Here is a 262,093-nt window from a genome sequence, read left to right on the forward strand (position 1 = left end):
TCTTTCGTAAAGATAGATGACTTGTTTTCGTTGTATGAGTTAAAACACACAATACAATCAATCTTAAGCGGTAGCTCTCATTACGAAAGCCTCCAAATTGGACATTTGTCAAAGTAGTGTTCATGCTAGGAGCAGTGCGTTGCTAGACGACAAATTACAGAAAATGTTTTGAAAATCGTCTATAAGAAATGTTTGTCTCATACGAGTCATTCAGTGTGTACCTCCTTATTGCCACTGCCAAAAATAATAAAGATTAAGTTAACTATAGGACGTTCCAAATTCGATTTATTCGCTAGAGAAATTCCATGTGTGACATAGGAATCGAACCTGGAACATTTTGTAGTAAGACCTCTCCAAACTCCATTAAAAAACGGTTCATGGGACTGGGACATCTAAATTGGTTAGTTTCCGCTATCAAATTATATGTCTACTTTTGAAGATTTAATTCATTAGGAAAATCAACACTAAGGAGATATCGAAAGAATTTAATTGATTTTTTTAGTGAACATCAAGCACTTATATAATGCTGACGATCATAATCTATAGCTGGTTTATCTTTGTGTGCCTACGACTCGGATAAACATAAACAAATTTCATGAACTTCAAGTATCACATCCATAATTGGTAGATATTGTGTACCATGAAGCTAAAATTCGCGGTTATAAAATTCCTCTTAGCAGAGCTTATTTTTGAGAAAACATTTTCTTTAATTTTCTTGATTTTCTCGAAATTTCTTAAAGACTTTCTCGAATTTCTCGAAAAACATTTTCATTAAAATTCGAGAAAGTCGAGAAACTTGGAGAAAGTCTTTCCTCGAAAATAGGCACTGCTTCTTTTAGTCCAATTAAAATAAACTTTGGAAGAATGTAACAATAAACAGAAGTTTTAAACAAACAACAGGGTAATTTTGTTTTGCATTCATCACTGTAATAAATACTTAACTCTAAAATAATCATGTACGTCGCAACCTTCGCACTTTCATTTCAACGCTTTTCAAACTGTACATATCTACAGCGAAAGAATGTCGAAAATTTACTCCAAATACATTATCATTCGATGATGATCCTTTGGTTGCAAGCGAACGGACTTTACTCATCCAAACTCCATTCAGATTAGAATAATAACATTGACGGTACCTAGGGTATTCGTACGTTATTAGGGGAAACACTTCCTCTCATTTTAATGCTTAGTCACCACCAAGCACCCTTACATGCAATAGCACAATTAGCCGTGTGACCGTCATTTTGTTTGTCTTTTGTAGTGAACATTGCTCCATTATGATATGTAAGAGAGTCACTAATTTGCCCTTCACTAGTGAAATTTCCAACGTAGAGTTTGTAGTTTTCGTCCTCCGTACGAATTCGGAATGGAGAGTATTTGGCAAAAGCAAATTCGTTCTCTTGGAAACCAGTCACTTCAATTTTCAACTGATAATCGTTATTCTCTGTCAATTGGTGAATGAAATTATTTCCAAGCCAATGGTCACTATCAACGCTGCCAAATCCATTCCGATATTCTTCCCAGTTTCGGAAAAAGTCCGTCAATCCGTCGTATCTGACTTGAATGAGCGTTCATCTGTCTGAATGGATGAATGGGCTCTCAGTTAGTCGTAACAGACTTTGTTTGACATTCTCTTCAAACACTCCATCACTTTTAAATTCACAAAAAAATTCTCTAGCAGATTGACCAGCAATTAAGCTAGTAGCGATAAGCAGCACAACGATTAAATTTCTGTTCATTTTATCAAAGGAAGTCTGTCTTTCAATTCTACGTTCAGCCTTTATATCACGGCGCAAAGTATTGATAAAATGAATATCAATTGATAACGGTCCAATTTCGAAGAATTATAGGCAGGAGAGATTACATCGATTTCCTGTACTTTCATTATTTATCATCATACACAGATAAAAGCAACGCCGCGCTTTCATCGATATTTATTATTTATCATATTTGGATATATAAAACGATTTCGCTAGAAATTGTTCGAATGAACGAAAAGTTCAATCATTTAGCATTGACCTTGACTGTCATTTCCAGAGTCGCTTTGGGAAAGAGCTGATGAAATCTGTCTGAAAAATCCGATGGGACGACTATGCATTGTGAAACAAGACTAGGCTAGTCTGACTAGCGATGTCAGTTAGTGACATTCAGTTTAAAACGAGTTCAATAAATCAGGAAAGTTTGAAAAACGTTTTTACTACCAGCCCCATGCGAAAGTTGACCATTACATAGCGATTTGCTGCCTGCAAAAATGATCCATGTCCACGTCCATGTTTTGGTTCGTTTTTTAATTTTCGTATGTGTAAATCAACTTTCGCATGGAAGTAGTAGAAGTAGTAAAGTAATTCAGAATACATTGGATGCTGCTACTTACTTCCTTACTTCGGAAACAACTTTGTGATACTCGGCATTCACTCTATACAAACTCTACACTCTACAAACTCTAGACAGTTTTACAGAAGCTATAAAAACACAAAATTGTTACCTCATGTACTTTCCTTGGTCCCTTGACTGAAAGTCAGGGTCTTACGCCACAAAACAGCGAAAAATGTTTGTATGATAAAATTCCCTTGACTGAAAAATGTGTGAAAACTCGTTAAATGTTTGTAATATTTTTCGTGGGGGGCAAGATAACTTGAGTAATTCGCAACTGATTTTAATGAAATTAGTTTTATTCGACGCAGAATTAAATTCCCGAGGCTAAGTTCGAAGATGAGCTATGTGGGACTAAGGATCTGGGAGCTATTCCAGAAAAACAGGATTTGTCACTGATCATAGCCTTAATTGAAAAAGATTACTTTGGGCAAAAATGCAGTATAGGTGAACAGGGTGGATCGGCGATTTTTTGATTGGGAATAGTAGAGAAATATCACCTGACACCATTTCAGGCAAAATTGGGGCGCGGAAAGCAATTTTAATTTTGTCACTTTGTATAAGGAAAATTAATTTGAGTCAAAGAAAAATATTGTTTGTACAAGGAAAAGGAAAAAATTAAAATTTCTTTCCGCGCCCTAATTTCGCCTGAAATGGTGTCAGGGGACATTTCTCTACCATTCACAGTCAAAAAATCGCCGATCCCCCCTGTTCACCTATACTGCATTTTAGCCTACTTTTATACGCTACGCTTTGGCAGCGGACTAACCACGCATACACTAACCTCGACTACGGTAACGCAAACTTAATTCACTAACAAAAGAGCGGCGTTTCCACATTTGTATTCTGAATCGATTAAAAAAAGACATTTTCCGGTATTTTCTATGGCGTAAGACCCTTGACATTATTTTATCTTCTAAATATGGTTTAAACGTATCGTAAATGTATTCCTCACCGTAAAGAAGAAGTAGAAATGGACCGAAGATACTCTCGTTGATGGTCGGTGTGAACCTCTCCAGATCATTCAAGTGCTAGAAGTTTTGGTTGCTATTCGAAATGAAAATGAGGAAGAACTTGCGGAATCTATCTACGGCAACACTTTGAAATTGTTCTTTCCGTCGTGATTTTCGAATAAATCGGTGAATTGAAACAGCGCGATTTTCATCAAGTCCTTCGACTCTCTGCAAAATGAAATACAAATTCGGAAGGAAAGATTCTTCGTGACCCACACACAACACTGTCCATGTCAAATAAATGTGAATCCGATGTACTTGGGATTAATAAATTGCTAGGGTAGGGCAGGCATCGCATAACAATTATCTCTTTACTCCCCTTCAACATCGTTTTGCTACACAAGAGAGTTATCGTGTGAACAAAGAGTCGAAAAGACTTCTTCTGAGAACTACTTCCAGTGGTTGAACCGATACCACCGATTTTCGAACTTGACCTAAGGATAAGAATTTTAGGCATCGATGGAAAAAAGTTTTTGAAAATCGGTTGAGATTTACTCAAGTTATAATGTTAACAAAGAGCACAAAATTGTAACATTTAACGTTTTTTCATCACATTTCGTGAACGTGTTATGTACGGTCAAAGGCTCTATACTATACCAGGAAAAAGATTAACATTTTTTATCTGTCAAAAACTGTCTCTAACATCCGCCGTGTTTGAAATTCTCCATACAAAATGTAAACAAACGGCGGCTGTTAGGGACCGATATAGAGCCATTGGTACGGTGTATTTTCTTTTGTAAGACCCATGACTTACTTTCAAGGGAATTAGTTGGATGGGTCGTATTGTATTCGAGTTATCTTTCGTTTTATGTTTATGAAGAGGTTACGCCGATCACTGGGATCATTTTATCGCCAGAGAGATGCTAATAAAACAACTTATAGAAACTGTTTTTCAAATTCAAATTTATCGACACTTGCAGACTCTGTCATGTTAGACATAAATCGTTAGATGTCGCTGTAAGCATCCTTAATGTGCTGTCACTTCGCTTGACATGATTCAAACTGTCAGTTTTAGATGCTATATCCTAGAGGTTAGGGTTTTTCGTGTGTTTATAAACAAAAATCGTTTGCAATGGGACGAACAAGAAATAAACGCCGTTCAACCACCAAAGACAATGGTAACTCTAAGAAGTCTAAGGCAGTGAATGTGAGCAGTGATGATGAATCGACGGAAGAAAATAATACGATTAGCGAATCGGAGAGATCGGGGAGCGACACCGACACCAGTAACAAGAGAACTAATGTTGCGAAGAATGGTGGAGGTGATGATGATGATGATGAGGGATCGTGTGAAGCTGAACCCAGTGACGATCAAATAAAATCTGATACGGATTCAGATGATATGCCTCTGATCAACGTTGCTAAGAAGGCAGATGAGGTACGTATTTTGTTGTCACACAAAACATTTTCGGTTGTTGGACATACAAACGTGTTGTAGGTTGCAGCCATTCTAGCTTGCGAAAGACGTTTTGGCCAAAAGAAATATCGTGTGAAATGGAAAGACACCGCCAGAGGTCAATCATGGATATCTGGACAAAAAACGCTACGGCTCTGTCCGGAGGCTTTCCATAAATTCGTTGCAGAAGAGAAGAAAGCGAATGAGGTTTGACACTCTCCATCTGTAGCTCAGGCCCGTACGTAATGCCGGGGTCTTGTATACGTCTACAATCGCGTTCAAGTGGCCGTGATTTAGGGCAAAGCCTTTATTTGTGGTTGTGCACAGAGATGATTTAGTCAAATGGACGACTGAGTTCCAACACGAGTGGGTTTAGTGAGCCAACGTGGTCCGACCAGTTGTGTCGAGAGTCTGGAGTGGAGAACTCCTTAGACTTACGAGATCAAAACGTGGAAATTTTCCTGATAGAAGTTGTAAGGTCAGGAAGTAGTCTCCCGAATTTTTGATTCATCCGTAAACCTCATTAACGTATCCAGTCGCAGGCAGATCGATCTATCATGATCCAGAGCTTATTATAAGCTTTTCGACTTGGAGGGGATTTCGACATTATTTTATTCGAAAAGGGTGTGAAAGTGAACTAATGATTAACACCCAGATCAGAGAGCTGTCCGCTACAAAAATACCAATGAATTAGATTCTTCACTCAGAAAATATCGAATTCATCTCTTTAATAGGAGAAACATCCACTCCCGGTTGGTTTTCGTCATATTCTTGAGAAACATTTCACCCAATCGAGAGTAAGACACTTTGAAATCGGTAATAGAATCTATACCTGTACTACACGAGCGAAGCGAGCGAAAATGTTTTTAGGCTCAGTTTCACAGACACTGGTATTAAAAGTATCAAATCATCATAAAGATTGGAAATAGGATAAAAATACTGGTTACAACTTGAGTCTTCCAGCCATTTATTTTACTCCAACGCCCTGGACAATGGTCCAATAATGTCTATGGTAATTCACTAGATCTGCCATCATATAATGTTTATCATTGTGGGTAGTTAAACGGGCTGCCCAAGGGAGACGCACAATTTCTTTAAAAGATAATAATTTGTTGAAGTCGTAACTACTTAGAAATCGAGGCACCAATACAAAACGATTTTGAGGCACAGCTGGGGTTTCTACAAATTTTCTGTTTTAAATTCGGTGCTGTCTTCCCCTATCATCTTATAGAGGTTAACACCTCCGAATTGTGACATAAATTTTGAATCTAAAAAGCGCGCATAGTTTCCAGTGCTGCCACTACTCCTAGAGAAATTCTAAAATTTAAAAATTCTCCTAAATCCTCCTAAAATCACCTAAAACTTCTAACATCCTAAAATGGAGCTAAAGACACTTAAAAAAAATTCCATTGAACCAATTCATGGAAAATTCGCCGGCGGCACAGAAGTTGTCAATTCCATCGTTCCATTTTACATTTTTGAATATTATATTAGAGTTCTATCTCAATCACACACTTTATTGGTGTTCCATCCTTCAAACATTACTTAAAACAGTTCTAAAGCCAAACAAGAATCTCCTTAAAACAGTTGTCACCACTCCTAAAATTCTCCTAAAATTAAGCCTCCTAAAATTCTGAAATAGGAGCCATTTTAAACAGTGGCAGCCCTGATGTTTCCGATAGAATTACAGATATTAAGGTTCTGGGTTAGTAGATTAGTATTTTACATCACTAGTGACGAAAAGTAGAATTTTTCAGGACTAGTCTGAAGCTTTCCCTAACGAGACTAAGCCGAGTAGTACAACCTTAAGACGTGTCCTGAAAAAATTCTGCTTTCTTCACGAGTTACGAACGACGTTTTTTGTGTCCAAAAGATCATAGTGAGACGAAAAACAAAACCGAAACTGTACGACAATCTCACTTTTTCTTAGCAATCACTTGTCAATCGTGGGTGCCGAAAGATGTCGAATTTTGATCCGAAGGCACAAATCAAATCTTATTTTTATCAACATTTTCAATTTTTAATTTTGGGGGAATTATTCAGAGGGGCGTTGGGGGACGACTTGAAGCGGCTGGTGCACTTTTCCCCAACCGATATTCCTTATATGTCATGAACTATTAACAATTTTGTACAAGACAAGACACCCTTCGTACGGGTCCCTTTTATGTTCGAAACTAATACAAACGTTTTAGATCGAAGCAATTTTGTCGCACAAAAACTACGGCGGCGATATGAGATATCTGGTGAAATGGAAAGACCACACCAAAGGCGAAACTTGGCAGTCGGAAAGAACAATCCGAAAATTCGGTGGTCGAGAATTCCGTAAACTTTTCAGACAGCTAAAAAAAGAAGAACCGAAGGACGAGGTAAGAATGTCATAATTTTGCGATAGAAAATTGGTGGGACAGTACAACTCAAGAAAATATTGGTATGGTGTGGTGAGTTATAATATCCTCATAAGGGATCCTCATAAGAATTGTATCTGATTGATGTAGGAGGAGCACCACATGCAAATGCAATACCTTTAACGTTCAGGTCCATAGGAGATTCTCCAGACCACTTCAATTTTTCCAGGAATTACAATAAGAAATTATTAAAATATTATGTGTGATTTCTTGGTCGATTCGCGCAGCTCACAGATGAAATTTACATTCACCACACTCATTTCTTGAGTTATGTTATCCACACACCCACATATCATACAAAAAGTCCGAAACTACGAAAAACAAAAATGTTTTCAGGTGGAAGCCATTGTGTCGCATAAGAAACCTCATGGCAAGAAAAAATATCTTGTTAAATGGAAAGACCTTTCCAAAGGTGAAACCTGGGTGGGGGAAAATCGGCTCTTACGAATTTGCCCGCAATTAGTTAGTGACTACGAAGAAGAGGTGAAAAGAGCGTTTCTGGAGGAAACCGAGGTTCGAACATTTACATCGACTCCTTACCACAATTTGCATCGGTCAATCTTCTACTTCTGTTTAGGTGGAAGCAATTCTTGAGCATAAGAAAGCCCATGGTCACAGCAAATATCTCATCAAATGGAAGGACCATTCGAAAGGTAAAACGTGGGAAACAGCGACAAGAACCGCGGCAGTGGGCCAGGTTTTTTTGGATCAATTTGTTGAACAGGTAGGTACACTGATTGATCGAAACAGGTCGAAGTACTGAAACTCCCTGAATACTCACAAGTGTTGACGTTTCGTAAACATCTTTCCAGAACCCAGACTGCGCGCCAGAACCAAAACGAATTGAATACAAACCTAAAACCCAACGGAAAAAGAGACGAAAACGCAAATCCAGAGAAATGGAGGATGAATGGGAAGACTCCGATACAGACATGGAGTCGCGTTACCTCAAGGTGAAGGATATCGTTGAAATGTCAGATGATGACGATGAATCGTATGAATCGTATGCGGAAGATGGTTCATCGAATTCGGATGTGGAATGGGAAGTCGAACAGATCGTTGGCGTTAAGAAGGTTAAAGGTGAAAGTCGACAATATTTGATACGCTGGAAGGGCTACGGAGAGAAACATGATTCATGGGAGTCAGAAGAGCAATTGAACTGCCCGGATTTGATTAAGAAGTTCAACGGTGAGGTGAATACGAATGAGACACAAAGCGGTCGACAGACAGTCAAACAGAAAACGAGCACCAGTCGACACACTAAAAGATCTGATAAGAAACGAAATTAATTCAACTCCATGGCCGTTTAAATGCGGAATATCAATAATGCCAAGATGTCCAGGCTTTGTGTTTTTTCTTTGTGTTTGATTTTTTTGTGTGTTGACCCCGGAACGTGGAATAAATTTGTTTAAAGGATCCGAATTCCAGTGGTTTTTCTTTTGCTGCAGTGTACATGTACACACACTAAAAAATCGCATAAAATGTCTCATGCAGAAGGCACACGAGCAATTGTAATTGCCGATCCTAACAATCTAATTGCAATTCGAAAATGGTCGAAAACCTAAATAGTGCACTCCAGTCTTTCTCCCTCCTTTTCCCGAAAACTGACAGGATTTCGGCTTGGCACTCGAACTTTTCTTTTTCAGGGTACCAAGAGCTATCCAAATCACCCAAGACATCACGTGCACCTTTCATGGCTACTGGACTAATATGGAAAGAAACGAAAAGGTAATTGCAGCTTTACTAGTTTCATAAGCATTTTCACTGTGATTGTGTTCTGTGTTACGTTTCGTTTCCTCGTTTTCACCTTAAAAGAAGGCAAAGAGCTTCAATGTTTTCCTAATGTATGCCATTTCGATATTTCAAATCCCAATATTTCTGTCTTGAAGGAACTAACCATTTCATTCCAACTGTTCCGTTCGACTACTGTATTGTGGTCACCGTCAACAATAGAACGATGTAAATTACTTTCAGTGATTAGAGAAATCATCGATGATATTCAATGCTGATTTCACCGTTGATTGAGGTCAGCGCTGATCTCGTCATTAGTTAAATAAAATCAGCGTAAATCATTCATTGATTACAACTATCGCTGACATGTTATTGATGTGTGCCAAAGTGGAGTTTATGAACAGAAGTGAGTGTTTGATCAGGTACTCGAGCTGTAAACATATGATAGGACAAACAGTTCTTGGCCCGAAACATACTTTTTTCTCGCATGTCAGTTGTATTGCGTTGATGCATACGGAGGGGAATACTAACCAATTCTCTCTATCTTTACTGTTTGTGCCTTTCAAAGTACAGCTGCGTGTACAACCTTGTACTACAATTTTGTTATTTTCGACCAATTTATGAAATTGTCAGTTACTCGACACGAAACTTAGAAATTATGCTAAAATATTCGGTTTTGACCATCGGATCTATAAGGTAAACGATGTAGTAGCTGACCGGCTAAGCAATTTTTCAACTTTGGTCATCAGTATCTCAAGATGATTTGGATGAAGCTAAGTTTTTCCTTCGTCAGAATTTAATTTTGTCTGTTCCCATTCCGTAGAATATCAGAACTATTGACAATTAATTAATTTTTATTGTAAAAAACTAATTTTACTGAAACACTGTTTTTGGTGCAGCAGCTGACCACAAAAAAACGAGTGTTTTAATACCTGACCAGTCTTGTTGCAGTAGTTGACCGCTACAAAATTAAGACATTTTTCAAATTTTTCGCAATAATTTCGCATTATTCGACACATTTTCACTCTTAATTTACTGATATTAACCAATTTCAATGATAAAAACGCATAAAAACACAAAATATCAACGAATTTTAATCACATCATTTTGTACACAACAATGCACATGGAAGGTGAAGCGTTTTGAGCCATTGAGCTATAGGACCCATAACTCAGAAAATATGGCAGATAGAAAGTTCGTTTAAAAGACAAATTTATAGAGTTTCAGATTTCAGTCGACACGTGTTTCATGGTTTTAATAAAAAGGCGTCTATTTGGGAGCTACGAGCGTTTTAAGTGCGAGCTATGTCAGCCATAACTAGGAAAATACGGCAGATGGAAACCTCGTGTAAAAGACAAAGTTATAGAGTTTTAGATTCTAGTCGATACATGTTTCATGGTTTTCCTAAAAAGTCGTCTATTTGGGAGCTATGAGTATTTTAAGTGCGAGCTATGTCAGCCATAACTCGGAAAATACGACAGATGGAAACCTCGTGTAAAAGACAAAGTTAAAGAGTTTTAGATTCTAGTCGATACATGTTTCATGGTTTTCCTAAAAAGTCGTCTGTTTGGGAGCTATGAGCGTTTTAAGTGCCTCAAATTTTCAATTTTTCTCAAAATTTTCGATTTTCGTCAATGAAAGCTGGAAGAGATGAAAGAGAAAGTTATACAGTTTTGTAAGAAGAATATTTTCGTTCAAACTGCACAATATAATTGTCTATTATCTGCGACCAAATTCTAAAAAATCTAAACTTACAAAAGAGCTGATATCGCCCAAAACCCCTTACAGTGGAGGTGTGACGCAAGTCCTGTTATCCACTTACAAAAGAACTGATATCGGTGTAGGTGACGCTTACAGATTCGACACGCAAAAAGATATGCGTCACAAATGGCAGCTGATGAGGAAAGCATGCGAAAGTTTTATCAACAAAAATCTTACCAGAAAAATTTTAGGAAGAAAATTATAACAAAAAAAAATTGCGTCAAAAAGTGGCAGTAAGGTTACATTTCGATATCGTAGCGCAAAATAACGAATTGGTCACTTCATTGCGAATCAATACGATCAAAACATTTATCATTTCTCTGCTAATCTGATACCAAGTTTAAAGTAAAACAGTGGTGAGGCCGAAATGTCACCAAAAACGTTTTGTCGAGAGAAGTTTTCTAGATATCCAATTTTTGATCATAATTTTGCGAGCAAAATTTTAAAAAGTCGATCGTTCCTCGGAAACTAGTAGATATAAAAGCTGTATTAAGAAGTATATGAAGCATCACTTCCTTTGCAAAAGGTTTGCTTTTGTCAGTTTTTGAATAACTGCATTTTGGTAACTTCGAGTAATTTCGATTGTTTCATAGACTGCACAAGAGCGTCAGAAGCCACTTTCCTTGATATGAGTAGTGTGGACAGCAACTGTGTATCAGAGGCTCAGAACAGTTGTCCTTGCAACGTCCGCACAAGAACCATACATCCAATTGATGTAAAAAGGAAATGTTGCACAATATGTGAAGGTTATACTGAGTTCACTGATAAATCACTCGAAAGACATTTCAAGTCGAAGCATCCAAACGTTGCGGTGAAGTATGATTTCGTAAACTCCATGCTATTTGTCGAGTGCAGTTCCTGCAGGGTGAAAATTAGGAGAAAAAGGTTTGAGAAACATAAAAACAAAGCCCACGCTTGTCGTTGTACTGTTAACGATAACGGGAAAGCTGTTAATGGGCACAAGTCACTCGAAAATGATGTCCTTCAAAACCAAGAACAAAACACAGGTCAATCCTATGAAGATCCGTATGCTATTGATTTACCAAATTACTTCTGCAAACTTTGTAACGTTGGACCACTGCCGGAAAACTTAATAAGAAAGCATTTTACACGCAAACATAACAATATTCCTCCTGATTTTGAAGTAAAACCCGGCAAACGGGTTAAATGTAGCAGTTGTGGAGCAAAACTGTGTAAAAAAAAATTCGACAAGCACAAAACTAAAGTTCATCTGAAAGGCTATCAGCTCAATTCGAAAAATTCCGAGGATTTTGATAGACCTGATGCAAATGATATGATGGTGATAAAATGCAACATTTGTGGAAAGGAATGCTTAAACGAAAAAATTCTGAAGAAACATTTTGCAAAGAAGCATAAAGGAATTCCAATCGAATTTATTGTCGAAAAATCCGATAAATTTGTACGATGCAGCGCATGCAAAAATCATATCACAAAGGCACGTTTTACTGGACATAGTCACAGACGTGCGCAAGGCCCGGCTCTGGTCAATATTGGTAGTGTAAAAGTGTTGCAGCTTACGAATTTGCAGTTGTGTCAGAAAGGTCAAGAAGCTGAAATATCCAAATTCAATCATCCATTGGCTAATGAAAAGTTTGAAAAGGACAAATATGTATTGCAAGTGTACAGGGAGCATAAAAATGCACACACAGAAGCACCGATGCTATTTGGATGCAGAATCTGTGAGGAAAAAAACATTTTGGAACAAAATAAAATGAAACATCATCTGGAACACCACAGAACGAATTTGAACCAGCCATTTCAATTGAATGCTTTAACCGATGACTTCTATCTTTTGGATTCGGGAACGAAAAACAAATTGGTTAAATTAAGATGCACGATCTGTCATATGCAATTTAATAAAAATCATTTTCAAAGACACATGCGAAGAGCTCACTCCAAATCCATAGCCATTAGTGCGAAGAAGGAACCATTAACTGGGAACCAGTCAGAGAATTTACCAACTGAAACACTTCCAGTCGATATTAGCCAACAACTCATGGCTTTCAAGGTATATAAATGCTTTGCTTGTGATGCTCATGACATTTTGGAACCGAACCTTGTCAAACACCATGTGAAGAGGCACTTTGAGATTCCCATTGAAATCAACATTTTCGAAGCCACTGGTAGAGTATTGAGAGAAAGATGCGGCATTTGTCAAAAATTCTTTCCCGAAGGCCGTGTGGATGAGCATAAGAAGCGTTCCCACACAAAGCGACTCGTTGAGATTGGTCCAACCAATCCAATTGCCGACATTCGAGGATGTTCTGAAGCTAAAGATTTTAATAGAACACGCATTCAACATACGGAACCCGTTAGTACAGAGCTTCACAAGTGCGTAAAGTGTAAGGCAGTGGTTTCAAAAGACAACATACAGGTGCATCGCAAAAATCACAAAGTTTCGAAATCGGAAAAACTGTTTCAGTTGATTGGAACTAAGAACGTTATCAAATGTACGGCTTGCCTAAAATTTATCGAACCGGAAACGTTCACAGAGCATATTAAACAACACAGATCGTTAATATTCGTTTCGGTTGATGGAAAACCGCTACTGCATCCGGAGCCAGCGATTAGGCAAAAAGTCACACAAAAACCGTTCTTCACACATCCAAACTCTGAACATTTACCAAAATATCGAAAAATTTACAAGTGTCGCATCTGTAAAATCACCAAAAAGAAGGATATATTTATCGGCGATACCAGTCTGGACGGAATAGAAATCCAAAAACATCCAAGAAAGCATCGGAACGACTCCATCGACGGCAATATTTTTCGGCTAATCACGGTCAAAGTAAAGTGCAATATGTGCGACCTGTACATGAAAGAAAAATGGGTGGAAGGACACATGAAAAAAGTACACAGCTGGAACTACGATCTGAACTTCACCCAACTCTACAAATGCGGCTGTTGTGATGCTCATGGTATTTCGAAGCGAAATTTAGTGGAACATCATGCCAGAATGCATAATATTCCGATAGATCGTAACAAGTTTAAAGTACACGCACTCAAACAGAAGATAGTGTGCGATTGTTGCGGAAAACGGTACATGGAAGGTAGACCGAATAAGCACAAATTGAAGTCGTGTTTGCAACGAGCTAACGCTGTTAATATGGCTTTGGAGGGACGAATGGTCTACAGAGATGAAAAATTGGCGGGCGAGGATTGTTAGTTAACGCTAGAACGAAGCTAGAACAATACATTTTTGTACTTTTGTTTTTACTCATATTTTTTACGGACTGTTTTTTGTAGATAAAGAACAAATGAACCACTGTATCAAATGAGTTAAAATAAAGTTTTTAAAAATTAATCTAGATCTGCCAGAATTATTGGTGTCAGCCGACTCGGTATACACTAAATTTTTGTAGACATTTTTGAATTTTCAACGTAGGTGAAATCATTGATGGTAAGTATATCCATGGTGTACTGAGCAAACATCTTCTACTGCTCAAGAGATTTACATATTTTTGACAATTTAAAGTAGATTGCAGAGCCCTCACAATTATGTAAGTTAGTTTACTCCCTAAGCTACCAGAAAATAAGTTTAACGCTCACATAGTCAATGAAGTAATTACTCATTTTCCGGACCGCAATGAGTAAAATTTTTTAACTTCATTGGTTTACTCACACATAATGCTATCAGACCACATTTTAGCGCATCGTTTATTTTCGTCGTCGATGTCGATAACAGATGAAATTATATGAGAAAGTTCAAAGTATTTTGTATCGCGTTATTTGTATCTCTTCACCCTTGTCAGCAAAATCTCCTTCATATCGACCCTTCCTGAATTCAGCCCAAGGAAACGATCTAAACTTTGGAGGATTGTCGTCATTGTACGTGCCCTTCAACGGCCTGATGATAAAGCTATAGGATGGAGCCAAAAAGTATGGTAAGCTGAAGCGGTCACTGTCAGTACTAGTAAGAACTCTATGTACTGGTGCTTTGTATTTGCCATTCGAAAATACTTCCATCATATCTCCAATATTAACAACAAACGAATCTAGGAGGACAAAGTTAACCTTTTTTTTCACCTAATCTATTTTTAAGAGAATAGTCTTACCCTTTACGGGAGGAACGTCGTAGAAAGTGCCATCTTTCAACACTTGCAGCGACGACACCGAATTATCTTGCAGCAGAATTGTAATAATTCCTGGATCAGAGTGTGGTCCAACACCTAAATGAAGCTCAGGATTGGGACATCTCCGATAAAAGTTCAAACGAACTAGGCTGGTGTCTCCAGTTCCATCGAAGCAATTGTCAACAATGTCTACTTCATTGCTTATAGACTTTATGCAAGATCGCAATAATTGGCGGCTTAATTTTTGTAGGGACTGTAACGTGATGTGTTTATTGGTAAACTAAGGTGCGGACTTATTAGTATATATAGGTTTTACCATTAAGTAATTTTTCATTGTTCTCTCAAAACCAACTGGTTCAGTGGGCCATTGATTTTTTCCATGTACACCGATACTGATAATACCATCTGTATCGGGAACATCCGGAGTGAAATCAAACACCTCCTTCCAATCCACTTTTCTTTTAGTCAATTCACTATCCGAATAGCCTTGAAGGTTCTTCTGTTTACAGCATGAGGTTTTAGAATGGTTGTTAGTTTGAACAAATCTCTAACATGTTTACGTTACCTCACTTCTAGCGACCATATTTTTCAGCTCTTTTGGTAAATTGAAAAATTCCAAACCCAGATCGACAGCTTGTTGAATCAATTCCAAATCCACACCGTGATTTATTACATAAAAGAATCCCCATTCTTCACACGCTTTGTGAATTTGTCTATCGATTTCGTCGGTTGAATTATTGGAATTTAGTGAAGAAATATCAATTATTGGAACAGAAAGACTTCCCATTTTGTATGCGTCGACTTCTACAAGTAACTAGTGCTTAAGAAAACATTTACGACAAACTTTTTCTTTTCTTATCTCTGTTGTATGAATACGGTTTGTAATGATGATAATTATATTATCTGCTGAGAGTGATGTTCATAAAGCACTGCTTTTATTAAAGTATGTGTTTCCGTGAGGTAAATATTAAGTTCGTATCAGATCAATTCAATATAGTGTCCAGGAAACAAGATGAAACAATGCCTAATGCAAGCCAATTCGTCAACTACACATTCACGTCAACAGATGCAAAAGTTTACATTAAAGAACACGTTACCCACGACTTTGTTAGGTTTTTATGAACTCAGCCAAAACGTCTAGACATAAAATGTAATCTAAATGTTGCAAGCACTAGTTTCTCACGTGATCTTTCTCGTAATATTTTACTGACGGCGATATAATTTGCTATCGTCAGTGACGAAAAAACTGTTAGCTCTACATAGTCATGTATAGGAAACCGTAGGCTAACCTTTTAGAAACGACATCATGATCTAATCAATAAAACTTTTACTTCTTAAGCGTTAATGTTTACATTGTCATGTACATCGCCTTAATCTGAACTTAAGTTGAAAGTATTGCTTAATGGTTGATATAAAATCTACTACTTCATTTATAATCGCATACACCCTATATAAGAGCTAAATAACCAAACAACATCGCTCATTTTTGCGATTGATGTCGATAACAGATAAATAAAAACTGATTTTCCACAGCCACGCATGCCAATGACTACAACACACGGAACAAGATTATCAGTTATGATGTTTTGTTCGAAAACACATCCTAAAACGGCAAAGCTCATAGCAATTCTGTGGTCGTTGCGGCAACGAATGTATGTTTTTTTCAATTTTTCTTTTCGCTTTTCCGAACTCCAATCACCGATTCCTTCGACCCACATACCGTCTCCGCAGGGAATTCCAATTCTTTCGATACGATTGCTCTCTTTCACTAGCTGATTGGAAATTCCTCTTAGTCGAGTAGTTCCACACGCTACTGTACCTAAAACTGCTGCCGTCATAAAAGCATCAGCCATAGACTTCATGTTGATGATGATACATTGAAATTGAAGTGCACCTGTTACAATCGTAAACAATCATTTTGCACTACATCGCAGCCCATCCTCTGCAATAACGAACAAAATTTGGCATCTCCTTGGAGACTGTCTTTACCGAGACGGGGTACAGAGACCGTTCCTCCTGTCACAGCAGACATACCTTAAACACATGAAGTCACATCTGTTCGACAAGAATGTTGAATTTGGCCATGAGTTGACGGTCATTAGAATGAAGCGTAACGATGTTGGTATTTCTTGATCCAGTTCAATGATCATAGGTTCAGAAGCATATGGTGCACTCATCACCACTGAGGTTACAAATGTTGAACTCAGTTTCGAAGATATAATATGCAACAGACCGCCCTTCAAGCCAGAATGTTTGATAGCAAGAGGTGGTAAATAGGGTGTTTGCGAACATAAATGAAGTAGTAGATTTTATATCAACCATTAAGCAAAACATCTTTCGTTTTCTAAATACTTTATGCTGCATACATTCAATTGTAATGCAAAAATCAACGATCCTATTGGTCTTTCTTTCATTTGTGAACTGCCAGTAAGAATGATTACTAGATTAGATTAGATTAGATTAGATGGGAGGGTGTAAGCCCAGCACCTAAGCCTCAGATGGGCCTGTTGTGCTATTGTACAAGTCTCTTGATCATATGGACTGTGATTTTACATCATATCTCTCCCGACTTAGATTGTTCACAAATCGACCGTGTGTTAACGTCCCATACGTTGTGAATTCTCCAAGCCGTGGGTGGTATGCGAATACCACAACCATCACTAATTGACCTGTACATTTTCCCAAAGATGGCGCTATCAACATTGTCATGTTGTAGCTCTTTCTACTATTGACATTATGTCGATATGGTTTCTTTTATGGAGAAAGCGAATGTTGGGTTTTTTGATATTTCCGACTTTGTTACGGTTACGGCTATTAGTTTTAGGTAATAGCAAGTGTCTAATCACCATAGGCCATGAGTTGCCTCTTCGTATAAATCGCCATGCCACCATGTGACTGAACTCGTTCTGGCGTTGCAGGTTGTAGCGTTTGAATGATTCGTATTTCGTCATATCCCTTGACATCCATACAACGTATCAATCAATAGATCTGTTAAACCTCGCGGTCATTTTGGAGTACAAGATAGTTTCTGTATCTTGGGATTGTACCACAGCAAATTTGTAAAAATTTGCTATGTGGTTTTGGGGTGTCAAATGAGAACCCGAGGCGTTTGTACCTTACCTGCACTAAAATTGACTGCCAGATGCCATACGGCAATGTGTCATTTTCGTACATTAATCGAGCACGTAATTTAGCATTAGCTTCTGGTAGAGTCGATTGTTAATCCGTACACCGACGCCACGAAGCACATGTTAAATAACAAAGGAAATAACACAATTGTTGATATCGCACAATGAGGCGAGAACGACTTTATTGATCAAAGAGAAAATGACCTACGAGAACAACACTTTGACTTCGTTAATAAGACCTTTAAAATAATTTCACCATTTAACCATTACAGCAAAATAAAAACACCAAAGCCGTAAAAGTTGGCACAGAAATTAGACAAAATCGAAAATGAATTCACACACAGCCACACAAAAGAAACACTTTTAGAGAGCAACGCATAAACACGTCCGTTCTCTGTGACTGCCGTTGTCCAAGAATGATTACTAAAGTCGTTCTAAAGCATTGTCAGAAATCTAGCTGATGTTCCGGAATTGTTAATGTCGATTTATTGTTCCGAATTTGCTAGTCGAAATTTTCCACCAGTTCCTTCTGCTACAAACACTTGATCATTATCAATCCATCGAAATTTCTCACTAATCCGTTCCAACATGTTCATCATGACTTGAGTATCATCGGAGTGCAATATGAGTAAAACTCGATTCGATATGGATTTTGAGCCCGGCACTCTAACACTTCCGGAGACTTTCGTTCGAGGCACAATGTGTATTTGCTTCTCGAGCACGAATTGAATGGTGCCTAAGCTAACATTTTTGGGAAATGATTTCAGTTTTGCTACAATATCCATTATCCTCAAACAACTTGTCGGTAGCCCAAAACGTTTTGGACAACGGATCAGTCTACCTTTCGTAAATGATGAGCAAATGTTTTCACCATACATTTCGGCTTCTTTAACCATGCCGAATGCCATTCATTCAGGACATATTATGTCGCTGATGGCTTCATCGATACATTTTCCTAGCTCGAGAATGCTGTCAATTTCCGAATCTTGAAGTGCAAAATCTAGAATCTGTAATTTGATATCGAGAGTTCTCGTCACAGCCTGTACCATAACGTCCTCTGAAGCGGATATAGGCAGATCTGCATTCGATTCAACATAATCTAGAAGTAGTTCGTTTTCTTCAAACAAATAGATTTGACTGTAATTATCGGCAACATTTCCAATCCGTTTGAAGAAACAGCCGCAGTTTTGATAAATTCACTCATACCACTCAGAAAACGACGACGACGTAATGTGCGTAAAACTGATACATCGATTAATACACTTTTTGTTGGTCGGTTTTGGCTTTCAGTCCCGTCTAGCAATTCCGATGAATTTTTTATGTTTCACCGCTGTGTCTGACCATCTACGGACTGTTGAGCTTCCTAGTAACACACTGTATACGGAACCGAAATATGAATTTTTTTCAAAATCGGATTCCAGTTGAACGATCAGTGAATTCGGTATTTGTAATGATTGGAACGCTGATTTAATTTTTTTCGCTGTAACGATTGCTTACTGTTCCATCGAAAACGATGCAAACGGTTGTGAGTTCTTCCGTTTCATTGATTGGCTTTATGATGTCTATTAAAACCATTGCAACGTTGTTTAAAAATCCGCTGGGTGCTGCGGGAATTGGTCCACTTCGGAAATTTTGTACCTTTTGTATCTGACTATAATATGCTTGTCTGTCTGAGTCATTGAAAAATCTGCTCACAAAATGAAACGTAAATATTTCCAGACAACGTTCCTTTGTGTGGTCCCTTTACTTAAAATGGATGTTAGCTAAAAATTTCGAATTTACAACACAATACTGAAATGGAAATTTCAAATTTTCAATCAAAATTATTTCCATCGCAACATTTTTTGATTGCATCGCTGCTGGTTACGTCTCAATTCAACATTTCTAAATTTCCAAATCGTTTGCGACCATAACGTATCCAGTCGAGACTACCACTTTGTCACATAAACTCTATACAAACAAATTCATTCAAAATCAATCTAGTTACACATCAAATATCGCATTATACACGCGCACAAAGTATGCGCGTATGTTTTCATTGTAGTGTATTCGTGGACAGTTTTGTGGGCATTTTTATGATTTGCTGTTCATGCCCACAAATTTCAAAATTGAATACGAGCTAAAGTATTTACCGTAGTACAACCGAACTGGGGAAGATCGATAGAGCTCAAGAGTCTTCCCCGATCTTCCCCATAATAACATTCATAATTATTGGTTTTGATTGCGAACGAACTCAGTAAAAGGTATCGTTCCCGTGATATATATCACGGGAACGACTATGTTTAGATAGTGCAAATATGTATAAAACCAATAATTATGAATGTTATTATGGGGAAGATCGGGGAAGACTCTTGAGCTCTATCGATCTTCCCCAGTTCGGTTGAACTACGGTAAATACTTTAGCTCGTATTCAATTTTGAAATTTGTGGGCATGAACAGCAAATCATAAAAATGCCCACAAAACTGTCCACGAATACACTACAATGAAAACATACGCGCATACTTTGTGCGCGTGTATAATGCGATATTTGATGTGTAACTAGATTGATTTTGAATGAATTTGTTTGTATAGAGTTTATGTGACAAAGTGGTAGTCTCGACTGGATACGTTATGGTCGCAAACGATTTGGAAATTTAGAAATGTTGAATTGAGACGTAACCAGCAGCGATGCAATCAAAAAATGTTGCGATGGAAATAATTTTGATTGAAAATTTGAAATTTCCATTTCAGTATTGTGTTGTAAATTCGAAATTTTTAGCTAACATCCATTTTAAGTAAAGGGACCACACAAAGGAACGTTGTCTGGAAATATTTACGTTTCATTTTGTGAGCAGATTTTTCAATGACTCAGACAGACAAGCATATTATAGTCAGATACAAAAGGTACAAAATTTCCGAAGTGGACCAATTCCCGCAGCACCCTGCCGATATATATTTCATTGTTTTGAAACGAAATCTTACGCTGGACGCTTGCCATGATTCAGACTTGTAAAGATATTAAGATAACATCGAATTAATTAGAAACAAATGTTTGTAATGTTTGATGGTTACGACTCAGATATGAGACTGAAGAATATCGAGAAGTAATACGAGCTCGGAAAAAACTTTTTGTTCACAGATGTTTGTGTATGAAGTAATTGTCTTCATATTCAAACCATTTGTTCGCCATTTGTTCCAACCTAATAAATTACATCATACAAACAAGATAAAACAACTTTCTCCGCGTAATCACCAACGCCTACCGTTACGTGACAAACAAGGAAATTCACATTGATTTAAAAATTCAATGGATAGCCGATATAATTCGGTAAAATGCCACCAAAAAGGAGAAGTGACTTCTAATCACACAAAATAAAGAAGCCAAGCTGTCACATACGGATACTCATCTGTTATCGATAAAGACGACAAAAATAATAATAAACTCTGGGTAATATGGACCTTCATGTAGAGTATAAAATGCATGTTAAAAAAATTGAAGTACAAGATTTGAAATCAATCGATTAAAAATACTTTGATCGATGGAAGTAATAGACCCGATAATAATACTGGTCATATGCTTGCCGTCTGTAACAGGTTAATAATGAAGCAAGGGGGGTTCAATCAAACCAAACTACACGAACTGGCATAATGAAGGATGAAAGCACACCACTTTAGGCATCTGTCATTGGATCCCACACTCGTATTTCTAATTTTCTAATTACGCATGTAAAAAGGAAATTAGTTTTAGTCAACACTAGATGAACGAATTCAAATTCTGATCGAAGTATGTAGCAAAATTTAGTCTTGCAGATTTCGATTCAATCTATCGAAAGATATTTTCAAAAGGCAAATAATCTGACCAAAAGTTAGATTGAAATTAAAAAGTAGATTTGAAAAAGATTTGAATCTAATCCAAGATTTTCCTATGGAATTACAATATAACACGTTGACATCTTCAGAAGCTCTAATTGTTCATTTGGAGACTGCACTAACTACACTTGGAGTTTCAATAATATTACACATAATTTTTTGTTAAGACACATTTTAATTAGAATTTAGAAGTCTAACATGTCATGCATGTCCATTGGACTAACTACTTACAAAGGAATTCTTACCGCAAAGGGATATAAAAATAAATAATCGTACAAAATTCTGTCTTATATCGCTACAAATGTTAGGTGTAATGGAGTAAAATGAAAAACGAAAAAAAAAACGAACAGTCCGTCACGTCGCATAAAATTGAATTAACATATAGAAATCGTCACACGTACACAAGTACAGCGTCGTCACAATATTGAATGCAATTCTATAAATAGATGGTAAAAGGTTGCTCGAATAATTAACTCGTACAGATTAACATGGAAGAATTTTCCAAATATAATATCTATCCCAAGCAGCAAGATTACATCCAGTTACTTTTCTTCGACTTTTCCATGAAATCTTTCGTTCTCCAAGATTCCGTAAGCATTCCTTTTGTATCTACCGTTTGGATGAATTTTGTTACTTTATCCATTGATTCTGGAAGCAAAATCGGAACATAATTGAAATAAATTAAAAAAAAAACGATTTTTTTTTATTAACACTTACTGCACACTGTAATGATTGCGTATAGTAGTGCTGCAGCACCAACGATAATAATTAATATACCACAAAACCAAAACATAAATCGTCGTGACAATGGTCTAGATTTCGGTGTTTCATCCTCGTCAGAATCATTATCAATTCTGATAGTGGTAACATTAGGAGTACCGGACAACCTAAAATATTCAAATATTCAAATGACATCAAGACAGTTGTCGTCGAATTAGCAGATACCTTCTATCGCGGCGTTTCCTCGACTTTTTAACATTTGGTACATTAACCATAGGCAAACGATTTTGTCCAGTCGAACAGAGCTCAGACTTCCCAGATACACCTTGAGTTGTATCATGTAAATGGATTGTATCCACATAAGTATTTACAATGGGGCGATGAACACGTCGGCTATTAAATAGCTCCGAATTGCATCCGCCGACACAAGTGACCAGTCCATCGGAACCACTCATAGAAGATTTTCGAATATTGTTTTTTCTTGGTCAAAAATAGGTCATTCAAAATAAACATTTGGTTGGTTTAGCCAATTTTTATAAACACGATCGGATTTTATGCACACGTAGATCGGAAAACATTGCACAAGTAAAGAACAATCAGATCACAGTTCACACAATTATTTTAGCAAAATATTTTGTTTCTAATTAAAATTTTTAGTCTAGCCAAAAACGTAAATGCCAACTACAGAAAGCACATAACAACAATAACTCACAGGACCAGGTTTTTCTAACATTCTCATGAGAGAGGAATTTTCTCATTTTCTGATTTTCCCAAACATTCACATCTGCGTCGGCGTACAAAACATATGTGCAGTTCGCTCTGTATGTAGGTATATCGTTTAATTTTCGGCTTTATGAATTTTAGTTGCTTGGTATTCACATAGTTGAGAGTACGTTTTTAGTCATTTGTTATCGACAACGACGAGCAGGATTAGCGAAGAAATCTCTTTTGTGAAGTAAAACTAGAAATTAGTACTAACAGCAGAAGTAACACAAAATCTTTGAATCTTAGAGAACTCGATTGTTCATTAGCGAGAAACTTTAATTTTAAGTAATGAACTCTCGTTAGAAAACATTTTTTTGAAAACTTTTTATCATTACTTTGTAATAGACTTGAACAGCGTCGCATACAAGTTTATTGTATCAGGAGGATTCAGGGATCATTCATAAATTGTTTCACCCGTTTGAAGGAACTGCTAGATGCAGTTGAAAACGTGATGGGAACAGATGCAAATAGTAGTCACATCTGACAAAATCTGATACCACAGACGGTCTGAGACCCTCAAGTGATCATTTCACAGTTTTATCTATACAAAACTGCCTTCAGCTTAAATGACATGAGTGCATTTAAACTGAAGGCAGTTTTGTATAGATAAAACTGTGAAATGATCACTGTTTGTGACTGTGAGAAAATTCTTACCGGACGCTAGCATGTAATAGCGCATCACTTATCAATGGGGCAAATGATGGATATGGTACTTCTGAAATGGTGTGTCGGTAAACACACAAGAAGTACCATTTCCGTTATTGCCAAGTAAGGTATTATGTTGTGTTATAACGAACAGTCTGAGACACTTAGTATTTTTATCTACGAGTAATTATACCTAGCGAGCAATTTCGAACAAAATTATGTAAAATATGTGGTCCCAACATGAACCACGAAATGCTTGATAATGTGTTTGCCCGATTAATTAAGTGGGTAAATTGTACTATCAAAAACGTACGCCTAAAGTTGATTAAAACCCAAATTTAATTTCTTTTCATCTTCGGCAGCACTTGAACCACCCTGTATTTTCCACAAAGTTGGGACTAAGAAAGCTTTTTATCAGAACTACACTCTCCGAAAGTTTCCCGAGAAACTATTTTTATTTTGTATTTTGGCATTGGAAAGGCGACATAAGCGAAAAATTGGCAAATTTCTCGTTCTCTGACCTTTGGGAGTACCTACAGATCACCCTGTATTTTCCACCAAGGTCTGAAAGTTTCCCGAAGAAAGTACATTCTTATTTTTTGTATCTTGGCATTAATATGCCGAAATACGGCAAAACAACACGATTTTGGAAGGGGGAAGCCAATATCTCGAGTCTCGACCAAAAACGAAAAATTCACCCGACCAATATGTGGACTATCGTTCCAGAAGATGAAATTCTCTTTAGATGAAATAAAGACGGAATTTGTTTGATTTTTTAATAATATATTTTCTAAAAAAAACTATTTCAATCGAATTTTAATTACATTTTTTTGTTGTATTTTTTTTTAATAATAATTCCATAATTAATAATATATATATCATAATATTAATATTTATGCTTTTTTTAATTATTTATCATTATTATTTTTTAAATCTTTTTTTTGTTTATGTATTTATCAGTATAGGGTTTACACTTAAATTCACATTTATGTCATTTTGTATTTATATTCATTTTTTTAAATTTTCTTTGTTTTTTTAAATGTCGCTTCCGCGTAATACAATGTATATATATAATGATGCCTTCCATTGCATTTTTATTTATATATATAAATGTGTTTTTTGTGTGTGTGTGTTTCGTTTAAAGTATAAATTAAATTCATTGAAATTGATCGAATTTTCCATTTTTTTAAAAATAATAATCTCCAAAGAATTTTTTTTTTATTCTTTACATTCCTTTTGTTAATTACAATAATTAATGTTATGTTTGACGATTTAATTGTTGGGTGTTGGTGATGGTTGTGGTTTTTCTTTTAAATATTATTTTTTGTGTGTGATCATCTTTTTTGTTGCAAGCTACTACATAAACATATATTATAGTACTTTCATTTAGTTAAATTTTTTTTTTATAATTTTTTATTTATTTATTTTTTATGGCTTGATACAAAAATTTGAAATTTCTAGAACGTTTTCTCTCTCATTTTTTTCTTAGTTTTATTTATTTCTTTTACTTTTTAGATTTAGAGCGATTTTTCTTTTGTTTCTTTTGCCACTACTAACATTTATTACTTATACCCTTGTCTGTTCAATAACTGTATTTTGATAGCAATTTTTTATCATAGCGTTTTTATGGGCAACGCTACATGATGTACATATAGAGACGTTTAAAAATGGTGACCTAAGTTTGAGGCGTGAATGAGAATATTTTTTTTTTGTAATCTATGTTTATGTTCAATAAATGGTTGATTGGGGATTTGAGAAAAAAAATAAAAAATTATTCTGTTGACAGAGTTTCGTAACGCAGATGGAAATAATATAAATTTCTGTTCGGTTTTCCCGATCGATATACTAGATTGAAAGTATATAAAGTAATCTCATAATTAATAGGGGAATGAGTAAATGAAACAAGGGAATTCATAGAAATTCATGATTGGGAGAATTGTCCTTTACTTATCACTTAGTAGAATAAATTCCAATGCTTTTGCGACAGAAAAATTTGCATAAAACTTTACATCTCGATATCGACTATTTGGATATATTTTAACAACTTGGAGTTAGTTGCGAAACTACACCACGATTATGCACAATTTTACATTATTTCAATTGAATCATTTGCCTGAATTGAGTGTAAAGCATTACATGAATAGAGAATAGGAACCAGAACCAAAGGAAAACGTTGTACAGCATAAGAAAATTTTTGTTCAATGGGGGGGCAGAGATATCAAATTATATTTGGACTATTAAGGTAATCGAGAAAGCTGTCTGGATTTGGAATATTAACTAAATGTTTAAATTAACCTTTCACAGACAGGAAGAATTTCAGCTGTTTATTATCGGATTTATTACTGTAATTGATCTAAGTGTTTTCAAAGAATTGATTTCAAATCTTTTACTTCATCTTTTTAACACTGTAAAAGACCGTATTAGTCAGAGTTGGTCGTTTTCGATAGCAAGTGATAGCCGTACGTAACAGGTTATCACAAAAAAAAGATAACAAACTCGGTAGATTTGAACTGAACTGAAATGACAAAGAAAATGAATCATTGGGACAATAAAAATTGAAAAAAAAAATCCGAATATCGGATCGGTTTTATTATTTCATTTTCTTCTTCAGATTGACTGTCGATATTAATACACCGTTTTATACCCGTAAAACAAAAAATAAAAAGTTCTGAATGAATCAACACTCGAATAATGTTCATTCATTTTCGATTTAGTTTCGTTTATCGTCTTTAGAAGGAATGTATGACTTGTTTTGTCTAAAATGATGTAAACTAATAAAGTTTTGAATTCGTTTTTCTTGTTTTGTTTTGTATGTTTTAGTAAATATAGGATTCGTAAATTCATTTTGTTTTTTTTTTACTTTTTTGTTTTTGCATACAATACACAACTTCAACTATTAAATTCTCAATAATATATTAAGTCCACACCTAAAGCTGTTTTTTTTTTGTTAAATTTATCAATTTTATTAGTTATGTGAATATATGACATGTCATTATTTAAAATATTTATATTTTTTGTATTTTAAATTTATTTTTTGTTGTTGTTTTACTTAACATCTAAAAGAGAAAAAGAAATGTACACGTTCGGTTGAGTAAGTAGTTACACTTACAGATTTATCTTTCCTTAGTTTGTTTGTTTATGATATTTACTTTTTAGTTTCCATAGTTTTTTTTGCAATGAAATAATTTTCAAAACGTTGTTCCTTGGCAGAGAAACATTATTTCATTTCAATTAAATTTCAAGTTTTCTTTATATTTTCCTTTGTGATATTTTTAATATTTTTTTTTACTTTCCTCATTTCCATGATTCTTCTTTTTCATATTTACAAAAAAAAAACAAATTTTCTTTTCAAAAAAAATGTCCAGATAGATTTACGTTTTGTTCAAATAGTCAAATAAATAAAAACGAATCGTTTGTCCAAGCAATAGGCAATTGAATCGGATAATTAATTACACGCACGGAACTTTGAAAACCGACCCTTTTTCTGTTGCTGTCTTTTACATGAGTTTTTGGTTTCTCCATATACAGATAGAGGCAGTGAAATTTCAGCATGAATTTGCTTCAGCTGTTTTTCAGCTGATCCACACAAACAATCGAAACTGTTTGTACGTCTCTATACGGTTTTACCGCTATCACGCGTGCGTTTAGCAGCTTCAACCGTTTAAACAAGTATAAAAAGTTTTGATTGTGTGTGCAGATCAGCTAAAAAACAGCTGAAGCAAATTACTGCTGAAACTTGACTGCCTGACAGTCATGCAAAATTCATAAATAATGAGTGAACCACAAGGCAGAAAATGTGTAAATTTTCGAAATTCCGTGCGTGTACATAATTTTTTCACGTAACATTACGAAATACGGACTTTTTCCACTATCTTTGTTATTCAGTTTGTTTACACTAATAGTCCGATAGCGCGACATTTATACATTAATTCGAAACGTGTGTTTTCTTTCATTGAATTGAAGGAGATTCTTTGTGTGTAATAATATTAATAGAAAAAAAATTATCAAAATATTTAACACAAAATTGATCTTACCAAGAAGATTGTATAAAGTAAAAGTTTAGAATAGAAAGTAAAAATGTACAAATCTAGAACTAAGGTACTAATTATTTATCATCATATTGGTTGGAACTAGCAATTCTTTAAAAATAAAAAAATTGCAAGTTTCGGTTGAAAATTATTTACTTTTTGTTTTTAGTCAAAGTTCTAAATAGTTTTTTTTTTCACTTATAAAATAATTTACACTAATTAACAGCAACAATAAATACTCGAAGATTTCACGAATATAATTTGAATTTTCTTCCACTTTATCATTTTCTTTTTCATTTTAACTTTTTCTTGTTTGATCTCATCCTTGCTTCTTATTTATTTTTTTCTCTCTCTCCTCTCTCTTTGTTATATGAAAATAAATATTAATTTTTTAATTCAATTTATTAAGTTAATTAGTTCATCACATTTATTTTTTGAAATTGTGTTTACGATTTCCGTTTACATTCTTAAATCTCTCTCTCTCACACACATTTTCACGTTCACATTTTGTCCACAATTTTCTTTTCACTTTTTTTTTTTCAAATTTAATTTCTTTCTAATTTGGTCCAATTCACTGTCTTTCACTTCAAAGTTTAATTATCCTTCTGTCTCACCGTTCAATTTTCACATATTTATATCTTCACTATAGATCGTAACACAATTGATTCATTTCCCATCATACACATAATATTTATATGAAAACTGTCTGTTTGAACTGTTTCCGTTCATTCGTTTTTTAGCTCTTCTTCATCTTTTCTTCTTTCTTACGCTCATCAATTTTATTTATCGTAGCTGCCGGTTTTCATTTTGTCTCGACTCATGTTGTTGTTTTTGTCATCCTTGGCGGGAGGATATATTGTCGGTCGAGAATTCATTGAATTCTATTTGGTCGGTCCGGGTGGAAATGGATTAATTACTACAGCGGCAGCCTGTTGACTGGCTAGTACAGCAGCAGCTATAAAAAAGGAAATAAAAATTAATCAACTGTTAGAAACGGCTAATCAGCTGTTAGAGACAGTGACGACAAAAATACGCTATGTGCTTCGGCTTGTGTTCTCTTTTATAGCAAAATTTGTATGTTAAACTAACGAGGTAAATTTGACACTAGTTGATACTTTGAACGGAAAGCGATCTAATCACTTGCGGTGTATAGAATCGTCAAAAATTGCACCTTCGTGCGTTAACTCGATGAGTGAAACTTGGCGATCGGCGAAATTGAGATTTCAAATCTGTTGAACTAGCAGTGATCACAAAAAAAACGACAGAAAAAATGGTAAACAACATGTGAGATAGACGTACACGAAAGCTTCAAATCACTGAACTAAAACAAATTAAAAAAAAAACGAAAAGAAAATGTTGTTATATTAACCTTTGAATGTTGTCAGCCGCGCATCCTACAGTTATTTCTAACTAAACGGTTTACAATCTAGAACAGAACAAAAGAGAAATCGTCGTAAATCCTAATGTCCTACCTATCGTCGTCTCGCATGCACTGACTTGTTTATACGCAAACACACACAATACGGACAGACGAAATAATCTACATACCTCCGTATGGTGCAGGATACATGGGATAACCAAGGCCAACGTGTGTGTGATGATGTGTATGCACATGTCGTTGGGTTGGCGGGCTTCGTCCACCAGGACCATCTTTAATGGAAGGTTCACTGCCTGGTTTATCGGAACCTTTTTGTGAGCCTAAAGATATTCCCCCGCTACCAAGTGGCGGAATTGAAGTGGGCGGGGGTTGCAAATTTAAACTACTGCTTCCTGTATTTGTTGGTGGAATTCCACCTTGCGTACTGGCACTGTTCTGTTGCGGTACATTTGGACTAGACACACTGACTTTCGCGTTGCTATTCGGACTCTTTAACGCACGTTCGCTCAGCTCATGTATTTTGTGTGATTGATAGTACTGACTGGCATGGTGTTGCAGTAAATCTAATGCTTTTGTGTTTGGATTCCGTGACAGATCTTCGGGTGCATGAAATCGAGCCATTTGAAGATGATATGGTGACGGATTATATGGAGTACCAGGTACAATCATATTTCGATACATCGGATGGCCGCCATCAAAACCAAATGGCCCTGGTCCCATATACGATGGATGGATATAATATTGAGATGTTGGCGGTGGAGGTGGTCCTTGAGTTTCCATAGTAGGCTTTTGACCTTCTTGCTTTATTTTTATCATTTCCTTCTCTTCGCTTTTAATGTCCTTGAGGAGTGATGACGACTTTTGTGATGACGATTTTTGTGACGAGCTGCGATGTTGCTGCTGATTTTGTTGTTGCTGCGATTGCTGCTGTTGTTGTTGTTGTTGCTGCTGCTGCTGTTGTTGTTGTTGTGTCAATTGTTGCGGAGATGGTGGAACCTGACCAATTTGTGATGACTGCCGACTATCCGGTGTTGGTGGATTTTGTAAGGACTGCGCCGATGGAGATGGAGGTTCTTCAACTTTTATGTGGGTCGGTTGAAGATTTGTTGATGACGAATTACTGGATGTGCTAGATCTCCGTTGATCGGGATACGTCATATAATACCTGAAGATAAAAATAAATGTTTGAGCTTCGGGCATAATACTACAAACGCCAACTGTACCTTCGCAATTCTTCCTCTCTACTCATATGTTGAGGTTGCTGTGGCGGAGGGACATTCATTCCGTGTCTCGCATACATTGGATATGAACCCATCGAGTGACCGTGATCCTTCTGTTGGTGCATAGAATGACCAACCGGATCTTGCTTCGAGTCTTTTGTTACTGATGTTTCAGTCTTGATCAATTTCGTTGGCATTAACTGTGAAATGTCACACAATTGAAGACATTGATAAAATGATGATTGAGTAAAGACCGTTACCTGTGGTTGCATTTTCGGATGTTCGTTTGGACTAGGATTTTCTTTCAGTCGTTCTTCTTTCAACGAAGACGGTTGTTGCTGTTGATTAGACATTTTACTATCATCCGAAACCATTGACACAGCACCGTAATTCGGATCTAAATTATAGGATGGATAGCCAGGTGGTATGTAGCTGTAACGAGATTGAAATTATGTTTAAAAACAAAAGTCATCTAGACATTCAGTCAATTGCAACTTACTTGTACGGGTAATAACTTCCCATGAATTTGCTTGGTGGAGCCTGCGGACTCGCACTTGAATTTTCTTTGGACAAGGCTAACGGATCTTGCGAATTACTCGATGGTTTCGTCATCAAATCCAATGGTGGTTCTTTGACCTTATTGTAGTCTTGAACAGCACTTGGATTCAGCGAAGGAGGTTTGTTCATGCCCTGATGTTCTGGCGGTAAGTAAGGTTGTTGCGGGTAAAATGGAAACATATTGTAACCACTCAATGGTCCAATTTGAGCTGGTGGGCCGTCGGTAATCTTTTTAACACTTTCCGGATGTTTGGAACTTTGAGTTTTATCTGCAGAAAAGAGAGAAATTTCAATTTCGTCGATTCCCCTTCCTAAATAGAATCTCTTACCCATCAAATCTGAATCAACAACAGGTGTTGAATCATCGGAAATATCACTGTATGCGGGACTTTGAACATCATCTCTGTTCGAGGAAGAACTTTCGTAGTCAATGCCACTACCCTCTTTTCGTTTTTTCTGCGACTTCGATCCAACGATTGGAATAGATGAAACATTTGATTGATTGGCTGTGCTGTAATCTGATGGTTGAAGAGTCGATTCAGGTGTGGTAGATCCAGCCAATCGAGTCATGGAGGACAATGGTGTTGCACGTAATGGAGATTGACTCAATGCTGTTGGTGTTGTGACACCAGATGAATTTGACAAACGGTTCATTTCTTCGGGTGCAGGTCCGAAGCGTAGCACACCCGTTTTGACTGCAAAAATTTAAGAAAAAAATGTCGTTTAGAAGATACATAAAATGCAAATGCGTGAATGGAGCATACTTTTTCCTGGTACATCAGCACGCGTCGGTGTTTGTACAATTCCGCTACTGATTAATGGCTGTTGCTGTGGAGAAGCGGGTATAGGGGACATATTCGAATCTGATAGCGATGGATTAGTTGCTAAAATTGGTTGCTGTTGTTGTTGTTGTAACCCAGGACCAGCGACACCCGTTGTGATACTACCTCCAGCGACAGGATGAGATAATAGTTGTGGTTGTGTTGTTCCTGATACTGTTAAGGTAACTGGAGTCAACAGTCCAGCAGTTATTGGTGTATTCGATACCGTAGTTGTGATTGGAATGGAAGGCGTTGTTGATGCAGGAAGTGGAGATGATGGAGTTGGCGTTGATGGTTCTTGTGTGGGTAACGTTTGCCCTGATGTTGAGTTCGAATTCGAATTTGATAATGGCGTCGATGGAGGAGATGACGACAATGTTTGACCAGTCTGTAGAGTCGGTTGAGGAGTTGTAGGTGCAGGCGATGGCGTTGTGGGTGGAGCCACTCTTGGTGATTCTGGTTGCTGAGAATCCTCATCCATTGAGCCAGCTCCATGTGCATGACTTTGATGATATTTTAAACCATTAGCATGCTTGTATTTCTTACTGCAGTCTTGTTCTGGACATTCTAATAGAACAGGTGAAATAGCACACGGTGCTGTTGTTTTGACTTTCTTTGCTGGTATTTGTACATTTAACCCTGTCAATGGGTTGATTAAGCTCTTTGTTTCGCTTTCTCCGTTCACTGGTGATGGACTCTCGTCTTTTGATTTTCGCTTTTCTGGTCTCGGTGGAAGAAACGAAGTCGGTGAAGTCGACGGTGTATTGGAACTGGTATTGCTGCCTGAATTGCTCGAAGACGAATTGGTCGAAGTCGAGGTAGTGGTTGCTGTTGTCGTAGTAGTCGTATTTGTTGTCGATGTCGGTGTCCCTGTTGTCGTCGTAGTTCTTCCTCCACGACCCTTTGCCCCACCATTCCGAAGTTTACTGTGAACCTAAATAGAGAATTACATTTCGCGAATTAGTTTGACGAGTTCAGGTCAAAATGGACAATTAAATCCAAAAGTTACTCAAGACTCACAGAGCTTCGGGTTTCGGTAAAATTGCTCAGATCATTACTCGGTTGTTGTGCGGCACTTCTACCACGTTTACCTCGTCCTTTTGGTGTCCTAGAGTCTAACTCTTCCGTTGGAGAATCACAGAATCTGAAAACCAAATCGTTAGTTATTTCGAAGTCCATTTACAAACATATAGAAGAACATACCTTGGTGGAGCCCATTCGTGTCGCGTACAGTCCATTAACGTGCCTACATAAGTCTTTCCTCTCCATGTAACATTAACAACGAGCACTCCTCCCTCAGTCTCATGCCATACAATACCTTCCAATGTTACAGACGTGCCAGGTTCACATGGTCCCAGACAGTCTGGCTCGGTTATTGTACCAACAGATGTGCCTACACATACATCCACCATTTCTTTCGGTTCAAATTTAATCTTTTTTGCTGGAGGCGGACTCGTACTCTCTTCACAGTTCGACGCGCTGCTCGAAGATGAATTCGATGATGAGTTCACCGAGGACGGTGCTATCGATGATGAAGATGTTGACGAAGACTTCATCAATGTAGAACTCGTCGCTGTTGTGGTCGTGGATGTTGTTGACGCTGTTGTTTGCTGTTGAATGTTTGAAATGGTTGTAGATGGTATAGAAGTAGGCAATTGTACGGGTGTTGGATGAAGAAGATTAGTGGCAATCTAAGCAAGAAAACGGACTTCTTTATAACAGATTGTAAAAACAACAATGCCATTAAACTCAAAACCAAGATTAATCGAAGACATTTCGCATTGATTTAATTGCACCCATTCTCGTAGCAAAACCGAATAAAACTCTCGACAACATAATTTATGTAAGGCTTGCAATGCAAATGGTTGTTTTGTTACTAGCGTGACGTTTGGGAAATTATCGTGATTGTACAATTGATAACGATAAGCCTTTTATCAGTGGAATTATCGATCATTGTGATTTTTTTATCAGCAATGGAATAGCGACTGGTAAGGTAATCTCTGAGTTACTTCAGGAATATTCGTAATTAACTGATTTTCAAAATTCTCAATCAATTTTGATTCACAATCAACAAGAGATACTAATTTTGTATGAGGCAAGATTTTGAACTGGTTGGCTTAACAGATAAGTCTTGAATATTAAAGATCTTAATCGACGTCTTTGGCAAACCTACCTTTGCATCTTTAGGCGGTCCTGGAGCATTAGCATTTGTTGTGCCACTGGAAGGCAATTGAACACCGCCAGCTGTAATTGAACTAGCAGCGAATATTCCGGTTGGTATTACACCTGCCGCCAGAGGTGTAGAATTTGAATTTGTGCTACTAAAATAGAGAATTTTATATGAAAATTCGGATCATTCAAGACTGGTTCAACTTTGGCTTACTTTAAATTTGATTGACTGTTGGAAGATATCCGTTGTACGAGCGGCACATTTGTTGTATCCATTGTTCGATTTCGGATACACGACCCATTCGAACAAGGTGCTTGTGTTGATCCATTCACTTGGCCATCGTGTGAACAGGTACACGTTCGATCGTTATTTTGTGACGAACTGTTATTGTGCGATTGTTGTTGCGACGACAATTGATCGTTTTTGTCGCGCTGTGAGTGCGAGGTCTTTTCTTTTGTTTTATCCCTCCGATGGCCGCTGAGACCACGCTTCGTAGTTTGTGGTGTAGAATTGGCCGATGTTGCAGCTGTGGTTGCACCTGCTGTCAAAATGGCCGGACTAGATGTTAACGGAGTTCGTTGACTTTTTCCACTTGAACTTGTTGAACTACTGCTATCATCGGCTGATATTGCACCATTTTGCATGTCTGCCTTGACAATTTCATGTTTCGCTTCCGATGTTTTGGTGCCTGGTTTCGTTCTCTTTATTTTCATTTTTAATGATTGGTGGTCTATCGATATTTTGGTGCCAGCTTTGCCAGCTCCTTGTCCGCTCGGCGTTGACGACATATTTTCAGAAGTCGACTTTTGATTTGCGTCCACAAAACCAATTTGCCGATTACTATTCAGCTGAGCAATCAATGCTGACTGTGGTGTAGTCGGCGTAGTTGGAGATGGCGGATGTTGTTGCGAGGGCTGAGATTGTTTCGATGAAGTTAGTTGCGTTTTAGATGAGATCACAGATGTTGATGTATTTATAGGTAGTTGTTGCTTGGGCGCTACAGACGCGAATGCCGTTTTGTTTGGTCGTGATGCTACCAAAGAATTAAGGACATTAGTCGTCGATGATGAGACTTTCGGTTGAGTTTGCTTTTGTTGCGTATTAGACGATTTATTCGCGATTGACGAACTAGATGGACTGGATAAACTTGCAATAGAAGACGAAGAACTACTTATGTCAGATGAAATTTGTTGGACACTACTGCCAGACGATTGTTCAATATCATTGTCTAGATCAATAATTAAATCACCAATTCCACCTACATCCCATTCGTTGTCGTCGTATTCAAAATTACTTTCTTTTGATTCTGACGATACCGTTGTTTGTTGTTGTTGATTATTAAAGCTAATTTTGTTATTGTTTAAAGTACTGCCACTAACACTGCTAGTATTCGCTTGTTTATTGCTATCCGTTGCTAGATTGTTAATGGCCACCTGTATCACATTAGGACGAAGTATTAGAACATTCGTTCAATTTTCAAATTTTAATTGCTTGAAATTACCTTATTCGGGTGGTGGCTGTGATTCGCCTCACCTCGTCTCATTGACTCCATGCAGACTGAGAAATTGGGGCTTCCGCAGTAAGCGGGCCCACAAGTTCTGACACTTCTTTCTCGTAATCAGTCAGTGTACACAAAAACGAGATAGATAATGGATCTACTAACAACTGATGGGAAGAAGTGTAATCTTGGTTGACTGATGGAACAATTGGCGCACAGAAGATTGTTTCAACGGAACGGCGGGAGACACAGGGCCCCGGCCCTTGGGCCAAACCAATCATTTTAATACTGTAATAGAAGAGAAACAGAAATTTATCATTAGTCTAAGGTGTTTGTGGTAAAATTATAATTATAAGATTTTATGTGTGGGTAGAGTACGAGCAGTATTGGTAATATAGAAATGCAGTCAATAACACTCTTCGAATCATGAGAAAATCAAATAACAAATGATTTAGTTCTAGACAATTTAGCAGTTGATGAAAACGTGAAGTTCGTGCATGATAAAATAACAACAACAAAAAACGTTGCGCTAAAAAATATCGGCATTGAATAGAAGGCCATCGGCGTCTGTCAGTATTTCTTGGTGTTCGTTCGTATGGTATGAAGATTCATCTCTTTTATGAACTGTGATAATAAATTAAATTTGAATCTTGTTACCAACGATAGATTTATCGAAAGGCGGTTCACAACGAAAATTATGTATTGATTTAAAGATACACGAAATTTATAGGAGAATAAACCAAATAAAAAAAATTCCTCCCAATTTTAAGTTCCTGTTAAATAACAGGGAAAAAAAGGCAATAGCCGATGCATAATAAATTAACTATTAGGTCGGAGTGCAATTAATATTTATTATTTAATCAACATACAAAATCAAATTGTTTATAAATTGCATATTTTATTATATGCAATTTAATAATGTTAGCACAATATACACATACACATAGTGTATGTATATCCACACAAAATCATTTCGATCATGTTTACACATCATTGAACAATGTAAACATGAACGTTGCATTTACATACGCTCATAAGCACCATGCGCTGCAATGCAATTTATTCGAATATGTTATTTTTATTTTATATTTAATTTAATATTGTGGTTGTGCCGCAGTCAGACAATAAATTTATTGAAATGCATATTGTCGCCATGTATAGAATATACATTTTTACATTCATGCATTTATATTGGAATAACCTGTTTTGATGTCTGGCTTGATATAGGGGTTTCAACTGAACTTATCAGGTTTTAAATTTCATTATTTTATTTTTGAAACAAAAAGAATTAATTTCAAATTCATATTAGCATATCGGCGGTCCTTCAGCCCTGTATAAACGAACGAAATACATTCGGTAATCAGTGTGTATTGATTGATTCATTCTAGTAACATCCTATACATACGAATCATAACAGAATCGACTCCAACAACAAACTATAGTAATATATTCCCGAAACTGTCACAGCATAGGTTTTAGTCTTACAGTACTATGATTCACGCAAATGACGTTACATATTCCACCTGAATCTTAAACCATATAGTCACATGTTTGCGTTGCTAATCTCATTTCACTACATACTCCATGACTACATTATCAAAGCTATCACATTGTGTGAACCGTAAAATGTAATTTTCGCTATACCAAGAACCCCGAATATATAACTCTGACAGCAACAATTTATTGCTTATTCCATTCATATAACAGTCATCATATGCACTTACAGATGAATTAATTTCATATTCGAGTTTATCAAGAACGCAACCAGATAACTACTCTATTACTACCAGGAATTTCACACAAAAAGTTACAGCACTTACGTTATTTGTGCTCCCGTAGAGATATTTTGCAATGTGATTAAGATAATTGGCAGAGAATTGATCGTTTCAGATAAGTACACACACAATTATTGTCAAAGGATGTTTTTGAATCAGAGAGAACTTTGAATTAATTGGCAACTAATTCAATTGTATTCAAATATGGTTTTGTTCAGCAGTTTTCCTTTGAAGTCAATACAAACACAAGTCAGACGTGTTTATGGATAGTTTAGTTATTCAAGACCATATCTAATGAACTTGTACAAGAAGATAAATCAACTCAAGTATAAGCTGTGAAGCAATTGCATTGAGCTGAGGCATGTTGTTGGTCGTTTGCTGAAATCATGATACACTTTGTGATAAAGTCTGATAATGACTCTTCACTTTGGGATATAGGCTCAGTACCACTACCATGTTATCACGACAACTACTTTCTGTTAATCAGAGCTAATATTTTGTTAAAGTTTATTCTTTATATTAGGTCAAATGTATCTAAACATTTGAAGCGAATATTCCGATGAATAGAAACAGTGTAGTTTGTATCGGAATAAGCAAGCTAACACGAAATTCAAGTTACATCATAAAGATTGCGTTATAAGTTAATTTATACAAAAGGTACGAAAATAAAATGCATTTGAGTTTATAGCTAAAAAGTCCGCAACCTCATTTCACATTTATCATCTTTAACATCAAAGGAAATCATTGTTTATAAATTATATAATCCTCGTCATAACGAACGCAAAGACTATAAATGCCAGCGATAAAATATATTCAACGAATTTCGTGCGAAACGCCGTGCACTTTATAAATAAAAATGTAAACCCAATTTACTGTAAAGTGTCCGACAAATCATAACAAATACTAAATTAAACTATAATCACAATAAATTAACACTAACTTCCTTCGGTAGTTTAATAAACAATAAATCGAAAATTCGCAAGCTCTGTGTGAAGTTAAATTAACATTCACGCTATATACACAATATCTATGTATGTTTGTACAGATACGTTAATATACAACAATTGATTAATCTTTCACTTAAATGTTGACAAAACGCTACGTAATATTAATTAATTAACACCTTCACACTCTCTCACGTATAGTACACATAATTAAAATGTATTGTTTTTGAGCGTATAGCGAGAGGTTTCGAGGTGCGTACGTCTATTCCGTATCGATGTCTCAAATTTGCTATTATATGGGTGTCTATGTATTATATGGTGGTACGTACCTACATAACAATATTTCCATGAGTTTTTTTTTATTTCAAATTGTTATAGCTTAGTGTAGAGGCATGTAAAGTATATGTTTGTTGTATAGCGAACGAATATAAGATACATCAATTTTAGATATAATACGAGCGATATAGCTACTATACGGTATGTTGTTTATATTCGCAGGCGTAAATGCAAGCATACAATGGGTTTACAATACAAATATTATATGTGTAGGACGTATCCTCAACATGGAAAATAAACACGGATAGCGGATAGATATAATAACAACGATTTTAAGCACTACATCTGACTTCATCATCGTCATTAAAACTTTGATCTTATATGATGTCGTTATTACAGGTACGTGCTACTGACGACGATTGGCACACTCTAAAGTGGAGCTAGCTTATTTACGACTACGGTCGGTACATGTTATTTTATTAAAATGGAGGTAATTGAGTAGTTTCTTAGCTGCTTCGGTGTATGTACGTCGAAAGGTTTAATTTAAAAAGGATGTTCTGCCATTCTAATAAATTTCAATATAAATTTTCGTGTTATTTATATCTGTAGTAACGTTTAACTGCCGTGGAGAGAGTGGAAACGGAGCGCATAAAGCAGCACTTTAACGAAAGATAATGAAATAATTCTGCAATGAAAAATTCACGTCCAAAATACTGTACATATTACATATAATACGAATGGAAGTTTATTCCGTCACACACATTTGTTCCTCATAAAAAGCTTTTAAAACTCTACGAAAATAGGATGCATTTATCAGTACAAGGATTCAAACGATGTGCTACAATTCTGCATGACTTTTTAGATAAATGTTCTGTGTTGGAACCTAGGGTGGGAACTGGGTATGTACCAGTTTTCGAATACATATTGTTCTTTCATTCACAAAAAGGTTTATCAATGAAAGAACAATATGTGTTCCAATACCAGTATATGTCTGGATACTGGTGTTTCTACCCTATTCTTCATCCAGAAAACAGTTTTAGTTTAGAATGAATGGGTAGCACAAAGGCCCTGCACCTACGCCTACAGTGGTCATGTTGTACAGTTACATGCTGCATTGAAAAAGGGATATTCATCTGTTATCGACATCAATGACAAAAATAAACGTTGAACTCAGTTTAGTGTTCTTTAATGGCTTATCCTTGTATCACTTGCTTTCACCGAAAATGAAAAAACTACTCAGGATAAGCCATTATTCGTCACCAAAACCCAGCAATACAAAAACGTAGATAATAGTGTTCTTTTATGTAGCAAAAACTTATTATAAAACGAAAAAGATTACAAGATTCCGTGCTTAACACTAAGCTATAGTCTAAACAAAATAAGTAACAGATTTAATGGTTTCTTTAAAAACATTTCATTAATTAATTTGGTGAACATACGGGTTGGAATTTAATGGTTATATGGAGATTGAGTAAGAAGTAGTATTTATCGTTCATATATGCCCGCGCTCATTGTTTATTACAAGCCAAAAATTTGTATAATTAAAAAAAACTCCGCTGAGGAATTGAAAACGTAAATGTTTCCCTTTTACGGTGTGTCCCAAGTATACTATAGTATTCAGTGGTAAAAATACAGAATGTTATTTCGCTTAATTCAGTTTGAATTTCGTACGTAAACTACTGAACAACTGAACAGACACGCCCGATAATTAATGGCACATAAAGGATATAAAATATGTAAAAACGCAAATGAATCGTTATAAAAAGTGATATTTCGAAAGCGTAATTATTCAGTGATATGAAGTGAATGTATATATAATGGTTGTTTCAACTCAATAATCCATGTGTTCAACTACCGAAAAAAATGTGTCCATTCGCCCATTCATAGAGTTTACCGAATTCATCTCATCCAATAGATGACTTCGTGTATACAATGCTCACCACTTATTATTTAAATGAGAGGTTTTAAATTTCATAAACAAATTTTTGTTTATTTGTTACGTTTTCCACACCATTTAATCTATAATTGCCACTCATCAAATGATCTAATTTAAAATAATTAATTCGTTTAGATTCTAATGTGTTTGATAGCGGCGCCGGTTATTTCAGCTCAACCATATTATAATCAAGTCATATAAACACATCAGATCGGCAAAAAGCAAAAATGAAAAAAAAAAATTGTAAAATAATCGACCAACCATTCAACCGAGCGATTATAAATTTCATTTTCAACATTTCGAATTTCAAATGGTGTGCGGATCGGGCTTTTGCTATATACTCTTAGCAGTCACTTACTGAATTCAATACAATATTCTGTATATGTTGTGTATAATACAATATCAACGGCCATACAGAATGAAACAAAACAAAAAATCCGAAACAAGTTAACTCGTCAAATTTACATTAATGGTCATTTACTGGTTGATTTCAGAGACATTTGTAACAATAAATTGTTTGGTGTGTTTCGTTTATTGTATTCTTTATGTTTTTTACTTTTTATTTTCATCGTTTCAACGTCCATAAATTTTTAAGATGAAAAACTTAAAAAAAAAATATTTTTTAATGTTTTTACGACTTGCAACAGAATGCGGTTTCGGTATTCTTTGCTGAAGAAAATAAAATATAAAAAAGAACGTTAAGCAAGTATTATAAAATCTTCGAATTAAATTTAAGATTCATTTTCAAAGGAAATAGATAATTATGTCAATAAAATTGTATTCCACTCTCTTAATTAACTCAATTCCAGATACAGAAAAAAGAAACATTAAAATAGATAATGGAGAGTGGTGATTTTTTCGACGATTTAGTATTCAATTATCAATTCAAATTTGAAATGGGAGTGGAGAAAAGATTAGAGAGGAACTCGACAAGCATTTAAGATTTGGGTGTACGAGTTTATTGGACTCTTCCATTTCTCATATCGACTGTTTTACTCAATTAATTTGGTTGGAAATTTTCAAATTCTACCTCCAGCCATGCACCACAACATATTTTATCCGACTACGAAAAACATGACTAAAGAAAAACAGAACGAGGTGTAAAGGAAGAATACGCTAACTATGCCCGTTTATCGTATATTCTATGTGAAATAGTGCAAGTAAATCGCAATCAATTGCAACGAAAAACTAAATTTTAATAGAACCGATTGAGTAGAGAACATTTTTAGAAGGGCTGGTCGTTTAATGTCTTAGATATGGTAAAGATATGGACTATTATAATGGATCGTAGATCGTTATTGCAGACACATGTTGTCCCTCTTGGGCTTTAAGCGACTAGATTTATGTCTAAATATTGAGGGTAAGTTCCGTTTGGGAATTATAAAGCATTTCGTCGGCTACTCTACCTTGAGTTCGTGTGACATATTACACAAATTCAAGCATTGGATTTTGCATTCATTTTTTTATGATATGACAATGAAAATTAAATGGTCGATGGTTACCGACAGATCAAATACAACAACCCAAACCACAATTTCATTCTCAGTTGTTTCCATTATTCACACAATTAAAATGCGAGCATCGATGAAATAAATTTTCAATCAAAAAGGAAATTAATTTCATGCTTTTACCATACACACACCAGTTTTGTTTGTATACAAACTATATAAAATAAGTGATAACATCACGTTTCAAAACACCGTGGCTATAAGAGTAAAAATCGGATTCATTATTGATTAACATATTTAACATATTACCTTCGATTTCGAACGAAAACCACAGACAAAAAAGAAAATTGAAAATAAAATGGAAATATCCAATTTTATTACCAGCAACGAAACGTTGAAAGAAAATAAAATAAAGTGTTTTTTTTCGGTATATATTGTTGTTGTTGTTGCTGTTGTTCTGTTTTTCTCTCACTTTGTAATGTTACGGCTGACGGAATGATGTTGACACAAATATGTGGCATGTTGAAACCACAAAATTTAACCACAATAATGCTATGCTACAATGATTTTGTGTTTGTGCGCATCATACTGTTCAATAACCCAAACTATAGGTCATATTACTATTATTATTAGCAAAGTTGCTTTAGAATCTATATACTTTGTGCGAATACAATGGATAGTTTGTGTTCTGCCATTTCTGCTTCAAAAAAAAAAAAAAGGAAATTCGCCACGAAAAAGGGAAAAATTTACTTGCTGTTCGATAATCGAGTTATTATGTTAAAATATTGGAAAATATGAGGTGTGGTGCTACAATAAGGATTAAAATCGAAATTAATATTTTGATATCTTGATTACAATCTGAATAATGCCGACAGATTTCATGCTTAGACTCGTCAAACCTGACGCCTGACATTTCTAATTTAATAAAAACAAAAACAATTCTCTGGCTGTATTTAAACCAGTTCCGTTTCTATTGTTGTAACGAGCAAAGCGAATCAAAATAATTGTTATTAAGGATCCACCATGCACAACTTTTATCTCGAGACTCATCTAACAATCTCGGAAAATGTGAAAGACACCCTTGTGTACCGAATACAGCAAAAAAAACTGTAAATATACAACCGAATTAACACAGAAAATCACTTAACAAAATATGTAGCACAATAAGTTAGAATTGTTGGTTGTTTTTTTTCTTCCTTTCTTTCTTTCTGTTTCTTTATTTATTTGTGAGAAGTTCATGTGCTCAGCAAACGAACGAATCAACGTCATATAAATAAATTCTAGAGTGAAATTCTTACCGTATATAAAATGTCATCTCATTGTCTAAACAATATGGTATTTAATGGGCGCTTAAGTCTTGTTTAAAAACAATATTGTACACAAACTTATTACGTTTTTGAATGATTGAAACAAAATATATGGCAAATGGTTTTTCTGCCTTTTTCATTGGAAAATTTTCAGTTTATTTTCATATTCAAATTTACTACTTTGAAACAGATAAATAATTTGATTTGAGATGTGTTTTTCTAAGATGGAAATATTTGATGTGTGCTCGGTTATCGTAGTGTATATAATTCAATATTGAAAAAGTGGCGTTGAAAGGTACTTTACATATTTCGACTTAATTATAAACTCTACTGTTTTAGCAGCAGAGAAGAGAAAAGAAAAAAAAACTGTTCACAAGATCTATAATACCGTAACTTTTAACATGCTAATTTGTAAGGAATCTATAAACTTTTCTATAGCACCAACAAAACCATAAAGAACACTCTCGCAATAGTATGACTATATGTATGAGCTATAAATACACCATCTATAGATATATTTAAAGAAAATGGTTTCCATAACCCATACCAATATTTTTAATGACTTTTAAAACATAAAACATGTGTCAAGTTAAAAGGCTTTATATGAGAACTGTAAAAAGCGAGATAATATGGTTATACGAAAAATTCTTGTATGACTTTGCCATTTTACATCTACGTAACATATTATATCCTTTAAGAAAAGGGGGTTTTTGTGGTTTGTTCTGGTTATGAATAAATATGGATGTACCGTAAATAAACATGCTCCGTACAGTGGATATATTATAGTGGTTATGTGGAAGCGCTACACACAAAACGGAAGTTTTTCTACACAGATAAATTGTGATATTCTGGTGCTTAATTTATGATGTAATGTAACTATATGATTTTATTAAGCTTACTGTCTTCATGCCACTCTTTTATTTTTATGCAGACACAGAAATTAATATTTCGTTATATAAAATGTGAATAACAAACACACCACCTTTTCGTTCATTTTTATGTTGTGCATAAAGTTACGTTTCAGTTGTTTTCCTTTTCGGAAAAAATGAAATGACAAAAGAATTACCTTTTTATTCGGCTCTAAGCGAAAACAGCTTAAATTGTGAATGTGAAGTTTTATTGATAGGGAATTTAATAACAGAAAAGGCAAATTAAAGAATCAGTGTCAATATAAAAAAGTTTTCAAGAAAAAGTTTCTCAGAATTCGTCCTATAACATCACAAAGATATTATTCCGAATGGAATCCGTTTCCGACTGTACGATATCTACATTTGGCTTTGGATACGGAATGGTAAATCAATAAATTGAATTTCTGTACTACTTTATTTCACAGCAAAAAAAAACCTTCTCCGCTCTTACTTTAAGAGATTCTCTCAGACAAATAAGGCGAAAGCGTAAGAACAAATTATGTGCACGTCTCGAAAGTAGATTATTGTACAAAGATTATGGAATGGAAATTAAGTGTGTTAAAATCAATGGAGTTATTTCTCCTTTGTTTTAAATAAATTAGTTTAATCTTTGTATGAAAGTTACTTTTTGCCGACTATTATAGCTACAACAAATTTAAAGAAACATGACATAATTATCAACGAATCATTAATAACAAAATTGGTCTTTGTGTTATTTTCATGATATTTGGGTTTCGACAATTTTTATTTAATTGTCTATTTTGGAAAATTTCATCTAGGCAAATTCACTTTTTGTAGGCTATGAGGAGCGACAGTTACTTGCAAAGGGATGAAAACTTGACAATATTTTTAAATTGACCCAATTTTCCTATCGTTGCATAAAAAACATTTTGGAACGGAGTAAGGAAGGACCCTTAATCTAAACCATTCAGATCGAAACATCTGTCATCGACAGCAAGAAATAAACAGATCGTTTTATATGACCATGCGTGCCGTTACTAAAAGGTTGAAAACGTACGTCATTGGAATGAATGAAAAACTTATTTTCGAATGGCTCACAATTTTTCGAAACAGCTTCGAAGACACTGTGTATGACGAGCCGTTGAAATTTTCGACGTTTACTTAATAAAAACGTAGATACACAAAAACGAAAAACATATTGAACTGTAGACATATTATCCCTTGTTATTCTTAAAGTGTATTGTATATATCCATAACATACATTCCAGCCAGATAAGTGTGTAAACAAATGAATTTTAAGTACATTTATTTTCGTTTGTTTTACAGATTATGCATACAGAAGAAAAGTATTTTTGTTATTTACACAATTTGTCTCTTCGGTTTAATATGTGATTGAGTTTTTATTTTCATTTTGATTGTTTGCCGAGTGGAAAGTGTTAAACGGCTTTTTTATTACTGCCTCAGATACGGGATGATCAGACATTTCATTACATTAAAAAAGTTTCAATGTTTGGAAAGAGTGTATCGGTGCACAAACTTACTATGGCGTCATTTATATAAGAAGGAAACTTTTTTCTCAAGTTTTTCATAGTTATGGTACCTCCCAATTTGTCTGCGTTTTTCCCAGGATCGAACTGGCAAGTCCGATTGCACCTTTGATTCTATCTATTGAAATTCCTATGTTGGCGCCTGTGTCACATATTTTTAGAGTAAGATTTTGTGTCCGTTGACAAAATGAGCGATGCGGTCTCACGTACCCAGTGCGACTCTGGTTTTTCCTATCGGAATTACACATTTATTGTACCTTCTTCCATCCCAAAAAAATTGACGTCTTGTTTGAACAACGCTTACGATTGTGACAGAATTCTTAATTGAAATTGATCAATTCTATTTAAACAAACATTCGATTGATCTGCCAAAGGCAAGAAAACATGAAAAACTGTGACATTATGTTCTTGATTTTATCAAGTTTTGTTCATGTTGACCGTTCCTATTTACTATTTTGTTAGACATCATCAAGACCATGTTTTGTTGTTTATTGAATAGCAACCTACGTACTTGAACATACAACACTGTGTACCAAAATTCAATTAAATCGATTAAACCGACATTCATTAAATTCTGATCAAAACGTACTTTATCCGAACTACAATATTGTGTGGTACAATGAAACAAAAACAGATTAACTGCGATAAACAATAGAAATAATAGCATAATCTGAGCAATAAAATTCCATTGTTTCAGTTCCATTGTGTGTGTACATTGTTGAATAAAAGTCACTTTCAGATATCTTTGTAGATTTCAGATAAATCAATTACGAAAAAAATGTATATTGAGAAAAGAACATCGGAACCAGTTATAAATCAGTAGTTAATCAGTATCAGTTATCACTTATAATTACATCTTATATTACCACCATGAAATTAATTATCAGATCAACCGAAACAGAAACCAGTTTCTTATTTCAGAAAAATTCGTTTAACAAAAACCAACAAATAATCACCAGCTAACATAAAAAGATCATTTATCGTGTGTGTGAGTATATAGCACAATATTGATTGCTCAAAATAATAATAATATAAAAAAATACGTCCAATAACCAGCAATATTAATTTAGGGTGTCATATTTCAAAAAAGACCACAAAATCAAAGCAAAATACAATAAAAAGAAGAGAGAGAGAAAAAAAAATCCGAAGAAACATTACTTCAAAGATGCCGACACAACACAGCTGACATCAATTTTCTACTTAAATGTTTGAATCTATACATCAATTTTGACTATATACACATCCATATATAAATATATGTGTACAGTGTATGATGTTCGTGTGTTAGCTAAATTATAGCAAGGCATTAGAAGCCACTCAGAACGTATTTTCTGAAGAATTTGGAACTTTGATATATTCACACTACACAATGTATTGTACGGTACGGTTGACTCAAGCTATATTAATAAAAACATATATCCCATAAAAAAAACCATACATATAGCGACGGTATCGGTATAATACATAATATCGTTCTACCCGTACAGCGAATAAGCAATTCAACTAACGTTTATTAATGTATGTTTGAACATTCAACAAAGAGACTAGTAGGTACTCCCTACGGCAACATATATGAGAACATGAAACATTTATGCTGTGGTGTTTCAATAGATGGTTATATAAAACGAGTATTTAGTTTCCGAGATCTGAGATACTTGCTACAATTCATATATAGATATGGATACGTATATGAATACATGTGGATGGGAATATATACGTATGCTATGCATATACATGTGTGTTTTATGGCTGTTGTATAGGCGATGGTGTACACCGATTTGTATATTTTACGAATCGAGAAATCTATATATCTTTCGAACAGATATATGGTGCTTTGAGACGACGAATAATTATGTAGAAATCTCTTAATCAATATTTAAATTGACTTACTCCGTAAAATTTTGTTTGGCATGTTGAATGAATGTGGAATGCGTAATAAATGGGGAATTAGTGTACGTATTGTGATTATTATAATATAATTAAATTTGGGTTTGTGAGACGAGATATTATGTTGATTGATATGTAATTAGTCTCGAAGGAATTGAAATTCGGCATTAATATTGACAACATTGTGCATGGGAAATTAGGTTTTTCTTCTAATGACATGTGTGTGTGCATGATGTTCATAATAACAATAATTTGTACCAGTCACATGAGAGATGATTTGGTGTTGTGTTTTTTTTTACCACCCACCGACGTAAATTAATTCCCTATGTGAACGGTTCATTAAGTACCTTGCTTGTTATAATTTTATGTATTCTATGAAATGTACAGACCTAGTAGATAATAGCTTTTACCAATGTGTAATTATGAAGATTCAAATGACAAAACACGATACTATACATCCCGTTCATAAACAGAAAACTTTTAATTGCTGCAAAAATGTGAAAGTAATGGAGACACGTTTGAAGATTGATTTGAACTCGAACTCCTAAAACTAGTGAGATTAATATTTGAAACCATGGCACAAATAATAATTTAGAATCCTGAAGTCATTAAATTTAATCTTTGTACGACTAGATGCGACTATATTTTAAGTAAAAAGGAAATCGGTTCATAGTGACGGGTTGAGGTTGTAATTTTCACTTCAAAATTGCGAAAGAAACTTTTCTATCGAATAAGCAATAAATTTAACTTCTCGATAAAAGCCTAGCCTCAAGACTACAATATCGAGACAATATCTGAGACGACTTAAATTTATGAGCACCGATAAACTCAGGCGGGAATTGAGCTAATACATTCCAACACAAAAAAAAATCTGTTAAAAAAACTTAATTAAGAGTAACTCATTGTTTGTATCATAATATACGAGCTAAAGTAGCTGTAAAGCTGCGGTATGTAACATTATAGATTTTGTATATCCCTTAATTGAAATGTGTATTCCCAAACCGAAGCGTTATCTCGAATACCGCCAAAAAAAATTATTTGAGGATTAAAACCGATTACAACAAATTAGTTTAATTGGTAAAATTAGTTTAATGTGTGTAACTGATGCGGCTGTACGCATTACAGGTGTTCGAAAATTAAAAAATTAATTGAGCGTGAAATCAACACCCTCAATTGAGCTAGTTGCAGTAAGTTAAAAATTAACCGAACATATAGAATGCCGTCCAACTTAAACAGAAACATTAATTGATACTGATTGGATGACAACCCAAAATGATGCAACTTGCCCACAGGTGCAATGTTATTGCTGCAATTTAATGCACTAATAAATATCAACATTGTGTAATTGATTATATAATCGTTGCCGTGTCGTGTACAGATACGTGGCTGTTCACCCATATACACACGCTGATCTCTTATTTAAGATAATAATAATTTAACAGTGGTATACAGTCGCCGTATTCGTTGAAGTATGTATACAAGAGTGTAGTTACGGTACGGCAGGTGATGTATTAGCGATAAAACATTATTCCACGTTAGTACTATTATCCTTCGAGACTGCTACTAAAGCTTATGTCACATTAATTTCGGGAAAGAGATAATTGTTTGTTTGATAAACTAAATTGGGTGACATGCATACATGTGGTATAGAATTAACGGGATATAAGTGTTACACGGTCTGGTTAATTCAAGCACCGAAGAATTGACAGCCGATAAAAAATTGATGGGATCTCTAAAGCCAAATGGTTCTGTTAAATGATTTTTTGACCTATAACAAAATGTCATCACCGAGTCACGCTATGAGTGTTGAACATAAATAGCTACACAACTTAACGGAGTTAAAATATTTCTAAAGTTATGTCGTTATAACTTGGCACGAACAAAAAAAAATGCATTGTCACTACATAATCCCTTGAAAGTACCGGTATATTATAGTGTAGCAAGCAGACACTGTGAGTAATTGTGTAATTAAATGCAACGCTGTGTTAAGATTATTCTAAGTAAACGCTTTCGTAACTGCATCTCATCCGTGTGTAATTTAGTTAATAATAATTTATGAGCGATAATTAAAATGTTAAATTTATTTCTTCATGTAACCCCATTAACGTTTACGTAAGATACTATTCCTACTAAGCCTTCACCGATTCGGAGAGCGATTCTTAACAAAATCATTAAATCTGTTACTTCATTTGTTAAAAGTGTTTTTTAGTGTTTGATAAGAATCTATAACTTCAATACTTTTGTCATTATATGTAATACATGATAAGACTAGCTTCAACAGCAACAACCAGCCGTTTAGCTTACCTGTTGTTCAATATTAGAAAGGCCAATATACAATACGATGAAACTTACCTGAAAAAAATCAATAGAAAAACAATTAATCATTTAAATTTTGAGAATGAATAAAATTAGAATTTATATGTAAATTAGGTACGTTATACATCATATAAGATAATATATCAATCATGTTAATTCTGTGTTCATTTTACTTTTGATATATTGTGATTTAATGATAGCTATGTTCATATAGAGTGGACTTAAAAACCAACACAAGCCGCATATATTTATATGCATAAAATGTGTGTTACGATGTGTTTGTGTGTATAAAATATTTTCATTTTTAAGCCAAGCTACACAAAAAAAAATTAATTTATAATTGGCTACCTTTTTAAATTCGTTGAAAAAAACGTGTTGCGGCAAATAAATTTATTTTTTGTTCGTTACACCGTTTTTCATTGAATACAATCGAGAGCCAACTGAACGTATATGATTTATACATATATGTCAACATTCATATACAATACGAGTTATCTACATTTGCATCAACATTATTAGAGGTTATAAGATAAATCTTTTCAAATTGAATAATTTTAGACGTTTTTTTTTGCTGCCTTCTTCCATATACCATACGTAAAGCCAGTTATAATACCGTCTGGTAAATTATGGTTTCATGTGATTTGGATGTGTCATGTTTTCTATTCATTCTGGGTATTATATGTGCATATACTCTTCGTTTGATAAATTGATGTATAAAATCGAACGGAAACAAATTGACTAATCATTTAGTGGCTCATTTACATAATGACCTGAGTTTTGCGACGCACATTATGCGTGGTAATCAAATCATTGAATATATAAATGAACATCTCTGCTGATCACTTGGAATTTTTATGATTGTTTATTAACTTACTATATACGTCTAATGATGTTTGCGTCACAATATTGAATTAAAAGTGCTGTGTTTCTGTTTGAATAAAAGATAAAAGACATAGTACGTGTTTACAATTACTTAGAAGCTTTGTTTTAAATGCTCCCTTTTGTGTATTTAAATTGTGAATTGAATCAAAAGTAATTAGGTATGAAGGCTGAGTTTTAAGTGACTGCATCGGTAAATTTAAATAAGTCAAACCAGTTGAATTGGGACTTTACAAAATGTAGTGCTTTCATGTATAAACAACATTTGCATTGTGCATCCGAATTTCATCATGACAGGAATTAGTTTTCTAATCGGTCAAATGTATTTTGCATTAAGCAGCTTGTTGCTAATATCATCGACTTTTCTTAAGTCAAAAAGGAAAAAAAAGAGAAAAACCGATTAGGCCTTGCCATTCTTTCTGATTTCCATATTCAAATAGAATTTACTTATCGTGCAAACCAAGAGCGAACGACAAATTGTTGGTAAGCTCAACACTAATCGCATCAAAAATAACAAAAACCAGAAAGAGAAAAAAAGTGATACAAGAAAACGAATTTCATTATCCGAAAAATGCGAAGCTATATAATAAACTCAACCCGACATCACTTTAAAATGTGGTGCTAAATATACGGTACGATTATATAAATGAACAACAGCAATATTCGGAACATTATACAAGAATCTCAGCTCAACCATCGAAACCCCATCATGAAATAAATGCCGACAATTTCAAAAGCCACAATATATTACCAAGAGTATAGGGACTTTGGTTTTTTGAAAGAGAGATAGCAGCGGAAAGAGCACGGGAACGAGACGGATAGTTAAACAAATGCGCAGATGTGTTTCTCTGGATTTAGATTAAATGAATGTTTTATATCGTCTGGTTATGCGCTAACATTTCCGATGTGAATTGAAAACATGATAATCGAAAACAAATTTATTGGATTTAGCAATAATGTTTATGATGATTTGCTTGTGGATTTGGAATGTGGATATAATAACAGTTATGGTTGATTTGCTAATATTTCTCAACAATGCTGGAAAGCCATTGTATGCAGCATTTGATTTATCAAATAATAACTAATTGAACATATTGAGAAGAGCCAGCTCTAAAGCAAGAATTCTAACGATTGTGCATAGACTGAGTGTATTTATATATTAAGCCAATGTAATGTAAATATAAATGGAAATGGATCTATTAATTCTACACATTGTTATTTTATGACTGGATTTTCATGTTAAACACTCACTTAATGTGCTTAATTAGCTATTATTTAGATATCATTAAAACGCCTCCGTATACGAGTATACCATATACGAACCTCACAAACAACCTTTCATGCAAAGACGAAAAAAATATACAACAAAGAAACCCCAACAACAAAATTAAAATAAATGTTATATTGCATTGAAGTTGGTCTTTTTGTGTTCTCTGTGAACCCGATAGTGTAGTCGAGTAATGGATACGGCTATTTCGCTTGATCATTTGTATATTTATTGAGAGATAGAAAAGCGTAGATTAAGTGTTATTTACAGAAGCTACTACGCTTCCATTCAAAGATGTTGACATAAATTATTAATTTGATTTAAGATTTGAATAAAGTTTGCATTGTATTGCTAGGGCCATATGCTTGAGTAATTCCAGTTTAGATAAGATATTGAAAAATCAGTGAAAGCCAAACGACTTTTGATGGGGTAATAAAGAACTTTTTTTTTCGCTTTAGTGTTCATTCATTTAACATATTTTTCAATTTCATTGTTTAGTTGCTGCGCAAACGATATGGTTTTGTTAGAGCGACTTTAATGTGGCAACAACGGTCACATTTTAATATCTTCTTTCCATTCATTTCGTATTCATTTCAGTAATTTTTTGTGAATATTTTTTATTGTAACGTTTTATTATAAATGCGCGCCGACACAACGGCACATATTTTCCCTGTGTGTTCTACAATCAATTTTACGGTCGTTTAACGCTTGAAATACGCGACAACTACACTAAATAAAATGGTTTTTATGTTTTTGAAAATTGTTTTTCGTTTGCCTTTTATTTTCTGTTTTATAAATGTGTATAATGCACTGAAAAAAAACCGTCGTGTCTTCATCTGTAAAACTCAATTTCGTGGAAGTAAGTATAATATTAAACGCTGCGTCTCGTATGAATGCCGAGATGCTTGAGATGCATCATCAATTATTTTAATGAAATGGAATGTTGGCAATTGTTTTGCTTAACAACGATACTGGCAATGATTGATTGGACATGTGGACTCTTTGTGCCAAAGAATTATTTTTAATATTTGACAGAATAATTTATTTTTTGTGGCAAATACATGAGTTACACCAATTCTAAAGTAATCAATAAATGGAAGAGAAGGTCTTTTGCAAAAAATCAAAATACAACTCTATTTTCCTCTAATTTCAAGGTAAATATGCCAAATAGGCGAGCTTAGATCTGGTTATAAGGTCATACATTATAATAATCGCATTTCATGACTTAAGACTGAAACTTTCTGTGCTAAATGTTAACACAAGTTATTAGGTTAAATCTCATTATGATGGTAAAACATTCTCCTTTATCTCTAGATTCTTACTATTCACATTCGAACCGCATAAACAAAGTGAACGACATATATATTAGGATTATCCCATGTCACATAATATAAGAAAAAATCTATTGCTATGAGCATGAGTGTGATACGTGAAATTCTCTTTATTAGTTTTTCTTACGTTAGCATGCTACATCGAATCCCGGTCAACAGTTTCACTTCATCCACTTTTCCTTGTAAATTTATTATTATGTAGCAGCCAATTTTTCAAAATGATTTCAACAAAGTGTTCACGTGTTACATCCAATCTTGTTTTTTTCTTCTCTTCTTTCCTTGGTGAACACTATTTTGAATGCCAACACCCAGAGAAGGTAATGAATAATTAATTCCATGGATATATTTTATATCCACCACGACCACGGTGCGGATATATGTACGATTAAAAGACAGAAAACATCAAAACATGGACAACACTAATTTATTCGTGCTGAAAGGCAATCATTTGAATAATAATTTTTGTTTTGGCATGGAAATTAGCTACATTATAAAATAGTTGATGTCGAGAGACATGGTGTTTTGCTCATAAATACACAACAATTTAATTTGATGTACGCTTTTAGGATATGAAAAAAGTCTATTTAGTTAAATAAACAAGCACGAGATGGATGTAGTTTGTAAAATTAAGTTAAAATGAAATTAAAATGAAGAAGGAAAAAAAAACTTTTAAAAATACTGTGAACAGACACGAGACATGGTGTGCTGTTCGGAACTATTTTTGTGTAAAGATTTTTTTCTTGCAAAAAAAAGGCAAAACATAAAAGCATTTTTCTAAGCAAAACACTGTAAAGAAACTGGTAGAAAGTACATGTGTTAATTGGTTTCTTGTGCACACTTGACTGAACCCATGTTATTTATTTAATAGCCGGAGGTAGAGTATGCTGACGTAGGTGTAAAGGTCAAATGGTATTATTGAATGATGAAATGAAAGTAATCGATAGGTTGTCTTGACGTGAAATCAATCTGTTGATTTACTTTCGTGTTGAATTTAAAAATTAAAATGATGAAAATAAACAATTTATTGATTTTGTACAACATATAATGACAGAGGAAAATAATGCAACCTTCAGTAAAACTGGTAAATGAGGAAATGTGCTTCCATTCTCTTTAATTATGACATTCATGCGCTCCGAATAAGTGAGACTCGAGAAAGATATTGCACGGTAGAAATGGTAGATGCGAAGGCACATCGCTTATCGTTTATAAAAGTAAGAACAAAGTTTAGGCCCATTTAATACATGTACAGCTAAATAATACGCTTTCATATTTTATATGCTCTTAAGTCCCATATAACTAAAAGTTATCAACTTTTCCTATCCACAGTGTATATCGTGAACTTATTTTGCCAAAGTAAATATCCATTATCCGTGTATTATTTATTGCTGGATGAAGGCAGAAGTATTTTGCAAACATTAAATATTCAAAAACAAAGTTCAGACTTTCGTTATACACCAAAAATGTTTATCAATATACATTCTGAACGATAGTCTTGTACTTCGGAAATATGGGTACTCTCAGAAAATGGAATAATGTTTATACATTTGTTTATTTACCTTGAGGAGTCTCGATGCTCCGGGCTCAGATACGGTCATAAGTATGACATTTTAAAGTTTTTTTTTTAGGAATTAGCCTTGTGAGGGTTTTAATGTTAAAAAAAAACTTTACTAAACGCATAGTCATCTGTAATGACAAAAAAATAAACAATAAACACCAATGTGGTCTCAACAGTAAAACATACGTTAAAGCAAAAGAAGTAATAGATTTCATATTGAATGGTCAACTCCTTTTACGTAACTAGCCAAATCAAAATGTAGGAATTCAAAAATGTACGTCAAACTTAAAAATAAAGACGAGTAATATTAAATATTTGGGTAGAAATGTGTAACGAAGACATAAAATGATTTTATCTTTAATATTATATGCCCAGAAATAATATTAGTTAGCCGATAAATATAGACTCAACTGTTCCGATTGATGGTATTCGTCTTTATTGTATTTGAATTTATGACCCCGAAAACATTTCATCCTTTCAACTGAACACACTACGTAACCGATAAGACTTTTAGTTGTCGTAAAAATTTGAAATGTCAAAATAAGTCTAAAAACGTTTCCAACAACCCGATACAATGAACCATCGCTGTGATATTTCTGTATAATGGTTTGAACGATTTGTGTCATTTAACGAAAGAGAATTTGTGAGAAAAAACCAAGTCCGAGTCCAAAAGCAATTATGTGAAAATAAACAAACGTCTTTTTGTTTCATTTTATTGCTTAACCCTCGTCCTTCATCACAATTGAAGACCATTGAATGGTACACACGAAGAAAGCGTGCACTAATAAATTTCAATAACAAATTATTTAGCACAGTCTTCACACTCTAACAAGTTTATAAAATAAAAAAAAATGAAAAAATAAAAAAATATTTAAACTTCATTCATAATCATCACTCAATATGCGGGTCACATAAACGATTACAACGTTGCGTTAAAAGTCAAATTAACATTCAACTATAAAAACAATTATGTCATTCATCGTCTATAATTTAGGTACAAAGAAATAAAAGAAGAAATACATTTTAAGCGAATAACAACTCGCACATATGTCATGCTTTATATCTAACATGTGAACATATGAACTAGAGAGATAGCTATAAAATTTCTAAAGAATTTTCTATCTTACGAGTTATGTTTGAATTCATGTGAATATGTATGATGAGCGTATTATACACGTATACACATAGTACGCATATAATATTATATATAAAATCGAGTCTATTGATATCAACCATACATGTATGGTATATTGTATATTGGATTAGATTGTGAATACAGATAAAATGTGAGGATAGAAATAACGTGTACACACCGGTGTAATACCGACAATCCCATTGAGACATAAAATTGTAAATTGAAAAAAAAAAATGAGGAAAAAAATATTTATGACTTTGAAGATGAGAAATATACAATTTTTTACAGCTTGAATGACATAAATATTTTTAACACGTCTTATTGCCCATAAAAAAATGTTATTTTGTCGGTTGTTCAAGTTTAACCATTCCGTCATTTTCTTTTAGAGAAATAGAGAAATTTGTAAGATAACAATCATTTATCGGAATGGTAACCTGAAGTATAAGAATTACGTAACTTGTACAATCTGATTTAATTAAACAAAAAAAAATGAGAAGATTGTTTCAATTGACTCATAAAAACACTGATCATCATAATGAAATGAAGTTTTATACAGTCAACATTTGCGTAGGAAACAAAGTGTTTCAATTGCAATATCCGGAGGTCAATGAATCGTTTTTTACCGACTCATTTCATTACTAAACTCCTGCATACAAACTTTTACTGCAGCCAACAAAGTCAATACTTCCCCTTTTCATCTTTTATTAAACGTATATCGTGGTTGTTGACTTCAAAGGAAAGTATCCCGTACAGAGAATGTTAAAATATCAGCACATATATTTGCCAACAAAAACTTTCGAATACATAGTATAGTATGTACAGACCAGCCCTAGTAAATGATGAATATTTCCATTGGTTGCAACGTTGCTGCCTTATCAGAGTTGCATGTATACGTAAACGCAATTATGGAAAATACCGCACACAAAAAAAATGTTTATTTCAATTTTCATTTTCAATTCAATTACTAACAGTGAAGAGAATTAAAAGAATTTCGAAAGAATGCTGTACTCTAGTAATTTATTACAGATTTGTGTCACGGTAAATCATTAATAGACATTATCTTGTTTGAAATAGTTTTTTTTTTCACTTCTTTCCTATGCTACGGATAATTCTTTCATATATATCTCTTCACAATTCACGATTTAATGGTTTTTCTGGTCTGAGTATAATTATATCTAATAAAAACTTATTCAATTCAATGTAGCCTGTTAGTTAAATGAATTTATTTTCAGCATTTTTGTTTTGATAGGTTTGACTTTTAAATTTTTGTTTAAATTAATTAATCATACACAAAAAGAACCTCAATACTTTTTTTTGCGTTGTATCACGAACTATATGATGAGATTTAGTGGTTCATGGTATATTCGAAAAATAAATGCTTTTTTTGTGATGGTAATTTTTGTGTTTTTTTTTATTTTGAGATCATCAGCTATGCACCATACCATAAATAAAATAAATTTATTTATATTCGTATCTGAATAATTATGGACATAGGAATTTGATTAATTTTCGTTGTGTGCGATTGAATCACAATGTTGCGCGTTATTTGTTTTTGAAAATTACAACAAATCTTCGTAAATACCAATTTACTATAATGGTTGCCATAATTAAATTATGGAATGTAAATGGGACGTGTAATGTGAAATATTTAAAACAAAAAATTAACTCGATGAAAAATTGTTGGCTAATTTTTTCGAACCAAATTACTTTATATCTATTTTTGCATCTATCTTTTATAAAATCATCTGAAGCAACAACCGTTCCTGCGATGTTAAATTTGTATCGGAAACGAATATCTAAATTTATCTTTTTTTATTTCCTATAATTTCATCTCCTACATTTTGCTAGTTAAATCAATTTCCACTCTTAAAATTATATTATGCCTAACATAAAAATCAAAATATAACGTCAGTGTACAATTACGTGAATAAAATTAATTTCAGATCCATTACAGTTTCATTGCTTATTAGAGACACACCGTCCAGAAATACTATACGTTGGTTTTATATGTCTGTCTATACATACATTTTTTCTCATCACGGAAATTACTTTATTTTCATGATTCAATTTCATTTATTTTATTTTTTTTCCTCTCTTTCAGTAGTTATATAGTCATAGCAGTTTTCACGATATTTTCTTATCTGTATAAAAATGCTGTGAGGCCACAGTGTATAAGTATAAAAAAAACGTTCCATATTCGTGCTGTGGAAATGACTTTTTTCATTCTTAGCACAGTATTCACAGACGTGTTTTTTTTTACTCGTAGATATATCCAACTTTTTGTTTAAGTTCCTATTCACGCAGTAGGTAGTCCTTGTATAATCTTTCTTTGGAACACATAATATAAATGGATTAGCATTAATGGTTTGTATACTTTGTTCTACAGATGTTAATAATTTTCTCGGAATTTATTTTGCAAAATCGATTTTCGTTTTAATTATGAATAATCAATATTCGGGGACAAATAAATTTCTGCGGTTCTGTGAAGTCTGATTATAAAGTTGCTGTTGAAAGTTCTTTTATTTCGGGGTATAATTCACTGGTAATTTCACTGATTCGTTAACCTATACATTTTATGAATAAACACATGTCATAAAATAATGAACAACGAAACTACAATCGCTCCGACCGTCCATGATTCAATTTAATCAAATAATACTTGAAACATAAAACAACATTTAAAAATCAAAACCTTTTAGATTAAGTATTTTTCCATTCATTTTATGCACAGAGCATAAATAAACTCACAATTTATTTTAATGACACCCCTAATTATTTCGTGCGATGCCATGGAATATAAAAATTTTCCACAAACAATGTACGAACACAGTTTTGTTGGAAATTGTATGCGACCATTCGTTTATGTCCTATACATTATATGTATACGTTCGTTACAATATAGTCACAGATAGCTTCACGAAAAATAAGGGTAGCACAGCGAAATTCAATGGAACATGAACCATAAAATAAAGAGAGAGAGAGCTGATTCAACCCCTCACGGTTGAATGTTTATGGATCCGTAATAACAGAGTAAACTCTCTACTTAGGAAAAAAAACACCATTTGTTATCACGACAATTTTAATTTAAATCTTTATTGAAACGAGTACTTTGTATGCAAGCGTAAGCCTTAGTGTTGTATCCAATTAGGAAGGTATTCACTGGTGTAATCGATACTCATACACTTGTTTTTTGTAATTAATAACAAGCTTCTCTTTGGAATGTACTAGACTTTAGAAAAAGATTTATTGAAGCGGAACGGGGTTAAGAGAATATGAAAAAACGTAGAGGTCGGAGATCAATGTTGGGTATTTTTCGTTGTACGAATTTTATATCATATCGCCTCAACCTATACAGCTAGAGCTAAGTAAACCTACTATACAGGGTGATAATTCATTTTGCACAAGTACTTTGCGCAAAATTCATTATCAATATTTCGGTTAATGAAATTCGGATCGATTAAGATTGATAAACGGAATTTTAATGTTTGACCATAACATGACTCTGTTTAAATTAAATATTTATATCAATAACCCATCAGATTCAGCATAAAAATTAGTTTTGAAATAAATCCATTTTGATTGTAAACCGCAACACACGTTCACAATACGTACCTAATTCTCCCGTTTTCATAATACTTTGAAGAACCCCTTAACGTCTCATGCTCCCAAGTGTCTGCAGAAAGTTTATATGGTATGAGAGTGATGAGGACGCATGACGCTTTGAATAAACAAAGAGGGTGGCATTTGGATTTCTTTTGTAACGTATATAATATAGACGGATTATATTCTCTATAGATATGACTGTGAACGTGAACGTACGTGTGTACATCGTGTGCAAGGGTACTTTTATATGTGTTCTACCACCCCTCATAATATATATTGGATTTTTCTTTTTTTTATTAGATTTTATTGGGTTTAGTCGAATTTATATTCCTTTTAAAGGAAAAGAAAAAAAAACATATTTTACTTAGTACGTAGACACGCCAAAAAGGGTTTACCCTTCAATCAAAAAATAATAATTTTTTCTCCGTAACATTTCAGTGACATTTTCACTCCAGTCTAATATACATGATTTTTTAACGATTAAAACTCACTTATCTCTTTCAAGGGTTGCATGACAGGGTTAGTTAGTTATATGGACATAACAGTTTTTTTTTCTATTTAAACCGAACCCTTTACCCATAAATATTTTGTGTTGTTTGTGACAGTTTTGGGGTAACCGTTCAATGTTTTTATCGGGATCGTTGAAACAACAATCTTTTAAATCTTGCTACTCCTATAGCAGGGGTGAATTGTAAAATAGTCTATTTTACTGCGTACAATACACATAGTTTAGTTTAGGGTACAGTATAACTATTCGACGATTTGTTTCGTCTTTGAAGCGAATGAATAAATTAATGTTAATGAGGTATAGTATAATTCAAGTGATTCTTGCGTAAATTTTATGCATGTAAATATGATTATTGTGCGATAAAATGGACGATGTGTTTTGTTAAGTTTAAATGATGATCGGATACAACGATAAAACATTATTTTTCTATTATCTTCTTTACACAACGTACACGTTTTGTAACCTAGTTAGAGAGCCACTTTGCATTGAAAAATCAGTGTTTGCGAAGATATAAGTGTAAGTGTTATCAAATGTATTCTCAACATTCTCAATGACCTTAAAGAAGTTGATAAAGGCTGTCGAAACTACAGCATTTTTACATTTGGATTTCATTTATACATTTTACTATCTGGTCTTGCAATAAAAAATTGAGATAAATTAGAAGCGAAAGGGTCGGGAACTGACCTATACACACGTATAACGAATATTGCCAGTAAAATGATGGTAATAACCGTTCCGTAAACAGTAATGAGCTCATAATAAAGGCAGAACCTAATGAATAATAAAAATTTATGGCTGAGTTATATAAATGTAGTTCCACGACATGAAAAATAGAGCGTCATATCGTTGCTGCGGTCTACATTGGTGCGTGTAAAAATAAAACAACACCAGCGAAATGTCTTTCAAGCTGTTTGATGGTCTACATTATTTTTAGTTTCAGTTGGCCTTTAAGGTTGTCGCTAATTTCCATGTAAAACTGCAGTTTTAAAACTGCTAGCATAAAAACCTGTTCGTTGAATGTCTCTATCGACATCTAATGCAACGAATGACAGTCTACGACGTATTTAATATTGTACAATTCCATTTGCTTCTTCACTCTTTCTCCATCTTAATTCCAACAAAAACAAAATCTCATGCTGAGCCATGTTGTTATTGCTTGAAGTCTTTATGGTGACAATAATCATATTATTTATTAATATGGTGTATTGTCTTTTCCGCTATATATGTGGCATTTCGCGTTTCAGGATATTAAATGGCAATGAGACAACAAGAAAAATCTACAATAAAAAACCACTATACAACTGTGCGGTTGGTTAATTTGTTGATTAAATTAACATTTTTAATGTGACAATCCAAAATTAATGACTGAAGTATAATACAAACGTTATGTTTGTTGGTATAATTAGAATGTGTAATAATTAAATGGATTTTTATCATTAAATATTTTGTGAATTTTAGAGGTGGGTCTGTGTGTCAAGGTGTGGGTTAATAGAGTTATTAGGATAACCTACCGAATGTTTAAGTGATGATCTAAATAAGAAGTGGTTGAAAGAGTCGGTCACTGAATAATGTAATAATGAGTATGGGATTGTCACTTTTTCGTATTGATATTTTGCGGGACTTTGCTGAATCTTAGTCGCTTAACAGCAAACGCAGACAATAAATTATGTTCTCTCAGACCTAAAGAGAACTACTACTGTCGATTCTTTAGTCGCTGAACAGCAAACGCAGACAATAAATTATGTTCTCCCAGTAAGACGCAAAGAGACCTACGACAGTTTCACATTTTAATGAATGCCTTCAAAACGTAGAAGAATGCCTTAACACATTTTAATCGAAATGTGATTGGCATTCGAAGACAGATTATAATTCATTTTTGATTTGTAACACGTTCAACAACAAAATTCCAATTAAACCATCCGTACGTTTGATATCAAATTCCGTTTAATTTGAAAAATCTCCCGTACGGAAAAATACTTCATTCCCATTATGTTGACAGCAAAAAGTTGAAAAGTAAAATTCTTTTGCCGAAAAATTATAATTTAATTACTCATCGATCTCGTTTATAAAGCGAAATTTGTCTTCATTAAAAATACTGTAACTTAAGACGATGTAATAAAAAAGAAAGAAAGAGCAAAGCAAGGCAAAAAGTAATTTTAAATAAACTGACAAGGAAGAACTCGAAACTGTTTACATCGTCGCTTCATTCTGTTGCTGATATTTTCGTAATTTTATAATGCTTTTATCTTATGAATATCTCGTAAAAATGATGATGATGATATCCAATCTTTTTCTTTCTTGTTAAAGATTTTAAATGTGTGATTTAACAAAATGTAATTTCACATTAAATGAAACTAATTTCAGTGTAATGCCGATGGTATTTATCAGATACATTTTTCGATGTTTTAAATATTTTTCATTTTAAAATATAATTTGGTATTCAACAATGAATGATTTGACGTACTGAATAGCGGTGCTGTAACCTCGAAAAAAAAAACATTGTTCATTACTTTAAATTCAACGATTACGGTAATCGTTTGCCGAACCAACTTTGTCTTACTAATTTTTTCCTACTTCATACGATGCATGTTAAAAGATTATGTACAGTCAAAGTGGTGTAGTTCATATTTTCGTAAATAGTCTTTAACATGTAATGATGTTGTGCCATATACCTACTACACATTTTCACAGCTCACAGCTCGCTGCACCCTTAGCTAAAGTAAATAAAATTTATGAGCATAACGTACAAATGTGTTTAGGTTTTAGTGAACTACAGAGTTTATGCCTACAGTATATTCCACATGAGGTGTTTATTACCGTCACTTAATTTGGGCTTCTTGAAATATGCTTGTTAATTGAAGGCATTAAGCCGACAATGTGTCATTATCGTACCAATTTTTAAATATTTTTTTTTCTTTTACATTTTTAATGAGTCGGTCATCAATTACTGCATTTGATGTATACCAACGTACGCTTCGTTATGAGTCTGACAAAATGTCGGTCATAAATCCTACTGAAAGTAATAATGCAAAACGTAACGTCTTTCTTCTGTCTTCTTTGCAACGGAATTTCACACCGACTCGAATAAATGGCACGAAAATAATGTGGTCGCAACAATAAAATAAAAAGAAAGAAAATAACAAAGTTCAAATGATCAAAATATAATTCCATTAAACAAGTAGTAAAATGTTCATGATTGGGGCCATGAACCCATGAGAAATCCATTTTAACGGATATTTAAATAAAAATGTTTTTTTTTCTTCATTCCATGTAGCTAATATACTCTATAAACCAATTTGTTTTGAATAAAAATAAAAAAAGAAATATAACAATTTTACAAACACCTTGCTATTTAATTTCATTGTTCTTTGGAAGCAACATTACACATAGTTCATTATCCTCAAAACAAATTCATTTTATTTTGTAATTCAACAATTTTTTTTTAGAGTTTTTCTATACGTTATGTCGGATATACATGTAGCATAGAGGTATGCTGTGCAGCAAGAAAAAATGACTCAGGAATATATATATATCAACATCGTTCACTCGTAGGTAGATGAAACATGGAATAATACCAACCAACATCTCTCATAGGTATAGATATAACCATGCATATAATACGACGACAAGAACGCTGTGCACTGTACAATAATACAAAACTTTCAAATAAAAATGAAAAAAGTTTTTTTTTTCTCTCTTCTCTGTGTAAAATAATATTAAACCATCAGCTGTCGTTTTACCGTCATTAAGCACCATAGTCATAATACTTTAATTTGAAAAGAATATTCAATAAAATTTATTACCACACGAATGTGAAAATATAAACTTTGTTGTTTGTGTTTTATGTTTAGTTCGTAAATTATATTCCATTAGACATATATATTTTATGAAGCATATACACTGAATATATGTGTGTGCTGTGTGGAACCGTTCAACAAACATCTATAAATGGTTATAATACAATTTTGAATAATTAATTAACAAAAGTCTTGTAGTAGCACGAAAGTATACACACACCATGGAGTATAAATAATAAATTTGTGTTTGCCTTAAAGAAAACAGTTTTTTTTATCATTTTGATTATTTTTTAATATTCTTATTATTTGCGAGCTTAATAACTTAATTGCTTTCAAGTTAAATTTTATATGACTACGACGACGACGATGATAATGCGAGAAAAGAATTATTTTAAATGAATGTTAATTAATTGACTCGACGCAATTAGCCGGCCAAAAAAAATGCTTGGGAAAAAATGTTTTACGAAAGAATTGAATACAATCCATCCATGGAACGAAACCATGTGATTTTATTATCATCTAACGATCTTCTTATCTTTAATTCCTATGCCGAAGGCTACAGTTTCGAGTGAACAGTTAACTGTACAAAGAAAAGATAAGCGAAAATGGCGGGGTTCAAGAAATTTTAAAGTTTCAATGTCTCAATTACAATTTTTTTTTAATTGACGTAATATGATTTGGTGCGAAGAACTAAACATCTGCAAATGGAATACACGATTTCATTTGTAGGGGATCCCTTTATTCATTAATTTATTTTTAAAACGAAACATAAAAGGATAAGAGGAAAACAATGTTTTAATAAAATCCTATTAATAAAACAATTTTACGACGCAAAACAATCGTCAAAATTTTTCCTACAATTGTGCACACTGTATATAACAACCTGTGTTACGACTGTGTTACGACAAAACTCCATATATACCTGAATCGGTTCTCATCGGTCAAAGTATTCACAGGAAATGATTGTTTTACGTAACCATAAAATTCATAGAACGAGGCTCACGTTTCATAAAAATAAAATTAAAACCAGCAGATCTGACTATTTTTGTATCCGAACAATAAAACAGCAATAACATTTTCGGGTACAACAAAGTAAAAAAAAGAATGTTATTCCAAGTGGTGGAAGAACGACGATTTCTTTTCTGAGTTTTGCATTAAATAATAAACTTCTAACTTAATATTTTTTGACGAACCAACCACAAACCTCGACTGTACGGTATGGAAAATTCCACAGAAAAGCAGTTCGCATTTCAATATTATTTTTACTTTTAACAATAATACCTCACGTTATATAAGATGTACGTATTGCCAGTGAAGTATTTATATGGATGATCATTGATCGTTTATACAAATGATGTGATGAAAATATCAATTCAAATTGAAAAAAATGGCACAGTATGAATTGCACAATATGCCACAGGAATCGGTCTTTGAAAGGGGACTTATTAGGAAGGGTACACAAAATTAGAAGGGAAACGAAAATTCGCTTAAGAAACTGTTACATCGCTACGATATTAAATTCTATTTGTCGTAAACATAATATTTGTTCCGAACCAATATTATTCCGGCGAACATATGTGCCTGTGTTGACAATAATACATTTCGACAAACACATTTATGTAAATGGATGTTTTCGACAAGGTATAGAGAAATTGATGGTCTTGAACAATTTGTTGGCAATTTGGCACACAGACGTTATTACAGTTTCGAATCGGGCATTACAAATTTTCCGAAAAACGAAAATCATAAACGCATTCGAAAACTAATCATCAACCAATAAATAACTGTCACGAAATGGCATTACATGATAATAAAACCTTAAGGACAAAAATATACTCTTCAGGAAGTCAGTTCAATAATATAATTTGTTGGAAATTCCCATAATATAACTGAAAACAGACAACATACACTATGTACACCCGAAACGATGATTCCCATATCTGGTTAAACATATTTAATGTACAGTTAGAGCGACTTGTATAGATCCCTAGTAGGTATAGGTATATTTCTATATGTAGATAGGAAAAGTACGGTTCCTGTGCGCAAACGTCACTATCTCCGGCTTTTTTTTGCTATCGCATCCATAATTCATATCATGCATTGGGATGATTTCTTTAGCGGAAAAATGTAAAAAGATGTTTGTTTTCAACGTAAATAGAATGTGACTTGAAATTATAAAATTAAATCCAACAAATTGGATAATTTTTCGGTCAGTCGATAAACGGGAAGAATTGAAAAACAAAAATAAAATTACACTTTTCTGGACGACATTTCTGCCGGCCATTTGTTTTTGTAGGAAACCCATCGATTTTCGTTCCCTCATTTACATGAATAATTGATTTTCTTAACTGAATAATTCGAAGACAATTTGAGACTCGATACATTTAGCCGTATAATTTAAGTGAGTCTAATGCAAATGATTTGGTGTGGAGACAACGGTGAAAGAAAATTGGTACTTACATAGTATAAATCTGAAAATGGAAATGATAAAATATCCGCAGAAGTGAAATATTTAATCCAAAATGAAGCAAATAATCCAAAAAGTATGTAGAGGTAAGAATGGTATCCGAAAAATAAATTATGTTTGAAAAAAGCACTAAATTATGTATTCCACTGGCATTATAAATTGCTTTTTTTTGTATAATATTCACAATTCACCACTATAAAAAAACACTGTGTGTGGTGCCTTTGGGCACACACATTCACATTCTAGCCACCAATACAATTATCACACGATACACCGTCGTTGAAACATTTTCCTTTATACGAATAGGTATCTATATATATTTACCATATACATTTATTCACTTATAGATATATATCCAACACAATATGTATACATGTAAGCTGAACTAAATGAAGTAAAATCGGCATTAAATGATTTTCTTTTATGAAATTTTCATCGAGTACCACTGTTTAACACGCCAATTTTCGTCAATTATTATCACAAATTGATTGATTAACACTAAACACTTTCGCAGAAACCGTTTTTATCAATTAAACACTATTATTTTTATAGTTTTTTAGTGTAAATTTGTCCGAATAAAGAGTATCAACTCAACTACCATATCCAAAGTGACGCGTTACAGTCGGTTCAGTGCAAAACGTACGTTACACACCACCCGTTTAAAACATTCTATTCCGTTTCGTTGTTAATAAAACGAGCCAACGAGAGTTATATCTCTCTACCTCATACATACACTGAGAGAGTATCTACCAAAAGCGAACCGAACACACTGTGTTGTATTTTTGAGACACTGTATAGAAATATGCTGTATATGCTGACTGTTAGTCCGGCCCCTTGTGTCAACTCGCTCGTCTTGTGTTTTTGGAAATTTTTCTTTGTCATGTGATTGGGCATGAAAAACTGTGAAACTAAATTATTTTCTGGAAACTGGGAAATCGCTTTTCCGGCCTGAAAAAATTAAAAGTCTCCTGAACGAGACAATATTTTTCGAAAATTCTTTTTTTCCTTGAAAACCTAATCAACTACTAACATTTCGTACAACAACTTTTTTTGAAAAAAAAAAAAACAAAAAAAAACAAAACAAAATGGCGTCGACATAGGGATTTTCCTAAAAAGTGACACTGAAAATCCTTAAACTTTGGACTTTCAGTAATGATGACGTGTGACGAATTGACCTCTAATTACCTTAAGAAAGACATAAATAGCGAAAAGGCTCCGATAAAAATGTGCAAAATCCTTACGATTTGGAGCTGGTAAGACGATATAACAAAAGAAAGTAGGACTACACTGATGGATTGGGGTTTCCAGCATTAAAACATCAAATTAGACCCATTTTGGTGCAATAATATAGATTATTAGGCATCCACAGCATCCAGAGCTATTTTAGTGACTAAGATTCTAAAATGTTAATGTCGTTTTGTACAACCAAAAAATATTAATCTCCTGTCACTATGAAACCGAAGGTAAGCTCAGAATAATATATAGGAAATCTGACTTCTAGGAACCGTGGAAATCCTGGCCTATATCTCAAAATCCAGCATTCAAAAGGCACTTACTTCAGCTTTCTATAGAGCCCTCACTCGATCAAATCTGTTACAAATTAGTTTAGGCAAAGTTTAGGATTTTCCTGGGCACTTTTTAGAAAGATCCCTATGTCGACGCCATTTTGTTTATCTAAAAAAAAGTTGTTCAACGAAATGTTGGTACTTGATTAGACTTTCAAGGGAAAAAAGAATTTTCGAAAATTTTTGTCTCGTTCAGGAGAAAAATTTAGTTCCACATTTTGTCATGCCCAATCACATGACATCAAGAAAAAATTCCAGAAACTTAACTGAGCAAGGCCACTTTTTCTGACACAAGGGTCTGGACTATGTTGGTAGAGTCTGTTTTATATTGCTATATAGTAACGATATACAAACATGTATATGATGAACGTGTACCCGCCATTTTGGTCTGAGTTTGTTTCTCTATTATAATCTTAATACCCGGTTCAGGAATTCCATTATACACATCTGGGTTGTTTGATTTTGATAACACATTTGTCGGAGAAAAGTGGCCACCCCATAATGCTTGTTAATACTTTCGATGATAATCAGTCTTGTAACGCAATTACGCGCTCAAGATGATTGTGTTATGAGAAAGAACTGGAGATGACGGCATTTATTTTTCTTTTGATAAGGCGGTCAAAATGTGCTAAATATAAACAGCAACAGTCGACGATTTCAGCACACAAGGATATGAACAAATTTTATTAACATTTTGACTAGTCAATATTGACTGGAATGACTTATTAGTGTCATTGAAATGAAATTCGACAGAGAAGCGAAGCGTAACTCAAACGTCAAATATAATAGGCATAGTGTCAAAGTATTATTTTACATGATTTTTTTTTATGATTTCAGTTTTTGTTTATTCGTTCTATCTACCGTCTTGCCCATGAAATATGCTGAGACATGAATAGGCTATACACAGCAAATAGTTGAAATGTTTAGCAAGATTATAATTTATTTAAAGGCACCATTTGAATATTTGTAGATATTTTTAATTATTTTTTTTTTTTGTTGGTTGCTGTGTATATATTTCAGATGCATTTGTGATGGGCGATAATTATTTTAATGAAATTGTCATGTTCATTCAATTGGAATTAGACAAATAAGAGAATGACTTGTAAACATGAATTGAAAAGAATAACAGCTTTAGAATAGAGCATGAATGGCCATTTCACTGCAGTTATTTGTTCACATGTATCAATGTGTCTGTTTATGGTCAATGAATTTCTTAATTAAAAAGGTGTGACTTTACACTGAATGACATTATGCAAATCGAATTATTAGAAATTCGTTTGTAGAGTGAATTATAATTTATGAATTTTGTATTTAAATTAGATAACGATTTTAACCTTTCTGAAACGACAATCGCGGCACAGTAATTAAATCTGTTTCTTCTTTTGTTTGAAATATAGCTTAGTGCTTGATTCGAAACGTTTGTTTTTGTCATCGCTGTCTGAATTAGTTTATGTTTCGGACAAGTCAAAAACATACAATATTTTAGTCAGTACCACTACTTAAAGGCCCTTCGGGCGTTGAATGGACAAAATTTGTAAAAACCACTTCGTTTATACAAAAAATCGAAGTAAATCTCTTAAGGCATCGCCCGAATTGCCATAGGGCCAGTCCAAAGTTTGACATTAAATTGAAAAATCACACTTTTATTGAAAAGCCTGTCGTATCATACGAGTTCGTCATGGATTTCATAGTGCTCACAAAGAAACGCGTGCTGGAACCTTAGATATAAATTTGGTTGGATAGTGTTGTGTTGCTGGCTTAGGTTGATGGAAATTATTTGAAGTCTTGTATCGCTGAGGAATTCAAAGCCAATTTTATTCCTCAACGATACAAGACTTCAAATAACTTAGATATAAAAATGTTTTTAATTTAATTCAATGGACACCTTACCAAAACGGCCAGTGATTTGTTATCTACAACGGTGACAAAGCCATTCGATGAGTTACAGCTAGTAAAGTCTTAAACAACATGTATGTTCAAGCAAATGAAGTGTAATATTTTTAGAGACACAAGGTTTCTATTTGCAACTATCAACATTTATTCAAACAGGATGAATATACATGCCCTTGTTGGCACACATAGTGCAAGACTTAAATCACATTAATCTGATTCATAAGGCATAAAGTGTCTTTCATATTTTTCGGAAGCAGATTGAAAACTTTTTTAAGTGTTTCACTAGATCCTTATGGATGAGTGGTTATACGCTGTTTTATTTAGTCATTGATTGATCTAAATAACAATGATGGATTATATTTGAAATACACGTCTTTTCTAGGTTCTACACTGATAGAAAAGTTAACGCGCTGGACGTGTACTGTACGTAGTGGACGTGTAAATTGGCTGGGAGACAGCTATTTTTGGATCGAACCTCGGGAACGTTTAGTACACGTGCACTGCGTCAGTAAACGTCCAGTACGTTTGCTCTGGTATCCGAAATAAAATGAAATTTTGATGTACATTATTTCGTCAAATTTCGTTCTTTTTAATTTTAATTTTTTTATTTTTCGTGTTTTTATTCATTTATATCGTAACTTTTTCTTAGGTAAAAATTTTCTCCATGTTTGGTGCTGGATTTGAACTGGGGACCTCTTGATCTCAAAGCGGCGCTTCAACCAATGTTGCAATTAAGACATACTACATTGATAGTTGTTTTGTGAAGCGTTGGTAGAAGTAGGTAAACGTGGAGCACGTTTGCACGCAAAGTACTTATACATGCTATACGTTTACTTACATGACACACATATGAAACTTTGAAAATATTTTTTTTTATTCTAATTAGAACTATGGTATATGACAATGACCTAATATCGAGAATCTTAATCGTAATTCCTTCTTCTTCTTTTTGCGTAATATTTCGATATTTCAACAGTATGAGATTGAAACTCAGGGAATAAAACGTTTTGAAATTTAAATGACTGAATTTAATATTTCTGTTTTTAAGTGAATCCTAAAATCCTGATACAGATACATTCATCTCATGTACGTAAAGGACTTGACATAGTTGCTATTAATATAAAATGCACAGTGTACGAATGTTAACGCACAACAAGTACGATCTTTTGACATCATACTTACCATGCGTATACAAACATCCTAAACGTGTGCTTTTCTCAAACGTGTTGGGCGTATGAGGTAATTTTGCGATGAAGTTACACATACCAAAATTTTACACATGTCCTACGTCGACTACACGCGTGAGATGTATGGCACACATATCGTACGTAAACTTACATACGACAGGTTTGCCATACATACCCGACGCATACTATGCATAACAGAAGTATATCATACATATCCGAAGTACACCGCCAAAATCTTTTTTATCAGTGTACTATCTAAAACATAAATAACTGTAAACATTCGAATTTAACCATGTATAAAAGACAAGCGAATTGTGAGATAACCACTATAATTCACTGAACTCTTTTCCGATATCCATCACGTAATGTTTGATACGAAATCTTGTACTTCTTTAGAGATTTGCTATACGTATTGCTAACCCTAGCTGCTAGAGACCATTATTCCCTGTTGACGTCGTTGACAGAAAGCTAAAAAATCAATGTGGTTAAACATAAGACTTTTCCAGACTGCACTGTAAAACAATATTGTATCTGTGTGATATAGCCGAAATGTTAAACAACTTCTCATTAATTAAATTTGTCAAGCTATTCGGGTAAAACATTATTATCAGTTGAGTAAATATTTAAACATTTTACCGATAAAGGAGACAACACCTAAATAATTATTTAAACGAACTACATTTATGAAGAGTTGAAGTGCAGGGTATAATGCACACAACGAGTCTCTACCAATTAATGAATTTAAATAAATTGTTGAATTGTTTAAAAAAAAAAAAAAATTGAAACGCGGCATTCCCAAACCCAATGTATACATATATCAGAAATTTATGGAATTAATCGCAATTAAAATTTGAGTTACAGATTCTGTAATGGATTTCCATGAATTTCACGTAATATTTATCATAGAAAACATGTTGTAAATCTGTTACATAAAGCGCAATTAATTTGATAAAATTATGGAATGTTATGCAGGCCTGTGTTCAAGCTTGTGTTGCTATTTTCATTTTTTAACTAATTAGTAATATGGTGTCAGTATGTGATTAGACTGATTAGGCGATACGAATATGGTGTATACTTATTGAAATATATTGTAAAATTTTAATGAGGCATTTGACGTCAGACTTACCAAGTAATTAAACTTGTCGAATATGCAGAGCATGGCTCACCTGAAAATAACGTAAATTTTTGATTATTATGGGAACAAGATTGTAGGTATATAAAGTCATGTTACGGTCAAGCATTAAATGTATTCTTAATGAATGGTGTAAAAAGAATATAAAATGTAAATTAAATGGCGTACGAAAATCTCTGTTTCACTTGTATGGTCACTAAAGATTCGGTTCAGACAATCGTTGAGGCTATAAATCGTGCAAAATATAATAAAAGGAATTTTTTTTTGATAAAATACCATCCCACACACAAAATTTGTGTGTGCAAGGCATGACACTTAAATCGTCAAAAATATTAAGAAATTTTATGATCTTTTATAACTGCACCTTGTGTCTTTATTCTGTATTTATGAGTTTTAAAAAGGGGATCGGATAGGATTAAAAAATCAAACTCGAAAAATCGTCAGCTGCTGCCTTTAGTTCTCTGTTAATATTAGACATTAGTCACAAATTATCAGTTTGCGGAGCATTGTTTTTCAAAAACTACCTGCACCAGTACCTGCTACGACGTCTATAAACGAGCAACAAACATTGCCTGTTTCAGGTACATGGCAAAACATTAAATTAACAGTCATAGCAATGGAAATTTCAATATTCTCTCAACTTTAGAACTTCGTCCGTACATTTTGTTACAAAAATTCTGAACAGAGTAGCGACAACTTTTCGTTTCATTCACTTAACTTCTTACATCACTTTCTAAAGAGAAAAGAAAACGAGACAGCGAAGCTATATGTATTGCGGTAGAAGAGATTGAAATAAGCTTTAATTAGTTATACGAATGTTAGTCATTAATAGTTTTATTAAATTACAACCTCTTGACAAAACTTTTGAATTATGTAAAACTTTGCAAATGATGAGAAACTTTTTCTACCTCCTAGCTGAAGAAACTTTCGAGTACATTGCAGGCGAAAAGCTTTAATCTAATTACTATTTGGTGTCATAAATATTACCGGAAGACATATACATGTATGTAGGATTTACTCTTTCAGAAAAAATATTCTTCTTAATTAAAAAGATTAATTATGAAACCAACGTCCTCATCAGCAAAAATAAAAATCCGCACCAAAAAGGGAATGTCTCAAAATTTGTGTACACAATTTAAATGTTTAATTTGCTATGGTACACTTTTATGTTTATTTATTTTCATTTTGCACTGCAATTTAAACAACAACACCCATCATGACGAAGATCTTTTTTTGTTGTTGTTGTTGTTCTGCTCACTAAATACACGTATAAACTCCCCCTTGGCATGGTATCTATACATATGCTTATACACACACAAAAGACCTCTCTTTTGAATGCGTTTAAATTCATAACATGAATCCCATTTAAAATTGTTGAAATGTTTTTACCTCTCATTTTATCATTAGTATATTTTGATGTACGGCTGTTTCATTTTTAACCAAAATAAAAAAAAAAGTTTTATTACAGAGGTAGATATATCCATTGTCAAAAAAAATAAAAAGTTTTTTCCTGTTTTTAAAATTAAATAAAAAAGCAACAACAAAATGTGTGAATGCCACATTAAAAGAGATGATCAGAAGGATTAAAAAAACACGCCGCAATTAACATAACCAGAGAAATAAAACATAAATTTAAGTGTTTTTTTAATATCCCATTTTGATTAATCATTATTTATTTAAAGAGAAAATCGAATGAAAGAAAAAAAAAACAATTCGAGTGAGTGCATTGACTTCATCGTCGACAAAATACCCGAACATACAGTTTTCAATAAACCACAATAATTTGTTGTTTTTTTTCATAAACGATGAGTTAGTAATCTATATTTCAGATGTGTTACTCAAACAGGCCACATTGTCGGTAAGACGCCAACACCGACTAACCGTTGATGTTCAACATCTCGCACACACTCCTTTTCAAAATTCAAAATGGGTATCAGCAATAAATTTTAAAGTGTTGTATCATTGATGGCATGGCTGTGCTGAATTTTGATGATTATAATTAATTAACTTTTAAATGATTTGTTGGTTTTAAGACAATGAATTCAAATATAATTATGTCCAACGCCGGAAATCAAAATTGGTTTTGGTTGGGTAAACGTTGGATGCATAACACACTATAATGTTTTTATGAAAATAAATACAGTAGCTACAACACTGCAACTCTAATGTAACGTGTGCTGGTTTGAATATATTTATATATATAAAAAAAAATTGAAACTACACCATATGGAGTGATAGTCGTTACGTATACAGAATGTAGAAATAATAATTGTTGAAATATTGAAATGCTAGCGCGCTGTCAAAAGAAAATCATAAATATTGCTGCTTCATATTTGTATGGAAATATTTTTTTTTAGGTAAACGAAAAATGTTAAGCGAACAAAAATTGATGTGCGTGTTCGAAGAAATATACAAACCCACCGCGCGTAATAACCAATAAATAAATCGAGAATTGAAGATTATGTCGAGGCATTATTATGGTTACTGCCAATTTATGAAAGTCCGGCTAAATGTCTTTTTGCAGAAAGAAAATTAATTGCATTTCTCTGCAATCAATTTAATTCCAAATTAATTACCAATCATTAAGATTGTCTTGAGATATATTATTAAATCATTGTAGCAAGAGCTGGATAGGAGTTTTCAAAACAATTTTACTTAAAAAAAAATCAAAAAACAAAATGTTTTACAACCGAATGTTCTGTTAAAAACATGTTCGAAAAATCAACAAACTAAAATTAATTTTCTCACAATCCAAGGGATAATGTGCGGATATAATAAAATGCAAAAACCACATTAGGTATTTTTCTTCTCCTTTTTTCTCTATTTTGGAAAAACTAACTACAGTGCTAAACCTACAGTTTTCAACAACACAATGCATATAGTATTAGATGTGTGTGTACCGACGGTACACTGTACCGTACCATATTACATTTTCCACATATAAAACACAACTCGAAGCGAAATTTATTTCCATAAAATCAACATTTTCAAGAGAATTTTCTCCTTGCATTCTCGCTATCACATAACATTGAAGGACATTAAAAATTATGTGAACAACAACAAAAATCTGAATGGCTTTTCACTGAATATAACAAAATAATGTGAGCATATAAATGCAACCCCGTATATTGCTGTTTTATAAGGGGGAGGGATATTGAAGAGTGCTATTAAGAAAGTTGTAACAATGGAAACATTGCGAACGTAATGAAATCGGAATTTTATAGAAGTTTTGGCATTATGAGAGAGTGATTTCAGAAATAGCATTTCAAAATTTATATTGTACGAAAACAAATTCGGATATGCTATGCATATTATGGTCGAATAAACTGAGGGGGAAAATTTTTTTAGCACGATAATTGATTTAAAGTGATAAATTTGATCCGAATGGCGTGGCATGTTTTACCGGTAGTTGTCCACGTTACAATTTCCGTTATCTTAAAAAAGAAATTTTGATAAATGGATGTATGCTATCAATGGGTGTTCGGGGGATGGTCATAAAGCAAATGAAGTGAAAAAAAAAATATTTTAAATTCTCTTACAATAATTTTGTAGATTGTCCTAAAACAAAAGAGAGTTAAACATACCACCCACTCCACATTGGCATAGCACATAGTAAAGATATGAAAGAGAAGTTTGATCGGTGAACTTTTTAATGCAGGGTCATTGAACATTGCACAAAGCGAAATTTCAAGTATTTTTCTTAGCCATAAAAAAACCCGTCGCCGATTGATGGTAGATTCAATTTTAAATTTAATGTTTGAATATTTTTCTGCAAGAATTTTCAAAATTGTAATTTAAATGAGCTTCGTAATCTTTGTACCTCTTTTTTGTGCATAAGCTTATATATACATTCTAAAGAGCCAGAAATGAAAAATATCCATTTTCTCATTCATCATGATTAATTATCGGCAATTAATTCCCAATTCAACTTCCTCCATTATATATTCATCATAATTTCACATTTTTTTTTCTTTCTTTCTTTTTAGAGTAAATATGCTAATAAATCTGTCCATTTCTACAATGTTCTTAATTGCCCTCACAACATATAAATGAAACGGAATGGGAATCATAATATTTTATGCATGTTCGGTTCGGTTTTCGGACTTTACACTTTAAAAGGTAGATGAAATTTTGCCCGAGACGTGTTTTGAAACGTAAAATTTTTAATTCCCGAGATAATGGTTTTGCTCTCGCAAAAAGGTATTAGCCTAACACTAAATAATTTATGACGGTTGATATGGAAGGAAATTGAGTGATTTTGATAACAGAGCACTTGAAATGTATTGCGTTCGTATTACAATACTTATCATTTTCAGCTAATTTATAATCTCGTGTGTGATAATTGCAAACTGAATCGATTATTGTCAAGTACTCACACTCATCGCTGTGCTTGAAATTTTTTATTTTCCAATAAAAATCATGACGGAATGTAATTTGGTCATAGAAAAAATAAATATTTGAACATTCAAATAAGTCAAGTTAGTCAATAGCCATCGGTAATGTGCTACAAATACCATACGACATTTCACTCAGCACGCATTTTGGTACTATGAATTATTGAGGCCACTAATTTATTCCACGACATTGCAGTCGGTGATTAAGTTTTACATATTGAATATTCAATTCAACAATAACGATGCGTCATAAATATTGACAATTTGTCTGCTAAGTATACACAGGTGTAGTCCGATAAGCTAATTTCGCATTCAAGCTCGTTCTACAGCACACTGTCAAAAATGTTGTGGTAAAATTGATGCGATAAAAGTTTTATTGTGTAGCGGAATCATTATTATAAGGTATTTAACTATCTAATAGGGGAGCGTCCATTTATTATGTAAGTACTTGAGTGGGTGGGTGCCTAAAAGGACAAAAAGAATTGCTCTTATTTTAAGGGAACATATTTACGTAATATGTGAACGCTATCTAGTTTTCGTAATGTTCTAGTCTCGTTAGGAAAATTTAAACTTTTACTACGATGCTTAGGCGCGACGCACCGTTGAGTGTGGCGAATGTCCACTGAATTATGAATTACAATTCCATAAAATTTTTCAATTATTTCTTTTTCCTCAAATTCATATACGAAACTTTTTTTTTAATCTCTTTTTTGATGTGAAAAGAACCATAAATTTTTAACAGAGATTATGCCAAGATATAATTAAACAAAGCACTGCCATTTTGATTATAATCATATTTTAATTACACGTACAAATAATTCATTTAGCTTGCATACCTTCAAGATAAAATGGTTGTCATAATTGTCGTAAGAAGTGTGACATTACATAATGCGAAGGCACTTAAAAAAATAACTTTCAAGAGCTACTTCTTACCATGCGCTTCAGTTCCTATTGTGGCCGGGTAAATAAAATCAATTATTTATAGAATGAGAAGAGTTTTGTTTACTGTTTGATTATGGGAAAGTGTATTATTCCCGATCCAATGTGCTCGTATATATTGTGGGTATATAATAGGAGTATTTTCCGATGAATTTGTTGTTTATAAATTCAAATTCATTTGCTGTTTAAATTGTTCATTTAAATTGTGTCTGTGTGTGACCTAAACCTAATAATGATCTGGTGGGTTGATTGAGTAATTGAATGTTAAGGGAAAATTGATTGACACAATATGAAATCATATCCAGCTGGGTATCGTAATACATACAATTACCACTCTTGATTGTATTTTAACGTGACTGTACACACAAATATGAAGTCCAATTTGTCTGTTATATATAGAATATATTGGAAACAATTTCTATTATTGACATTTATTTTCTCCGATAAATAGCTATGAAATGTAAGTAACAACCGAAACTAATTCTTTTTTATTGATATGACCATTTTATTGATCGAATAATAGGTTATTTAGGCTTCGGTGAATAAATTATGGTAATGCAAATTTAATTATAGAATGGAAGCAAAGTCGTCGCTGTGTATGTCCAATTCAGATCACAAACCAAATCTAACCAAATATCTTTTGATAGAAGGTTAACGGTGTTGTTGGCATATGAAAATGGTTTTAATTATAAGCAACTGTAAATTAAGTTTGCACAGTCAGTATACCCTTTGAGCTAGAAATAGAAAAACTTTACCCTGCGCTTATCAGTAAATACTTTACATTTGTTTGATAAATGTTAGAGATAGTTTCTGGTGTGTCCTTGTCTTTGGCGAGGACCAATAAATAATATCGCACTTATAGTAGCTTATCATTTGAATCATTTGTTAAATATGCAATGTACTATTGTATGTACTACGACTTATTAACTAAATTCGTTATAAATCTAATTGAATGGCCTCGCAATACATGCGCTGCATTCTCTTTGATTATATTCATCACATTTCGTATTCGTTGTTCATTTTCACATTTTGCTGTCAAACAGTCTTACTATTAATGAATATGCCCATGAAATATCATTATAAACATTCTACACAGGTTTCAAATCAGAAGAAGTTAATCCACCTCGTGCGTGTTGGGCAATAAAAATAATAAATCAGAACATTTCTCACTGGGATACAAGCGTTTCACGTGAAATGATTTTCTTGGAAATTCTTTCAGTATAATACGTCCAGTAAAATGTTTTTCTTCTTTATATAGAATGTAGACATTGCATATATGCTGAGTGGTAGTTGAGTCATAGTTAAAAAATTCTGTGCTTTTCTCCTTGTTCCCATTCCTTTGGTAATTAATAAATTGATAGACCTTCCATAAGTGCTCCCAATTTAGACTGAATCGTGTCAATTAACTCTTCATATATACCCAAATCATAGTCTCTGATCAATATTTTAAAACTTACAATTACCACCGGTTGTAAATTATGTAAATCAAATGTGTACGGTGTACAACTAATAAGCCATTACATTACACACTTAAATTAAATGTTTCGTTATTAATAGTTTTCCCACACAACGTGAATAAGTAGTTCGTTCATTCAATAAAAAAATTCATAAATTATTATATTTATTGCGAGAGCGCCATCTGATTTACCATTGTACTAAATTTAGCCTTGATCGTGAATGTAATATGAGTTTTCACAGCACGATACATATCTAATAATTTAAAAATTACCTAAGATATAAAATAAGAAAAAATTGTACTTTTTTCCTGTGTATGTTCGAGAGTAGAGAAGAAACGCTGTACATTTACACATACACGTCTTGGTAATATCATGAATAATAAACCGTGTTGTGTTGTGTGCCATAGCAATGTTATTTTTAAAAATATATTTTCAAAAATATTCGAACCATAAATAATCACTACTCAGACGTTTATATTTGACTTTTACTACGAAAATAACAGAATTCATTAATGTTTGTAATATATATTTATATACAACACTCTTCAGTCTACTTATGTCGATTCATTAAACACCATAACCAAAAATTCATCCAAACAAAAACACAAGCCATTCTACCAAAGCAATAAATTACTAATTACCCCACGACCTTATTATAGACGACGCAAACATTAAATAAACGATAATGGTCTCAATAGATGATTATTAAAACATTCGTCAGTAACACGAATTTCATTGCCAAGTAATTCTCTATGAAAATACAAAATAAATTTCTAAATCGCCTCCGCATCACCGCACCACATTCAACGTCTCCTTCAATGATTTCCCATTTAGTCCGTCACATTGATTGTTGAATAATTTAGTGTTTTGTTACTTTGCTAGAGAGCGAATTAAGTTATGTCTGTATATTACGTACATATTGTGTATGTGGATCGCTATAAATTCATGCGATGTTTGTAAATGCAAACAATTTTGTACTATTGTTCAACAGCGCTATTATCGATCAAAGTCGTGCAATTTAAATTATAATTTGAACAAATCCTCATATAGAGTCAGCCGCAGCGTGATAATAAACATAGCGTTTTGTGTGTGTTATACATTTATACGTTAGACAATGTAATAATAGAAACAGCCATTGAATGATAGAGCATAAAACCAATAATTTTGAATTCAAAAACGGTTCAGCTTGTAGTTAACATTTCATTTCAAACTTCTACTCCACTCCACTTTATATGACTTCTGAGCTATTTGGAACAAGACCATGTTCTTGGAGTACATATATTTCGAATCGATTTCCGTTTTATATTGGTACCGAAGGAATTTATTATAATCGACTATTTTCAAAACTCAACTTTGTTGAATTTTGATTTTATTCCATTGAATGTCTTCGGATATTGCTGCGAAAGGTCCATGACCGAGCCTAATTTTCGAAGTTCAACGTCGACGTTATTAACCGTGTGATTAAATAAGGCAGTTTGACATGACGTAAAGAAGTGAAACATCGTATTTGCTGTTATAAGTTTTCATTTACATTTTTTCTAAATTGTTTCAAGTAAATAACTGACTCCGTTTGGTATCGATTTTATTGCCCTTTCCTATTCCGTAAGTTTCGTGAGTAACACGTAATCCATCGTTAAAGTGTCTTGCTAATGAGATTTTGATTTTAGATTCAGTTGTAGGATTGTCTACTTTTCTTATAAAAAGGCGAATTTGCAATTGACGTGAATGATACAAGTAAGGACTGTATTCCAAATTTGAATTCATGATTTCCATAGATTTAATGTTCGATCTGATCAATTTGTGTTTTTTGTCTACGTTCTTTAGAGATACCATCGGTGTGGAGGTTATGTTTATTTGATTACGTAAGACGATAGTGGAAGTCACTAGTCGTAAGTTTTTTAATTTAATTAACTGAAGTTGAATTAGGATTTAATTCCGATCTTTGCTTACTCCAGTGAATTATAGCTTTAAGGAGCTTTCATCAATAAATGAAATGAATTTTGGATTACCGCCGATAGTTTCATTGAAATTCCTTGTTGCTGAAAATCAATAGTCAAACTTACGCTTCAACGTCGTCTCGTCGTAACATATATGGTTCGAATAAATCTATTTGATCCGTAATGTTGGAATAATAATATTGTTGAATAATAAATCACACAAATAAATAAACTGAATGTAATTTATGGCAGATTGACATCGATTCATCTATTTGATCCGTAATATGCTAATTCAAATTCTGAGAATAATTTTTCACAAAAAAATGGTTTAGAAAAAAAATGGTAGATGCGTCGTTCATGAAATGAGGAAAAAAAGGTGTGAAACTTTTCGGTGATTATTTTTAAAGACACAAACACGATGATAATGTGAAAGCGGTAAAAGCCTATGTGAACGAAATGATACGAATGGATATTTATGTACGATCTTTTGAAAGAAAAATTCAGAAACTTTTAGAAATTTAATAAAAAAATTGAAAAAGTTCTACTTGTTTCGGAAACCATATTGTTTTTGGATGCTGATAAATGTAAAGAAAAATATACACTAGACACAGAATATGTTTTACATTAAAATAAGAATACTTGTAAATAAAAGAGAAAAGTGTATATATACTTTCGAACGACTGAAAGATAAATTCTTTGCATATTTGTTTAAATGAGCATTTCTGCGAAATCTTTCCATTTTCATTAAATGCAGCTGAAATTCCATAATACTTTAAAAACTCTTGTCATTATATTTTTACAAGTCAAATCATTTGCTTTTATTTATCAACATACCATTCACATAACATACCATTATTCTCATCCAAAAATGAATTTCCATAAAATATTTTTCATTTCAAAATAATATGTATGAGGTGTGGGTGTAAAGGCAACTTGTTCTATAAGCAGCATGCGCGCTGTGGTTGGTGTGTGCATTTAGAAAATTCTCTTCGGTAAATGTTATGTTAATGCATTAGATTGTATTTCAAAGTGATAATGAATATGATTTATTCGATTTTATTTTCGGTCTCATTGATGTTTAAATTGTGGCACTTAAATTTGTCAAAATTGATTACATTTCCATGGAATTGGATAATGTTGGATAATTTAGACGAATATAATGTACAGCCACATTGTGTATTGCAGCTTAGTGAAAAGATTAGTTCAACGGGACACTAGATTCATTTATTCAAAATATTTTCATATATTTACATGTATATATCAAATGGATATCGATACCCAGGCATTATGATATTATAACGAGACAATCTCTCTAAATTTGCATCATTATATTGATGATAGCTTATATTACCTTACCGCAGTATAATAATACATTATCGCAAGGAACGGAAGCCCGACTGTTATACGAACCCATGCGATTTTAATGAGTGTGCACGAATAATTTATTAACACCCAGAAAACGAATTTATTTCTTTACAGTGCAATGGTAATAAAATCATACATTACGTTTGTTGCTGACACATTGATGGTCAGAATATTGTTTTTCGAATAATGTCGGACGTGTTTCTGCTGTAGGTGCATTTTAATTAAAGTAGCTAAACGCAGAAAGATTCCGTAAGTAAGAGCAGAAATTAGACTCAATACAAAATGGAAATGAAACTTAAAACGTAAAACCTTACTCGTGCTGTACCAACAATTTACAATTTCTATATAACCCCATAATTGACATGGTCACAAAGGTCTAAACGTAAATATACTTACGAATTGTTATTCAACACTCGTCTGCATTAACATTTAAAAAAATCCTTGCATGGACTTTTCATAAATATTTTTTTTTTACATTCGTTGTACAGGTATTTGTGCAGTGCAACGATGCAAAGAGATCTGCAAAATGATTAAAGTACGTAAATTCTGCATCAGGAAATCTAAAGATCTGAAGTTTAAATACTTGAAATTTTTTTACCATTTATACATGTTTGTGTATCTAACAAGTCAAATTATAGTATTCTGCGAACAGTGGAAATAGCATAACAGTGAAAATTTGAATCGATTAAAAATTCCCTTTTTTTCATTTAATTTTACGTAATCATTAATTGTTAATTATATGGTCGTTTCTTTCATGTATCTCGTTTATGCGTACCGTATCCGTGAAACACCCTGTCTGAACGAAAGAACACTACATATCTTTCCACCATAATAGCAGCCTCGTTGACTAAAGAATTCTTGTTTATTCCTTCTCACTCGTTGCTCAATTTTTCTTTTCTTATTTCAATGTTCGCTCGTTTTTAGTTACATCTCTACTTGATGGTTATTTTTTACTTGCTGATGTTGTTTTTCATTCACTTTTCTCGTTGTTTTATTTGAAATTTCGCGTTTTGTGTATACTTCTGTTAAGACTGTGGATGAATGCAGAGATTAATGTAAACTATACAGATGGGTATTATATACGTAATGCATTTGCATATGTTGTTTTATGAATAGATTTTACTCGGTGTAGAAAATAATGCCGAGGAATTGTATGCTTTCTGAATGACCTCAACACTGACTTCTTATGTAATTACAAAATTTCCGAACAAAAAAAAAACGGAAAGAAGAAGACAGTGGTAATTTGTTGAGTTGAGTTGCATGTTAAAGTAAATAAACATGACTCGATTCGAGATAAATTTGTAAAGGAAATTCGTGTATTTTATGTTGTCTAGCAACTGTATTATGAACGTTCGACATTCAAAATTAATTTGTTAATTACCTCGAACAATTGCAGCGGTGGTGATTTATAAAACAATTTTACAATTCATGACGAAATTACGTTTCACGATCGAAGAATGAACAAAATTACTTTCGCAGAAACAGAAGTAAAACGATTTCGAATCGAATCGCCTGTAATATATCTATTATTACACTTATGGAAAACGACCCGCCCACGAGCAAATGTTATTAGGACATTATCAATATATTTAGCATAATAACACATCCGATGCTAACAACGCACAACGTACACACCGCTTAATATTATTGCGGTTCTTGCGTTATAGCCAATAGTCTAATGTAACCGCGAAGCAACATTTTACTTTATAATTTAGATCTGATGGATCAAACATAAATGTTTTCACATTCACTGGTTACCTGCTGCAACATTGCATTGAAACCAACGATGACAAATTCAATATTATATGTTTCGTATCTGATGCCCGAAGGTGCAGATAAAGCTCACACCCGCTGGGTTCAATATGATAAATATGAATGTCGTTACATGAGAAAGTATGTTCAAGTCGGTTATGTTGAAAATGATACAAGTGAAGAGAAATAAATGTGAGGTGAAACGAATAATTTGTTGTTTTTTTTTCAATGTCTGACGCATTCCTGATGCTCGGATATACATCAAAGTATCTTTAATTCAATTGACACAGCGCATAAATGAATAATTACATGACGAAACAGGCAGTAAATTGTTTCCCATGAATCAACGTGAGGGTAAAACTGGATTTGTTTTATATACGTGATGCAGCAACGTTTCAAATTTCGCTCTGATACTCAGCACGTTCATACGCACTGAACAATCGAACAAATTAGTCTGGATAATCTCATTTTCGTTCTGATAAATAAGAACTGGTAATTTTTTACTACTTGCGCGACCATTAGTGACCTCAATGGTAAAGCACGTGTCACTCATTCGATGAATTAAATGAATGTTAACGCCTTTCGTTTAGATTAACGTGTAAACTTAGTAAATTATTTTCAAGCAAACATTTTTCACTAAATCAATTTTTAGTAAACGAAGCAACGTCTTCCAATCAAAAACTCATAATTATTTTTCACACCTTTCAAATGTAACCCCCAATTAGAAACAATAAATCAATATAAACCTTTATACGAAGAAAGGCATATACATCCCGTACTCCCGTACGTACAGTTTGCTTCAAATGGAAAACCTTTTTTTTTGTTCGTCACAACAACAACAATATTGAATTTTTTTATTCATCAATTGAACCCATATGAACGATATAAACGCCATATACCAATGAAATAGAAAGCCAACGAACGACATAGACATATGGTGTGGAACAAACCAGTATAAACCCAGCAAACAATGGTAAGTTCAGTCAAAAACAGGATAACAAAATGGAAAATCCTATTTTATTTTCAAAAAATATTTGTTGTTATATTTTCCTCTGCAGCATTGTTGCTTTTAAAGCAGATGTGTCAGTCAGTACGTTTTATTGTAAAAAAAAGAAAGAAAAAAAAGTATGAAGACAAAGGACCTGCATCAATGGGACAACTTAAATTTACTCTGAATGTAGATATATGCTTAAATATATTATAGAAATAGTGATACGAAATGCGAATCAAGGGAATCGGATACGATATAGAAATGTATTCGTTTTTATCGATTTATAGCTACAATGTGAAATAAAAATAAGAGAAACAATACTGACAAAGAATGATATAGGGAATGATAGGAGTAGGATTATGTGTATTTGGTTTAAAAGATCATCTTTACAAACATTAGGAAAGTATAGACCTGTCTAATATGTGGGTATGACGGGAATTGTGAGCAGCTAGTCAATAATCCAGTATTGACTTTATCGACTTGCCATTATAACCAAACGTTTCGCGAATTATCGCAATTTAGTAATTTTGGCGGACATTCATAGTAAAATACATATCGACCTTCTTCCGGAAATGCCTATGCCTGCCTATTGGCACAAAGGGTGCAAGCTGGCAATGATCTCTTTATTTCAAAGAAAAGTGACGCCCTGTACGGTGCATCTCAAGTGCCAATAGTCAAATGTATAAAATATATCACAAGAATTCGATGCAATTTAAGTTTATATTCCCATAGAAATTGCTCAAAATACATTAAAAACTACAAATAGGCGGACTTCTACAAAAAATCCGAGTTCCCTAGCCTGAAAACCCGTTTATTAGTTTTTGCCAAACTTTTTGTTCTGATTATTATGATCAGAGGGATTTTTTGAGAGTCTAAAACCGCAGTCGTTTGATTTGAATATTCTCTTATTGGCTGGGGAACTTCCACCAAAAGTCGAAAAGGGGTATTTTTTGTCCGTGATTTGCTACAGGCTATGGACATACATGTGTATGGGCTTATTGGATAAGTATTGTCAAGATCTAAAGATAAGTATTCACCAGGCGCGAGATATCATCTTTTGAAGTTCATCAAAATTTCCGGCCTTTGACTGAAACATTATTTTTGTCATTTTCGAACAACGGTACAGGACATGTTAGATATCTATGCTTGCCCCGTATCTCCTTGACAATATCTATCCAATGAGCCTACACAGATGTACGTCGATAGCCTGTAGCAGCAGAAAATATCGGACAAAAAACACCCTTTTCGACTTTTGGTGGAAGTTCCCCAACCAATAAAAGAATATTAAAATGAAATGACTGTGGCTTTAGACTATTGGTGCCGAGGGCTATGTGGGCATCTAAACAAAAAGTCGCTAAAAAATAACTCCGACGGAGCCTGGTCCACTTTCAAAATAATCCCTCTCACTAGTTTTCCATTTGGGTGATTACCTAACAAGAAAAAAATTCACTGAAATCAATTGGGAGTTGTGGATTGTGACTTCAGAGATACATGTTCAATTTGTAATGTTTCAAATTTGATGGTAAATCGATAAGCCCCGTCTAATTTTTTTTTTTTTCAAAGGATAATCCGTTTTGACGACTTTATCGTGGTATTGAAAGAAGTGAATCAAAATTACCTGCATGAAGCAAGGTAATTACCATTTTCGATGTAATCATTTTCTACGACATGACGCTTCAAAAAAAATCATACAGCATCTACGTCCACAGCAGACGTTCAATAAATCCCATCGAATCGGAACGTATCGAAGTAAAGGATAGAAAAATTAACTTCTTACATCAATCGGATGGGGTTTGCTGTAGCGTCGAAACTGTAAAAGTGTTGAAAATATTCCCTTTTCGATTCGAACATAGAAAAAGATTATTCGTTGCTCATCCGATTTTGTGCAAACTTCTTTTTCATTATTTTTTTTTTTCCTTTCGTAAGATTATTTAGTAGGACTTCTATCTGTAAAAGGTTTTTATAACGTTTCGTGTTTACAAAAAGACGTATTGATAAAATCTATAAATATTATTCCATTATTACATCGAGGCAACAACAATTTATAAATATGTTCAACCAAAATATGTGGAAAGTTCAGCGCGTTATGTATATATGTTTGAATAAATAAACATACTTTAAAAGCTGATAAGATCAACGGAGTATTAAAAAGAACAGAAAATGTTATAACTACTGATTTCAATATGTCGCACATCCACACAAACAGAATGCTGACACTGCAAATTTGTAACCTTTTTTTGTCACAGTTTTTTACGGACTTTTTTCCCTTTTTTTTAAATGACAATTTGATGTGTACGATGGAAGTAAAATTTTAATGCTGGATATTGTTGTGAAGCCAATAATTCCACTCTTTATACAGAAAATGAAGATATAAATCTGTTCAGTTAATGGATGTGTGAAATTTTGCACAAGTCATTACACACATGCTTGTTGCATATTTATTTAATGGCTTAGTTAGTTGTTTTTAAGTCAATCGTGCTGTTGTACAGACAAAAAAAATAACCAGTAATGTAAGAGAACATATATATATATATATATATTCTGCTGTTTATACATTCACTACAGTATTCATCACATAATAACATATATATAACAAGAGCATGATAGATGTAATCAATGGTGTGTACCGAATATAATGCGACCATACATAGAACATATCATCATCATAAAGCGTAATAAATCAATAAAATCTGCTTTTCTGCTTTCGAGTTTCGGAGTGTGCGGAGAGCAGAGTTGAATGTTAGTATATAGAATCACTTGAACCAGCGCACCGAAACATATTATCGTACCTATATGATATACATTTTGGTATACATTGGAACAGCTAATGGCGACGAGAATGTTATTCAACCACATTGTTTCGGAAAATTATGGAAATGTTTTAGTACGGGGAAGACTTTAGCAATAATGAAATGATGAATGATTATGGAAGATTTATTGTCTAGGAGTGATATTTGAATAATTTGAGCTATATCGAGATTTGTTCATGCAAATTAATAACACGTATAATCGATTGGAACGTATATATATATATACATATATATACGATGATAGGTACATATGGTTTTGCTTCTTCAAATTTGTCGTATCAAAATTTCCAAAATTTGAGAAGAGTCACTTATCATAAACGGCTAGTGATATGTGATCTGTTGACGACAGCTGCGACAAAAATGAACGATATCTACTTTCTGATAAAACACAACGTTTGTTTAAACAATTGAAGTAAAAGAATTTCTATCAAACGCTTGGCGATACTCTAAACCATAGAAGTAACAGATTTAATGGTAAACCTGACAGGTGACTCTAATTAAAAACTGGTTGTCCGAATTGGACATATACATGGCTAGCTTGAATTGAATATCCCAAAAGCTTCAGCGAAATATTTACGTTGATTCGTTACGATTTAATAAGCATTAATCCCTTCTATAAAATTCTACACAAAAACTGAATGTACTAATGCCAGCAGTCATAATATCATATACCATAACCATACTCATTAAACATACATACTTGTTTTAATCGACTTTGGTTTAATGTTGCCAATTAAAATTGCCTCAAGCGGCAGCGATTACAAAATAAACCAAAATCCATAAGCTCCATTTTACATGGAAAAATAAATGGGGGCGAGTGAAAAATTTCGTTGCAACTGAGTTGGGATTGCCCGGTTTTACAAGCAGGGAAAAAAAGATTTTTGTGTAGAATTTTATTTTATTAAACAATGCTACGGTATGTATTAGTTATGGTGTGCCTAACAATGTAAAAACTAAGTAGCGAAATGAATATATGCGAGTCACTTTCCAGCTAAAAAAAATATCTAAATAAATCTGAACAGCAATACCGAAGGGTCCGGTCGTTCGGTCAATGTATTTACACAAAGGTTCTACCGCTACTGAACACCCAAGTAACAAATCCGACGAATCGACTACAAAATGGGGGAACAGTATACGAGTCTTTTATTATGAAATTCACGACCCTTATGGCTCTTATATCGTACATAAAATGAAACGGATTTTAATTTCTCAATTTAAAAAAAAATATTAAAGTGAACTTTACATTAATATTTGGAATGCATGTGGATGGTGTAGGGTTTTAATGCATACAAGGACTTACATTGGGAATGAAAGGATAAAAAAAAATCGGATAAAAAACTCTGGAGTGGCAGAACATTGTACGTTATTGTGCAACTAGGTCTCGTAACAACTCGATTAAAAGCATTAGAGTGCATATGATTTCAATTTTTGTCTGTGAAGAATGTTTATGATACTTTTGTTACGAAGACCTCAGTTTACGTATTCGTTTGCATATTTGCACACCAGAGCAGAACCACAACAAGCTATGCAAATCCGCATACATAATAAACATAGCTGAACTGTTTTATTTATCTCCTATTTATTTTCATATTAAAAACAATGAATCCCAAATTATATTAACAAGAGATAGACCATTACATTCATTCATTCAAATATAAAATATTTTACTATAAATGAACGAAACAGAGTGGGTCAGTAAAACTGTCATCTGTTTTAATAGCCTGTGGGTTTTTAATAATTTGTCCACTCAAATGACGCTGAGTAGTTTGAACCATAAACTTGGTATTGTATATGTTTCATATATACGGTATGGGATGAATATTCCGCATATTGTTTAATAAATGTTTTGAAAATTTATTTATAATGGGGTCTGTGCGGTTCAATGTAGGCATATAATGTTTATATACATCATTAATATGATATTGATGGGCAGAGGATCTGTTTTTATTTATTAAGTGTAAATTGAATATCGAGTACGATGTTATGGCTGTATCCTATTTGCGGTTAAAATTCCATACTGTTTAACGAATCGAAATAATGAGAATTTCAACAGTATTAAAAACTATGGAAACATTTTTGTTGATTACATTTGAATTCAGTTTTATATGGTCACATAGGATTGGAATTGCGACATGCATTGAATTATTAATTACGGATGGATGCATTTGCTCTAAGTGCTATTATGTGCATCATTACTCATATCGATAATCTCACGATTAGTTTCCGTGAGTCGCAGAATTGATTTTTTTTAATCATATGAAGATTGATAATGAAGAAAAAGGAAAAAGAGAACGTAATCTGTTATCGACGGCGACGGCATAAATAAACGGTGAGCTTTAGAAATTGGGATCTTTAAGTCAAAATATGTCAAAACTAACGAAGTAAAAGATTTTACTTTACTAGTGAGGTAATGTGGCCTTTCCCTCACTAGTGAAGACCCTTTCCCTCGCTCGTAAAGTAAAACGCCATACTTTACACGTGAAATAATTTGATATCTCGTATCACGATGAGTAAAAGTACCTCGGGCTGAAGCCCTTGCGTACTTTTACTCATCTGGATACGAGATATCAAATTACTTCACTGGTATAGTAATGTACTATAGTTTTAATCTGTCGCAAAAACTTCAATCCAAAGAAGTAATAGATTCGATAATCACACATCTCTTCTCATCCGTTATCCGATGCTCATAGGTTGTAAGTGGTGCAAAACAATTTATTTCCATATTATAATTAAATCGACAATTAAATACAAAATGATACAAGTTTTTCTTCAGATCAACAAAATGACCGGTAAACATGTCTTTAATAAAATGCACGCTTTAACATATATAACCGACTATCTTGAATATTCTTTTTTTTCCGTTGTCGAGTAAAAAGATAATAAAAATTTCATTTTATGAAGAATTTTTGCGGTGTAATTTTTATTGTAAAAATTAAACCCATGGAAATTCGTTTTATTATTTTAATTATGTGCAAAAATAGTAACTTCGTCATTTGAATATGTACATATTAATTAACGATGTACATTTCGATTACATTATGAATACAAATAATGCAAGCACAATGTGTGGACACGCTCTCTGGAAAAACGATGTAAAATTCTCTGTTTTTCGTTCGTTGATTAGTTTCAAAATGACGCGATAATATAAAAAAAGTAAAGTTTCTTGTAAAAACATTCTTCGTGGTTTCGTCTCAAGTTGCATGTTTTTATAAGTTGTTTATTAAAGCGCATTCCTTTTTTTATATCGTTACGTGCTTAGGTTTACTGAGCATATTGCATATGTTGTGTATGTTGGCGAAGAACTGAAGTTGGAAATTTGATATTTTTTTAATTTATGGCCACGCAAACCTTATAGTGTGACACAGAGCGTATGTATAAGTGCTATTTGTTAACGTTTTATTAGCTTATTTGCTTTGCTTTGATTTACGAAATTCAAACTTTAATTTTAAATTAAAAAAGATAACTTGGTTATAAGTTCGATGTGAATTGAACGGTGCCGTAAAAAAATTTCTGTGTGTGATGTTCATTCATTTATTGGGGTCAACTAATAAAATACATTCAATTCATTGATTGATTTAATTTCAGTGAATGACGTCTTTCATTTAACATTTAATTACCTTCTATTACGTTCTGAACCCATAAATCTTCTTATATTCGTCGAACAACTATATAGTCGTTTATAGACAGGTCTGATTAATAGAATGAATATATAGCGAAATAAAACAGATGTATTTGCGAATAAAGCGAATGCATCAAATTAGATTTATAGAATTAGGTTAGTTAAGCTAACATTCGTTGAAGAAACGTGTCAACAATATAACTATTATAGCAATACAACACCAATAACTAGATGCTGGTAAAAATCATAATTGTATTCGATTGTTGGAATAATAATGATAAAAAAAAATTACAAATAAATACAAGAATAAAGCCTCTAGCCTTTGAATTCACAACAATTTCATTTAATAGAGATAAATGGAAAAATTGTCATTTTTATTAACTCGTTTTGTATTTTAATAAATAAATATTTATAGTTTACTGTCATCGTTTTGGTTGAATTTCAATTTCAATTGTGTTTATAACAAAATTTAATTCTTCGACGTTTCTTTTTTTTTCGTATTCCATTCTATCCATATGTATAAAATGTTCGATGTAACAGCAGAGATGAGAGCCGGTTTTTCTGTGGGAAGAAGCAGAAATTATGCGCATTGAATATATGGTGTGCGCATACATGGATAATATCATTGTGTGTACATCCATGTAGTCAAGTCCATACACATAAAATATGCTCGAACAAGCATAATAATATCATACTATAAGTACACGGATAATGGTATAAAACATGGAATATATTTAGAAAAGATTCGGTAATTTCATAAGGTTTTTTTTTACAACTTCACTTTATGATCATTTTTGTATTTGAAACACACTTCAGAGACATGCTACATTATGCTTTATTCATTTGAATGGAAAAGCAATATGTAATCATTATGTGTAGTTAGTAAGCCCTTTCGGAATGTCATAATAGAGCTAAGCAAATTGCATTTTGATTGTTTTACACGACTTGATTATATGCTTTTGTCGACTAGTTCACAAAACGAAATTAGCTACTGTAGATCTGTGAACGGCTTTCATTATATGTGCATAGAGCGAGCATGAAATCATATTTGTAAACGAGAAATGTTACGTAACATATCCTCATACGATTTGGGAATAAATCAATGATCCTTCGCACAAAATTTGTCACATTCGTTCGTTTTGTTAAGCCAACAAAGAATGTGTAGTGGAGTGATTAAAGACGAGAATAACTGGCTTATAAACTTTTCTATATTTAAACAGTTTAAAAATAAAAAAATTCCACAACTTTATGTATTTCGTATAATACAGTTTCCAATACAAGCAAGTCTACGTATACGTTAAGTTTAAGAAAGTTTGCTAAGCAGCAAAATTCGATTTTTGAAATCAATAACTTATGTTATCAAGCTAAAGAAGAAAAAAACAGCTTGAGATATCAATTTTGTATTGTTCGTAAACTTTTCGAAAACAGAACATAGATTCAGATAGATAACCATCGCAATGGTATCGGTTTTTTGTTTCGCACTTACATATTTACAATGACATTTATTTTTATTACCGTTGACATGTAGTTTATCGCAGGTAACATAAAAGTGTATGAACCGAGAATGCATTTCAATGTGTTTCTCGAGAAGAGAAATACGTTGAAGGAAAAAAAATTATAGCAGAATACTTTCCCAGTATTGAATAATGTTACGGCAATGATTGCTAACATTGGAATGGGAAATAAAATCTCATTTTATTATAATTTGTTCAATTTTCAATTGTAAGTGGCCCTTACAGAAAATGTCGTTTCTTCATTCAATCACTAACGAACGAACATTGAATATTAAATCCCATCAATTTCATGCGAACATAAAATTAAAATCATGGTAAGTATAGACTGGCATTGTATTGTCAGCGCTACCCTTGACAGTTGCCACTATTGTGAGAGAGCTAAGTGTTAAAAACCCGGGCCCAAAAGCATTTATTTGCGTTTTCTTATTACATTGTTGAAGACATTAAATAAAACGGTACGTTAAGCCTATTTTCCATACACTCAACATTCAAAATTTTACACCCCCTCGGTACACATATCAACGTCACATTTTGAACATAAGTAATTTATAATAAACACTTTATGTTTGCGCTACATTACCATTTTTATATTTTACTATTCAACCAAAACCCAAAAAGGTACAAGAGAAAGAGAGAGTATATGTTTTGTGTGTATTTATGTTTGAACATCGCACACATTTCTATACCGAGCTAAATATACATATATATTACCCTACTGTGTTATGCCGGATACACACAAATTATCCTTTTTAAAGAATAAGAAAACGACGAAAAAAAATCAATATATTTTGAATAAATTAAACTTCCCTTAAGCTTGAGTTATCTTTTCAATATAATCTGCTTTTTGTAACATTATTCGTTGAGTTTTCGGTATGCATGACAATTTAGCATACATGGATAATCAATCTTATATATTGGTTTTTATACAGAATCGTAGCACAATTCGAAATGGGAAGGGAGGCAACAAGGCGACGCCAGATGAGTGGTGTTTTATCAGGTGAAATTGAATACGAAAATCAATTGCAAAAATATTGTTAGTATCAGAGGAACGAAATAATTACATGAATTTTAATTCTGAATTAAGTATTTCATTTTAAAATGGCTAAACGCAACATCCAGTAATGTATTCTTATAGTTATCTGCTATCTACAACGAGAATGAACTCTGGTAGTGTTCTCATATATACCGAAATGTATGATACAAATATTGAAGTAATAGATTCTGTATCGTACTACTTCCCATTAAACAAATGAAGTATCAGATTTAAAGATTCTCTTGCGACACGCTTACCGTTTCTACGAGGTGAATACGTTAAACTATTTTCATATTTTAGAAAGGAATTACTACCGCAATACTAACGAAATTTTGAGGCTACAATGCAATTACCTGATCTGAAAAAACATCAGTTACCTGCATAGAACAACAAAAATACTGCAACTGCTTATTTACATATAAGAATTATCGCTTGAAATGGTTTTTAGTGATAATAAAATTGCTCGAATTGCTGCATTATAATATAACTTTCCATTTTAGTCATTTCTGTACATCCACGGTGCGGCTGAACAACTTTTTGAAAGGTCATGAGCCATAGCGAGAAAAAATCCAAAAATACCAGTCGCTATCGAAAACTCGATTTTCAAGTGTGCACTACAGTTGGAGAAAAATAGATTTCGGGAAGTTGAAAGTTTTTCATTCGTAACGTCTGCAATTTTGCTGCCAATTTGTTTAATGACTTTCAAACCAATATCACCAAACACTCCAGACGTTTCAGTGGCAACACGAATAAAAATAAAATGATCTGCTAGGTCACTGTAGTGGTCAATTTTCTTTGTTTATGCTTGATTGGCTGCATAAACCGCTTTTTATGACGTTTTGTTCAAATACGATTGTGCGAAAGTGTCACGACATGTGAAATCCCACAGTGCTGATTTGCCTCGCCCAAGGAATTAACGTCATTCCATCAGGTTTTTTTTCCGTCTGGTCTTGAACAACCCGGTGGTTCTCGGACTGCAGGGATTTCCGCAGATTTTAATGTCCATTGGATAATGTCGTTGCATGTCTCGGATTGGTTCCAGCCGCCTTTGAACAGGATAAACCATGACGCCCGTATTTATCTACAGTGTCGCCACAAACACAGGTATGGCGTTCAACGATCGGTAATATTAAATACAGACGAGGTGTTCCTACTTTTCTGCTGACTTTTTCTACAAGTGCCACTACATCATAAGAAATATATGACACAGACACTTATAAAATTCATGAAATTAACTATCAGAGAAGTCGATAATTCAGTTATACGACAGACCTTATCGTCACGTGTAATTGTTTGCTCGTTGTTTTTTTTTGCAAATTAATTTTCCTAATCTAATAACGAAATCAACGTAATTGGAGCTATAATAGAAAAGAAATGCATTTATTCTCGCTACAACAAGAAAAATGAAGCAAAAATTAAATGGTAACTAATTTCAACTTATTACGACTGCTAAAATGTATGTAAATTAGGTTTTGCATGTGCATTGCACATAACATCGAATTAGATATGCACCAAAATGTGTTCTGTAGAAAATTTGTAATTTCACATTCAGCTGATGTTTACATTATAACTTAAGAATCGTGTGCATTGTGCATGGTTTGATTGCTGAAACATCAGTTGCAATTTATATTGAGAGTGGACCCAAAAATTCCAAGTCAACGACAATAATTTTTGAGAATGAACAATTGTGCCGACCAATAAGAAATGAACAAGGTCCTTCTCTCACTTTTCTCTGATCTCTCGATGACATTTCATATGTTTGACGTTTTCATTTCTCAACGGCTTGTTCTAAGTGTGCTAAAATTTTATTTGTCATTTCAAAACAAACAGTCATTTTATCGTTTTACCTGGCGCAACACGTTGTTTACTATCGGCAGCAATATGGATAAAGAAAATCAATCGAAATTCTATTTCATCGGACATTTTTTAAATCGAGAATTTGTTGGGCAGAAATCGTTAAACGAAGATAACGAGAAAATTATCGCTGGTGAAACTTTGGAGGAAATTGTCGGCGGATTATGGATAACGGCGGTGCAGTTCATCAAGCGTGAGGTTATGGTCGCTGGTGATAATTTCGTTTGGGCGGAATCTGAAAATCCAACGCAGGATGAAATTGATAAGTTCGTAACGCTTCAAGATCTGGGCTCGAGAAAAGTAATGACAATGAGTCAAGTCAACGTGGACTGCCTGCGAAAGTTGAGAGGAAAAAACGTCAACGTCTTCGTGTACACTTATGGAAAGAAAATTTGCAACAAAACCATTCATACCAAATTCTCGTCCCAATTACTGGTCCCAGAGAAGCGTGATAGAGCCAACGCTGATAACACTGTGTCATTGATGGAAATGGTCGGCCAGCTGAAGGCGATACACAGCGTCCACTATGCAGCACACCATTCCAGTTGGGTGATGTGGGCAAATTTCATCCAATCTGCCCCGTTGAACGAGTCACGAGAACGATTGCTAAATGAGTGTCCCCCAGCACATTTAATACCACTTTTTCGCTCAGTGGCATTTTCTGACAACGAAAAAATGCAAAGTGCCCGGAATGGGCTTCAAGTCACTGACAACATGATCGATTCATTCAAGCATCAACTACAGCTGCTAACGAAGGACTTTGAAACCATGCGTCAGTCGATCGCTCGTTGTATCGAGATGATGGGGTGGCGATTGAAAAGTTTGGAAGATGTCATCACGTCGAATCAGAGATTGGTTACTGCAATGGCAAATTCTCTGCAACCCGAAGAAAATGAAACGAGTCAGCAACAAGAAAACCTTATCATGGACTGTGAGGATGTAGATCACGTGATCTGAACTACAAAATAACTAGATTGCACGTTGTATTGAACGAAACACTAATGCTTTGTTGCAGCTGGTCTGCCAACAGTTGATTTATTGAATAAACCCACCGAATTACAGCATAAACTCTGGAGTTTCTTTGAATCCAAATTGGGTCAGTTCTTGCTCTTGTGCAACAGTAGGATCAAATTGTCCGCTTGTCACGTAACCGCAGGATTTGAAGATGGCTGTACAGTCAAAATTACGCATTCTCGTGAGTTCCATGTTTACTTGAAATTCCATATTTTCAGTGGATTTGGCGAATGTTTTCTTTAAATGCTTCTTCACGATTCCGAACACAATTTCAATTGGATTGAAAAACGGTGTGTACGGTGGCAGGAACACCGGGATAATACCAATTGACCGCAGATAGCGAATTATTGCTGGATGACAATGTATTTTAGCGCCATCAAGGATCCAGACGCTGTGTTGCCCAGGATAAACCTGGCAAATGCCACCCAAAGCAAAATCCTTACAACTGTCGAAAAACTTTTGTCTCGAAAATGTTCCTTCCGTTTGGTACGTGTCCAGGATGCCAGCCTGCCCCAAAAAACACAATAAAGACATTCTTGGCTTGCGGTTAAATTCACCTCGAAAAATAAGTTTTTTCCCAACAATCCCGTAGCCTTTCTCTCGAATCAAACCGTGATTATCGACAGAAATCTCGTCAAGAAATACCAAATTTGTGTAGTGCCAATCGATCGCGTTCAACTCGTGGAAAAATTTTTCGATTTCTTTTTCCTTGATCTGGATCGCCCGAATCTCTAACGTTTTCCACGAGAAATTGTTCTGATGTAAAATCTTACAAATGTAAGATGCGGATATCGTTATGCCAAAATGTCTCTCGAATTTGAACTTAGCTTCTTCCAAATATAAAATCGGACATTCGTGGTAGAGATTCAAAATCCATTCCCGTTTATCTTGATCAATTTTCTTTGGCACCCGATTTGTCGTTTTTCTGCCCAATTCTCCAGACTTTTCATATCGTGTAATCCAGTTGGTTATAGTTTTGGGATCCTTGCGATAGATTTTAGCGATTTTCGATTTGTTGAAGCCAAGAAAATAGTACGCATATAGGCCATGGTACTTGAGATCGTCACTCGCGTGTTTCTTAGTTTTTTGTAAAATTAATGCCATTACAATCGTAAGATTACAGCAAGAACGATACTTTTTTCAAATATTTGATCAACGTTAGATTGATATGCTAGTCACAAGACATGTACTAAATTGATAGAAGAAAAAGTTGGGTAACTACGTTGATAAAATGCAACTGTATGAAATGAGTGTCTAGGTAGCTGCCTTATTTGGTGAGGAGGTAATTTCATTCAGACGCGCGACCTAGCACATTAGTTCATTTGATTGGGCTATATTTTACATAACCTTCCCACATACCTTGAAATATATCACAAATCTGAAGGCAGAGTAAGGGCATGTACTTAAAGTAAGAAGTTACAATCGAATGCGTATTTTACTTTTTACTGTGGTGGGCACGAAAATGGCTATATTTATCTCTAAACAATATGAAATAGTTATTTGTGTATTTGGTTTGGACGATGTATTTAAGCTATTTTTGCTGCAAGCGAAAATAGCTCAGACATCGTCCAAGGTCCAACCCAAGTACTCAAAAAAGTTTTCATGCTGAGGGAAAATCGAGAGAAAATTTCCAAAATTGACCTCGATTTTGGCCCCAAGGCATGAAAAAGTATATTCGAGGCCATAGTCATGACAAATTCTATACACGATGGACAAGATTATTTTTCTTTCACAGCATTTGAACTCAACCGACATCGAAACATAATTTTATTAAATTGATCGAATTCCTAGATTCATACCTCGACCGACTGTTACATGCAAGCATAATGTTTCATCTACTTCTTTACTTGTTAACGAGGAAATATGTATAAAAAGGAGAGTAAATGTTTTATCAGCATTTTATTTTTTATACATTTACAAGGTTGTTATCATTGATTTTATATTGCTACAGATAGTAAACAACGTGTTGTGCTATGTACAATAGCATTCTTTACAAGATAGAAATCATTGATTGCTGCAGATAGTAAACAGAGTATTATTGGGCCGTACAAGCTCAACTCTCAAAAGGAAGTCATCTTAGTGTCTCTATTGTTCCCATTGAAAGTGTCGACATCTTCATCTACATACCTATTAATTTTTAGCAATGCAAGAGGCAGCTTAGTACACTTAGAACTAAATGTTTGCTGTCACTACATAAATGCATTAGAGCTTGAACAATTATGATCAGTTTGTTTTCTGTTGATTTCTTTTAAATTTTCGTTTGTTGGTAATTTTTAATCCAATAGGTCTTAATCATCGGGACCAAAAAAAGTAATAAATGTGCATACATGTATTAATCATTTTTTAATCTGAAAATACCATGTAACAGTTTTTGTAAACAAAAACCAACAAATGAGAGAATAAATTCTTGTTTCTGATTGGTCGGCGCAATCGTGATACTCAATAATATAATTGCAGCAGAACAGGAATTTTTTGGTCAACTCTCAATAACAGAATATTATAAAACTTTGTTCTTTTACTACATTTTCATAATTTGATGATGTTGTTAATGTCAATAAATTTGGTATAAAAACTAAAAAGTTGCAAATACATTGCAGCGACATAGCCATTGAGGGAAAGGTAATTTAAATATTGATTTAACGACCACTCCAAACGATAGTACCAGTAATGCCTTTGAGGTATTTAAAACATTTTAATGTCAAACAACAACAACAACATTCTAATAACACTTATTATTCATTTAATTAAAAAATCAAATTGTTTTCGATTAAAAACATCGATCAATGTTTACTTATTCCAATAATAATCTGCTGAAGCTACTTACACTCAAGACTGGTTGAACTTTTAATGTTATGAAATGTAATATACATACGTATACTAAGGGTAAAAAATATAAAGATCAAACAAAACTCCCAACAAAAATCCTCTTCACGAAGAAGCTCATAATTCTCTTTATTTCATTTTTTTATGTAGATAAAAAAAAATCTACTCCGAAATTTATAATAAATTTTTTTCTTTTTCTTCCCTCTTCCTTTTGTGTTCATATTATACGAACTTTTATGCGGAAAGAACAAATTTTTGCCGATACCTTAAATTGTTTTTTTTTTCTTTCTTTTCCTTCTTTTTCGCTGTTGTAGAGATTCGTGCACTTAAAAAGTTAATGTTTGAAGATTATTTTTTTCCGAACGATGTAGGATTCCAATTCTGTTCACAATTTTATTATGTTGTATTTAATACCGATTGTCGAAGATCTCTTTTCCGTTGTTCTTCGTAGCACGTAAGTAGTTTTAAATTTTCGATTTAATTTTGTTTAATTGAATTTGAATTAGCTCTCTGTTTGTTTAACTTTAATTTTTTGAAACGTAATGGAAACACGAATTCGATAATGAAATTTATTTCAGGAAAGAAATTTTACTCGAACATGAGTCTACCACCATCAACCGTCCTATGATCTTAGGTTTTCGATATATTTTTTTCAATTATATCATCCATCAATTGCAATCCCCCAAGAGTATTGACTCCACAGACAATTTTTGTTTTGCATGTATAGAAGATAAGGTAAGTAGCACAAAAAATCTTAAAAGAGTAGAACTGGAATTATCAGTATTTCCTTATACTTTATCTCTATTTTACAATTAAATAAATCAATATCCTTCACTCTGACTTCTTTCATCTTTTTCTTCTTCTTCAAAAACCATTCGTTCGAGTTTATCAAATTAAAGTGCAATTCATATCATATTATTCAGTGATAAAATCGCTCAATAAGCCCATATCATCAATCATAGTTTATGGTCGATGTCAAAAATATAGTTCATTACACCTCGAAAAACCAACAAAACATTTACCCAGCCCAAACTACCGTGAATATTCCGTGCCATATTCACTAACAAATATTTATATTCCACAAACAATATACCTAAGACATATAATAAAATAATAAAAAAGAAACCAAGATACAAGATTATACCCACAAAAAAAGTTATCAATACATTATGTCAACATGTACATAATTTATCGTTTATTCTTTTTTCTTCACGTCTTTTTATAATGTGTTCAATAATAAGACGTTTTTTTTGATATATTTTTTTCCCTGTTCTAACAATATTAAAGTATTATTTGGCTAACTCTCAACTTTCTTGATTTTGAAAGTACGTTTTGCTTGATGTAAATATCATTATTTGTACACAAAATGCTGAAAGGCAAACAAATTATGAAGAAAATAAGATTTCCGCTGATTATTTCTACGAAAACTTGTGTTTTGATTAATATAATTGCATGAAGCAGTCCTGTCATTAGAATGTCTGTACTCCTTTCGATTCTTTTTATTGCTACAATCTTTATCTGAATGAAAATATCAAAAGAAAAGAATAATTTTATTTTAATTGCTGTTCTGCGTTTTTACTACGCATTCGATGATAAGTAAACAATGAAGGAATCTGACGTCAACTCTGTACCCAAAAACTGAAATTATTAATGACATTTTGGGTCTTCTAGAGTCTTCGCGTAAAATTTATTGATCCGAGGCTTAGCCGAAATAAAATATAATAAATATTATGCACCGGCGTCCAATCGTTTATTTTGACGAGTTGGTGATTGTGATCCTAAGCCGAAGGCGCGGATCGTAATCCCACTCGTCAAAATAAGCATTTGGGCATAGGTGTATAATATTTTTTATGTGTGGATGCAAAGATAAACCCAAACTCCCTCTCCAAGCTGATGCATAATGTTAGTTTTAACACACATAGACATATAAAATCTATTAGATAACTCGGGATAAAAATGAAAAGTCTCGTTTTCGTGCGTTTATTGACCTCGGCTACGCCTCGGATCAACCTCACTCAAAAACTATTAAACTATCACATGCTTTGAAACCTAAACCAATTTTCTTGTTTTCCCAAGGTGTGTAATAAGCATGCAAACGATATTGATTGTCTAACTATTACAATTAAAGAAATAAAATCTTAGTCGATAGCGAAAAAATTTAATTTGTTTGTCATGGAAAAGTCGTTGTGGTCTTAATTACTTCTATAGAAATGAATAATCTATATGTCTTTCTTAGATTATATTTCTGAGGACGCGACATTCACAGCAATAGTAATATCTCTGATTAAACAGCTAATTTATTTCCATTCGTACGCATTATAAATAATAAAAAGCCATAGTTGTAAAGATAATTCGCTAATTAATTATTTCTTACTTAAGTGTAAGGGGCCGTTCATAAATTACGTAACGCAAAAATCAACATTTTTCAGACCCCCCCCCGGGTCTGTAACGCTAAAAGGGTCAAGTTTGACCCAATTTTGTTACCACCGTAACGCTTGCCTCATACCCCCCCCCCCCCTCCCCCTCTAGCGTTACGTAATTTATGAACGGCCCCTAAACAAACGAAGAAAACTGAATGACTTATAAGGTCACACGTCCATAAAATACTTCATACACGAAGACATCGCGATTATTAGCGAACATTTCAACGAAATTACATGTTCCTATTACTTTGTGCGCACGAACATTTCAGTTTCGAAGAGAAATCTTACTTTTGAAACATCTGTACAATTTGTTTATAGCGTCAATTATAAAAAAAATATCAATACCAACTCTTTGAAGATATTTGGCGAGCTCTATTGAGAGGGAGAAGAAATCGTAAGAATTTCTGCTTTACTCAAAGTATTTTTCATTTCTTTTTTTAATTGGTTTCTCCTAGCCTAAACGCTTCAAAGTGAAAATTGATGCTACTTTAAGGGGTCCAATGAACGCTATTGCCTAAATCTAAATACTCGTATGACATTAATTGGATTTTCCTGTTTAGCATGTTTAGAACTGCTAAATAGTATATTGTATAAGACGATACTACATGTTGACCGATCACGAATATAATTAAAATGTATTATCTGAACATTTGTCTATTCATCCATAAAAAAAGATCAAAAGAATTCTGGCTTTGAATATTTTTAAGTTTTATTTGAAGTTAACCTATCAGAAATGGGAATCGTACTACAATATATTTCTTACTTTATTACAAAATCTTTTACTTCATTTCTTATACAGCCTTGTCAGTGAAATTTAGACTTGCATTTGCTTCAGCTGATTTTCAGCTGGTCCACTAACACATGCACACTTCTTTCTACAGGCAAAGAAGCTATAAGTTACGTGCATCGTAGTGGTGAAACTGTATAACGACAAATGAGTACTTTTGTTTGTTTGAGTCGACCAGCTGAAAAACAGATGAAGCAAATTAATGTCTAAGTTTTACTGACGTATGACTGACCGTACTGACTGACTGATACAGTGGATTTTTTTAAAATTCTGAACATATTTGTTAAGTCAACTAAGCATCACTTAATTGACTGGGATCGTGGATGACTTTCAAAGCTCTGATTAATCTAAAATTAAGTTTTCTTAATGTGACAAACTGTAACATTTCAGAATTCTTCAAAATTAAAAAGATATTCACAGGAACTCGTTTGTGTCTCTTAAAATTCTGTGAAACTTCATAGAATCCTAATAATACAATGAAGGTAACTCTGCAATAAGCTATATATTCCGTTGAATACATTAAACGATTATGTTACGGATTACAACCTCGGATACCCAGGAAATTCTTATAAAGATTTAAGAATAAAGACAAGAATAAAAGTTCTATTTTGTCACAAAATATCATGTGACTATAACATTCAAAAAAGTCTCGAAATAGCCACACACAAAAAATACAAAAATAAGAAAACTATTAGGTATAACCAGTCAACCCTTTGTTCGCATTGTCATAACTGCTGATATTTTATACCGACCGGTATGTGTGACATGTTTACGTACTTGTCACTCTACAGAATGCTGTAGGAAAGCATAATACAACCGCAAAGCTTTCTACTATTTCCGATGACTTCCATCATATTGAACGAAGCAAAAACCGAAAATGAAGTTTGAATCGCGCAATACTGAGTGGGTGGTGTTGGTGGTGGCGGCGGCGTTATGATAAAGGTATACATATATATATATATATTTATACAGATATATCTATAGACATTGGGTAGAGATGGTTTGTCATTTTGTGACTATATTAAATATGGGACTCTCAACATCAGACAAAAGCAAAATGGTTTTTGAGCATTTTTTTTGTGCTAACAAAAAAAAAATAAATAAAAATGGGAAAATGTTATTTCAAAAGAAAATGAAAAAAGGTTTTTTATGAAGATTTCCATTTTTGCCTTTTGTCGTGTATTTATGTGAATGATAATATTTTTTATTCTGAGGGTTGAATTGATGTGAAAATGCGAGTCAAAACGAAAGGGGGGGGCAAAATGATCTGTTATGGAGGGTAATCCGAAGATTATTAATATTATAATAAATCCGGTTATTCATCTTTTAGTTTTCATATTGATTTCTGATCAACTTCCGTTATTGTTAAGAGGTCGATTATATTAATCGCTCACTGCTGATTGAGTCACAGTTTTGTGCAGCTTCAAATGGGATGACTATCAAAGTCCAAACATTCACAATTTTATGGAATGACGTTTTGAAGCCAATGAACATTTTTCGTTAGATCTAGAAAATAAAAATGTCTCAGAATCTTATGCATAACCAATTAGGTAATAGACCTCCCCAGTGTAAGTTTTTATAGCTTATGTACACATTCAATTCCGACTACATAACTCACTTACACAACTCATAATTTTCTTGAGAACACCATCAGAGAGTTCTCCATTTACACATTACGTTAATTGTTTTCAGCAATATATATATACACCAAAGTTAACTCTTTGTGTAGATTATTATTCCATGGTTTGTAACTTGTTTGCTGGTAAATCTACCTTTATGTGGATTATTGTTTGTGCATGTTATTCAATCTGGTATGGGTATATATGCATTAAATTTATGATAATACTCAGTTCAATGTTGTTGTGCAGTGTACAAATATGTAACACTGACTATGTTCAGTGATATTATTCATTGTACAATAAAATGGTTCGGATATCATAGCTATGGATGTCGTGTACACAGAAATATATATACATATATAGAAATAAATATTTTATCATGATTGAGAAGGTGTACATGTGAATAAATCCGAGCCGAACACAACTTTATGCCATGAAAGGTTTTATGGCTGTTTCATTATGTTCAAAATCATTTTAAAAGTTTCTTATTGAAGGTAAAACACCCAAGAGATTGTAGCATAAGGACGAAACATTGTGTGCAAATGGAAATGAAATTGTAGTCGAAACGTTTAATAATAAAAGTGAAAACGAAATGAAACAAAGTTGAAATAAATAAGATCGCTGTCCATCTTTACGAGCGTCATTGAAATTGTAGGGTCTACTGGATATCGACATAAAGTTTTCGAATTTACGTGAATATTGAAATTGATTTGTTAATCGTAAAACTGTCAATTACAAATAATCAACAGTAAACCGTACAGTACACCAATCTATGATTATATTTTCTTAAACAATAAACTTTGTAAGCTATCACCGAGTAATAATTGACATGGTTTTTTTTGCGGTTGGTTGAAAGTTATGCGATAAGGTACCAGTGTACAATTATCTGAAAAACGTCGTTTAACTTTTTTTTTTGAGACGACAACAAAATCACTTGACAAGAAATGGAAAACTTCATTTGATTGTCCTTCCTTTTTTACTAAGATTTTCTTTAAACAAATCAAACGATAAAATAAAAATTTGTATGGCACGCAGACGATTTAATTAATCATTGCGAACTCTTTACCGCAGCCGTATCGAAGTAGCCTCATAATGATTATTATGGCCTAATGTGTACAAAACGATTACGACGCAGATAAAACCGAAGAAGTCAAATTATACAAATTTAGCGAAAATAAATCAGTAATCGAAAACAAGTCAATTATGAGATAAATTGCAAATGCTCGATCAATTATAAATTGCCATATTGGAAGAGAGTTACCTCATCAGTGTTTATTAAAAAGAAATAATCTAAACGCAAAAACAACAAATGCGCTTACCCGCCATATAGAGCAACATAAATTTCGAATTAATTTCAATAAGGCATAATAAGGCATATAATAAAAGTTTATGTAATAAAATGTAAAAATTAAAAAATTAAAATAAATATTCAAACACTCACCTAGCTCTTAAATTTGCTGAATATTAATCCTCAATGCTAATAAATCTTTCACATTTAAAATGTATATTCTCAAATATAATTAATATTTGCATTTAATTATCCATTTAAAATTATAGAGTTTCACATGACACTTTTAGCACACACAAACACACCGATTTTATTAGTTAACTTTTCAATGGCTGTATATACCTATAGTCTGTATGTATAACGTTATAGGTATAGATGGATAGATATATTCAAAAAATATATATGTATATACACAAAACGACACGGGGACACACTATATAAAACAAATAATTCACTTATCTCGTTCTAGCACATTGTGTCTTTCGAGTTTCGAACTATAATCTTGGCCGTAGATCTTGGGAGTTGTTAAAATGTTTGTTGTTTTGTTAGCTTTATTTAAAATAAACGATTTTGTTGAAAATGACGACTCGGTGATTTGCTACTGCTGTCTGTTGGCGGTCTTGTTGTTGTTGTTGTTAATTGTTTTTCTGTTTTATATCTGTAATTATATGATATAATTGATGATTTATTGTTGAAATCTCAATTACTAATTAATTTGTATTATTGTTGCAATGTTTGTACAATCGGTAATGGATTTCGACTTATCAAATAAGTAATCGCACTTCATAAACTAGATATATTATTTCGATCTGTATGTATATCTATAGGTATAGTCTGAGCCTGTGTAGGATACAGTTTATACAACACAGAACGAAAAGATTAGTTTATTGTGACTAAATATAAATAATATTTCATAGAAGTTAGAACCACAATCTTTTGCTACGTTACATTTTAAGAGAAGCATGACAAAATCTCCGGTACATTTATTATTACTGCATTTCCATGTGAAATACATTTTATCGAGTAAAGTATATAGATTACCAACTGGTGTGTGTGTGTGTGTGTGTTTTCGTAGTACAAAACTATTTGCACTCACAAACTCAACTATCTAAATATGATTATCTGAACAAGTTTCATGCTCTGGTAGAGCGTTAAACCACAAGTAACACACAAAATATAACAAATTTCACGACATCTTTTCAATCCATCTACTCTTCATTATGTTGGATAAATTGTTATTAGACTATAACATACAGCGTATTTATGTCTCCCCTTTCCCTTAACACTAATAATCAAAAATTGAGTTAGACTTCGTCAATTTTCCGGTAGTAAAGGGCTGGAAGATGGAAAATGCAATGTGTTAACGGACAAATTAGTTTTATAGCCATATACACGAAAGACAAATATCCGTTTAATATCGCTGCTCAGACACATATATCTAATATAGTACCTACAATACGTAATTGCATTACATAATTGAAAGAGAAAAAAAAAAACAAATATAACAAGCGTATAGACTTACTAAATGGACGCGATCAGTCGCGGTTAAATTTGTCATAATAAAATAAAGTTACAGAAATTGACATGTGGATAAACAGAATTAATATTTTTCCAACACATTGCGTTTTGTAAAACGTGCTATACGTCCCACTGTCCCACAATATCTTCTCTATCTTATATTTGTAACATTTTCTTGACTGGATTATTATTGGGCCTTGCCTGTTATCTGGTCGTTAAACTGAGATAAATAAATAAAATAAATAAATAAATAAATATTCACGTAAAACGCATATTAGTTATTAATAACAACAACAGAGCGAGAGAGAAAGACAGAAGGAAAAAAAAACTCAACCATTTCTGTATCGTACATTGTACACAAGCATTGTATGATAAATTACTTCAATTTATTTAATAATAATTCATGATTTATTGAAACTATGGGAGGCGATTTGATATTATAATACTGTTGGCTTTTTATAGATTTTTATTCTGAACAAAAAAAAAACGGTAACATATATTACGGAATAAAAGCGATAAGAGGAATTACGAGTAAATTATACTAAAAAAAGCGATTAAAATGTTCAAATAAAAATTGCCATCTAACATGTGTACATACCGCATACGTGTATGTGATTGTGTTTTCGTTAGTCATGTTTGAAATGAATATATTGTCTCTACATACAATTTTCAAAACTCATAATTATTATCAATGCGAGTTGTAAATTTATTAAGAGATTACATGAATGTGGGCATTTGAATTTTAATGTTATAATCGTTCAAGTTCACTTTGTGATAAAAAAAGAAAATGTTTCCAACCGAACTAAATATTTAATTTGAATCGGTTATCACATGAGAGTTTTATTTATTTAGTTTTGACCTTTTTTGACAAGCTTTTTTCATTTCATTTTTTTTTAGATAAATTTAAGTGGCAGTAATGCCTACGTGAAATGGATATTCATATATTGGGTTAGTAATTTGTTCGAATAATTATTCGGTTGTGAAGCTATCTGCTATCGTCAAATTGATATTTTATGTTCGCTGAGGTGTAGGCATCTGCACCTACTATACGTGTCTATATTTACTAAAAATAAATTATTTTTCCTAAGCTATGACCATAGTCATACTTAACGTCACCCATGGAAAATCAATGAGCGTCAGAAGAAAACCAATTGTTATAATACTATATGCCCTTGTCCTATTCCATTTTCGTCTAAACAACAAAAATGGAACCACAGTGGCATGGTCATCAATTTTAGAAATGTATTCTAAAATCACAACTAGAATAAGCTTGGCACCAACAAGCGACACATAACGTTACACTAAACGTTTGTCTAATTAAAGTCTTATCTAATCTAAATAAAGATTGTTCGATGGAGTCATCGAAAAATCAAGTTGTATGTCCGCACATTACACCACTGGTATGTTTAGAAAATTTTTAAGCAATTGGTCTCATCGCTTTCCCGAATAACATCCGATTTTTCGATTTCTGCATAAACACACAGTGTTTTATGAGCACAATCTGAACGCCATGACTGGCACATTATGGCATTCATGTAAACTTGTATAAGCAACGAATTTCGGGGCCAAAGATCTATATGAAAGAGCAGTGATTGTTTGATCACGACATTGCGAACGACGAGTTTTCAAAATTTAATTGTTCCACTATTTTAATGCACGGGAGGATAATTCTTCATGATCACATGTATTCATGTATAATACCAACCGGAGCTCATTTGTAAACGTCAATCGTTTTGAAATTGCTTAAGTGGATTGTTTAGTTATGTAATTAGTGAATTTGATTGTTTAGCTTGACACCACACTTAGAGAAATTTATTTTCACAAAGCGTCAGCAGCAATGACTCGGTCTGGTTGAAATTTGAGTTAAAAGGTCAATGGATTCAAAGTAATGAAATTACTAGACAAAAATTTGACTGACGAGACCATTCTACTAAATTGTGTGCTAAGGTGTAAAGATAATGGATTGGCTATATCTATGTCTATCTACATATCTAACATACCTATGGTTCGAACACCGAACCGTATAATATGAAATAATTTATCTGCGAATTGATTTAAGAGATGCCTCGAAGCAAATCTGATAAATTGCCATGATTAGACTAGCAGCTTTTTTGCGGGCTTTCAATTTCTATTTTTAATTTTATAATTCAAAATATTTTAATGTGAGGGTTTTTTTGGTCGGAATGGCCGAATGTATAGCAAGTTAAAAAAAAAGATTTTTAGTTTGTTGTTAAGATATAGGAGTTATAAAACTGCTTGTGAGGAATGTGCCATGTTTTGTCGTTGCTATTTACTTTAGTTAATAGCACTTGTAAGCCACTGAAATATTTCGAACAATTTTTGCTTGTTTCTTGACTATGGTTACGTTGTGTATTCATTGGGTTAATAATAGAAAAATGATATCTTCAGATAGATAAGGAGTTCATGATTTTATTTAATAACTTGGAAACGGCTTTCAATGTTGTTTAAAAGATGTATTAAATAGAAGGGAGGAAAATAAATCGGCGAAACTTTAAATAAACATTTTTGGACAAATAAAAGTATAAAAATAAATAATTAGACAGTCATACGATGAGTGACGTATTAGGATTGGTGTGAACAGAAGCAATATTCCATTTTATTATTTCAAATTACTCGCATTCATAGTTCACTGCTATTAAAACAAAACTAGCGAAAAAAAAAAGTTTTCACGCATTTGCAGACTAAGGGAATTTAAATTGCATTGTTTTGCATATACCAAAAATGAATTAAATTATTGCACACTACATAATTAGGAGAGACTGCGCTTTAAATGCATCCCATAGAAAGTTCCTTTGGAATTTACATTTGAAACAGTTGCATAACTCTAGGATGGATTATTCGTTGTATTTACACAAACGGTGAAAAATGTGCAGCTTTATCGGATTTCAGCATAAAAGAACAACTGAAAGCTTATTTTGTTGGACTATTGAATATGTTGACTTTTTGTGGAAGTTCTGCTGTAAATATGAGGTAGTATATATTGCAGGAATATCGACGAGAGATAAGAGGTATAATAGGAAATACTTCCATAAGATACATATTGTATATGAGTGTCATATATGTGTCTGTATACTTAACAGATCGTTAGTTAGAATTGATAATATGATGTTTGATAATACTGTAAACAAGAGAAATGTTGCAATAATATTGATTGGATGGAGACATTTTTTTGAAATAAATTGTGGATGTGATGAATGGCTATTATGTGTCTATGGATGTTCCTTTAGCCATTACTTAAGACAATATTTATCTATCAACCTTTTCGAAATTGCAAGCATTTATCGATCTTGATACAAAATCTACTACTTCAATATTTTTATCATTACGCTCTTAAGAGAAAACTAGTCTGAGCTTATCGCTTGTTCTTTTCGTCGTGGTCGATATAAGGCATATCAGGTGACGAGACAAAGACATCTCAAAGTTTTCCTTAAAATAGTTATCCAATCGAATGACCAAAAACTTCTTGTTGACTTTCTACATACGGCCCTACCTTCTGGTATCAACACCAACAACAAAAATTAATGATGAGCTCTAGCTTAGGTCACGTAACACCGAAATTTATGTTAAAACAAACGAAGTGAAAGATTCAGTCGTACATATGTAGCATTCGAGTTTTGAAATGTTTTATGTTAGAAACGTTAGGCGTAATGGTATAACCGATACTGAGCCTATAGTGAGTGTCACGTCGAAGACCCACGGCTCTATATGGCAGCGATGAAAATAGTTATCTGCAAATGATAGTGTCCTGACTCAAAAGAAAGTTGAAGGCTTATTGTCCGCACAACTTCTAGAGATTTATCGAGACGTAAACATTTACTAAAGTTCAAGTCACATCAAAGTCAAGTGTGGACACAGTTTTTTTTTAACAAAGAATAACTACGAACGCAATGTCTCATTTTGTTTTCTACTATTTCGCGAGAAAGATTTCGGTTGTGACATGCAACACTTAGATTAACATTTTCACTCAGTGGTTAAAATAAATCTTCTGATATTTTGCTTAAGTATGTTTACTTAGAACCCAAGAACTCCTTGCAGATTGTAATCAACATTGTTACATATTTTTCCACTCATAATTCAGTTTTCTGCCGTGGAACAGTAACAAATATAATTTTCCGTTTTCGAATTTTGATAGACACAAAAATTATAAAACGGCATATTCTGCTCGTCATCAATTCATTTAACTAAATTTTTATTAAACTCACATCGCGCGAATTAATTTCGCGGTAATCTCTCCTACATAACATAATTTCAACTTCACATACCTTTCAATTTACTAATACTCCCATACACATAACGATGATCGACACAGTACAAAAAAAATATTCCTTCGACAATTTTTTTTCACAGTCTCATTCACGTTTAATTACACCTTGTTCTTTTCGGTTTTTCACACTTAATCCATATAATTACAATTTTTAAGATAATCATACGTTAATCCAATGACAAATATTGTTTAATTTCGGTAATTTTGAAGTAAAAAATCACACCGATTTTCAACTTCAAGTTTATTCAGCAAGTATGGCCGACACTGTCAAAATTCATTCATTTTATTGAACAACAAGAATTCATATCATGCATATGAACAACAAATTCATTTTATTGTGAAAATGAACGCATGTCTAGTCAGGATTTCAAATGAATGGAATAAAAGCGCGAATGATTTGAATGTGAATGTTCTTGTTTCTGAAAATTTTATTACACACAAATCATTGTCTGTTCTTACGTAGAAGAAGTAATTATACTCGCTAGATATTTTATTTTGAATTAGTTGTATTTATGTGTGTATACACCATGGGGTCAATGCATTATGATATATATTCGGATGTCTTCGTGTTTCTCTACAGAAATAGTTAGTCAAACAACCGAGTGGTAAATGCTTTTTTAGAGATTGTCACTCGAGGCCGTAGTCCGAGTGTGACAATACACATCGTATGCCTAAAAAAGTATTTATCATCGAGTTGTATACAACGTTTTTCGCATTAAAGGAAAGTCCTACTTTTCGTCACTTGTTGCGAAAACAATAGTTAATAACTCACCCGTTGTAAACGGTAGATGTTAGACAATTGAGCAAGTTATAACTCGATCGATGTGAGGGGACAAACGGAAGTGCCTCAAATCTACCATCCACAATGCCAATTTAAGAGAATTCTGTAATTTTGTCCATAGACTTGAAAAAATAGTTAGGTTTTTTCGTACAAAAATAAAAAAAATTTAAAAAAAAATCAACAATGTGTACGCAACACATTCATGAGTAAAGTTCTTACAAAGTTAATGAAAATTTAAGACCTCATCTTGTACTTTTGTACTTTCTGTCCTCGTAGCTTTCTTTTACTGAAGAACGGGTGCTAGGAATCTCGCGCTGGCAAAATGACACATTTTGTATAACTATAATGTCACTTTGCGAATGACGCCGACGCGGTACGAGATTCTTCATTATAACGGTTATATCGGTTTTGTTATCGATGGTGACGACAAAATTAAACAACGAGCTCTGGATAGTGTGACCCAGTGTAGCAATGTAGCAAAATGCAAGAAAAAACGAAATATTTTTTATTAATCACAGTCAATCACTTCAAACAAGAAAAGGCAGAGACCGCACCGACTAGACCATGTGAGAAGCTTGCCATTTGTGAAGGTTGATCACTTGTTGAGTCTATTTCTTCTTTTGGTCTAAGTATTTTCAGTAGATAGTACATTGCCATGTCCCATAGTTTTTACGAGACAATGTCGAGACAATATTTTAACCTTCCGGACCAGATAAACTCCATGCCAGATGAATTTGAGACTATTTCTGTAAAATGAACAGGCCTTACAAGTCACAGTTCGGGTTGAGGAGTTTTATCGCAATAGACAAACTTCGCTCTTGTTGCAAATAGCTACATTATCGCTATAGTATGTGTTATTTGAGTTTAGAGAATTTCTAGGCAAATATTAAATATAGTTAGTTGCAAAAATGTGGCGGTACTCGCAATGTATAGTCGAAAGAGACGTCAACACCAGGATACGTATTGACTCGCGACCTCTCAGAGACACTTGTTTCATCAACAACGACGACAAAAATAAGGATTGCACCTGGCGAAAGTCGCCATATATAGCAAATTCAATATTAAAATAAATGATGTGACACCCTCGAAATGAAATTTTCCTAAATTTTCCCTAGGTTGACAAAACACGATTCTATCAATCTGTTGAAAATACTTAGATCAAGTGAAGAAAAAGATTGGATAAATGTCTTATAATCATAATGATATACATGCCTTCACCGAATTGATAACTTTATGAATACAACCTAAAAATAAAGATTTCTTAAGACACATCCCTCCACTCTCTTTCCCTATCTATACTACATAATTATATCATACAAGCCCTTCATTCAAACTTAATAGAAGCTCAACACAGTTATGAGATACAAAATAAGTATTTAACCAAAACAATAATTGGTGGTTTACATCGATTCCATCAACATCAACAACATAACAATAATATTGAACACGAAAACGACGGAAATTCGGATAATTGGAGTTATAAGAACCATTAAGAGATTGTTCGTTTATTTATGACTCTTTTCTGTAAAAATATATTTTTCTTTACCCACCCGCGGCCCATTCATTATAAGCTCTCAATTGTCTACAAAATATTACGGGAGAAAGAGATTTTACAAAATTTGAAAATCGATTTTTTTTATTTAATTACGACCATATATTCGACGAAGTTTGTTGAACAAATTAGATGCAATTTCCTGGCACTAATTTGTTGAACACCTCCGTCTTATATAGCTCCAACTCCAACAAACAAAACAGCATATCGTCCATAAAAATGTGAGCATAAATATGTTCGTGAACGAGAACATGTTCGGTATGATACTAGAGACGACGGTGGACTGTCTGCTTGCTATGTTATCAATCTCACTAAGTATATATAGCCAGTCGGATGTATGTTAAATTACAAATAGGAAGGGTGTGGCTTTTAGATCGATATTGAAAATCATGGCTTTCACACTTACCCTTATGAACGACTTCGGTTGACTTGTGACCATATTCGAAATACACATCAGATAAGAGCATACATGAACATTCGGGTGCTAGTCTCCGAATGATTGTGAGAGACGTTATGTGTTTTTCAAATTGAAGATGATTTTATGGGTCAGATTTTTTTTTCTCTTATGCGTAAAGACTTTCCGCGCAACGTCTTCTTTGTTATTTACATCACAGCAGATCATTGTGTTTGTATAGCGGAAAAATGTTTACAACGATTCGGAAGAACAGCACAGAGAAACATCATCATAAACAGACGTCTCTGAGTTGTCAGAGACTTCAGTAATTTGTTGTAAAACATTAATCTTTTAGAAATGGAAAGCGTATATTGTCATGTCATTTTCATTGAATCTGTTACTTTTTTTGTTCAAGGTGTCGCCAGTTGTTCGAACCAAACCAGCGTTTTAACTTCATCTGTTAAACACTAGAAATATTTCGGTATGGATTAATAATTATTATAAGTTCAAGGTACTGCCGGCGACTTTGTAATAAGTAATTCAGTAATTAATTGCGAATAATAGTCCCTGAGCGTAAGCACTTTTGTCGGTATGAGTGGAGCAGCTGTAAAGTCGCCAACTGTAGATTCTCCATTATTTTTTATGGAGAAGTAAAAATAACGCAGTTTTTGCATTGATCTTGCTTTCAAGTCCTTTAAGTTTCAGAAAAATCATTTGGTTAAATTTTATTCAAGTTACATGCAAAAAACATCATTCTGCGAACGACTGCTAATGATCCAGTGATTTGATTTTCCTAAATTAGTATTGGGATTTAGTTCTTGAATTTCACTTATCTTAGAGTCTAAGACTTAGACTCACAACTTCATTTAACTCAGAGAACCAAGGTTCTGAAAGAATAGGTTAAGAGTCTTAATTTAAGATACAAAAAAAATTGCTTTTAACTTTTAACAAAATTAGTACTCAATAAGTTAAATATTCTTTATTAAAAGCGAAAAAAAGGCTGCAAAGTGCAACCAGTAAAAAAACGATCTTTTCAAAAAACAAATATTTACAATAAATAAAAATCATCAATTCTATTACGTCCCAAGGTCCCTAAAAAGCAACTAGAATTTCTTCTTTGAATCGCAATGGAAACCTTCTGTAGCAGGTAGTCCATAGAGCGCGGTTCCCCAGAAGCCTTTTGCATTAATGATCCCAATTTCTTTATAAATGACTTTGTCTCAGGACCCATGCTACCTAGTGATTCAAAAGCAATAGGTGTGAATAAATAATTATCTTTTAAACAAATGTAATGATTGTGCTTAGATCTTTCGGCACTCAATAAGTGCATTTAACAAAGTTGACGTCACCCGCATTCGTGATTGTCTCAACATGTTCTTTCCAAACTTTGCAGATAACAAGAGCACTTAAGCTTTTAGACAAATTAAAAAGAGGATATCGTTCGGACATAAAAATATCAGAAGGTTTCCAATTTGTGTAAAAGACAGCAATGAATGTACACACATGGGCGATTATTTAAAATCGGTCGATTTATCTTGAACGCATTCAATATTCATGTCAAAATAATATGAAAATGAATGCCTTTAAATCCGTTTTTAAAATCGTTGTGTCCTCCGTGGTGACAGTAGACCATACCTGCTAGATTATATTCATTGACCAGAGAAAAATCTTTAGGGGAATTCCGTTCATTTTTCTTATACTCGATATACGCTCGTATATCCAGTATATCGAGTATAATTGAATATACTACGTATAAACCGCCTATCTTTGACAACTCACCTGAAAAATAATTAAATTTTACCTCGACGTATTTTGGTCAAACTGCCAGTGTGTAGCGCGTGATCTCAGAAGTCCGGTAACGCAATTAGTTTTTCAATCGGACCAATATCTGCCGAGCGATAAGACTTTGAAATCGTGATGTGATCAGTCAAAGCACCTAGCAGGGTAATAGAGGTTTTTACACGTCAAATAGAGTAGTATTTTGATACCAATAATACAATTAGCAGCCTTTTTATGGTAATTTCGCAATGACATTAAGAAAAAAAAAGGTTCGATTAAAGTACTACTTTATTTGTTTCTATTACCCTGCTAGGTGCTTTGGATCAGTACGTAAAAAAAACTTTTTCCAAAGTCTTATCGCTCAGCAGATATTAGTCCGATTGAAATATATATTATGCACCTGTTGCCAAGATTGGTATTTTGACGTGTAGGACATTATTGCCCTAGCCGAAGGCGTGGGTCATAATGCCTACACGTCAAAATAACAGTCTGGCAATAGGTGCATATCATATTTTATCTGTCGAGAACAGATATATCGAGATAAACAAAAACTCCCTAGAGGGATAAGCTCGAGATTATCGTTCTAGACAGATAAAACTAATTACGTTGCCGGGTTCCTGAGATTGTTCGCTTCACACTGGCAGTTTGTTTGACCCAAATCCGTCGAGGTAAAATTTAATTATTTTTCAGGTGAGTTGTCAAAGATATGCGGTTTATACGGAGTATATTCAATTATACTCGATATACTGGATATACGAGCGTATATCGAGTATAAGAAAAATGAACGGAATTCCTCTTTTATTTATAAAACAAAGTGGGATGCCCTCTTAGAGAAGGTTGCTCGTCCACACAGCATATCCATCAATAATAAATTACAAACTTTGAAATATCTAAGTTAAATTCTCTGAAGAATGGTAGTACAACAACAGAGCAACAGTAAATTGGTTTCAATAAAAGTTGACGACTTCTTTGTTAATGACAAGTAAGCATCAGCTTGAAACGTAAATGAAACATAAATTTCTATCAGAGAATTATGTCTTCCGTCCTGACTCATTCTGTTTTGTTCGTTCTAATGGAGATATTGTCCTGGCTAAGTGCTTAATTATACCACCATCCTGAATTATTCGAATAAATTGTTGCGTATTGAATACAACTACATTTAAAATGTGTTGCATACGAAAAAAAAATGGATACTTTCTCTGATATTGTTTATGGTGGAACAAACCAACTTTAACACGGACCATCATCTCTCCTTCATCACACTGAAGAAAACAATTTCTATTAATAAAATATTCATTTATAATTTCAATTTTGTACAGTACATTTCATATTTTTGTTCCACATTTCAGTTTCAAATACACACACAGTGTTTTCTACTTTTATCCTATCCACTTAACAGCTTCTAAATCGTAACATTCTGTTTGTATATAAAAAAACCTTAAATATTATAACACTATCCGAAACGACAATGCCGATTATAAGTTAACGGAATTGAATTACCACTCAAATGTTTCTTGTCGAAAAAATTTTATTTTATTTTTGCCACCACAAAGAAACTGCTCTATTACTCACTCAACCAACTTAAGAGGATCATTGACGTATACATCAAATTGGCCACAGTAAATATGAAAAAAATTCACTGAACAGTAGATATCTTCCACTTTATTTTTCAAGTTTGCAGTTAAATTCCATAGAATTTCTGAAGAAAGTTAAGGTTTACCCATTCCTTTCCTTCAAAAACACTACAAGCAAATCAAGAAGGCAAACAACATAATTAGTTTCCCCTTTTGTAAGCCTACAGAGTTATTTACTTCTGATTGTGTGGTACCTGAATTTATGGAAGAATATGGTTACAATATTCTAAAGGACACAAACTAATTATGCTGTTTACTTCTTCGGATTCTTGCTCGGATGCCAGTGAAATTCAGACATAACTTTGCTGGAGCTGGAGCCGTTATTCAGCTGGTCCACTCATTATACTAACAAAAATGATTGTAGGACTTTATATGGATGAAATAGGTACACACACGTGTGGTATTGGTAAAACCATGTAAGCAGTTTTGCTTGGAAGATTGGATTCGCTGCGATGCGTGGACAATTTGCAATAAATTTAGGAAATTCAGTTAATCTCTGTCTCCTTTCATGTTCCCGGCCGACTACTCAATTTTGGCTTATTTTTATTATAGAAAAATTATAGATTGCGTAATTTTCGATCTATTGAAATTCTGAGAGACCAATAAAAAATCTGAGTTTCCCATTCGACAGACGACTTACGCTAATTTTATTAATCAAAGTAATTTTATTGTTTTAAAATTTAATAATAAGTCAGAAGGTGGAGCAATTTCTTCACTTTGTTGAAAAATAAAAATATTTTTTTTTATTCGCATTAAAAGCTTCTTCTCAGTACAGGAGGCTAGTTGCATCAAATTATTTACCAAAAAAAACAAACTTTTTACGTATGTACAACGCTACATATTTTGCTTCCATTTTCAATCATTATGCTATCTAATCTATCGATAAAAAAATACTTCAACATGTTCGTTTTGTTTTCCAATTCCTACTGCCAGCCGTAATTGTTTAATATCTGCCAAACGAAAAGAGAGAAAGTAATTAGGAAAGGTCTTGCTCAAACATTTTTAATTTTCCTTCATTTTACCTATTTTCATCGTCTGTAGACGGATAGGGATACATTATCGGCGAATTATTTTGTAGTAACTGTCTTTGGTGGTAGAAATCGTTAAATGCACCACCCAGTGGATCCTGCAGGAGTGGTGAACTGAAAGTGTTGAGATAACGACTTAAATCACTAACGTTTCTGCAATGAATATTTCATACAAATAATTTTCAATTGTTTCATTTCAGTTGTTAAGTTAGAAAACACTTTAGGTACGCTCCACCAGAAAGAAAGATTTTGTTCAAAATTAACAATAGAATCGATTGTAATATCTTACCTGGACATTAAATTATGATTGTTGGTTAGCGAATTCAAAGTTGGATTTGTCCAGTTGTTATGGGTGGTTGACGATACTCCGGAATTTGTATTAACTGTAAATAAGAAAAGAAAAATTGAAATTCTTATCGCCGTGATGAAATCGAAAATTTTCGTTTTGGTTTCGAACTTACTCAAATGAGACGGTGGTGTATCGACATATAAGTTTGATGACATATTATTAACGGGTGATGAAGGTGGTGTGGGTGAGTCTAAACTGATTATTGACGTATCTGCAATGATATGTGAAGTGTTTTGCTCGGATTAGCGAAATAATGAATTCGTTTCGTTTCTCAACTCGTTTCTGGTTTATACTTACAAGTTGAAAAAGCTAAACAAACTACGCTTTCCTCATAACCTTTCAGAAAAGGCTGGTCATATGTTATTGACAGCGACGACAATAATAAGCGACAAGCTCCCAATGACATTCTTATATATAGTAGAATGTAAGTTATAACAAATGAAGTTAAAGATCTCATACCAAAATCAATGGATTAATTCAAACGAAAGAAGTAATAGATTTTTATGAATATATCGCGAAACGTTTGACGTTTCTAAAAGGTTTTATCATAAGGACGGTTTTATCGGAATTATCAATTTGATTCAAGTATGGTTGATAGATAGACAGGCGCTGTTATCTACAACTCATAAGTATATATTGGTCGTCGTTGTCAATAGCAGATGAAAGGTGAGAAATGACCGTGAGAGGTCATTAAAATATTCAGACCTGATATTGATTTTTGATTTCATTTTGCTAATTTACTTTTTCATTCACGTATCATTTAACAGTAAAACTTTTCTATTACATTTAGGCACTGCAATTTTTCATAGTTCAGTATTTATTCATTCACTGATGTCAAAATCATTGGTGTCATTTTTAGGTTTGTTTTTTGAAGCATAGCATCAATAGGTCACGAATCTTTTATTTCATTAGTTTTATACAGCTGATTGTGTCACCGAGGGTAACATTGGTTCAATTCATTAAAATTCGTGGCTCTAGTTTCAAGCTACCAACAGATATTCATATACTCGTCGTTTGGTCATCAACTTACGGTATAGAAGACAAAAGTGGTCGATGAGGTATGATTACTTTGGACTTATGAATGTAGTCTTTTAGAAACGACTATAGTCATCTGTTATCGGCAACGATTTCATAAATAAGTGATGAGCTGATGACTAGAGTCTATAACAAAATGTATGCTAAAACAAACGAAGTACAAGATTTTGATGAAACACTAAGCAATACTTTAAGAAACCGATTTAATTAATGTACCGCGATACTCTTGCCCTTTTCTGAAAGGTTATTCTGTTGAAAATCGTAAGTGTAAATGAAGTAAAAGATTTCCATTTATGAGAGAAGAGACATATACCGCCGATAAATGTAAGACTGTTTGATTAGGAATGCATCGACAGCATTACAGGAATATCAATTCAAATATTTGAATTGTGCCGTTCCACAATTTTAATGATTCATCATCGTTTGCAATGTTCTCAAAGTTAGTAGAACTGGTTCACTTTAGGAATGAATAAAACCATGAAAATAGAAAATTACTGAATGGACCAATGACTTCAGTGTAGACAGAACTATGCACTACGACCAAAATTTCGAGTGGTGTATAACAGTGTAACTTGCTTCTGGTCGTATAGAGTGTTTAACACGTAGCGGATAATGCTCGAGCAGGCACTTTAGGCACTTTAAGCCTTTAGTCGAGGAATACCTCCAAATTTTTGATTTTTGGAAATTTATTTCGACTCCCTTAGAGCTTTCCGGTGTGCCTAAAGTTGATGAGTCGCAATAACCGGCAACGCGTTGAGTAAGAAAGATGGCGAAACGACAACCTATTGTTCCATCTCGGGGTCTGCTGTCAGATTCTTTTGTATTATCGATCACAGCAGACCCCGAGTTGATTTTCCATCTCGCTCTACTTAAATACCGTATACAACAAGTAACTAACACCACTGTCGTGCTAACGGCTCGGTTCAATTGTTTGACGATTTATTTGTATACCAATTCGATTTGAAATGTTCATAGGTTTGCAAGTTTGTATACGGGGTGGTATGTACATTTTTGACAAGTAAGCATTTACTAGGCCCAGACAGCTCTCTGGCAACCGCATACAGAGTAATTTAATTTGAAAGCGGACACTATCCGATTTTCGGCCTCCTAATTTTGTAAACGAGGTGAAAGCGGTTGCTACAGAGCTGCATTGCCTGGACGCAAATGGAAATGTTCAGGGTACTAAAATGAAACTTTCACAAATGAAAATGAGCGTCGTAACACAATTTGTTAGAAATGGATTATTGACAGTTCGATCAAAGTCCAATACAAAATAAATTGATTTGCTTAAAACTTACTAAAACAAAAATTTGTGTTTACTGTCGAGAAACCATTTCAACAAAAATTTAAAAAAAAAATGAAAACTTTTTGACACATAAATTGAAACAGCAGCTTTATGGGTTCTTAAAGAAAATTAAGTCTTTATTTACAGATTCATGTTTTACATTTTTCTTTTCTGTTCTTCTTTTAAATAGTTGTAATAAATAAACCGCATTAACAATAAAGTTTTTTTTGTTTTATTTTTTTTTTCTTCTTTTGTTTCAGAAATGATTTCTTAACAGTTGTTATGGTCATCATGCATAAAATGTTTCCTTACAAAATAATGAAAGATGAATTTAAAATTAAATTAAATTAATTTTATGTGTTTACATACAATTACTAAAAAAAATTACATTCACCAACCGATTGAGTAAAATCAATTTAATTTAATTTCGTTAAACATTTTCGTTTTGCAAAACATTTTCTTTCGTTTACTTGGTATGTGGTTTTATCTTACACGAAACTAATAAAAAAAAATCATAAGACAACTAGAGTGGAAAGTTGTAAAAGTAATATCTTCCAACAAAACATTTGGTGGTTGGTTATACATAATAGACGTACGAAATCAGAACATATTTTTATGTTGCTTATAATCAGTCAATGGGAATTGTATTTGATCAAGCCAATGTGGATAGTATGACATGGTGACTATTTACAACCTGTCAATTTTACAACCTGCGTCGTCCGCAGTATTACGTTAAAATATCTTTGATCCAAACATCTAACTCTCTTTAAAATTCGGGAGACTTCGGAATTGGTACAAAGAATTAATAGAAAAAAAACCGTTTTCAATTGAAAGTGAAACTGACAATTTTGTGTTACAACCTTTCCGAAGCGACGATAACGATGAACTTCCGCTAGACTAGCTGAACTAACATTGTTTGTATTTTTTGTTAAAAAGCAACAACAAATGATGTAAAAGATTTTTCCATCAATCGGTTCAAAAATATTTAGACCAAAGGAATAGCAACATATTTCATCGTAATGTGGCTATATGCGGTTGCCGATAATGAAAGGTTAATACATTTAAAGTCATAAGCTGATCCAAGTTGGATTAATTGATTTTAGTTTCTGTTTCTTATTATGGTAATGGACCAGATGTGAATGTGATTTAATCTTGCTACTCGATATCTCATGGTACACACTTATCACTTGTGGTGATCGTTCACAGGGTTCTGTTTATTTTCGCTTATATTTACTCAAAGACTAACATCGCTAAATATTCCACTCTACACCATGTAATCTAAATTTCAAAAATTGACTCATTCCAAAATCCCAGATTACTTTCAAAGAAAAAAATCAGGGAACCTCAGTCGTTAAGGTTCAGTCTTACGGAAAATATTGGGAAGAAATAATTTTCTATTTGGACGTATTGCTCAAGATTGATTGTTGTAACAACTAGTAACCTGTCTAATAGACAAATTTAATTATTTCAATTCAGGTTGAGGAGAGGGGTTTCCCTTCAATACCTGAAACGGTTCTTCGATAAAATGTCGCAAGCAATCGGTATAATTCATGGTCTAATTCCAGTCCATAACAGCAGAAAAAACACATTTTGCAATGGAATTTGAATTGGAATTTTATTACAGTCATTATTGGCCGAGAAATGTCATTTAATTTGGTGTGCAACTTTCGAATGTCGTTCGGTCAATCAATTATAACTTTTCTAATTCGTGAACAATAAAATCAATTTATAATCTCACTTCGGTGAAGATGAAATGCATGAAATTAAACACAAATTTCGGCAAGTCAAAATCTAACAAATTTACATGCTCCTTATAAACCGACGACAATAAATATTACAATCTACGGATGGACTGGGCCATGATCACGACAATTGTGTTTCTTTTTTTAATCACTTATAAATCAAGGAAAATCAACAATCAACAAAAGTGTAATAAGAAATCAAATGGAAAGAAAAATCGAAAGTTTAATCAATGGGGGAAAAAGATGGGAACATTTTTCATTTTAACGGTTTCGCTTCTTCGAAATAGTGACCGATTGAGTGCCGCCTAACGAAAGAAAATCTATTCATTGTAATTAATGACTTTTTCGCGAGTCCTAAATCTAAACCTACCATTTGTTCGCGGTGCAGCAGCAGCAGCAGCAGCAACAGTCGGTGGATTCGAAACTAATTGCTTGGCAGGTGGTTGATTCCTTTTTATTGGCACATCATCGTCTGAATCACTTTGTGTTAGATCGACCTGCAAGTAACATAATGATTGAATCGTATGAGTAATCGAAAATGTGAAAAACAAAATAATATTCCTTTTGTAATGAATGCCTTGCAAACAGACATGAGAACCGTCAAAGTGGCTGATCGATTACGACAATCAATGCCTATAGTTGCTTGTTCAATCACTCAATATTTTCCGTTCTGATGAAGTTATTTCTCATCACGACCGAGCAAAATAACTTCAACTGAATCTTGACGGCGAAGTATGTTGTGTAGATCATGCAATCGATTGGTCGGGTCTCATGTCTTCTGCCGAATGCAGATCCATTTTTTAGCACGGGCAGAGAACTAATGCGATATCCTGGTCACTTCGTTACCGGGAAATATTTGCGCCAAAAATTTGGTTGCCGGGAAATCAAACCTTCGCCGAACAAACCACCGAAAAATGTATGGACCCGGAAGACCCGGTGTTAAGTTTTTGGGAAATTTTGACTCAGTTATGAGGAAGAAAACATTATTTCCACCCCCGCTTCAATACATCGGTGAAATTCGTGAAACTCTTGAAAATGTGTTCTGTTTGAGTCCTGCATTTCATAATCTACAGTTCACTGAAGCTCATCATTTCAAAACGCTTTGAAATCGGAAAATGATATGATTTGAAGTTGTTAGGGCGAACTCACCTCAGGTACTGTTGATGTGGTCGTTGTCGTACTAATAGTAGGTTCATTCAGACTGGCCATTGGTGCAACTCTACTAATATGTTCCGTTTCCGTAATGATGTCTACAACGGAAAACGTAATGTATGAAATACGAGAGATAAATAGCGCACCATCCAAACAAATTACCCGTATCGTCTGAAATGTCAACGCTCTGATATTTTTTATGTGGAGTGTCTAAGCTCTGCGCATCGCTGCCAACCACATGTGTACTCCACGAACCGTCTTTATTTAGCTGAATTTCATTTGTGTCGGCCGAACTCAGGACTTCTTGGAAATATCTGTCGGACAATTCGGTTTAGTCGGGAAACGCATGTATCAAATCCTGTCTATACACTTACGCATCAATCACTAATTTTTCATATGGTGCTGGTTTATCACAAACCGGACAGTTCCATGTGGGTTTCTTTTCGTTCATTTGAAGATAGGTTTCAGCATCGAAGCATTGGAAATGCGAACATGTTGATGCTCTGATGGAATCAACATTTTCGATTAGAAAAAGATGACAATAAAGTGTAACAGTCTCACTTACCGACAAGGGGTTTTCATCTTCATTTTTCCTAATGGACACACCAATGTCACATTAAGCGTAGTCGTGGCAATTTCACAGTCTGCGTCCTCATTCAGCTTTTCTTTTACTAAACGAACGCAAATTCTAAATCACAACGAATCAACGTCTGAATTGAAATTACTTACTCATTGCTCTAGTTGCGTCAGATGAATGAATTTTTTGTCCTGTTTTCATTCCATTTAAGAGTTGTGCCGACGACAGCTTTTTCACTAAATAGACAGAGATCACATAGTGTCGATTGTAGTCCGAACACCATGATACATTGATCTGATTTATTGTGGTTGGTGATATTTTCACGTACGGTGTAATATTAACAGGCCGGGGCGGACGCTTTGCCTCAGCATTTGGTTTATTAGTCGGAATTGGATTCTGGAACATTTTTTGGTGAAAATTTGAAATTTGTTTTTGTTTGTTCTGTCACTTCACATACCGGTAGAGGACACATTTTGGCGTTGACTTTTACTACAATATTTGGTGGAAAGAAATCATCTTGTTGTTCACAGGAAGGAGGAGGTTCAATTGAACAGAACCGAAGCTGCACCTGTACGAGAAATTCAGGCTTGGAAACGTTCCGGGTGTCTCTGTAAAAAAAATTGGAAATTGGAAGATTAGGAGACGGTTCCAAATGTAGCATGTCAAATTGAACGTACCGATTTAACGATATTTCATTGGCTTGCTGCGGAGTCAGGGTGAACGTGTAGTTGCATTCCTGTACTCGTTGCGCATGTGATGCAAACAATTCGGTCGGTTTCAACAATGTTCCCATCACCTCGAAAAATGCCAATTTTTTCAGCACTATGCTGCTCTGTGTCTGTGGCGTATTTTGATTGTAAACAACAACGCCATTGTTTGTACCATTTGGATGATTTGTCGCTCCGTTGCCTTGTTGTGATAAAACCATATTTACGTCCTGATGATACATTTGCGATGTCAGTGGTTGAATTGTCACCTTGCGGTTTTCAAGTATTTCTCTAATTTTACGGCGAGCGGTTGGAAATGATGTATCGAGTAGTGACAATGCACGTTGTCGAAGACCACTTGCCACGTGCTGGTGGATTGTTGGGATGCCAAGCAAATCGCTTAATTCCTTATTGCTGAATGAGTCGATTATGGCCTGCAATAAAATTATTGAAAAAAAAAATTAATAAAAATGAACGGGTCATCCTCAGGGGCTTCTTAAAACCACCGTCGGTCATTTTCTTTATCATAAGGATTGAGGTAACATGTCAATGGTCATTGAGACAAATTTTACTAGTGTACGCAAAGACCTTTGAGTGTATGACGTCAAAGATATCATGTTTTTAAAGGTCTTCGAAAGTAGAAAAAAATCATAAAAAATACCGAAGAACGGAAAAAATCTTTAAATCGATTTCCATTCCAACAAATAACACCCCCAACAAGCAACAATAAGGTCCGACATATTGGCTAAATTGCAATTTTACGAAACTAGAAATATGAAATTGTTTTCCATTCGTTACATTGACGAAAACAACTTCAGTCAGACAAAGGTAACATCACTGATGTTGGTGGTTGTGCGGGTGCAATTGATCTATTGAACTGTTATGGCTCAATTCAGCTATTGATGTGGGGCTTAAACACTAATTTAAATGGCCGCCGATGGGCCATTGTACGGTTGTTGATTGAAAGTCATGGTAGTTTTAAACAGAACAAAACATTTCATCGCTACAACCGAATACATGTGTTTATGAGCGAAAAACAAATTGCAAACAGCAGCTGAATAACATCTATCAAATGTGAATTTGAGTAAAATCACCAATAACTATCAAAATAAAATTGTAGTCTCTAAACACATCGCTTCACTTCTGGCACTCACAGTAACTCATTGAAAAAGCCTCTGGTTATCACAGCAGCCCACAAGTGTCGTTAAATTGAAGTTTATGTAATACTTTTATTTGCACTTAGTCGACTTATTATATGCATTTTCTTTGAGAATGTTATTAAACACTAATTTTTTTGCAAATACTGCCACACCGTTGATCAGATCATACAATAAAAAATTAGACAGCCATGTTGTTGTTCAAGTGTCATTGTGAATACATGTAAAAAATCATGCCGGTGAAATTTTATGGATATACAACATAGCGTCGCTGAGTTGAATAGATAGTCACATTTATCGTCGAAATTATGGTTAATTGCTTTCGACGAGTTTCTACACTAACTTATTTGTAAAAATCCATCTGTTTCGTTTGACGACCCTATGACTATTCGAACAGATAGACTATTCGAACAGATTAGGTTGTCAATTTTGTGAAGAACATAATTGTGTATGTGGTTGTTTGGTTAAGAGGGATAGATTGCATTATTCCTAATACATCAGCGGGCTTCCCTAATATCATTCAACCGATTCAACCGCCAAGTATTTCTACAGATGATAGTAAAATTCCTAATGGAATCAATTTTTGGCGCCAAGGACAATTTTTAAATGGGATACCCTAGCACCATATTATATTAGGGATTCATCAAAGAAAGGTAGTTCTATTGCAGACAGAGCAGAACGATATTAACATATGGTGCTAAAACCAAAAACAATAAGGGAATTCCGTCATTTTATTTATACTGAGTATATCGCGTATATTCTGAGTATATTCCGTATATCGAGTATAAGTCGCATGTGTTTGACAACTGCCACATTTGGAAAAATGAAATTTTTTACGCGATGGATTTCGATCAAACAACATGCCAGTGTGTAGTAGTTAGTTTTTCAATAGGACCAATACCCTTTCTAGCAACCAAACTTCGTTTTGTGGCAGTCAAAATACCACCTTATTTTGACAAATGTGACACTGACTTTTTTTGTAATAGAGTTGCCGTGCCGCGTTTTTTTTAAAGCAATATCGACGTCACACGAAAAAGGTAAATTTTAAACTTTATTTCATTTTTGAACACCAAAATAACGGAGCAACACACAAAACAACACGTCACAATCAGAAATTATTCATTTTCGAACACCGAATTGGTAAGAGTAGACGTAATATTTTCAACACAAAAAATGACATCACTGCACATACTTCATTTAATTTATTTTTAAAAGTGTAAAATTTTCTATGACAGAATACACTGTACAGTTTTACCACCTTAATTTTCCTAGTTTGGTTGCTAGAGAGGGTATTGATAGGACCAATATCGGCTGAGCGATAAGACTTTGGAAAATGTTGGTTTTTGTATGTGATTGGCACATGATTTCATAGTCTTATCGCTCAGCCGATATTAGTCCGATTGAAAAACTAATTACCTTGCCAGACTCCTGAGACCGCAAGCTTCACACTGACATTTGATCGAAATCCATCGCGTAAAAAATGCGACATGCGACTTATACTCGATATATATACGAAGATATACTCGTTATACTGGATATACTCAGAATATACGCGATATACTCAATATAAATAAAATGAACGGAATTCCCCTAATGAAATTCATTTAAAAACTAGAAAGTTTGTTAAAGAAAGAATTAACCGGAGGAGTAAATATAAATGGTTAAGAGATCACACAAGTTATTGAACTAGTCAACCAATTTCACAAGAAAGTAAGCAGATTTGATGTATATCCTATGGCTGTGTATGCTCGATAATTTACACTATACAGCTAGCTAATTATGGCATAATGCATAATATCCCGTCACAGCCGTAATATAAAAATATCAACTTTAGAATTCTGTTGAAACTGAAACTTTATGTTGTTAGTGTAAATAATGGAGTTTGTGCTAGTGGACATGGGAGTTGTAAGAGAAATCTTTGCCAACATTACAAAGAAGAATACTCCAGTCTTCCCTACTCAACAGCATTTATCATATTCCGGGAATCGAAAGTGAGGTGTCAATTTGCAGTTCATGTAACAAACCTAACAGACATAGCTTTATATCGATCGTTTGAAAATTCGACAACTCTGCCATAGAAATCGATTTATGAAGATCTTGCTTTATTATGGTCTGTTTCTGAAGACTACAGGGATATGATTTTTTTCTATTTCTTCTTAAGGCGTCTTTTTTGCTCACCATAAAGACTTACTGTAAATTATTCTTCTCGAAACTGGAAAGCCGAACGACTAAAAAACTGCTCAGCAGCCACTTGAGATTCTATAGAATTATTACCTGTTTACAGTACTACGAAAAGATGTTTGTGAAGCAAAGAGAAAACAACATCCTATTTGCCAAGTAGACCCATTAGGTGGAAGGACGTGGGCTTGGGCACCTACACTAGTCAACTAGGTAAGGGTGAGAAGATCACTATGAGAAAGATGTAATTCATCGGGCCTATCAAACCTGAGTCGGTTCCATAATGCAACAACAAACATCTATTTGCTACATCATTCGGTACGTCAATCATTCCGATTCTATCATTCTGTCCTCTCTATATTGAATTAAAGAGTGGTGATGGCAATTCTAACCTTCAAAACTGTTCTTCTCCCGTACAACCCAATGGAGTTTTGTTGTGAATGGTTACGTCTTAGTAATAACTCTATTAAACTAGTAATTAGGTTATTGTGACAGAAACTCACCTTTAATTCACTGTATTCCAGTGATTTCGTATTATTTCCGTTAGTATCTGCAACACTTTTCGTTCTCGTTTGAGACCTTGTCTGACGCATTTTTCGTTGAACAAAATGTTTAAGAAGATTGCGTTATAAAAATAAATAATTTCGTTAAACTACACAACGGAAATCGGACATAGAACAGTTCTGGCACTGGTGTCATCAAAACAATTTTTTTTAATTATACACTAAAAAGACACAAATCCCAAACAAAATAATCGACGCTCTGTAACTTTGATTTATATTTTTTTATCTCGCCTTGACAGCAAATTTTTATGGACAAGACAGGAGCATTATAATTTGAATTTGCTATAATTTTTAGTGCTATAAATTTTCGTTAGCTGTAATAGTCCAGGAGTAATAGTCATTTATACAATGAAGGATAAAAAGTTAAAGAGGGGACGAAAAGGAGACTTATCACTTTAATCAATAGTGTTATGAAGTAGTTATTTCGAGTTATTTACGAATGTGTCTCCGACGATTGATTTTAAGGCAATTCACGCAATAAGTCCGCCAAAAATTTAGATATTTTTAACTGACATTTTAAAATGTTCCGATATGCGTATGTAATTTTTCATACAAAGGGACAAAAACTAGAGAAAAAATTCGAAATTAAAGTTTGTTCACCAGAGGCGAAGCCGAGATAAACAACCACACTGAAAAAAATACTTTTTAATATCTGTTCGATGTCTTTTTGATGCGTATTTGTTATTTTTGACGATTTTACAATATATAGTTATACAGTTTTCCTACGAAATTACTTTATGGCACCAAATAGGTCAAACAATGTCAATCACATTTTGTTACTGTTGTGTTGCTGGCACAGATGAATATAATTTCATTTGACACGATAACCCTCAGCGACACAACGTCTTCCAGTTGAAACTTTAATCACATTTTACATCAGGACAACACTCAGGATATGGCAAACTTGAGTCTCCTTTGACAACATAACACGGTGGTGACGTTCCGATAGGTGTTAAGGAATCTCGCGCCACGTCATTCACAATAATTCACAAAGTGACATCTTCCTTATACAAAATGTGTCAAAATGTGAATTATTGTGAATGACGCGGCGCGAGATTCCTAGCAACCTTCCGATAACACCACATCTGATTTTTGCAAGAAAAAATAGAAATTAATTTTCTAGAACAGTAAAACTTACTTTAGGCTCTTACGATGCATATTCGAAGCTTAAATCTTCGGGGCCGTTCATAAATTACGTAACGCAAAAATCAACATTTTTCAGACCCCCCCCCGGGTCTGTAACGCTAAAAGGGTCAAGTTTGACCCAATTTTGTTAGAACCGTAACGCTTGCCTCATACCCCCCCCTCCCCCCTCTAGCGTTACGTAATTTATGAACGGCCCCTTCCAAACAAGTTACTCCAGTACACTCCGGTATAGTAAAAACAGCACCTACTTCATATGCCTCTGTTTTATCGTTGTCCCAACACTTACCGGGGTGATCTATGATACTATATTTATAGAAAAGGACGATTGAAATAATAAAAGTAGTAAAACCTGGATGAACTGATGGAGGGCCGTGAGAAAGCGCCGAAAATACTAAACTTACGAAGCTCAGCAAAACAACCAGAGTTGACGAAAATTTGATAAACATGTTCGTTGCTTTAACGTTAAGTGATTACTAATCGAAATGATGTACCTAACAGTCGCCTTATAATTACATTTTAGCATCAAGTAAAGAGGGGTAGTCACTTTAAATAACACCTTTTTACCAAAACTTACAAAAATCGTAATTTTGAAACTGACGAATGACTGGTGTTTGAATTTCAGTAACATCCAAATTAAGTAGTACAATTGACGTAGAATAGGTTTTGTGAACTGTTATCGTAATTTTTAAATTTATTTTTCGTGTGAGTATTCTAATGTGGTTGACACCGATGTTACTTCTATCTTATATTGAATTTTTAATGCTAAATTTAGAGATGTTTCAGTTTATTCAAAAATGTTTTATCTGTAATGTCAAGGTTTAGTTGGAACACAAGCAATGAAAATAAAATTATCAAAATGCAACAAAGCATGAAACTGGTTGTCATAAGAACTAGCTATAAATTGGCTGCAGGTTCCCTCTACTTACGACGGTTTTAATTGCCATGAAAAAAATAATGTGAATAAAGACATTGATCATTTGGATGCATGTAAAATTATATAATAAATTGACTCCAGGTCCATCAACATAACTATTTCTGTGTTATTGACTTCATATATAGACCGGAAATTACGAACAAAATTACGTAAAAATTGTGTCCCCGACATGAAAAACGAAATATTTGATAGTGTGAGAATTGGTGGGCAAATAAGTGCAAAGAATTCGAATTTTTTTGCTACACAAATCTTTTGAATTAAAAAAATTAACAAAATATTGGAACGATTACCTCGGGGATGTAGTCGGAAACTTTCAGAGACTGGAGTGTACTCCAATGAATTCATAATATACGCAAAAATTCACGGAAAATATATTTCACACAATTTTGACACAATTCATGAAAACAATAGACTATGCCAATCAACCTTAACCAATGATGCCATTTTAAAGGTCCTCAATGGTGGTGACTTTATCACTATTTTATTTTACCGGAAACATGCACACATTCAAATAAAAGCATTTCCGCGAAAAAATCGTTTTTTAAATTAACGGTCAAAATAATTTCAGTTTTGCGGTGTCACTTACAACTAACTTCACAACCGACATGTCAATAATTTTTGTTTATCTGAATGGCAACATATTTTTGCATGTTTTCTTCACATTTTACCGACTGAATTAGTACGAAACGTTTTGCAGGGAATTTCTAGGCACATAAACATAAGGAATTGAACACTGAATTGCATAATCGACACGAAATTGCCTTTAAAAATGAGATTTTCACAACACCCACAATGTTTGATCAAATTAATTTGTCTTTAAAATTATTTCGGAAAATTTGTCCTACATTCTGTTTAAAACAATAGAAAAAGCACACTCGGAACTATTTTCTGGACGAAATTTAAACTGAATCACTAAGTTTTACGCGAAATACTACAAATTTTCGACACAAACTTGTTTGAGATTAATAATTTACTGTGGCGATTTGACATTTCATCAAAACAAAATTCAGTGAATCAGTCAAAACTGGGTGAATGGGGTGAACTGAGTGAACAATACTACTGTAATTGTAAAGTGGCAAACTTAAGACCTTATGTGGAATTTGGGTGGAAAATGGCGCAAATCACATATTTCAGGAATTTATAAAGTGAAAAATTTTTCCGGTTTCAAGTTTTTTCGTCAAAAGACGAGACACGGGTAACTTTATTTTCAATTTCAAGCTACTTTATGCAAAAAAAATTGAGAAAAAAAGTCATTTTGGCATAGTCTATTGAAATTTTAAACCTTTTCTTTTCTGTCTTCTCCTAGGAGTTGCGGGAATCGTTAATTATTTTTACAGTGGCTCATCATTACAATTGGTTAAATCCCACATTTAAAAAAGATAAAAGTTGAACTTGCGAAGATTGTTCTGTTAAGTAAATGGACAATAAAGCCGACAGTGTGAAAGTGTTAAGTTAGCATTTTTTAAAAAGACCAGTCCAAAGGAATTTAATGTTTGGCTCTTTTTCGGAGATATTTTACGTCAAACTTTCTTTACATCGGTTACATTAAGCTTGAGAGTGACACTTTTTACCCTGTAACTACAAATCAGTTGCTGATTCCATCGCAAGAAAACAATAAGAAATACAATTACAGCTAAATTAGCATAAAAACAGAAAAAAACACTTTTCGGTAATTTTTTTACCACTTTTGACTGTCACCGGCCTATAAGAAATTTCTGTAAGAAAAGTGTGAGTTTTCAGTCTTTTTTCGGTTGAAAACTTCAACTGTACATATCTCAGTGTGGATGAATTTTAAACCCAATAAGACCCTATTTGCCCGGAAGTACATGCAATTACCTTTCTAATGACACCCCACACGATCGTGTAACTGGAGAAATTTGTGTAAGAAAAGTGTATGTTTTCGGTATTTTATGACCTCTTACCAGGCACACAAGCTCCGACGTATTTTTCTAAAAATGATTTTGGCTTTTGGGCATATATAAAAAATTCCAAAAGAAAAGGCTTCCGATTTCGGTCTTCTGTTTTTCAGAAGAATCCCTCAGAGTTTTAGATTCTAGTCAATACGTGTTTCATGGTTTCCCTGAAAAGCCGTCCATTTGGAAGCTATGAGCGTTTTAAGTGCGAGCTATGTCAGCCATAACTCGGAAAATACAGCAGATAGAAAGTTCGTTTAAAAGACAAAGTTATAGAGTTTCACATTTTAGTCAACACGTGTTTCATGGTTTTCTTAAAAAGTCCTGAAACAAAGGAAAACCGGAAAAAGCCAAATCATCTGCCACTTTGTGACGCAAAAATTTTTTGGAATTTTTTTTCTAGAATTTGTAGATATCAGTTCTTTTGTAAGTGGATAACAGGACTTGCGTCACATCTCCACTGAATCGGTTCTGGGCGATATCTGAATCCAAACATTCAGATCGAGGAAACTCTTACAGGCATTTACAGGGATTTTTTTGAACGTCAAGCTGTTTGCCGAAAACTTAGATTCGCTAAACAACAGCTCGGTTGGTTTGTATTACAAGTAAGTCAACTGGATGTGGATACGTGTTCTAAAAAAATACATTCAAATACATTTATTTTGAAATTTATTGCCTGTTATATGATAGGCTGCGACCTCGACTCATAATTTTCTTAAATAAATCCAAAGCACCAGTGCTTTGATAAATCAGAATGTACATGTACAACCTCATCAAAAATTTAGAACGAGCTTTGTTTAATCACCATAATAATCACATTTAATCAATATTTTCGATGTAAGTTAGAACGAGGACGAAAAATCGGTCACACCACGTTAATCACATTTCACATCAGGACAACACTCAGGATATGGCAAACTTGAGTCTCCTTTGACAACATAACACGGTGGTGAAGTTCCAATAACGCCACACCTGCATTTTGCAAGAAGTTTAAATTGAGAATACATTTTCTAGAATAGTACAGCTCATATGTTGCTCTTACGATGCATATTCGAAGCGTAAACCTCCCAGACAAGTTACCCTAGTACACTCTGGTACCGTGAAAACATCACCGACATCATAGGCCTTCATTGTGTCACTGTACCAACATTTACCGGGGTGATCTAAAAAAAATCGGTGTTTAACTGAGACGCTCATTCAAATTCACACAAAAATAAGAAAACCTGGATGAACTGATGGCTGGCTTACGGAAACCGCAGAAAAGGCCAAGCTCACGAAACTCAGCAAAACCACAAAAGTTGTAGAAAGTTTGAAAAACATGTTTCTTGTTTCAGCGTTCAACGATTACTAAAAGAAGTTATGCACCAAAGTCGGTGTATTTTGTTTTAGTATTTTATAGTCTTATCTTTGACCTCCCAATCTGTATGATAGACAACTAGTGAATTTTATGTTGACCTCAAAGTTTATTGAATAAAATTTAAGTGCTAACACCTATTACGCTGGTAGAGTAAGTTTGGAAACACATTTGTATGTTGAGTTACCCGACAGCTAAGCATTTGTAATTTTGTAACATTAAAGTTAACTACGTTGTGAATCACGATTTTTGATGCCTTGTAAAAAGAGTGACTGAAGCGGCAACTGCTATACTATAATTTTCAACTCTCGTTGACGAATTTCAGCATGCATACAATTTTGATCTTTACTAAATTTTATAATTTTTTCGTATTGAATGTAGTTCTGAGAGTAATACTAATGAACTCTACTTTTCCGTTATTGGAGTTTCCTAAAATGTTGCAAACATTCATAGATCATCACCTCTATCTATGATGCCATTTAAAACAGCGAATCGTAACTCTAAAATGTCAGAGGTCGTTTAAAAATTTATTATCTGTAATTCGAAGGCCGATTGGCTTGATTGCATTAAAGCTATCAAATGAACGCAATGAAATGGAACCCGTTCGTAAATATTTTCCGGTAATTACTGAAAATATACTTCCCAGATTTAGGTAGCAAACAAAATCTGTTACTTTATTTGCTCGAACGTTTGCTGTGTCACACTATCCGCCTTGACGATACGGTTTATGAGAAGAAACGACGATTTTAGACATATATGAAGGATTGATATTTATGTCGTATCTCTCCATCATTTATGATTTCGATAACAGGACTGTACAGCGTCTATTTCGTCGTCTGAATATCAGGACAGTCTTCAGTCTTTTCTTATTATTTATCACCACACGATTTTAAAATATTTTATTTTTATGCCTTGGGCATAAATTTCGGAATTTTTCTTGTAATTTACATGGGGGATCAATTTTGTGATATTAGTCGAGTGTAGAGCTTTCATATCCGAGCCGAAGAAGAGGTATGCAACTTCTAAAGTTTATCAGTCAGACAAAAAAGCCTTTATGCGAATGTCAAGGGCAGGTGTTGAGGAATTTCGCGCCGTGTGATTGACAATAACCCACAAAGTGACTTCTGATGCAAATTTCTTTTTGTAAAATTTTCTTTCACAAATTTTTTGGTTCAATTTTTTGTTGATACAACTTTTACGTACGGCGCACAATGCGTCACCCTCAGCAATATCAGTTATTTTGTAAGTAGAAACAAGGACTTGCGTCACACTTTCACCCTTTAGGGTTTTCTGGCGGATTAAGATAAATGGAGAGAGTAGCAAATCAATTTCCGTTTCACAGATGATATCGTCCTTACGGCAGCTTATCTAGACCAAGCTTAAGTAATGTTAAAACAGTTAAATGAAGAGTTAAGCAAAGCTGGTCTCAAAAGTTGAATTTATCGAAAACGAAGGTGATGACAAATATTGAAGATGGCAAAGACGTTAAAATTGGTGACACTGTCTTCGAACGAGTCGGCAGTTATATTTACCTAGATCACAAATTAATATTGGGTTTGGATGAAAAAAACTCCGGCTGAAAAAACCGCTGTGTTCGTTGCCGATTCGCAACGTTAAAAATATCGAATCTTCTGTTTAATTTCATACACAAAGCCCAATGTAATATCTATGTTCAGACCCACTACACATACACTACACTACACATTCAATCTAGCATGCTACACAACATAAAATTGTTTGAAGTAAATATCACTTTGTCTGAACCCATGGCTTTGGCGCTAGAGCTCTCGACTCATAATCGAGGGGTCCCGCGTTGTGATCCGCGGCTGGCAAGATGATTTTTCCTTCATTCACTTTTTATGTAACACTTACTCAAAGATATTCTAGACAGTACTAGACAGATTAGAATTGATTTGTTATTTTCTCTTTATCTCAAGCACCATTTTTGCTGATTTTTAGACGGGTTTGTTAGCATACAAATGTACGCAGTCAAACATCAGTGATAAAATCCCATATTTATTTAAATTTTTCACTTTAGACACAAAATACGTCTTGCATTTATCATTCAATTGCACCCTTCGTCTGAATTAGCGCAAACAAATTCAGTTACTTACTACTCAAAATTGAAAACGTTCGTTCACCCCACAACAGTGTCAGGGCATTCGAGTTCTATTTCAAGATAAAGTCCTCTTCAAATTTATTTAAATATAACAAATAATACAAATACAAAATCAAACACCCACGGTACATCGCCAACGCGGCTAAAAAAGATCCATATCATCACAGTTCATGTCGAGAATATCATCCTCATAGGCAATGTTCGCTGCAGACGTATCCGAGCTGGCAACAGACATAGTAGGCTTTGTTATATTTTTTTCTGGACTGGTTACATTCAAGTGATGAATGTCGTGGGTATCGAAATCCGAACTATTTTCTCGATTACAGTCGGTGACTGGTGATGGCGGTGGATTTGATACTAAAATTTAAACAAAAATTTTGTAGCAGCTGTAGCAACACAACGAATTGCAAAACATACAATTAGTCTGAATTTCAGCATTCAGAAGCAGTTCACTTCTAGTGGACAAAACCGTGAGTTCGTTTTCATTTTTCAACGATTTTTTCAAGGCTTCCACTTCACGATCGCGCTTCATCGATTGAAACGTTTTCTTTTCCTGAATTTTTTTACGTGTTTCTTCGATGAAAATTAATTTCTTCTGTTCTTGCGGAACTTCGTCCGAGTGTTTTAGCAAGAAGAGGAATACTCCGCCAGGTGTACGGCGACGCTGACCATTCTACGAATCAATGTATAAAAATGCGCATTATGTAACATCGATTTCAGTAAGAGAATCTACGTTTTCAAACATACCATTATCATCATCCCGCCGTCTTTCTCAATTTTTTGTGTTTCTTTGAAAATCTTGATGGGTACATCTCTACCCAAAACTTCCACGATTCGAACTGTAAAAGAATGACAATTGTTGGAAAAATGATTTGCAAGCAGACAAGTAGGTTCGTCTCATATTTGTTGTATAGATTTAAGCCGTTACCTTCTTCAGCAACTTAATTCAAAAATCCAATATCAAAAGATGTAGGACTCGGCTCTCGATTTCATTTGAAAAACGATTGGGAATACCTTACAACTAAGTGGGTGGACTTTCGAAACCACTCAACAAATATTTGGACGGGTGTTAAAAAGTAACAAAAGAAGCCTATTCTTACGCAACAGTGTGTCTTTCTCTTCGTACAGCTTGTTCGCAATATCCCGAGCCACATCTTCATCTGTGGACTCCCGATCATTTAAATCAATGATAAGTCTCGGCGCGTTCATGAACCCTGCAATAAGAGAGTGATTAGTTCACTGAGTTATCCTTCATTAAAAATGGACTACAACATACCGTCATTGCTGCTGCTGTCTTCGCTTTTGTGTCCAAGTCGCAAGCGGACATTTTTACGAATTCGTTTTCCATCTCGTCCAGCCAAACCACTTCCCATGCTGCTAGCTCGAAAACGTTTACTTTGTCCGCCGTATTCGAATCGATTCTTTTCAACCGAATCATCGCTATTGTTCGACTGGCGACGTTTCATTGAATTTTCACCGTTTAACCGATACTTCAGTGAATAGTCATAGGATTCGATATTTCTGTCGAATTTCTCCGGTTTATCGACACCGCAAACTTTTAATGAATCCAGCAAACATTCTTCCTGTAATCCATTCGACCAAATGTTGTATTTCTTGAATTTTGGTTGGAATTTGTTGTGCTGATGATTCGGTTTGATTCTGTAAAGTAGAAGACAATTGTATGCCACCCATTTAGACTGATACCAGAGCGACAAACCTTAATTTCTTGCTCTTTGACCGCAAATCACTTTCACTTCCTGATGAGTCGGAACTTTGCTCGGCTAAAGATTCATCCAACTCAGACGCATCTTCCATTTTTGTTACATTATTTGACGCGGAAGCAATTACTTGACCAACATTATCCGTTGCAGACGGTCTCTGCAGAGGAGTGTACCCATCGTCACTGTCGCAAATCTTAAGTGAAAACAAAAATGTTTTAATTTCAAAAATGAAATGAAAGAATATTTTATTAATGTAGATGCAAGTAGGTCCAGACGCAATTGAATTATCAGTGCATTGAATCGGGTTACCTCGCCATCCTCTATATCCTCGTTAGAATTAATTGACTCATGCTCCATGACTTTCAGTAAGAACCGTACAACTTGAATTCACAGATTATCCTCAGAAAAAATCGAAAAGGACGTTTCTCTTGCATGCAACAAAAGGCATACTATAAAATGAAATGTCAACTTAAAATTAGCGGAGGTATTCCGGAATGGGTTTACAGAGCAATGTCTTTTTGCCCCGTACGAAGGAAACGTACTTTTAAGGGGCTATTAGTATTGATATACCGTTTGTGTCAGAGAAATTATAAGTTGGTACGCCTGTCATTTCTCTGGTTTGTTTGTAACATTACACGGAATTCGAAGCAAGGCTGTATACTTTGGGGAGGTCACGCAGAAGCAGATACGCGGTTTACACTCCACGTTTCATACAAAAAATTCACCACGCCATACAAATTCAATTTTGGTGAATTTGTTTGCATGGAAAAGGTGTGTTCTCGCGTATCTAATAAAATGGCGATCTGCGTGACCTCCCCAAAGTATACAGCCTTGATTCGAAGTAGACAGCTCCTTATGATTTTACAAAGATGACTAGATCGACTAGATCGCAGGAAAAAAAGTTGATTCTAATAGATTGCGGAATTGTTATCGTCACTACCGCAAAAATCAGTGATGACACCGCAGGGCTTACTTTAGAGAATTTTAATTCTGAAAATTCCGAAAATTCTGAAAAAATTCCGAAAAAGTTCCGAAAAATTCTGAAATAATTTTTCGGAATTTTTCAGAACTTTTTCGGAATTTTTTCAGAATTTTCGGAATTTTCAGAATTAAAATTCTCTAAAGTAAGCCCTGTGACACCGCCTTCGAGTCGGTCTTTTGAGATACGAAATTTAAAAATAAAAATAATTTGTTAGTAAATTAAACTTTCGATCACATTGTCTATGAAAATATTGCTCGGTGAGGTGACAGAAGTGACCAACTTGACGATAGCGTCCTGTGAAATAGTGCTCAAAACCACAATCTATAGTGGTTAGAGCTTTAGGGCTCTGGTAATGGAAGGCTACTCGGCCCTAAGTGCTCTTTGCACATCTGAACAATTTTTTGTTTTATTTGACTTTCACCTCACTTAAGTTTCCTTAAATGTTACGTTCATTTCTTTTATTGATTTCAAACGGCCTTGAAGGTGATCTTAGAATGTTGTTAAATAAAAATGTTTTAAACAAGGACCAAATTCTTGTACTTACTGAGGCCATTAATCTGTCCCAAGTGTCTTCTTTGCATTAGACGTTTGGGTGTCGGGGAATCTCGCACACGCGAACCATAGTATGCGTCCTTTTACGACATATAACGAAAAGTCATGATTGTGCGAGATTCACTACTTAGAGGTGAGTCTCGCACACCATGAATTGTGTGGTGTGCGAGACTACCCTACCCCGACGTTTGCATTAGATTTGATTTTATTTGAAAAGGTAATAAGTGTTAAAAAGGTTTAAATTTGGGTTCTATTACTGAGTCCGTTCCTATCTAACGCACTGAGCGAATTTTGCTTATTTTTGTATAATTTGAAAAGTATTTTGTGTGGGCTTTCGTAATTGTGGTGTGTATAATTTTACGGTGAATATTTTCTGTCAAAATTTAACGTTTCACATTAGGGCTACGCGGGAAATTGGGTCGAGTACGCAGTAGGGTTACAGAAACACTAGGGTAACGGACGCAATAGATTATTGTCAATGTCATTTAAAACATCAATTTCAACAAAATCATACAAATTTAATATTTTGAGGTTAGCTTTGTGAATAGTATATAGGTATACAGGTTCGCACCAAAGTATATAAACATACTGAAGGTAATGCAAATCCACAAAAACTCACGGAACCCTACTTTCGGGTGAATATAATTTTTACAATGTTGGCCACTAGTTACATTCACTTTGTTAGGTTGAATATTTATACTCAACAGAAAAAATTGTATGCAGAGCAACATATTTCTACCAACATTAATACGCGAACTATCACGCAAGCAACATAACAAATCTTATATTCACCCGAAACTTGGGTTCCGTAAAATTTGTGATCCGCTGAGCATTTGCATTACCTTCAGTATGTTTATATACTTTACGTGTTACGGCATGTTTCATTTTCATTTACATTGCCTAATCACGTAAAGCATTGTACTTACGAGGTTCCAAGTTGTTATTTGACAAGTGGGGAATACAGCCCTCCCCTTCGGGTCGGGCTGTAACACCCCACTTATCAAATACACAACTTGGAACCTCGGAAGTAATATACTATTGGTCCGCACGGGGCTAACGTCACAGCGTCTGCTACGTTCTCCACTCGCTTAATAATTTTGCTGATTTTGCTGATTTTGCTTCAGCAAAAATACGTAATTTGACACACAGATTGCGCCAAGTGAATAGACTGCTTATATGCTTGAATTGGCCTGACACAAAATGTGTAAAATAGAAGACATCGTTATCAGAATTGAGCGTTCAGACATTTATTATATATTCTGATTAAATGTATCGAATAGTTAATTGAAAACTATAAAATGGAACGAAATAAACCAGGCAGTTCAAGATCTGGTAAATCGAAACCAGGAGCACATCATGGCAGTGAGTTGTTTGCATTGGGCTCAAAGTCATCTTCACGCGATGACGCTAAAATGAGTAAAGTAGTTATGTCAAACACCAAACCCATTGACCGGAAAAGAGATGCACCCACATCCTTAACTTCAGCTGCGGTTAAAAAGCCGAAAATAACTTCCATCGGACCAAGCAGATTATCAGACGGTTCCAGTTCCAGCTCGACACTTGAATATTGGGAGCAAGTGGCAACCGATTGTGAAACTGTCGACTTAATACCATCGGTTTTGTCAGCAATTGAACAACAAAATAGCGACACAGTCATAGCCCTAGTATGTGGCGCTATACGAGCATTAGTATTATCCCGATCCAAGCCAGACTCAATGCTGTTCTTAACGTTACTTTACATGGCTAAAATTCGTCCACAGTTATTTTGCAATGAAGTTGTCACAACTGCACTGTTGTCAATTCTGAAGCGGGAAACAGGTCTCGCATTCAAGGGACGAACCAATCCAACGCTTCATATTTTGGCAGCTAATCTACTTGCTAGGGGCTACCACAACAAGGCACAATGGCCCATAACGTTTGTACAAATCTACATCGACGATGCCATCAATGATCGTGTTTGGGTTGACCATGAAGAATGTAGTTCGTTCATCGAGAATGTGTGCACGGCATTCGCAACTAAAGTACCACCCAAGGCAATGCTTCAGCCGGAAATAGTGCCATTGAGTCGTGACGTTAATATGGACGATGATGAAGCATCAACAGCTGATACAATTCGATCAGCATCTGATTTAAACATCGATTGTCCCGTTCAGCCAAGATATTTACATTTAACTGTGGAGAAACTCGTTTTGGATTCCGTGAAAGACCTGTTGAATCGTCGTCAAGCACCTGACAGCTCAACCAGAAATTTATTAAGATTTTTGTCTGCAACATCGGGCATTAGCGAAATACGATCTCTGGCTAGTTATGGTGGACGGTTAGAGCATTGGATGCACAATGGAAAGTTGCAGAAACCCGCTCAAGAGTTGCTGACTTACATTTGCTACAATGTAACAGTTTCTGACAACGAAGTTTTGGCAAATTTGGTGAAAATGAGGCTGAAATCGAAGCCACTAATCAGCATTTACATGAATTGTCTCAAGGAGATGATAACCGTACAGCCGTCCATTCTGTTAATTGTGTTAAAAAATGTCGTTCAGAATGAACTATCGAGTGTGAGAAATCCAAATAATATGGGAATGTTAGCCTGCATGTTTCAAGCGAAACCAGACGAATCAGCTCAGCATCTGGCCGAAATTTATCAGGAGTTGTCAATGCAACGTGAAGACTGCCTTAGAACGCTGCGGGCATTTTTGAGAGAGCTGGTCAAAATGCTACGGTTCGACATTAAACTGACGACGTTTTGTAACAAATTGCTGACCATGAGCAAAGCAATGATAAGCCAATGTGACTCACTGGAGTATCGTGACCGAATTTTTTACTCAATGGTCGATTTGGAGTGTTTGTGCATGTTCCTATCGGTCTCGCCACAAATTAAAGAAGCCATCGTTTCCGTAAGAGCTGGTCGAGAGAATCGTGCGTCGAAAGTGTTGTACGAATTCTACAGACAGATGTCGATTCTACAACATGATGCGTTGCAGTGGATGTGCAACGTGGTCCCCACTGTTTTTAAACCTACGGATGGAGAATACAGCCAGGCATTGCATAAAATTTTATTCCTTGATTCACCGGATACATATTCGAAAGGTTAGTAGTAGTGCTTTGATTGAAACAGCCTATTCAAATTGCCAAATGCCGAAGCAACTATCTCTAATAATATCCTATGATTTCAGTCGACCAATGGCCTCCAGAGCAGGAACGATCATTGCTGATTCGTCTTGTGTCCGAAATTCCACTGCATCAGGACTCGATCATGCATATAATCACCATTGGTGTCAAGGGAGAGATACCATTCAAAGTTCCTGACACCGTTGAGATGACCGAGCAAGTGATTCGACGAGCTGCTGCCTTAAAAATAACCGATTTTCCACCGCTGCAAGTTGATAATATTCAAATTATCGAATTCCTTTTCTCCATGGCCGAATACCGTCATCCCGAAAACATCGCTTTGCCGGCAGGCTACGCGCCACCGAAATTGGCCATCAGTTTACTGTATTGGAAAGCATGGAATATGTTACTAATGCTGTCCGCTCATAATCCTAGTACATTTGGGGCATATTGTTGGGAGCAATATCCGATGCTCAGAAGTCTAATGGAAATGTGCATAACAAATCAGTTCACCGATTCGAAAGTGCCCGAAGAAGAGTTACAGATGAATGCGTTGGAACGTACACATATCTTGGAGTTTGAGACGCACTTGGCAGCAGCCACGTCGAAACTAATCATTACCGACCAGACAAGTTTATTATTGTCGCAGCTGATGCTCATGGATCCATTCGGTTGCGCAAGGTACATGCTTAGGTCTCTAATAATTTGACCAAATTTTAATCCGACTGTTTTCAACTTTTAGACGTCCACCAAATCATATTTTGGAGCAACTGCAACAACAAAATGCGTCCCTGAAACTCGGTCATTTATTATGTCGAAGTCGAAAGCCTGACCTACTTCTCGATATAATTCAACGTCAAGGACAGGGATCGTCACAGTCAATGCCATGGCTAGCGGATTTGGTGCAGAACAGTGAAGGAGACTTCAATGATTTGCCCGTGCAATGTTTATGTGAATTTTTGCTGTCCAATTCGGGCAATATCAGTACCGAGAATAGTCGAGATGTGGAATTGTTAACGTATTTACAAAAGCTGCTTAGCGACGAGACTGGAGATCATCAAACTTCTTGCGAAGTTCTCGAATATTTTCTGCGACGGTTGTCATCCACTTGCAAGCAAAGTCGTCAGATGGCTATCAAAGGATTACGTCTGCTGTTGAAAGTGTTCCAAAAGGAGGTGGACGGTGTGGATCATAATGAATATGTTGAATCCGATTGGTTACTACGTTACCTACCTATGATGCCATTCTTTCCATCCGTTCGATTAATCGTAATTTGTCAGTTACGGGCTGCATGCCAAATTGAAAACAATCCCGATTTGGTCATGATATACATTCAATTTATTGCCGCAAATACCTTGCACGACAGTGTAGGAGATATGTTGGACCACGTAATGGATATGTCTCAGTTGATCGTCGAACGGAGCACCATTTTCTCGTGCATCATTCCCCCTTCCGATGATTGCACCGATGAGGAACGACTGCAGACATTAAATTGCTTGTTTGTTATGTTTAACAATTACTTGATCAAGTTGCGCGAGCATAAGGCACCATTAACATTGTCAGAGTATCCAGATTTACTTACGGTAAGTGAAATTCTGTCAGTATTTAACCCATCGTCGCATTGCTAAGTGAATTAAATTTCCAGGTGAACTTCGCTGATGGAACAACACTACCAATTCACTTAAATATCATCCAAGCATTCGTAATACTTCTCACACACTCAACAATGATCCCGAATCCTCAGGCAATTTTGGACTATTGGTTTCCGATAGATGTTGCCCCGCCGCAAGCATTCACTTTGGACACAAATGAACCGGTACAAATTTTGCCGGACTGGCTAAAATTGAAAATGATTCGCAGTAGCGTCGAACGTCTTGTGGATGCGGCATTATTGGATCTAACACCCGATCAAATAATATTGTTTGTGCAAAATTTCGGAACTCCGGTAAATTCAATGTCAAAGCTGTTGGCGTTACTTGATCGTGCTGTGATTGAGCAATTCGAAACGGTTAAATCGACGATAATGAACAAGACTTATTTGTCGCAGTTAATTGAGATTCAGCAAGCTAGAGGAGCTAAAAATGGTCACATTGCCGTACAGGCACTCGAACTACACGGTCAAGTCATTGTCGACCCACCGAAACGTGATGTAATTGTTGTCGATCCGTTAACTGTAGACATGACTGTTGCCGATTCGAATAACACATCAGCAAACAAGGAAATCGAAGACATTATCGACGTTGTATTCAGCAATAATATTATGACGAAAAGTCAAAAAACCCGATTCCGTCGCCTAATACAACAATTAATCGCTGAGGACTTTCCGAACGTCAAAGTACAGACGATGCATGGAAAACCAACAAACATGCAACATAATGTTCGATCGACTGTTGTGCAGTATTTGATGCGCTTGTCCACGGGACCAAATGCAGACTTTTTGAGGAGACAAAACTTACAAAAATCGAGTGTTTGCAGCCTTTTCCGAACATTGTTAGCTTCCCCATCAGGAGGACCAGACAATTCGAATTTTTTGACCCAAATCATTGACCAGCTTAAGGATAACGTCATCGACTACAGATTAAATCCAGTTGTCTCGCAGATCATTTTAAACAAAAGAAAAGTCGTGGTGAAATCCACCGAACATCCCGGCCAGATGGAAAGAGAAGATTTAATTCCTGTTCTTGAATCGGCGAACATGATGGAACTGGAGAAAAGAGGCAAAAAAGTCCTAAGCAATTTATTCAAAGAAACAGATTCCAGTTATTTGGTCAATGCAATCACAACGGCGTTAAGAGCTTCGGAGAAAGTTAAAATTGAAGGAACTCAAAGTGATAAAATTGGACTATTGGTAGATTGGCTAGCCGACATTGATTCAGAACTCGTTGTGGCAAATCCGACCACACAAATGGATCTTCTGTTTAGCCGATCATTACGACAATTTCGTTTCTACATGCTATCGTTGCTGAGTCATCAAGCTAATTGGACAACGTTGCACAATACCCTCAATAACATTTTGGATAAGTTCAATCACAACTACGATCCTACGTCAGTATTGCATTTCATTGGAGCATTCATTCGTAATCCGAAACTATGGCAGGGACGAGACAAAGCAACGCCAAAGCACGAACAAGTGGAAAATGTCATCGACTTGAATGCAAATCAAATTCGTGTGTTCGCAGACTACATTTTGAACGAGAGTCTTCAGGATCCTGAAAAAATGACGTATCGGGTGGAGGTTTTGCTGAAATGCGTTCATCGAAATGAATTCAATTTAAACAATCTCATCTCATACGTACGTGACAGCGATGTGGATGCTGTTGTTCAGCAAAAATTCCTGCAGCAACTATACTTGAATTTTCCACCAATGAAATTCATCGTTGAAGACTTAAACGAAGTGTACAAAGCAGAAGCAAAGAATCTTTGTGGATGCCAAGCCGACATTACGACCAACTATGTACTCACAACAATTTCAAGTCTATCAGCAACAAAAGATTTTCAGTCATTGTCGTCTGACATGGAGTTAATGGTGCGCAAATTGGCCGCTTCACATCCATCTCTCCTTCTACGTCAACTGTCGGTATTATCATCGTTACTGCAAGGACGGGCACACATGGATCTTTCTGTGCTACGAACAGGACACCATATGACACTCTTCCATCAGGTGCTCGGAGTTCTTGAACTTCTTCAACCGCAAGTATTTGAAGAACCATACACTGACGTATTACATCAAGCCCTAGAATGCTATTTTACGTTATTACAATTCCATGCCGATTCTGCCAGCATGTTAATGTATCGTTTTACGGAACTGCTACAAGCCTACATCAATAAAAACGCCAACAAGGCGCTCAGCTTTATTGAACCACACGCGGAACTCATTCAGTATTTATCGTCAAAAAATAGACACATTATCTCACTGCAGCAAATCGTGCAAGGTGTTTCGCTGCTCAAACATCGGCAAACTCATGACTTCTCCTTTATCGATCGATCTGAAGACATATCAGAAGATGTAAAACCATCAACGTCAACACAAGAACCAAGCTCTGTCACAACGACATCAACACAAGAACCGGACAATTCTGGTGCGGCTGTAATATTGGTACCATACGAAAAACAGAACCTTGCACCACAACATTGGCCGCAATTGATAAAGGCCATTTTACATCGTAATGGTGATGAAATTCTTGGTGCACTGCAAGAAACCGAAATGATAACATCGAAGCGTCAGGGACTTTTGGAGCCATTGTTTGAGCGAATTTTAGAACTACTCGAATCACCGAATGCCATCATACGAAGCACGGCACACACATTGCTTGTACGACATTTGAAATTCAATCCGGGAATTCATGCTAACAATTCGAAAGCACTGATTGCATATGTCCAGTGTTTGAGAGGAGGCGACCCAGCGGTGGTAACATCGGCATTGGAAACGTTAACGGAAATTACCATATGCTTGCAGGAATACGCATCTGACATTTTGAAAGTGGTTTTTGATTTAGGCATTCAATCACGCTTGAATACGTTCGATCAACTGAAACGGTGCATAGTGGCACTAAAGACACAGCACGCGTGCTGAACACAATTTTTGTTTAATTTAAATTTCACTGAGAAAAATTTTTGAATAAATATTTTCGATTAAATTCATTTGTTGCGTTTCCTATCACGGAATGAGACCTCAGCTGGTATCCGATTCAACAGTACTTTATACGAAAATTTTAATCTTCGAACCGTGTGAGCACTCGTACTGATCGCTTTTTAAAATGTATTTTTTCCGATTAGTAACAGACATGCCGCACTATCAGTTTGACCCATGAATCTGCAGGAAGACGGCCTTCCAAAAGTCGTCATTTTGAAACTTGGACGCGTCTTCACCAGCTTTTCTTTCATCGTTGCGACCAGTTTGTTGTACTATTACAATTACAATCTCAACCGATTCCATCAGTTCTTCAGCACTCATAGTGCGGTCGAAAATCAGTTTTTGCAGTACCTTGTTCAGGGCTCTGAGCTGATTAATAATAACCAAAGTGCATTCAAATTTTATTGAAACTCAATTCAACCGCACTGTGGGTAGAGTACAAAGTTCCACGGAAGTATCAAATACAATTGTGAGGAGTCTACTTTTTGCTTATTAATTAAACCAGAACGTCATGGTGGGGCTGAACCAAACTTAAATAAAAAAGGTAAAACTTGTTTTTTCATGAAATGTTGTTAGCATGGGTTGAGTGTAGATAAACTTCATATAAAATTTTAAAAAATAATCACCAAGCCGTTTTACAGAAAGTACTTTTCAACTTTTTGTAGACGCTTTTTTGATATGCTAACGTAAACTGAATTCTAGATTTTTAGAAATTTATTTGGAGGCATTCTACGACTATTTAAGTAAAGTCCAGGGTGCCGAAAGTTGACAGGCCGCAATGATTTTGAATGTGTTAATCGAAAGCTGAGAGCATTAGCTACAATAAAAACGAGCCATCAGAACAGTCGGAGCGTTTGCTGCGACTGAGCCCCGTACAAATCCGTATATATATTGCGTACGTGACCCTAGTGCGTCTGTCACCCTACTTTGACCGTAAGCCTATGCGCCGGTTAAAGTAGTTAAAGTAAAATTATTATGTAATGTGTACATCTTAGAAATTGCGCATAGCGCAATTACGAAGCCCCGTACGACGTTCCTTTCAAATAAAACAAAAATTTCAAATAGCCCTAAAATTTAAATTTATTTAGTATAAATACACATAGGGCCTAGTATCGGCCTCAGTCCGAGGATCCAATTTTTTTTTTTCAACAACATTCTATTCGGCCTTTGATTACCTTCCAAATGAAACAAAAATTACGAAAAACGGATGAAATTTGCTCGAGTTATATGTAAAATGTAAAATACACATAGGGCCCTAGTAGCGGCCTTAGTCCAAGGACCCAAATTTAATTTTTTTCAACAACATTCTATTCGGTGTTCGATTATCTTTCAAATGAAACAAAAATTACGAAAAACGGATGAAATTTACTTGAGTTCTATGTAAAATACACAAAGGGCCCTAGTAGCTTTTCACTTCTAAGGCCCTAACTCACGGTCCACTCACCGGATTTTAAAAAACTTTTTTTTCCTGGATTGGTATTGTCAATACCTATCATTTGCCGTGTCCCATCGTTTATTTTGCCATAAATATCACCAAAAGACCTTAAATCACTTAGGTGGCCCTAACTCACGAAGGGCCGACCCGAATATGCCCATCTTCGAACTTAGCCTCACTATCTTGACTATCTTTCAGGAAAAATTTTTTTTTTTGAAATCGGATTTGATTTACTCAAGATATCGACGTGACGGACAGACGGACAGACGGCCCAAATTTTTATTGCGGATTCGTCATCTATAAACATAGGCAAACACTTTGCCCTTACCGTCTGCTTCGAATTCCATCAATTACACACGGCATCGTAATCCTATAAGCCCCTTCGTACTTCGTACGGGGCTAAAAATAAGTTTGCGATATTTTCGTTAGTTTAACATATTAAACGAAACGCCTACAAAAAGTTGAAAAGTACTTTCTGCAAAAGGGCTCGGTGAATTTCTTAAATTTTATATGTAGTTTATCATCTACACTCAACCCATCATGCTGACATTTCATGAAAAAAAAGTTGAGGTTATCCTACCTTTTTATTTAAATTTGGTTCAGCCCCACCGTGACATAAACGACGGATGTGCTCATATTGTTCTCCTCAACAAAAATTGCAATTTTATGTGGTAATCAATGACATTTTAACGAAAAAAAATCTTCAAAAAAGTTAATGTGCGTTAAATTGTAAAATTATTCCCATTTACAATTGCCACAATTTATAAGAAACATTGAAAACCAGTTTGTCTGCTCTTAATTACCTTTTCTTCGCGATAATTCCATCTCATTTAATACGACAAATAAAATAAATCAAAACGCGAAACATAGAGTCAGTCAAAACAATTCACAAATTACTTCTTTATGCTAATTTTCATTGCCCAAGTAATTTTTAGCCTTGACTTTGAAATAAAATTACTCTTTTTTTGTCGAAAAGGTATAATTTAAAAAAAAAAGATTTTTTTTACGACAAAACAAGTAATTTGGTTGTTATACGTAATACTTAATATAGACAACGTGTTATGATTCATTCATATTATTTGTTCAACTGATGATGCTTGTGAAATCTTAACAACGGATTTACTATTTCCATGTGAAAATGTTTTATGACACTGTAGGTCTATGCTTCCCCCGAATTATTTTTAGTTGGGTCAATACTCCTTCGTTCGGTTGAACAAAGAACACAGGTTTTAAATACTCTCGTACATACACGTTTTACTGAAATGTGAAAACTTTAATTATATTTCACCGGTGTATAACTAAAAATAACAAGTCGGTTGCTTCTTTCGAAGTAACTATATTTTCAACAGGTTATAAATAGTTATTTTCTTGATTCGGGCAGAAAATGAGGGCAATAATGAATATCTTCGGGTTCTCGGCCCTTTGTATGAAAAATTACGTATACGGAAAAAAAAAGAAATATTCAATACCAATTTAATGTAAAAAATTGGTATCGAATATGTAAATATTTGTGGCGAATATGTTAGATAAACATTTGTAGCAAATAATTAACTATATTCGTTACAAATATATAAATATTTGTCCGAAATATATTTAATTATTTGCCACAAATATTTTTTTAATAATTCGTCATAAATAATTAAATATATTTGTAACAAATATTTACATATTTGCTACAAATATTTATATATTTGTAACGAATATATTTTGAAATAATTTGTCACAAATAATTAAATATAATTGTGACAAGCAAATTACCTGAAATTTTGTGACAAATATAAATATATTTGTCACAACTATAAATATATTTCTAGCAAACAATTCTTTCCAAATCTTTTTTTTCCGTGTACGTCTTGGACGACTGATTTAAGTCACTCTTTAAGTCACTCGCGAAATTGCCTAAAATCAATCGTCTATGACACAGCCCGAACAGTTGCAGCGCGAACGGTGTGAGGGCGACATGCGAAAGTATCTAAGATCTACCATTCCCAACAGATACGTATAAAACTTTTTATGTGGAGGGCCTAAATTACGGAAAAAATTCATAAATCTATGTCCTAGACATGAAAATCTGATAATAGTTAAATTGAAAGGTAAAGCTTGTCATAGTTATACACCTTATAACATCTTTTTAAAAGGTATACTTCGGATTCACAGATGGCAAGTTAAGTATATTTAGGGTAGTTATAGTTGTTGAATATAATTCTTGATTTGATCTAACAATTTTTAACATTGAAACATAATTTTCTACTTCATTTGTTCCATGTATTTTTATAAAACGACGTCAGCTTGAGATCTTGTTATACTTTCTTTTTCGTCGCTGTTGATCGCTTTGTTTTGATGTGTTGTAGGTATTTTGTGTAAATTATCCATTTACGGTTTTTATAAGTCTTCAATGCAAAAAAGAATAAATTTGCATCAGCTGTTTTTCAGCTGATCCACACACACAATCAAAACTGTTTGTACTAGTTTTTACGGTTGAAGCTGCGTGTGATAGTGGTAAAACCGTATAAAGACGTATAAACAGTTTTCATTGTTGGGTGGATCAGCTGAAAAACAGCTGAAACAAATTCATGATAACAAAAACCATAAGGAGAGCCAGATCGCACGAAAAAAAATTTCCTAAGGTTTTTTATGCGTTGTTTCTGTTACTACTTTCTGTACTTAAGGTTCATACACAAAAATTTTACCATCTAAAAATTGACCCAAAAAATGTAAGAAAGAAAATTGCACAAAAAAATTGCGTCACAACTGGCAATGGTGATCGTTGGAGTTAAGATTTCCTAAATAAAAATTTGTAAAATTTTGTAGTAGATGACTTGCGTCACGCCCGCTTACTAACGTGTGGGCATGATATCGTTTTTATTTCCAACGTCATTTCGGAAAAACGTTGTTCTTTACTCATGCTACTTATTCGCCTCCGGGTTGCCCTGGAAACCTAATTCGCTAAAGAAAAACCTTTAAGCTTAGGAAAATAACTAAATTGAGATTTTCAAGAGTCAACGCAAGACTCTTCTAAAATTCATAGATTTTAGAGTCTTGCAAAGAGTAGAAGTTGGGCTCGTAAATATGTATGTCTTGGAGTATGTGCGCTGAATATAAATCTGTTTGGAAACCAAGAAAATAATTACGAAATTTATTGATTAGAAAACATATTCGTGGTTTTTGAGACTAACATTTGCAGATGCAGCCACATATTTCTTTACACAAAAATAACCATTGGATCATTGGATGGCGATGCATTCATTTAAACTGACTTAAGTTGTTGACAATATATATTTTTATATACAGGATTTGTTGTCGTGTGCAAAATAAAATAAATAAAATAAAAATGTGATGCAATCAGAAACCAGAAGATTAAGAGGTATAATGGCAAACCTGCAAAACACTTTTAAAAATATAAAGAAAGAAAAAAAGGAAATTCCCCAGATTTTGTTCCATTCTCCTGCATACTAATAACAACTCAACGGTATTTCAAAAAACAAAAAAAAAGAAGTCACATCATGATGTGATGCTGTTCACGTAGTTTATATGTATAATTTGACGTCATACGCATCAAATATTTATGTACTTAATTCAAGTTAAAATTTATTTTTAAGAAATTCTTCATTTGCATAAACTATAATAAGACATAGCAAGATGTGAAGCCTCCATATCTCGAGATACTTCTTAATGACGCATGATAGCATAGCATAAGATCTTTCTGTTCAATATTTGAACTTGTGTAAATTGTACCATTCTCTACCTCATACGGTAAATTCAAAAGACAAAGTCAAATTTTACATTTTGGGTGAGGACAAAAACTGAGATTGCTCAATTTGCGAAAAGTCCACAGTATTAAGCCGATTCGATAATAAATTATTGAAATAATCTAAAGACCGAATCTCAAAAATGAGTTTTAAAAAGAGATTGTAGAAATAACGGCTTGGCAAAGTAAACAGGACAAGGCATAATACACTAAAATGTCTATTGTTTCATATTCAACATTTAAATATAACGCTGAAGTAAATTAATTTTATTTGTAAAAATCAAGTCAAAGATATTGCACGTAGCGTTAGTTTCTGTCATTTTCAATTAATATTCAATTTATTGACAAATATTTGTTAATGTCTATTAAAATTTAGTAAGATTTTTTTCCCCAAAAGTACAATTAACAAATCAAATATTTGTCGTAAAAATTAATGCAAAAAAAACGAACGAAATAGTTTCTACTCATATCGTTTAAGCCGATTGAATAAACTTTTTTTTTGTGCAAAAAGTAAAAATTGTATTTGCCGAACGCAAAAGAGAAAATAATGTCGTCCGATAAATACGAAATTATACACAAATCAAAATTCTATCTAAAACAAATATAGCGGATAGTTAATGTGTACGAGCATTTACGGTTTAATACACTTATTTGCCTAGAAATCTATAAATTGAAGATATCCAAATAGTACATTTTTTGCTGTTTTCGTTTTAACAAACAGTCAGTCAATAGTGTCTAATATATATGAGGCCACGGCTTATTGACATTATGGATTGCAGGAAGACGAGACGAGAAAATATTTAACACCGGGACACATGATAAGTTAAGCCATAAAATAACTGCAGCTAAGAGTCTTTTTAGCATTTCCACAATTTCAATTTGATGTACTGAGTCTTGGAGTAATTATACCTAGAGAGGAAATTTCGAACAAAATTACGTAAAATATGTGGTCCCAACATGAAATGTGAAATGTTTATTGGTATGTGTGTTTTCCCTCTTAATTAAGAGGGCAAATTGAACTTAACTATCAAAGGCGGAATAGCGTCATCGCATACATGTATTGGTGTAAAATTATACGAAATGTGTATATTATACAAACTGATGTTGGGACCATATTTCGTCGTACAAAATTCCTCTCTAGGTATAATTACTCTTAGTACTGAGTCTTATTCAAAACACCGACTTTATTCTGTACTTTAACTTCCGAGAACTTTTTTGCTATGCATTTTTAAAATTCTCTGAATAAAATGTGGATAGCCATGTAATGTAATGCTTGTAATTACTGTAAAGGTTTTTTGTATTAGAGTACATTACGTATCTATCAAATCTATGAACAATGTACATTGGACATGGTGCTTCTTGTCTGAAATATTATTGATCCGAGCCGAAGGTGATATGAATAATCATACCAGAAGGCATTTCAGCATTTATTCCATTTAAATGCAGTTTATTTTCTTCTTATTGCTCGGCCTAGATCAACAAAATTTACACAAGACACAACGTTCCGTCATTTGCGGAGTAAAAATAACCATGAATTATGCTCAGGCTTGAACAATTTCGCATGTAGCCCTCTTGCTACAAGCTACAACAAGCTGAATTTCCTAAAATTTATCGTCCAAAACAGACAGGTAAAAAACTGTTGTTTTTGTGGAAAGATCGTTCTTTGTTGTTGTAGTTATGATCAGCTGATTTAATGCTTCGCTTTTTTAATGGTGTACAATTCTTCTTTCTACGCAAAGTAAAGTGAGTGCCAACATAATCATGACATTAAGGGTAGAAGAGGCGACATTTCTACACGGTCAATGTCGTCAGTACCAATATAATCGTTTTTAGACGATATTATCGTTATTATCATTTTCGTCATTATCATAATATCGTTTTAAATGTACCTTTTAAAAACAATTTGAGGCGATATTATCATCCAAATCGATATTATCATCCAGTATAGTCATTGTGCCGATAGTTGGCAAAGAACAAGTGAAGTCTTAAGTAATTACGAACGTCAGTTGTAGAACATTGATTTTTGGGGAAAAAAAAGTTAATGAGGAAGTGACTCAATCTTATGATCAATGTATATTTAAAGGAAAATAACTCTGATTCGAGTGAAAAGTTTATTTTTGTCAACAATTCTTGAAAAGGGTAAATGCGTAATCGACAACCCGCCGATCTCAGAATTGACTAGTAAAATTCCCTTGAATTTTTGTTGGCAAATAGCACACTCGGGTACTTGTCAGCGGAAAAATTACATGCAAAACATTACGACTAAAAAACAACGACTTTATAAGTAATTGATGGAAAAATACTTGTACATTGATTGAGAAATTTAATTTTTTTTAGGAAGTCGCAACGCACACCCACAAAGCGTAATTACTACATTATAACGATACTCATGAAAATAGCAAGAAACGACAAGCAATCCCTAATTAATGACAAATTCTAGGAACAATTTTCACATTGTGTTGCTATATTCCATTGTGTTGTGTGCGTCAGTTTGAATTAGAATGAGTAATGACAAAATGTGTTAAAACTGTCTACAACCGTATTACACTGAGTAACGAATGGAACAATGTTAACATCAAAGATCAACAAGTAACAATAAAAAATAATGGAAAAAACAGTAGCAATAATTGAAATATCAAAGCCATACATTAAATCACATTAATTTCTAGGTATACTGCTAATTACCTTTATTAACGACAAATCGATCTACAAACACGTTATAAATCAATCAAGTGTGAAGAAAATCAATGATATAATCTATACCGGCACATCATGTCATCGGATTGGTCAAAATTGATTTTCAATAATTTATTTTTGAAAAAATGGATAAAACAACAAAAAGATGTCGTACAGTTTACTCAATAATACACAAACAATAATTTGATTCGCCGTCACAAAATCATTATGTTAAATACGTACATTTATCTCAGGTGTTGTTACGTTCGGGTTTTTTCTTTTTCTTCTTTTCCTTTTGTGTATATACACCTCAATTCGAATCAAAGTGTAATATCAAAGTGTAATAATATACCAGCCGATTAATTTTCCACGTTGTGTGTTGTTGTCATTCGTATATTTCTTTGTATTTGTGTGTGTGTATAAGCTTCCACAAGACTTAAGCCAGAATAAGGCAAAATATTTGGTATAAAAGCTGTACGGTGTGAGATGTTAATCATCAGTTTGTGTCGAACAAATCTCGTAAAAACAACAAATCTCTTAAGGTGAGTCTCGCTTCGAGTTGTGAATTGGAAACCTTTTAAAAATAAAATGAAACTTAAATTTTCGAGTATAAATGAGATAAAAATTATTGATAAAATGAATAAAAAGGAAGTTGAAGCTCAATTTAAAAAAAAACGGATGTTGACCGATTATATCATGTGAAAATTATTGTCAGATTATAGATGTGCTAACTACTTTTCAAAATCGAATCATTACCGTTTGTAATACATTTCTTCTCTTTTTTGGAAATAAATATGTCGAACATCATCATAAGTTCGTTGATTTGTTGATGTCTTTCGTTCAAATTTATAATTTTAATGAAGTGCTAATTTTGGCTATGTCAACATAATAAAATTTAATTCTTTGAACTCATAATAGAAAGTGTGTACCGAAATGTGCATGTTGAGAATGTATTCTTATTATAGACTGTTTCCTTGTTCTAGAAAAATTGCGAATATATTGTTGATGCTAGTCAGTCGATTGAGAGTTTTATAACAATTTCACTCGACATTTTGAAAGTGGCAAAATTTTTAAAGTTTTGAAGTTAAGGGCTTCCAATTTTCCTACCTTTTTAATGTATTATATTCTTATTCGAAAATGTTAAAGCCTTGTGAGTTTAACAAACTTTCCGTTATTTACTGTCACTGCTTACGGTACACCGGTCTGTACGTTGCCAATATCAAATTCAAAAAAGGCAATAACAACTTGAATCGTGTGATTCAAAAATTTCGATAATCTAACAATTTCGTATTTTTCAGCGAGATTTACAATCTGGTTTTCACCTAATAAACCAGATTTGAATTCGTATAAAAAAGAGTGATGTCGTTAATTTTAATAGTATTCAAAACGCAAGCGTTTCTTGCAACATTTTCGGCATTAAATTCAAAATATGCATTTTCGTTTCTCGATCTGAATTTGGGGCCGATTCATTTGATAATTTTCCGCTGAAAAAAAAATAGCACAAACGTTCGCTATTTGCAACTCAGACAGTTTGTTATAATTTTATCGCAATCATCTCGGTAATCGGTTTGAAAAGGTCATGCACATTTAGCGCATTATTAATTAGTTTTAATTTAACGCGATGATCAACAATAGAATGAATAAATAATTCTTTTTTTATAGCAAACTTATTAACATAATTCATTCTCTTGAAAATTGAAAATCTAACGATGTAATAGATAAAGTATAAATTATTAGTTGCAATTTTATTAGTTTTCACAGAATATAAATAAAAACAACTAAAAAACTGTGTAGTTACATTGAATGAGAGAAAGAGATTACGCTTAGTATACCTATGGCTTGTGTAAAATTCTCAATTATCATTGTCAATAATTGCAATTCTGTTGACTTGTAGGAAAAAAAATGCTTATAAAGTATAGTATAGTTGCAAAGAGAGAAAAAAAAGTAATGAAACAAGTGTACATTAGTTCAATGTCAATTTGTAGTTGCATGAAGTAATACACATAAATCTTGAAGGAAAAACAGTAACGAAACTTCATCGACTGAAGCACTTTATTTGAAATAATAATTTAAAAAAGGAAAATTTGCAATCAATTTGTTCGTTGCATTGACTAGTTAAACATTAGGAAATCATTTTTAGAAGGCAAGTTAAAGTGTTTTTCTAATCGTTGACCGATAAAGTGTCCTCATGGAATTATCCTAAATTTTTGCATTTTAATATGATTTAATTCACTTTGTTTTATGAAAAGAATAAATTTACTAAATTGTGTAACTACGACGTAACTAGAGGTGTGCGCCGATCTTAAAATAATCGGCGGCGGTGCGCCGACTGGTAAGGGATCGGCGGTGGCGCGCCGAGAGAAATTTATAGTCGGCGGCGGTGCGCCGATCGGCGCGCCGATAAATTTACAAAAAATCTAAATTTTCGAAAATAATGCAAAAACATTTGAAAAAGCGTGCGCAATCCTTTTTACGAACACTGAATTCTTACTATCTTGCGATCTGAAGTATCAACAACTTATACAAGGGGAATCAACCGAGACATATCTCACCTTTTATATTTTGAATGTACAATCACTGACCTTTTATTTTAAAAACATCTGACTTAATGAATCCACGAATGATTAGTGAGTTTGCGTAAATGACATATAAGCGAGAAGGCTGCAAAGCGCAACCAGTAAAAAACGATCTTTTCAAAAACAAGTATTTACAATAAATAAAAATCATCAACTCTGTTACGCCCCAAAGTCCCCAAAATGCAACTAGCGTTTCTCCGTTGAATTGCAATAGAAATCTTTTGTATTTGGTAATCCATGGAGCGTTGTTCGCCAGAAGCTTTTCTCATTAATGAACAAAATTTCTTAATTAATGTACTTGTTTCGGGACCCATGCAACCTAGTGATTCAAAAGCAATAGTGAATAGGTGTAAATAAAATTTTTAGTCCATCTTCTATGTAGGAGTGAGTTCGTAGTAGAAGGTTTTCGCAAATAAGAGATTTAGATAAACTTAAATTTATAAGTAATAAGTGTATTAGCTGAGCAGCGTAAAGAAACCTGACTTATAAATTAAGAGAGATAAACATTTGCTCAAACCTTGTACTCAAGCACACACTTTTGTATAGATATTTCAATTTAACTTTATATTACCGCCTATTAAAATGGTTGAAAGCAGTAAAAGTACAAAATTTCGGCGCGACGAAAATACAATCGGCGGCGGCGGCGGCGTGAGCTATTATTTTTTGGCGGCGGCGCGCCGAAAATTTAGCAAAAAATCGGCGGCGCGCCGGCGTAAAATCGGCGGTGCACACCTCTAGACGTAACTTTAGGAAAAATTACCTTTTGTTGTGCCATAACAATATATGCATGCAAAAGTGCTTCTCATTCTCATTGTTATTATATTCTTAAATATTGTCTTTCGCTACCACTATTGAAGGCAAAAACAATATATAATATATAAAACACAGAACATCATACAAATTGCGTCTTATAGACGACCTTGCTAAACTATAATAAATGAATTACTCAATGAGAAATTCAAAAACCAACTTGTGTGTTCAAAGTGAATTAATTTTTTTGTTTTTTGTTGCTTTTTATCACGCAGATGAAATACTTAGTCGCTTTCGCATTCGTTGCCGTTGTTGCCATGGCTGCAGCAAGGCCTGAAGATAAATACACCACCAAATACGATGGTGTTGATGTTGACGAAATTCTCAAGTCTGATCGCCTGTTCAACAATTACTTCAAATGTTTGATGGATAAGGGAAAATGTACCCCAGATGGTAGCGAATTGAAACGTGTATTGCCCGATGCATTGAAGACCAATTGCAGCAAATGCAGTGAAAAGCAGAAGACAGGCACCGAACATGTTATCAAATTCTTGATTGACAACAAGCCAGCACAATGGGAACAACTACAGAGCAAATACGATCCGGAACACATTTACACCACTATGTTCCGAGATGAAGCTAAGAACCATGGTATCAATGTCTAAATAATGTTTTAACGGAAAGAAATAACCAAACCGAAAATGATTGCATGTATTTATGATGATGTGAGTGCTCTTGCTATTAGTTTATAACTTATTTATGTTTCATTAAGTTAAGACAATGCCAAACAGCTAACGTATAAAATGAACTATTATTTGGTCAGACATGAAACATTTATTGTTTAGCACCCCCAATTTTTGTAATACATTTGTTATGATAGATGTGTAATATTTTTCAAATAAAAAACCAATCCTAGGAAAATATTTTGTTTTAAAATCGATTCTGCAGCCTCCTCTAGGATCAGCTTGTAACGAAAGACTGTGACTTTCAAGTTTTTTTTAAATTTTTTCCTGTTCCAATTCATTTTTACATTCTATATCGAATGAAGTGCATCAATATGAACGTTTTGGCCAGTATAAAATACTTCGAATGCTCGTATTTAATATATAAAATATTTCGTCATGAAATCGTTGTAAACGGACACAAAAGCACAATCTCATGTAGTACCTAACGACATCATTAATAACATCATCATTATTAAAGCCTACATGCTTTAAATTCGAAGACGATTCCCGATGGGTCTTTCCAAGGGTGATGTCGCGTAGTCTTGGGTCAAAGCGTTACATTTTCTGATTTTTGAACCTTAAAAAAGCAAAATATCAAATTATCAAGCCAAAACATTATTGAATTTCAAACCCCGTGTTAAAAGCTTTCTGGATTCGCCACTGGCTATGGGTTGGGTACATCAGTATCTATGTACTATTGTTTTACATTGAAATGTAGCAGAAAACTTATAAGTAAAAAATCATTCCTTCCGCCTAGGTAGAACATTGTTTCACGCTATTGCACAGACATGTACTACATGTTTGAATCAATCAGATTGATTAAGTTATCATTAATTTGTTATAGTGTACATTTTCTGATATAATTAAATGACCAATAAATAGAAGTGAGATTAAAGTCACGATTCGGAAAGCAGGACATACTTTAGAAACTTAATCTTTAATAAATCTCTTAAATGAACGTTCCGACCAAGACAGCTATCGAGCAATATTAAATCATTTGTTTACAAAATTAGGAGGCCAAAAATCGTACAGCTTCATTACACTGTATTCATACACTCCTAAAATAATGAAATTTACAAGCGGACACTGTACGATTTTTGGCCTCCTAATTTTGTAAACAATTGGTGTGACATTGCTATACAGCTGCCTTGTCCCGACAAATGAATTAGCAGACCTATCAAGGCGATGTCATGTTATTAGCAAATTGAATCTATCGTTTGGTGCCTTTGTTTTGGTAAAAACCCATCGAAACCTTATCATATAATCGATCGTTAAATTAGATTAAGTCAAAAAGAAAGCTCGATGCATAATATTTGACTTACATATTTACCGGAGTCTTAATCGAATTCGACTCATCTAAATTAACAGAAATATTGAATAAATAAAGCATTGCATAATACCACCTCACGCACCTCTGAAACCATTCTTCAAAATTGCGTGATCGATCTTGGTATGTATGTTTTGTTTTATTTTTAAACATTTTTATTTTTCATTTCTTGCTGGTAGATTCAATTCCCTTTATTTATCTTCAATTTATTTAAATGCATCGTAAAATATACGAAACTGAAAGTGTTTTTTTCTTCTTTATTTTCTTTATGAATAGGTAGGTAGGTAGGTAGGTCATCATAAGGTTATTATGCAATTGGAATAATTTAAAATATTTGTTGTTGTTAATAAATTGTGCAGTTAATAGCTTTCTTACCTATGGGTAATGTATACGCATTGTTATTTGTTGTGACTAAAAAATCGATTTTAAAATTATCTGCATTATATATGAGGTGCAGTTTGGGTCAATCAACGTATAGAGACATTAAAGTGCAAACAAATCAATATAATCACATTAGTTATTAATGAATGAATGGAAATAAAAAGTCAGACTGATGATTTATGCATCTGTACATTTTGCAAGATTTTGGGCATGATTATCTTACAGTATGTACAAGTTGAATCAAGGCATTTTCAATCTCAAAATAACTGTTTTGATTAATTAGCAATTTTAATTATTTATATTATTTAAAGTGGAAGCAAATTAAAATGATCGACTCTGAGTGTATCCAGATTTGAAAGCCAGTATAGTCTTACATACCGCCCATTTGAACTGTTTATGTTGCATTTGTTAGGTTTATTATCTGTAAACAGTTCCAAACACATGCATAAGTTCGAAGTATAAACGTGTGCGCGCAAGCTCAATAAACCGAAAAAACATTGTGAATGTTATGCAAATCGACCGAAAGCTTGTTATTTAGTTCTATAATCGTTTTCAAATTACAATACGCTAAAAATCTTTATAATCGATCATTTTAATTTACCCTGCCTTTATTATGTACGAGTCAGTTTTGCTACTTTTCACCACATACTAATTCTTAATTATTATTTTTTTGGAGAACAAGCCGGCCGGCGGGGTTTAGCTTGAACCGAGTAACATCAAGAAAAATATTTTCATGTCTCACTCAACGCACTTCAAGCAAAAGTGCTTCGAATGACAGTACCAAATAGAGTACTATTTTGTATGAAAAATGTTTCCAGATTTTTTCACATTTGTATTATTAGTTTCTGCTTTCAGTACCTTTTAAGGCTTTTTAAGTGATATAGTAAAGAGGGGGGCCGCACTGAATTTGCAACTCTTTTGCAACTCTTTTTCCTCGTGAAACTCTTTTTTTCGGCGTGCAACTCTTTGCAACTATTTTCAGTGCGGTCCCCCTCGATATACTTCCCATTCTTTGCAGGAAGAAATAGTTGAATTCACGCGTTAAGGGCGCTTCTCAGTTTAAATTGTTGATGAAACAGTGAATGAACAAATGAATTAAAAAATATACATTTCAACTCACTCTGATATGAGAATATCTTGAATTAACCAAATGCAACGCTGCGTTTTATTTAGCGTTGAAACTTTTAATTTTGAATTTTCAGCAGACTTCTCCCGCAAATTTTTCGACTTTGACGTATTAACCTTTCAAAAACGGCAACATATAGCAACAATAGTTATTTTTACAACCGAGTGATAAATGCTTTTTAGGCACTAGATACACATTGTGTGCCTAAAAAATCATTTATCAACGAGTTTTATACAGCATTATCATAATAAAGAAAATGGAAAGTCCTACATTTCGTCACTTGTTGCATCAAAAACCGAACTTTTCATGTGTCACTCGGCATGTAAAATCTATTACGTATTACAGAACTCGGGATAAAAATGACTCGGCTACACCTCGGATCAACAAAAATTGCAGATCGCACGAAAACTCTTCTTTTCATATTAATTTTGGGTGTTTCGGGCTTTCTATTAAAATGCTACAACAATTTTTAATGCATCAAAGTCTACAAACCAACTTTTTATCCCTATGGTCATGTAAATGACTACAATATCCGTTACTTTATTTGTGTCGAGTCTAAGGGATGCTTAGATACGAATTCTAATTTACTTCAATATTTTTGACTCAATATATTACAGACAATAGCGTAAATACATTTCTTCACAGACTCTAGCGTTAAAACTTGTTTTCGGAGGTCTTCGAGAGTAAAAGAAATTTACAATGGTTTGGAGATTGCGATTTTGACTTGTGTGGCTGCATGCCTCTCCTTCGACTCGAGCTGCCAACACCATACTTTTCAAAATTAAATCTCCAATTCAGTACGTAATGTACTATGTCACTCTTTTCAATATAAAAGCAACACTAGCCAGAGGTCATTTATTCTTGTAGTCATTGACAAGATGACTGACCTCTAAAACGTTACTGACGTCTTGCAACTCTTAAGTGTCTGCATGTTTCCATGTTTTGTTAAATCGTGTGCAGAATTTGGTTTTACTGTAATTTTTAAACATCTTACTGCTGTGGGTCGCGAGATTTGGTTACGTTAAAATTTCTTGAAGTATTTTCATTCACGAAATCACCTCTGCAGCTACGAAATTTTGTGAGGCGCTAACTAGACCGGCACGTTATTGTATCCAGAATTTTTTTGTGAACAATTTTTCATGCTCAATCACACTTGAAAAACTTAAAGCGAGCGAATCGACTTTTTCTGGCACAGCGTGAAATAGAAAATAAATAATAATTCCCTTGACTGAAAGTCAGGGTCTTTATGAAAGAAAATACCCTTAAATGTCCGTAACGCTAAGTTCACTTTGATATTTTGAAAATGTTCTACATTGGCAAAAAACGTTAAATACAGAAAACGTCCGTACACTTGTGGACTCGATAACTCGAGTAATTCTTTACCGATTTGCAAAATTTTGGTTTTAATCGACGGAGAATGAAAATCATGAGGTTAAGTTCGTAGATGGGCAATGTTGGAGTAATGAGATGGGAGTAATTCTCAAGAGAATTTTATTCCTTGTTACCGCGATAACTTCCATAATTCTTATCCGATTTTCAAAGATTTTGTCTTAATCGACGAAGATTGAAACTATTGAGGCTGAGTTTGCAGATGGATAATGTTCGAACAACGAGATGGGAGAAATTCTACACAGACGCTTTCTCTTGTTACCACGCGATAACTTGAGTAATTTTTACCCGATTTTCAAATTTTTTGTTTTAATTGACAGAGAATGATATTGGAGTAGTGAGTTAGGAGTAATTGTGAACATAACTTGTTATACCACGACATTTTTGCAACGGATTTCCAGAAACAATTAAGAAGTACTTCTCAAAAGAGTTTTTTCTTGCTTGCTTGAGAAACCGATAGCTCGAGTAATTCTCAGAGGCTTCAAAAATCAATTTCGACCAGTAGCGTAATTCATGTGGTTAAACTCGAACATTGGAATTTAATTGGACTAGTAATCTGGGATATACGACAACTTTTGCGTGAAATCCGTATTCTAAAAAGAATTTTTTTCGTTCCTAACATGTTTGAACGAGTGTGAACTTTGCTATATTTAGTTATATTTTTTCAAGAGGTAGGCAGGAAATACCCCACCTTTTCAGCGCTTTTTGTAGACTATATCGGAGACTCATATTGGGTGTTAAATGTACCTCGCTGGACCTTCCACTCATTGCCTCATTGCACTTTTTAGGAGACAATATTCAATCGTTGTAAATATTGTTTATTTGTATTCTTCTCAGTATATGTATACAATACTCAAAAATACCTCTCCTGATCACATCGTGTTATAATTTCCTATTTTCCATGCTTAGGCTTATGAATATTTGAACGAGTGTGAACTTTGCGGCCAGAGCGAAGCGAGGGCCGTAATTCACACAAGTTTAATTTATTCAAGAGGTAGGCAAGAAATATGCCATTTTAAAAGCGTTTTTAAGTACTCATATTTATTGGATGCAAAACATCGCTCGCTGAACCTTCGATTCACGCAGCTCCTGAGAAAATTAAATTAATTTTGAGTTTTCTAAACGTCCAGTGAAAATAAAAGAGATACTCAATTAATGATGTAGCAAATAGACCACTCTTGTTGCGCTTTTTCATCTGACTATAAACACCAGCTTTTTTAAAAACGGTAAGACAACTGTGACTGGGATTATTGAAAGTATTGACAGTCAGTCAAGGGAAATGACCCACCCAAGTGGTGGGGCCTAGTAAATAATAGAAAATCTGGAATTTATTGTAAGGCTAAGCTTAAAGTTTGAAACTTAAACAAGATCGAGTGGTTTTATGTTTTCAAAATCAAACATTAAAAAAATGTTTGAACTGCGCTTAAGTCAAGTCCTTACTTAGATACTTACAAATAAACTGAATTAAAATCAGAATAACTTTTAAGACTGATGAATTACTTCCTACTGCAAGCAAAACATTGGATGTTTGTTGCAATTGATTTTAGAGGACAAAATATAAATCTATTTAAACGCAAATATAATTTGCTATCGTAAGCATGTAGAATACTAAAACAGTAAAAAAAATAATTTAAAAGCTCAATCATATACAAAATTAATGCAAATTTTCCTCACGACATCTCGAACATAATTCACTATATAAAACCAACGACAAATTTAAATATCAAACATTAACTCAAGAATTATTGCAAATAGACAAATCCATTAGAATATTTTTGTGTGCATAAAAAAAGAAGTGGAAAAAACTCCGTTCTTTGGGAAATTGATATTTTTTAATATAAATCATGACAATCAAATATTGTTTCCTACTTTTGATGATTTCACAAATATTGATTGTGAATAAAGCTCAGAGTCAAGCATACGAAACGAAATACGACGATATTGATTTAGACGAATTATTGAAAAATGACCGTCTGCGACATAGTTACGTCAAGTGTTTGTTGGGAGAAGGTATACTTAAAACACAAACAAAAGTATTTATTAATTATAACAAAAAAAAACCCAAATCAGGTCCATGCACTCCCGATGGCCAGGAGCTGAAAAGTGAGATCAATTTTTATTGTTCAAATCCTAAGTTTGAAATTTTAATACATATATTAACAGATGCCTTACCCGATGCCATTCAGTCTGAGTGTTCAAAATGTACTGAAAAGCAGAAGGCTGGGGCGGAAAAAGTTACACATTATCTCATCGATAACAAACCGGATGAATGGCAAAAACTAGCTGATAAATATGATAAAGATGACGACTATAAAACAAAATATTTGATGGAAAAGGAGAAGGAAAAACAAAAATCAAAATCATCTGATGAAAGTAAAGACAGTGAAGAAGACTGAGAACAATAGGTGGGTAGTAATATCAATATAGTATTGTAGGTGACGTACAAATGATTTAATAAAATGAATTTTAGTGACTATTTTTAACGTGCTTTCATGGCATCAAAGAATTCTACTGAATAATTGACGTAAAGTTTGCTAATAAATAAGTCGAATTTCCATAAATTTTATACGTATAAATTATAATATTTTGCAATTCTGTGACGGAAATCACCTCTTTCCTGCTTGTTTCGGATGTCGTATGCAACGCTGTATATAGTAAACTGTTGGGGAGGTCACGCAGATTATATTCTGATGATTTCACATTCAAAAAATTCACCTCGATAGTCATCACAAAAGGTATTTTTTTAATGATATAGTCAGCGATATTATCATCAAGTGTGGTGTATCACCCACGCATCTGTAACCGCGTGAACTCCCTAGCAGTCCTACTTTTATGTCGTTTTTTATTTTGTGTCAAAATCGGAATCTTTCTACTCTTTTCAAGCAGTTCCTTTCTTGAATTTGAATAACGATCTAACTACAAATATCTTACGAGGTTGTCCAATAACAATAGGGCCAGCACCGAACTCTGAGGCCGAAACAGTACTTCCGTTTCGATAGAAATTTCTATCACTGTACGTGTACGTGATGATCGGTTAGGGAGGGAAGAGCTAACGATCTGTTAAGGTTTGATTGAGTTCAATGATTGAGTTCAATTTTGTGCAAATCTTGTCGTTATCGTCGAAGTGTATCGTTGTTTGTAGAATGGAATGTGCGTAAACAAATTAATTTTACAGTTTCTAGAACCAAGTCGATATTCAAAATAGCGACATAATATTGCATCAACCTCACGCAATCATAAGCATACAATAATAGTAGTAGTCTACGTACTGGCTTGCTTGACAATTTGTAGTTTCGACTAGTGTTCGATCACTAGTTAGTATATAGTATAATCTCAAGCATGTAAAATCTACTACTTCATTATTTTCAACAATATTTCGTATAATTAGTCATAAATATTTATCTCAGCGCTGATAACCATTTTTTGTCATTTTGAAAACTTTTTTTGATCTAGACTTTACTCAATTATATTATTTCACTAGAATTATGTGTTTCTCTCGATTCTCTACTCAGCAACAATCAAAAATAGTCTTCGAACCTACCAACTTTAAACACTTCAATTTACTTATCAAACACCTATGTACAAATTAACTCTTCGCTGTTCGCATCAAATATATAAAATATTTAACACATAGAATATTTAATGAGTTTGCTATATATATTCTGATTTCACTTTTTATATATCGCAGGGGTAATGAGTTCTTTCCGTCCACGATTTCGTCGTTAACAATATCGAGATTGAGTTAATCGTACGCTAAAAGTGAATTCTAAATTAGTTACGACGGTGCTACCTGTAAAGTGATATCCAGAACGAAAAAACCATGAAATTTGTTATTTTACTCTTGTGTTTGATCGCACATTTCGTGATTATGGTAGACAAAGAACGTATTGTCGTTGCTGGTAAAATAACATCCGACGCAAATTCTATATTGCTCAAAGGTGTTAAATTTACTAATTATGGAACGAATGGTAGGTAAATGTATAAGTAAAAGTGCTTCGCAAACGTTTCAACAATTTTAATTTTAATCTGCTTGCAGATTTTGCGAGCTACCAGAAATATGTTTCGAAAAAGCCGATAGACTTTATTGACAGCATTATGTAGTCAGCAGAAGATGTTACAATTTGCATATACCAAAAATAAAACACGAGTGTATGGTCTACCGTGATTGCATTTGACTAAGTTAGTACATTGTAATGAGCAAAAAAAAGAGTTGAGGAAAACAATGTTCTATGAACGTCGTTGTGTCGATGAAACTATTAAATGTAGGTCAAGAGTTTTAATCCTGTTGATGATAGGAAGTAATTTTGTTTGTATATTCTTGATTGATTTTTAGCCGATAAATAAAGATTTTTTTTTTAAATTCAGATGTGTTGTGTTTTAAAGTTCAACATTAGCAACATACGATATATGTAGGCATTATTTTACCTCAGTTTAAAACAAATTTATTTCTTGCCATGGAGTGAATTTATGCAATTGGGAGCTAGGAGGTTATGTACATCTGCTCAAATGTTTAATTGTGAAGTTAAGGATTAAGCTAAAGATGTGTGGTACATAATCTAACTCAATACATCAAAATAAAAATTTGGAAAGTGGTACGCTTTTCTGCCTTGTAAGTAGTTAGTTTTCGTGTGAATTTTTTGTTGATCCGAGGCGAACCCGAGGTCAAAAAACACACGAAAACGAGACTTTTCGTTTTTATATCGAGTTATGTATCGGACTTTACATGCTTTTGAAACCTAAACCAATTTTCGTGATTTCCCCAGTCGTGTAATAAGCCGCTTTCGAACCAAAGGAAAAAAAAGCATGTAAAATATTATTAGACAGACACACACGGAATTTTGAAAACCGACTTATTTTCTGTTTTCTGGTATACTGATTTTTTGAGGATTTTGCATGTATTTTTGTATGGAGGAATCCAAAACTCGATTAAAACACAGAAACAAAAAATGTGTCGGTTTTCAAAATTCCGTGTGTGCAGTATCGTGTTTTGTTCACGGCAGAGTAAAATAAACCAGGCAGGAGCGGTTCATTTTCGAAACGTCAAATAAGGGACCTAATACACTGTATGAAAATGAACTCAAAAGAACACTGACATAAATTGAAAAATTTTATTCGCAAAATATAAAGGGCTACTAGATTATTCAGGTCCCTAGTCAAACAAGCGCTCCTGCCTGGTTAACTTTACTCTGTCGTGGTTTTGTTTCATTTTCTTGGTTCCCTCTAGTGTTTATGTCATCACCGTGAAATGTTTGTAGTTCTTAATTGGGCTAATTTTATACATGAAGAGTCCAAAGAATGTAACAAAATAAGAAGCGAAGTAAGAACTTTTGAGTGAAAATAGCTTTTTGTCAAGATGAAAAAATTGGCGAAAGCAAGACTTGTGGTTTATAGTAGTAGGTAATGTCATAAGCTAGCGTTCAGTTCTTTCCGATTAAAACTTATAAGAAAAAATGAGGAAAATTTAATTTTTTTCTAAAATATGGACTTTGTCCTGGAACTTTGTCTATATATCTCTAATTGATTGCTGTCACCTTCCCCTACATTCTGTACCAGAAAGGCTTCAAAATGATACAACATTTGTCATTATTGTCCAACAGCAATTCGATGGATGTGCCGCATTTATCCTGTGAGGTTCATAAATGTCCAAAATGAGCCATCATTTATCACTTTATGGTAAAAATAATTTTCCTACTTCGAAAGACAGCTCAATCATTTTTAGTCTGATGTCTGGAGGCAATAATTTGATTTCATTTAAAACATTTTTAAATGAAAACCATGAAAACCAATCTTTTAAAATACCTGGTTGTGATGCTGGTGCCACCTAACAGTCGTTTCGAAAACTTATTGCCCTAGAAGTATATTAGTGAGGGTGGTGAGGGTATATGTCCGCTGTAGTCGAAGTCACGAGTAGAAAATGTTAAATAAGAAGAAACGAAGAGAGCAAAAACAACACAGCTGTGACATCTGTCAATTGTGCAGTGGATTTTGTATCGCCGGTGTTTAAACGAGTGAAATTAGAATTCTTAAATGATGACCATAGTCGTATAATAAAAGGTGAAGCGATTAGACAGAAAGAAAGAACTTGACTGCATTGAGTCCATTGAGTAACTCCAATTAACAAAGTGTATTTGTTATGAGTCACAATTTTCGTTACCCTCCACCCGGATTTGGTCAACACCAGCCTCGACCAAATCCAAATTTTCCACCGAATCAACAATTCCACAATTCTGTTGGATCGTCTAGATTCCGTCCACACTTTAATCCACCGCAAACAGACTACCGATATGATTTACGGCACCGCAGGCCACCGACTCACAATCGATTCACGCCGCCATATGAGCCTCAAAGCCAATATGCTAGTAGGTTTTCGGTTCCGCCACCATTCAATCCTAGTCGACCACCTCCACGTTTACCGTATCGACCGACTGACCGATCTTTTCGAAACACTTTTCGCGCATCACACGAAACGCCGATCAGAAATCAGCATTCCAACAGATCAAATTATAGCAGAGAACGGGATATCGATGCACCCCTCACAGAACGGGATCAGTTGCTGGTGAAATGGCGTAGCAACTATTGTGAAACATCGGATGACATTGCCCGGAAACTGGCTGAAATGGATCCGAATGAAAACAAAGACATGTGGATACGAAGCTCGCCAGCAGACATTTTCTATAAACGATGCGAAATCGGCGATGTGGAATCAACGAATCGATTAGACGCCCTGTGTACGCTATTTGATCAAGAGCTGGTGGCCCGAGGTCCGAAAATACGGGAAAAACAGCCACCTTACAACAGTCCGCCACGGAAGCGAAAGCACAAAGTTTGTCGACATAAATGTAAGTTTAGTTTCATGCTTTTTTGCGCTGACTAATTATTACAGAAAATTGATCATTTTTAGCGGAGAAATGTTCATCATCCGATTCGTCAGATGAAGAATTCGATGTAGAAGAAGAGGACTGTTCCATGCAAGAATTGACCAAGAAAATTCAGCATCCGTACCGATTGCATCCAGATTTATGGCACAACGAGACTGGAGAAATGAATGATGGACCATTGTGTCGATGTTCCGCTAAATCGAAACGTTCGGGACTACGACATGGAATCTATCCCGGCGAAAGCGGATTCCCTCGTTGCAAATTGAATTCTAACAATGCCAGTAAACTATATCACTACAGGTAAGTTCTACTACTTGACATTTGTCCAGTTAGTTAATAGAGTTATTATTGGACAGGATTACCATATCACCACCGACCAATTTTCTCACCAAAACGCCAACGATCATCAAACACGACCAGCACGAGTTTATTTTCGAAGGATTTTCATTGTTATCACATGCTCCGATCGGCGAATTGCCAACCTGCAAGGTTATTCGGTTCAACATCGAATACACAGTACTCTACATTGAAGAGAAAATGCCTGAAAATTTCACAATCCGAGAGTTGGATTTGCTTTGTAAGTATTTTTGTAACGACATTACGTTTACTATTTAATTTCATTCAAACCTTCCACTTCTAGATCAATATTTATTCATTGAACTTCTTGAATTGTTGGACTTCACACTCCAACCGGCTAATACGAATCCCGACGAAACTTGCACCTGTTTCCATTTTCTTCCTCGATTCGTTCGTGACTTACCAGACAATGGCAAAGAAGTTCTGGCTATGAATGAAGTTCTCCGGTATTTACTAGACAGTTCTGGTCCCTTGGTACCACGATCAACCCTTGAACAATTGAAATCCGACCAAATTAGTCAAAATGATTGGCAAAACTATGTGGATGACATAAAAGAAATGGTTGTCACGAATCCAGGTATGCGAAAAGTGCATGCCATGTGCCCGCATGAATCAAATATTTTTATTTTTTAGGAATGAGACCCTGTTCAGTGCGCGTAGATCAGCTTGACAAAAATGTGTCAGACTTGGCTGAGTGTGTGGATCAAGAGGATAAAGAAATTATTCATCCGGTCATAGTACACTTTGGTATTAGACCACCACAACTAAGCTACGCTGGTAATCCAGAATATCAGAAGGCTTGGAGGGAGTATGTGAAATTCAGACATTTGGTAGCGAATATGTCGAAACCATCGTATGAAGACAAACGGAAATTGGAACAAAAGGAAATTCGATTACAGGAAATGCGTACACAAGGACGAATGAAGAGGAATGTTACCGTAGCTGTGAGCTCGAAAGGTTTCTACCGCACTGGAATAATGTGTGACATAATTCAACACGCACTTCTGAGTGAGTTTGGAACGAAATGATGAGTAATTTTGTGTGTCATTTGAATCATCCACAATTCGTTTTCAGTTCCGGTGCTAACTACTCATTTACGATTCCACCAAGCTCTCGATGTTTTGGAAACGAACATTGAGTACAAATTTCAGAATCGTTATATTCTCCAGTTGGCATTAACCCACCCGTCCTACAAAGAAAACTTCGGAACAAATCCCGATCATGCACGAAACAGTCTCACCAATTGTGGAATTCGGCAGCCAGAATATGGCGATCGGAAAATACACTACATGAATACAAGAAAGAGAGGCATCAATACGCTCATAAATATTATGTCCAGATTCGGAGAGGAACGAGAAACCGACAGCAATATCAGCCACAACGAAAGATTGGAATTTTTGGGAGATGCAGTCGTTGAATTCCTCTCGTCAATTCATTTATTTTTTATGTTTCCCGATTTGGAAGAAGGTGGACTGGCTACTTATCGAGCGGCTATTGTGCAGAATCAACATTTGGCTGTATTGGCAAGAGTAATGTAGTGTGTCTCTTCTGGATTTTCAACATTTCTAATCTTTAATTTTCGTTACAGAAACTGCACTTGGAAGAGTTTATGCTGTATGCACATGGATCGGATCTATGTCACGAGTTAGAATTACGGCATGCAATGGCAAATTGTTTCGAGGCCCTAATGGGTGCATTGTTGCTCGATGGCAACATCGATGTTGCAGATAAGGTTTTCTCATCTGCTCTGTGGATGGACAAAATGCACTTAAAAGATGTAAGTCTGTCACTTTATAGTAACAATTTGCAACATTAAATAACCATTTGTTACGTCAGGTTTGGGATAATCTTCCTCGCCATCCACTTCAAGAAGAAGAGCCACTTGGTGATCGACAGTGGATAGACTCGTATCAACTACTAAAGGATCTCACCAAGTTTGAAACCTCAATCGGAGTACAATTTCGTCATATTCGTTTGCTCGCTCGTGCATTTACGGATCGCAGCATCGGTTTCACTCATTTGACTATGGGATCGAATCAGCGGCTAGAATTTCTTGGCGATACTGTGCTGCAACTGATCTGTTCAGAATTTTTATATCGACATTTTCCCGAGCATCACGAAGGACATCTTTCCCTTCTTCGCAGTTCATTGGTCAATAATCGTACACAAGCAGTTGTATGTGATGATCTAGGCATGACACAATATGCTGTTTATTCCACACCGAAGCCGGACTTGAAAACCAAAGATAGAGCTGATTTACTTGAAGCATTTTTGGGTGCATTGTATGTCGACCAAGGAATGGTGCCTTGCACCGTATTTTGTCAAGTTTGTCTATTTCCTCGCTTGCAACAATTCATCATGAACCAAGATTGGAATGATCCAAAATCTAAGTTACAACAGTGCTGTTTAACTCTACGAACAATGGATGGTGGCGAACCCGATATTCCCGTCTACAAAGTCATTGAATCGATCGGTCCAACGAATACTCGAGTTTACACGGTTGCCGTTTATTTTCGTGGAAAACGACTAGCCAGCGCTACTGGCCATTCAATTCAACAGGCCGAAATGAATGCGGCCAAGTCAGCTTTGGACAATTCACGAGATCTGTTCCCACAATTGGACCACCAAAAACGAGTCATTTTGAAATCAATCAAGAAACAGCGTGGAAGGGATTACCAAGTTGGTGACGCTGACGACGGCAACGATAGATCAAATTCTCCCAGTTGTACACAAGACATGGACGACTATGAATCAAATCTACCGAAACAATATCGCTCTAAACAAGATATATCTAGTGATGAGCTCGATTCGGAAAAGTACGACGATAAGAAGTCTAAGAAGAAGATGAAAAAACGGAAACACAAAAGACGAAAGCGACGAAATAGTGAAGTCAGTCAAATAAGTTTGCGGAGTATCAGTACCGTGGAGATTGACATTCCATTCAAAAACAGGCGTAAAAGTTTGTCAAGCATAAGTGATACTGACTTTGACAACGGTCGGCAGTCAAAGAATGGCAGTCAGAGCTTTGTACCGCAAGAACGTTCGTTGAGTCAATTGGAGAATATATCGACTGTACAATCTGCAATAGAGTCTATTTCGCCGGAACAATCTATTGTTGAGGACTTATCGCCGGAGTCTGGGGAAATTTCATCTTGAATTGAAGCATCTAGTAGCTGTAATGTTAGACCTTGCTTTGGAATCGTTGATACATATATTCACAGCAGGAGCATTGACTTCTAAGGCAACAAGAAGCTGCGGGCCCCACTATATTAGGCTTGGGCCCTACTATTTGAAAGTAAATTTATAATAACTTAACAAAAAAAAATCGACAATATTTGTTTAATAGGCCCCATTCAAATATAAATCGGCGCCCCTGATTCCCAGAGCCGAACTGGCATCCAACATTTTTTTGCCTAGATGTAAAAAGACAAATGTCCACTTTGGCCAATCCTGGTGGTCACTAAAACTGTTGTCGGCCATTAAAGTTACAGATATAAAAATTTACAGACTTTTAATCGCCTTTAATGTGAAAGCGCTGCAGGCCCTTTAGCTGTATAGTTATGTCTGGTACGTTACTATGTAGATCAAAAACTTTTCCCAAAGATGCTACAAAATGCTACAAGCCATTTTTCAAGGAATTTCTGCCTTCATTTTTTACAGCGTTTACAGCGTTTATTATTTTTAATTGGCTTTACATCTGCGCTTTTTAATGAAAATCCTTAGATAAACTGAAGTAGTAGTTCCGTCTGTGATAGACTAAAACATATTATTGTCATACTTGCCTCCGGTGTAAAAAATAACATGAAATGGAAACTTTATGCTTTTTCCTTTTTTACAATCATAACACCACTATTTTCTAACGAATCTTTTAATCTAATAGTGAAAGTGAAAATCTCAATAGCTTTTTATTGTCTTTTGAGACTTTAATTTTCACACGGGCTTCCTTTTTAAAATACATTTTGTGATAAGGCAATCATCGATTAGTTTGTCCATAGCTACCTCTAACAGATAAGTAAAAGGATAATGATTTGTTTCACAGAAAACCGATAGTTTTATTTGAGACGATTTAATGACATAATTACTATAATCCATCCTAATATCCTTTTAAGCAACGAAATGTAGTGTAGCCATTAACCGCTACTTATAAATTTGCAAGCCATAAATCTCAACAATTATATTACCCAGCTAGGTAGGTACGTATTTTTGTGATGCTTTGCATAAATTAGTCTTGAAAAGGAAACAAGTTTCTGATAACAGCATGAGCAGCACATAAACTCCTATACCAGAATTAAGTTTTCTTGTACCTTTTTTCCACTTCACGACCTTGTTCTTCTGCCAGTCAAGTTCAATATGTTAAATCATATACATTATACATATATCTGTGCAACAGTGTTAAGAATCAACAAGATCAAGAAATGTTCAATATAATCTGGCATGCGTGCATCAGTGGACGTACCTTTATTGCACAAGATTTTGTTATTGTAAAACTGGATCAGTAAAACTGAGAATACTAATACGATGATGAAAATAAGCGATTGGTTGTAACAAATGATCTCATGTTAGGCATAAAATATAGGTAAACAAACTAAAGAAGTAAAAGATTTGATATGTATTAGAGTTACGTGATTTTTCACAATCTTCTATTTTGGTTAGACAGGAAAGTTATAATGTGATGCAAGTGGTTTGACTTGGCGAAATTTATAGCCTTTTCAATATTTCCCAATCGAGCTATACATTATCAGTAGACTTTTATACGTGTTTTTCCACAAAGATACCACGTCAACACAATGAAAAAAGGCTGATGCTATTCGCACGCGCGTGCGAATAGCCATTCCACACTGTAGAAGACTATTCGAACGCGCGTGCGAATAGCCATTTCACATTGGATTTAACTATTCGCACGCGCGTGCGAATAGCTAAGCCTACGAGTACTGGCTATTCGCACGCGAAATCGAGCGCCCATGAAAAATACGAATATGATTTTCGCGGGAAAATCATATTCGTATTTTTCATGGGCGCTCGATTTCGCGTGCGAATAGCCAGTACTCGTAAAACTGATAGATCAACAAACGGAAATGTAAGAATGTCTTCATTTATCCACAGACAAGTGTCGAAACAGTAATTCATGCAACAAGTTGCGAAAAGAGGTTTCGCAACGTGTTAGATAATAACGCTATAACGACAAAATGGAATCGTTTTGATTTGAGATTAAATGTGGATGCGTGCGAATAGTCAAACCCAATGTAAAATGGCTATTGGCACGCGCGTGCGAATAGTCAGGTTCAATGTGAGATGGCTATTCGCACGCGCGTGCGAATAGTCTGGTACAGTGTGGAATGGCACGCGCGTGCGAATAGCCACAGTGATGAAAAAATGCATCGATCATATTCGAATTCAAACTGGTTCAAGATAAATTCTATTTTTGTCGATTTTTAGCCTATCACAGACAGATATCATATCAGCAGTTTTACAATGGGATGAATCTACTAATTCATTTGACCCAAGTAGTTTCAAAAGATTAATTGCAAATCTCTTACTTCATTTTTTGAAGATGTGGTTTGCTTTTAAAACGTGTATTAGACAAAGTTTTTGGCTGGTCCGTTATTCCTAAAGTCAATAACAGATGATAGATGATCCTGTAACAGATTTATTCTGATGTTACATATGTATTGTACACACAAAAGTTATGTATGAATTGTTGCATTAAGGCGCTGTATCGTTTATCACATCTGACGCGGTCAACGCACCCCCTAGACACTTCGACAAAAAATATATGTGAATATTGCGAAAGTAAATGATTGCGTTGGACCCTCTCTAGCAAACAAACTTCGTTTTGACTCTGTCAAAATACCACCTTATTCGTTTGTTTGTATACACTGTTGACCAATTTCTAATTTTACATGTAAAATGCAAAGGCTATGTTGTATTTTTACCATCTTTCAGAACCTTGATTTTTACCACCCTAATAAATGTAGTTAGGTTGCTAGAGAGGGTATTGTTGGACGATTCGGTTCGCGCATACTATACAGCACATGTTATAGTTCCATTATGTTCCTTGCATATTTTTTTAATAGATGTATAATATACAAGCCAAACCTAGGACACACTAAAAGCTACATAAAGTTTTAGGGTTCGTCGTAGCACTTTGTAAATATTTATTTACGAATCGATATATTTTGTTTGTATACATAAGACTAAGACACACACTTATCTTCCTTTCTTTTAAATTAAATAAATTGTAGCTTTTTGTTCTTGCCACTTTTGGAGTTAAACTATCGTACAATAATAAATTCAATTCAATGTTTCTTACAGTCCTAAAAATCTTAGTTCTAAGACATACAATTGCTAAAAGTTTCCTATATGCAGAATGAGCACCAGCTGAATATCACCAGCTGGTGTACAAACAAAAACACTTTGTATTGTACACAATTCAAAGACAACCTATACGTTGTCTACGTTAACGTCATCTACGCGCACATAACACGTATGAATGAAGTAAACACATTGTTAAGAATGTGTTTTGATTGTTTATCATACAATAAGTGTGTGTCAGCAGATCCAGCTGGTGATATTCAGCTGGTGCTCATTCTGCATATGAAAAATATTTACAGGCTGTATTTATGTTTAAAATAAATATATTCCGCTAAGTGATGTTCCTTCAGTCATTTATTTATGAATAATTCTTGTATCCTCGACAAAATAGGCCAACGAACAATATTAGGAAATTACGTATATATGGGAAAAGTGATGGAAAATGGATACGAGGATGATTGTGTTTGTTACCAGAGTAAACCAATTTTCCATCATAATCCCATAGATACGTATGCTATTTTACTCAATAAAGCAAAACAAAGTTTTGGCAACATGAAATAACATGCGATTTATCTTCCTAGCGAAACACTGCTTTGAGTAAAAGCGGTATACGGTCAACAATAAAATTATCATTAAAAATATATGAAGCTGCGAGCTAAAATGAGTACTCCACCGTACTCCATATGTACATTTAAAGAGAACGGGACTAAAAGCCACAGTGATCGCCTACAATTGACAATCAATTAATGTGAAAATGCAAATCGACCAGGACGAACATTATTCTGTTAGATATGTGGAGGTAACATCATTTGGACTGTTTCATTTTCTGGTTCGTAACGAACACCCATGTTTTCTACGGGTATTGGTACTTCGTTTGGAGGGGAAGACTTAGCATTAGCATTAGTTTTGAATGTGTTCGCCACGTCAGCGGCTCTAATAGCTTTGTAATCGTCGTGCAAGGAATTAAGAAATATTTTAACATCATCGTCAATCTGTTCTTCGTTGCTGCCATGATCATCGACTTTTTGCAATCGTTCCATTAAGGTTGCTCGGACAGCAACCAAGTAGAGGCTTCGTTTAATTGCTATATAAATAACGTCCTTAATAGCTTTGACAGAATAATCCGGTTCAAAACTGTGCTTTAGCTTTGCATTCAAGTTTAACGACTGTACCGAACCACGAATACTCTTCCTTGATTCCACAGAGTTAATGTTTTGAGCTAGAGCATCGCTGCCGAAGAACGTGAAAGGTCCACATTCAAATGTTAGATTCTCAATACCAACAGTTACTTCCACATGGCCCTCCAGAATAAGTACGAAATAATCGACCGGTTTTCCTTGCTCAAAAATAACGAGCGATGCATCGTGCTTATCTTTTCCTTTGCATTTGATTTGAAAGATAACGTATTGCTTGAGTAAGCGATGCAAAATTGTTGACGATATGAACTCTGGTTTGAATGCTTCGACACAAGTGCTGAGATACTGGAAACTAGCTGAGGCTAGTTGTGGCGTAAGATGGATTCTTTGTCGCTCTCCAAATGAAGCAAATGGCTCGATTCGTTCTAAAGCTTTGTTCTTACTTTTTAGTTGTAGATTGCTAGTAATGTCCGTTTCGTCCATTATCTCCGCTTGGATCAGTTCTTCGATCACATCTTCCAATGTTATGAGACCAATTGTCTCTACCGTAGCCGTACTGGGATCCTCTTCGTTCCTGATTCGACGTACGAATGCCATGTGACCGTGTTGACCTGTTTTGAATTGTCTGAAGACAGCCGCCAGTGTCGCATCCTCAAAGACGAAGTAGCAATAGTTTTGGTAAAATTCACATAAAGTGCGAAGTGGTGTGTTGTCATCAGGATCAATCAGTGCCAAGTCCTTGATCAACAAAAGTTTCTGAACATTATGTCGCTGTCCGTCATATACTGGGATCCTAGAGTAGCCCGATTTCATGATTTCTGAAATTGTGTCAAAATCCAAAACAGCATCGTATGAGAGCATGAACACGTCATCAATTGGCGTCATTGCTTCAGCAACGGTTTTTTTCTTCATATCCAAAGCTCCTGATATTATTTTAACTTCATCTTTATCCAAATCGATGTCATCGGTTGTGAGCCGTACCAATTCCTTTAATCTCTCTCGACCGTATGATTTTCCGATCTCTTCACCTAAAATCCAATCCAATAACATTGAAATTGGATAAGCTACCGGAAACGTTATCACCATGAGAACATAAGTTATCCAGATTGTGTTGGCTCCAACTAAAAGTCCGAATCTGCTGCATATGGCTTGTGGTGACACCTCACCAAATATTACAATTAATATGGTTGAAATTGCAACTGCAAACGGACCACTCATAAGACCACCCATTACTGCAGCATTCGTTGAATTCATAAGTACATTGCCTATATTACGTGAACGTAATTAGTTAATTTAATTGTGATAGTTTTATGGAACCTTACCCAGAAGAATACTGCACAGCAGAAAGTTGCCGTGGTTTCGAACCGGTTGAATGATCTTTGCGTATTTTCGCTCGTTCGTGTCGCCCGTATTAATTAAAATTTTAATCTCAGTTTTGTCTAGTGCCATCAAACCTAGATTTAGACCTGAGAACAGCGCCGAAAACGCAAGACACACTGCAATAATCGTAACAGTCAGCCACATTGGCATCGCAGTCGGTACACTTTTTATAACCACCCAATTTTTGTTTCCCTGCTCCACCCAAGAGCGGTTTGCATTTTTCGCACAAATATGGTAATACACTTCGCTTGCATCAGGTACAATAATTTCCACCACAGCACTGTATTCGGAAACCAAATAATCCACTACAGCATATTCGACTTGATTGATGGAACCATGACAAGTTGATTGGGCGAACGTAATAGTCGTGTCCTTAGTCAATCCATCACCGAACAATCTCAAAGTAACCTTACTTTTCTCCAACAGTTCGGGAACAGTTTCATCGTTTGATGACCAATTACTTTCACTTTTTTCCACTATCAATCCAGAAATTCGAAGAGTATTTTGCGTTGATACAACAGTCTCATTGTCAGTGAGTTGTTCTTCATTCACTCCATCCACATATGAATTACCGAATGCAACATTTAACATAGTTATACTAACACTTAGCGATAGAAGGCGCGTTATCGCGTACATATTGTCTTCTAAGCACTATAATGTCCGTTACAACAAAACCAACATACACACGTACGGGATGTCTTTCTTTTTCTCCGATGAACGAACAATGATTTTTATTTACAAAACCAAAGGCACACTATGCATTCCAAAAACACAGTACGCGACCATCGTCAGCACTGAAATCCAAACTAATTTAAATTACAAAATTAATAAATTTCTGAGGTGGATACAATATTAATACACTTTCGGACTCATTCATCGACTGAACGCCGCGTAAAAAAATGCTATTTCGGTTTTTATTCAAGACACACAACAAAGAGAAAAAAGCGATTGAGTTTGGTGTGTTTGGGTGCGACGTGGCTTGAACCAGATTGAACCAGAAACTGTAATGATGAGCGTTCCACCAGATTTGTTTCGCGTAAGTGTAATCTGTTTTACGTGTCGTTGCGTAGGGAGAATTTCTTCAACAACTCTCTGTTGATATAATTACGTAGACATGGAAGGACGTAGTGGGTGGATTGCATGAAAATTACGTCAAATTAGAAAGGTTTAAGAACAGAACCAATATTGTCAGCAAAATTTTCCTTTTTCATATGTAATCATGTAATAGTAACTAAGTAATCGAATTAGTACAAAAATAGAAAAAAAAAAACGTTCAGTCCGTTATAATGTATAAACAAACACAATATTGCATTATTTTTGTTTCGTTTTTGCGTAGAAATTCCAAATTCTTGTGATGTACACACCTCTGAAATTTTCCAGATATTTTCCATGTGACGTCATTTTATGACAGAGATTATCTTTTATGTAGGAAATCAGTATGATTGGTATACTTATCAACAGTTGGCATCAACAACAACGGTAATGTAAACGGAGGTGCCTTTCGGCGAGAGAACATTACATCAGTTAAAATACTGTAGGTCGTAATTATTAGTTTTCGAAACAAAAATCGGGAATAAAATAACTGCTACAATTCAATTGCCATATTCTATTTAATTAATCGATGTTGAGGGGAAACAACTAGAGGAAATGGTTGCAGGGATAGGCTTTACTTCCATTCGATTGAATATATAGAAGGTATTTTTGGTACTTTTCGACAAAGTGGAAATAAAAAGTAGACAAGGGAAAGTTGTTGGCATCAAAAATTAGGCTAATTTAAGAGTCAAATTCTGAGTAAATAAAGGAAATGGAATGGGGCACGTAAAATTTGTCTGCATTGTTTGTATACAAAATTACGATCCTAATATTTTTTCATGCTGAAAATGAGGACAATTTTTGATTTTTTTCTCTCGAGTTTTCGCTCCTTTGCATGAAAACTCACATGTGTACCTGATTTGGACGATCGATTTTAGGCACTTTCTCCCTCCGTTCGGCCTACAACTCGCGAAATTGCCTAAAATCAATCGTGCAAATCAGGTACACAAATGACTAATGCGTATGCTGCACTGTAAAACGTCAGTACGAGCCAATAAATGTATACCACTTTCGCTTTCACTGATCAAGATCTTTCTTAACCGTATTTGAATTAAATTTAGGCATTCGTTGAAACTCAATGAAATAGTATTACTAAAATCGTCATGTGTCAATACACAATTTAACAAAAAATATTTCCAAAATCCCCCCGAAAACTGTGCTGAATTGCATTATGGTGAAGACAACTTGAATCTTGAAATATCGATATTTTTGGTGTATTTTTAATTGAAGGCGGAAAATCGATTTAATATAGGAAAAAAAGACGAAAGAGAGATTAAAGAGAAGAGAAAATACTTTCGCTTTATTTAATTTTATTGTCATTAATAAAATTGTCTGTATACACAGCTGACTCCCATATGAGTTTATCGGCCTTGATATTTTTTTTTTTTTTGTTTGTACGAATTCGGTCTACAAACAACAAGATCAGGATATTTTGTAAAAAAAATATTGACTCAGATAAAACTGGAAGGAAAATGGAAGCTCAAATTACTCGAAAGAGTGAGTAAACTGATAATTAAAATTCAGGAAAATTGATGTAAAAGGCCCCGTTTAATACAAGAAACTGAAAAATTTAAATTAAAAGTCACTCTTTGATGGATGTTTGCTTGGAAGTAGAGTGCTATGGTATGTCATATTTCGATGCAACTAACATGTAAAGTCTACATGATTTTAAACGTTGTTATAAATATACAAACAACAACATGAAATGATTATGAGTTACTAACTGAAAGATTTTACATAAAACTGTTTAAAAAATTCGAACTAGAAACACAATCTGTGTATTATATGTGTAACTTAAGAACATCACGACGGGCACTGTATTACCAGGCGAGCGCTCTAAATACTCAGCTACAAGTTTTACTCATATTTAAGCAAGTACACACGAAGGCTTCTGATAACATATAGTTGTATATGCAGATAGAAGGTAAAACCGTCACGTACCTGTGGGAATTAGTTATAGGATTAGGACAGCCCAATTTTTTGGATGGCCTCGCTCGTCTCGCTCATATTTTAATTTATAAATTTTCGTTTGTAATGTTGGTACATTGTGCATTTTTTCCTAACGGTTTTAAATTAAGTATTAATTACATTAAATGCAATATACGCCGTTTTAAATTTGACTTGTAAAATAAATAAATTTTTTTAATTCAATCATCATTAGACAATGGGAAAATATTAAAATAATCAACTATTAGTCACATTGTTATGAAATATCGTGCCAATCACAATGATTTTCATTTTCCGAACAAGATATTAATTAGACAACGGAAAATTGAATGTTTTTGTGCATGTGCAATTGTGCATGCATACTTACCTCACCATTTTTAATTAATTATTTAATAAATTTTTCGTTCTCAAAAAGAAACATTTTAATTTAAAAAAAAAATCTTACAAAGAATTTTTAGATTCATTGGAATGCTAAAATTTTGTTTATTTCCATTTTTAACGAACAAACAAATTGCATTTTAAAACTTGATTGATTCGTGTCATGTTGAGCTTTCACAGACCCATTCATTTTAAATTTGTATATTGAATTTCAGATGAATTGTGCACAAAAATCCATTATCGATTATTTATCGATGGTCAAAACGAGGTTCAAGCTCACTAGGTGGTCAAAATAATAATAATTGAATTAAAAATAATCGCACAGTTTTTGACAATTTATTTGACCTGAGAACCTCAAAAATTTGGTTTCTGTAAAAAAAAATTGTATGTTCGCATTGCTCTGAGATGCATATTAACACTAGTACGTGCGCAGAATTAGGTTAAAGAAATCGACAATAAAACGGATTAGTACGTGTGCAGAATTAGGTTAAAGTGACCGACAATAATATGGATTGAAGTTACGGATGAATCTGATTTCTGTACTTTCATATCCTTTATCTTTGCATCATCTTATGTTCTTTGTGTTCCCAGAAATTTTTTTACCTAAAGTCAGAATAAGTTGATGAAACATTTTGATAGTGTGACTAATTTTTTATAGCTTTAGAAAACGGTGTCGAGCTCTGAAGAATAGCAAAATTCTCGTTAAACGACAATTTCAAATAAAAAATGAGAATTCCCATGTTCTTTTAAGAGAATGAATGACCACGTAAAGTTTTTGAATAATTTTCGAAACAAAAGCGGTTTCAGAAAGAAATAACAATTTTTCAGATTCTTATTGACAAAAATGATGATGACTAAAGCCTCAAAAATCAATTTCACTAGAGAGAATATATTAAAATCTTTGTGTGCCAATTTTTTCTTCCTAACATAACACAAAGCGACCTATTTAAAAATCAAAGTGACAGAAATGTTCTCACGCAAATATTTCCACAGATCCATCAAATCCATTCAAATGTGTAAATGATAACATATTACACACTTAAAACAAAAACGACTGAATTGATGAATTGATTTAAATTGGCCATTATTGTCGAACAAAGAAAGATCATCACGTGTGCCAGAGATACTAACAGAACATAAATTCGCCTCAAATTTTCGATTCAAAACAAACAGCTATCGCCACAAATCGCGACTGTCGTGCTTAACTACTTGAACAAAAGTATATCTATAGAATGGGAGAATGATTATGGGTATTTCGCACAATACGGGCACTTAATAATTCCGTTTAGGTTTGCATTCTGGTCGTCTATTGATTAAATAAAATTAAAATTGCAAACGGGTTGTCACCGAGTAACCTTGGATCATTCTCTCGAAAGGAATACAAAATTGTTTTTTGTACAAGAAACGTAGAAAGAAATAAAAGAGCGTTCCACATAAGTATAATAGTAACCCTTGAACATAGCTTAATACACCAACTGCGTAAACATGTGATTGCTATATACATACGTAGGAAGACCATGAAGAATCTCCAATCATCCGCAACTTTATCTTTAACTTTTTACAAAAGGCAAGGGTACAAAGACATAAAATCACGTTGTTATACTTGCTAGAACTCACCGCTCCTTGCTGTTAAGTACATCACTGATGCACTGCATCAGACATTTATTCTAAATTTTTGACTTTACGGGTGTTCAGCATTACCATTGCCCCTGCCAAAGAGTCATTTTATCACCTCAGCTGAAACTTCGGGAGCCTTTGTTGTGAAAAACATTCTGTTGACCTCGGAAAAAAGTTGGAAATTTCATTTTTCGAGTGACTTGTGGCTCTCGCTACAATACCTTTGAAATAAAATTTCTCACTTCTTCCCCTCGGTGAACAAATAACTATTGCCTATATCACAGCTGCTTTTCAATATCTGTCTCCGCTTTTATTCGTTAAAAGTTAGAATTATTACTGTAAATATGTGCATACCACCGCGATTTGGTGATTAAAGGAGCTTGTCTGCAGCTTTCGATGGTAAATGCACCTATGAATAAAACTTTATTTGAAATCAAAACACCTGAAAGCATCTATGCGGTCGCGTCGGTATTCTACAGATTACCCGACTCACGATCATCCGCGTTCGATTAAAAGTCGCGTAAAAGGTAGATGTTTTTATCGTTATGTTTTGCTTTCGGTATGAAAAGATATAATAAAATGTTGCGGCAAATAAGCAGACATTCAGTATCATGTGTATACCGCTAAGAGAAGGTCGTCAAGATCGACAATCATTTTTTGAAGAAAAATCGAATTGAATTATATTCAAGTTTAAATTAGCGAAAGAATAATTTGTTTGAACGGAGACCATTTTCGGTGATATGAATAGTGCAATTATTTCGCAAAGTTGAAGTGAAGTGTAAATAATTTTTTGTTTTGCTAATTGAAATATAAACAAGAGACTGATTATTTGAAGAGAATCGAAAATCGATTGATGACAAATACATGTTTAGCGATGTTGATGATAGATCAGGGCTGTGTACCTTATATTGCCATTTGTCATTTATAAATATCTGAAGCCTTTTGAAGGAAATTCAAGAAAGACAATGGGGAACAAAAGCAGTTGAATGTAGCAAATGTTACACTCTTTATTTATAGGTGCACTGTCTGGGGTCATTATAGTTTTACATTAAATGTAAAGCTAACTCAACTATTTAATATTCAAATTCGGTTACGAAATTTTGAATTCCGTTTTTTTAGATTGAAATAATTTGCGAAACATACCTCGTTTAACCTTATCGCATCTTGTTTTTTTTTTTTGTAAAAATAAAAAAATTATTCTCGAAAATTTCAAAGTGGAATAGACCTGTTTGAAGTGTTGACAAACAATGACAGACCATTCCAAAGAAAATCCATTCTAATTTTTAAAGTTTTACAAATACGGAGCTTTTTACAGTCAATGGCAATCGGCTATAATGGACAAATTCAAATAAATTTTAACTTATGACACGCTTTTGTTTGATTTTGTTGCATTATTTGTCGTATATCAAACATTTCATTGCTATTTGATGATAATGTCTATTATAAATACGACGAAAGAAATTGTTTCGAATTTCCATCTTTTTTAATGAGAACTTGTTTCATCTGCGACGCAAGAATTTATGCCTGTCGAGAGATGCAAGTTATTTTATTGTGACGTTTTTTGAATTGATGAATATGCTAACATTGAATATCTTGATATATTAGATTACAGTAGTGGAGAGTCAAACAACGAAACAACCAATACTCTTAAAGTGAGTGGTTTTATGATTCAGAACGAGTTCTGCCAAGCATTCAAGATAATAATCTAACAGATAAGGCGTATTTTTTCAGGCTACGCTATGCAACCAGTTGTTGGCATTTCCTTTTTTTAGCCGGTCTCAATCAAAAATTAGCCTTTTAATCAGTGGCTAATCAACTGTTATGGACTATAACCTTAACAACTATTGACGATCTCTTGATCTCTCTCTTATATATTAAAATGTATAGAAAACCATTGAAGTACAAGATTTAGGATCAATCATTTCACTACAGTTTCGACATTTCAAATGTCTCACTGTCAAATTTTTCTGAGAAGTTCATTGTGTCATTGCGAATTCACATTCTTTGAAAAAAATGACAGTGAGACATTTGAAATGTTAAAGCCTGTATAGTAAGTAAAGTAAGTTAAAGATTGCACCTTTATATTGTGCTGTATATTGTGTGGGTGGAAAATATGAAGTAATTTAGAGGAAAATTAGCAGCTTATGAGGGGTAGGGTAATCTCGCACACCACACAAATTCATGGTGTGCGAGATTCACCTCTAAGTGGTGAATCTCGCACAGTCATGACTTTTCGTTACATGTCGTAAAAGGACGCATACTATGATCGCGTGTGCGAGATTCCCCGACACCGCTTATGACGCCATTAACAACTATAGAAACTTCCTACTGTTAACTCTACGAATAGCTAACAACGTAAGCTGTAGTAGTAAATCCATTTTAAAACAGGTTGAGATAAATTTTAATGAAAATACAGCTAGATTTCAGGCCTCTAAATACATACCACTAATTCTTTAATCCAATGACGCACGTACTGAGAATAAAAAAAACTATTTTCTAAAAGAATGTCTTTACCAATCTATCTAGAATCAAGAATTGTTCATCTGAAAACAGCTCAATTAACTACCATCAACCGGTAGCTATAACCAGATAATTTGTAGTACATTTCAGTTTATTCAATAAGTTAGATTGGTTACTACTAGCACAACATTTTCCCATCGTAATTATTTATTTATTTTTTTACTTGTAATAAGCGCTTTGTGGTATTGTCGTTTACAACTGTTGAGTATTATATTCGGATTTGCATTTTACAATTTTTACTACACGTAATAAATATTTATGAATCATTTAGCCCATCATAAACATATGATCATTTTTAAAATTAACTTTTTTATAGTTTCGATGATAATACAGCGTCCGGTTATGATCATAACTTTTTTTCTTAATTGTTCTGTGTACAGCTATGAAAATTTGGATTTAAGGAAATTTTATTAAAGACTCAATCTCCAATTAATTACAGGTCATTCAGTTCTTTTTGTAAATGTGCTGTTGTTGAGAAACATTTTTTTTTTGTTAAATTAATTGATTTCTAAATACAAACTGGCAAATTGTTGCGTAATTATACAATGTTTTCTGAAACGAATTAATTCAATTTGGTATCTCTGTCCAAGTAAGTCTTCTTATTGAGCATCAACCACCATTAGATGCAAATTAGTACGATTTTATTGTTGAAACGTGATATACCAGCTACCAAAACATTTTAACATATTCAAAGCGTCACTTCTGTGAATTTATTATAAAAGCTACATTAAATATAAAGCTGATGATCAACAAGCGTCAACATGATGCCATAATACAATATGTCACTTGTTGTTTCGAAATATATTCAAATTTTAAAAGTTTTTTTTTTTCTTTCTTGGCTCTCTTGCCTTGTTGTGATGCTCAAGGAAGTATTTATCTTTACGTCTAATTATTAGTATTTATTGCAAAGCCAAACTATATTGATGACATGATGACCTTGGGTGTTGTGTGTAATATTCTAATTTTTGGCAATGTTTCTTTCTGACTGAATTCTTTAAATTTGTTTGTGAGACGTGAAACGTTTGAAAAAAATGGTTAGACTTTATAAACATTTTTGGTGATTTTAATTCGACGAATGCTATTCTCGACCTACACTCTTAAATGATCACCGATGCTTCAATATGCAATCAAAAATAATTACAATAATTTAAACATTTTAGTAGGATTTTTTTTCTGTCTTTCCATTAAATTCCGATATTTTATTTTGGATTTATTCAAATTTCATTAGTTTGTGCTTATGTACGGAAAATAAATGTGTTTATCAATTCGAGTTTTTGCTATTTTCATATGCGTCATTGATAATGGTGATGTTTAAATTATTGTTGAAAAAGGAATTTTGAATTGATTGCAAGAAATGCGATGATTGATTTGGTGAATTCCTTATAAAAAAATCGAAATGGTCTCACAGTAGTACATAGCTTGGTGTTTTGGATTTCCCAATCAAAGGGTATTTTTTGAATATCAAAAAATGTCATCGTAATCAACTGATTACTCCACAAGTCCTAAGACTTTGTTTTGCAAACAACGGATGGCTTTATCTTTTGTTTATACAGAGATCTTTATTGAAATAAGTGAAACGAAATATGATATGATTTTCACTACAAAATTAGTCATACAAAGTAGTTATGCAACAAGATGTCGATTTTCAATCCGGGACGAAACCGAGGTTCAAAAGATCTCTTGTGCATTAGTGATAATCTTCTTCGTTGTAACACAAAAAAGGATCATTTTCACACCGGATTGCATGAAGAACTTTCAGAAGGATTTTGTCTACAGCGGATATCAGTGAAATTTAGATATGAATTTGTTTCAGCTATTTTCCAGCTGGTCCACTCAACTATTGTAAGCGGTCATACAAGTTATTCTATAGAAGGTTAACTGAGAGAAAATAAAAAAAAATCTTTGTTTGGGTTAGGGAGCAATGTCAAAATTGAAAACGAATTTTCTTTTGTCAAATGTCTTTCGTTAAGCTCAATCACCACTCTCAGTTATTCACTGTTGATTGAAAAACAAATACTGTATGAACTTCCGACAACATTTGAATCACTACACTGTACATTAATGTACTTACGTTAAAAATTGTGATACAATTGTGAATTAGCAAACAAAGGAAATATTTGTTCTCAATGTCGCTGGAATACAGATTCGTTAACAAAATATTTGAATGAAATCACTTAATTCTCACTAAACTTCTAATTTGTAACATTCACAGCACGACTAATTATTGCGATTCTGAAATTAATTATTTTTTTTGGACTGCTTTCCGATTTTTTTTTATGAATGTTTCATTTTCCTGATTTGGTTACATTATCTTACCTTCTAAGTCATAAAAAATAGAAATTAGAATATTCAAACTTACAGTGAACGACATCTCAAATGTCTTACTGTCAAATTTTTCTGAGAATTTTATTGTGGTATTGCAAATTCACAATGACATTCTCTGAAAAAAATGACAGTGAGACATTTGAGATGTCGTTCACTGTACCTTAGACAAGTTTCAGATGTTGATAAATTATTCTAATATATGCTTCTACAGTTCCTTTTCCGTTCTGCAGTTTGTTTTTTTTTGTGTAATCAAATATTATTTGAAATGAAACGAATACAAGTCTGGCAACTAAAAAAAAAACCTAAAAAAATGTTTTTTGTTATTGATTTTATGGCTACGAATTTTTTCCTTTGTAATTTGCGCATAAGTTTTCAGCTCGTTTCTTTATCGTTTAATGGATGGCATCAATTTGAAATTCTTTAACATTTTGATATTTCATAAAAATTCTGCAAATTTGAATAAAATAATTAAGTATGGCGCGCTTATTCAAATTATATTTACATGCTAAATTATGCGAACTTTTTTGAAAAATGACGGCGCCTCATTCCGTACATTTTTTTTTATATTTTTGTTTTTATCAAAATATAGGATGTATATTCAAGACGCCAATAAACCACCAATTTACTATCACAATATTTTCTTTACAAATGAACGTTCGATGAACTGTGTAAATAATAAACATAATAACTACCTAACGAAGACAAAATACCATATGCAAATTTCTCATATTTTTCGAGTTGTCTTTCTATTTGTTTCGATAATTTTCACTTTTTAATTAATTGACAAATCTTGTCACATTTTTGCAAACTTTGTTTGTTTATTTTATTTAAAACACAACAATTGAAAATGCTTTACTTTCGCTGAGATGTCTGTGAAGTTGTTTTTTTTTTCACGGTGGGTCCACCTGCTAACATGCCATTTTTTGAGTTATAATTTCTTGTGTCATTGGAGAGATTACACATTTCTGTCGTATTATTAGCTAAATAGTTTCCTCACACAACAATTTATTTATAATTTGTTGTTCGTACACCTCCATCACTAGACCATATAAACAAATACGATTTGTAATCGCCAAATACCAACGCAAAGAGTCTACGCTAAGCGATAGATGATGAAAAGCAAAAAAATTAATAAAAAATATTCAAACAATGGAATACCACAAATTCTTTAAATAATTTATTACAATTTAACGACTAAACCGATAAAATATACTTCGAGCGTTGGCTTTCTTTACCTAAGTACATCATACAAAAATAATGCCATTTCGTTTAGACCAATTTAAAATAAATTTCGCGAATATTTTGCATGTTGTTAACCCGGATTTTCTGCCACTATAATAAGAGCGCTCCATTATCGCATTGGCATTCATGTTATTGATTCAACATTTAGTTTTCATTGAAATTATCTACAAAAATAGTCACAAGCAACTTAAATAAACGACACGAGGATCTAACAATTTTATTTAACTAAAAATCGTTGCCTTTGGACTCATGACAAAGCCAACCTTCGCCGAAATTTAAGCTTAATGTACCTCAAATATGATCTGCATTCTACACGTCCACATCTTTCATATGAATTCAAATTCTGAATCATGGTATATTGTATTGTTCGAAGAAGACCTTTCCTTCAAAATGCTAAATTAGGATTCACAGAAGAAGAAAAAAATGTGTCACAACATAAGGAAGAAACTAATCGTGTTAATAAATAAGATGATGAGATACGCTGACATTCAACGCTAAGCTTTCGTTGAGTGGGTGGTTGATAGGAGAATTCTATTTAGTAACAAAGATAAAATTGTTAACAAATTTTGTCGTTAATTTAATTTGAATTTCAGTGTGTGTTTACAAACAAAACATCCACAACATTGTATAATATTTATTCATCAAATCACTTTCCATGTGAAAATATATAAAAATTTATCGCCTCCAAACACTATGCTAAACTCACGAAATAATAACAGATCATTAGCCTCATACACGAGATGTTTTTATATTGCTTACTGTAAGCGGTGTCTGAAGACTCGTCTGCTATTATGGCGTCACATATATATTCTCTTATTCGTTCGTTGTTTCCATTATTTATTCTTTTTTTTACTTTTTAATCAATTTATTGCCATAGTCGAATGATTGTTTAATCATTCAAATCGTTGAATTTGGTATTTTTTGCCTACAAGTTTACTTTAAATTAATTTTTGACAACGTGTATCTGACCAGTTAAAAAAATAATTGAATAAACGAGACGCAAATTAAAAAAGATAAAAACTAATAATCAATTAATTAAAAATTTTCCAGATAAACAAAAAAAAGAGTTACAAAAAACAAAACACAAACATTTGTCAATGTTTAACGATCGATCAGCAAAGAGAATTTTAAAAGTTTGAAAATAAAAATTATTTTTTAAAATCATAAACCAGAAAAAATTGAAAATTTGTGAAGTGATAAAAAAACAATTTCGAAATGCATCGCATTTTTACGGTAATCGGAACAATATTGGTTTACACCAAATATGCATACTGTGACCAGGGAATCGATCTTTACAGTGTAAGGTAAGCAACAACAAAAAAAAATTAAATTAAATTTACTGCGGATAAAAAATCAATATTTTATTCGCATTCCATCTCATAAAAGTAAATTGTTGCTAATTTATTATATACGTAGTTGACAATTTGCCAGTGATATTGAAATTTATTCTTTTATTTTCTTTATGATATTGTGAGGAAAAGAAAACAACTTGAACAAAAATTAGTTGACACACATTTTTGGGTGGTATTTAACGGTTAACGTATTCAACGATATGACCTGTTGATGTGTACTCTCTATTAAACATTTTAAGTAAATAAGATTTTTTTTAAATTAATATTTTACATTTCTTTTCAAATCAATAGCAAAAATATTTGCTTTTACTTAAGGAAAAAAATGTACATTTGTCATACGAATGTTTTTTTCATCTTCTTCTTCTTCCGCGTTTTTGTTTACATTTAGTGATTATTTTAAAGGAAATATTTGCCTTTAATTCAATTAGACAAAAAATCAGTTATTTTGAAATATTGATTTATTTCAACGCAGCGAAACGACGACATATTTGCATTTTGAAAAGAATCATTTAAGACACGTGATTAACACCAGAATTTGTTTTTTTTTTAAATAAAAATCCACAGTGAAGAATATACAAACAAATAAATTCAAACATCTTCATCTTCACTTAATATTAAGTTTTTTTTTATCACTCTATGCATCCTCTCCTTATTCGGATTAAATGGCAACATAAAAACAGGATTCTTGGAATGTTTAATCTTTCTATACATTATATCTATACACACCAGGCGCCATTTTTATTTTGCATTTGCATTTTATATAAAAAAAATTAAAAAAAAGAAACATTTTTGAAAAAACAAAAATGTCTCAAGCATTATTTGGCCATTTGAAAATATCAACAGAATTATTGGTAGAGAGGTCAGTGATTTTTAAGTTTTATTCATTTTTTTGATGTTTTGAATTTCAAATATTTTTGTTTTCATTTTCATTCGCGCAACTTTTGCGTTTGTTGTTATGGTTTTCATTTTTTTTTTAAATTTTCGTATATCGAGCTTAAAATTTGCTGCGCATAAAAATGATAATATCTCCATAGGCTAAAAAACTTTGAATAAAAATATTTAATTGCAAACAATAAAATTTAAGATATTTTACAGCCGCTCAATTTAAGCATTTAAATGATTCGGTGGTGCAAGTTAAATGTTATTTACCTCTTTTTTTTAACACAAGTTCTTAATTTACGATTATTTTTTTTGTTTTTTGAGTGCACCGACCTAACCACATCACAACATAAGATTTACCTAAAAAATACAATTTTTGAATGTCATAAATTACCACGATGATACACAGTGCTTCGGTTAATTATTCTTCTTAAACGTAGTAAAATATTTGTTTCTTTTTATACAATTGATGTCAACGTTCTGTGGCGTCCGAGAGACTTTATATTCCAATTAAACATGACAAATTTTCAGATAATAAAAGTCTAACAAAATATAGACCATAATGAAATACTGTCATTAAAAGTTAATAAAAATGATCAATACCTATGTGAGTTAGCTTTTCAAAATCATCAACATCTCACACTATACACGGTCACATTTTAATGTTCAGTTGATTGATCATGGCATTGAATGCACTCATGTCGGTTCATGCTATTTATTAAAGTTTTACATATTTAAAAGACGTTTAAAAATTTATCAGTTTTCGAATCAACAAGCGATATTTCATCGGTTTTATTGGCTTACAGATTCGTTAACGAATAATATGTAAATGTACATCGAAAAGCGTTGCTGTTTAAAATGGATTTAGACCTTCCACTATTATCATAAAAAAACGACAAGTACAAGATGGACTTTTTTTTCGGATTTCAAGTATTTAACTTGAACAGTTTACACAATTGACCTAATAATAATCATTACTTTTACTAATATTTTCGAATGTGGTCAATCATCTATGTGTCGTAATTTTTGGTCTCATTTTTTTTCTAATATCGACGAATATTTTGCAATAATAACTAGACAAATTTGAATCCTCATTCGTGATTGAAGAGTTATTGTATGGCTTAGCAAGTTTGCGCTTATCTCATTAAAATTAAATTCTAATTGCAATTATTTTTGTGACCAAAAGTTAAATCAATTAAATATGCAATAGCTCCCTCTTATTTGCAATTTACACTGTGAAATTTCTTCACATCCTAACCTAAGTCCAATTAAAATACAAGAAAAAATAATTGAAATAACTTTTCTATAAGCATCGAAACCAACAATCCACAAATACTCTTAGTTTGGTCACGATTCATGATTGAAAAAATAATCATACAAAAATCATCCAACAGTAGCTCGAAATGTCAATAATACTTTGCCCAAATACAGACATAAAGATGAAGCTCATATGTTGTCATAATATTTCTGCTCAATAATTTTTATTTATTTTTCTTTCATTCATAAATTCATACTATAATGTGGTATGAATTAGCTAACAACCTTCAACATGATTATTGAATTGTACATTTTAATTATAGTAATAAATATAATGAAGAGGAGATCCAACATCTCATTTGTTCCGAATAACGGAAAAGGTTACGACGTCTATTGTGGTATATACCTATACTAGATATGCATAATTTTCATAAATCACGTCACATAGCTAACTGAATTTTCTACGTACCATATCATCAACAGAAAACAATATTTAAAGCGAAACGAAGTAGCATCTCATTATTTATTCAAGAGGATGATCATGATCTTGATACTTAAAGTCGAATGTAATTTTAGGCAGTTTTTTTTTCTGTGGTGTTACGTCTCCATAAATGTCATCAGCTGACTATATTTGTATAAATGTTGTTAATGACCTATTATCTACAATTAGTTAATAAGAATTCTATTTTGCGGTCTTGATCTCCATCGAAATTGATATAACTTTTTATGTATACGTAAAAAACGACTACAAATTGGATTGTTTTGGTCCGAAACACAAATTGGAGTGGCCCGCATAATGGGGACCAGATTTGACAAAATATTTGCATATTTTAGTCGTTAGAAAATTGTATTTAATTATCAAATAGAAAAATACAAAATAACATTTCGCAAACGGTGGAGAGCAGATAATTATGGTGTTTTTTGCATTGAATTTGGCAATAATTTTTTTAAATTAATATTTTCAAGAATATTTTCCATCTCAATTTTTTAACTCTTAAGTATTACCTTGCTCCGAATTCATCATGATTTGGAGACAGTCTTCAAATCCACGAGGACATTGTTGCAATGCAAATGATCACATTTGAATAAATTTGCAATTATGATTCCGATAATCAAAATGCATTGTTGATAAACATTTTATTTTCGTTCTTGAGAGCATTTTCACAATATATATTTCACTTAAATGACCTGACTATTACTTCTATGATGCGAGTTCTACGTTCTACATTGTGCTAGGTCAAGAAATGAGTCTTCACAGGCTATGCTTATGTAGGCGTTCTACTCATATGAGCCCACATACCATGACAAACTCATTGAATATAGAAACATGAATCTCAATCCCACATGTTATAGTTATATATAGCTACTAACGGTTACAAGTTCACTTACCTGATACCTTAAAGTTGTTGCTATTCTAGTGTTTTCAATACAACGACATTACATTTTTCAAATATCCTGGTTATTTGATACAGTTTAATGACACTTTTCCCGATTTTACAATAAAAATATTGGCATCAACTTTACAAGAAATTTTGCCTATACCATTGTCAATATCAAAATAATTTTTGCTTCAAATTGAAATCTTATACAGAAGTTGATATCGAGTCTTGTCTACCACTGGAATAAAAAGCAAAGTCACATTGAATGAGAATCAAATCTACAGATTTTTATTACTTTTAGTAATGTTGATTATTATTTATTTAAACTTTTTTTTTTCTACTTTAACACCATCCACATTGTGTACTATGCTACAAAAGTTTTTCATTGTTTCATTAATTTTTCAGATACAACAACCTTGATATTGATACCATTCTCAACAGTGATAGACTGGTTACCAACTATGTTGAATGTTTATTAAGTCGTAAGCCATGTTCACCGGAAGGCAAAGAGCTGAAGCGTAAGTTACTTAGAAGATTTTTTTTGTGTTTTTTAAATAATTAAAATTTAATTCCTGTAATTAAAAAAGTTGAAAAAAAAATTATTTTCAAGACATTTAAATGGAGATCTGTTATTTATTGAGGCATTAATTGTCAAATGTATTAAATACAAATTGTGTGAGGTTAAATTCAACGATTTAATTTTATTGTTTTACCGTATGGGAAGTGTTTAGGTTTTATAAGAAACAGTAAATTTAGAAATATTTTTTTTTTGACAGAATTAGATATATCTGATGACTGTTCTTTTGATCTTATGTTTCATGAATAATACATACAGGTGACCAGAGCCTTCACAGATTAAAAATTCACATTCACAAGATAACTTGTATTTTAGAATAGTTTATTGAACAGATTGGAATTGGAAGCATTTTGTGCGACCAGTTGTCTCTGGTATGCCCTCCAATAAATCGGAAGAAATACATTTTTCAGTGTGTTGCCATTATAATTATCAAATCTGTTACTTCTTTTGTTCGATGTGTGATCTAGTATTTGAATTAGATACAAAATCTGCTACTTTATTAGCTTTAACAAACATTTCAACATAAGGCCACGTTTTGAATATTCTTTTCTCAATTCTGTCGATAAGTTAGAAATGCTAATCTCTGCTGTTTCATAAAAGAGATTCTTCATCCAAGTGAAGAGGAATGCATGTAGGAAAGGTAGTAGTTTCATAATGCGACATTTTTCTCAATCCAAACACAAGGTAATGATGACTTCTTTTTAGACAATCTTAAAGTTCAAATACTACAATAATAACACGACTCAGACGAAACACAATTCTTTCCTTAAGTACGAAGTCAATAAATTATTATTATTTTTTCAAATTCAGCCAGTGTCCTTACCAAATTAATAGTACCCCACGCCGATTACTCTTTCGTGTTTTTTTGTCTTGTTTAGAATATTAAAATCAAATAAAAAATTAAAGATTTCTTTAACCTTTTTCTCCGATTTAATCAGTTTTTTTCGTTGCTTTGCTTGTTTACTGTAAACGCATTCAATTTGGAAGATTTTGGAATTCGTTTCGGACGGGAGGGATTAAAGAGAACACTGTTTGGCTGTTTGTTTCATATTGAATTCGAATTTTATGTAAATGCATTTTGTATATAGTCTGTTAACGTTTCATATTGGCGCGATCTCAAGGTTATTTACCATCGATATACAACTCTTTTTATGAACCATTTTTTTGTGTTGTCCATTTGTTTTTACTCTTACAGAAACTAAATTGATAAACCAGTTCATATTCTCATAATTAAATCGTTTAATTATTTAATAATTCTCGTCACGTTGGATTAATTTGTTTACCGTTGAGTTAGGTTAGGATAAATATTTTTTTCATAGCACAAGTCGTTAGATACCTCATACACCTAGCTTTTGATGACAGTATTGAAAAAGAATCTTTGCGGTCAGAGAAAGTATCTGTTGTGCGATAAAATGCACTTATCATCGCAGCAGTGGTGTGCGTACATTATCGTCTGACCTTTGATTCTCTAGAGAAAATAAATATTTCAATGAGTTTTACATGTAAATCCACGTCAAACACGCAATTATATTCAATGAACATCCTTATACGCAACTGGTTCTTTTAGAAAATCTGGTTTCCACAATTTAACACTTTCTTAATGTCATTAGGTCTACTTGCAATATTAGAAAGTATTCATACCTTCTCGTCAAATGATTAATGATCTGATCACTCAATACTGCCCATTCAAGTCCTACAATAACATAAACAAATTGCCTTCATTTTACCATCAATTTTATCTCATCAGCTGGCAATGACAAAGGTTTTATTTCACATTTAAATAAGCGTTAAATCTGAATTTCCGCACTTGTTTTGTTTGTATTTAACTTAATTTGTATTTAATCAATGTCAAGTGGAACCAGCCATCGTTGGTGCGTGCCTATACATGGAAAAATGTGGTATATGAAAGCAATGTGGTGAAGTGTGTTTAATGTATAGTTTTGAATTCCAGTTATCTCGACATTATTGGCTAGTTGTAACAACATTTTACGTTTTATTAGCCCATTCATTACAACCATTCATTGTTGTGAATAATTCAAATGACCAAATTTTATCTCTTTGTCGGTCATACACAAGGATTCCGGTGATGTTCACAAGAAAGGCTGGAGTGATTCTTTTGAAAGTAGGCCTACCGAAATCGGACGTTCGGACGTATCTTCCAGTGGACTTTTTTATATGTGCCTAGATAGGTATCCCTAGAAGCCATTTTTTTTTTTTTCAAAATTTCCCGATGCCTCAGCTACTATTGAGAGCTAATCGAAAACCGAAACATACATTTTCCTTATGAAGGTTTCTCCAGATACATGAAAGTTACATGGTAGTGTGGGGTGTCATGGGAAAGGTAATTGCATGTAGCGTCAAGGCAAATATGTTATTTGGTTTGATATTTGTTTACACTGATATAAGGAGTTGATAAAATGGTAAAAATATGACGCAACCGTTAGAGGTTCCCCGAGATAGTCAAATTTTAACTTTTTTTCACCCTGCTCATATCATATAGAAAAGTGAATGCTTCCGGTTTTCTATCAGCTCTCAGTAGATGTGCAAACATTGAGGAATTTTGAAAAAAATATTTTTGCCCTCAAGGAATCCATACCTATCGAGACATTTATAAAAATCCACTGTGAGATGCACCCGATTTCGGTAGTCGCACTTTCAACAGAATTCCATGGTATATCGCGTAAAAAGCATTTATACCGTTTCATTGCTTCACCAACCGCCGATGTTATTCGCTAAATTTAACTCTGTTTAGTAGGTGAAAAAAGTAAGATTTGTTTATTGATTTACATAATTGATCGCATTTTTAGATGTTCATTGTATTGTCAAAGCGTGCGAGTGCTTTTAACGCTATAATACAACTTGTGTTAAATTAGAAATTTATTGTTGTCATAACAGTTCCAGTTTTCACACCTTGCCTCGTTTGTAACCTAGATTATTTAAAACCGCTTGACACACTGCTTTGTCCATCGAAATTGACATTCACGTTTTTTGTAATCGAAATTGATGTTATGTAATGAGGCCATAGAAATGCATTTATACGTAGATTATATGCCTGGTTACAAATTTTGATATTGATACAAATACATACGACAACATTGTAGCCTGAGCCCAGAACTGAGGCAAGCGCGAGGGCAAGTGCTGAAGTTTTACTCAGGGGAACACCATTTTTGAAGCACATGTTAAATAGGGGAATGACATATTTCGTTGAAGTGAATCAACACCTAAGATTAGCAATTAGATTAGTCACTTTGTGATATGATATCATTTGTATCGTTCATTTAGTTATTTTCATAAGCAGGTTCGTCGATTTATCAATGTTCAAATCTTTTGATTACATTAGGCTTTAAATATTCGAACAAGATTCATTCAACTCTAAGAAAATATCGCCAAGCTCTTCTGTTTTCTTAAGATATTTCAATAAACAAATTAAACATGTCGCATGATTCATAGTTCTTTACATACCAAATGGACGACGAAATATTGATTTTTGAATGGTGCAAAATTATAATGTAAAATCAATGAGCAGCGCTCCACCAAAATACTTTGTGGAATTCGGCACAGTTCTTAGAATTCCAAAAAAAGCATTCAGCCATCTTTTCAATTATAGATGTATCACACATGTAATTCTTTGTGACTATTTCTTTCTTTAATTATTTCTATACACAGGTTACGAGTTAAATATGTGCCAGCAGTAATGCGAAAATTTTACGAGTTTTTTTTTTTGTACGTATATAGACACGACGAGTCGATCAATATGCGAAATGCGAGATCAACAACTTTCAATTATAACGGAAGTGCTATGAACGTATTTTCATGAGCGTAACGTTTATATCACTTACGATTTGTAAACGTTAATTCGACTAATTTGAAATTTCAATAAATTAAAGTTAGAAAAATTTATTTATTGTTTTACTTAGCAATGGGAATTTTGAGAACACCAACAACAATAATCACAACTAATATGTATATTGATTTTGTTACAACAATCTTGAAATATTTTACAAAATCTACCTATTTTGTAAGGAAAAAAAGAACGGATAAGAAGTCAGAACCATAATTTATCAGTTGCTAAGTTAAGAATATTTGCTTAATGGTTTAAAGTCGTTTGTAATTATGAAACCTTGAAACCAACGCCCGGCGTTTTATTTGTAATCTTCTTCAAACAGTAATTTCGACCGAATACCATATGTAAAAACTTCTTCTGGTTTTTTCTTCTTCTCTTCAATTTGATACAAAAAAATATTTTAGAATTTTTGTTTATGAAATTGAATGATGAAACGAAAATGAACGACAAAAAAAAAATGATTAACTGAAAACTTATTTAAAGTTTTTTGTTTATGTTTTACGAGAGTACTTACAGGTTGTTGTTTTTTTGCTATGTAATAGAACAAGATTTTTGTGTGGAATATAACTTGTCAGATGACACTCTGAAGCTTATTTTTCTCCTCATGAGTTGTATTTTATAAAAGTTAATCTAAAAAAAAAGATCCATGACAAGATGCCAGAACGGTAAGAAATCATGGAAAGAGAATTTGCATTCAATTTATAATTTAATATCAAGCCAATTAAAATGTATAAAATGTACAGAAGCAAAAAAAGCTTGAGAGCAGTTTTATAATATAAAAGATCAACGTCATTTATCCATGGCTTTCAGAGTATTCATTTCAACTGTTTTTATGAAGGTCGTGGATAGTATGGACTGCACAAAAGACAAATCACTTTTCTATTTTAAAATCTAGTCGAGACTTGCAAATTAACATACAATTTAATTGTTGTTTGATTAAGTTGTCAAGCTGGTAAACCACGTTCAAAAACTCTGTCAAATACTTAACCTCTTGGAAACGACTGGTCATCTGTTATAGAAAACAATGTCAATTAGCAATGCCCACTGTCTAGAGGGTGTAGTCTTTTCTTATATAGCAATACACCAATACCTTAATCTCAAGAAATATAAGAAAAAGCTATTATAAGCAAGAGAAGTATAACAGTAATAAATATTATGCACCTGTGTCCAAATGTTTATTTTGGTGATTGTGATCCTAAGCCGAAGGCGCATATCATTTTTTATGTGTCGATGCAAATATAAACCCAAACTCCCTCTCCGAGCTGATGCATAATGTTAGACATATCACACAGAGACATATAAATTAGATTAAATTTCTCAAGTAATGGGAGTCCTCTACGATAAATGCTAATGCAAACCTTAGATAAAAGATCTGGTCTTACTCCTACTTTCAGATGAATCTCTCTGTTTTCAATAAGAAGTCGTCAAGGCGCTTTCTATCGAGAGATGGCAGATTCTAATCTTTGAGTTCATAATATCTGAAGGCTGGTGTAAAAAGACCAATCCCTAAGGATATTTACGCAAGTTTCAGGTGTAAATTACTAAAACAGATCGGGGTCAATTTACCGATCTATTCTGAAGTGATTCTGTCTATGAGATTTAAATTATTACACTCGACACACGCCTGTCGATTTTCAAAGATTAAGAATGTTATTAATCACCATACATTGTATTGTATTATTTCATAACTCGTTTCAGATGCATCAACGCGATGTACGACACGCTTTCAGTTTTTTTATAAACTCTTGAGACTTAGGATTTTAATTTAACATTAATCACGATTCAATAGTGACTTCGCTGACCATATTCACCCAATTGACCTTAACGTATTTGATGAAAAAAAAACTTTTCTTATCGACCACGCAGGTGCATCTTTCAAATTAAACCAAATCTCTTTGATTACATCAACAAGAATAGTATATTACTATACAAAGGAAGGAATTTGATATTTCGTATCCAGATCGTGATATGAAATATCAAATTGTTTCCCGAGTGTAGTATAACGTTTTCCTTTACGAAGGAGGGACATACTTTTCCCTAGGGACGGAAAGTCCATTTTTTCTCTATAGTGAAGGAAAATAATTACAAAATCTCTAAGTAGTTTATTTATTCAGTTTGTGAAATTTTGTAATTTAGAAGATGTCGCTACAAACAAAAATTATCGACCTTGAAATCTTAACCTATCTTCGTTTCAATTTCCAGCTCTTTTCAGAGATGGAAGATACAAAAACGACTAAAAAATTATCTCTAATGTCTTATGGTGTATGTGATGAACATGTGAATCATATAATTATATTAATGCTTTAACGCGACGTAAGATTGATTGGTCTATAAGATGTTTTGGCTTAAATTCTTTGTAACATCAAATTAACATTTTTTTTGCGTTGCTTATAAAAGCTTTGCAAAAACCAAGACTTAAGACTTGTTCATATTTTTGACTGATGATTTTGATTTGATAAAGAGATTCGGAAGATTAAAGGTTAAAGCTTTGTAATTACTTTTTAGTCTGATGAGATTCGGAGGTACCGAAGGGTCTATTTTATATTCTGTTTTTGATTGGTTGAAGAAAATTAAATTGGAATTTTTCAGGATTGAATTAGTATTTTAGTATTAGTTATTTACATACAAGTGATGAAAGGTTGAAAAGTAGAATTTTCGTGTTAATTTTCTTGATCCAAGTGAAGCCGAGGTCAATAAACACACGAAAACTAGACTTTTCATTTTTATTTCAAGTATGAAATGGCTTTTGAAACCTAAACCAATTCCGCAGGTGTGTGAAGCATGTAAAATGATTTTAAAAAGGAAGTTTTTGTTCGTCCGAGGCTTTTATTAAACATGCGTTGTTTATGGAAGTTTCTCATTTCAAAGACACACTTTAGGAATGAGTACATTAAAGAAGCGTAATTGTTGGCACGTTCTCGTTAATGCCTTTGTAGTGTTGACAAGAACGTGGACATGACCAATTTATATAAACTTGAAGCAGTTTATACTTGCTAAATTGATAGGCATCCGATTGTAAATTCTCAACATTCTACCTAAATTTTTAGAATTTCGAATTCAAGTTTCGGTGTGAATTTAATATATGGGAAAATCCGAATCGTATTTTACAATCGTTTTAATAATAATTATAGTCTACGACTTAAAAGTTTAGTTAACAAGTTTTTTTCTGGCTGAAATTTATGTGTTTATTGTATTGTTTTTCACTCTTTTTATTCGAATTTTTTTTCTTTAAGATACGATAACAATAACTTACTGAAGATCCCTTTATCATATCTTGTTATGTCGGATTTCCCGTGTCTTCTTCATACTGATAGTCTTCATATAACCGTACAATACAGCGTTCACATTTGTGTTTTATTTTAAGACTGCCATGATGGTGTTAGTACCATAAAACGTTAAATGACAAAAGTCGATAGGTTTTTGATGAAACTAAAATATGGTCAAAATATGAATATGATAGTTGCCATATCTTTTGAATATGAAAAGAAACTGAATTGATTCGTTATGTAACACCAGGTCGTATCTAGCACATTCAGCTCATCTTCAATTCAAAATTGTATATTTTAAGAAAAACTAAAAGATCATTACATTGAGATCGCCGGTATTCATTAGTTTCATTTTAAATTTTTTAGGCATTTTACCTGAAGCCTTGCGAACAAAATGCGGACGCTGCTCAAACTCACAAAAGGAAGTTGCGTTGAAGGTGCTGAAGAAGTTGTACGTCTACTATCCGAAACACTATAATGACCTTCGTGCCAAATGGGATCAAACCGGTGAATATCATCGACGTTTCGAAGAATATTTACGAGAAGAGCGTTTCAACACAATATCTGGTGACACGGATAGAGGTAAAAGAACGATTTTGTAGCATTACTTCTTTGAGCCTCATTTTCACACTTATTTCAGATCAAACACAAGTCGTTCAAAAAATATCACCACAAAATCCAATAACTACACCAGCAAGTACAACTGCACATCAGGTAACTAACTATTCTCGTAGATCACGACCATGACTGCACACAATATATAACGACACATGTTTCATGACACAATGTAGATATCAACACTAGACACACAAAGACCAGCACGTAATCCTGATGATGTACAACAAAATCCCACATTAAACCAATTCGATTTGTTTAATCGTTTCGGCGGTGAAGACGATGAAAATGATCAAACAGCACGAATACCAAGTGTCCAGGCACCGGTTAGAACGTTTATTTTAAACATAAGAAAACGTATCACATCATTTCTTTCACTCATTAGTCCATGACCGCACCACAACAGCACACTGTAAAAACTCCATCCAGCACAAATCCCACTTATTTACCTCCATTTATGACCTCATCCAGTCTGTCTAATACAAATTCATTTTCAACGGCTCGACCATCCTATCCGAGTGTAAATCCAACAAAAGCGACATCACCACCGGTGATGACAACGAATCGACCAGTCACTGAGAAAATGCCATCAGCAACGACAACAGTGCTTCCATCAGTTGCGGTAAGATTGAATCACACATTTCAAGCATCATGGAAAACTCCTATTTTTGCCAAGACTCTTAATGTCTACGTCAATATTTATGGGAATCATTGACGAATGATATCTGGGAAAGAGAGTTTTTGTTCTAAATTTTATTCAGCTCATCTTGTCGAATAATTGAATTAAAAAAGAAAATTGAAAATCGAGGAGCAAACTAGATCTTACTTACATGGAATTGCATGATGAAACGACATTTTTTTTTAAATTTAAATATTTTTAATGTGCGCTGGTTACTTCTGCTTTAATTTCCACAATGCATGGATTAAACCTATTGGCTCGATTTGGTGAACAATACTTTAACCAATCCTTTATTTTGGGAATAATTTTTTATTGGCATTCTAAAGACGGTAAGTAATCGATTTATCAGAATCAGAACTGTATTGTGAAACCGACGTGATCAAAAATAATATTCCTATGTCGTTGTTAACGAAGCTAAGGCTCGAAACGGGTCGGGTTCGGTCAGACCGGAACCCGAACCTGATCTTGACCCGAACCTGAACTAAGAATTCGGGTTCAACCCGAACTTGACCCGAACCTGAATTTTCGATTTTGGGTTCAAACCGAACCCGACCCGAACCCGAATTTGCATTTTGGGTTTGACCCGAACCTGATCTGAACCCGAGATCTTCAAATAAATCAAGTCCGGTTCGGGTTAACCCGAAATTTTTGGCATTTTTTAGTGTAAAAATTTCGGGTCACCCGAACCGGACCTGATCTATTTGAAAAATTCGGGTTCAGATCAGGTTCGGGTCAAACCCGAAATAGAAATTCAGGTTCCGGTCAAGTTCGGGTTGAATAACTTCTGGTTCGGGTCGGGTTTGGTTTGAACCAGAAATCGAAAATTCAGGTTCGGGTCAAGTTCGGGTTGAACCCAAAGTCTTAGTTCAGGTTCGGGTCTAAAACCGGTTCGGGTCATAACCTGAACTGATCAGGTCAACCCGAACCCGTTCCGAGCCTTAAACGAAGCCATTCGGATAGAATATATTTCAATTTCCATCTGATACTCGTTAAGTGTTTTACTTCATTTATATGTTGCTTGTTCAGTTCAAAACAACAAAAAAATTAATTTGAATATGTAAATCATTTCTCACGAGTCACTGTTAATACAAAGAGAAAACCGAATTTTCAATTTCCAAAAGAGCTAATCTAAAACACCTCAACATTTTCTGTTATCATGCTTATCTTACTCTTGCTACCTTTACCTTAACCTGCTTATTAATTAGTCAGCATAATTCCTTACAAGTTTTAGGACAATCAGACAAGAGTTTTTCAAACAAAAAAGCTATCTTCGGAATAGATTGTGTGAGCTCTTAAAATGTGTGTAATTGTTGCAAGTAAAAGCTCGGACAGAATGCATTAAATTCAGTTTCCCATAAACATTATACTGCTAACGCCAAAGACAATGCATGTGTGGCAAAGCTTAACCCAGAATTCCATACCTCATGTTGGTGGCGAATACACTTTCGAATACAAGAAGAGGTTCCACAATCTATCCTTCTCCGCTTCACTAGAAACTATGCAACCAAACTATGAAGAAATAGGCTTTTAGTGCTATTTTTTGGATGTGGCACCCTGAATAAGTATAATCGTATCTCTATCAAGGAGATCTTGTTGACCGAACTCAAAAAGAAAAGCATTTCTTCATAGTCACAAATGTCAGTTGAATTGAGTTGAGTTTTTGGATCATTTTGAAAGGATGAGACTTATCTATCAAAAGGTTTTCCTCCAGTTTGAGAGTTATATTTTAATCCAATCGATGCGTTACCACCAACACTACAAGTACGTATGTACGTGGATTGAACAATATAAATTGGATTGAAATGGTTTTATAATTTCGAAACTGTAAGGAAGTAAACAACATCAAAAATTCTGTAACTTTTACACCTAATGGAGTTTACAGATCTATCAATTAACTTTAGGTGACAACAAAGAACTCTTTTGTTTCTGATTCAGAGTAAAAGATATTCAAACAACCCGTCTGCAGCGGCAAAAATTTCTTTCACATTGAATTTCACTCGATATATAAAAAGTTGCATGAACATTGAACAATCTCATATCTCACACTCGAGCTAAGGAAAAGAAAAATAATACTCGGGAAAGTTTTGGTTTCTACCATCTATTCGAAATATATTTCTCATCTAAATTGATTCTCTTTACGTTCGACGTAAAACTTTAATTTTCTTGAACGAATTTTTAATCGAAATAAAATCTTGTGAAGGGTAAAATATAATTTATCACTTAAAATTTATGCTTCGGAGTTTTTTTTAATGATTTACTGCGGGGACTAGTTATAACGACCCGAATAAAATAAAATAAAATATTAAAAAAATTAAACGAATAAAAGTTCAATTATTATCAAACGATACCTACCAACTTCAGATTCGACCGATTGACTATTTCTTCGTACCTCCGGTGTATCAACCTCCAAACGGACAAGGACCGATTGCAAATTTGATACATAGGCTTGGATACAAAATTTCAAATACTGCAGATTTCTTAGCCGAAATGCTTAGAGGCACGGTCAAGGTAATTGCATCTATTAACAGAAACAGAGTATCATAGAAAACGTTCCATCAATAAATTTAATTTTGATAATTTTTATAATCAATTAATTATCTCATTTTGATTGTTGTTGTTTGTTTGTTTTCGCGTGATTGAGTTTATTTGTATTAGAAAATAGCTTGCATTTTATTATCGATTAAGTGAACATTTTTAGGATGTAACAGTCCAGCGTGCACGTTGACTCTATCATCATTCTTGTTATTTATTTTTTTAATCAAAAATTTACTCCACTAAAAATTTATAATTTGAATATTTTTTTCTCTTCTCTTTTTAGACTTTTACATAAAATAGAAAATTTGCCGTTTTAGGCTTATTATAGAAAATATTCTTCTCTATGATGCAAAATCTTAATCTCAATTGCTTTATAAATGTGTGTTAATCAAATGAATTTAAGTTGTAAAACAACTTAATTCCATTTCTACCCTCATAATCTTCATCAAGCCATCTACTTCCTGCTATATACTACCATACATCAATCTGTACACTTATTACTTATTATTATAACGAGATAAATCTACGGCAGCATGTATCTGTCGCGTCGAAATTCTAAAAGAAAAAATACATGGAAATTATTGGGTGATATTTTGATAAGAGCAAAAAAAACGAAGCGAAAATTTACTCGTACTAAGATAAATAAATCTACGATTATAAGCTTATTGATTTAAGAAATTACAAAATTATTTTTTTCTTTAAAATTGTTATTACGTCTGATATATGAATAGAGTTTAGAAAAAATGATGGAAAATAATGGAAAATAGTAAAAAAAATAAAGTAAAACAAATCTCAAATGACAAAATTAACCGAATTTTCGTTTTATTTTTCGTTACATTCTTTCGATTGGCGTGTAGGCACTACATAATACGGAATATGACACGACCCATCACACCAATAAGAAGAAGTCGATAAAGGATATGAGACTGGACCATCAATTAAATCGAAAATTGAAGAAGACAAAACGATACCGTACAGATGTGACACAAAACACAAGGACAATCTTTTAAGTGGACATCAGAAAATGACAATAATTTATTTTAGAATTTATAGTTTAAAATTAGAACTTTTCTTAGATTTAAACAACTTTATGGACTATTATTTATGTGACTGAACGAACTTTTTTTTTGTAAATGAAATAAACTTTTAAGTGACAAATACGTGTATAACGAGACTTATAATACAGAAAGCATACCCATTATCATGCAAAGACAAATAAGTCATCTAGCTGGACCTTTAATAGTAAAATGTATGTCCAAACCGACGAAGTACAAGATTTTCAATCGAAATTTTGAAAAGACTTAAATCAAAAGAAAACAATTGACTCAGTTTGTGTTTATCGGTATGATGAGCAATGCATAAGGTAGGTAAAAACTACTAAGGCAAGTATTGAAATATTTTTGATCAACCTGTTGCATTATCAGTTTATCTGTTATCGATAACGACGACAAAAATAATTAAAATCCCTTGATAATATGGTCCTTTATAAAGTAAAATGCATGTTAAAAAAATTGAAGTACAAGATTGGAAATCAACAGATAAAAAATACTTCGATCGATGGAATTAATAGACCCTATAATGATACTGGTCATATGGGTCATATACTTGACGTCTCTAACAGGTTAAGAAGGCCATATCATACCATAGTAAATTTTTATTATTGATATTGCCAGCCATCGTATCGTTATTCGATATTCTATTTCAAACGATTCGAAAAATTTTTACGCAGTATATTTGTTCCTGCTTCCATGTAACGAATTGATAAAGTACACTGAAACAAGAGAATGGCTGTGTGTTGTATGTGGACACTGCATAACACAGAATTCGAAATATATTCTTATTTATTCCTATCTATATTTACTGACGATGATACGAGTACACTGTGTAATTGTATGTAACTATATATTACGGTATACCCCGGTATATTACGGTATATGAGCTTGAATTATAATAGACTCTGTTACCAACAAAGAGGATATTGCTATAATATAGAAACATTGAAATTCAATTCAGTGCCACATTCAAAATATTCGAAATACAGTAAAACAGTCTCTTTTTGTGTGAGGTATAGCTACATTGTAGGTCGGTCCTACAAGAAAATGTTTAATTACATTTCCTTAAATTGTCTTTGTTTCAAGTTTAATTGAATCAAAGGACGAAATAAACAATTATGAAATATTCATTTACATGCTACATGCGTTCATGTTTCAAGCACTTCTTTCGACGCCCTCAGCATGTAAAATCCATTACATAACTCAGGATAAAAGTTGAAAAGTCTCGTTTTTGCGTGTTTTCTTGACCAGGGCTTCGCCTCGCAACACCAAAATTCAAATTAACACTATTTATGACATCGAGTGAGAAGTATTTTATTAGGCTCTAGATGTGTGATAATGACACGAGGCCACAGGAACATTATCGAACATTATGATCTCAAGTTGCATAATGGTTATTTATGAAACAATAATCGTATGAAGGTACCGAGGCGAAGCCGAGGTTGACAAGACATCGTGTGCGATAAAATACCGGCATACCTACCGTGGTAGATACAACGTTTTTCGCAATTTCAGGCCATAATCACCTTTCCAATGCAAAATATTACCAAAATTTCTACCAAACATTCATATGCAAACATGAATTCATTTGAACGATCAAGCAACCTGCACTAAATACACATTGCAATGTGATGAATAGAGACGCGCCAAATAAAATCAAGTAGTCAATGCTTAGTATGTACGCTTCAACAATACGTTCTGTATAATTGTGTGACTCTGTGGCCGAATGGCTACGGTCGCTGCTAGGTGTTTGGAAGAATTTTGGTGTTGGATGTTCAAATCCTGGTCTGTGCAAAGTTTTTATTTATAAAATTTAGTCTTTCTTAAAGGTACTGAGCTATGTAGCGTGCGAAAAAAATGTGAAAAAGCCCAAGTGCGAAAAAAATAATCAAAAACGCACTGTGAAATAAATACCTTCAAAACGACATTAAATGGATGCATGGAAAGGTGATGATTATATGGCCCGGAATTGCGAAAAACGTTTTATGCAATTCAGTGGGCGAATTCCCCAAGACTACAAAACAAACCACAAAAACAAAATTTTCGCTAAAAAAACTGAAACTGAAATTGACATCTACTGAAAAACGTGTTACAACTGTTGCAAAAACAACTAACAGTATTCATAACAGTTGTTATTATATTTGATGAATAGGTTTCTTTCATCGTACGGTAAAAACGAATTTTGACAGGCCAAAAACGACCGACCGTCATCCACAGAAGAAAACATAACCGCAACTCAAAAAAATTTGTTTGTTAAAACTTCAAAGTGAGGTTGTGTTGGTTTATCTGTGGATGACGATTGACATTTTGAACGGCCTTGGAAAAAACCTATATATGATTATGATCGTGTCGATGTATTTTGGGTGCGATAAATTTTTTTTCGCACTGATTTTTGGGTGATATAAAACTGGTTCATATGACACTGCACACAGGCTGCGTAAGTATCGAATTCGCTCACTGAATTGCATAAAATACTATTGTGCCACCGAGAATTGAAATACGACGGATTTCAATATCGATAACTAGATTGAAATGTCCAAAATTACAACACCCGTTTTCATGGCTTATTACAACACTCAAACCAGTGTTGAAATGAAATTCGTATGAGTTATTACAGCATTCGTTTTAAAAAAAATGCAAAGCAACGTGATCGATCAAATTCGAAGAGTGATTGTTTACAATGAAAATTCTGAATTTTTGTGCGTTTGTCTATTTCAATTCTCGGTTGGCACAAAGCATGATGTGTTACACGTATTGTAATGAGATTTTTTCAGCACACGACCCAACATTACAATACTTGTAACACAACATACTATTTCTCAACTCAGTGATGAAAAGTAGAACGGCTGCTTTTTTGAGGAAAATGTGTTATATATTGTCCCACTCGGCCTGCACCCTCTAGCGACAATCTACACATCTAGTTCCTAAATAAGCATTTTATTGGTGGCATAAATAACTATTTCGTGTGAATTTTGTTTTTGTGAGGCGAAGTCGAAAATCGTTCGTTTCATCGAATTTCATGAATTTCACTTTCGACGACCTTAACATGTAAAATTCTACAAAAAAAATAAATGTAAATACACTCTTCCACTGACTATTTAAACAAAATTATGAGCAACCAGACTAAAATTGACATCAGGCGCCATCTACACGTATTTACAATTCATCGGTACCGCAGTTTATTAATTTAGTTTTCAAATAGAAAGTTTGTCTCAGATAAAATATGTTTGTTGAGTTTTCATGGTTTTGGTCACAGCTAAATTCATTAAAAAAATGCAATGTTGAATAGTATAGAACGATGAATAATAAGCTTGGTGAAATAATTGCATGAATTCAAAAATAGAAAATAAATCTTGCCGTAAACCACGACAGAGACGTGTTACGGCATGTTTCATTTTCATTTACATCGCCTAATCACGTAAAGCATTGTACTTACGAGGTTCCAAGTTGTTATTTGACAAGTGGGGAATACACCCCACTTATCAAATACACAACTTGGAACCTCGGAAGTAATATACTATTACTCTGCCGTGCGTAAACAATAATCTTTGATTATTTGAATCATATTTAGGGCCTGAGTACTCTTAACTAAGTTGTTTTCTATAGAGTGTGTGTTTGTTCATATTTTTTGACACAGGCAGTAGCTGACATTCTGGTCTATCTTTTACTTCACTATATTTAACATAATACTGCGATATAATCGAACTCATTGTTAATTTTTGTCGTCGTAACAGATGACTAGCCAAATCTCTAAGCATGTGGCTGTGGCATATACACAATTGATATCAACTTGCAGATAGTGCAGATTATTTACTTTAGTTTCTGTTCCAAATGCAAAAAATTACATTCTGAGAATAACATATGCTATCTGATTCTGTGTTATTGTAAGCGTCTTTTACCACAATAACAATATCCTCAGCTGTACTTGGTAATACAAAGCCCATACAATTTGCATGAAAAGAGACTTTGTTCCGTAACATAGCTTCATCGCCTTCACGTCTTCATCCTTGTTGACTTGTTAAGACTTTGTATTAAACTAATGTAAATGTTCACAGTAAGGTTTATATTATATATAATGAACATTGTACATATACACTGCGCTTTGATATCTATTGTCTACAGTTTACACAACTTCAGGAAAAGCAGACAGAAATGTTGAAATTTTAATAAAATGGAAAAATCTACTAACGAAAATGAGATGAGAAGATTTTGTTTATGAAAATAATTCGTTAGACGGCAAGTATTTTAGTGAGAATGTTGTTTCATCTAAAAAAATATCCAACGATTCACTCGTGAAGATGTTTTTATCTTCCGTTTACTTCTCTTCCCTCAAATTTCAATATTGTTGCCGTTAAATGAAAATGATGGCACAAAATGATTTTTGTTTCATAATGAGAATGTTCTCCGGTCTCAAGGGAATTCAAAATTTGATCTATAAACACTGTACTGTGGTATTATTATAATAATTACGCGGGTAAAGCGCTCCTCACCGGTATTGTTACGATTCTTTTTTATTAAAAGGCGTTGATTTTTTTTTCATCATGAATGCAAAGGGAGTTTTGTGAAAAAGAAAAGAAAAGTGAAAATTAAATTAGTTTAAGCGATTCATTGTCAAGATGGGGCTGAGTGTAATTGGAAAGTAGGGGAGACGTCATAACATAAAATTGTCAGTTGAATATGCAACGTTCGACATGTTTTTTTTTTTAAATTTTAACTTTTAGCTCTCAAGGGATGGAGAGGGAGAATAAAAATAGCTAACTTGAAGGGATTTTATTGATCTTCTTTACCTTTTATCGCTTTACTTTCTTATTACGTTAAATAATAGTCCCCTAATGCTTCAAAAATTGATATACTCAATCCGTATTACTCATTCTGCTAAATTAACTTCTACATAATTCATATCTTTACCTTCCGTTCAGCTACGACATTTCTGTGGCAACAAATCCATCAAGTGTACTTACATCTGTTTTGAAACAGCTACAATCAATTGGTGCTTCTTAAAGAAATTATTATCGTCGTGGTAAACCTCGTTTGGAAACGAAATGAAGAGAAATGGGTTTTCAACTGTAATCCTTTAAATCGTCTTCCTTCTCCGGCATTAAATAATTACTCACCTTTTTACGTATAAATTCTATGGAAGATGTTAGCCATTCACGATTGCTGAAGTATTCAGACATTTTCCGTTTGTGGTTTTGAATTTCCACTAAATGCTTAATTCATTTGTGTTATTGGCTGTAGCGAGTCAAATGGTTTCCTTTTCATTGCATCGTAAGGAACGTTGTAGACCTAATACATCTCTGTATTTCTACAGTTTTTTCGTTACATAATGCGCCTTACATAAAATTATAGTAATTTTCATCATAAGGAGAGAAACCATGAAATTACAGTATACGTGTGAATCCGTATGCCGAGAGCATTATTTTGTATAAGTATGTATATTTCGTCGAGACGCAGCATACATACGTATGCAAAAATAATTCTCGTGGCATATTCACATACATACTGTGATTGAGTGTGTTCTTTCCATATGATGAACACAATTTTACACGCAACAGAAAAAACAAAGAGAGCAAAAGAAAGTGAGACAGTTAGCTCCGCCTTCGTATACATCAATTCAAAACAGGTCGCATGCGAGTAAAACATCATCTATATCCCTAGACCTGTTTTCAAGGTCTGTTCAGATAGAACTAAAAAACTATGGTTTCCAACAACTTTCGGCGCGTGATTTCGTCTGCTTTCGTATCATGAAGCGTGTAAAATCATTTTGCGTTTAAAATTTAAGTAAGAGAAGGCAGGGAAAATTCTTCAACAAATTGTTAGCCCAAATTTGCGATGTAATTCAAGGAAAACGAAATAAAAACCGATAAAATGCTCATATGTGAAAAAATATGGGGAATTTGCTCATAACGAGGCTCATACATGTGAAACAAACTGGGGAATTTAGTAATTTTTCTCAAATCCTCAATTTCTTTCCTTTTAAATTAAGAAGGCTTTTCCTCGAAAATATGAACTGCTTACAGTAAAAGCTGCGTGTGTTACATCAATGAAGAAATCACCAAATTGCTCAATCTATGAAATACATTTTAACAAGAAAACGAACACCATCAGTCAACCTATTTTTCTACACGAGAAATTTTCTGATAAATTTTCTATTAAATTCAACTAAATTGAAAACAGCAAAATCCCAACCCAACTAAAGAAGAAAAATTGCGGAACATTCACAAGGAAATAACAATCGTTTCTCACTACATTGTACCCGATTATACACGTGCAGGTGTATTGTATTTCTTTAGTCGCATGACAAACACTCAACTCTATCTCTATACTAATCCTCCTATCGTATATACACAGTCGGTGTGTGGATGGTACAAATACAAAAAAAAAAAAAAAAAAATATCCAACTAATTGAATTTTTTCGAAAACCAACGATATTCCAGATATTCCATCCACGGACTGAAAATCTAATAGCCACAAAAGCACACTCGTAATTGCGCTTGTTATCGTATTATACGTAACATGTCTGCAAATTATTGCGCCGTTCGCTTCACTGTGGTGTTTTCAATTTCACGTTATTGTTCCACTTTATAGTTTACCTAATTAAATTCACTTAACTCAACTCAAATAGTTCGGAATTATTTTTTTTTATGTCGACTATTCCACGTTTTTAAAAAGGACTGCATTTTATAGTTGGTTCACATTTTCAGTTTTGTATAATATAATATTATGCTGGGTAACGAAGTGTTCCATTGGGTATTATACGTATAGAAATCATTGAATACTGTTGGGGTTGTGGTTGAATGTTAATCTTGTCTGTGGTTTGTTGAAAGTTGAAACAGAATGAGATTGAGGATGAAATGATAAGGGGATGAATACATTATGTATGCTGTCATTGATGACGATTTCATCTACGTCGGTCCTACATCACGACACGACAACTTTCATTTCAAATAATATTATTTTAGATACTAGTGGTAATCAACATGCTCACGACACATATTGGGAAAAATGTTGTTGCAAAATTCAGTTTTCACTATTACATACATTGTCAATCAACGAGTACGGTTAAGTATATATATATTCGGATCGAATACCCAATTTGTCCGATATGAAATATTTATCGTCGCATACAAAACAGTATTCGCCTGTATTTCGTAACATACTTACCTGGCATCAATTTAGTTTACATATTTGAAGAGTGAATAAATGGAACGGAATAGTTATTTCTAATCAAGCGGAGAAAATAGGAAATTTTCACCAAGGGCGAAAGCGGCCAGAGCGAAGCGAATTCGCATTTGTATCCACTTTGAAGAAAATAAAATAAAAAGCGGGTTGTGGTATTCAGCCTAATTGGGTGAGAAAATGATCATTTTCTCACTCAATATGGCTGAGCCCGCCATATTAGGGAAGAAAATAATTATTTTCTCATCTAAAATGGCGCCTCTCAGATCTCAGAATAACAACAAAACGCCATTTTCACAACGCTTCATGGTGGACAAAATAAGGATTTTCGTATCATGCATGAAAACTTTGTCTTTTTTAGCGTCACGTTAAAAAAGACTTAGTACTAGGTAAGAACTATTTGCTTTGGGTTATTTCGTATTTTTTAGAACAGTAGTCACTTACAATGTCAGAACATAGCCCTATCCATTATCAAATCCACATTAAAAATTGGTAGACATTTTGCACGCAGCAAAAAGTAACGTATTATCGAGAGGCACAAGGGTTTTGGTAAAGTGTGAGGTATCCTATTGTAGGTATTGGAAAAGAGCGGACAGAAAATTTTAATAGAATCGCGGACATCCTTGTGTGGACGCACTGATAATCACAACAGTTCAAATATAATTTGTTGTCGCTAAATTACTTTTGCGAACAAGCTAAAGTTGTCCACTTATTCATTCAATATTAAATTTAGCTATAAAGCCGGAATCATTAATTTAAATTACATCCTAAATTGATGATAATTCACTATTTTCGTAAAATAAATCACAGCATCGTATTTTGCAAAGTCTTTAACTAAAAATGTGTTCAAATTAAATTACCTCCATTAAACTCACATTAATTTCATACTTTACGAACAACATTTTGAAACTCCCCATTCTGTTTTTTTTTCGCCAGCATTCCTAATTAAGTCTAATTTGTTTACGCTTTTGCCGGAGACTTAAATTGAAAATTATAATCCGAGCATTTATTAACATCTTTTCGGTGTGTATGAAGTGAGGAATGAAAAGTTTCGGTTTCTTTAGAAACTTTTTTTTCGCGTTTTATATTGAAGCATTGAATATTTTCGCTCATTACAATTTTCTGTGGTTTTGATATGGATAGACGTACATAAAACACCCACCCCACAGCTTAATTAAATTTAATTTAAAATTTATGTAAATTATGTTTCTTTTTTCTCTGTAAGTAAAATGTATATATTTCGTATAGTTACATGAACAACTTTTTCTTTTATTAATTTTCTAAAAAAAACATTGATATGCAATGAAATCTTAAAAAAAATGTTTTGGTTTTCCTTTATATACTTTTGAAATACAAAAACCCCTTCATCTCCAAAGATAAAATCACATTTATTTTCAGGCTTACTAAATATTTATTCAAACGTTTTTATGATTGCGAGGAGCAAAAATTTAATGGTATGAATGAAAAAGGAACAGAATAAAATTCTTTCAATTTTTTTTTTAAACTCTACAATCACATTGACAATTTTTTTTAAGTCTTTTGATTAAACGAGTACTAAAATGAATGAATTGCTTAAATTGCACAATTGAAATGCGATCCAATTAGTTGAGATTTAAAAATAATTTTCGGGCAAAGCGATTGGCTGTGTTGTTTATTATTGACGGAATAGATGAAACAGTAAAAAAATAGTTATTTATGCAACAAGTTGAGATAAGTACTTGTTGATCTCACTAAATGTGCGAAAGTCTTTCTCACAACGTTTTATGCAATTTCGTCGCAAGATCACCCTTTCATGCATAATTTCATTGGCATATATTTCATTGGCATCACTAGTGACAAAAAGTAATATGGACATGAAAATACCATTGCAATGATGCATGGAACAGTGATTTTTTGCCGACGGAATTCAATAATTGTTATTTATCACCTAGTTTCATACAAAAAATTTCTCAAACACGAAGATTTAACTTTTCATCACTAATTCGGGAAAATTTACTTTTCTCAACTCAGGGACGGACGGAAAGTAGATCTTTTGTTGAATTTTTGAGAAAAACGTTGTATACAAATACAACTCAGTGATAATTGCTTTTTTAAGCACACGATTTATATTGTCACACTCGATCTTATAGGGGACACAAATAACCATTTCTAAATGTCAAAGTGCATCGATTCGGCGAATAGAGCGGTATGAATGACAGCCTCGTTAAAATAGAAGACAAAATGAGAAAGTTATTTCGAAGCTTTTGAAGTTTTCAAGCGATCACGTCATAATCTGTTACTTCTTTTGTTGAAAGTATACTTGATTCGTTTCAACTGGTATTCATTACTTAGTTTTGTCGTAAAGCTGCTGATGACAGATGACAGTAATCCTTTAGTATGGTGAGATAGTAACAGCAACTCACCAGAGATTTGTTTTAGTGTCTTCTTTTATTTCAACTCTGAAATTTATACTGACAATTATACATGAAAATGTCGTGTCTTGAAACAATAGATTTTTTTTAATTTCATAAAACTGAAATTTTCATTTGTCAACCATTTTCAAGTTTTTTCGATCATTGAAATACACTGAATTTGCTTGAAGCCAGTTCGAGACACGAACTCGTTCCTTGGACACTTTCATTTCCAATCTGATTGCTCTGAAGAACATTTCTCATTTCCCTCAATTCATTTCCGTTAACAGTGTTTTGCGAGTTGGTTCTTTCTTCTTAACTCCATTACACATATTTGTGTTAGTTTCAGAACTCTAAAGACAGAGACGATGCAAGACAGAACCGAATATATTGTAATAAACAGAATTCTCTAACTGATTCTCGTCGCGCAATATTTCGTTAAATTTTTCAAGTATTTGTGTTTCTTCTGACAGAGATTACAAATTTATTTAAAAAATCATTTGAAGGTAAAGTGCAATTTTATTTATTCATTTTATTAATTCAATGAATTACGCAAAAGTGTATCAGCTGCAATCTACCGATCCATATATAAATTGCCAAATTACAAGCCTAGTGATTTCAACATGGAATACCGGTTATATGGTTTTATATTCGAATTGTTTTATGGAGATTCATTGCATTTATCAAAATATTAAAATCTGAACCCAGATCGATTTAAAAACAAATTTCAACTGATGATAAACATTTATGTAGTTGAGAGGATATTGCTATTGATTGATTATTATAATCTGATAAACACACTCACTGTTTATAAGTAATTTAATCGAAAAAACATGACTAAGCTAAAAGTCTAAAACTTAATCATTTTATGACATTGGTGATTTGAATTGAACTAAAGCTTAGGTTTCAATTGATTTTATTTGAGCTATACATTGACTGCTTATATTTATTTTCATTCTATGCATTTATTTGTACACATTTATATAAAACAAACTTAACTTCTATAGTGTAATCCACATATGATATTGATTGGAAAGTACATAGCGAGGAAAAATAATAGAAGAAATGTATAACGAAAGTAGCTTAGAAAAGTTAAATCGAATACAATATATGAAAACCATAAAACCATAAGATGAAACTGATATCAAAGAAAAGAAAAATTGTGTCTCTAAACTCCACGGTATTTTCTGATCAGCATTGCCCATACGTCTGGATAACGAGTTTGCAGAAAGTTTGTAAGTTTTTGTGCATTTTGTGCTTGTGTCGGTGAACAGTTTCTAAGAAAAGGAAGAAAATGTGGAAATTATTGCGTTGTTTGAAAGATTTCTTTTTTAATGAGTCAAAGAGATTTAGCTTTGTAATTTACAAGATTAATAATTGAACGAAACTCACCTGCAGTTTCTTAGAATAACTTCAGGTAGTGCAGCTGTAAAGAGAAAATTAAAAAAATGTTATTAAAAATGATCATCCAACTAATAATTTTTATTAAATTCATCAACGTTGCACAACATTCAAGTTTCGTATTGTGACAAACTACTGACAATAGTCGTTCTGGTGATTTCGCTGGTGATAATTATGAAAACCCACAAATGATTCTACTAATTCCATGTTACATTACCATATGAGGACATCACGGCTTATTATTGGGAATTTTAATTCCTAAAATTTCTGTAAAAATTTCTACTACACTCGCGGAAAAGTGAGTGTCGACATATTTTAAGATTTGGGGATTGTTGTGGTTTGAAATGGTTACATTTCATCTTAAAAATTAAAATCTAGATTCTATATTTTAGTGTCGCGAACTACTATGCAACAAACAATCCGAAAATAAAATCTAGACTATCATTTGTTAAATGAATTTTTTTGTAAACAATTTCAAACCACAACAGCTCCCAAATCAGAAATTATGTATTCACTTTTCCGCTAGTGTAGTCCTAAAAAGTTTGTAAAAAATTGTTTGGTATTTTTTCAGAATTGTTGCTAATTAGAATTCCCAATAACAATCCTTGATCACCACGAACTGATAAATTTCACCCGACGTATGTCTATGTATGGTAACGTCAATATCGCATGTCAAATGAAATATGGTATTGAAATCATTGAATGAATATTGCAATTTTAAAATAAATAAAAACCCTATTCTGATATCATCAGCCTCAAAATATTTTCTATGTTAATGCTAGAAGCAGTGCTGTGCTCTGTCCGTAATCATATGATAATACATACTGTATTGAATTGACAGTGATGCAGGTCTTTGTAAGTATCATAAATTTCAAATTTGGCAAGTCATTCTATATTCAAAACTTTTGAAAGAAGGTCGGAATATTAGTGACAGATTTTCCGAAAGGTTTCATCTAAAGACTCACAGTATTCCAATTGACAAACTCAATTAATTTTATTCCAATGTTGTCTAAGTAACTGCGAGAGAAGCAGAAATTCGAGTGTTTTTTCCTCGACAACAAAAACATGTAATCCCAATTCCGAATAGTAATAGAGTTTCATTCGAATTTCATTTCGTCTACTCAAGAGAGTAATCAAAGGAAATGATTATGAGTTTCCCAAAAATAACTTTCTTTTTTGTATATGACCCAAATTCCACTCATCCAAAAAGTTTTTCGTCTTATCAGTCGGAATGGAAACACACAAAAAATAATCGTATCAATATCAAGACGAAAAGAAAGATGATTTTATTTCGTCTACCTTCCCTCAATGCTATCTCACTTTGGATCAAAATTAATTGGACAGTGATAAATAATAATGATTTTTGTAATTACTTCAGCCTCATAAAAACAGTAATCGTTATCGTTTACCATTTACGTAATTAAACTCGAATCAAATGAATTACTCAAAGTCAGCCGTATCGCATAAAATATATATCCGCCAGACCTTTACCCATTAATCTATGTTGAAGTAAGTGTCTATTTTCATTCGCATATTTCCACTTGAATACATTATTTCGTGTAACTTATATATACCAAAATGTTATCATACGTCTATTCGTATATCTTAAAAAGCTGAGCAACATTATATTGTATCCAAAAGCTAAAGTGAAATGAAACAACGACGACGTCTGTCGGTTTGAGGAATGAGGCATCACACTACACTGACAATAATATGGGTGTTGCGAATTGAGGCTGAATTTTATTACGCTGATTTTTCGTGTTCTACATGTGCTGAAGATTTTTGGGTTGTATCATTAAAATAAAATGAATTTTATATGATGATGATATGTACATTTACTGGTGATGTTGTTCAAATAAACTAAGGTTTTTATGTGTCTAAATACGTGAAAGGATATTTTGATATCTTAAATTTAATTTCTGTGTATAACTCAACTAAACCTAAAGGAATAAGTTAAGTCACCAACTAAGCAATGCCAAACTGACATTTGAAAGAAAATAGAAACTAAATTGTTGACCAAACGATATTGACGTTGAGGGTGTGCATAACTTAAAGACAGACAACTTAGTCGTTACTCACCAACCATACGACATAAGTCAGACAGAATTGACAAACTATCACCTTTCAAAACCGGCTAGTCATCTGTCATCAACAACCATGACAAAAATAAGCGATGAGATCTAGCTTGTTTTGTTTTATATAATGAAATGAAAATTGGTTTTAACAAATGAAGTACCAGATTTTGTATCAAATATAAGCAAAACTTTAAACGAAAACGTATTAGATTTACATTCTTGTTTCTAAATTACATGCTTAGAAATCAGATCTGCATTAGAACGAACTGTTCAACAAAATTATAAAATCTTTCCAATAAAGGCAGCATGACGGACATACTACTCACAGACGACTTGCTAAATGTAATATATCTGGGTCATGTTATGTTACGGCCCATAACTTATATGACTTCAGGGCATTTTAAATAATGTAAATTGTAGGGAACCGATTTCTCACTTCTAACTGTTCAACCGAAATACAACCAGTAATAGACGTTTTGTGTACCTTTAATGGAAGAACGTAATTATTTTGACCTATAATACACTGAAATTTAAGGTAGAAATATGCCTATGACAAACGTTAAAAACGAAATGTCTTTAGAAAACCGAAAATATTCTTCCATTTGTGAGAAGCTGCACCACGAAGAGCTAGAGCACCGTATTTAGTTGTGAGTTTGTTCGAAAGAATGTTCATTTATAGATCGAATTAACTAATATTCTCTCTCGGATAATGTAACCGCTCATACTATTCGCATAAGTGGAAAGATTTACCGAATAAATGAATCATAAAATCACATTTATTGCCATACCAACGGACCCAAGCATTTTGTGGGTATGATATAAATATATATTTATACCCAACCCAAAATACCAAAATGATTTTGTAGTATAACAAACCCAGAAAAACAAGTTGTGAGAGTTTTAATAATTCATTGAATGAATATTCACTGAAAATATCTGGTACATTCCGATGTATATATCTTGAATCCTTTGACAAACTTTTCGTTACTGGTAAATAAACCGCAAAATGTTTGTCGCCTACAGAATACACAATTGGAAATGACAGAGCTTTTCTCTGTGCTGTGATATATTGGTTAATATATAAGCAAATTAGAACCGAGTTCTGGATAAATTTGCCTCGAAACTAATATTACGGAAAATTCACGGAATAGAAAAGGGTTTTTGTTCGAGCACATTCTCTTAAATCTGATGAAAATTGAATAGAACGTTTTCCGAAAATAAATAATCAAAAGATTATGCAAATTTTGAACAATAAACGCGGATTACAAATCATTAGAAAAGTTGCGTGATACTGTAAAATTAAGTTTAAATTGTTCAGAGTATATCCATTCATAACCCTTTGATGTTTCTTCAAGACGGAATATTTTATTGTCATCTTTAAAAGCAAAGCGGGTGACATAATCTTGACGAAATTCAATTTATATTTCCAAAAGGAACGTGAACTCTCTCGGTTTTCATAATGCTAATAAAGGAGGTTTTAGGCGAACCAAATTGCAAAATTATTTTAAAATTGTGGCATTTACCATATCAACAAAGATTATTTGACATGCTGGAGCGACATTAAACTAATTTTCATCTAAAATATTTCCTTATAACTTTTGTAGAAAGATTCAAACGAAAAATCTGCAGTGCAAATTCTGCACACGTTCACGGATATGTAATCGGAAACGCATAGTTGAATTATCAACAGAGGAAACAAACTATTCAATTTGTGGTAACATCACGCCAATCACTTTCAAGTCGGAAAATTTCCAATGAAAAGGATTCTCAAGCCTTTTCATCGACTACTCTCTGAGTTACAAAAAAACGATTTCCGGTTAGACTTAGAAAACTACTTGTGAAAATGGCAGGTAGGGACAGGAAGTGTAGAGACTTCCAATTATATGTTTGGTTTATAAGTAAATATGAAACTGAAAAGGGACCGGAACTATTAGAAAGTCATTTTTCTAACAAATTTGTTGATGGTAGATAAAAGTAATCTTCTTCTGAATGGAAAACTCGTAATTCGTTTTGTTCTTGCATAAATTTTGATCTTGGCTCTAGTAAGGGTCAAAGTTTTCGAATTTTATATTTTTCCTCACTTATGATTCCATTATTCGACGCGTATCGTTGAAAGTAAATATTTATTGCATTCGTGGGGAATTTATTTTATTCGCCCATTTTCTGTTTTTTTTTCCTGCTTTTTATGTTCCAACATTTATTAAATAAAAGAACAAAGTTCTCCTTCTTTCACTTGTATTTTTAACAGATTTATGAAGACGAAGTTTCAGAGTTGTTAGCCGAATAATTAAACGTTTTGTATCTGAATTTTACGGAAAGAATATCTCCGGTTGCATTGTATGTCATCGAATTGAAAATTTAAAAATATTCCATAAAAATACAAATTTTCATAGAAAACACTTTACGAGTTGTGTCTGACGTGAGCCTTTCATCGTAACCGAATTATTTCTGCTATTTGCTTTAATGCACACAAAGTAAATGTTTCTGTAAACATTTGAACTCTTTTTTTTTAAATTGTTGAAGTTGAAATGCGAATTTGAATACGAATAATGAAGCAAATCCTCTTGCCATGTAGACTTTCCGGTATATGTATGTATAAATATATACATTTTTTCATTCTCGAAAAAAAGCGAAGCTTTTAATATCTCCATGAAAAATAAACATAACATAAAATTGAGATTTATTTTATCTCCAAAGTATAAAAACATTTTTCTATGCTGTGACCTGAAAATATATGAGTGTAGCTCACATCGTTATCATAAGTTTTTATGTGGATTATGCAGATGTATTCAACAAATCCATTTTTAAAAGCGGATTTTTGAGTTGTTAAAATTGACATAAATTTCTTTCTGTCCATTTCTACTCTACATGTTCAACTTCCTTTCGAAAGCTACAATGTTAAATAATATTTGTCAAATAGTGTTTGTCAAATTCAGCATCCACCATGCGACGTTCAGCAACGGATATAATAACGCCGAAATCAAGTCAGTTAGAATAAAAGCAAAAAAAATGACAAAAAGACACTGAGAAAGTAACAGCTGCAATAGATTTCGGTGGAAAAATAATTCGAATTTTAATTTTGTATGAAGTTGATGAACTCATCAATTCTCGAAAAACTGCATTCATCTTTCCAATTATTTCCAAAGTTGCAAAGTTCATTTCCAAATGCAATTCAAATACAAAAGCTCTTCAATCGAATATCCGACATTTGAACGTTTTAGAATGGAAAGAGCCACCACAAACAATGCTCCGTGTGTTTGCGAGCAGCCAATCGTCACCTCTCCTGACATGTCTACAATATGGAAGTAACCCAATGAACATTACAATTATATTGGAACAAGGTATTTCATTTCAATTTGTTTGTCTTGAATAGTGGTCCCTTCATGTAGGTGAAAATTAAGATGAAAATTGCTTTGTGCTATCAGGTATGACTAGTTTACTCAAACAATGACTATTCAATATTGGGAACATAGAGGTGTTTGTTGAACAAACAAACAAACGCAATACCATGTTATGCCTTTGAGGCACACCTTTCGTTGTAACAACGTGTGTACTTTGTCGTTGTAAATTCAATGCATTTATTGCAGTTGAAATTCGAATTCAATTTGTAGCTTAGAAATTGTTGCAAGATATAAAAACTGTCAACGAAAGAAAAATCGCAAAATGCAAGTCGTATTAAATACGAAATGTATTTCAGTCAATTTCAGTGTGCTCATATGTACCTACCACATTTACATTGAACAGTTTCCAATATTTTATTGTGATCTGAAATTGTCTCTTGCCATCATACTTTAGTGCTGAATTCAAGCTACTTTGTTGCTCGGATAAAATCAATATCTCTGTCCCATTTGTAAAGCGACAAATATTCCGGATATACGCTAATATTGGTGTAGATAAGACAATGGCACACAGTGTATACACGGCTGAATAGGCTAATTACAACAAGTCCGTTATTTAAATTAGGGTGAAAGCATTGCGTGCGTAAATAAATGTAATAAGTTGGCTATTAATGAAACGAAAACGGAACTGTTGTGTTTCCGGGTATAAAACCTAAATGCGTAGCAATGAAACTAATTTTAACATCCGTGTCAGTTGAGTGTACCATCACGATCGTACCATATACTTTCAAAAAGATTAATTAATTATTTTCTCCAATGCACGTGCACGTGCACCATGTTATAACCAACTTTTTTTAAAAAAAACTCTATAATCTGAAACATTAGGTTTTAACTTTCCAATTTATTTCAATCTCTCAAACTTTTACGAAACGATGAGCAAAACTATCTAAATGCATGCATATACTGTGTTGAAAGAAGCAGAACAATCGCATAAAGTTTTTTTTATCCCATTCTCTGCCAGCTGTATTAAACTTTTAATATCAAGAAAGTTTCAATAAAGTTAAAAGTTTTATGGTTCAGTTACAGGACTGAGTGCACTTTACGACTTTCAAACGGAATTTATTGTGCAATTGGAAAATGTACAAACATGAAGGATTTTTATTACCGTCATCAATCAATCAATCAACCATAAATTTCCCCACCCTAAACATAAGAAGTCATTTTCGTATAATGTGGCTTTTATGTTCAGAAACGTTTATAAACACTAAACATGCAAAGCCAATCCATAATCATTTACCAGTTTAATCCGAGTAGTCAGCCGTCAATTTTGTTAAACTTTCTTAACCGGATCAAGTCTACATCCGACTCGAACCATCATTCTTGTTAAATTGGGCGAAATTTTACAGCAATTTGGATCTGATTAATATGACTTTTAAATTATCGAATACCAGGAATGATGTGCTAAACTTTCGTCCTTTAAAAGTATGAAAATGTAAAACTACAGAGTTTGCACTTTGACATGGTACGTAACATGCTCTTCAGCTAACATCATGAAACTTAAAATGAGATTCGTGTATTTGCAGAAGAACATATTTTACTTTTGCGTCAGCCGACAACAGTGACTAATGTATCTTTTAGCAGCATAAAGGAAAAGTGTACACATACAACAGCAAAGAGACCTGTGAATAATAAATTAGTAGGTAAAGGAAGGCGAAAAGTTTATACCTAGTGCTATAAATGAGTGGCATTAATTATACTGAATAAATTTCTACTCAAAATGGCATGCCGCCTTTCCTACAACATGTAATACGTATAAATATATTCGATTAGTGTGATGATCAATTTTGTGAGCGTGAAACAATTCCAAATATAAAATTCGTTCTTTTTAGACTGTGTTAAGCTACTGATACATAAACGATTTAATGTAAAAATAGTGTTTTTCGTACCAAAACAGGAAATGACGATTTTTTCAGCACCAGTTTTAAGTTTTCCTCACGAACGAAGCGAGTAAGGAAAATTAGGACATGTGCTGAAAAAATCCATTTCCTGTCGCGGTACGAACACAACGTTTTGTGCACCGGACAACTGAAATAGACAATAAATATTATGCACGTATGACAAAGCGGTCGAGGCTTGCCGAGACGGCTTGTCATACGTGCATATTCTTTTTTATCTGTCTAGAACGATAATCTCGAGCTTATCCCTCTAGGGAGTTTTTGTTTATCTCGATAAATCTGTTCTCGCCAGATAATATATATTATGCACCTGTTGCCAAGATTGATATTTTGACGTGTAGGAGATTGTTGCCCTAGCCGAAGGCGTGGGCCATAATGCCTACACGTCAAAATAACAGTCTGGCAATAGGTGCATATCATATTTTATCTGGCGAGAACAGACTTATCGAGATAAACAAAAACTCCCTAGAGGGATAAGCTCAAGATTATCGTTCTAGACAGATAAAATATGATATGCACCTATTGCCAGACTGTTATTTTGACGTGTAGGCATTATGACCCACGCCTCCGGCTAAGGCAATAATGACCTACACGTCAAAATACCAATCTTGGCAACACGTGCATAATATATATTATCGCATAAGCGAAAACGAGACAACAAGATATGCGAATGACACTTTGACAATTTACAGAAGTATAATGTTTGTTTATATATACTAGGTGAATAATTTTTTCGGGGAATCACGTATGCGATAAAACAAATTAATTTACTTGAAAATATACACACTTCACAATGTGAAGTTCACATTCACCATATTAAATTTGATCAATCGTATAGTCATAGAAATGGTTATTTGTGTACCTGTTTTGGACGATTGATTTTAGGCAATTTCGCGGATTGTAGGCCGAACGAAGTGAGGCTTACAAGCGAAAGTGCCTTAAATCAACCGTCCCAAACAGGTGCACATGTAAGTTTTGGTTTTCATGCAGAGGGCCGGAAACCCGAGAAAATTCAAAAAATTGCCCTCATTTTCAGCCCCGAAGCATGAAAAATTCATGTAATTCCTTTCTCACATGATAAATCGTAAAGAAATGAATTTTACATGCTTGCTAAGCGGGGCGAAAAAGAAATGTAAACCCACGGGGCGAAAGCTATCGCTTTCGCCCCTTGAATTTGACATTTCTTACTTTCGCCCGCTTAGCAAGCATGTAAAACTATATACGTCACTCGGAAAGTAACTTTCTGACTTCTCCCTTGTAACGTAATGTACTATTTTCCCCGCATGATATTTCGTTCAAAAAAACGTGACATTTCATAACAAAAAATCATGGCAAAATTTGTCGTATTTCAGTTGTGCGATGCACAAAAACATTATTTGTGGTCTTCTTTGTGAGAGATTGAAGGGCAAATAACAATAGATGAGCATTGTCAAAGCTTTGGCATTGTGTAGTATCGCTTTTCGTTGTTAAACATTAGGAAGCAGTTATTCCAGTTATTTTTTTGAAATGCAAAATTATTGTGGCTTGTTCGTTCGGAAACTTTTTTTTCACTTGTACAGTTGTTAACATTCAAAAGTATCGACACATTTTAAATTTCTTATTTTGCTTACTTCTCTCATTTCTCCATATACTCGTTATGGAGAAATAAGAGAAGTTGGAGGAATAAGAAATGTATAATACGTCGATACTTTTGAATGTTAAAAACTGTACAATATAAAAACACAAAAAATAATTGAAAATGTTCAGCGAATAGTCGAATAACTAAAAAGCATGCAAAGTTCTGAAATTGTTTTTTTCCAATTATCTTCATCCCAGTGTCATACAAATGGGAGTTATGTGTAAAATGTTGCATTCAACGTATACCAATTTATCGGTTTCATTTACATGTGTGCTTTTTTCTAGAAAAAAAAACTCACATTTTCTATTTTAAAATGTCTCTGTTCATATACATGTACATAGTGCAGTTGCTGCCGATTCCAAATCAACATGAAAATTGAATTTGAAAATGGAAATTTTATTTTCTGTACAATTTTGTCATATGCATTTAGAATGTGTGTGCGGTGTATTTTAATTTGGTGTAATGTACTTGGTACGTTCATATGTAATGTAATAGTCATACAACTTTACTACATCAATATTTGCTTATGAAAGGTACATAATGCCTTAGGCAATACAAAAAAAAATGTATGGCGAATCGTCACGTACTATAGCTATTTAAATGTTTTCTAGACTGGATCTCAGTCTGTCAGCTTTACCCGAAGCCTGGGATAGCATAAAAAAAGGAAAAAAAAAAATGTGTGATGTATAAAAATGGCAAGCGAATCGCGGTATAATCATAACGTGATCCTCTTCAATGTTCAAAGTATCGCCTTTTGTTCAATCCCAATATCGTACTTGATGTTTTAACAATAGTTTTACTATATATGAGGTCTCAACGAACAATGTCGGTTACCACTTATTTTCATTATTGTTCCTGTGCCGTCAGCAGATAACAATTAGCTGTTCGTATAGAGATATGTTTCCTTTTATGCAGTCGTTGAATACGTTATATAGCCCTCATTGCATAATATAAATCACTTACTTTACATTATTACGTATACACAAAACTGCAGTTTTGATAATTAATTGTTCAATATTTGATTTTCATCTCTCTTTAAAAAGGATTAAAGCAAAGCACCTAGCAGGGTAATAGATGTTCTACTCCGTCAAATAGAGTAGTATTTTGATACCAATAATACCATTAGCAACCTTTAATGTTATTTTGTAATGATATTAAGGAAATAGAAGGGACGGAAATATTCGTATACGTAGATTAAAGTACTTCTTTATTTTTTTTTTCTATTAATCTTGCCAGGAAAAAAATGCTTTTTCACCCAACATGCAATTCGATAAATTTTGGTTCGCAGGGGCGAAACTTTATCTCAAGCTTTTGAGTAAGATGCCTAACTTGTTTATGGGACACATTATCCGAAATAGCTTCTAGTGTGTTAAGGGACCTCAGCTTCGTCTTGCATCACACAAGAAGAGCCTTTTTAAGTAGTTGCAAAACTATTTTTCATTTAAAAGTTTTGCAACTAGCATTTTGAGGTAGTTGCAATCACATGTCAATAATCCACTATTCCCTCCCATGTGCACGAATACACTCGTCTTTTGCGGTAAAAAACGTTTCAAAATAGACATCGTGTATACACATGTAGTTTATAGTCTTCGCAAATGTTTATACAAAAGGTAGTTCATGTTGGTGTTTGAATTCACAGCAATCCATAAACCACTTTAAAGGGGGAGGAGAGTTTGGCCAAGTGTTCCACGCCAATGTAGATGTTGGATGGAAAAGAGTTAAAAAATCAGCAGATGCTATTTGTCGAAAGCCCCTTATCAATGAATATTTTACAAACAGAATCCACGGGCAATATTTTATGCAAAGTTTTCTATTTTAATTTAACGTTCAATTTCTTTTTCTCATTTGTAATTTTCCACATTTCTACTTGCAATTTAATACGATTTATACCATTCGTTCAAAGTATTAGAGATTTGTTGAGCTCAACAAAATCGCGACATTATAAAGTAAAAGGGATTTATAAAGAGAATCATTAAATTCAGAGCTGAAATGTCTCGTCATACTAAAGCATACTTCCTTCTGCATAAAACGGCAAACGATAAAGTTTGTCATCTGAAGCAAATCAAATTATATCTGCATATTGTACGGTATATATCTGTGCCTTCTTAATTTAAACATCGTCAGCAAGTCGTCGTTACCATACTAAAAAAAAGTCCTGAATTGAATACCTGAAGCATTGTTAAGATACCATCAGCTTAAAAACTACTAAAACATTAAACCATATAGAACTTTCTCCCATTTGTTATCGGTTTATACTGTGAAGGCTTTATTCGAAATTCAAAAAAAAGAAGAAGAAAAAACTTGCTGTACAATGGTATTTTCATATTGAGCTCTTTTTCAGTGGATGTATGATTTCCATTGATAAGGAAATATATTTGCGGAATTCCATATTGAATTAGTTTTGTTTGTTGTTATTCGAATATGTTTTATTTGGTACGTGGTATATGCCCGAAATATCTCCGGATCGGTTACGTGAGTGGAATAAAAGCATAAAGTCAAACATATAAAATAAGAGAAATGGGTTCGACTAGATATGAATAATTCTTTCCATTTTTTTGTTTGTTTGTTTGTATGTATAGAAAGGATTGGATATCTTATCTCATATTCATGTTTGGATTTTCTTTTCTTTTTCCATTTTATAAACCATTTAAATACAAAATATTTACGATGAAAAAATTCAATTTCAATGATATTTCTCTTCGCTCAATGCTGTCGTCGACGTTGTTGTTCATAACATTTTAATAAATAAAATATTCCATTTTGCTTATTTACAAAAAAAAAAGAAAACATTTTCCATAACTGCAGTTGATTATTACCTTAGAAATGATAAGAAAAAGTTCTCTTTCCCGTGTAAAGTGCCTTGTAAATCCACTTACTACGCCAACGTCTGCTTTTGAAATCATTTTTATTATATTACGGAACGCCATTTGCTTACTGTATTTCTATATTCCTTTCGGCGAACGCGTTTTCAAGACGTTTACAAATTACTAGGTTCCAACTCATATTCCACGATTTTTCTCAACATTTATTTTTGAATGGAAAAGGAGTTCGTCTTAAAATGATAAAAACAATTTTTTTATTTATAGATTTTGATTACACGAGTTTCAACTTTGAGCAGCCACCGTTTCCTTTTCATCTTGGCTAGATTTTCAGTTTTGCCTTTGAACATAAAAGCTTTCAAAGTTATTGACATATTTCTACAGGGACACCCTAACTTCGTCGGTTCTTTATATTTTCACCTTTCCAGTGGTTGTTTAAAAGATTCGAGTGAAATTACATTACGAAATTTCTTTTCTCAGTACCGGAAATTACTCTATAATGCAATCATGATTTTACGATGAGTCTTAGCAAGGGAGTGAATCAAACGTTAATATTCTGCTCGTGTCGACAATGTATATCGCTTCACACACAACTAATAAAAGAAACAAAGAAAACAAAATATTTTCTAACGTCAAAAGAACGATGGGTTAGTTTCACAGAGACTCAGTCTGTATTTATTTTAGAGCTTCTGTGTTTTGTAAATTGTCCTGTGAATCGTCTTCAATTCCCCATTGTACAACAGATGTGAAAAAGGCAATATATAGAAATATTTACAAGCTTTTCTTTCAGACACATCAAAACAAAAATATATTCAAAAGAAAATGAAATTTTCTTTGCTGTCGATATGCTTTTTTACAAGCACTGATTGTTGGTTATATTTCCTCAATAGAATTGTCGTTTCAAAGCCCTATAAAAACAAATAGAAATGTTTATGGGCTATTTTGATAAGATCTCTGTCGAATAATATTCCATAAATAAAATATATATGCCAGTTTGTGCTAGCGTTGCGGGTAAGAAAAAAAGGTGCGTCTTATGACCAGAATGGCTATTTGAAAAAGAAAAGGATTAGGATACGTTTTCAAACGAAAGAAACATCGCCATTCAGTCTGCTTTTCGTTGCAGGAAAGGGGTTTTTTTTACTTAAGTACTGTTAAAATAACTACGGTTTCAAAGCAACATCATCACCAGCATTGTCATCAAAACCGCAACTTAATTTAACCAATCTACAATTTTATCCTCTCATTAAAAAAAACCCTTATTTGTGAAAGCAAAAAAATTTCTTTTCAAAAATTATATTTTCTCAAATGAAAGCAGAAACAGAAACCATAAAAATAAATAGAACCTGCAGTCGACAAATCCTTACACTGTCATGAAAGTCTAAGTTCCATCGATCTCAATCTAGCATTACAGTTGGAGAAATTGAAACGATATCAATCCAATTTATGTTATTCATTTCACATGCGATACATACGTAACTAAATGTCTAACACTAGTAATGCATGTGGAGTGAATAGAGAGAGTTAGAATGTAATTGTAACTGCTTATATTTCTCTGTCTGTAAGAATGTCAGGGAAAATAAAGATAATCAAGACATATCAATCTGGGTCTATTTATTTTCAAAACCATTTTGCATTGCTTATCCATTGGATCGAAAGTTTTAAAGCTTCTCAAGAATCACCCTCCGCAAAACAAGCCATCATACGTATTATGAGGGCAATAACAATATTAATAAAAAAGTGGAGGCGTTTTATATCATTGTCAACGCAAAAAAGTTTTAAAACTGGGGTCGAGCAATCATAGTCCGTTCGCCTTCTTTTATTCCACAACTTTTTTTTTCATATTAAATACGTTTAGTATAAATATATCGTTGGATGAGAAAGTTATGAAACATACGACCGAAAAGTTTGTCTACAGAAGACATAGTTTAGTAAAAGTTTGTGATAAATATCGCACATGTTATAGCAACTATATGTATCCAGAATCTGATTGCCATTCTGTATCGTAAAATTTAATAGCTTCGTGAAAGTTTATATCAGTGTAACCATAGTTTATAGAATTATATACCCGATCCAATTAGCACATCTAAATTACATGAATAAAAACACGGAATAAAATTATCGTGAATAATAATTTTCATTTATTCAAACAAAAACTCGAGAAGGAAACGACACTGGATTTGCAATTCATTAGTAACTTTCTTTTCCATGAAATTATGTGCAACTCATTTAGGTGGTTTCTACCTCGTTTAATAAATAAACTTTAACTTCAACTTTTATAGAGGAATACCAGACCACACTATATAACATTTGCTTAGAATATATCTTAGATATGGAGTAACATAATAGATTAATTTGAATGGAACATCGAGGCTTGCAGATATGTACCGTCATACGTAAATATCCCGTTTTATCGAGTAATGTTAAGTGAATAGTGACATGGCACTTGTACGATAAAATTAGCTTCTTCAATGTTTATGGACTTTCAATACGAGATCTTCGTTTTGAACCAATTTGTTTCATCGAAAGCTGACACATTTCTGTGGAAACGGATAAAATCATCCGCTTCACAAAATTGCAAAAGAATTTATTTAGTTTCAAGTTTACGACAGCGTTTTAGGGAGGGATTCTTTTGAATTTCGACTGGCCGAAATCGGCACTATTTTTTCCGGGACTTTTTTACATATGCCTAGTTAGGCCTTGGTGCCTAGGCCCCAAAACCAGTCCCAGATATTTTTGATCTTCCATACCTGGTTGGTTGTAAGTGGCCAAAAGTCGAAAAATGGGGTTTCGTAGTCCGGATTTCATTTCCGTAAGGTGACGAGGACACGGGCGTGTGTGGGTTCGTTGGAAAGCTGAGGTCAAGTACTCCTGGGGCAAATATTAACTTCATAAAATTTGCTGATTATCGGACGAAAATATGACTTTCGGAAAATTTCTCAAAATCAATGTAACCTCGGTGAACTTTGATGAGTTCTGTGACCTCACTAATGCAATTATTTGATTAAATTATTACTTATTATGAATGTGGAGGACCTCAGCTTTACAGCGATACCCATATTTAGTAGTTTGGAACGTGACTACGTAACAGTGTAAATGTGTGTTACATAAAAAGTAATAATTTAATCAAATAATTGCATTAGTGAGGTCACAGAACTCATCAAAGTTCACCGAGGTTACATTGATTTTGAGAAATTTTCCGAAAGTCATATTTTCGTCCGATAATCAGCAAATTTTATGAAGTTAATATTTGCCGCAGGAGTACTTGACCTCAGCTTTCCAACGAACCCACACACGCCCGTGTCCTCGTCACCTTTCGGAAATGAAATCCGGACTACGAAACCCCATTTTTCGACTTTTGGCCACTTACAACCAACCAGGTAAGGAAGATCAAAAATATCTGAGACTGGTTTTGGGGCCTATGCACCAAGGCCTAACTAGGCATATATAAAAAAGTCGTGGAAAAAATAGCGCCGATTTCGGTCAGTCGAAATTCAAAAGAATCCCTCAGGATGATTTCCCTTTTCCACTGCATTTTACTCGATACAATTCTAGTTCAATAACAAAAGAATAAATAAGTTGAGACTTTCACTTCACCGATTACGCCTGTTCATACAATTCCGTAAGACATAATAGAAATTGCATTGTAAATTCAATATTAAGATGTAGGCGTCTATAATGACACACACACACAATTGAACTAATTGATTCCAACTTATCACTATAGTACAGTCAGTCACAACAAATCTCCGACAATGACTTCCAAGGATATTATGTGGATATTTTTAGGTTTTTAAGCTGTGTTATGATAAGATTATTTCTCTTAAACAAAAGTTCTTCACATATTAAGACAGCCACCAAATGCCAATACTAAGTAACATGACACCAGGTCGACTTCTGGGATTCTAAAATTTTAAACAAAGAAGGCATAAAAATAGATTTCGACAAAGTTGTCTAATTCGGAAGTGGACATCCTGCTTTCAAATTGTAATGAACACAGCTTTCAACCGAGAACGCTTCTGAGTTCCAGGTTCTAGAATAAAGGACAGCTTAGATCAAGGTAAGAAAACATTGGAAATGAAGGTACTATCTCTCGACGGTTCTCGGTGTAACTGACTAAAATTCAGACATTCGCTAATTACAACTTTTCTGTATCACGATCTCAAGATGCCAATTCCATTTTTGTTTTGACAAAAGCTTGTTCAAGGAAGGACAACATAACAATAAAAAAGAATATTTTTTCCAATTGTCCAATTATAACGAAATAAATCGGAGAAACCATTTTTCACAGAAAGGAAACCCCTTTTATCGGTTCAAAAAGCATCCATCACGTATGACTATATGTATACATACAATTTTTGATCAATATTATCATTTTCTACTAACGTAAGGAGTAATATAATGCTACAGCTACTTCCATTAATTCAAGCATGCCAAAATATCTGACAACCGTGACAGCGAACTAATGTATATACCATTCGTAGATGTTACCGTGTTATACTCATTCAAATACATTAATAAAACCAAACAAATTTTGAAAGAAAATCGTTACTCTCAGAATATAACAAGAAGTAGAATTCCTTTGCAAAACCTCACATTAAATAAAAACTGGTGTAAAGTATCACACTGTGAGCTCAAGTTTAGAAATGTAATTTGTTATGACCGTTTTGTTTTAGACGAATGTAACGCTTTCGTTATGCAGGATGGAACAAATGTCATCCAAAACCACTCGGAACAATGATTTTTTATCAAAACAGTCAGACCTTCGATTATCTTTATTATTCGGATCAAAATGTCTTAAGTATACAAATAATGTTATGTGCCTACCATCATCCAAGCATATTGACACTAAAGCAGTTCAATCATGAAGAAAATGTCATCAAATGGTCCCCCTTAATGTTAATTTATTTCAATTTGTTCAGCAATTTGTATCTTGGCAAAGTGGATAGCTACAACATGTTACTTAGGTGTACATTGAGTTATGGAAAGGTATACCTCTAACTTTGGTATGTACGTTCTTATGTCGTCAAGATGACGAATTCAGTAGAGGGACAAGGTCGGAGAAACTGATTTAATGTCCATTTAATTTGAAATTTAAGTGATCATTTGACAAGATGAAACTTTCCTTCATCCTCAACCACTTGAGCAACGAATTTACATTCCATGTAATCTATAACGGATACCAGTTCATCCGTTACATTTTTCTCTGTATTTTTAAAAGGGATTTTTTGTTGTCACTTTTTCACAACAGTATATGAAACGTTTATCCGGCTAAAAAATTGTTGTCACATAAAATCCCACCCAGAAAACTAAGGTTTTCATCTGATATGAATGTTCGGAATTATATTTATTGTGAACGAAGCGAATGTGACTCACAAATATAGAAATGGCAGGATTATCTGTGCTTGAATTGAACTTTCAACCTTTTGAATGAAATTTGTCTTTGTGACAGATTGGAACACTTTTATAAGTTGAAAATGCAATAAAAACAAAATACAGTCAGATTAACATAATATTACGATTCCGTCTAATATTAGAATCGGTTCTTGAAGGAAAAGACAAAATTCATTCTCAAAAATATAATTTGTATGAAAATGGGAAAGTGATTATGTTCCACAACATTCGTCGTTTTCTTAATTCACATCGTTAAACAAACTTTACTTTGATGACTCTGATACTCTCAGTAACTTACAACTTTATGCATATTGTAAAGCAGGAATTCAGTAGTAGATACAAGTAAACTTAACTATAAAGACAGACGTATATGCAACTTAGCTTATAAAGTATTTGAAAATGTAATTAAAGTAGAAGCAAGTGTAAACAAGCGCAAGTTTTGCAAATGAATTTTCAACTTATCCAAAGTATGTTGTTTGCTAATAACGTGAATCTGTTTCAATGAACAAATGCAATTATTTTAACGTAATTTCCCCATCTGTTATGTCACACGACGTTACAGCAACGAATATGGGAAGGTCAACATTTACCAATGTCCAAGGTCCATGTTTTTGAACGAGTAATTTTTAGGTAATTTCGCGAAATTACCTCAAATCAATCGTCCCAAACAGTACGCACATAGGACCAAAAATGCGAGAAAATTTTAAGATAACGAAAATGACTTCGTTACATGTAATAAATCATAAAATCATAAAGTTGACATCAGAAAAACATCCGTTGTCCTCCCGGCAGAGTAAAGTAAACCAGGGAGGAGCGAGCGCTTGATTTGACTAGGGACCTGAATAATCTGGTAGCCTTTTTTGTGAATAAAACTAACTCAATTTATGTCAGTGTCCATTCGAGTTCATTTTCATAGAGTGTTTTAGGTCCCTTATTTGACGTTTCGAAAATGATCCGCTTCTGCCTGGTTTATTTTACTCTGCCGTGGTTGTCCTTCGTTCATTTAAAATGATATGGAAAATTGGCAAAATATTTTGCCCAGAAATGGACTTCAAATGGAAATTCATTAGCCATGCCAAATATTTAATTTGCTGATTTGCTGACCACATATTTTAGTATGCATATGTATAGTATATGTAAATTGAATTTAATAATTCAAACGATAAAACGAAATTCACAAGTATAATGCATAGCTTTTAGTCGAATTAAATGTTATTTTGTAAAATTTCGAAAATCGAATGACCATTCATTAAAAATGAACGAAATGATCAGTACTCTTTTAGTATCCTATTTTAGATAAGCCATTCAATTTCACTATTATTTCACAATTCTAACAGAATGTAAATATTTCCATTATGGTTAACTTTGTACCATAATTTTTTCCTACATCCCACAAATCCATCCGATTGCATATAATATGCTGTATGCATTGCATTTTTATTATCTTTCATCAAACACCGATTTCAGCTAGAAATGGGTTTCCATTTGTATTCTTGCATAATATTCTGTATCATCCACAGATCCCTTTGCTCTACGAAATGCAACCAAATACATTCTTTGCTTTGCATGTTCTGCATGAATACAAATAACGAGGAAAATAGCATCCGGTTTTCAGCCAAAGGGATCATTTTATTTGGTAAAAAAAATCCGTTATTTCACAAAAGAATGTTAGATGTTCGAAATGTATCTATAATTTGATTCAGAGATATTCGTTGAAACATTCGAATGTCCATTCATTTTCTCTGTGACTGAGTACGTACTAAGTGAAGAATGTCAATTAAAAGGGAGAATTTCGATGATTGAATTAGTACTGGAAAAATGCTTGTTACATTCACCATTATACAGTGTGAAGTAAAGAGTATATGTATAGTATAAGGCAGGCTATTAATTAAAACTTTTATTTCTCATAACTATTCGGTTGTCGTTAGCTATGCAACAAGGTATGTAATATATGGAATAAACCCCCTCTTTGCGTCTTTCTTACTTTTATATTTACGAAGAAATTGTCATCACATCAATAAACGACTAACTAGTGCACGGAATAACATCCTCATTTTTTTCTCATTTCCGTTTATTGATTACGATTTCGTGGAAGTTTATTGCAAAATCAAAAACCACTATATTACTTGTAGAATGCCATTTCCAATCGATCTTCATTAATATCCGAATTAGGTGGTCGGTAGATGACTCATAACAGGAAATTGAATGAATAAAACATTGATGCAGGTGAATCGGGATTATATTCTTGAGTATGATATAATCCTTTGCCTAACACTTCTGTTCTTTTTAAATTATTTATTTTTTGTCAGTTTTATTTCTAATTTAAATTACGACAAGAAGGTTAACAATTATTGACGATCTTGAATTTTGGAGTAAATTGATTTTCTGACGAAGAATAGAAAGTTATTAAAAAGGAACAGTGTCAAGATAATACAACACAATTATACATTGTATAGAGCCTCAAATCGTCTAAATACTTTGAAAATAGATACAAATGTTTAAAAAATGAAAAGTTTCGAAATATTTTTCTGGTAATTTCTTTCGAATTCCCTCTCGTGAAGTAGCATTGACACCATTGTATCTTTTACGGTTCAAAGAAACACAATGTTACTGTAGCAATCTTTGACTCTCTTTACAACAGTACACCGATACTCCTAACAAAAAAAAAGTTTTTCGCCGTGTTTATATAGAAAATTTGGGGTACATGTTCAAACACACATTATGCTGTATAAATAAATGGGAACCATTTGCACCATTTACTCGACTTCAAAAACAATGTTTCATTCAAAACATTCTTTGTTTAAATTGAAAACAAACAATCTCTCTTCAACTTCAATTGTAATTTCTATTGTTTGTAGAAAATCCATCCCGAATAGAATTGTATAAGCAATTGATTGTTCCGTGATGTTTCCATTGTGCAGTACATTCATAAAATATTGAACATAACGGAATGAAAGCTCACTGTCGAATCAACCAGCACACTTTCAAGATAAACAAATAAACAGACAAGACAAAAGTAACACAAGAAACAGCTATAGCCGAATTTAGTCGGTTATGATTTATGATTTCTAAACTACATCATTAACAATGAATCTCTTTTCCATACCTTTCAATTGACGTCCGAGTTGATCGCAGGGCGACTTTTCCAAAACACACATTATTTGTCGACTAACAATCACTTGATTGTTGAGTAATCTCGTTATGTTTTTGTCATCACCATGCACAACATGCTCTCCACATGATATAATCACTAGTAATGTACAAACTAAAACTTGAATTTTCGAATTCATTTTTGACTGTTTTCGTTTTCCACAAAACGTGCGACTAGCTGCAACTCAAGTGCGCTTTTAAATAACCTCAGCTGTATTTAAAGAGTTAATCGTCGATATACAATTTTCAAAAAAAAAACTTTTTTCAATTTCTAGTTTGACTTGTCTCACTTGGACTTTACTATTATATTTATTGCCAACGAACCACCCCGTACTGTGTTGGGTGATAGACTGATTTCCAAAAATTTAACCGACGAGCATTCTCCTTATACAAATAATATTGGTGTAGAAAAACTACTAAAAAAGCATGCTTACACCATGGTTGAATGTTGTGTACGTGCGCAGCATAATTTTCTCAATTTTCTTCTCTATTATGTTTTGATTTTCCACGCTTTCTCGGTTTTCTTTCCGTCGTTCATACAGTACTTACTCGTCACTGATGGTGAGTTGATCTGCTAGCCGCTTTATGTTTGCAATATAACAGAATCGTAATATTGCATGACAAAGTATGTTCAACTGTTGGTTTATAATTTTATATCATTTTTCGACTATTTCACCGAGAATTTCTTACAACTTTGTGAGGTTTTTTATTGCTATATCAATAATAACAATTCGGTGGACGATAGATGTTGTTGAATCGAATTTGTTGATCTTTAGTCGGCTACGAAGAATAAACTTTGTAGAGAGGAAAAATGGCTTTTGTTAATCTAATTGTGGACTTTAAAAAAAAAAACTTGGAGCCTTTGATCAAATTTAAACTTTTCACCGACTGCAAGCATATCTTTATCGACACTTTTAGTTATTTATTATAATTACTTGATACAAAATCTTTTACTTCATTATTTTTAACTTACGTATGGCAACATACAAGAGTGCATTAGTCTTCGTTTATTGTATTATTATATCGATGAGACATTTCTTCAAATTGTTTGATAGAGGACAATTGATGGAAATCAGTTCAAGCATATAAAAAAGTAAAATGAGAAATTGCACCGTTCCCAACAATACGCTTCAAAACCGATCAGAAAGTATATAAGAAAAGTTGAAAATACTTCAGCAATTATGTCTTCATTGGGCGTCTTTTGCTTGCCCACATATATTTAGGTTGTTTTTGATCTATTCATATACTGAGGAATATATTTACTATTATTTAGTTTACTTGCAGCATTTAACAACAAAATAAGGGCCTGGTGCAGGATGGGGCAAAGATCTAGGAAACCATTTTACGTGTAAAATTTTGTGCATTACCATTCAATCGCGATGATAATTAATTTTGCATACGAGTTCACGCTTATACTGCAATTTCGTGATTTTCCTCCAAGTGATGCAAATATCTACTTAGTTGCTAGACAAGGTTTATTACTCCTAGCAGCACTCACAATCTCTAAATACTGTTTGGTGTCCAACACTAGTGAAACAGCGAACTTTAACCGATATTCTATTATGCAACCCACTTGTAAATCAGTAAGTTTACTACCACTACAAATAATTTTTTTTGATATTATTTAAAGTGATCGCTTGTTTAAGTTTGAGCACAGATAATTGTGGTGGTAAATGTCCAACCAGTTCAGCTAGCCCCTCAAGTGGATGGGACACTATCCGAAGCAATTTTAAGTGAATAAATTTGTTCGTGTTGATGGAAAACTCATAGGTCCATTTAGAACAAAACAAAATTAAACATTCGACAACAACGTTCAATTCATTGATAGCACTCAGAAGCTCGATGGACGGGTTATTGAGCAAAATATTCAGTATCTTCAAGTTACGCATCATCTTTAACTTCTGTATATTTTCGACGCTTGCCTTCGAAACAGTCTTGCCAGCATATATATTTAGAACCTCAAGCTGGGGTGCATATTGTATTATATCACCTATCACCAATGTCTTCGAATCGCCAATCCCATCCGTCAATAGTAAATTCTTTAACTTTTTTACTTGATTTTAAAAGTTGAGCAAAGTTGGAGGTAGGATAAACATCTCGGCACGTGATAATAATTTTCTGTAAATTGGTATTGACTTTACCCAGTAAGTCGTATTTGATTGGTTCGAAAGAACTGACATTCAATATTCTCAAATTAGGAGGAAATGGCAGAAGCACCATTTCTTTTGTGTTGACGGATAAACCTTCCAAATGCAAGAATACCGAAAACAAATCCTCCAGGTCAGATGGCAGAATTCGGCTAATGTGAGGCTGAAATGCAGGCGGTTTGTCTGAGAAAATTAAATACTTCAAAACGTTGGGACCAATTTTCTTTAGAGATGAAAGAATATAAGTGAAATGCTCTGCGTCCTCAGCATGAATTTCCACTCTAGTGATTGAATGACGAAAGCATTGCAAAAGACGTACATCTGTTTGCATTTGATTTTTCAATTTGAAGCTGAAGCTATGTTTATGAGGAAACTTTTTCAAATTTTTTACTCTATGTTCACTTGGTTGCATATTTCACATAAGTCCGAGATGTGGACCTGGTACAACCTCCAGGATTTTTCTTATGCATGTTTTCTGACATTCGAAGAATTTGATTCAAGTTTCTTTTGCTACTGGAATAGAATCTCAAAATCACTCAAATCAGTTTTATAAACCATATTTATAGGGTAGGCGTACCAGTCCTCGGACACGACCCAATGCTCGGACACTTTGACATTGAAAGTAAAATAATTAACTTCAAGCTCGAAAATATTGTGGATGACTATCCTTCAGTTGTAATTTGTAGTTTTCACTATCGATTGATCGTAAAATTGGATTCACTAGGAATACTGTGTAATTTTAATCATTGAAACAGTAGCACCACGTACAGAAAAGTGTAATTTTCTACCTGAAAAATAGTTTGTGCTGTGATCAAAACACTTCTTTTTTCTAGTTGAAAATTACTTATATTGTACAGTGGCTTTGTTTTTGAGATTAATTAATGTTCAAAATAATATTATTTTCACTCAAACACGATTATAAACAATTATTTCTACGATTTTTCGGGTGTCCGGTAGTCGGACTATATGGGAAACATATGAAGTGTCAAATTCAACATATGCCATGTTAAATACACAGAAAATGGTACCAAAATAGTGTGACTCAAAAATGCTTTGTAAATTGTAATTTAAACGGTTTTATCTATTCAATTTAGTGTTTTCACTTCATTTTTAGTGTATTTGAATGATTAACAATTGACTTTTCTTATTTTACTGAAAAAAATCCCTGAAATTATTTAATTCAATTAGCGTCCGAGCATTGAAGAAGAGGTGTCCGAGCATCGGAAAAAAGTGTCCGACAATTGGATTTTCATGTTCGGCTGAATAAAAGTGTTAATTAAAAATAATTCGGAAATAAATGATTTAATTAGTGTAAATAAAACGAATCTTAATTAAATTTGTGACAGTTGGAAAATACAGTCATTCCAAAACAATAGCTTGAGCCTTTATAGTACTTAATTGAAGTCGAAAAAAAAGTTAATCGTCCGAGGATGGGTACATCCACCCTACACAAAGCAAGATTTTCGAATTTGCAGCCGACTGTATATGAATAAAAAATAGAAACTAAAGAACATCAGTCGTGTGAGGAGCTTATAGCTTACAACAGATGAATGTACAAGAAAAAGTTCTCAGATTCCTGGAACTGGCAACTTCTAAGGTGTGGTGGGTAGACGGAATTTTCTGGTATTCAAATGTTTCACACTCAAGTACAAAAGCATTACTCCGTAAGCTTTGTACGCGTTTAATCACAAAAACATGTCATTTTCATTTCTGTTCGTTCCGCCACATATCACAGAAAGTGTAAGAAGACATTTTTATTCAGAAATTCCCATTCAGTGTGTCATTATTCTTTTGAATTTTTTGTATTCTGATTTACATACAATTTTTATTTCACATGGTTTTCTTTCCATACATTTGAATCGATGTATAGTAGAGTTCTCTGAAACATTGTTTCTGCTGATAACCCACATATGTGAAAATAAAGACAAACCGCGGTATGATAACTCTAAAGAAACAAAAAGGAATTACGCTGGAACCAGTTGTTACACACCACCTGCATAGATTTTATTTTATGTATTTTATAACGAAATTGGAAGCTTCATTATGAAGAGCTCTACTTTGTCTTAATTGTACCCGAGAATCTCGACGGAAATAGTAATGTAAAAAGATGTTAAAATTGACCTCTTACAATCAATAACGACGACAAAAACAACCAACCAGTTCTGACTGTCTTAATAAATAAAATAATTAAATTCCAACAAGGACTCTCAAGTTTTCACTAGAAATAGACGGACTTTACTTATACTTTTATTGGTATTATTTCAGTGAATATTGTCGTAATTGAAAATTGCATTTTATTCTTTCTTACTGTAATACTCACTCATTATATTCTCCCTTTTGTATAACCTACCATATCTACGCTAACATAAGTTCAACTTTATTGAAAAACCAATGTCAAGTATTCACAAGTATTATTATCGGTTTCAACGAATTTCTTTAAGTAGAAAATTTTAATTGGATGCAACGTACGAAGGATGTTAGTGTTCAGATGTTGTAGGTTAGTTTGTTCTATCCCATTTCCATAAGTTTCTTTACAAAACTTCACAATTCTTGAAACTTGAATGGTCGACCGACTATGTGGTATAATTATATAATTATATTTTCGTAAAATAAGTATTTCTAGTTGTGTATTATAGGCACTGCAGGTGCTAGAGGCACTTTTCTTATCTGCTCATAATGTCTTAGTGAAATGTTCTTCAAACTCGATCGGTAAATTAAAATTTCGGTCGATTTTAATGTTTATTTCCACAAAAATTTCCGTAACAATCAATACGATCCATTCATCATTAGAATGATACTTTCAAATGACTTTGCGGTTATTGATTTAGAAACATGGTTTATGAACTTGACGACAAGTTTGTTGTACTCATCGCTTTGTATACAATTTGCTCGAATTCATATTGTCGCATTTCGAATATTATTCTTATTTAACCTTTAACATTTGTCTCCGAGCTATTTATAAACAACCAGAAATCATTAAATACGATTTAATAAGCGATTAGGTGGAATCGCAATATTAGCATCTAATTAGCGAATTTCGTTGTGCACATATTGACTGGAAACTTTATGTCTGTTGACGTTCAGCAATTAGTATAGTTCATACAAACGTATTAGATCCCTAAACGATTTGATTTTACGTTGTATTTTCGAAACCGAAAAGAGGTTATCTTAATAAATTGTAAATTGTTCGCTTAACTTTGAAATTCAGGAATCAGTGACCTACATATCATGCAGTTACTGCTACAAGTAAACTACTTTAAAACATTAAAAATGAATTCGCTTTGGAGGTGACATAATGTTAGCCAATTAAATATTTGACGAAGAAAAATATTCCATCACCTTCACTGAATATTTTAAGGTTGTTTTAAAGTTATTTTTCGTGTACTTATTTGCTGAAGAAAACAATTACGAAATTTTGACATTGCTAATTTCGAGGGAAAAATTGTTTTGCGAATTAATCGTATAAAAGTAGTGACTGCAGCACCACTTTTAATAGTATACCAGAGTCCAAATTTGTATTTAACTTCAATTGATTACGTGATGTGAAATCGACTTTACACAACGCACTTCAAACATGAGTGGTACTCTAAATAGACTACTGAAACTTGACATGACATAATATCATACAAATTCTGTCACTGTAGCAAAATGTGCAAAAACATTTCATACAACCTATTTGACAGCTGTCACTACGGTCCCTCATGCTTGCAGTGCGTTGCTTAATATCCTATACATTGTATATATTGCCAGTATGTACAAGAGTATAGTAAGAAGCTAATAAAATTATCGGCCAACAATGTTTCGTCACAACAATTTTCCACATCTTCAAAGATTTATTTTTAGGAATTATCTTTAGGATTTCTGATAAGGATTAAAAATAAGGAATGAACTCCAGTTAATGTGTTACACACACGGAATTTTGATGACCGACACACTTTCTGTTTCTGTGTTTTAATTGAGTTTCTGATTTCTCCATATGAAAATGCATGCAAAATTCACAAAGAAACCAGTAAACCATGAAACAGAAAATGTGTCGGCTTTCAAAATTCCGCGAGTGTATTTAATAGCGAGAAGTATGTTAAAACGAAACGAATGAAGTAAGAGATTTCGTATCAAACTGCACCAGAAACATTCAACTAAAGAAGTAACAAATTCGACAATTTGCAGGCAATATTTCTGCCTTTTCTAAAAGATTAATACTAAATACTAATATTACAAAAATCAATTTCTATAAAATTAACCAGACATAAAAACGTCATTTTTTTACAGTATCGCTGCGAAAACATCGAATATAAGCCAAATAAATTCACAATAACAGCCGAATCAGTTTAAATATCTTTAAAAGTTTTCGTTCTCTCTCAGAGCTTTTATTTTATATTATTTCCAATATCCTAATTTGGGTTGTTTGGGTTATTATCCCTAAAGCCATTTCATAATGCCAAATGTAGGAAAAATATGCTTACGTACACAAGGGTACACATCTCGTTAAATAAATATTATCCTGCTGGTTTCGTAGGCTATTAATACAATCAAAGCTGAAAACCGAAATATTCGAAAATAAAAAGAAAAGAAAATCATACCCGAATAAAGATTTATGTTTGGCAAATTTCTTTCAAGGCAAGATTATTGTTGTATGTATATAACGGTTCTCTTTCTCTCGTCTGTATAAATAACAAATCCTTAACTTCAGTGCAAATTCTTAATTTTTAATGGACGAAAATGTTAAAGAAAAAAAAACATATTTCGATGGAAAGTATAAAGGGCAAAAAAGTAATCGGAAATGGCAGGCCCTCTCTGTATGATAAAATAGCATACTTATGTATACCTACTTATCGGATTAATTTTTCAACATTCACCCAAGTCCAGTAATCTCACACGTGACCAGAATAACGAATTAGGTTCATCGAATAAAAGAACGGTCACGAATGAGTTGCAAACAGAAAAAAAACGTTTTTGTATGCGGAAGTATGTATACATTGTTGTATAATATAGACTGACTAAAAGAGTCAAATCATAAGAGAAATGTGTAATTTAAACACCTAAAACACACAGACAGCATCCAATAATGTACTATATTCATGAATTCTACGACATATAAAACGGATTTGATTTACTCGACGTTAAGCTTTTCACGAAGCATTTCCATCCTGTCGTCTATGCCATGCTTGAATTGCGTTCTATATACGATGGGAACATACAGTGACAGATAAGTAAATAATGCACAACATAAGGGCAGCGGAAAAATGTGGATAAAACGGGAATGTACGACATGTAGATAAATAGAAACACTTCCGTGGATACGTCCTACATAGAGTGGTTATTCGCTATGCTAGATAAATCAGCGTATGTTTAGTATATCTATATACATACATACGGATGTATATACTGTATAATATAACATTTAAGCAGATAAGTTGTACTTTCATGCGGGATTTGAACCTTTAGGGTTGAAAATGTTTTTGTGATCAAAATGCCAGCGGTTACAATAGTAAAGCCGATTGTTTTTAAGATATCCCAGCCACATTGCCACATGGGTGTCTCCTCCACATTTTACTCATTTATGAAACTATATTGCAAACAATATTTTCGTCCATTAATTCTAGCTGTATTGTGTGTCCCTCATTTTTTGTGTCTTTATTATCCGCAGTTTGTTGTTCTTTTTTCGGCCAGTACAACTGTTTTCAGGGGAAATTACATCAACATCACTCACGTTGACAAACATCAATCGTAACCGGGGGGAAACATTAAATCTGTTACACATACTGTTATTAGTGTTAAATACAAAATCTTTTACTTCATTAGTTTTAGCTTTTTGCTTTAAAAAATGAACACAACATCTCTTCATCTCTTTTTTTTAAGTCGTTGTCGACAACAAATGACTATCCGTTTCTTAGTGCCTACTATCGAGGCTACAGTGCCTAATCTTTGTCTTTCATTATTTTGAATCAAACATAATCATTATTGTAATTTTAAAATTTTATTTTTACAAATACTTGGTAACTCTTGGTTTCATTTTTAAATTACAATACTTTCAGAATTGTCCAATCGATTCATCGGACACACGATGTTGTTTGGTATTTTATGTTTATATGAAGGATGATCTTTTGTTGAATAATCCTTCTGGATCATATTTTGCTGTGAGTTTTGCCCAATCCTGTGGCCGTCGGCTTCGAATAAATGTGATCACTTTGCGTGAATTTCTTTTTTGATCTGGAGTACATTTGGAGCAATCTGTTTGTATGGCATCAGGTAGAAGCTCTAAATAAATAAAGAAAAAAAAAATGTAATTAAGTTTTGCAAATCCATTTCCTCCTCATTAATGTAATGATAATTTTGTTGTAAAACGAAATTTTAATGGGAAAATTTGACTTAGCGCTGTGTAAATAGCAGACCGCTTTATTAAATATTAAATACACAACAACACAACCAATGCAATTAATATCGACAACATAATATTTTTCGTTTGAAAGAAATATGTAATTAAATTGTATGGTTCGTGTCGTGTCTCATTTGAAATGTAGTGACTATATTCACAGTCACACAGTGAATATGTTTCATAATCGGAAACCAATTGGTTTTACATTATTTTCACAATGTGCAGAGAACACGTATATCCAATCGCAAAAATGTATGGGTGCACTTTCATTTTGTAATACAAAAACCAAAGCCACAGTTCAACTATACACTGAAGTGTGTATATACATGGCACTTTCTTTGATGTTCAAAGCTGCATTCAATTTAATGACTTTTTCATGAACGACATGTTTCTTTACTTACACTCACAAAGTCATTGGAGTGGAGTCATTAGTAAAACTCTAACACAAAATGCATTTTGTAGCTCTTTGTGTGTATAGGATTAGGATACCTAACTTTAACTTAAAGTACCTATGTAAACTTTTGTAACTTCTTACTGAGACAACGGTATACACCTCTGTGACAACCATATCCGTTTACAATGTAATCCATTTTACATGGACGACCTTTCAAAGATGTTGAGGTTTCATCAATTTTTTATGAGTTTGAGTTTGATCAATCTATGTGTGGAACAGTTAAATTGAGAGTGACGTAGTTGACGGTTGATGCAGGCTGTCGTCATGTTTCCTCGATATATTTTATGTTTTCCATTCACATTTTACAATCGGAAGCATTTCATGGTGTAATCATTTACTTCCGTTTGACCTGTTTTTGTTTTCTTTCCTTTCGCAACAATTTTTTTTCGACATTAATTTTGCCGTAAGTTAGTATCAGGTGACTAGAGTCTAAAAAAAGACATTTGTCTTTTGCTTCCACGTATAATAAATGGTAATCAGACAGCAAAGATATTGCAATAAAGGTCACTCGGACTAAAGATTACCATAAATAAATACGAAGCAGATTGAAACCGAAAATTAATTAAACTTTCGCTTCTTTAAGTCTCAAATTAATATTATACCGTGCTGACGTCTGCATACATAAATCAGACGAACGGGTACGAAGAATGGTGCTATTGGTAATGTTAGATAATGGATATGGCCGGTCATCATTCAAAATAGTATTTGTTGGTAAACAATGTAATGGCGCACACTGTGTCACATCATCATTGAGCGAATGATTAAAGTGTGAAATTTGAATTTTCGTATTCGTATCACGTATCATTTGTATACTACTTGGTGAGTTATGAGCCTCTGCTCTACAAAATGAAATATTTTGCTAAAATTTACTTTGGTTAAAACTCGTTGCAAAACAGCGAATGTTGTTTTTAAGTTTTGTATTTGTTTGAAATGATTGAAATGTTTTGTTGACTCCGAAAATATGACAACGCCAGGTGACGAATTAGCGTCTAGACTTGATAAATAAGGTTTTACGCGTTAAATGATTGAATTGAATCGGATTATTCTTCTACCTAGAAATTCTGTATGTAGCTGCAGTATAATTGCGTTATAAATTCCTGCTAAATAACAATTTTTGTAGCGAATGGTCAAACATAAAATGAAGTGGGTGGTGGATTTTATTCTGTTGTTGGTTTCAAAAGTTTACTATTTTTCCTCCATCTGTTAATCAATTCATAGATTTATCTGAATTCTCAGTAATTTAGACTCTCTTTGGGAAAGGAATAATTTGAACATGACTTTATATCCTAAAGTTATTATTTCTGGAAACTAATTTTCTCCAACTTCCAAATATAAATAAATGTTTGTGTTAACAACTTCCAACAAACAGGTAAATAATATCGTTGAAAGAGAACCATATGCTGTGCAGCTTCTCCTATTGCAGTTTTTCCAAATATTGAACAAAACAAAAAAATTCATGAAAATTTTTCCACATTTTTTTATGTGCAAAGAGAAGCGCTTTTCACAAACAAATTGAATAATGCAAAAGTAATGTGAATAATTTTGCCGAAATTCTATTTTTTTATGTGAAGCAGAACATTGTCTGTGTGGATAAAATTTAACAAGCGCTATTTGAGACAGCACCCAACATATATCCGAATTCAATTATAGCGAAAATTTACCGAAAATACAATGAGATGGTAGAATATAGAAATGTTCATTGTCTAGAAATAATGGTAAATTGGTGAAAACAACTGCAAAACTTATAGTTTCTGCAAATTCGACAAATTAAGTGTCTACCCGAATTTGCATGACAAAACGTTTACATTCAATTTGTGTTTAAAACATTACTTACTCTTCAGTTCACGTCCTTCTTTCGTGCAAGCTCCTTTACCCAACAAGCAATTGATATAATTCGTTATGACTCTGTCATTGGATAAAATTGTTTCAATGTTTACATTATCGTATTTCTTCGTGTACTCCTGTGCCACAGTTGCACATACAAATAAGGTAAATACAATTATCGTAATTGAATTCATGTTTATAATCTGTAAAAAAATAAAAAACATAAAATTAAAGAAGAAAAAAATTTCATTTCAGAAAATAAAGTAAAGTCAATTTATTGTGCTGTTTTAAGCGGTTCTTTTTTCGTTTATTTTCTTTTCATTTTAACTGCAAAGTACCGTCTTATTTCTGCTCTTGTACGGGTTTTCATTTTCTCTTTTCATTCCCGTTTTATTATTAATTAATTTTATTTCTTTTTATTTTATTTTTTACATTTTTAAAAAGAAAGGCTGTCGTCGACTGGTTAATTAAAAAGTAGCTAAGCCGCTCTGGCTGTAATCATTGTTTAATTGGCCGTTGTTTTTACTTTAAATATGTATAACAATAATTTGTCTAACTTTATTCACCAGACATGAATGAGCCGAAGGATTCATTACACATCAAAATTTAGATTTATTTTATGAAAAACTTTTGTCATCAAATTAGTTTCATAAATTACAACAAACTTGCTAAAACTTTTCATCCTAGAAAAACTTAAACTTGATGTGCAAAAATCCAATTATCAGCATCAAAAACACTCTTTACCGCAAGATCTCTGCATGATGATATATATATTTGTCATGCTCAACGTTAACTCATACATTCACTTATCTGTCAAGATTTGGCTGGCATTGCTTATAAATGTCTTCATTCTTTATTCATGCAACAATAAATTTGTGTAATTAAATAAGCCATTTTCCATAATGCTGTGTATGAGATTCATACTATGAGTTGAAAAACTTATGTTTGTCAGAGTTTTCCGCAGAATTCCCATTGCTAAGGCACTTGAATAAAGCGGAACCAATTCAAATTTGAATTGTTTTGTCTAAACTAAGGAAAATTACAGTCTCATATATGTATGCACAAGCAGACCGAAAAAAACTCTAAGACATAGTGCTAATCATAACAATTTCGCACACACAGTTTGACTTATAATACCAGTCACAAATTTTATTGTATAAACGAAAGTATATGAAAAACGGGTTTCCATTTTAATATGTACATGTGACGTAACGCTGGCGACTAACTTCTTAATGTTTTAATTATCGTTTAAATGTCTTAAAGAGGGAGGATGAAGTGAGATCTGCTTATATACGTTCAATTGTAAAATGCGTCGAAAAATAAAAATTGAAAAAGAAAGAAATTGAACAAAGTTTAACTTCTTTTTAAACCAATAAACAATCATCATTGAATAAAAGATGTGCTACAAAATTGTATAAAATATGTTGCTGCCGTTTGGTCTCGTGTGTCTGCTCTTTTACAGGCCATAAAGGACGACCAAATGAATTGTATACGCAATAAATGAAGACCCACAAACATTTCACAAACTTAATTTGATTCACTTTTTTGTGAGTTTAACAGTCACAACACATAATTCTGGTTACATCATATTTTCGTTGGTTGAGTTTGACTTGACCATATTATTTGTGAAACAACCGTAATTATCCTTTTCCACCCTCATATCTTCTCTGTGACTTTTTTCTTTTCAGTTTGGTCAACAAACTTTTTCGTCATACCGATGAGTAAACGAGTATAAACACAAGAAAACATAACCGATATCAGCTCATCACAAATGTTTTACCTTGCACACAGTTGTTTCCAAACAACACCGAACTACAAACTCAACTGATAAATAATTTATAAGAAATGACCATAACCCGAAACAAAAACCCTACCAAAGCGCACAGCAAGGTGTATATGTGTGTTTGTTTTATTCGTCTTCGATGAATTTCTTATTGAATGTACACGTACCTTGTTTTGTGGGATTTAAAATTATTTGTACACAGCACCGGTACTGAACTAAACAGGCACACTTTAAGTGATTGTGACTGTTATGACCTATCAGACAACAATTTATTAACTGAAGTCTTTTCGTAAAGTCAATTCCATTTTATTTCTTTTCCATCGCACCGTCAAGACTTTTGCGCGAAGACTTGGTGTGTATGATGATGTTGTAACAAGTCATATCTGGATCTTAATACTAATATTTTGTTATGTGCGTTGATTCGACGGTATACACATTAAGTAATGTTGCATCATGTCTTCAGTACGTTCTCGGGAAAATACGTCTTATGAAATTCAGCAGAAAATTTATTTTTAAAATTTACTGGTTTTCGATTTCTATAGGAAAATTTGACGGAATTAATGTCTCAATATTTGTACACACAGAATTACATGGAAACGAAACCTTACATAGTTCAAGCCAGCATTGTGTTTTGCATACATAGTCTGCACTAGTTGCTAATTATTGTTACGTCATGCCATCAACAACAAATATCTGGAAGCACTTCGAGGTATAAAATCAATATATAAGTAAATTTCGACGAAAATCTTGCGGAAAATTAAATTACTTTCGCTCTATGGAAACTTGGCTTTCAACGTGGAAATTGTAGTATTAATGTAACAAAATGAATTTAAACATAAATTCGTAATTAGTAGTGACACATCACGTCCCTTTTGTAAATCATTTTCATTAGTCTTTATGAAGCACCAACTGTAGTCGCCTAACTAAAGTTGTCTACGAAGGCAACAACAATGTGATCTGATTTCATCCGGTTTATTTATTTACTACAGGTGCAAAGTTGCAATAATATTCGATTTTAATTTTTTTTTATGTGAAGAGTCCTTCCAATTTAATTAAAGGGACCTCAAGATAAGTTTTTAATCTTTACTGCTTTTGCGGTTTTTTTACCTATATTCTTTATGTCGATTTAAGACGTATCGATACTCAACTGAAATTAACTTTGGGCGTTTCGTATTTTATTTTCTTTTACCAGTCCTTAGAAAAGTTAACAGTTTGACTTAATGTGCATAAACTGCTGACTGTCTCAAGGATGATCACAAATATATCTTCTTCTTTTTTATGAAAGGTAACATATTTGTGGTGGTCTCACTTTTTTCAACAGAGATTTTTGTGAAAATGTACCATCCACAATAATCACAAATTCGGTATTTAAAAAACAACCTAATGTAGACTTCTCGACAAAGCATCCGTTCCACTTAAAATAACTTGTCGAAATTCCTATCTCTCATTCCAGTTTTAAGGGGTATCGATGCTTTGCTGAAAAGCATACATTTGGTCGTCTTTTTGATAGTGGATTTAGTTTACTTTTGATGATATCTTTCCAGCAGAATCCTTTTTCAAAAATACAGGACCGCAATAACCACCACGAATGTACTAGCTTTCAACAGCTAACACATTCCTGGTCATTATTGGGGTCATACATTTTTCAAAACGAATTCTGATGAAAAGATACCATCAAAATGAAATACGAGACACACAAATGTAGGCTACAATTTTAGCTAAGCACTAATGCCTCTTAACATGAACATGTTCAATGTTCATTAATGTTGAGGACTTTAAGTACTGTTAACAAAATTGTTAAAATTGTTAAAATAAGGAAAAAGACGTCCTGAAAGTATGGACAAACGGAAAAAAGTCTGCCACTTTGTGATGCAAAATTTTTTTGGTCAATTTTTTTCCTAGAATTTTCGGTCAAATTTTTGCTTTAACAGTCTTCGACATTTCAAATGTCTCACTGTCATTTTTTTCAAAGAATGTCATTGTGAATTCGCAATGACACAATGAAATTCTCAGAAAAATTTGACAGTGAGACATTTGAAATGTCGAAGACTGTACAATTTTTGCGTCCAAGTGCAGAACACTGATATCAGTTATTTTGGAAGTATGCACAGGGACTTGCGTCACTTTTACTTTTTGAGTGTTTTTGACTGATTCCTTTTTTCCTTCTCATGTTCACCAATAAAATGTCCCAATTTTTAACTTCGAGGCCTGTGAACTTTCAAGCACAATCACCAAATATTCACTTCGGAGTGACAAAATTGCAGAAAAAAAAATAGAAATTTTTGAATCGAATCAGATGAAACGAATCATTGCCTCGTTCGGATAAATAGTCGATAAATTCATAGAGTTTACATTTTTTATCGTTTTATCAAGGTGTTGTGGTGCATAGACAATATATTGTCATTAAACAACGATTTGAAGAAAAAAATTAATCTAATGGAACAATAAGAAGGGTCCCTCGATTTATGAAAAATGCCACGCTTCACGAACCTCCTGATCAGACTCAGCCAAGTTTCTAAGTCTCTAGATAATTTTATTGTAATAAGGGTTTCCCTAGACGATTTTTTTTGGGAAATTGCGAGTTTTCGGAAGATTTTGTATTTTCAAGGTTTTTCTGGTTATCTAAAAAGTGATTTGTTATTAAAATTGTCTTAATACAAAGTTTAGGGTCTACTTTAATAAGAAAACCAAAAGTTACATCATTTTAATTAGAATAGTGTCCTGTAAGAAAAGTTTAACAGGTGTAGGATATTTATCTTTTAATAGAGTCTTTTTTGCAGATTTTGCAGCACAATATCTAATTTATAGAAGCATCTTCAAAAAGGAATGTTAAATCGTAAATGAAAAATTTCCTGAAGCGCCGCTTGACATTTTTTTAATCGAGCGACTCTTGCAATTAGGGTGGTGGGGTGTTGTGGCCTTACTTGTTTACTTTTTACATATAAGGACAATCCGTGAAACGAAATTTAACTAAAAAAATGTTTTCAATTTTATTGGAACGAAGAACAAACAATATTAAAATTTGCAACTGTGTGCTTTGAAACCAACTGATTAAATAAAATATTTGTTTTGGCTCATTAAATGCTTATATTCAACGCACTTCAAGCAAAAGTGATCATAGTCGACAGCCGCCAAATATAGTACTATTTTGTATGAAATCATTTTTACAGTGTTATAAAGTTGTGTGACACACTGTCAAGTTTCAGTACCCCATTTAGAGTATCACTCATGCTTGAAGTGCGTTGTTATATTTCAATTTTAAAGAAACAATTGACTAAATATTGAAAAAATCGAATATAATAACAATTTACACACTCTAGTGAAACAACTGGATATTTTTGCAATTTTTTTGTTAATTTAAATAAAATAGGCGAAAACTACCTATCATTCGGAAATAAACCAATAAATCGGAAATAAACTTAGACAAACTAAATCTAGACTGGAAACTACGAATAAAATTACGTAAAAATTGTATCATCGACATGAAAAACGAAATATTTGGTAGTGTAAGATATGGTGGGCAAAGTAGCGCGAAGAATTTAAATTTGCTTCCAATATACTTCTTTTGAATTTAATCGACGGTATACACATTAAGTGATGTTGCATCATGTCTTCAGTGCGTTTGCGTTCTCAAGAAAATACGTCTTATAAAATTCAACAGAAAATTTATTTTTTAAATTTACTGGTTTTCGATTTCTATAGGAAAATTTGACGGAATTAATGTCTCAATATTTGTACACACAGAATTACATGGAAACGAAACCTTCCAGGCCAGCATTGTGTTTTGCATACATAGTCTGTACTAGTTGCTAATTATAGTTACGTCATGCCATCAACAACAAATATCTGGTAGCACTTCGAGGCATAAAATCAATATTCTTGTAAATAAATTTCGACGAAAATCTTACGGAAAATTAAATTACCTTCGCTTTATGAAAACTCGGCTTTCAACGTGGAAATTGTAGTATTGTAAAATACATCGGCACAAGATGAATATAAACATAAATTCGTAATTAGTAGTGACACATCACGTCCCTTTTGTAAATCATTTTCATTAGTCGTTATTACCAAGGCAACAACAATGACACTGTGATCTGATTTCATCCGATTTATTTATTCTTTTACTACAGGTGCAAAGTTGCATTAGAATCCTTTTTGAAAAATGTACGACTGCAATAACGACCACGTATGTGTTAGCTTTAAAAATTAGTTTTGATTGTAGTTGTTTAACCGGCTCTGAGACACGTGAGTAGTTTAAAGAAATTTTCATAAACTGGTCAGTTTTCTCAGAGCTGATCAAACTATGCTACAACCAAATCTATTTTCTGTTGAAAGCTAACACATTCGTGTTCGTTATTGCGGTCCAACATTTTAGAAAAGGATTCTGGTGGTAAGATATCATCAAAAGTAAACTAAAATCCAGTATTTAAAAAAACACCAAATGCATACTTTTCAGCAAAGCTTGTGAGTAAATTCAATTTTTATAGTTAAAAGTTTAAAAAAAAAATCAGTGCATTTTAGAATCACATAACAATCTTTTGATTAAGCAGTTTAAGTCGATTTAAGAAGCCTGAATACTCAACTGAAATAAGAGTCGACATTTGGGCGTTTCGTATTTGTTTTAGACGCCCTGAGAAAAGTCAACAGTTTGACTAAATTTTTATAAACTGTTGATTGTTCTCGGGGATGATCAAACGACCATAAACAAATCTATTTTTTATTTAAAGCTAACATATTTGTGGTTTCAATTGACGTCTTACATTTTGCACAATGCACTTAAAAAAACGTCAAAATAATCACAAATACAGTATTTAAAAACGCCCTAACGTAGGCTTTTCGTGAAAGCATCCGTTCCACTTGTCAAAATTCCTGTCTCTCATTCCAGCTTTAACATGAACATATTGAATATATTGTAGCTCAAATACAAAAAAAATACTATCTCACCTAACGATGATGATACAGGTAGAAGCGGTCGATAATACCAAACTTAATTTACATATACACGTAGAACATAATTGAATCGAAAAGGTAGATGAAATTCCTAAAGAATCATTTTGAAATATCTAAATAATACCTCGAATAATACAGGCACACACATTAGAAAGGAACTAATGCATTTTTTTTTTGTTAAATACAATATTCTCATGGGGAAAAAAATTCTAACAAAAACCCATAAAATTTAAGTGGTTTTTCACATACATAATTCCGACTAAGAGTTCCAAGTAAATTGGATCGATAGGTAATAAAGCCTAGCATCGTAAACTCATCTAACTACATAATTGTGTATATATAAGGTAGTGTGTATTCGGTTTCAATAATGTTGTCTACTTAAAACCAGCTACTCATACTAATTACGTACACATTTTCGGTATAATTTTTTTAATACTTAAAAAAAATGTCATACAGCTTTGAGAAAGATACCGGAACAAATGTTTGTTTAATGAAGATGGTATCTCCTCACGGTAGGTAAATGGTAAAAATATAAAAGTGAATTTCATCGGTTGCCGCATTATACGGATATTATTATATATATTCAGGTTCAGTAGACTAGGTTTTTACGTATACCGACGCGACGAGTGTGTAATGCTTTATGTATATTTTATTTTAATATTTTGAAAGGATTTTTTATTATTAAGACTTAATGTCATAAACGAATGACACCTTAAAAAAACGACTTTCCCAAATGGTACGAGCATCTCGAATTCGTTTAAAATTTAGCCATAAAATTTTAAGCAAACAATAGACAAACGCTCAGTACAACGTATAAAGAAATTACTTCAATTACATCTCTTAGATCTAAATATTTTAAATTACAAAAGTTTGCTCCGATTTTAACTTTTAATTTGTGTGAGCTATAAGTCTATCTATAAAACAAAATTCACTTGATCATAGAAAAAAAAAGTTGTACAAAACTTAATTAATATCCATAGTTTGAACAGTTTCAAGGGTTAAAAAAAGAGTTTTGTATAGGAACTATTGAGAACGAAAAAAGTATTGTGGGGTAACATGAAATGTTCTTTGAATCGAAAAAAAAATTAAAGTTCGACAGGAATTTCTATTTTTATTGTATTTTTAATTGAAAATAAACTTTCCTGATCGAAAACTCACTTTATCTTGGAGAAAAATTAATTTTTTTAACTCTCAATGATAAAAGGTCACATTTGTTTGTGTGTATACCGGTGTGACTAACCCATCTGTTAATTAATTTCTCAAACCGCCTCTAACAAAAATACAAAATAAAAGAAACCTTGCACAGTAAACCATTAGAGGAGATACATTACACAAATGAAGTAATAGATTTAATAATCTCGGTATACCGTTTCTAAAATGTTGACAAAGCTCATGTCAATAATTTTTTGAAACCCAGAGGTACCTTCTAGACCTTACGTTTTTGTAATCAACTAAGTATACAGCCTTACATGCAAATTCATCACCGGAAAACTTGTTTGAGCATGAAAAAAAACGAGTGACAATCTGCACATCTAGAGCTCAATAGTTATTTGTTAACCAAGGGGAGAAAATAGGAGCGATAGCCGCAATTCGCTCAAGTTGAATATTCCTATTTCTCACCGAGGTGAACACAACGTTTTTCATGCTTGCGTCACAATGGTCCATAAGCAAGGAAAATTTTTATGAAAGGGTACCCTAAAAATGAGTAAAGGGACCCTAGAGGATACAAAAAAGAAAACACACCGCAAGGTCTGAGCTGATCCCTTCTCATACAACATTTTTTCATTTTCAATTTTTTCTCTATGTAAGCACAATCTGCGATTTTTTTTACTTTTTCAGTGGTTTTACGTCGAAATGAAATATATCGGTCATTATTACGATTTAAGCCAAACTCTGTTGAAAATTTTCAAAAAATTGGACATTTATATTTGACGTTCATCCTCGTTGTAGGTGAAATTCGTCACACATTTGACTTCGCAAAATGAACTTAAATACATTTCTCCTCTTAGAACAAATAACTATTTCAACCACTCGTGAAATTGCTTTGAATCCAATATCTACAGATACTCAGATGACTAATCCGTGATCAAAAAGTGAAAAGTACAAAGTGCACTACTCCTTCAAAACAAATGTTTTTCCGGATTTTTTATCCCTCTCCCGTTCGTAAACATATTTTTCACGGAACTATTGTTGCTTCGTTTTCTTCAAGTTCCTATATATGCGGACGTATTTTTCGCTATATGAAACCGTACTATATTATAGCAATGTTTCGCTCATGGTGAATTTGAATCGATGGTATGCCGTGTTACATTATGTGTGTGTCTTTACTAAATGGAAACTTCCGTACCGTCCTGTCTGTCAACAACAATCGCACCATATGATTCTGACATTTAAATATAGAATTTTCTCATTGTCATTGCGTTATCATTTTATTTATTTATTTAAATATTTTCGTGCGATTATTAAGCATCATAGCCGGTGCAACTAAATCGAACAATTTTTGAGCGGATCCATTACATTCAATTTGAAAATGAAGCGTGTTGTTATATTAAAATCGGAAAGTGAAAGCTCGGACAGCTATGCCACCTTATTGCGAGAAAATAATTTTGATCCAATATTTGTGCCAACGTTAGGATTCGGTTTCAAGAATTTGGATACGTTAAAAGCAAAGCTAGGTGAACCGGACAATTATGGAGGAATCGTTTTCACTAGTCCGCGAAGTGTGGAGGCATGTGAACAAGCTATCAAAGGAACGAATTTCGACAAAAAATGGAAAGACTTACATAATTACTGTGTTGGCGATGTAACACATAATTTGATTCATGTTGTGCTCGATATGAATGCCAGAGGTAAACAGACCGGAAATGCAAACAATTTGGCTGATTACATTTTTGAGAGCTTGGAGGGTCATCGTTTGCAGAATCCATTTCTCTTTCCGTGCGGAAATCTCAAACAGGACACTCTACAGTTGAAACTGTTGGACTACGGCTACTTTATGGATCCGATTGAAGTGTACGAAACTGCTGCGCATCCGGATCTGGAGATGAATTTACGCAAAGCATTGATTGACGACAAGGCAGAATACTTGGCATTCTTCAGTCCATCTGGAGTGAATTTTGTCAATGCGATTCTGAAGAAATTGGAAATTCGCATGTCCGATTTCAAATTGATTGCTATCGGACCTAGTACCCGGAAATCGCTGGAAAGTAATGACTTAACGGTGTTCAAGACGGCCGAAAAACCATCTGTGGAATATTTGGTCAAGGCTTTGTTGGACGCAGCATGATTGTGTTACTTTTTGTGTCTTTGTTGTTGTTCGACCATCTTTTTTTCATCTTACAATCGAATTGAAGACTGAACGAAAAAAGACTTTTTATAAAAATAGCTTATAGGTCATCGATTTAATTTTAATGCCATAAGGAATTTGTGCTTGGTGTTTCAGCTAAAACAAGACACGCGCTTTAAAACATTGAAATGTGTGAACGGTGCAGTTTCATTTATTGTGCCCTAAAAATAAAGTCTTGCTCATTTCGATTGATGACATATAATCAAGCGTTACGATTTTGTGGTTTTTAATGATCTATCCAACGTTTGAACCTCGTTATGTTAGACTGAATTTGTTATGTTTGTTTGTTTTTTAAATAAAGAATTTTAATTGGAATGTTAACCGGAAAAAGTTTGCCTTTTTAGTTTCATTTTCACATCGCTTATCAACTAAACAAAAAATAATTTTCATTAATCTGCATTCATTAATCGTTTGCTTTTAATAAAAATTGATTCAGTGAGATCTACGAGAAATTTACAGCAAGTAAACCAGGGCAAATTTTCGTAGAAAATATTTTGAAGTAAGTAAATCGTAAGTAAATCAAGACAATTTCAAAATGATGATCTCCCTGTTTATGTAGTTTGAAGTGCATAATTGCGGTGGCTCTATCCATTAAAATTTGGTGCTTCCGGTGCTTCTTTAGAAAATAATTTGAAGGGTCTAAACGAAAAGTCGTAAATAATTTAGGTGATTTCACTTACATTAATCTTAGGAATCTGTGTCTGATTTTGAGAAGGATTTTAGGCAAATTGTTTTTTTTTAAACAATTGAAAAACCAATATTTTGGTAACAGATTTTTCACGGCAACACCCGAACTTTAATGGTTCAATTAGTTCAAATCGCGACATTAATGAAGTAATTACTCATTTCCCCCGAGGTCAAGTGAAGAAGTGAGTAATAGTTATTTGTGTATCTGTTTTGGACGATTGATTTAGGAAATTTCGCGAGCTGTAGCCCGAACGAAGTGAGATACACAGAACAGATACACAAATAACTATTGTTTCTATCCGTAAAAAGTTTCGGAGTCACGACAAGAACTGCTTGCTGTCTATGAAAGATGAAAGTACAACGTCACTGAGTCACGATATGGTAAGATTTTCTGATCGATTTACCGAATTAACTTAGTTAGGAGGCATCGTTGGCATGGCCATTAAACTGAAATTATAGCCTACATTTGTGAGTTTAGTATTT

At 33.5% G+C, this 262,093-nt stretch overlaps 18 protein-coding genes across 36 annotated transcripts; 9 read left to right on the forward strand and 9 right to left on the reverse strand.

The window, feature by feature from the left end:
- The first annotated feature begins 4,362 nt into the window (after positions 1 to 4,362).
- On the forward strand, positions 4,363 to 8,603 carry LOC119081437. The gene is made up of 6 exons (XM_037190367.1): positions 4,363 to 4,764; positions 4,825 to 4,989; positions 6,975 to 7,148; positions 7,524 to 7,700; positions 7,765 to 7,911; positions 8,000 to 8,603. The coding sequence occupies exons 1-6, from the start codon at positions 4,459 to 4,461 to the stop codon at positions 8,474 to 8,476; spliced, it is 1,446 nt and encodes a 481-aa protein (XP_037046262.1). The 5' UTR covers positions 4,363 to 4,458; the 3' UTR covers positions 8,477 to 8,603.
- Positions 8,604 to 11,023: 2,420 nt separating this feature from the next.
- LOC119081408 lies at positions 11,024 to 13,990 on the forward strand. Its single transcript, XM_037190302.1, has 2 exons — positions 11,024 to 11,205; positions 11,273 to 13,990. Exon 2 carries the CDS (start codon positions 11,308 to 11,310, stop codon positions 13,864 to 13,866), a length of 2,559 nt encoding a protein of 852 aa, XP_037046197.1. The 5' UTR covers positions 11,024 to 11,205; positions 11,273 to 11,307; the 3' UTR covers positions 13,867 to 13,990.
- A 353-nt stretch (positions 13,991 to 14,343) lies between these two features.
- LOC119081467 (probable 2-oxoglutarate-dependent dioxygenase At3g111800) lies at positions 14,344 to 15,599 on the reverse strand. Its single transcript, XM_037190456.1, has 4 exons — positions 15,339 to 15,599; positions 15,090 to 15,272; positions 14,756 to 15,026; positions 14,344 to 14,695 (listed from the first exon to the last, which is right to left on the reverse strand). Exons 1-4 carry the CDS (start codon positions 15,558 to 15,560, stop codon positions 14,406 to 14,408), a joined length of 966 nt encoding a protein of 321 aa, XP_037046351.1. The 5' UTR covers positions 15,561 to 15,599; the 3' UTR covers positions 14,344 to 14,405.
- Positions 15,600 to 21,906: 6,307 nt separating this feature from the next.
- Positions 21,907 to 23,295, reverse strand: LOC119081490. Its single transcript, XM_037190492.1, has 3 exons — positions 22,697 to 23,295; positions 22,469 to 22,638; positions 21,907 to 22,399 (listed from the first exon to the last, which is right to left on the reverse strand). Exons 1-3 carry the CDS (start codon positions 22,924 to 22,926, stop codon positions 22,284 to 22,286), a joined length of 516 nt encoding a protein of 171 aa, XP_037046387.1. The 5' UTR covers positions 22,927 to 23,295; the 3' UTR covers positions 21,907 to 22,283.
- Positions 23,296 to 27,976: 4,681 nt separating this feature from the next.
- LOC119081399 (flocculation protein FLO11) lies at positions 27,977 to 111,903 on the reverse strand. Of its 6 annotated transcripts, XM_037190290.1 has the most exons (16): positions 111,599 to 111,903; positions 105,951 to 106,455; positions 72,173 to 72,212; positions 35,558 to 35,842; positions 34,270 to 35,489; positions 34,060 to 34,207; positions 33,090 to 33,577; positions 32,907 to 33,030; positions 31,830 to 32,820; positions 31,395 to 31,760; positions 31,007 to 31,334; positions 30,768 to 30,939; positions 30,511 to 30,707; positions 29,458 to 30,452; positions 29,279 to 29,335; positions 27,977 to 28,864 (listed from the first exon to the last, which is right to left on the reverse strand). In XM_037190290.1, the coding sequence occupies exons 4-15, from the start codon at positions 35,606 to 35,608 to the stop codon at positions 29,316 to 29,318; spliced, it is 5,100 nt and encodes a 1,699-aa protein (XP_037046185.1). In that variant the 5' UTR covers positions 35,609 to 35,842; positions 72,173 to 72,212; positions 105,951 to 106,455; positions 111,599 to 111,903; the 3' UTR covers positions 27,977 to 28,864; positions 29,279 to 29,315. The 6 variants fall into 6 exon arrangements, with proteins under 6 accessions (XP_037046185.1, XP_037046184.1, XP_037046186.1 ...); XM_037190289.1 differs by lacking the exon at positions 29,279 to 29,335; XM_037190291.1 differs by lacking the exon at positions 29,279 to 29,335 and having other exon boundaries at positions 28,451 to 28,864; positions 33,090 to 33,496.
- LOC119081517 lies at positions 95,816 to 96,902 on the forward strand. Its single transcript, XM_037190528.1, has one exon. It carries the CDS (start codon positions 95,871 to 95,873, stop codon positions 96,798 to 96,800), a length of 930 nt encoding a protein of 309 aa, XP_037046423.1. The 5' UTR covers positions 95,816 to 95,870; the 3' UTR covers positions 96,801 to 96,902.
- Positions 111,904 to 118,561: 6,658 nt separating the features above from the next.
- Positions 118,562 to 129,753, reverse strand: LOC119081419 (E3 SUMO-protein ligase PIAS3). 7 transcript variants are annotated; one of them, XM_037190322.1, is made up of 13 exons: positions 129,454 to 129,738; positions 125,586 to 126,049; positions 125,366 to 125,516; positions 125,061 to 125,304; positions 124,897 to 125,002; positions 124,706 to 124,834; positions 124,494 to 124,645; positions 124,329 to 124,429; positions 123,550 to 123,676; positions 119,230 to 119,328; positions 119,058 to 119,151; positions 118,763 to 118,921; positions 118,562 to 118,690 (listed from the first exon to the last, which is right to left on the reverse strand). In XM_037190322.1, the coding sequence occupies exons 1-13, from the start codon at positions 129,541 to 129,543 to the stop codon at positions 118,684 to 118,686; spliced, it is 1,923 nt and encodes a 640-aa protein (XP_037046217.1). In that variant the 5' UTR covers positions 129,544 to 129,738; the 3' UTR covers positions 118,562 to 118,683. The 7 variants fall into 7 exon arrangements, with proteins under 7 accessions (XP_037046217.1, XP_037046218.1, XP_037046220.1 ...); XM_037190323.1 differs by having other exon boundaries at positions 118,763 to 118,882; positions 129,454 to 129,737; XM_037190325.1 differs by lacking the exon at positions 129,454 to 129,738 and adding an exon at positions 126,770 to 126,991.
- Positions 129,754 to 134,158: 4,405 nt separating this feature from the next.
- Positions 134,159 to 134,923, reverse strand: LOC119081515 (U-scoloptoxin(16)-Ssd1a-like). Its single transcript, XM_037190525.1, has 3 exons — positions 134,730 to 134,923; positions 134,549 to 134,669; positions 134,159 to 134,478 (listed from the first exon to the last, which is right to left on the reverse strand). The coding sequence occupies exons 1-3, from the start codon at positions 134,824 to 134,826 to the stop codon at positions 134,382 to 134,384; spliced, it is 315 nt and encodes a 104-aa protein (XP_037046420.1). The 5' UTR covers positions 134,827 to 134,923; the 3' UTR covers positions 134,159 to 134,381.
- Positions 134,924 to 137,031: 2,108 nt separating this feature from the next.
- LOC119081441 (phosphorylated adapter RNA export protein) lies at positions 137,032 to 139,206 on the reverse strand. Its single transcript, XM_037190373.1, has 7 exons — positions 139,010 to 139,206; positions 138,697 to 138,893; positions 138,256 to 138,638; positions 138,080 to 138,193; positions 137,727 to 137,818; positions 137,397 to 137,652; positions 137,032 to 137,336 (listed from the first exon to the last, which is right to left on the reverse strand). Exons 1-7 carry the CDS (start codon positions 139,055 to 139,057, stop codon positions 137,122 to 137,124), a joined length of 1,305 nt encoding a protein of 434 aa, XP_037046268.1. The 5' UTR covers positions 139,058 to 139,206; the 3' UTR covers positions 137,032 to 137,121.
- A 2,234-nt stretch (positions 139,207 to 141,440) lies between these two features.
- LOC119081397 (integrator complex subunit 1) lies at positions 141,441 to 147,975 on the forward strand. Its single transcript, XM_037190284.1, has 4 exons — positions 141,441 to 143,321; positions 143,408 to 144,023; positions 144,085 to 144,925; positions 144,988 to 147,975. Exons 1-4 carry the CDS (start codon positions 141,533 to 141,535, stop codon positions 147,913 to 147,915), a joined length of 6,174 nt encoding a protein of 2,057 aa, XP_037046179.1. The 5' UTR covers positions 141,441 to 141,532; the 3' UTR covers positions 147,916 to 147,975.
- An 8,248-nt stretch (positions 147,976 to 156,223) lies between these two features.
- LOC119081502 (ejaculatory bulb-specific protein 3-like) lies at positions 156,224 to 160,081 on the forward strand. 2 transcript variants are annotated; one of them, XM_037190509.1, is made up of 2 exons: positions 156,224 to 156,376; positions 159,436 to 160,081. In XM_037190509.1, the coding sequence occupies exon 2, from the start codon at positions 159,436 to 159,438 to the stop codon at positions 159,823 to 159,825; it is 390 nt and encodes a 129-aa protein (XP_037046404.1). In that variant the 5' UTR covers positions 156,224 to 156,376; the 3' UTR covers positions 159,826 to 160,081. The 2 variants fall into 2 exon arrangements, with proteins under 2 accessions (XP_037046404.1, XP_037046405.1); XM_037190510.1 differs by lacking the exon at positions 156,224 to 156,376 and adding an exon at positions 157,793 to 157,977.
- Positions 160,082 to 165,817: 5,736 nt separating this feature from the next.
- LOC119081498 (ejaculatory bulb-specific protein 3-like) lies at positions 165,818 to 166,586 on the forward strand. The gene is made up of 3 exons (XM_037190504.1): positions 165,818 to 166,118; positions 166,179 to 166,211; positions 166,272 to 166,586. The coding sequence occupies exons 1-3, from the start codon at positions 165,953 to 165,955 to the stop codon at positions 166,502 to 166,504; spliced, it is 432 nt and encodes a 143-aa protein (XP_037046399.1). The 5' UTR covers positions 165,818 to 165,952; the 3' UTR covers positions 166,505 to 166,586.
- Positions 166,587 to 170,048: 3,462 nt separating this feature from the next.
- On the forward strand, positions 170,049 to 174,551 carry LOC119081404 (ribonuclease 3). The gene is made up of 8 exons (XM_037190298.1): positions 170,049 to 170,947; positions 171,010 to 171,286; positions 171,343 to 171,563; positions 171,627 to 171,920; positions 171,977 to 172,351; positions 172,418 to 172,872; positions 172,932 to 173,120; positions 173,180 to 174,551. The coding sequence occupies exons 1-8, from the start codon at positions 170,242 to 170,244 to the stop codon at positions 174,497 to 174,499; spliced, it is 3,837 nt and encodes a 1,278-aa protein (XP_037046193.1). The 5' UTR covers positions 170,049 to 170,241; the 3' UTR covers positions 174,500 to 174,551.
- Positions 174,552 to 177,961: 3,410 nt separating this feature from the next.
- Positions 177,962 to 181,188, reverse strand: LOC119081412 (metal transporter CNNM2-like). The gene is made up of 2 exons (XM_037190309.1): positions 180,114 to 181,188; positions 177,962 to 180,056 (listed from the first exon to the last, which is right to left on the reverse strand). The coding sequence occupies exons 1-2, from the start codon at positions 180,805 to 180,807 to the stop codon at positions 178,441 to 178,443; spliced, it is 2,310 nt and encodes a 769-aa protein (XP_037046204.1). The 5' UTR covers positions 180,808 to 181,188; the 3' UTR covers positions 177,962 to 178,440.
- A 4,608-nt stretch (positions 181,189 to 185,796) lies between these two features.
- Positions 185,797 to 208,841, forward strand: LOC119081447. Of its 6 annotated transcripts, none has more exons than XM_037190381.1 (10): positions 185,798 to 185,983; positions 192,343 to 192,596; positions 196,565 to 196,677; positions 204,213 to 204,428; positions 204,487 to 204,560; positions 204,638 to 204,787; positions 204,847 to 205,083; positions 205,467 to 205,469; positions 207,502 to 207,648; positions 208,533 to 208,841. In XM_037190381.1, the coding sequence occupies exons 2-10, from the start codon at positions 192,508 to 192,510 to the stop codon at positions 208,683 to 208,685; spliced, it is 1,182 nt and encodes a 393-aa protein (XP_037046276.1). In that variant the 5' UTR covers positions 185,798 to 185,983; positions 192,343 to 192,507; the 3' UTR covers positions 208,686 to 208,841. The 6 variants fall into 6 exon arrangements, with proteins under 6 accessions (XP_037046281.1, XP_037046276.1, XP_037046278.1 ...); XM_037190383.1 differs by lacking the exon at positions 208,533 to 208,841 and adding an exon at positions 207,959 to 208,480; XM_037190386.1 differs by lacking the exon at positions 204,638 to 204,787 and having other exon boundaries at positions 185,797 to 185,983; positions 204,487 to 204,559; positions 204,960 to 205,083.
- Positions 208,842 to 217,408: 8,567 nt separating this feature from the next.
- LOC119081514 lies at positions 217,409 to 240,429 on the reverse strand. Its single transcript, XM_037190524.1, has 3 exons — positions 240,000 to 240,429; positions 219,689 to 219,722; positions 217,409 to 219,573 (listed from the first exon to the last, which is right to left on the reverse strand). Exons 1-3 carry the CDS (start codon positions 240,181 to 240,183, stop codon positions 219,465 to 219,467), a joined length of 327 nt encoding a protein of 108 aa, XP_037046419.1. The 5' UTR covers positions 240,184 to 240,429; the 3' UTR covers positions 217,409 to 219,464.
- Positions 240,430 to 248,274: 7,845 nt separating this feature from the next.
- Positions 248,275 to 252,941, reverse strand: LOC119081511 (ejaculatory bulb-specific protein 3-like). 2 transcript variants are annotated; one of them, XM_037190520.1, is made up of 3 exons: positions 252,795 to 252,941; positions 250,855 to 251,047; positions 248,275 to 248,448 (listed from the first exon to the last, which is right to left on the reverse strand). In XM_037190520.1, the coding sequence occupies exons 2-3, from the start codon at positions 251,036 to 251,038 to the stop codon at positions 248,276 to 248,278; spliced, it is 357 nt and encodes a 118-aa protein (XP_037046415.1). In that variant the 5' UTR covers positions 251,039 to 251,047; positions 252,795 to 252,941; the 3' UTR covers position 248,275. The 2 variants fall into 2 exon arrangements, with proteins under 2 accessions (XP_037046415.1, XP_037046416.1); XM_037190521.1 differs by having other exon boundaries at positions 252,625 to 252,904.
- Positions 252,942 to 259,952: 7,011 nt separating this feature from the next.
- LOC119081529 (uroporphyrinogen-III synthase-like) lies at positions 259,953 to 261,244 on the forward strand. Its single transcript, XM_037190529.1, has one exon. The coding sequence runs from the start codon at positions 260,108 to 260,110 to the stop codon at positions 260,861 to 260,863; it is 756 nt and encodes a 251-aa protein (XP_037046424.1). The 5' UTR covers positions 259,953 to 260,107; the 3' UTR covers positions 260,864 to 261,244.
- Positions 261,245 to 262,093: the final 849 nt, after the last annotated feature.

The sequence above is a fragment of the Bradysia coprophila genome, unplaced genomic scaffold (genome assembly GCF_014529535.1).
Source record: "Bradysia coprophila strain Holo2 unplaced genomic scaffold, BU_Bcop_v1 contig_358, whole genome shotgun sequence".
Lineage (NCBI taxonomy): Eukaryota > Metazoa > Arthropoda > Insecta > Diptera > Sciaridae > Bradysia > Bradysia coprophila.

Coding starts and splice junctions, on each gene's coding strand:
- LOC119081437 (XM_037190367.1), top strand. CDS start 4,459: ATGGGACGAACAAGAAATAAACGCCGTTCAACCACCAAAGACAATGGT. Junction 4,765..4,824: donor TTGCTAAGAAGGCAGATGAG/GTACGTATTTTG, acceptor AACGTGTTGTAG/GTTGCAGCCATTCTAGCTTG. Junction 7,701..7,764: donor CGTTTCTGGAGGAAACCGAG/GTTCGAACATTT, acceptor ACTTCTGTTTAG/GTGGAAGCAATTCTTGAGCA.
- LOC119081408 (XM_037190302.1), top strand. CDS start 11,308: ATGAGTAGTGTGGACAGCAACTGTGTATCAGAGGCTCAGAACAGTTGT.
- LOC119081467 (XM_037190456.1), bottom strand. CDS start 15,560: ATGGGAAGTCTTTCTGTTCCAATAATTGATATTTCTTCACTAAATTCC. Junction 15,273..15,338: donor ATATGGTCGCTAGAAGTGAG/GTAACGTAAACA, acceptor TGCTGTAAACAG/AAGAACCTTCAAGGCTATTC. Junction 14,696..14,755: donor CGACGTTCCTCCCGTAAAGG/GTAAGACTATTC, acceptor TTGTCCTCCTAG/ATTCGTTTGTTGTTAATATT.
- LOC119081490 (XM_037190492.1), bottom strand. CDS start 22,926: ATGAGTGGTTCCGATGGACTGGTCACTTGTGTCGGCGGATGCAATTCG. Junction 22,639..22,696: donor AGGAAACGCCGCGATAGAAG/GTATCTGCTAAT, acceptor TGAATATTTTAG/GTTGTCCGGTACTCCTAATG. Junction 22,400..22,468: donor CGCAATCATTACAGTGTGCA/GTAAGTGTTAAT, acceptor TTTTGCTTCCAG/AATCAATGGATAAAGTAACA.
- LOC119081399 (XM_037190289.1), bottom strand. CDS start 35,608: ATGGAGTCAATGAGACGAGGTGAGGCGAATCACAGCCACCACCCGAAT. Junction 30,453..30,510: donor AGAGAGGAAGAATTGCGAAG/GTACAGTTGGCG, acceptor TTTTATCTTCAG/GTATTATATGACGTATCCCG. Junction 28,865..29,457: donor GTATCCTGCACCATACGGAG/GTATGTAGATTA, acceptor CCTTTTTTATAG/CTGCTGCTGTACTAGCCAGT.
- LOC119081517 (XM_037190528.1), top strand. CDS start 95,871: ATGGATAAAGAAAATCAATCGAAATTCTATTTCATCGGACATTTTTTA.
- LOC119081419 (XM_037190322.1), bottom strand. CDS start 129,543: ATGCGTCAGACAAGGTCTCAAACGAGAACGAAAAGTGTTGCAGATACT. Junction 124,430..124,493: donor TGACATTTCAGACGATACGG/GTAATTTGTTTG, acceptor TTTCCGTTGTAG/ACATCATTACGGAAACGGAA. Junction 119,329..123,549: donor TGCTGCACCGCGAACAAATG/GTAGGTTTAGAT, acceptor ATATCATTGCAG/ATACGTCAATAATCAGTTTA.
- LOC119081515 (XM_037190525.1), bottom strand. CDS start 134,826: ATGTTTTTCAAACTTTCTACAACTTTTGTGGTTTTGCTGAGTTTCGTG. Junction 134,670..134,729: donor CCAGCCATCAGTTCATCCAG/GTTTTCTTATTT, acceptor GATTTTTTTTAG/ATCACCCCGGTAAATGTTGG. Junction 134,479..134,548: donor TTACGCTTCGAATATGCATC/GTAAGAGCAACA, acceptor TGCAAAATGCAG/GTGTGGCGTTATTGGAACTT.
- LOC119081441 (XM_037190373.1), bottom strand. CDS start 139,057: ATGGAGCATGAGTCAATTAATTCTAACGAGGATATAGAGGATGGCGAG. Junction 138,194..138,255: donor AGACAGCAGCAGCAATGACG/GTATGTTGTAGT, acceptor CTCTTATTGCAG/GGTTCATGAACGCGCCGAGA. Junction 137,819..138,079: donor AGAGAAAGACACACTGTTGC/GTAAGAATAGGC, acceptor ATTCTTTTACAG/TTCGAATCGTGGAAGTTTTG.
- LOC119081397 (XM_037190284.1), top strand. CDS start 141,533: ATGGAACGAAATAAACCAGGCAGTTCAAGATCTGGTAAATCGAAACCA. Junction 143,322..143,407: donor ACCGGATACATATTCGAAAG/GTTAGTAGTAGT, acceptor CTATGATTTCAG/TCGACCAATGGCCTCCAGAG. Junction 144,024..144,084: donor GATCCATTCGGTTGCGCAAG/GTACATGCTTAG, acceptor TTCAACTTTTAG/ACGTCCACCAAATCATATTT.
- LOC119081502 (XM_037190509.1), top strand. CDS start 159,436: ATGAAATACTTAGTCGCTTTCGCATTCGTTGCCGTTGTTGCCATGGCT.
- LOC119081498 (XM_037190504.1), top strand. CDS start 165,953: ATGACAATCAAATATTGTTTCCTACTTTTGATGATTTCACAAATATTG. Junction 166,119..166,178: donor CAAGTGTTTGTTGGGAGAAG/GTATACTTAAAA, acceptor AACCCAAATCAG/GTCCATGCACTCCCGATGGC. Junction 166,212..166,271: donor CGATGGCCAGGAGCTGAAAA/GTGAGATCAATT, acceptor ATATATTAACAG/ATGCCTTACCCGATGCCATT.
- LOC119081404 (XM_037190298.1), top strand. CDS start 170,242: ATGAGTCACAATTTTCGTTACCCTCCACCCGGATTTGGTCAACACCAG. Junction 171,921..171,976: donor AATGGTTGTCACGAATCCAG/GTATGCGAAAAG, acceptor TTTATTTTTTAG/GAATGAGACCCTGTTCAGTG. Junction 173,121..173,179: donor ACAAAATGCACTTAAAAGAT/GTAAGTCTGTCA, acceptor TTGTTACGTCAG/GTTTGGGATAATCTTCCTCG.
- LOC119081412 (XM_037190309.1), bottom strand. CDS start 180,807: ATGTACGCGATAACGCGCCTTCTATCGCTAAGTGTTAGTATAACTATG. Junction 180,057..180,113: donor GCTGTGCAGTATTCTTCTGG/GTAAGGTTCCAT, acceptor CACGTAATATAG/GCAATGTACTTATGAATTCA.
- LOC119081447 (XM_037190381.1), top strand. CDS start 192,508: ATGCATCGCATTTTTACGGTAATCGGAACAATATTGGTTTACACCAAA. Junction 196,678..204,212: donor GGAAGGCAAAGAGCTGAAGC/GTAAGTTACTTA, acceptor TAAATTTTTTAG/GCATTTTACCTGAAGCCTTG. Junction 204,788..204,846: donor TACCAAGTGTCCAGGCACCG/GTTAGAACGTTT, acceptor TTCACTCATTAG/TCCATGACCGCACCACAACA.
- LOC119081514 (XM_037190524.1), bottom strand. CDS start 240,183: ATGAATTCGAAAATTCAAGTTTTAGTTTGTACATTACTAGTGATTATA. Junction 219,723..239,999: donor ACTCGGACGTCAATTGAAAG/GTATGGAAAAGA, acceptor TTCTCTTTACAG/CTGCACTACCTGAAGTTATT. Junction 219,574..219,688: donor GTTATTCTAAGAAACTGCAG/GTGAGTTTCGTT, acceptor TCCTTTTCTTAG/AAACTGTTCACCGACACAAG.
- LOC119081511 (XM_037190520.1), bottom strand. CDS start 251,038: ATGAATTCAATTACGATAATTGTATTTACCTTATTTGTATGTGCAACT. Junction 248,449..250,854: donor AGAAGGACGTGAACTGAAGA/GTAAGTAATGTT, acceptor TTATTTATTTAG/AGCTTCTACCTGATGCCATA.
- LOC119081529 (XM_037190529.1), top strand. CDS start 260,108: ATGAAGCGTGTTGTTATATTAAAATCGGAAAGTGAAAGCTCGGACAGC.